Here is a 287,447-nt window from a genome sequence, read left to right as displayed (position 1 = left end):
GTCTGTCAACTTCAGGCTGCGTGCTGACGTCACCCTTCTGTTTGATCTCCAAATGGGATGGTTACGGCTGTGAGTTTGTTTCCTACTAGCAAAATTATAATCACACACCAGTCTCATCTTCCCAAGATTATAGCCTATTATCTCCACCGAAGGTTTGTGTACCAGTCACACAGTCAGTCCCAGGTGACCTCCAGGGTCACTCCACCCATAATACCTGTTGTATTGGGGGAGTTTTTAGCATTTAGCTCTCAGACAACAATCAAAATGTGCAGTGATAGGGGATTGGTTACATAAGCCACACCTCCTTACAGTGGAATATTGTGCAACCAACAGCATGGTGTTTACAAAGTAGTTCAATAAACCAGAGGAATGCTTACTCTATGACAGTATAGGGAAAAGAAGTAGGTTAAAAATTTGTGTACATTATACGATTTTAGCTATGTGAATAAAGGGCAATGATAAAATACTGGAAAAGATATATTAAACTGTCAAAAGTAGCTATTTCTACATCATGGAATAATAGGTAATTCTCCCCCTTATGCCTTCATGTTCTTCCCAATCTATAAGTATGATGCTACTTTTACAATTAAACAAAACAATAAACTTTAAGGAAAAACTCATGAGTAGCACAGTTTCCATTCCTCAAAAATATATTGCTATTTAATCACATATCCTCTGATCGATTTGTTTTTGTAGGTCATAGAGAGAGCTGCATTTTTAAAAGGTCTCCTCCGTCCTACATCCCAGGCAGAAGAAATGCCCCAGTGTGTCTTGAACCAGAGTCTAACTCCCCTGCCTTGGCTCTTTTCTCTTCCCCATCACCCTCCTGTCATCCCAAATGCTTTCCCGGGACACCCCTGGTTAACATGTGCTGCAAGCCTGTCAGCGTGGGGCATGTGTTATTCATTGCAAATGTGTGAAGACTGAAAAATACATATGATGCTTCCATCGAAGGATTAGGTAGTTGCTGACATGACTTCAAACTCTTTCTAATAATCATGTGATGCTTTAACCAAATATCTCCTATGTAGCATTGTTTAAAATTTGGCCTCTTTTTATTGAGGTGAGATTCACATAACATACAATTAGCCATTTGAAAGTTAACGATTCAGTGGATACATTCACAATGTCGTGTAACCACAACTTCTATCTAGTTCCAAAATGTTTTCATCACCCTAACAGAAAACCCCAGCTGTTTCCCATTCTCTTCTCCCCCCAGCCCCTGGCAACCACCGGTCTGCACCTGTCTCTGTGGGTTTACCTACACTGGGTAGTTCATATAAATGGAATCATGCACTATTTTGAGTCTACTTTCTAATACTTAGCACAACCTTTTTGAGGTTCATCCACACTATAGCATGTATCCATATTTCACTTCCTTTTGTGGCCAAATAATATTCCATCGTATGGATCTACCACATTGCGTGTCTACACTCGTCCACTGATGCCCACCTGGGTAACTTCCACCTGTTGGCTATTGTGAATAGGGCTTCTGTGAATATGTGTGTACATCTACTTGATTCCTATGTAATATTAATGAGCTTATATTTTAGGGTAAATACCTCTGTTCACCATCTCCAGGGGGACCCACATTCAGGAGCCTACCTCTCTGTGCTCCAAACCAGGACAACGTCCCAGCCAGTCAGCGAGATGAAGAGGATTGTAGACTGAGAGAGAGCCAGCCATGGCAGGCTTGAATTTTTAGGTGGATGCCAGGAGCAAATTAGCAAGAGAAAAGGGGGACGTGACAGAGAAGAAGTAATTACCACTACACATCTCTGGGAGTGTCATTTAATTAAGCAAAATACTGGCAATAGAATTAGCCATATCCTACCTCGTGTTAGTCATCATATATGCCTGAGAGGAAGTCCCATCATGTCTCTTTAGCACCTCATGGTGCAGCTCTGGCTGGGCCCCCACACATATTTAGGAACAGAGGGCCACACATCTCAGCTGACCACTGGCTTCCAGATGCTCCACGGCTCACCAACTAGCTTCTCCAAACCCTCAGAGAATGGCTTTGTCCAAGCAAAGAGGGTGAGCGGACGTCATCCCAACTCGAGTGATCCACGCTTACTTGTGTCTGCTGGCCACACTGGGCAGCAAGATACGAGGGGAAACAGTTTAGAGAGGGAGTTGAGTCTAACGGTCAGGGGCCCAGACTCTGCAACTGCAGAGCTGCCAGCCGATGGTTGAACTCTGGATTCACTTCTTACTAGCTGTGTGATCTTGTGCCAGTTATAACCACTCTGAGCCTCAGTTTCCCAAATGTCAAACTGGGGACAGTGAAAAGTACCAATCTCACCCAATTGCTATGAAAATTAAAAACAGAAAGTAGGACGCCTTAGCTCAATAAATGTTAGTTAGGGTGGTACTGGAAACACAGAATAGTTCCAGGATTATAGCCCCTGCCAGGCAAATTGCAAGAGCCCCAGGAAGGCCCAGAGGGTTGACTTAAGACTCCTGCTCTCCCTGAGATGACCACTTCCCCAGCCTGGGTCACACACAGCCCCAAAGACCCCACCAGCTCAGGCTGATGCCACCAAATCCATGGAGCCCTGCATTCTTCAGGGGGCACAGATTGTCTCAGGCTTCACCTGGTAACCTGCAGCACCTGAAATGTAGCCCTCTCACACCAAGTAGGGCCCAGAGGCCAGCAGCTGAAAACTCCCACAGGGAGATGCGGTGAGGGAGCTCAATTCTTTGGGCTTTTTGTTTTTTTTTCTAAGGAATGTAATATTTTTTAATGAGTACATTTAAAGATATTGAACTAAAAACCAATAATACACAAATATGGCAAAAATGAATACCAGGATGAGTAAACTCTGCGAAACATTGACTGCATCTAGTCTGAGGTACCTCCTGGACCTGTGATGCACACACTATTCCCTCAATGTCACTGGATTTCTTTAACTCAATACCATACTCACCAACAGGCTTTTCTCATTTACACTCACTCTGAGCCCAGTGCCATATTAAGTGCTGAGAGATACAAAGGTGAAGACGAAATGACTTCCGTCCTCCTCACACTCACAGAGGAGGCACGCATGTCAACCAACAGTACAAGGGAGGGAGCAGCCAGAGGGAATTCCTTTAGATGTTTACATCAGTGGTGCTTCTGGGCTGGGCTTAAAGATCCCCCAAAGTATCTAAACTCTGAGCTGATGAGACTCCATCAAGGAAGTTAGTCAAAACAGATACTATGTGGTCAGAGCATGGCAAGATGCTGGTGTGTTGTCAGAGCATTGCAATATCATGTGATTATACCATGTGATTATACCATGATAAGTGCCGTCAGTGATTCTCAGGTGGTTACATTATAATCTCTGTTATGGCATGGTGGTCGTGCGAGGTGTAGTGCCTAGTTATAATTGCATGGTGTGGAATTGTGTTGGTGCCTAGTCCTGTTTTGTCATGGCATAATGTTCTTGTCATGTGCCATTGCAATTGTGTCACAGTGTTGTGCCAGCTTGCCAGGCTGTAACAGGGTCATGATGCTCTGCTGCGTTCTGGCTTTGTGAGCTTGCAATGTGGAGCGGTGACGAGGTACGTGTGGCACTGCCTTTCTTGCATATTTTCCCTGTAAGGCACATCGCAGCCTTCCGGTGCTTAGGAACAGTAGACAGCACCTTAACACTACGCTTGTCAGGCATTTTAGACAGTGAAATCACCAAGAAAAGGCACAAAAATGCAAAAGAAAACACGGCACTAAATAGACTGTGGAGAGGACACTTGTTTATAGTATGAAAACAGAGCAACAACTTAACCTCGGAGGGGAACGTGACATCAGGCAACTCAAATGCTTCTCTACTCTGCATAAATGACACGAAAACACCGTGACTATTGATGTTGGGGTTACAAATAAATTTTAGCCAGTAGACAAATTTGCAAATACAGAATCTGCAAATAAGAAGCATGGATTATAATTGGAAGGAACATACATAGAGACTTATAGAGTACAAGGAATCATTCTAAGTGCTTTACATGTATTGACTCATTTAATCCCACCAGCAACACAATGAAGCCTGTGTTACCACTGTCCCATTTTACAACTCAGGCAATGAAGGCAGAAAGAAATAAAATAACATGTTGAAGGTCCTGTGGGAACCAACCACCATACTTATTGCCTCTGGGTAGCAATTACCACCAATGGCCTCAGTTTCTCAAGAGAATCACTTCGAAGCCAAAGACCTGAACCTCCTACCTTTCCTCCAGTATAGCAGGCTGGCTCATATTTTCTCATTCAGAGAAGGTGAAGCTTTCCTGATGCTGCCACAGAGGCCGACTTCTCATCCATCATTTGGTGACCTCCACTGAAGCTTCTACCACAGGCCATGCCATTATTGACACATCCACCATGGCAGCCCTGCCTGACTGGGGAGGGCCCTCTCTTCCTACCATTGGACTGCTGAGTTGCCACTTTCTTATGATATTCTTTCAAAAGTTTTCTTGTGTGTGGGGAATGGGAGAGTATTACATTATATCCTCAGAACAAGTCATTAAGGCTAGGCACGTGGTGCCATCTCCATGACTCAAGCAAGAATTCAGGCACCGACTTTAGAGTGATTCCCTGACCATCTGTGCCCCTTTCCCCACTAGTACATGCACAAAGAAGTGGGAGGTAGTATGATAGAATGGCTACAAGCACCAGCTTCGAAGTCTGAGAGATCTATGTGACTATGAAAAAGTTACAAACCACTCTATGCCTCATTTTCAAAACTGTAAAGTAGAAGTGATACAACTTGTCTTATGATAAAAGTGATAAAGTAGGGGTGATAATAGTATCTGCCTTATAAGGTGGTTGAGAGACTTAATTGATAAAATTCATATAAAAGATGTCACACAATACCTAGTACCAAGAAGAGCTCAGTGAGAAACATCTTGTTTTTCTTCCCACTTTTATTTCACACGTATTATTATTATTAGCGTTCTGAGCTTACCACCATCAATTCTAAAGGTCTTTTGTAGTTTCTCACAAGAGTCCTAACACTTTCAAAATCAAATAGGACTCTTGGTGGTTTGTACACATTTTATAAGCTCCTAAAGTGCTCATATAACTGTACATCTTTACCCCCACTTCCACCATAAAATTTTCAGAGACACTCAGGGATTTTAGGAGGGTGGTAGCAACGGTCGTGTAATTTTTTTAAAAAAATCTTTTTGAATCACCCCACAAAACAGACAGCGGGAGTAAGACAGCAAAATCAAAATCCTGCAGACAACATCTAACACAAAATAAGGAATTAATACTAGCCCCAAAATATGAGCAGTAGAGGAAAAACAAAATACCACAAATATCATCCAGACTATGTGGCATCAGCAAGTGTATGGGAGAAGCAAAGAAGAGACAAAGGATTTATGTTGAACTTAAGAGTCAGAGAACCCCAAATTGCCAAGAGAGATGCCTAAGAAAGGTGACTACAATCTGGGAAAAACAGCCATAACCAGCAGGGGGCTTGCAGGCTTCAGTCTGTGAGCACAAGATCAGAGAATGTTGGCTCTGCCTGGGTTCCACGAACTCTCAGAACTAACAAGAGCACCCTTCTAGGGACAAAGGCCTGCACTGAATAGAAATTATTAGGAGTATAATCTAATTTATGGAGGACCTGGCATTAGGGGAAAAGAAGAGAAAAACTCCCAATAAAACAGGGGGAGGTTAACTGCGTCAATAGATGTTAGAATATATAAGTCATATATTTGAACACTTGGTAATAACAACAGAATAGTGAACTTTAGAGCTATAAATCCTGGCCCACTCTTCCTGCTAAAGTGAATAGGAGAACTAATGCCCTTTAAATATAAACAACAAAAAAGGATTGTGTTTGCATCCCACACAAAGTTGTTTTAAGAAAAGCAAAAAGAATAGTGAGCAGAATAATGTGCTCACAGACGATGAAGTATGCCAGAAATAAAGACTAAATATGCAGAAAGAAAACAAAGAAAACCTCAGGCACAGATGGCTGCCCTGGTGAACTCTATCAAAACATTTAAAAGAAATAATGCCAATTTTACAAAAACTCTTTAAAAATAGAGGAAGAGAGAACACTTCCAAACTCATTTTATGGGACCAGAATAACCTTAGCAGCAAAACAAATAAAGACATTAGGCATTACAGCTCAATATCCCCCATAGATATAAAATCCTAGAAAATACTGCTAATAAGATACAATAGTATATAAAAAGGATAAAACTTCATGACCAACTAAAACCTGAGGGGTTTACCTCAGGAATGCAAGGTTGGCTTAACTTTCAAAAAGTAATCAATGTAACCATATTAACAATAAAAAAGGAGAAATATCTTATGATCATTTTAGTAAATAAAGAAAAATCCTGTCACAAAATTCAATACCTATTCATAATTAAGGAAAAAAACACCTCTCAGCAAACTAGGAATAGAAAAGAAATTCCTTAATCTCTTTGTTAATATGGGTCTTTGAGAAGCAGACACAAAGACAGGACTAGACATGCAAGAAAGTTTATTAGAGAAAATGTTTGTAAAAGGAAATAAGGAGAAGGCCTGGGAGAGAATGAGAGAGACTTGTCAGATCACGATACAAATATGAGGAGGTGAAGGGGTAGGGGAAGAAAGCAGAGGGTGTAGAGCATCTGAAACTCCAATGCAGCTTCTAGAGAAACAAAGCCATCAGGGAGTCCTCAAGCCAAAGTTACCCACCAGAGGAATTCCACATGTTCTAAGCATTGGCAGGAAGAAGACTTTGGGAAATGTGGCCTCAGCACAAACAAACTAATGGATTTCAGAATGCAGCTGCTGGGGCTCTCGGTCTTTAAGCTTCCGACACTTGGAAATCTGAAAGGTACATTTTCATAGCTACTAAGTTGTTTAAAGGTATCTGTCAAAAACCTAAAACTAATCTCATACTTAATGGTAAAACCTGAAACATTTTCCTCTAAAATCAGGAATAAATCAAGGCTGTCTACTCGAAGGTCCCACCCAATGCAGAAAAGCAAGAAAAAAGCATAAAGATTGGAGAGGAAGAAGTAAATGATTGTATATGTAAGATATCTATCCAAAAAATATCTACTAATTAATAAGGGAATTAAACAAGATTTCAGGTCAATATTCCAAAACTAACAATTTTGATTTGCAAAGCAAAAAACACCATAAGGAAAGTAAAGATACAAATAACAAACTGGGGGAAAATTTTCAACTTTTATCATAGATAAAGGGTTGAAACTTCTAATATAGGGAAAAAAAACTTAAAAAGAAAGAATGAAAGAGCAATAATGCTATAAAAAAGACTTGGGATGTGTACAGAAAAGTGAATACAAATGCCTTTTATCTATATGAAATGACCTTGATTGTGCACGTCATACGAAAAAGGCAAAATGAAAATACACTAATATACCATTTTTCACCCATCAGAGTGGCAAATATCCAAACGACTGACAAACACTCTTGGCCAGGCTTTGAGAAAACAGACACTTCCATCAATGCTGGAAGGAATGCAAAAAGGTATAAATCCTATGAAGGTGAATTTGGCAATATCTAGCAAAATCACACAGGCACTCTGGCCCTTTGACCCAGGAAGTCTATTTTCAGGAATCTGTCCTAAAGAGATACTGACAGAATCACAAAAGCATGAACACATGTTTATGTAAGAGCAAAAACCCAAATGTCCATCAAGGAACTAGTTGAGTCCCCTTTTGGTACATTCAAATAGTGAAGTACTATGCAACTATAGAAAGGAATGTGGAATATATATTACTATGGAATGATCTCCAGAATATAATGATAAGTTGGGCGGGAGGTGGACTAAAGTATATATATTAATAAACTACCATTTATCTAAGAGAATGTGTATATATACACACACCCAACAGAGAGAGATGTAAGTATATAAGTACATATTCATGTATGATTTTGCTTATGTAAAAAAAAATTTGGAAGGATCAACCATAAAGTAAATTAAATTGTTGGCTAAAGGGAAAGGAGAAAAAAGGAAGGTGAGCTTGGTATAGAATCTGTAATTCTCTGAATAAGACCTTGTTTTTAATATTTGAATTTAGAACCATGAAAATGTTTTAGGTGATTATAAATAACATTAAATCACAATGGAAAAAGGAAATTCCTAAAGTCAAAGGTAAAATAAAATAAATGGATCTAACTGTACATTGAGTTGACAGCTTAGTGATGCAGAGATATATTATTTTAAATGCTTTGAAAATACAGTAATTCAACTGTGCGTCTCTAGTGAGATATACATAAGAACTGCAAATAATAATAATATTTTGGCATTGTTCATATATATATATATATATATATATATATATATATATATATATATATATATAAAATGTATGCAGAGGTTCCAAAAAAATGTATACAGATTTTAAGAAAGGAAAACTGTATTAAAATTGTAATATTCAATATATACCGATAACAATAGATGAACGCAAGTCACGCTTGATGTCTGCAATTACAAGTGGTTACCATCAGCATCCAGATACTTCTGATTATGGCGAAATACGGCTTGAGCAATGTTGACCAAAAGTGACCAAAGTGTCCACTTGTATACATTTTTTTGGCATCCCCGTGTAATATAAAGCAAATAAGCAATAATGCTGTGTCATTAAGAACCAAGATTTTCAGCACAAGAGCAAAAGATTCAAAATAAGAAGTTAAACAAAGCCCTATAATCCTGTTTGAATTGAAAATATCAGTATATACTTATAACATGTTTTCTCTTTCTTCATTTGTTTGTCTCGTTCTTTTGTTGTTTTCACAGACAACAGTTTAGTGGTTACCAGAGGGTAAGGAGGGAGGGGAGTGGTAGATGAGGGTAAAGGGGATCAAATATATGGTGATGGAAGGAGAACTGACTCTGGATGGTGAACACACAATGTAATTTATAGATGATGTATTATAGAAATGTACACTTGAAACCTATGTAATTTTACTAACAGTTGTCACCCTAATAAATTTTAATTTAAAAAGAAAAAGAAACATTTCTATTTCCAAACTTGGATAGATTTCCTTTCCAGAAAGCGAGGAACCTAACAATGACCACTGGGAACATGCTTCTGTCAGAACTAGGGAAGCAACTCAGGAAAGAGGCTCCCATGGGCCAGAGATGGGAAAATCGGAGCCTCAGAGAGAACAATAGCTGCAATGGATTGAAACACATGGACTATGTTTAGATTGATGAGTTCCTAATGATATTATAAAACAAAAAATCTCACTGGTCACCTCTAGAGGATATAAGGAACCCAACTCACGATTCTGAATGCTGGCAAGCACAGGGAAAGAATCAAGCATTGAACCCGCTTTTCCTGATTAAATTATATCACCAAACAGTTGATGAGGAAACAATTCTCCATAGAAATAGTCCATGTAATAAATGAAGAAGGAAAGATAGAATTAAAATGCCACCATTCTGCGAACACATAAATTAAATCATGGATCTGGGCAATGATTATCAATGGCTGTTACATCACAAGAAGAGACAACCAGTCAATATGTGCCAGCTGATGGAAGCACAAGACAATACCTACAATGTATTCTTGCAAATAAATAGTCACTAGATCTTACTGCAATTTTATAGGAAATATAGGGGACAAAGGAGCAAGGCAAATGACATCACAGGGATGCAGTCCTATTTAGAAAATAGGAAATAACCTAGTCTCTTCAACAAAAGAATTGTAAGGGGATAAAAATATTTGGGGAACATATTAATTGAAGAGGCAAAGAGAAATATCAACCACTTGCAATGTGTGAATCTTATTTAGATCCTAATTCAATTGGGAAAACATGAAGACAAATTTGAACACTGACTGGAAAATCCCTTCACTGCAGATAACTCACCCAAAATGTATCTTTTCTTTTTGTCACTTTAGGCAGCCTCACTTTTGCGGGGGCTGGATTAGCTGTTATACAAATGCTCCACTCAAAGTGTGGCATGCCAACAGAACTCTCCATCTGAAGAGGCTGCCAAGCCTTAACACTGGACAGTGACAGCCTATGCCACCTTCCCAGGCTAAAATAGCTTTTCCTAAAAGTTGTTCTCAGGCATCCTGCCAACCCACAATCAGGCGGTGGGTACCTTGCTAGTATGTCCAGTAATATACCTCAGACACTCAAGTAGCTCAATCACCTCTCCCACCACCAAGAAGTCCCTTCTGACCTATCCTGTCCATGGGTTTCTATCAAAATCATACACACACACACACACACACACACACACACACACACACACACACAATAACTAGCAGTGTCTTATAAGAATAGACACCAGTGCTCAGTTCAGCAGCACATATACTAAAATTGGAATGGCACAGAGAAGATTAGCATGGCCCCAAGGCAAGGATGACAGGAAAATTTGTAAAGCATTCCATATTTAAAATTTAAAAAAAGAATAGGCAAAATACAAGGTCTGACAATTACGTCTGCGAACTTGTTGCAATGATGTTAACCTTTTTTGATATCAGAGGGGTTATTCATTATGAATTTGTACCAACTGGACAAACAGTTAACCAAGTAGACTATTTGGAAGGGCTGAAAAGGCTGCGTGAAAAAGTTAGACGACCTGAAATTTTCACCAACAATTCATGGCTCTTGCATGACGACAAAACACCAGCTCACACAACACTGTCTGTGAGGGAGTTTTTAACCAGAAAAGAAATAACTGTATTGGAACACCCTCCCTACTCACCTGATCTCACCCCCAATGACTTCTTTCTTTACCCAAAGATAAAGGAAATATTGAAAGGAAGACATTTTCATGACATTCAGGACATCGAGGGTAATACGATGACAGCTCTGATGGCCATTCCAGAAAGAGTCCCAGAATTGCTTTGAAGGGTGGACTAGGCACTAGTGTCGGTGCACAGCTTCCCAAGGGGAGTACCTCAAAGGTGACCATAATGATATTCAGCAATGAGGCATGTAGCACTTTTTCTAGGATCAGTTCGCAAACTGAATGGTCAGACCTCGTATATCTACCTACCACCTGCTATGTCAGGCACTGCTCAGCCCTTTGCATTAAAACCTCACAATGACCCTGACAGGAAGTATTATTATCCCATTTTACACACAAGGAAATGGAGGCAGAAGCTTTAAGTAACTTAACCAAAGCCACACAGCTTGTACATGGAAGATCTGGGATTTAAATCCAGGTCTATCTGCTTGCAAAGCATGCTTATTTAACCACTGTGTTGAATTGCCTCCTTCAGCAGCAAAGTGGCTATTCAATCAGTGTTTGCTGGGAGAAACACGAATCTAACTGGGAAATTCAGGCATCCTGCCCATCCTCCCCTCCCACGTCTTCGTTACATCCCAGTGGTGGGCATCCCCTCTGCTCCATGTAGTGGGGGGGCTGAAGGATGCATTCCACGGGGCCTGGAGGAATGTAAACATACCTGGAAGGACGCTGCTGCTGAGCGAACCGTACTCCCTCCAGAGTGTGGACAGGATGAGTTTTCTATAAATAATCATAAGAGTGTGAAGAGATTCTCTCTCCTGGGGCTCCCTTTGCAAAGGTTGATGGTAATTGATGAGGCTACAGGGACATGCCAATCTTTCTGCTCTTAGAACCAGGTGTGGTTATTTACAGAACTGTCACTTTCCCGGCCTTCCCTCCCCATCTCTGCCAGAGGCTTGGAGATCAGCAAATATCAATTTACTGCTGCCCCCGAGCACAGGCAATGGGCCACCTGTACACCCCACTGCCTTCAAACTAGGCTCAGACTCCTGCTCTGGTGGAGAGTTGCTTCTTCTTTGGAAATTTGGAGAGAGAGAGACGAGAAAGATCACAGATTTGCTCCCTTCCCAGGCATAGGGAGGTCAGGTGACCGCCCTGGAACCGAATCACAAGTCAATAAATCACCAAGTCAATCACAAGTCAATAAAATCTGGAGTTCCACATTGCCCAGCTCATAGTGGGGGAAATAAAGAGACCACTGGACCAGAAGTCGGAAGTGTGTGTGCTGACCCCAGATGTGCCATCTGTGAGCAATCGATGTGTGAATTCCAATTTCCACATCTATAAGAAGGAGGCTAGTTTTCCATCACATGGTAGACACAAAAGGTTTTTGAAAAGAATAAATTAAATGATCTGTATTGTGTGAGAGATCACCATTGTTATAGTCGTTATTGCAATGTAGTCCCATAAGCCACTGTTAGGAGTGCTGGTGAGAGGTCTCAGAAAACACCTTCTCACGGTACTGCCAGCCCTGCCATGGCCTTGCTGGTCAGCGGCCAGAGCAAAGAGGAAATGCAGCATACCAGGTGGATTTCTCAGTGCATCTGAATTGTGGGTGAAGATTATTTTGTTCTAGCAGGGTTTACACATATACACAAAAATCAATTTCACAACTAAATAAAACACTTTTGGGAATCAGAGGGCAGAGGTACGTTTCAAGGTTGCTCAAGGTGGCTTGAGGCTCTACCCAGAATTACTGGATCTCCACCAGTAATGGATGGAAAATTGTCACACTCCTTCCTTGCTGAGGATGATACTGAAAGACCACACCGAAGGCTCTGCACTGCCAAGATGTCTGAGCTGACTCATGCAGAGAGGCCGGACGGAGTGACAGACTAACGAGCAACGACACACCTCAGCCTGATGTCCCAGCTTCTTCAGGGGGGTTCCACAACTGCCCATAGCATTTTCAGGCAGTAGATCTCCTGGGAGCTCCCCATACGCGCATCTCCCACATGTGACCTCTGTCACATAAAGCCCTATAAAGTGGGAAACTTGACCTGTAAACAACAGTCAGGATTTGAATCCAGGCCCATCTACTTCCAAAGGACCACAACATCCCCCAGTCTAAAACCCGTTTCCATTGCACGGGAGTCCTGTTAAAACCAACAGGACTTCCTGTGCAAAAGGAACTATATCTACTCCCTTTCATCAGACATCTTCTTTACCCACCTGGCCCTTTCATGCTTCTATGGTGTGGGCTTATACTTGGGAAGGAAAGCCCTGAAGCTGCCCCCATCTAAAGAAGATATCAGGCTGGCCTGACTAGGGTAATATCTCTCTTAGTCAGGAGGGGAGCCTGCTTCCTTTCCTGAGACGTTCCAAGCACCCCCCTGCCCACCCAAATCAATTGAAGTCATGTACAAAAAAAAAAAGCAACTTAGTTTTATGTCTTTCCTTAGGAGAAGATGTTTTAGAAAAAGTTGTACTTGTTTGATTTTGTATTAGGAAGAAGCATAAACAATGATTTTTACAAGCCATAATAATAGGTAACATTCATGAGCACTCTTTTATTAGTGTCACAGTTTATGCTGAGTGATTGACATGGATTATCTCAAATGATTAAACAAGATTCTTTATCCCTATTTTACAGATGAGGGAACCGGCTCAGAGCAGTTGGCAGCTTCGATTCTACAGCCAGGCATCAGTTCTGGGGCAAAACCTCTGCAGGACCTAAAGCCCCCACATTGGCTCCAGGCTTTCTCTACAGAACCTACTATTTTTTTTTTTTTTTTTTATTGTTTTTTTTTTTTTTGGTTTTCTTTAGATTTCTTTTTTTTTTATTGGGGAAGGGGAACAGGACTTTATTGGGGGAACAGTTTGTACTTCCAGGCCTGTTTTTCCAAGTCAAGTTGTTGTCCTTTCAATCTTAGTTGTGGAGGGTGCCATTCAGCTTCAAGTTGTTGTCCTTTCAGTCTTAGTTGTGTCGGGTGCAGCTCAGCTCCAGGTCCAGTTGCCGTTTTCTAGTTGCAGGGGGCACAGCCCACCATCCCTTGCAGGCGTTGAACCGGCAACCTTGTGGTTGAGAGGACACACTCCAACCAACTGAGCCATCCGGGAGGCAGCTCAGCTCAAGGTGCCGTGTTCAATCTTAGTTGCAGGGGGCAGAGCCCACCATCCCTTGAGGGAGTTGAGGAATCGAACTGGCAACCTTGTGGTTGAGAGCCCACTGGCCCATGTGGGAATCGAACCGGCAGCCTTCGGAGTTAGGAGCATGGAGCTCCAACCGCCTGAGCCACCGGGCCGGCCCCCAGAACCTACTATTTTTAAAATTCCTTTTCTTGGATATACAAATTGTGATATACCCATACAATGGAATATATTCAGCCATTGAAAGGGAAAACATACCGATGCAAACATGGATTAACCTTGAAGACATTATGCTGAGTGAAGTAAGTCAGACCAAAACAACCCACAAATATTTCATAATTCCACTTACATGAAATATTCAGCATAGGCAAATTCTTAGAAACAGAAAGTAGGATTCAGGTTACCAAGGGCTGGGGAAAGAGGCGATGGAGAGTTATTGCCTCATGGGTACAGAGTTTCTGTTTGGGATGATGAAAAATTTCGGAAATAGTGGTGATGGTAGCACAATATTGTGACTAGAATTAATACCACTGAATTGTACATTTAAAAATAGTTAAAATTTCAAATTTTATGGTATATATACTTATGTGGGGTTTTTTGTTATAAAAACTTTCTTTAAAAACCCCTTTTCTGCTTAACCAAAGCTGATTTGTGTTGCTTGCAACTAAGAACCTGCCTGACCTATCATCTAAGATGGAACTTATGCTCTAGGTCACAACACTACTGACCAGCCCAAATCACCCTGAAAAACATACAAACCAAACAGATGAATAAAAGCTAGAGCGTAAACAACAAATTGCTTATTAGGACTAGATTTGGGGAAGGAGCTTCATCTGTGAATGTTTTTTAAGATGGAAGCACGTATGGCCCAGAAAAAAGACAGGGTAATGAGTTTAATTCTTTCTTCCCACCCAGCCCAGCACCACTGGTCTCCCACAATACTGGTTCCCCACCTTGCTGCATATTGGAATTACCTGGACAGTGTTAGACATTACTGACGCCTGCGTCCCACCACTTGGCATTCTGACTCAAGTGTTGCGGGTATTGCTCACACGTGGTGCGTTTCGGATGATGCCCACGTGATTCTACGGTACAGCCAGGACTGGGTGTCACTGCCCTACAGTGGGGCTTGCTCTCCCAGGTTGTCAATGGCCTCCTGCGGATGTGATTGACAGCTCTATCATCTTCGGTCATTGTCGTCACCTGACAGGGAGAAGAAAGTTCTGATGCCAACAGGTTCCCAATGAGCAGATGAGATTGAGTAGGCAGGACTGGCTTGTCAGAAGGAGAGTGAAGGTAGTTGTTCCCTCAAGAAGCGGCTGACAAAGCATGACCATCACCCAGCTGGGACTTTGCTTCTCCAGCTCGCGATTTCTGTTCTCCCTCTGGCGATATCGCCTTAGGTCACCTGAGTTAAACAGCTCTCCAGCCAGCCTCTACTTTGTCCTTCATGGAAGTGGGCTGCCAGTCTTGTGGTTTATTCTGAATATAGTCCTCATTGTTTCAGAATAAACATTTGTGCGTAGAGGAAACTTGTCATCAGATCTATGTTTAAAAAGGTAGCTCCAATGGTGGGGTTTTTCATTAGTAGCATAATATCTTCCAGTCCACAAACTTTAATTGCATTTCTTCCAAATACCAATCACTGAGCTAGGGGCAGGAGATTAAAAAATAAGAAGAAGAAGATGCAATCCCTCCTCTCCATGAGCTAGTGGGGAAAATAGGCTGGTAAATAGATCAGTGTAGACAAAGGTGAAAATGTGAAGCCACGGATGTGCCTGAGGAATCATGGGAGGTTGGGAGGCAGTTCCTGAACTCACAGAGGATGGCTGGGAGTCGGCCAGGTGCAGGTGAGGCGAACTTTCAAGGCAGACAGGTAAATGTGATGAAGGCTAGTTGAACAAAGATAAGGGATAGCCTGACTGAGAGGAGGAAGCCACAAGGTGTAGTGGAGCACAGTGTATGGGAAAGGAATCACAATAGCAAATGCTTAGACAGTGCTTACACTGTGGCTGGCACTACTGAGAGAGAGAGAGAGAGAGAGAGAGAGAGAGAGAGAGAGAGAGAGAGAGAGAGAGAGAGAGAGAGACAGAGACAGAGACACAGAGACACAAGAGAACACATTTATTTTATTTATTTGCTCAATTCTCATAGCCACCTAATGAGGTGAGCATCCCCATTTTACAGATGAGAAAACCAAGTCACAGGCAGTATAAGTAACTGTCCAAAACCACACAGCAAGCGGCAGGACCAGGATTTATACCCAGGCAGTCTGGCTGTGGGTAAATATATTCCTAACTGCCACACTCCACTACCTCTGTGATAGATTACTAGACTAAGCCATCCTTAAAGGGATTGGATGTTATCACGTAGGGCAAAGGGAGCCACTGAAGAATTTTATACAGACAGTCGGAACATCACATGCATAAAAAAAACACAGAGATGAGGGGAAGTACCCATTGGAAGTTTGGCAATAGAACAGGAGAAAGAAAAATCTGAACCGGGCCATTGTACTAAGGGTGGAAAGGAGAAAACAGATGAGAAAAATTCTGGCATTTGAATTAGTGGGACTTTGTGGTTGATTAGAATTGGGTGTATGGGGTAGAGTCGAGAATGTCACCCAGAGTTCTAATTTAGATGGAATACAGAGATTAGGGGGAGGGACGGGAGATGGTTTTGGACATGCTGAGCTTGGGGTGTCTGTGGGCACCCCCTGGGGGTGAAGGACAGGCCATTGAATGTGTGGGCTCCCACAAAGGCTATGAGGTCGACAGCTTTGTGCGAGAACAATGTGAGAGCAGGGCCGCAGGCCCCACTGCCTATGTCTCCCCTTACCTCTGAGCACCTCTCCACAAAATGGGTTATTAGTATCTGTCATTTATCAAACTCTCCAAGGTACTGAAACATTCATTTTTGGCTGGCATTCAGCTATTTCTCTGAAAGCAGGCAAAGTTAGATTTTCACTTATCAAACTCTATTCATTATTCTAATTTCTCTGCAACCAGAGTTAGAAGCTTTTTTGAAGCATAAAGTTATTCTGATCTGAAAGACACAATTGCTTCATACCATCATGACAGGTCAATTTAGGAAGATAAGAGGCTGATAGCATAAATTCCAGGCTCATTTCTGAGAGCCAAAACTCATCCCAGTGGTTTGCGGCTTCTCGGGCAGTTTGCTGAAGTAGCAGAACTCCATTGACGGCTGTTATAGATTCAGGTCAGGAAATCTTAGACAAAGAAATAGCCCCAACATCAACTACCTCCTGCTGTTCTCTCTAGCTTTCCCCATTTCAGCTGCAAACAGGGAAAGTAGCTCCTCTGATTGCAGGAGACATAGCTTTCCATGAGCTCCATTCCCAAAGCCTCCCCCAAAGAAACCACTTCCTTCTGAGTCGGCCTCCAATCCCCTTAGCCACTCCATCTCACTTTCATCCTTCACCCTGTCAGTCCCCACTCATCACACCAGGAATGCAAATCAACATGGACCATGCCATTGGAAGCCACAAATGGTACCACAAAACTTGGTCATCGGTTCAGTCTCACACGTCTCTCATCCATCTTTATTTTTAAACAGATGTAAGAAATCTCAAGGTGGTAGAAAAAGCCATCGTTCTACTGGGTGGATGTTGCAATGCCCACGAGTTGTCTATACAGTAGCCACTCTCCCTTCCTCTACTGTAGGAGGCAGCACAGTGCCCGGCTAACAGACTGGCACGATCTTTAAAAGAGGTAAGTGGCCAGGGCTTCCGGAAACCACTTTTAAGAGGGCCGACAGCTCAGAGTGACCACTTTTTGTCCCTTCACCCTTTCTCTTCTTCCCGCTGGCATGCTGACCTGACAGCTGAAGCTCCTCAGCCCTAGCTCCTGACCTCCAGACTTCTTTTACAAGTCACAAAACAACCTGATAATGCGTTTAAGCCACTGTATTTGAGTTTCGGTTCCTAGCAGCTCTGCTACTGTGAGTCCCCCTGAGACGGCGGGAATAAGCAGACCTGGAATGGCATTCTTCAGCCTTGGCAGATGTTTCTTTGGGAACAGCCATTAGAGCAGTGCATTAAAATTACCATTATGTGTGGCTTCAGGCAAACACTCTGACTTATTCAGTTATGCAGCAACACCTAGCAAGGTGAGAAGTCGGCAAATGTATGTTGGATGAACAAGTGGAAGCTGCGCTGGGGACTGGTATTAATGACCGAGTCCGTGGAATTGACTAATTAATGAAGCTATGCACCATCAACCTTGTATGTAGGATGTCACTATCTTTACCAAAATGCAAAATGTACCAGTGCCCATTATCTGCATGCAGTGGTTGTTGAATCAAAGCCTCCTTGGGTGGGAAAAAACCCTCCTTGGGCATTAAAATATACTGCCACGGTTAGTCACTTAATGAAAAAGCATTATATGTTGTACAGACTAGCCCATTTTTTCACTGAATTTTTATTGAGGATCTTCTAGTGCTTAATAATTAATCTTAACGTCTGCTTTGTGAGTTAAATGTCCTCATTGCCCCATTTTACTGATGAGAAGCCTGAGGTCCAGGGGTTGAAATGACTTGCCCAAGGTCATGTGCCATTCCATGGTATGGCAGGGATTTGAACCCAGTTTTGCCCACACTATTCCTACGTTACCTTGCTGCCTTTCTACTGCATAGCAGTTTGAGAACTGAGGCTGAGATGGTCTCAATTCCAAAAGAGAAAACATGGTACACTGAAGGAGGCCTATGCTTCCTGCCCCATGGTTTCTAGGCTCTTCCGGCCCCAAGTAAAGAAGTAGGAGTGGGGAGGGAGAAGGATCATGAGCCACTGGCAGTCTGAAGCCCCAGAGTCCCTCCTAAGACCTGAAAACATGTGCAATTGCTTAAATTAAAATCAATATGCTGCTTGGTTGGGCGGCTGCGCAATTGTTTTTGAAGCCGGGTATATTATGTTCTAAATGTTTAATCTGGCAGAGGCCATAAAAGACGAGTTCCAGGCCATTTGGAGCTCATATTGCGAACATGATGGTCTGGGAGGCAGCTAAAACCCAAAAAACGACAGCAATCCCAATAGAGTGGCACCGACAAATTGATCTGGTTCTGACGTGGACGCTCAGCAGCAATCTGGGGTGCAAGCGACTCCTGCACTGACAGCAGAAAGGCAGTGCTAAAAGCAAAAGGGTCAGCTGTCAGATCTCGCTTTCCAAAGTGTGGGTGGACACCCCTGAGAGGGCACGAAAAATCAATATGGCTAAGGCAGACATGTTGATTCGTGGCGCCAGACGGTCCAGAGAGGCAATCCCACCCTCCAGATGTTAAGACAGGACCATTGGTGTACCCAAGTCTGGTGCACTGTATGCCTGAGGGCAAATCCTCCCAAGTCGAAGCCTGCATCTGGAATAAACACATATAAAGTCCGAGCACGGGATCCTCCTATGGAAGGCTTCCCAACTGGTGGGGCGGGGGTGGGGGGGCAGTATGGCATGGAAATTAAATGCTCAGGCTGGAAGTGTCAGGGAAACGTGAATTTGAATCCTAGCTTTTCATATACTCAGTATATGCCTCTTTGTCGTCGGTCTAGGTCTCTATTTCTGCGTCTGTTCTATCCCTCACAGGGAACAGAAGGAATACTGCTCTACCAGTCTTGTGAGAAGAATGAAAATAACCAGCACAGTCTCTGGTATACAGTAAGTGTTGAGTAAATGTTAGCTGTTAGTCTTAAGGTTTTCAGCATGCAAAAGAGCACGGCCTAGGTATAGCAATATTTAAATGCCAGGAAAGGTTACAAGCTGGCCTCTGCTTTCTTTATTGCAGGCGTTAGGTTCAGTCTTGGCAATGGACAGTCTCTGGCATCTCTGTTACTATCATGCCAAGAGTATGACATTAGGGCTTCGGAGCAGGCAAGAGCTTTAAAAAGCTCCCTGAAGTGTCCTTGAGGCTTATTGGACTGAACCCTCCTTCTGGAAATATCCTCAGGGCATGAGGACCCTCACAGATTGTACCCTGATTCCATGCCGGGCACTGTGGCAAGTACTTCACAGCTCCTCACACTGATTTCTCACAACTCTGTGAACAAACAGGAATAGAGAGGGTGCGAAATGTGCCCACGATCACACAGCAAGTTTGGAAGAAGGCAGAAACCATCGTTTTTCTAAATTTGGATTTCTAAATCCAGTATTCTTTCCACTCCATCACAACTGTGGCTTTATTTATAGGAGCATAAATAAGATGCAAAAGAAATGTTTACCTTGCTTAAGAAAGTGAACAGTTTTTAAAGAGTCTATAAAATTACTTTAACCCATCTGTCTACAGAAACTTACTGCATTAATTACAAATGGTACCTGTTCATTGAAAAAAACAAATGTGCAAAATTGTTACTTATAATACAATGTTATGCCAATAGTGTGGACCCCCTAATTGTTCACTGAGAGATTCCGCTGAGTAGTAGAAAATATGGGAGTTCTGGTGTCAGAGAAATGGGTTCAAGTTCTGGTTCTACCTTATGGCAGTTCTGTGGTCTTGGACAGGCTCAGCTTCACTGAACCTCCACTTCCTCATACGTAAAAGGCAGTTATTAATACCAATTTCAGGGACTAGGGGGATTAAATGAGATAATACATGTAAGGCACGTAGGACAGTGCCTGGTGCGTAGCAGGTACTAAATAATGGGAAGCTGTCATTATTCCTAGGAAATAATTGTCGTTCTGTAAAATATCCTCCAATTCAGACACATCACTAGTTCAAATAAGCAATTTTCACCCAACGCAGCCTTCTGATTAGCCAACAATTCACTTCTAGGAATCGAGCCCAAGGCAATGTTCACATCTGCAGAGAGGGATGTGGGTGTTAACGACAGTAATTACAGATTATTTATAATAATGGGAAATGGGAAACTTACATGCATCAAACGAGGAACGGTGAAATAAATGATAACTTATCTATATCAGGGCAAACTTTTTCCATACAGAGCCAGATAAAAAATATTTTTAGCCTTTCTGGGGCCATGTCACAACTACTCAGCTCTGTTGTTGTGGCACAAAATCAGCCACAGACAATATATAAAAGAATGGATATGACCATGTCTATAAAAAACAAACAAAACCTTTATTTACAGAAACATATGGAGGGTCAGATTTGGCTCAGGGTTTGCTGACCCCTGGTATATAGGGTTAAATACTGTTCAACCATTACAAAAATAAACAACTAAAGCAGACCTGCATGTATTCAGACAGAAAGATACCCACAAGAACTCCTACAAATCATAAAAAGTAAACAAGACTATAAAATCGGGGAAAGAATAGGAGCAGGCAATTCATAAAAGAGGAAATGCAAATAGCCAGTTTGAAAAGTTGCTCAACTACCTAAATTGATTAACTTTTCTAAGTGCAAACGAAAACAAGAAGATTCTATTTTTACTCATCAGATCTGCAAAATTTAAAACACTGACAAAATCAAGTGTTGGTGGTGATGCTGTAGAGAAGAGAGTACTCTCATACACTGCTGGAAACACTATAATGAGGAAAATCACTTTGGGAGGTCGTTTGGCAGTCTATTAAAACGGTAACTATGCATATCCGACGACCCAGCATTTCCTCTTCTAGGTCTCTACCCAGGGAACCACTTTCACATGCGTGCAAGAAGGCTGGATAAGGAAACTAATTGAAGCATTATAATAGCACAAAATTGAAAATGACCTAAAGGTCCATCAATAATGGAGTGGACAAACATATTCAATTATATTCATGTGAAAGAACGCAATTCAGAAGTTAAAAGGAATGAAGCAAATCTATATCTGTAAGTATAGACAGATCTCAGAGATACAGTGCCAAGTTTCAAAACAATTTTTACAGTATGACACAAATTATGTAAGAACATAGACACAAACAACAAACAACACGATACATTTACTGTGGATACATGTACATGTGTGCAAAGGTACTTGAAAAAAGATATGAAAGGATATGCACTAAACTCAAACAGTAGTTATGTCAAGGCATAAGGGAGAAGACCAGGATCAAAAGTGGTGGCCAAAGGAGACTTTCGCATAACATTCTAACTTTTTAAAAAGAATGTATTTATGTATTATTCTATAATTAAAATAAATTTTATAAAAAAAGGTGTTCATGATATATTAAATGAATAAGCAAGTTACAAAACTACATATACTGCATGATGGCATTTTACTTTAAATATTATTATACATTGTTTTTGTGTAGGTTTGTGTGTGTATGTGTGTGCGTGTGTGCGTGTGTGCGTGTGTGCATGTGTGTGTGTGTGTGTGTGTGTGTGTCTCCCTGACAGGGTATATACCAAATAGTTAACAGGAGTATATGGTTGTGGAATGGAAATTGAGGCCTGGGGAAGAATAATATTATCAGTCTGCTCAGGCTGCCATAACAAAATACCATGGACTAAGTGATTTAAACAACAGATTTATTTCTTACAGTTCTGAAGGCTGTTAAGATTCAGGTGCTGGCAAATTTGGTTTCTAGTGAGGCCTCTCTTCCTGGCTTGTAGATAGCCATCTTTTTGCTATCTCCTCAATGGCCTTTATTTCAGTGTGCACATGGATGGGAAAGGGATGGGGGTGGGGGTCGCAGGAGGAATGAGCTCTAAGGACACTTTTCCTCTATAATTAGGACCCAAGCCTCATGACCTCATTTAACCTTAATTAACCTTTAAATACAGCTGCACTGGGGGTTGGCGCTTCAACATATGAATTTCGAGGGAACACAAACATCCAGCCCATAAAAGATACTTTCCTTCTATTGATGAAAAAGTATGATATGGAAACCATACTGCAGCTGAATTAGCTAGGTTCCAACCACAGCTGTGCCATATCAGAGCTGCATGACCATGGGAAAGTCAACCTCAGTTTCTTCATTTGAAAAATAAGGATAATAATAGTATGATGCTTAGAGAGGCCGGATGGCTCAGTTGGTTAGAACACGAGCTCTGAACAACAGGGTTGCTGGTTCGATTCCCGCATGGGATGGTGGGCTGTGCCCCTGCAATTAAAGACTGAAAATGGCAACTGGACTTGGAGCTGAGCTGTGCCCTCCACAACTAGATTGAAGGACAATGACTTGGAGCTAATGGGCCCTGGAGAAGCACACTGTTCCCCAATATGCCCCAATAAAATTTTTTTAAAAATTAATAATAATATGATGCTTAATGTGTGCCAGGTACTCTTTTTTATTTTATTTTATTTTATTACTTTATTTTATTGTATTAGTTTCAGGTGTACAAAAAATTTAAAAATGTAATAGTTAGACATTTACACCCCTCACAAAGTGATAACCCCCTCCCCCAATCTACTACCCTTCTGCCATCATATATAGCTATTACAATTCCATTGACTCTGTTCCTTATGCTGTACTCCACATCCTGTAACTATCTATATATTAAATTATAGTTGACATTCAGTATTATTCAGCTTCAGATGGCGTGCCAGAAACTCTTGTAAGTACTTTATATATATTAGCTCATTTCAATGTTGCAAGATAGGATCATACGCCCATTTTAGATTTGAGGAAACTGAGGTGCAAAGAGATTCAGTGACTTGCCCAAGTCACAACGCTAGAACATGGCAGAGCTGACTCCAGAGACCACAATCATAAGTCGTAACCCCAACTCATGTAAGTTATTGCTATTTTCACTTTATATAATATGTGCAAGTACATATAAGTTTTATATTCCTTGAATTCTTAAACTTAGAATATATATGAATATGTATGTAGTACATATACATTTGTTTCCTATTGCTGCTGTAATAAGTTGCCACAAACTTAGCGCTTAAAACAGTAAGAATTATGTTATAGTTATGGTGGTCAGTAGTCTAAGACTGAGGAGGTACCAGGGCTGCATCCCTGCTGGAGACTTAAGAACAGAATCTCCTTCCAGCTTCTAGAGGCTGCCTGCCCCCTTGGCTCATGGTCTCTTCTTCCATCTCCAAAGTATATCATTCCAACTTCTAGCTCCATCACTGCATCTCCTTTTTCTGACTCTGACTCCTTCTGTGTCCCTCTTGTAGGAACTTTGTCATTTGTTACATTGGGCAACCCAGGTGATCTAGGATAATCTCCCTACCGCAAGATCCTCAAATCAATCACATCTGCCAAGTCCTTTTGCCATGTAAGGTAACATATTCACAGGTTCCAGGGATTAGGATGTGGTCATTTTTTTATACATGTATAACGTATATTGGTTAACAGCACACTTGCCTTCACAGCACATGCGACATAAACTATATTTCCATATATATACGTTTTTAATGGAAGAAATCTGAGCTCAGGAAAAGAGACTCTGGCTGAGCCACTTGTCCAGGAGACAAAGGGCCCAGGCAGGTCTGGTCTCATCTCTGCTACATGGTCAGGACAAACTGACCTAGCCCGACACAGCAGGGTTAGAAAAAAAAAGTAGTGACTCACTGGACACACAAGTCCCCTGGGCCCAACAGTACAGCAGATATTTGATTTGGGACAGTGGGAGGACCTGAGGAGCCCAACCCCACCAGTGAGTCAGGCAAACAGATCCGGATAGAATCAAAGGGCCGCTTGTCCAGCTTGTCCCAGGGCTGGGTCTGCATCAATTTGGACACAGCTCTCTGACACCTCCTTGCTCAGGCTTTGGCAATGTCTCCTATAATAGCTTTACTCTAACCAACCTCAGCACTGAAACTTCTGTGCCAGGAAAGAAAAGAACCTTATGGTATCCTTGAAAAATCCTTGCTTCTGGTGTTCGGCTACAAGAGCCTAAATGGTGTCACTAAGTTGATTCTGTTTCCTCTTGAAAATTCCCCACACAATTACAATTCCATGCATTTTAATTTCTAATCAGCAATGCTTTGTCAAGGTACCGCAGTACTACTCAGTGACAAGTCTCAGTGACTGCTATACGGACGCTTGGTTACCTCCCATCTGAGCCTGTTTCAAGAGACCATCTATAGGGGCCGGCCCAGTGGCTCAGGCGGTTGGAGCTCTGTGCTCCTAACTCCAAAGGCTGCCGGTTCGATTCCCACATGGGCCAGTGGGCTCTCAGCCACAAGGTTGCCGGTTCAACTCCTCGAGTCCCGCAAGCGATGATGGGCTCCGTCCCCTGCAACTAAGATTGAACACGGCACCTTGAGCTGAGCTGCCTCCAGGATGTCTCAGTTGGTTGGAGTGCGTCCTCTCAACCACAAAGTTGCTGGTTTGAGTCCTGCAAGGGATGGTGGGCTGCGCCCCCTGCAACTAGCAACGGCAACTGGACCTGGAGCTGAGCTGCGCCCTCCACAACTAAGACTGAAAGGACAACAACTTGAAGCTGAATGGCACCCTCCACAACTAAGATTGAAAGGACAACAACTGGACTTGGAAAAAAGTCCTGGACGTACACACTGTTCCCCAATAAAAATCTTAAAAAAAAAAAAAAAGAGACCATCTATAGTTCTGAGTTATGTGTCTCCCCACCCATACCTGCCACCTGCACTGTGTTGTCTGGCTCGACCCAGCTTCCAACATTTGTGACTTTGTTTGGACTTTCAGTCTCTGCCAGTACCTTTTCTAGTAGTTCAAGAGAAAAATATGGCAGCTTTGTAAATATGTTCAACTCACAATGTATCACTCTAGCTGCACTGGGCAGGTGAATCTAGGACACAACTGGAGAGCATAGGCAGAAGGTCAGAGGATAGAGAAGCCAGTCTCCCTGCGTGTCCTTTTTTTTTTTTTTTTTTTTTTGATAATCACTTCAATTTATTTCAGGACATAATATGCTTTTTAGGCCCATGGATGACCCTGAGTTATAACCCTGTTTTATTTCAATATCCATGGGATGTTTTATTTTTGCAAAGATAGATTCTAAAAATCATAAAACCAGATAGATTAATAATACACATATAAAAATTAGATTAAAAATTGAGTTATGGCTCTCATTCACTTTGTCCTGGCATTAAAGATGTTATAAAGATACATAGAATACCAGCAAGTATCCCAACATTTACAGACATAGGTGTTGTCAAAGGGCTTTCTCTGATTTCAGCAAAGAGAAACCATCCAAATTTCATTCTTTAGTCCACTGATATGATTTAACTTTGGTACATGGTATTATTATTTCTCCTACTGTAACAAGTTTTAGTTTTCTCAAGGCCTTTTCCCCAACTTTTCTGGAAATAAAATATCACATTTCCAACTTCAAATTAAAATATTATCCTCATAAGTATATGTAACAGGTTGGTATACTCACATATATCCTTTCCAGTTCCAGGCTAAGCAAAGACATGCATTTAGAGCTATATTAACATCATTAAAGCAAAACACAATCCAACTTAATGTCAAGAGAAAATGTGTCCTTCCATGCAGAGTTTGATATAGAAAATATTATTTTGACACATTTTATTCAAATACCAGTCTGATCACACATGATCCAAGAACATTCAAATAATAAACCCAAAAGAAACAGATGTTAACAATTGATCTTCAAACATTATAGCCAACGATGCCACGCTTGTTTATGGTCTCGCCCACGTAAAACCACATCACACCTCAGTGGCCACCTCCTTCAGCAGAGCTTCCTCACTGGGAGCTGTTTGAAGCTCCCAGTTTGAGCACTGTTGACTATTGTTTTCAAGCTCTGAATAGCTGTAGGGATCTCAGCAGGGGTTGGAGGAACCAACTCAACCTTGGCCTACGCCAGAATGTGGTCAATCGAGGCTTCCAGTAAGTGAGAGCAGTGCTTACCAGTGCCAGGGCTTTCCCTGCGAGGTTACAGACAAACTGGGCCGTGGTTCTAGGATGGGAAGTCCCTCCCTGCATGTCTTGCTGCTGCCAATTGGTCAAGAGAGAGGCAGGTGACTCCCAAGTGCCACATGAGGAATAAGCCTCGAGCAGACCAACACAATGTACGTATCACGAACCCTATCACCACATCTAGAGCCAGCCACTTCTATCACTGAGTCTGTTTCCTTATCAGACAGGTTTATGGAGGAACTAATGTCCCAGGTAACAGCCCATGGCATTGTCACTTGCATTTATTACAAATCATCAAGATTCCTTCCAGCTCCAAGAGTCCACAACATTTTATTGAGGTAGCTCTGAACTATGCATGGAAAAAAATGAATCTACACCATGATTTTTTACATCAGAAGCATTCAAAATGAAAAGTTTGCACAACTGACAATTTTTAGGGTTGGTCAAAAATGTGATTGTTTAAACATGTCTTTCATTTCTTCATTCTTACACAAATCTTTCCAAGGAAATGGGTGTTTAAAACTGACAAACAGAATTCCAGAGTCAACTGGAATTCTGTCTTGTAAGATATAATACAGTTCTTGATACACTAAGCCATATGGCTGAGTGTTTTTTCTTTGTCATTTTAAATGTGATTTACAACCATCAAATGTAACAAATTTTTACAGGACCTAAGACATAGCAGCATAGAAAAGACAAGAAAGGACTATGCATTAAGAAAAGGGGAATATCTTTTGAGCATCTACTGATATGTATCAGGCACTGTACCAGACTCTTGCTATGAGACAGACGTTACCCTTAAATTTCAAATGAGGAAACACACTCAGAGATGTCACAGAAGTGACCCAGGTCACACAGCTCATTATGCAGATGTTGAGATTCATAATCTGTCTCTAAATTCCATGCTAATTTTTTTTACACCACGCTATCTCTCCAGCATGTTAAAGCAGGATAAGTTTTCAAATAACCACAGAGAAGAGAGTGTTAGATGGAACCATAAAATCTGCAAGTGAGCAATATAAAAGATGATGACAAAGTCAGGTTTGGTTCTTCATAAAACTGAGCTTCAGCTTTTTCCTTGACAAGATAGTGTAATAAGTCTTGGCCACTCACATTGCACACTTTTTGGATCAGCATTCAGTCTTTCTGTTGCTTGAGTTTCTCTCCAAAAAAGAGATATATAATGAAAAAGAATTATCACAAGGGAAATTGGATCTTCTTAGTGATACCGACACCATTAACTACTATGGATATATACCAAAACCTTTATCCTGATGATATTCCTCATGCTTTGAGAGGAAAAAGAACACCAGTTGTTGCACAACTGAAGCAGCTTCAGGCAGAAACAGACACAGTTGTGAAGATGTTTGAAGATACAGAAACCACAAGGCAAATATAGCCAACCAGGGACGGTGGGATACTGTTTGACTACCTGGTGGACAATCATGGTTTTAGGTGAGAGTATTTAGATACACTCAACAGACATGCAACATTCCAATACGAATGTGGGAATTAGTCTGGAGCAGCAGAATATCTTTACTTCTTTAGAGTGTTGGTTCCGGCGACAGATAGAAATGCTTTGAGTGCACTGTGGGGAAAACTGGCCTCTGAAATTTTAATGCAAATTTGGGATGCAGCCATGAAAGATGTTACATGGTTAAAAGAGACCATAGATAATAACTCTGTGAGTTCTCCACTCCGGTCTCTTCAGCAGTGAACATGGCTCATTCACTGGTCTCTGTTTCCTTCAATGACCCCAAAGGATGAGATAACATTACTGATCTCTTCCTTTACCACTCACAGTATCTTAATGCAATTCAGACAGTGTGTTCATATATGAGGTCTGACAAGGTCACAAACTCATCCTAAAAAACGGGCTACACACCTCATTGCTGAGTATCACTATGGTCACCTTCGAAGTCCTCCCCTTGGGAAGCTATGCACCGACACCAGCGCCTAGTCTACCCTTCAAAGCAATTTTGGAACTCTTTTCCTGTAATGGCCATCAGAGCTGTCGTCGTATTACCCTTGATGTTCTGAATGTCATCATAATGTCTTCCTTTCAATATTTCCTTTATCTTTGGGCAAAGAAAGAAGTCATTGGGGGCCAGATCAGGTGAGTAGGGAGGGTGTTCCAATACAGTTATTTGTTTACTGGCTAAAAACTCCCTCACAGACAGTGCCGTGTGAGCTGGTGCATTGTCGTGATGCAAGAGCCATGAATTGTTGGCAAAAAGTTCAGGTTGTCTAACTTTTTGAGGCAGCCTTTTCAGCTCTTCCAAATAGTCAACTTGGTTAACTGTTTGTCCAGTTGGTACAAATTCATAATGACTAATCCCTCTGATATCAAAAAAAGATTAGCAACATTGTTGCACCAAGTTCACGAACATAATTGTCAGACCTCGTACAGTCATGATGAACAAAGATGTTCTAAAATCCCGCAGGTGCTAAAAGATCTGGTCAAAGTTATTCAACAGGAGTCTTACTCAAGACCCAATTACAGAGTTTATCGACTGCTTATATGTAAACCTTGACTTTGATGGGGGTCAGAAAAAGCTGAGGGAATGTGAATCTGTGCTAGTGAATGACTTCTTGGTGGCTTGTCTTGAGGATTTCATTAAAAATGCTCGTCTCTTCATATTTGAAACTTTTTGTTGTGTCCACCAGTGTATCAGCATTAACGTGTTGGTAGATAAACTGAACATGACTCCAGAAGAAGCTGAAAGGTGGATTGTAAATTTGATTAGAAATGTGTGACTGGATGCCAAGATTGATTCTAAACTAGGTCATGTGGTTATGGGTAACAATGCAGTCTCACCCAATCAGCAAGTGATTGAAAAGACCAGAAGACTTTTTTTTAGAAGCCAGATGTTGGCCATAAATATTGAGAAGAAACTTAACCAGAATAGTAGGTCAGAGGCTCCTAACTGCATAATTCAAGACTAGCTTCTATTGAAGAATTGTAAAGAAAAGATGGAAAAACTATAAAAGAAAGATGAAACAACAAAACCATTATATAAAGGGGACATACATTTTAGAAGTAATTAACATATTGAGTATAAATTTTGGAGAATTTGAATAAAATTTGCTGTGTTCCATTATCTTGTGGAAAAAAGAAAAAAAGGGAAAAAACTGAGCTTCGGTTCTCAATATTTAACTGAACATTTATGAGTACATGACCCTAGAGAGAGAAAGTCCAAACTTGGAAGCATATTCTTGGAATTTGCCCATGAAAATCAGGTCAAGTTTCCATTCCTCCCCTCTTCCCCCGCCCAAATGCCCAGAGGTCTTTAATGCTTCCCATAAGTCTGTGTCTCGTTCTGCATTTCTTTCCCCCATACATAGCACAGGCTCAGCCTGTGCCTTTCAGAGTTCTGACAACCTGTAGGGCTGCAAGTGTCACAGGGGACAGTGAGAAGGAGCTTTGCAATGACTCGTGACTGAGTAGTGTCATCCGGAAGAAGGTGCCAAGAAGTGGGAGAAGCATGGTGTCTGCGGTTTACTGGCGATGGCTACATTTCACTGCATCATCCGTACTTGCACCATTGCCTTCTCCAGGACTTAAGAGCACTATAAAGAATTCAGGATTGCAAAGAATGGCTCCACTCTCTTTTCTACAGTGCTGTCTTAGATCCTGTCAAAAAGTGTTACATTTGATGAATAAAGAACAAATGTAAAATGAGGAAGCAAAACAACGCATTCAAACAGCTTACACTAGAAGAGGTCTGTCATTGCTCACAAGCCAGGAATTCCAAACTGACTCTACATCAAGGTTTCTTCACCTTGCACTACTGACATTCTGAGCCAGCTAATTATTTGCAAGAATCACAAAGTGGAGCAGTCTGTGACCTTCAATGCCATCCCGTTCCCCCTAGCTAAATCCTATTGGTCCTTCAGGGTTCGGTTGAAATGTCACTTCCTCTGGGTGGTCTACCCTAACGTCAGGATAACATATTCCCTCTGACGTGCTCCCCAGGCACCCTGAACTCCCCCCGCTGAGCACTATGTTGTAATAGTCTGTTTACTTAGATGATGCGGCAGAGAATTTACATAATGTTGTGTTCTCTTTGTTGCTTTCCCAGTCTAAGTCCTCCTTTGTTGCTTTTGTCCCCCTACAGCATCTTTGCCAAATTGTCATCAAGCCTCTACTTTCACACCTTCAATAATGGAGAACCCATCACCTTTCAAGACGTCCATCTTATAGCTGGAAAGTTAAAAGTCTGTTCTCATAGTAACCCCAATCTTTCTTCTCATAATCTCTTCTTGCCCTGACTCCACCCCTGGGGACAACCACTGTCGGGATGACAGGTAGATGCAAGCAGCTCAAAATTGCTTAACATTCTCAACCCAAGCCGGCCTCTGCCAACCACCCAATCTCTTCTGAGCTCTTATCTCCTTGGCCACTCAGCTGTGCCTATTCAGGGAATAAAGATTCTTGCTTTCTGAATGAGAGATGAGTGATGAGAAAGGCCAACCGCAGGGGGGATGAATAAACCTCTTCTAGGCCCAGCGCAGGAGGTTGGGTCTGGGCCTGTGTCCTTGGCCCCACTCAGCAGGGAGCACAGCATGAACTGTGTAACTCTTGCCTGGGTTTTATCAGTGCTCTTGAGATACCAAGTGGAGGTACATCCTGCGTGCACCTTTGGGAAGTCCCGCGGGTACCCAGCCTCAAACTGGTCATTTGCCCAGTGCAGGTATTACAGACTCAACATTTGCAGCCCCCTCCCCAAATCTGTACGTTCAAGCCCTAACCCCATCATGATGGTATTTGGAAATGGGGCCTTTGGGAGGTAACCAGGGTTAGACTAAGTCATGAGGGTGGAGCCCTCACGATGGGAATAGTGGCCTTATAAGAAGAGGAAGAGGAGAGAGATCTCCATGTGCACATACTGAGAAAAGACCACGTGAGGACATCATGAGAAAGTGGCCATCTAAAAGCCAGGAAGCAAGCTCTCACCTAGAACCAAATTGGCTGGCTCCTTATCGTGGACTTCCCAGCCTCCAGAACTGTGAGGACTATCTGTTGTGTAAGTTGCCCCGTCGACGGTATTTTGTTATGGCAACCAGAGCAGACTAATACAGCAGGCAACCCAGGAAGAAGTTCATGCACAGAGGAAAGATAGAAAGGAAAGTAGCACCGTAATCTAGTCAGCACTCTCACCTCAAGGCTCACCGAGCTCAGGTTGCCCATCCATCCATGTACACACACGTTGCTCAAGTAGACACACTTCTTTCTCCAAAGGATGGACCCCCTGGTGCCACACCAGGCTCCTTGCTTTCAGTGATGCCAGCTTCAGACTTTCCAGCACCTGCAACCCAGATTTCCCCACCATTCCTCAGAAGGGACCAGTTACTTTTGCATTTGGTCAGCAGCACTTACTTAGATACGACATCCGGGCGTCTCATAGAAGAAAAGCTTGTCTTCCCTAGGGGTTCCTGTCTCCATTCTCACTCCGTCTAAATCATTACCACACTGCTGCCAAAGGGTCTTTCTAGTAGGGAAATCTGATCTTGTGATTCCACTTCACAAAGCCCTTTGAATGACTGCCCACTACCTTTAGGGGAAACATCCAAACTCTTTTATCAAACTCCTTTGACTGCCCTACCTTCTTCCTAGGGGCCATGGCTGACCACTTATCTCATGTACCCTATATTCTATGTGCCATGCTTCTGAAAGTTCCCCAAAGGTCCGCCCTCTCTAGTACTGGTGTACCTTTGCCTGGGCCAGTTCTTCTGCCCGGGAAGGGCCCTTCCCTCCATCCTCATCACCTGGGGGAATCCTTACTGCTCCTTTAAGAATCAGCTCCACCTTTCTAGGAAGTATTCTACCCCACTCATACTTCTAGGATGAATTAGTTGCCCCTCCTCTATATTCCTACAGCTCATGTGCCTGCCCCTAATAGAAACAATACGTCAAAAACTTCTCTGTAGAGAAAGATAAGTACCATATGATCTCACTTATTTACGGATTCTAAAGAAAAGAATAAGTGAATGAACTAATCAGAAACAGTTTGGGAGACAATGAGGAAAATCTGAGGGTTGCTAGATGGGCGGGAGGGGTAGGGGGTGGGGGAGAGGGTGAGGGGATTGGAGGGCAGTCGGTGACCACAGGATGGCCACGGGGTTTGAAAATTAATCTGGGGAACGTAATTTGGTGGTTACCAGAGCATAAGGGGGTTGGGGGGTGGGGGATGAGGGTGAGGGGGATCAAATGTATGGTGATGGAAGGGGAGCTGACTCTGGGTGGTGAACACACAGTGTGATTTATGGATGATGTGATACAGAATTGCACACCTGAAATCTATGTAGTTTTACTAACAATTGTCACCCCAATAAATTAAAAATAAATTAAAAACAAACAAACAAACAAAAAAAAAACAAAAAACTTCTCTGTCTTTTTTATCTGCTCATTTCTCTCCTTCAAGTCTAAGCCAGGAGAATGGCTAGTCCCCTGATCAGTACAGAACCTGGCACATCGTACGTGTTCAATATATGGTTTTTGAATGAATGAATGACCTGTGATGAGGGGGATAATGAATAATTTCACCATTATGACAATTCCTATGCCCTGCCTGTAGAACACACTCTGATTAACACTGTATTAACATCTCTTGTGTATCCTCTTCCAAAACACAACGTTTCCAAATCCATGAACCATGGTCTAAGTTCGTACTGTCCAACACAGTAGCTACATGTGGTATGTAAGTTATATTAAATTAAGCAAATTAAAATTTGAGTTCCTCAGTCACACTAGCCACTAATGGCTCTCATATTGGACATTGCAGATATAGAACATTTCTATCATCACAGAAAGTTCTAGTAGACAGTGTGGGTCTAGGACAAGGCATATGAATTGGGAATGCAAAGCAGAGACTACATACACCTTTGCACTCAGACAGATCAATCTACCCTAGTTGACTCTGGCTCATCAGAAATTAGCCACGCATTTCTGTCTTACCTATGGCTCTGAATATTCATTTTTGTGTGTATGTAAACTATTTCTCTGTTATGATAAAGTAAACAATCATTTTAAAATTTCTTGCTCCTTAAAATTATCCTATTTTTTATAATTGCCATATGGCTTACTGATTTACAAGAGTGTTAAGAGACCTAATTAATGTTTGTTTGGAGCTTTGCCTGTCAAGGTTATTATTAGAGGATCCATGGAGATTCTGCTGAAGGTTAGTGGGAAAACTTCGCTTATTCAAAATGAGGCCCACAAACAATAGGAAGAATTCTCTACTCAGATTTAATTTATCACATACCTTTATCAACTAGTGAGCATGTGTCATGTGTTTGGTAGTGAAGAGCAGAAAGAAACCATGGTTCATGCTGGAGACTTATCATTACTTCCTAGTAATGGAATCGCTGGCATCCATCAAAATTGCTATCACTGGGAGGGAAGTTATAGGGAGATGTAGGCGATAGTAGCTGGTGCTTTGGCCGTCCTGCTTTGAAGGTGTCACTATAACCCAGATTGTTAGCCATGTGGGTCCAGAACTGAATTATGCCCACGTATTATTAAGTGCCAGCACTACTCTAAGCCATCAGTTATATGTCTGTGACTTATTCATCAATTACTTGCCAATGTGATAGCATTTCCCAGCGCCTGAACACCAATATTTGCATCGGTTCCAGAATCAGGGTATCTTAGGAACATGCTTTAGAAGTCCAGAGGTTGCTTGGTGGGCACTGATGGCTGTAGTGGACTTCCATGGGACATCCATATCCCCTAGCTCCCCCTACCCAATTGACGTAGTTCCTAGGGTAGCTTCCAAGTTCTTTCATTTACTTCACCTTCTAGACAGACTTGATTGACCATGGGTGGACACTTGACCCAAATGGGCCATAAGGCTCCTCTCCAGGATACATGACCTGGGGCAGGAGAAAGGAAAGTGAGTTCTTCTCCAGGGGTCGAGGCTACATGGTAAAAGTCAGAAGCTATAGGTGTCTGTTTTCTCTACCATTTGGAGAAAGCGTATAGAGAGGCAGAAGTCAGCAACGTGAGAAGGCAGGGAAATTCCTCGCCAAGTTCAAGCTACTGATCCGAGTGTCATCCTCAGTGCAGGCTCATCTCAGATCCTCCTATCAGTGTTCAGCTTACATCTCTTCCTTGGATTCCAGGCCAGTAAATTGCCTTTTTGCCCACACATTATTCAAGTGCATTTTCTTTCACGTGCAATCAAAAAAGTTCTGCTCGCCACCGTTGCCCTCAGAATAGGGCGCTATCCCCTTAGCACCGAGAAAAGGTCCTACCTGACCTGGGCCGCACCTTCCTCACCAGCGTTATCTCCTGCCACTCTCCCTGTCTCACTGCCTGAAGCACACGATGTTCAGACTTTCTTGCATAACCCTCTATATTTTCTGCTCAACTGAAAGCTCAACGAGGATAGGGGCTGTATCTCCTTTGTTCATTCCTTTATTCTCAGGGACTAGCAAAGTGTCTGTCATACAGTTGGTACTCAATAAATATTTATGGGATAAATTCATGGGTCAATCCATCAATGGAAACTGAACAGTCCTGGAAAACTTTACACCCAACCACTGTGAGTGCCTGGGAAACATCCCTGCCTACAACAGGAGTGCTTCTCTAGGTCAAGAATATTCTGTCTTCCTGACTTCCATCCTTCTTCCCTGGACAACTCTTGGAACTCAGTGACAAATCTGTCCATAAGAGAACCCTCTCCCCCGACCCTGCAAGTTCACTGCAGATCCTTCTTCTCGATGGCAAATCTCCTTCAAGTATCGACCCGCAGTTAGGTTTCAACCGCAGCCAAGTAAATGTACATGAATATGTGAAATTCTCCAGCTTGACTGAGGCTTGATAGCCTGGGTTCTCCTAAACTCCTTTTCACTGACTGCTTTTTACTAACTGCCCGTTTTATGACTTCTTGGGCAATTTCTACAGAGCGTTGATCTCATTCTGTGACATTTTTATTCTTCCTAATTTCACTCATAGAAGGTAACCTTGAGTGAAAGCGCTAGGGCTTCCATGCCTATTGTCGCTCATCAATGGAATCCCCACCATTGACGTAACTACACCAGGAGCAGCCACAACCTCAGCGTAGAGGCCAGCTCCACGAGCAGCCCCGTCACCATAGCAGCAGTAGTGACTGCAAACTCAAGGCGGGCTGAAGAACGTGTTCTATGAGATGTTTTTGTTCTTCATCACGTAAATCCTTGCAGACCCCTTTTATCAACCACCCTCTTCTTCGTGCCCTGCCCTGCCCTCTCTTTACTTCCCTGTGCTCTCCAGATCACGGCTAGGATGGCATTGGAGGCTGCTGGTGATCCGGAGATAGGAGAGGACAAAAAGAAGAAGAAAGAGAGGTGAAAAAGAAGAGAAAGTGCTTGAATCTCTCCTCTCTCTCCCTCACTCAAGTGCTCTCCTTCCCCAGTCCTGATCCCCTCCCCTCGACCCCACCACCCTCCTTAAGCAGGTTGGCACCAGGCTTCTGACTTCCCTGGCAACCTCAAGTGCCCTTTGATGGCAGATTTGCGGGCTTTACAACTGACAGTGTGGAGCCTTTGGCTGGCGGCCAGGGTGCTCCACTCCTCATTACTTTTCTCCCTGCAATTCATTTCCCTGTGATTGGAGACAATTAGGATGCCAACACACAGCTGGCCCAGCCCTGTTTGGCAGTTACACACATAAACACAAACGTGAGCACTGCCCCATCAGAAGCAAGTGGGATGCTGGTAAAGAGAGTTAATTACAAAGTGAGGGTCAGCCCAGAATGGTCCTTGACCACACGCACCCACTTTTGGAGAGAGGACAGGCACTGAAGCCTTGACTGCAAGAACCAAATTGACTGTACAGAGGACCTTTGAGAGAGAGAAAATTGCCCAGCTCGATTTATGGGGGCAGGAAGGGATAGAGAGGCGACCAGTTCTCTAATACGCCCTGTCTCTGAGAACCTTGTGGCATAACCCCCCAAAGATACCCCAACACCAGAAAAATCACAGGCTCTGGACCCTTTGACCTGTCTACTATACTCTTCTTCCTTATGTCCCCTTGAATGACTCATGGCTTTGAGCCTCTACTTCTGTTTCCTGCTTCAAAACACTGAAATACATCCTAGGGGTACCTGTGATATTGGTTAGTCCTCACACCTTAGTGAATCCTGCCCTAGTGAACCACCAACTAGCCATACTGAATGTCCTGGGAAGTCTCTATTCAACACCACCTGTGGGTTCCTAGCCCAACGGCTTCCAACAAGCCATGTCTGTGTTGCCTTCAAGTTTTCCCTTTCACACCTTTCTATAAAAACCTTGTCAGAGCAGCTTCTCGGACACTTTACTTTCTCCCTCTTGAAGCTGCCACAAGTTGTGTCAAGTATCACTTTTGATGTCATAAATGGGAAGACAAGTCCCAACATCAGAAGTTGAAAGAATTAGGAGAAAATCTTCATTCTGAGCAGGAGATGAATTGGGCATGTGGCTCAAAGTCAAGGCTGTAAACAACCTGAATCGACTGGAAGTCCACTGTGTAATGGGGAGCAATTCTAATGCTTGCAGGAAATCTGTCAGCACTTGGCTCCTATTTGGCTCGCTTGAGAATTTTCTTGTCTTACGAGTATAGATAGTAAAAGTCTTTTTCTCCATGTCATTTTTGTCCAGTCCCCCCTCACTCATGGACAAAATGAGACAAATACCTACACAAAGTTTTTCTTTTCCTCCAAAACTATCCCATCCTCCAATGCGCTTGGATACTTGTGATTGAATAATAGCACAGCAATACCACTGTGTTCAGATTTATTATCATAAGACCATGTCTATTTTCACCAAATACCAAGAAATGTACCTTTCTAAAATATTAGAAGTGTAATCTGTTAGCAGGAATCTGATGGTCCCACCAAATTCTTCCTTCACTCCTCGTTTTCAGTTTACAATATGGACTTAGTCGCTCCTCCAAGAAGGATAAGACCTCTGACCTTGTAAGAAAATAATTTACACATTTCAGTTATCTCTGACCCAAACCCTCCTACTGGTGGGAAGTTAAATGAATATGAAACAGCTTTAAGGGATACTGTTCAGATGCACACTGCCAAAGGCACACTGAGATTTATACCCAATTCCCTGACTACGAGCTATAAACCCCCCCTTCCACTCCCCTGGAGGAGCCCCTCAACGTACTATTGATTTCGGGCAATGTTACTGTAGAAATAAACATATATGCACTACATATTCAAGCAGATAAATCATTCATAATCTTCAGGACTTAACTCTTATTACTAACAAGTTTCTGACAACATACAGAGATTTTTTTTTTACTTATGTACCCCTCAAACACCGACAACAGTAACTGACACATAGTAGGTGCTCAATAATATTTGTTAAACGGAAGGATGAATAAATCTGCCTTACAACAGATGTGACAAACCAGCATGTTATGACACCAGAGGCTGAGAACCACTGTGGCTGGAAAGCACATTGCCACTGAACGGTCTTAAGTAAAGGGTTGACAGAATCATATGCATGCTTTTGAAAAATCACTCTGCCTGCTGGGTGAATGATGAACAGGAGAGGAAGCACCCAGCAGCAGGAAGACCCATTAGAAGGCAGATGCAGTGATGCATGTAGGGAATTATGAATTCCTGAACCATGACAGAGGTGAGGGGCTGGAGAGGAAGGAATGGATTCAAGAAATATTTAATAAAACTGAACAAAACTTAATCAGAGAATCTATTTTCTATCATGTCTTTGAACAGGATCAATTACATAGGCAAGAGCCGAGCACCAGGAATGTTCATCGTGCTGAAACCATAGTGCGAAGTCCAGCTGCCGTTACATACAGGCAGAGGAAGAAGTCACCTCCATGTTACAATGTCAGGAGCACATGGAGAAGCCACAATCCAAAAATATCTAGGCCACCCACTGCCTGACATTGCACCATTAAAGCAGCATTCCTTGTTTTTAATCCTTGCCTCTGCAAATAACTTTAAAACATACTAAGGGAAAAGGTAATGGGTACAGACAATATAAAAGGCACTCTGCATACTTTTATGGAATCCGCACAATAACCTTGCAATTTTCATATTGTTAAAAGGAAACTGAAGCACAGTTAACAAATGCTAAAGCTGGGATTTGAACCCAGGGCTTTGTAATTTCTTTTTTCTTGAGTGAATCCTAACTGATACCATCATCATTATTATTACTACCCCTATTCTGATTTTGTTCCTTTTACAAATATGAGGGTAGTGGGCCTAAGGGAAGAGGAAGTGGTAGAGGTTCAGAGAGGTGTGTATGGTGCAGACAAGACAGAATAAGTTCATAGATAATAAACATGTTTAACTTCACAACCTTCCCTAAGACTACACATTAGTGTAGGCCTGGATAGGAAAGTATGCAGCAACAATCAGAGCCAGACTAGTCTGATCTGGGATTCTAAGCACTCTCATTCTCATGAGCTACAAGCCATCAGATCACAGAAAAAGCTCCCAGTAGAAGGTCTCTGTGGTCTTGAAATAATGACTAAACCCAGACCAGGGAGCTGAAAATAAAGACCAGGGAGAGTAATTTCCTCCATATTTTCCAGAATAATGGAAGGGAACTAGCTGTCCTTGACCCTAAAAAAGATACTCCCCACATTTATACATTTACTTTTCTTTTGCAGACCACCTAATTTTATTAATTTTGTCTTGTTCCTATTCCCCAGAACTCAGTAATCTTCTACATTTGCACAGTTCTCAAGTCCCGCTTCAGAGCTCCCAGAATTTTGCTTTCTTACTAGTTTTTCACCTGGACACTTCTAACATGTAATAGAGCTGGGTTGTGATACCACACTTCACCAATAGGGGCAGCCGACTATGTTGGCATCATGTTGTCCAAGACGTTTCAAACCTAAATACAAGGTAATTTCAGTTTATAGATATGAAGATGTATCCCGACTTAATGGTTCTTAAGTTTGAAATCTGTCCATTGAGTTTACTACATCAAGGCACACAATGTGAAAAAGGGAGATGGTAGAAGCTGAGAGAAGGAAGCCCCAAGGTCAGAAAGTGGAGAGAGAGAAGGCAGGACCAGAGCTAAATATCCTGAGTGAGAGTAGAGTGAGAGCTGGGTCAGAGCCACATAATCAGTCACTGGGGCTGAGCGCCAGTGAGAGACCGAGGTGCATCAGACCCTCAGCTGGTTAGATGTGTCAAATCAGGTTCAAGAGCTCTAATACACGCTAACCAAATTTACAGGAAACTGACTAATAAACCAAAGGTTGAATCATTAATTTTCAGGGAAAAATGTAAGTGATAATTGGTCTGAAACCCAGGACTTTCCCTGGACAATACTAGAGACTCGCTGACAATATCTTGGTCTCTGGTTCTCAATATTTGTAGACCCTTTGACTTCCCTCTGTGAGCAATATCAAACACATACCACATGTTGGTATAGCTGGGTAGGTTAAAGTTCTTTCTAGCTATCACATTCTAGAAAAACTTTCCTGAGACTACTTTGAATTCTCACAGCAGTTACATCCATCCTTTCTTTCTTTCATTCAATTAATATTTATTGATGCTTACTATATGAGGTCTGACAATTAAGATCATGAACTCATTCTAGGAGAGGGGCTACATACCTCATTGCTGAATATCACTACGGTCACCTCTGAAGTACTCTCCTTGGGAAGCTAGGCACCATCGCCGGCACCTAGTCCACCCTTCAAAGCAATTATGGAACTCTTTTTCTGGAATGGCCATCAGAGCTGTCGTCATATTAGCCTTGATGTCACGAAAGTCATCAAAATGTCTTCCTTTCAATATTTCCTTTATCTTTGGGCAAAGAAAGAAGTCATTGGGGGCCACATCAGTTGAGCAGGGAGGGTGTTCCAATACAGTTGTTTGTTTCCTGGATAAAAACTCCCTCACAGACAGTGCCGTGTAAGCTGGTGCATTGTCGTGATGCAAGAGCCATGAATTGTTGGCGAAAAGTTCAGGTTGTCTAACTTTTTCAGGCAGCCTTTTCAGCACTTCCAAATAGTCAACTTGGTTAACTGTTTGTCCAGTTGGTACAAATTCATAATGAATAATCCCTCTGATATCAAAAAAGGTTAGCAACATCATTGCAACAAGTTCACGAACTTAATTGTCAGTCCTTCGTATGCCCAGCAATGTGCTAGCAGCTGGGAACATAAACTGGTAAATGAGAGAGGCACGGTCTCAGTTCCTGTGAAACTTGCATTAGTATGGGGAAACAGATCATCAACAGGGAAACAAAAGCACTGCAGAGTGTGTGAGGGGTAGGAAGGCATGGATGCTACAAGAAAGGGAAATAAAGGCTTTCTTAGGGTGAAAACATGACTTTTAACCTGAGACCCAAAGAAGCCAACCTTACAAAGAGAGAGGAAGAATGTGGGGTAAAGGCCAGGATTGCAGGCAGAGGTAGGGCATGTGCAAAGCCTCTGCGCTGGGTGTTTGGTGATCGATGTTGCTGGAGTATATTGAAGGGGGAGCGTTACATGAGATGAAGTTGGACGATAGGCTGGGGACAGATCATGCAGAGCCTGTGTGCTAAGGTAAGGAGACTGGATTTTAGTTGAAGTGAAATAGGAGTCATGGGAGAATTTTAAGAAGCAGGGTGATGTGCTATGAGTGGAGTAGTTAGAAGATCACCCTATCTGCTGTGTAAAGAACGCATTGCGGCTTAGGGGAGGGTGGTATTGATCTAGATGGAGAGAGTAAATTGAATTGAGAGATATTTAGGAGGGAGAATTAATAGACTTACTGATGGATTAGATGTGGAGGAGGTAAAAAAGACAAGTACGACTTAGGTTTCCAGTAGGTGGATGGGACCATGAACTAAGAGACAGACAAACTATCTTCAAGGAAAGTTTTCTTCTACAGAGGTCAATACTTTATGCTCTCAAAATTCCGTGTATTACTAGAGATCATCCCCACAGAACCTCTGGACCTGTTTAAATCAACTGGAAAGGCCAAACAGAGTAGCTGGTGATCATGATCCTCCTAAAGCAACATCAGCTCTACCATCCATGCTAAGGACCAACTCTCTCCTGTTTTAACCTCCGGAGGATGGTGGAACGATGCAGCACAGTTTTAATTTACCAACTCAGGTAAATCATACTAGTAAGGTCACTCTTTAGACAGTCAGACACAACAGTATTAAATCCTATGCATTTATCATTATTATTGTTGCTGTTATTAAAACTTTATAGGTGTCTCCGGAGGCCTTTTGAATGAACTGCAAATTCAGAGGAAATTAAATCTTATTTTTATGAAAATAAATGCGGCTATTCCAGAACTAGAATTGAATAAATTAACCATAAAGAACAATTTTCAATATATTTGTTTTACTTAGCCACACTTTATTGATTGCCTACTGTGTGTTAAGCTCTAATAGATCTTCATAATTGCTCCATGAAGTGGGCATCGTTGTTCTTCGTTGAAGCCTGAGAACATTGAGGCCCACAGAGGATGTGACCAGGCCAAAGTCATGAGCCGTGATTGCTGCTAAGGTACCTTGAACACAATAGTCATGCTCTTTTTCACTCTGCAGTTCTGAATGTGCTTCTATTTATCATGTCCTTGGGGTTATCAGCAACCTCATGCATAAACGACATCTTTATAAGCATCAGGAAAAAAGAAGCCATATGCCAGGGATCGCAAACTCAAATGCCTCTTGGACCCACGCAGATGCTGTTAATTAGTAAACAGACTTGATCGAAGGAAAGTTGGGAGTCATAGGGACTGTGGCAAACTGGGGAGCACTGCCCCGTCCCAGGAGGGCAGCCCCTTCTCTTCCCCACGTGACCACCACTGCTCGGAATGTGACCAGACCTTCTGTTTTATCAAGGAAGCAAGAAATCCAGATTTCCACGTGAGCTCTCTCAAGTTTTAAAAGTGTATGACATAACTCATGAATTCTTAAAAATTCTGTGTGTGCCAACACCATGCAAGCCTAACAAAATGGGTATGTGGGCAGAATCCAGCCTACAGGCTGTACCCCCATATCATTCTGACTTCTACTATACAGATCGTTGAAGCATGATCTAGAAGAATTTTAAAACACCTTAATGTCCAGTGATGTGGGTTGGCTCAAATATCTGTGTTGCAGCCATCTGATTGAATTTTTAAAGGCTTTAATAGTCAGCAGTGTGAAGGCCATGCAGCATACTAAAAAATTCTTAGGATAAACAGCAGGGTAACATGATTCTGATATGACATGGAATTTAAAAATCAAATGACAAAATGATACCCAGTCAAGTGTTTTATATCTTGACTAGGGGGTGGCTACAAAAGTGAACACATGTGAAAAATCATCAAGCTGTAGAGATCTGGGCATTTCACAGCATGAATGTCATACCTCGATAAAAAATTAATGATGCCTGGGCTGTGATTACCATTCTGTGTATTTTTGCATGAATATGAACAAGAATTTCAAGGAAGCATAGGCAAAGAAAACAATTTGTGTTGGTTGTGGGTTAACGAAAGATTCTTTCTGCCCTTTCCTACATGTTGATTTCTCATGCTATTACTGTAATACAGTATTTCTTTGGGGGGTGGGGGAAATTCCTCAAAATATATTATCTAAGAAGAGTAAGAGTAGAACATAAGCTGATTAAAAATAAATAAATCAGTAAGTAACTAACTTCCCATTTCAGGGTAGGTTGAAAGCCCAAAAGAGGAACGTTTAATCTGGGTCATTTTCCACCCCTTCCTAACGAGATATATTGAGGCCTCCACCTGCTGCCTCAGCTCCATCCCTGAGCAGGTCAGAAGGGAAACTGGGAGCCCCAGCCCTACAAGGTAACTAAGCGACATGACGGTGCTGTCCACAGTCCCGGTTACTGGAAAGCCTTCAGCAAGACAAAGATGCCTTCGTGCTCACTGAGCCACCACTGTACCCCTTGTATCGTTCAGGGTGATTTCTGCTATAAGTAATAGGAAATCCAACCAAATGGCCTAAGGACCGGAAAAAGTTCATTGTCTCACATACCCAGAATTCCATGCACGGCAATCAGCAACTCAACAATGTCAGCAAGGGCGCCAGTTCTTTCCACGTCTCTGCCTTCCCGTGGCTGTCCCCTCCAATCATGTAGCAGTCAAGTCAGAGATACAAGTAGTCACAGACCACTTTCAGGGAACGAGTTCTTGGTTCACATCCAGCAAAGGAGTGATACTGTTTCCCTTTGTGGTTCTCTCTTTAAGAGGAAGGTTATTTCCCCCCCAAAAGCCCTCATTGGACTTCTCATGTCTCATTCAGACAGGATTGAATCACATGACCATTTTAAAATTAATTCCCAGAAAACAGGATAATGAAATTACCATGAACAACGTGGACTAATCACCTAGATGGTGATGTGGTGTGTCAACCCTAATGACCTTGATATCTCTTATCAGTTTTACCTCCTAAAAAATATCTTAAATGTGTCCATGTCTTTGGTTTCCCAGTTACCATCATTTCTTGCCTGGACTATAGCAAGAGCCTTCTAACCAATCTACAATTTCTGGTGGGTAAGGACTGTCATTGCACACCTAGCTCAATCAAGGAGACAGACTTAAGCCAATCTTCTGAACAAAATGTAGGCGTTAGGCAGTAGGTCAGGGCAGGGAGAGAAAAATCAGCTAGAAATGGAAGGAATGTTTATGTTGGTGTTGAACTGGGCTTGTTTGCCTGTGACACTGCACCAAGGTTAGATTGTATGGTACTCTGGCTTATATGTGGTTTCTAATGTGATTCTCAAAAGAAAATTTACATAGTAATTAGTTTCTCCTGGAAATGCCAACTTTAACTCTCAGAAAGAACCACCTGCCAAGACAAAAAAACAAGAAAGCTATTCATTCGTCCAATACATTTTTGAGGACTCACTCTATCCCAGGCAACGTGCTTGACACTGGAGATACCAGGGTGAATGAGACTGACAGTCTCTGCTCTCTCAGAGCTAACAGTGGAGCAGGAAAGGCAGTCATTAAACAACCAATTACAGACTAATTATTTAATTGCTGTTTTGACAAGTGCTATTAATAGAGAAATATAGGCGATTAAGACCATATAATGGTTTGAGGTGAAAGGTGTGAAATCCGAAAATGCTTCCCCAAGGAAGTAACATTTAAACTGAATGGAGTTTAGTTCAGAGAAAAAGTAAGGGTCAAGGATGCAAAGCAGAGGAAACTCCAATGACCCTGAGGCTGAATGACACAGGGAAGTCAGTGTGTCCAGAATAGAGAGAATACAGAGGAGCAGGACAAGACGCGCAGGGGGAGCAGCGGCGGGAGGGGACAGTAACGGGTAGAGCACAGGACCTTTGCACTAGAGATTTAAGCAAGTGATCTGATCAGAAGCCAGAAGATGACACCTCAAGCAATGGGGAAGAGACAGTCAGAAACAAGGGAAAAAACTGATGTTTCCAGAATTCTGGGAGAAAGGGGGCACCCTTGCCAGTGGATGGAGCTCTGTTTATTTTTGTCTAACTCACCTTCCCCCCTGGCTGTCACAACACAGTCACCGTAAAGCCACGGGTCTCGGTGAACGACCAGTGCTCCCTTTCTGTTGCCCCGAGTGACGATGTGGCCCACGTGCAGGCTCGAAATGTTCCCAGGTCCCTGGGACATGGGTCTCCCTCTGCCCAGGCCCTGTAGTCAGCCTCCTTTTTACCCTAAGACTGCATTCTAAGCAGCAGCCTCGTCCATTCCTCCAGCCTGGGCTGCGCGGAAGGGTTCATTTGCCTGTTAATTTTCCACATGAGGTAATAGGCTCAGTGAAGCTCAAATGAGAAGCAGGCCATCAGCACTGTCTCCAGCTGAAAAATCAATTCATACTTTCAATTACTCTGGGTGACCCAAGTCACCCCTGGGTTCCTATTTCTATCTGTCTTATTTGTAAAAAGTTGTGTTCCCGGAGCGTGCAGCCCCCAAGAGTGCCCTGGGAGGTTCCGCGGCTGCACCCCAGTGGCACACTAATGGCCCAGTGAGGAGGAGAGCCAGAATTGACAGCGCTCAGAGTGTCCCCAGGGCAGGCAGGCAGCACGTACTACACAGCACGGGTGACAGAGCCTGCTGGGCCTGCGCCACTGCTCAGTGTCAGCCCCAGCGCAGGCCGCCTGAGGTCTGGCCGGCTCACACCTGGGCTTCAGACGCCACTGCCCTCCCCCCACCACCGGGATCTCAGCTGATTAATTGCCTGGATCATTCATCCATTTCACAAACATATACATGTGTGTCAGATACTCTCCTTGGTTCAGAGGAAAGAAAAAGATGAAAACGATTCTCACGTACCTTAACACTGGAGATTAGGGGGAAAAGTACAGCCATCTGGGTGTAAGTCCCAGCTCTTCCATTAAATAGATATGTGACTCTAGGCCCACTACATAACCTCTCTGTGCTTTAGGTTCCTCACCTGTGAAATGGAGACAATATCGATTTCCCAAAGAGGTCATAAGGGTACATGTATATGAATAAAATTAAGTTTTTGTGCACTTGCTTTCATTGCATCACATCACTTCATGGATTGTCACCAGATATGGAGGTTATAATTTGGAAAGTCTCATATAAAATATAAACCATGCGAAAGGCCACATATTGTCTGATTCCATTTATATGCAATATCCAGCAAAAGTAAATCCATAGATTAAAAAGCAGACTAATGGTTGCCAGGGGGCTGAGGGGAGGGGGGAATGGGAAGTAACTGGACTGGCTACAGGGTTTCTTTTTGGGGTGCTGAAAATGTTCTGGAGTTAAGTCATGGTGATGGTTGTACAACCCTCTGAGTATTCTTAAAACCACTGAAGTGTACACTTTAAAGGGATGAAGTTGTGGTATGTGAATTATATCTCAATAAAGCTATTATTTTAAGTGTGTATGTGTGTGACTGTGCATAACATGTGGCATATATAAAATTCACTTTGGAACTATTTCAGGAGGAGATCATGCAATATGAATCAAGATGATATAAGTGGAAAAAAAGAAACTGGATTTGAACATGGGTCTAGAACAAGAGTTTCAAAAACAAGTAAGGGGCTTGCAAGTGTTAGAATGCAATCAGGATGCCTCTCACATAGGCCATCTCAGATTGGACTGGCCACATTTCAAGCATCAGTAGCGACCTGTGTCTAATGGCTATCCCACTGGACAGCACACTTTTAGAAGCAAGGCTGAAAAGAAAGGAAGGCAAGACATGCCCACTGACTGAAACCTCCCGGGAGCTGGTCGTGCTAACCCAATGCCACTTTATTCCACCTCCCTAAAGCCTGCAACGGAGATAGACTAGCTCCATTTTGACATTTGAGCAAACTGAGGCTTAAAAAGGTTCAGCAAGCTTAAGGAAAAGGGAGTTTTTTGTTTTTAAGCGGAGAGGGAAGGTGCTTGACGAGAGGGGACAGCTAAATTAAAAAAAAAAAAAAAAAAAAAAAACAGGAGAAAACGCTGAGCAGAGGAAGATCCCACAGGATGTGTGTGGGAGGTCACTTGAGAAGGACATAATCCCACAGGCTAGATGACCCGTTTGACACGTCATGGCAGAAAAAGTGCAGTGGCTTTCACCTTGTAGAATCCTCTGGTGTTAGAACCACAACAACACGGCGGGTAGAAGGCCCCTCCATTATCAGCGGGGGTCCACTTGAACAGCATTGACAGAAACGTGTCCCCTCCCAGCAGCAGCTGAGATGCCAGCTGCACAGTTTGTAACGGTGGCAGAAGGTGGGCTGTGCCATCCACTCAGTGGCTCCCAGCTGCCTTCCCCTGACCTCACTGAGGCCCCAACTCCACACCTCACGGCACCAAGTCCTGGCCTCTTTCTCGTCCCCCTCTCCCCTCTCAATGCCCCTTTTTGCCCCTTGCCTTTGCATTACCTGGTTCCTTTTCTACACAAGTCTTTATTTCCAAACCTCTTTCCTCTCCATCTTCATAAATAATCCAGGAAAGTCACTTTCAGAAGGTCTTCTTTCATGTGCGTAATTAAAGTTGGCCTCTCTGAGCTGTCTCCTCCCTGAATCATTCATCAGATAAGGAAACTGGGAGAGAACGTGACAGCACCCACTTATTCTCCTGCAGCATGTTCCCTTCAGATACAGAACAGGCGTGTTGTCGGGCAGCTGTGAGGGGACTCCACCAGGTGTCATGCAGGGTCTCAGCTCCAGCTCCCCTCACAAGAACGCAGGATATGGTGAGGCCACAAAGGAACAACAGAGCCATAGATAGAGGAGTCATACCGCTATATTCTCACTGGCGGCTGGTTGAGACACAGGAAGTAGGATCAACCACAATCTGCTTGCTAACCGCACTTGCCAGCCACAAACCGCAGTCTGCTTCTCTACCTACCTACCAACCAACCCCCTAACGTAGCCGCCGCAGTTATATTAGTGGCTAATGGCTAACCGGTAACAGCTGATGGCCACTCAGCCACAGCAGATGGCCATCTGATTACAGCTGATGGCCATCTACTACCTGAGCCAGCACCTTTCCACGTGAGGCTGAGAGCCTGGAAACTGCTCCCTGGGACTCTGTCCCCACAACAGGCATGCCTGTTGTCTCTGCCACAGTAACCAACTCAGCTGTCTCCCGGATTTGCAGGGAGACACTGTTCTCCCCAAGTTCTCAAGATGTGTTTTTACAACCTGAGGAATAGGAAAGATGGAATAAAGCCCAATTCTAGTTTAGCTCCCAGCTCACAATACACCCCAGCTAGAGCTAATTTAGACAGCTTGATAAACGGTCCTGGGCGTTTAGGTATTCAGACATGAGTCTGAGTCCTGACTCTGACACTTCTTAGCTGTGTGGTCTTGGACGAGTTACTTAACACCCTTCCCCTGCCCCCAAAACTTTGGTTGCCTCATGTTTTAAAGTTAATTTTTTTTTAAGAGAGGAGAGATACCAAAAAAAAAAAAAAAAAAAAAATCAAGAAGAAAAACTGGCTTGCCCACTTGTACTAACGACATAAACAAGGTGCACAAAAGGTTCACACGAGGCCCAGTTCTTCAGCTTGGCATGGCTGTTACTTTCTTTCATTCCTTTCTTTGGTAATTGTGCCGGTCAGTGCAGATAGGGGGTTATGAGTTTGTAAAACTCGACATCCTATGCACCCCCTCTGTGCTCACCCCATGGATCAAAGACTCCCTTGCTTGTTCAGAGTAACAGACAAGCTGAGCCAAAATGATGCCAGCCTTTTCCCTGATGGTGCATCTTCTGTCTACAGGGTCAAAAGAAGGCCAAAAAGTCCAACCCCAATCGTGAGTGTGCAGATAGCGTGGCCTGTTGTGATTTCCTCTGTCTATTAATGAAACCTTGGTGAGTTTGGCAGCCCTCGTGTTGAAACCCCGATTATTCACACATAAGAATCCTCCCTGGGTGCAGTGTCAGGAAGGGGGCAGGGAGGAGAAAGTTGGGGCTGCAATGATTTTGTGGTTCAGCAAACCCAGACACTCCGTTCTCTCTATACTCAGCACCTACAACAGTGCCTAGAACCTACTAAACCATTTCTACCAGATGATGAAAGACTCAATGTTTTCTCCCTACGATTGAAAAGAAGGCAAGGATGTTCACTTTTACCATTCTTAAAAAACAAACAAACAAACAAAAAAACACACTTTATTGAGGTATAATTGACATATAAAAAGCTGTACTTATTTAATGTATGTACTTTGATCAGTTTAGAAATAAGTATACATCCATGAAACCATCACCATAATGTGTGCCATACACATGCCCATCACCTTCAAACATTTCCTACTGTCCTCTGTACTTCTTTGTGTGCGGGGGTGATAAGAATACTTAAGGTCTATTTCCTGGGCAACTATAGAGCTATATGATAGTGTTGTTAACTGTAGCACTATACTATACAGTAGGTCTCTAGGTCTTACGATTCAGCTTGTACAACAGCAGCTTTGTACCCTTTGATAAATATCTCCCTGTTTCCCCCGCCCCTTCACTGCAGGCAACTATTAGGTGGGTGCAAAAGTAACTGCGGTTTAAAAGGTTAAAAATAATTGCAAAAACCACAATTAGTTTTGCATCAACCTGATACCATTCTACTCTCTGCTCCTATGAATTTGACTATTTTAGGTTCCTCATGTAAGTGGTATCACGTAGTGTTTGTCCTGCGTCTAGCCTATTTCACTTAGCATAATGTCCTCCAGATTCATGCATGTTGTCACAAATAACAGAATTTCCTTCTTTTTAAAGGCTGAATAATATTCCATTGTATACATAAACACACTGTCTTTATCCATTCATCCACTGATGGACATTTAGGTTGCTGCCATGGCTTGGATATTATGAATAATTCTGCAATGGACATGGGAGTAGATAGCTTTTTGAAATCCTGACAGCAATTTCTTTGGATATATACCCAAAAATGGGACTGCTGGATTATATGGTATTCTCTGCCTAATTTTTTGAGGACCCTTCATACTGTTTTGCATAGTAGCTATACCAGTTTAAATTCTAACCAACAATGCATAATTGTTTCCTTGTCTCCACATCCTTCCAACACTTGTTTTATATATATATATATATATGTATATATATATGTGTATATATATATACACATATATATATACATATATACATATATATATGTTGGCTATTATATATATTATATATATAATATATATAGGCATATATATATGTTGGCTACTATATATGTATACATGTATATATATACACACATATATATATAGTTACATTATATACTAGCCATCCTAACAGGTATGAGGTAGCATCTCATTATGATTTTGATTTGCATTTTCTTGATGGTTAGTGATATTGAGCACTTTTTCATGGACCTGTTGGCCATTTGTATGTCTTCTTTGGAGAAACGTTTATTCAGTTTTTTGTCCCCATTTTTTAATCAGGTTATTTCTTTTGACGCTATTGAGTTGCGTAAGTTCCTTATATGTTTTGGAAATTAACCCCTTGTCAGATACATGGTTTGCAAATATTTTCTCCCATTCCACAGGTTGCCTTTTCATTTTGTTGGCTGTTTCCTTTGCTCTACAGAAGCTTTATAGTCTGATGTAATCCCATTTGTCTATTTTTACTTTGGTTGTCTGTGCTTTTGAGTCATAAACAAGAGATCATCGCCAAGGCCAACGTCAAGGAGCTGTTTCCCTAAGTTTCCTTCTAAAAGTTTTACAGTTTCAGGGCCTACATTTAAGTCTTTAATCCATTTTGAGTTGATTTTTGTGTATGGTGTAAGATAAGGGTCTGATTTCATTATTTTGTAAGTGGATATCCAGTTTTCCCAAGACCGTTTATTGAAGAGATTATCACTTCCTTATATTTTATTCTGGAAACTTCTGTTGAAGATCAGTTGACTTGTATATGCATGGGTTTATTTCTGGGCTTTCTATTCTGCGCCACTGGTCTATATGTCTATGCCAGTACCTTACTATTTGGATTACTGTAGTTTTGTGATATATTTTGAAATCAGAAAGTGTGATGCTTCCAGCTTTATTCTTCTTGCTCAAAATTACTTTAGCTCTTCAGGGTCTTCTCTGGTTCCATATTAATTTTAGGATTGTTTTTTATATTTCTGTGAAAAATGCCATTCGGATTTTGATAGTGATGGCATTGAATCTGTAAGTCATTTTGGGTAGTATAGGTATTTTAACAATACTAATTCTTCCAATCCATAAACACAGGATGTATTCCATTTATTTGTGTCCTCTTTACTTTTTTCATCAGTGTTTTATAGTTTTAAGTGTACAAGTTTTTCACCTCCTTGGTTAAGTTTATTCTTAAGTGTTTTATTCTTTTTCATGCTATTGTAAATGGGATGGTTTTCTTAATTTTCCTTTTTGGATAGTTCATTGTTACTGTATAGAAACATAACTGATTTTTTTTTCCATTTGCTTATTTATTCAAGCCTTTATTAGTCTCTGTAGCATGCATTGCACAATACATGGCACCAGTAATTCAGTCTCTGGTGCTATTAGACAGGTCAGATTTCCTACAGCCAGAAAGGAGCGAGAATGGCAGAAATTATGAGAACTCCTGTCACACAGACTCAGCAGGTTCCAACTCATCAACGTGGCCCAGGTAGGAAGATGGGAAGCATGTTCACCAAGGAAATCTGCCCATCCTCCTGGGATGCAGCAGTACGGTGTTTGTTTGTTTTCTTTTGTTCCTGTAGCCAATGCCAACCCACGCGCGTCTCCATCTCCTGTTCCTAAGACCCATGTCAAGTAACTAGTGTCATTCTCCTCTGTGCTTGCAGCATATTTCTTTCTTTGGGTGTCCCTATCTACTGTGCCTGCAGTGATACTAGACCTCAAATGTCTCACTCCATTCATCTGCATCCCATTCCACCCACCCTCCAGTGTGCCCCCTGTGCTTCAGCCTATCCCAGCCTATTTTTTTCTACATTCTGAGTGCCTCCAGTCTATCTAGATAACCAGTGTTCTCATTTACTGTTCCTCTAGCCTCTGTCTAAACTTGTGTTTCCTTACCCTATGCCTGCAGCCCAAGTGTACCTCAAATATCTCCACTTACTGTGCCTCACTTGGTTGTCATTCACCTGTTATGATTAAACCTGGAAGGAACCTATTAAAGGACATCTTGGTTCCTTCCAGGTTTTGCCCATTGTTATTCAATCTCCTTTCTATGTGTTCTTAGTGGTTTTCAATTGGTATATTTTCACACCTGTTGGGCAAATACACTGGGGTACAAATACACTGGCTGCATCATATGATGACACTATGCTTAGCTTCACAATTTTCTGGCAATAAGTTTCCCACTATAATTTTTATAGTTTTGGATTTTATATTTAAGACAATGAATTATTTTGAGTTAATTTATGTGTAAGGTGTAAAGTTTATATCTTTGTTCATTTATTTCCTTATGATTGCCTATTTGTACCCTCATCATTTGTTGATGATGACTAAAAAGACTATCTTTTCTGTGTTGATGTATTTTTATTCCTTTAACCAAATTCAAGTTGTCTGTATTTGCATAGTTCTATTTGTGGACTCTCTACTTTGTTCCATTTATTTATGTGTCTATTTGTTTTAAATTGTCATGCTCTCTTGATTACTGTAGCTTTATAATAAATCTTGAAATTGGTAAGTGTGAGTTCATCGACTTGTTCTTTATCAGTCTTGTCTAGACTACTCAATGTTTAAAATGAGTTTGTCGATATCTACAAAATAGCTTGCCGAGATTTTTATTGCGATTCATTGACTCTTTAAATCACTTTAAGAAGAATTGACATCCTAATAATATTGTGCCTTTTGATCACGAACAAGGAATATATCCCAATTGATTTATTTTTCTTTCATTGCTTTCAAGAGTTTGATATTTTTCTTTTATAAAAAAAATGTGTTCAATTTATTTAAACTAAAAAAAAAGTTCACCTATTTCTCCCACTTCCCACCCTCACCCTCACCTCTTGTAACCACCAATCTGTTCTCTGTATCTATAAGCATTTTTTTTTCAGATTTCACATATAAGAGATATCATATGGTATTTATCTTTCTCTGTCTGACTTATTTCACTTAGAATAATGCCCTCAAGGTCTATTTATGTTATCACAAATGGCAAGATTTCACTTTTTTTTCCTGGCTGAATTACATTTATATACCATGTCTTTATCCATTCATGCACACTTAGATTGTTTCCATAAATTGGGTATTGTAAATAATGCTGCAATGAACATGGGGGTATATATATCTTTTCAAATTAGTGTTTTTGTTTTTGTTTTCTTCAGACAAATACCCAGAAGTGGAATTGCTGGATCATATGGTAGTTCTATTTTTAATTGTTTGAGGAACTTCCACACTGTTTTCCATAGTAGCTGCACTAATTTACATTCCCACCCACAGTGCACAGGAGTTCCCTTTTCTCCACATCCTTGTCAACACTTTTCTCTTTTTGATAATAACTGTCCTGACAAGTGTGAAGTGATGTTTCATCGTGGTTTTGATTTGCTTTTCCTTGATGATTAATGATGATGAGCATATTTTCATGTACCTGTTGGCCATTCGTATGTCTTCTATGGAAAAATATCTATTCAGATCTTCTGCTCATTTTTTAATAGAATTGGGTTTTTTTGCTATTGAGTTTTATGAGTTCTCTGTATATTTTGCATATTAACCCCTTATCAGATATATGATTGGCAATTATTTTCTCCCATCCAGTAGGTTGCCTTTTTATTTTGTTGATGGTATTTCTTCTGTGCAGAGGCTTTTTAGTTTGATGTAGTCCCACATGTTTGTTTTTGCTTTTCTTGCTTTTGATTTTGCTGTGAGATTCAAAAAATCATCACCAAGATATATGTCAAGGAGCTTACTACCTATGTTTTCTTCTAGGAGTTTTATAGTTTTAGGTTTTAGGTTTGTCTTTAATTCATTTTGAGTTAATTTTTGTGTATGGTGTAAGATGGTGGTCCAGATTCATTCTTTTGCGTGTGGCTGTTCAATTTTCCCAACACTGTTTATTGAAGAGTCTTTTCTTTCCATATTGTACTGGTATAGTCTTGGGTCATTTGTCATGAATTAATTGACCATAGATGTGTGGGCTTAATTCTGGGCTCTCAATTCTGTTCCATTGATCTATGTGTTTGTTTTTATGCCAATAACATACTCTTTTAACTACTATAGCTTTGTAATATAGTTTGGAATCAGGGAGCATGATGCTTCCAGTTTTGTTCTTCTTTCTCAAGATGGCTTTGTCTATCCAAGGTCTTTTGTGGTTCTATACAAATTTTAGGACTGTTTGTTCTATTTCTTTGAAAAATACAATGGAAATTTTGATAGAGATTGCATTGAATCTGTATATTGCTTTGGGTAATTTGAACTTTTTAACAATATTAATTGTTCCAATCCTTGAGCATGAAATATCTTTCCATTTATTTATGCCTTCTTCAATTTCTTTTATTAATGTTTTGCAGTTTTCAATAGTTAAATGCTTATTTTCTTTTCTTTTTTTTTTTTTTTTTTTTTTAGGAGTTTTATTCTTTTTTATTTATTGGGGTGACAATTGTTAGTAGAATTACATAGATTTCAGTTGTGCAATTCTGAATCACATCATCCATAAATCACACTGTGTGTTCACCACCCAGAGTCAGCTCCCCTTCCATCACCGTACATTTGATCCCCCTCACCCTCATCCCCCACCCCCCAACCCCCTTACGCTCTGGTAACCACCAAATTACGTTCCCCAGATTAATTTTCAAACCCCGTGGCCATCCTGTGGTCACCGACTGCCCTCCAATCCCCTCACCCTCCCCCCCACCCCCCACTCCCCCCGCCCATCTAGCAACCCTCAGTTTTTCCTCATTGTCTCCCAAACAGTTTCTGATTAGTTCATTCACTTATTCTTTTCTTTAGAATCCGCAAATAAGTGAGATCATATGGAACTTATCTTTCTCTGTCTGACTTATTTCACTTAACATAATGTTCTCTAGATCCATCCATGTTGTTGCAAATGGTAAGATTTCTTTCTTCCTTATGGCTGCATAATACTCCATTGTATAAATGTACCACAGTTTCTTAATCCAGTCATCTACCGATGGGCATTTTGGTTGTTTCCATGTCTTAGCTATTGTGTATAGTGCTGCAATAAACATAGGAGTGCATAGAGATTTTTGAATTGAAGTTCTGGATTTCTCCGGATAGATACCTAGGAGTGGAATTACTGGATCATAAGGTAGTTCCATTTTCAGAATTTTGAGATACCTCCATACTGTTTTCCATAGCGGCTGCACCAGTCTGCAATCCCACCAACAGTGCACAAGCGTTCCCTTTTCTCCACATCCGCGCCAGCACTTGTTGTTTGTTGATTTATTGATGATAGCCATTCTGACTGGGGTGAGGTGGTATCTCATTGTGGTTTTTATTTGCATTTCTCTGATGGTTAGCGAGGTTGAGCATTTCTTCATATGTCTGTTTGCCATCTGTATGTCCTTTTCAGAAAAATGTCTCTTCAAGTCCTCTGCCCATTTTTTAATTGGATCGTTTGTTTTTTTGGAGTTGGGTTGAGTAAGTTTTCCATAGATTTGTGATATTAATCCCTTATCAGATATATCACTGGCAAATATCTTTTCCCATTCAGTAGGATCCCTTCTTGTTTTATTGATGGTTTCCTTTGCTGTGAAAAAACTTTTTAGTTTGATATAATCCCACATGTTTATTCTTTCTCTTAGTTCCCTCGCGCGAGGGTGTATATCAGTAAAAATCTTACTCCGGGTAATGTCTGAGAAGTTTCTTCCTATGTTTTCTTCTAGGTATTTTATGGTTTCAGACCTTACATTTAAGTCTTTAAGCCATTTTGAATTTATTTTTGTATATGGTGTAAGGAGGTGGTCCAACTTCATTTTTTTGCATGTGTCTGTCCAGGTTTCCCAGCACCATTTATTGAATAGACTGTCATTACTCCATCGTACATTCTTGCTTCCATTGTCGTAGATTAAATGGCCATATAGGCGTGGATTTATTTCTGGACTCTCTATTCTGTTCCATTGATCTATGTGTCTGTTTTTATGCCAGTACCATGCTGTTTTGATTACTGTAGCCTTGTAGTATAATCTGAAGTCAGGTATTGTTATACCTCCCACTTTGTTCTTATTTCTCAAGATTGCCTTTGCTATTCGGGGTCTTTTATGGTCCCATATAAATTTTAGGATTATATGTTCTATTTCTGTGAAAAACGACGTTGGCAGTTTGATAGGAATTGCATTGAATATGTATATTGCCTTAGGCAGTATGGACATTTTAACTATATTAATTCTTCCTATCCATGAACATGATATGTGTTTCCATCTATTTATATCTTCCTTCATTCCTTTCATCAGTGTCTTATAATTTTCTGAGTATAGATCTTTTACTTCTTTGGTTAAATTTATTCCCAGGTATTTTATAGTCTTTGGAGCGATTGTAAATGGGATTGTTTTTTTAATTTCTCCTTCTGATGTTTTATTATTGGTATATACAAATGCAACTGATTTCTCAATATTAATTTTGTATCCTGCCACTTTACTAAATTCATCTATCAGCTCTAATAGCTTCTTGGTGGAGTCTTTAGGGTTCTCTATATATAGTATCATATCATCTGCATACAATGATAACTTTACTTCCTCCTTACCAATCTGGATGCCTTTTATTTCTTTTTCTTGTCTGATTGCTGTGGCAAGAACTTCCAGAACTATGTTGAATAGAAGCGGAGATAATGGGCATCCTTGCCTTGTTCCTGATCTTAGGGGGAATGGTTTTAGCTTTTCCCCATTGAGTATGATGTTAGCTGTGGGTTTGTCATATATGGCCTTTATTATGTTGAGATAAGATCCCTCTATTCCCACTTTCTTAAGGGTTTTTATCATAAATGGCTGTTGGATTTTATCAAATGCTTTTTCTGCATCTATTGATATGATCATGTGATTTTATTTTTCATTTTGTTAATGTGGTGTATCACATTAATAGATTTGCGGATGTTGAACCACCCCTGCATACCAGGAATGAATCCCACTTGATCGTGGTGAATGATCTTTTTAATGTATTGCTGAATTCTGTTTGCTAATATTTTGTTGAGGATTTTTGCATCTATGTTCATTAAAGATATCGGCCTGTAGTTTTCTTTTTTTGTGGTGTCTTTGTCTAATTTTGGGATCAGGGTGATAGTGGCTTCGTAAAAAGTGTTTGGGAGTCTTCCCTCCTTCTGGATTTTTTGGAAGAGCTTGAGGAGAATTGGTGATAATTCTTTTTTGAACGCTTTGTAAAATTCACCTGTAAAGCCATCTGGTCCAGGGCTTTTGTTTGTTGGGAGACTGTTGATTACTGATTCAATTTCCGTGGTGGTAATCAGTCTATTCAGGTTTTCTGTTTCTTCTTGAGTTAGCCTTGGAAGGTTGTACGCCTCTAGAAAATTGTCCATTTCTTCCAAATTGTCAAATTTGTTGGCATATAGTTGCTCATAGTAACTTCTTAAAACTCTTTGTATTTCTGCAGTGTCCGTTGTCACTTCTCCTCTTTCGTTTCTGATTTTATTAATTTGGGTCCTCTCTCTCTTTTTTTTAATGAGTCTGGCTAATGGTTTGTCGATTTTGTTTATCTTCTCTAAGAACCAACTCTTGGATTCATTGATCTTTTGTATTGTTTTTCTGGTTTCTATTTCATTTAATTCTGCTCTGATCTTTATTATCTCCTTCCTTGTGTTCCCTTTGGGCTTATTTTGCTGTTCTTTTTCCAGATCCCTTAAATGTGAAGATAAACTGTTGATTAGTGATGTTTCTTGTTTCTTTAGGTAGGCCTGCAAAGCTATGAATTTCCCTCTTAGGACTGCTTTCGCGGCATCCCAAAGATTTTGGGTCGTCGTGTTTTCATTTTCATTTATCTCGAAATATCTTTTGATTTCTTCCTTGATCTCCTGCTTGACCCATTCATTATTTAGTAATAAGTTATTCAGCCTCCATGAATTGGTGTGTCTTCCCGTTTTTTTCCTGTAGTTCATTTCTAATTTCATAGCATTGTGATCAGAGAAGACAATTGGTATGATTTCAATTTTCTTAAATTTATCAAGACTTGTTTTGTGGCCTAACATATGATCTATCTTGGAAAATGTTCCATGTGCGCTTGAGAAGAAAGTGTATTTTGCAGCATTGGGGTGAAATGTTCTGAAAATATCGATTAAATCCAAGTGGTCCAATGTATCATTTAAGGCTGTTGTTTCCATATTGATTTTCTGTCTGGAAGACCTGTCCCTTGTGGTCAGAGGTGTGTTGAAGTCCCCGACTATAATAGTGTTACTGTTGATCTCTGCCTTTATGTCAGTCAGTACCTGTTTTATATATTTAGGTGCTCCTATGTTGGGTGCATAGATGTTTACTAGGGTTATGTCCTCTTGTCGGATCGATCCCTTTATTATTATATAGTGCCCATCTTTATCTTTTAGTATGTTCTTCATTTTAAAGTCTATTTTGTCAGAAATAAGTATTGCAACTCCAGCTTTTTTCTCGTTTCCATTTGCATGAAATATCTTACTCCAACCCTTCACTTTCAGCCTGTGTGTGTCTTTTGTTCTGAGGTGAGTCTCTTGTATACAGCATATACAAGGGTCTTGCTGTCTTATCCAGTCAGCCACCCTATGTCTTTTGATTGGAGCATTTAATCCATTTACATTTAAAGTGATTATTGATAGGTACATAGATATTGCCATTTTTAAATTTGTAGTTAGGTTGTTTTGATCTTTCTTCTATTTACAGAAGACCTTTTAGTATTTCTTGCAATGCTGGCTTGGTGGTAATAAATTCCTTTAGCTTATTTTTTTCTGGAAAGCTCTTTATCTCTCCATCAACTTTAAATGATAGCCTTGCTGGATAAAGCAATCTAGGTTGTAGGCCTTTGTTTTCCATCACTTTAAGTATCTCCTGCCACTCCCTCCTGGCCTTCAATGTTTCTGTAGAAAAATCATTTGATAGTCTTATGGGAGTTCCCTTGTATGTAACCCTCCGTCTTTCTCTTGCTGCTTTTAGGATTCTCTCTTTGTCTTTAAGCTTTGCCATTTTAACTATAATGTGTCTTGGTGTGGACCTGTTTGGGTTAATCCTGGTTGGAACTCTCTGCACTTCCTGGACTTGTATGTTGGTTTCCTTCATCAGGTTGGGGAAGTTTTCAGACATTATTACTTCAAATATGTTCTCAATCCCTTGCTTGCTCTCTTCACCTTCTGGTATTCCTATGATGCGCATGTTGTTGCGCTTGATGTTATCCCAGAGGTCTCTTAGGCCATCTTCATTGTTTTTATTCTTTTTTCTTTTTGTTGTTCCGTTTGGGTGATCTCTGCTACCTTGTCTTCTAAGTCGCTGATTCGATCCTCTGCTTCATCTAGCCTGCTGGTAATTCCTTCAAGTGAGTTCTTAATTTCGGTAATTGTGTTCTTTAGTTCCAACTGGTTTTTCGTTATGATTTCTACATCCTTCTTTATGTTTTCTCTAAGCTCGTTTGTTATGATTTCTACATCCTTCTTTATGTCTTCTCTAAGCTCCTTAAACATTCTTATCACCAGTGTTCTGAACTCTGTCTCTGAGAGGTTGGTTACGTCTGCTTCATTTGGTTCCAGTTGTGGAAGCTTCTTCTGTTCTTTTATTTGGGACGTGTATCTTTGTTTCCCCATTCTGGCTGACTGTGTTTATTTTGATATATTAGGTAGATCCCCTAGAGTTCTTAGTTCTTGCTAGGTTATCTTGTGTAGTATGTGTCCTTTATATTTGACTCGCACCACGTCGTCCTCCTCTGCGTGTGCTCCAAAGGTGAGTCTTGTGTTGTGTACACTGTCCCGTTCAAGAAGATCTTTAATTGCTTCCCGCTAATGAGCAGGTGGGGTCAACTCCTGGGCTGACCTGCCGTGAGACTTGGCTCTGCCCCCCGCAGGGCACTCTGCTGCGTGAGGGTTGACCACCCCAATGTGGTTTGGCCTCTATGGGCTCCAGAGCCTGCCGAGAACCCCCTCTAGGTATGTGACCTGCAGGTCAACCCCGGCTGCACTCAGATTTGGTCTGGAGTTGGCCCCCAGATATGCCGAGTCCCGTGCCACCCAAGCTGGGCCCCGGCAGGGAAGTCCCAGAACAAGGCAAATCACCAAGCACAGCAGCAATGACAACAGCAAAGAAGAAAAGAAAAAAAAAAAAAAAAAAAAAAAAAAAAAACAGCCGATAACCCCCGCTCGACACAGGCAAAGATATCAAAGATACAAGATAAAGCAAAACAAAACCAAGCAAAGCAAAACAAAGCAAAACAAAAAGCAGCGACCGTCTCGGCCTGAGCCCATCAAGCAATGACCAGGTTGTCCTCTGCTGTACCAAAGAGCCCCCTGCTTATTGCGCAGGCAGAGCCGGTCACCTGGTGCTCAGAGAGACTTTGGGACTGCAGACTTAAAAGCGTGGGCCTGAGGGGTCTGGATGATAGTCTCCACAAAGTCAGTGCAGCTTCTGCCCTTGTCCACACGTATGCACACCGAGAGGAGCACCACCAGTCCTTTGTCCAGAGCTCGTGAGTCCTAGGGCACTCCTTCAGTGTGTGTGTATGGGTGCGGGCGGGAGATTTCTGATCTGCTGACCGTGCCTCACAAGCTGGGCCCCGGCAGGGCAGTTTCAGAACAAAGCAAATCACCAAGCACAACAACAACAACAACAACAAAGAAAAATATCAAATACGTTCACATGCAAAAACCACCTGATAACCCCACTCGACAGAGGCAAAGATATCAAAGATATAAAGACAAAGCAAAACAAGACAAAACAAAGCAATACAAAAAGCAGCGACAGTCTCGGCCTAAGCCCACCAAGCAATGTCCAGGTTGTTCTCTGCTGTACCAAGGAGCCCCCTGCTTATTGCGCAGGCAGAGCCGGTCACCTGGTGCCCAGAGAGACTTTGGGACTGCAGACTTAAAAGCGTGGGCCTGAGGGGTCTGGATGATAGTTTTTACAATATCAGTGCAGTTTCTGCCCTTGCCTGCACAAATGCAGACTGAGAGTGGCACCACCAGATATGTGACCAAAACTCTTGAGTCTTAAGGCACCTCTTCAGTGTGTGTGTGTGAGTGCGGGCAGGAGATTTCTGATCTGCTGGAAGCCCAGAGCTGCGCCTGCCTCACTGCTGATCTCCGGGTGTGTCTCGGCCGCTGCACCCACCCCACCCTAGGCAAGCCAGGAAGGGTGGGGGCTGGAGATGGAGGGGTCTTCACTCTCCCAGCCCAGCCGTGCGTCGCCCTCTTCCCGCAGGCCAGAAAAGGTGGTGGCTGGGGGTGGAGGCGTCTCTTCTCTCCTAGCGCAGCCAAAATCACGCACACTGCCCAGACTGCCTGGGTCAGGGCTGCCCGTCAGGCTTCCCAAAGCGTGAGCTTTTGATACCACTTCTCGGTTCAGGGGCCGGTTTAAGTCTCTGGAAGGGCGGGGTAAGATTGGAAGAGCGCGGCGGGGGAGGGGCCTAGGTATGGAGACTGCGCCCCCCCGTCCACCGCAGGGCGCGCCGCCTTCCCGGCGGGAGAAATCAGCCGCGGGACGCAGGGAAAGAGCCGCCTCCGGGTCTCTGCGCTCTCCGCTCTGCCTGGGCCCCTGTGCGCGCCCGGCACAGCGGGGCTGCACCGCGGTTTCCAGTCCTAGTCTCTGGAAGGGCGGGGTAGGATTGGGAGAGCAGGGGGGGAGGGGCCCAGGTATGGGGACTGCGCCCCCCGTCCGCCGCAGGGCGCGCCGCCTTCCCGGCGGGAGAAATCAGCCGTGGGACGCAGGGAAAGGGCCTACCCCGGTCTCTGCGCTCTCCGCTCCGCCTGGGATCCCGCGCCTGCCCGGCTCCGTGGTTTTCGGTCCTCGCCCCCGCCAGCTGAGGCTCCGCTGGGGGCTGGGCTCTCCCGCCACTGCCGGCCGGGCGCTCCCACGCCGTTTCTCCTCCTCCTCTCCTTGCTCCGTCCAGTTAGCTTACCCCCAAGAATTTCTTAGCTTCAAGCAATCCACGAATCTCTCCACTACATTGTGTGGTGAGCGAAAATTTCCTCGATGGGTTATAGTTCCCGTTTGCAACAAGATCTGGAGGAGAACTCAGAAAGTGCGCCCTGCTGCCGCCATTCCTATGACGTCACCTTCTAAATGCTTATTTTCAATAGTGACTTGTTCTAACCATTTATCTCAGTCATTTTTTAATCTTGCTGTGCAGTACTTGATTCCCAACTGACAGAGATCACCTTGCAATCTTAGACTATGGAACCTAACTTCTATCTGGCAATTCCCAAAGGATTTCAGCGTAGGGCGGGGAAGGAAGTTATCGCCATGAAATACACGAAGTATTCAAAACCACCCTTTTTCTGTCTCTCCTTGGTCTTTGAAAAACCAAGAATGTGTATAATACAATAATGAAATGAAAATAAAGTCATTCATCAGGAACCCTGTATTTATTTTCTTTATGTCTGAAGGTTGTTAAATCCTAATTATCCTGAACTATTTTCATACCGCTGAGCAGCCTCCACTTATGAAGTCAGTAATTAATATTCAATTTGCCTAGAGCTTTCAAATTTGCATGTTAATTATTGATTTCTTAATCACCAGGATGGGTACTTGAGAGCTTTAGAGAACACTGACATTTCAGTAAATGTTACAGAGTGATAGTCTCTGTAGATTGGGGTTTTTTAAGAAAGTACTTTGCAATCTTTTATTTTCAGATTTCCTTTCCACCTGCAGCTCTCATTCTTTTCCTGAAACATCTTCTCAGCTTTGCATTGCTGTTACTGATTGAATTATGAGTATGAATCTGGAATGGGACAATGTTATCCTTTATGGTCTCAGCCTAGCCTTCCCTCTACTAGTGTCATTGCTTTAGCAGAGGCAGAGTGAGGAACAATGACAACACAAGCAGAGTAGAGGCAGATGAAGCTGGGACTAGTTTAGCTAGACATTGGGCAAGTGACCTGGCTACCGTGGTTGATCTAATTGAGCTATCTGGATTATCCAAAGTGCAGAACTCAAAGAGACTCTAGTTGAGGAATTGTTAAAATTGATGGGAGGAAGCTTGGATGGCAGGTGACACTTGATGACCAGGTAGAAGCAGCATCAAGTTGTGGCCAATCAGGTCTTTCATAGCAGGACTCTCACCAGTCTTGGGAGGACCCAAGAAACAGGTGTATCCAATTCCCAGGGGAAAGGAACTGGCCTGGACTCAAACCATTCTTATGAACTTAGCTGACTGAGCTGGTGCTCACATCAGAGCTCCTGACTGAGTGGGGAGTCTGAGTGTCTTCTGACCACTGTCTTTCCACATACACATGCAGGCTCGCACACACAAGGATTCGTCAATATGGGGCAGCTCATAGAGTATTTCATGAATGATGGTCCTGGAAAAAAGACCAATGCACCAACTCCATCCAATTGAATCAATTAGGAGGAGACTAGCCAAAAGCCAGAAGACGTGCTTGGCCAAATGCTTGAAGAAATGGGGTGGAAGGAAAAAACACTGTCATGATGTAAGAGATTAGAAAACAAACAGGCAAAGAGAGTAGAGGTATGGATGTGGAGTGGGGCAGCTTAGAAATAAGTCTTGAAAATATAACTTTAAGTCCTTTTACTTGCTGTTTGACACCCTACTGCCCAGATAGTAAACAGGTATCAAAATGGAAGCCTCCTTCAAGACAAGTGTTAAGAGGGTTGGGATAGGAAATGCTATGTTTATGTACTTTCCAGGAACCAATCACCTTGGAATAGCACCCAAAGTTAGGGCTGACACAATACAAATTTCATTCCTGCTGTCAGGACTGGCTAATTAACGAGTGTGCCGAAGCCCACAGAAGATGCTGGAAAAGACAGGATGAAAGGAATGAGGCTTGACAGAAGGCTACTATGAAATTCCTGGCTGCTAATTCATGCTGACCGCTACATTGATTCTACTGAGTGAGCTGATCCGAAGACGACATTTCCCAGCAAGAAATTTAACCAATACAATAGCATATATATGGCCTATATCTTTAAGTACTCCAAAGTACCTTAATGTGGTTTTCAATAGATAGGCTGACCATTCTTCTACCACATGAGAAATGGGTTGGAGGCACTTAATTACAGCTAGTATTTTTAAAATTACCCAAGGTGGTAAACATGAATCCACTTTTTAAGCAACTTCATGCAACATTTAAAGTTGGGGGCATCGTGCTTGCAGTTATCCCTGGCTTCATAGTGGTCCAGCATAGCTTAACGTAGCAGTCACTTTAAGATGGCTGCCCCAGTGCTCAATCCAGACCTATCTTCTCACTTACCCGCTATGGTAAACTGTACCAACAGTTCCAATTCTTCATCCTCCCTGAATTCATTCCTTTTCACTGCCCAATTCCTCCTACTGAAAAGGCAAAGAACATCCCTGTGCCCACCCCCACTCTGCTCCCAACTTGGCTTCTATCATGTGACTTGCTTTGCCAAAGTGAATGTGAGTGGGCATGAATGAACAAATGTTTGAAAAGAGTTTTTTCTGGTCTTGGCTAAGAGGATCTTCTGGGTCTCTGTCAGCTATCTCCCACCTCCACCCCAGGAATATAAGAAACTTCAAGTGCTTTCCCATACTTCTTGGAGCAAGAGGAACTCAGTAGGGTTGTCTAAGGCCCTCTCCGCCCCTGGCACCCATATTTTATTTTCCTGCTCCCACACCATGGCAGCATGGAAATCACCAAAAAGTTGCCATCGCCTAGGATTCCATTGACTCTCAGATCCCCCATATTTTCTAGAGGTTCCAGCCTCTTCTAAATCAATTTGGAGCTAACCGTGGGGAACCCTATCTCAGCAACCCTCCCTGCATACGCTCTCTTCCTTCATTCCCAACTCTTTTTTCTCTTCAAAGGCAGAGATTTTTCTTTTTCCTCTATTAGTAGAAATAGGGAGAGAAGGAAACTGGTTAGCCAAGTATTCTTCCAAACCAATTTCTGTTTTTGTTTTTCTTTCCATTTCTGTCATGGCCTTCCTTCCCTGAAGGCCAAGGTCTAGTTGAATGGTGGGAATGGTAACAGAACAAACAAGAAAACTAAGACAGCAAATATCAGCAGAAATCAATTACTACCCCATTTGTTCATTTGCGCATCAAATGAATAAATGCCAAATCACAGACAAGTTCAGGTGAATAGACAAGTCACCTGAAGTATTAAGCCAGAAACAGGAACTCAGAAGGAGTATCAAGTCATACGAGGTCTGACAATTAAGTTCAGGAACTTGTCACAACAAGGTTGCTAAACTTTTTTGATATCAGAGGAATTATTCATTATGAATTTGTACCAACTGGACAAACAGTTAACCAAGTAGACTATTTGGAAGTACTGAAAAGGCTGACTCAAAAAGTTAGACAACCTGAACTTTTTGCCAACAATTCATGGCTCTTGCATCATGACAATGCACCAGCTCACAGGGCACTGTCTGTGAAGGAGTTTTCAGCCAGTAAACAAATAACTGTATTGGAGCACCCTCCCTACTCACCTGATCTGGCCCCCAATGACTTCTTTCTTTACCCAAAGAGAAAGGAAATATTGAAAGGAAGACATTTTTATGACATTCAGGATATCAAAGGTAATACAACGACAGCTCTGAAGGCCATTCCAGAAAAAGAGTTCCAAAATTGCTTTGAAGGGTGGACTAGGTGCTGGTGACAGTGCCTAGCTTCCCAAAGGGAGTACTTCAAAGGTGACTGTAGTGATATTTAGCCATGAGGTATGTAGCACTTTTCCTAAGATGAGTTTGCAAACTTAATTGTCCAACCTTGTAGACACCAAAATAGGGTAGAGCTAGTGGTAGAAACCTCAAGCTATAGAGACGTCAAGAAAAAGAGCCATGTAAGAGAGATAAAATACTAGAAAGACCCATGCTATGGCAGGGGTGTAGGATCAAAGGAAAGCAAACTGGCACTGGGGTTCACTGTGCATGTACAAGGGCAGGCCCCCTGGGTAACACCGTGGCCATGGTTTGCTCATTTGACATGCTCATGCCCCAACTCTTCTGTGAACACACTTTCTCTTTCTTAGTGCAGCCGTGTTTATAAACCACTGCCTAAGGATTCTGGAAAGGATCTGCTTTTCCCCCCAAATGGAATTTGAATCAGCGCTCACTGCTTTTTTGTAGTTTTGCCATGTTCACATGTCTTAGGAATGCTGTGGTCCTGTAATTATAGGTACAAATATTAATATCCCACCACCGTCATCTGTGTAAGGCCCCTCCCTGCAGTGACTCAACCCTTTAATAGAGCCACCCTGATATTCTGAGGGTTTCGATGATTAGAACCAAGCATTTCAAACTATAGAAATGATCTTGAAAGGGTCATCTTAGAACCAAGCATTTCAATGCTAATGTAGTGATCTGTCCTACATCAATATGAGAAAAGATGAAGGAAAAACCACATCAAGCTTTGAAGGTCAACACAAAAAGGGATACAATATGATCTCCTTCCCTTCCAAGCCACCCTCTTATAAGTTGTTGGGTTCTTCCTTCTTTTTCCCCTCTCCCCACATTAGTCCTTAAGTCCCTATTCTCTTTTACTAACGTGGATCTCATGAACATGCATCCCCACTCCTAGGCTGGGTCAGATGTCCCTTCCCTGTGGTCCAAGATGCATCATGCTATCTTCCTGTCACTGTACTTCCAATTATTTTAAAACTCAATGTTTATAAGCCTCACTGGACTGTGAATTCCCGGACTCAGTCATTTTGTCCTTTCTCTATATTATTCATCTCTGTATCCCCCAGGACCAGCCTGGCCCAGGGCCTGGCATAGGTTAGACTTTAAGAACCTATAGTGGTAGTCAAAGCATGCTTGAAAGTAATTGCAGTATCGCTGATCCTAGTCTAAAAATCTGGACCACGCCTTTGGGGACCTCCCTGGTACAGCTGTCAAAATATCCCAGTGATTTCCTGCTCTTGGCCTTCACCCATTATCCTACCCTAGTGTTGACCTAGACCTGTTTATGCCCAGCCATGAGTCTCAAAACCCTAGAAGAAATATCAAGAGAAGAGGAAAAGGGAAGTATTTGAGTAAGTACAGCCTGAACCCCCATCAGATACAAGCTGCGGAAGAATAAACATCCTCCATCTAAAACATGATGTGCAAGCACTCTGTGCTGCCTCAGCTGTGAGACAAGTGCGAAGTGCTGTCTGGGTCAAGGATGATCATTATTTCGGCTGTCTGGACCACAGGAGACAGAATCCATGACCCCAGTGTGTCTTTTCCATCTTTGACATATATTATTCTATGAATTTTTGATGTTTCAATCTGTGTACTTTGAGGAAAATAGCGGTGATTACAAAAGAGTACTTTCTGTTCTCCTGGGCATGTGATAGATGGCTGGTTTCCGAGCATGTCTGCGGTAGGGCAAAGCCGAGGGGGCATTATGCTAGCTGTGAGCAGCTCTTAACATACACCACTTTTGAGAGGCAGGCTAAGTCCTTTCAAGATAGAAAGCAGTGGGTTAGCTCTTCCCCCTTTCAGCAATTATCCTTTGGCTGATCTGTTTCATACAGTTATAGAGTGGTTATTTGGGATTAAAGGAGCAATTGAATCTGTTTCAAAAATAAGTTTGAGTTTCCTGTCCTCCCTGACAAACATGTTATTACTGCCTTCACCAAGAAGCATTTACCTGTCTGTCAGAAATACACTTTGTTTTTGTTTTGTGCAAAATCCTCTTTTACCTCCGAAGACAAATCTGTGGAATAAAATAAATGCTTCTGACAGACATTGCCCAGGGGAAGCACGAGCCTTCACCCTGCCCACGGGGTCCTGGCCTCTCAGCAGCACCATTTTGTTGATGAAATGCAGTCATGGCCCTATGTGCTTTGAAAATAGAACCCCACGGGATTTCCTCCATTTCCAAGGTCTCTACGGCTGCCCTCATTCACATGCTATTATAAGTAAGAGATTCCTTTCCCGAACATTCTCCTTAGGTTTTCCAGAAGTACTTTGCATTGAAAGGGGGCAGCATTATAACTGGTGGGGTCCCTACCTAAGATCTCAGGAAAAGAGTTCGATCCTGCTCCTTAAACGTGCTCAGAGTGAGCCACACATCAGCCTCTGGGCTGAGTCGTCCATGTTTTAGGCTACCCTCTCTTGCACTTAACGAAAACCGTGAAAGTGTGTCATCAAGACCAAGCTCTAATATTAGTGGTAATACCTATCCAGAGCTTTAGATTTGCAGACCACTTTCACATGCATTACCTCTTTTGAGCCTTTTAACAACCTGAGGAGGTAGATGCTTTCTCACTTTCCAGATCAGAAAATGGAGGCTGGTGACGACAAGGGTCTTGCCAAAGTCAAAGAACTCTCTAGATAGCCTAACCCAGTTCTCCTGAGTAGATGTTCTAGACTTCTTCCACTGCCACATAAAAACCATCACCAATTAGACTAAAAGTTATGGGACTGGGGCCTGGACCCAGGGGTACCTTGGCCACGCCCACAGTTTTCTGGGGATTGTAAGATGCAGGCAGGCCTGAGAACGGCTGCATTCCCCTCTACAGCCCTCCTCCAGAATCTGGCCCTGCGCTCAGGGATGAGCGTGGAAGTAATGCCGTTTCACACAGGACCAGGCTGGGGATTGTATGTATGAGTATGTGGGGGTGAGTGTGTGTCTGTTGGGGGGAGGGGATGGGAGGAGGTGTCTAATCTGCATATGCACCTCAAAAACTCTGAGAAGTCGGGGTAGTAGGGGTCCCCCTTCCTTAAGTATCTTAGGCTCACTAGGAGAAACAGTGAGGGGATTATAGAGAAACGTGATCAGACCATAGCCATAAATGTGAAACTATCTTTGCTTATTGTATGTTTATTTTATTTCAGAGTTTTTCAACTTCTACACCATTGACATCTGAGGCAAGATAAGTCTGTATTGTGGCGGCTGTCCTGTGTATTACAGGATATTTGGAAGCATCTCTGCCCTCAACCCATTAATTCCAGTAGCAACCCTTCTACCCCAACTGTGACAGCCAAAAATGTCTCCAGATACTCCTACATGTCTCCAAGGAACAAAGTCATCTATCCTCAGTTGACAACTACTGCTCTATTTCATTGTAAACTTATCTGTCCCCCCCTTAACCGAGGGCTACTTGAAGGCAGGGGCTATGCTGTACTCACCTCTTTAATCGCCAAATCTGGCAGACACAGTAGAGACCTTTCCATTCATAGTGACCATTTAAATTGACCTGCCATTCCCAGGAGTGATCCTCTGAGAGTTTGTACTTCACCGTTCTGGTTCCTTGGCCATAGTTTATTAGACAAATGGTAGATACCTCATTCAATCTCAACGAATCAGATTTGCTATCCTGTTGGAATCTGATAGAACCTGATAGACTACATCAGCATGGGCTGGTCTTCTGCACAGATGAGTTGGGAGCTGTGGGCAGCCTCTTGCACCTATCACATGAACCGAGACACAGAGAAAGCCAATCTTCCAAGAAACAAGAATGAAACAGATGTTCAAGAAGAGACTAGGGACCAGATGAGAGTACCTCTGGGCCCATGATTTTCAGACACTGTCTGATGATTTTTCTACTCCCTTCTTGAGGCCTGGCTGCATTCCTATCCTTGGGTTCTGTAACACATCCCTCTATCTTTATGACAGACTTCCTTTTTTTATGTAAAACAGCATGAGCTGAATTTTGACACTTGTAATCAAAGAAACCATGGTAATACAAGAGATCTGGCACTGGGTTGATATTCAACAAATTTTGTTTAATTAATTAACAAATTAATTAATGGGTCAGCAGCCAAAAACAAGAGCTAGCGCGAGCAGCACGGCTCTACAAAAGCAGTTGGGATAGACTCATCCCTCTAGACAGGGCCCAGCTTCTCCTGGAAGCAGAGGGGGGTCCATACACTGGGAGAGAAGGAGTTCGATGGCAGAGTGACATGTGCAGTAATAAAACCTGATAGAGGTCGACAACAATCCAGTCCTCTGGGATTCTAATTCAAACCATTGAGTCTTTTCAAGTTGGGCCTGACCTAGGGTAATAGGGCTCCACTGGCCTGCAGAGAATCTAATTATTCATTCAGCCAAAGCAGCTGCTCCTAAAACATTTCAAGGAAACTCCCAATTCACAGTCCTCCATGCCACAATGCCATTTGGTTCTCAGCTCCCCAAGAGTCTCCCAGGATGAACTCAGATTCCTCCTGGATATGGGTCTACAGGAGAGTGGGATTCAAGGAAAGTTCTCCCAGCTCTCCCCTGGGCACACCAGGATGCATTCAATTCTAAAAGGCAACGTGTATATAGTGAGGGAACCAGGCTGAGGTCCTGACGAACAAGCAAACCCCACCCCCGCATGAGACCAGACAGGAAAGGCACAGAAGGTTCCTGGCCTCCTGAAAGACCAGCAGATGAGTCTGGGTGGAGGGACTGGCTCGAGTTAACTACTTTAGTACTTAGAAAGCTCTACTTCATTAAGTAACAGTGGCTACTGATTGTGGCATCAAATAAGTATGAAGTCGAAATCACACTGGTGACACATGAAAAGGTGCTCAACATAACTAATTAGGAAAATGTAAATCAAAACCACAATGAGATGCCAGCTCACACCCATTAGATTGACTACTATCCAAAATAAATAAATAAATAAAATAGAAAATAACAAGTGTCGGGGAGGATGCGGAGAAATTGGAACACTTGTACAATGTTGGTGAGAATGTAAAATGGTGCAGTCGGTAAGGAAAACAGTATGGCAGTTCCTCAGAAAATTAAAAACAGAATTACCATATATTCCAGCAATTCCACTTCTGGGTATATATCCAAATGAATTGAAAGCAGAGTCTCAAGGAGGTATTTGTTACACTCATATTCGTATTCAAAGCAGCATTATTCACAATAGCCAAAAGGTAAAAACAACCCAAATGTCTATCAGCAGATAAATTGATAAACAAATGTAGCACAATGGAGTATCATTCCATCTTAAAAAGAAATGAAATTCTGGTACATACTACAAAATAAATGAACCCTGAGGACATTATGCTAAGCAAAATAAGTCAGTCACAAAAACACATGCTGTATGATTCCTCTTACGTAAGGTACCTAAAGAAGTCAAATTCACAGAAACAGAAAGTAAATGGGGGTTGCCAGGGACTGAGGGAAGGGGATTGTGGAGAGTTGTTTAAAGGATATACTTTCAGCTTTTCAAGATATAAAGAGTTCTGGAGATTGGTTGTACAGCAGTGTGAATATACTTAACAACACTGAGCTGTACACTTAAAGATGGTTAAGATGATAAATTGTATGTTATGTGTATTTTACCACAACTTTTTAAAAAGCAACCATAACGGCTGAGAGTGCCACCAACACGACAAGGCTAGAGAAAGTAGAAAACCAGCATTTGCTCAGAGCAGATAGCTCTTTGTGAATGGCTCATAGCAGAAGGCAAATGACCTCCAGCTCAGACTTTCAGGCAAGGGACTTCTCTGCCTAGGTAGTTTCCCTTGGACGATGTCCCCTGTAAAACTCCAAGGCATCTGCACAGCACATTTCTGTGTCCATTCCTGCTCATCTCTTTCACCATCTGAAGCTACCTGGGGAAGCCATGATGCAAAGGCAACCCAAAGAGGGTACATGATCCTGTCAGCTTGGACGTGTGAGCTATCTCTGTCAGCAGAGGATCGTAGGAGTTGGGGTCCCAGAGCAGAGAGCAGGTGGATAGGAGAACTTTGTCACTGTTAATATTGGAGACCACTGAGATTGCAGGGTCTCAGGATAGATGCTACCAAGGCTGTATATTGAGCAGATGCATTTTGGTTGTGAAAGCAACCTTTGGTGGCTTGAAAGAGTAATCCATGCAAAAATGGGTGGTCAGGAAGAAAATGCCTCTTTGGTAAGGACTACCATTCAGACCCAGGATGGTGGCAGCCAGTGGAATAAACCATCACCCACAGCCTCACTGAACCCCACACAGGAGGATTCCTCTAAGAGTTAAGTTGGTTAGTTCCTCCTCTGCTCAGCCTTCCTGGGACACCCCATAAGAGTAAGTCACTCCTTCCGGGGTGGCTCCAAATGCCCTCCTAATTCACCTGCACCAGGGACAACAGGCACGAGTTCTTCACAGGTTTGCTGCAGGAATGAACCAGTGAGAGACATATATCCTGACAGTAAAGGACTCATCGTGGAGATTTCTGCTGTCTGCCTCAGCTGCCACAAAGGGGATTACTCCAGCTGACCCCAAAGAAAGGCCAAGGGCCTAACTAAGAACTTCTAGCGTAGCAAGTGATCTATAAAATGTGGCCCCTCCAGTCCCAGCAACCGCTGAGCCATGCGTGGCACAGGAAACCCCCAACTTCCAAAAGAACTATGTCCCAGCCTCTCTTCTTTCATGCAGTAATACATTCTGCAATATTAAGTGAGTAAGTACGTGGCAGATACTGTGCTAGATCCTAGGAGCACGAGGGCGAAAAGCAGAGACAGTCCTTGTTGTCAAGGAGCTTATATTCTAAGGCAGGGGACACATTTCCCAGTGAAATGCGGGACACAGATGCCCCGCTCATTACACAGAGGGCTCACACGCCCTCTCAGGTCTCTGACTAATAGAACTGAATGTGCACGGCATCCCCTTCTGTAAAGAGGGTGCTAGCAGACCATGCTCGAATCATCACGTGCTCCTGTTAAGGAAGACATGAAGACTCGACACCCACTCCCAAGAGTCTGTCTTTCCAAATGAACTTCCTAGGAGCTCTCTCTAGGGAGAAAAGTTGAGTCTCCCCTGGTCCAAAAGAAGCTGGTTTTCTTAGAAGACCCATCACAATAAAGCCGTATGTCATATTGGCTCAAAGTAATGACTTAGAGTCACACAGTTTGATCCCATCACTTATTCTGTGCCTCATGTGTAAAATGCAGATAGCAATCCAAACCTACCAGAGTTTCTAAGCACATTGAAAGAGATCCTGTATTCAAAGCACTTGCACCAAGCCTGGCATATAAGACTCTTAGCAAATTTCAGTGGCTTCCTCTCCTCCCCCCTTCTCCCCTGGGCCGACTCCCCCTTCTCTCACCCCTTGATGTGTATCCCATATGGTCCTCTAGGACACCCAACACAGGCTTCTTTCCCCTACCAGGGTAGTACTTGTTTCACCTAAACTCCCATTTCCCCAGTTTCTGTCCTCAGATAACTATCAGGACCCGAAGTCTCCTTAGGATCTCAGGTTTGTGAGCCCCCATAACTTACCTGCAGACCCCCTTGGGAGAATTCAGGTGGTGTGGAACTCTGATAAGGAACACCGGGGAGAAGGAGACATTTAGACACCCCCAGGAACAGTCACCCACCCCACAAGCACAACAGGACAGCCCATTAGCAATGAAGCAACAACTCAAAATCCTTCCACTGACAGGCCAGTGAAAGGATTTTGAAGCCTTCATGTGACAGTGACAGGGACAGTTTTCCTTGAATTCCCCCTCTCCCATCCTCCTTCTTCCAAGAGAACACTCAAGGGTGGATGAGTTGCTTATTGGTACAGTAGTGCCTCTGGTTTTATTGCAAATTAAGCATGCACACATTGTAAACAAACAATAGATGTTTCTAGAGCACATATACAGTTTTCAGATCCCTTATAAATTCTTCAAGAGGAGCTCTGTGCAGTTTATAACCTCAATACAATTTGGAGTGAGTTACAGCCCTGAGTGGGAAGTCGGAAAGGAGACTGCTCACTTAGGGGGAGACTCTCTCCCTAGCCTGCTCACATGGACGACTCTCCACTCTCCCACGTAGCCGCAAACATCCAGGGCTGGAGTGGGGTGAAGTTCCAATCCCACCCTGGCCCACCCTCACCTTCTCTCCATGCCTTTTCATTTCTGATAAGATTCGTTTTCTCTGACAAGCTCAGAATTCACCCCTGCTCACCAAATACCAGAATTCTGGGACTCAGGATGCTGTCTCCACTCGCCCACCCTTATTTCCTTAAAGTCTGATATGGGGAAACCAAGCCCCAGAGTGGTTGACAAACGGAGCAGTAAGCGACAGAGCCAATACTAGAACACAGACCTTACGAACCCCAGCTCAGTGCTCTTCCTAAAACACTGTGCGTTCCAGGGGCCTGACTTAAATGAAAGGGCTTTGAAGTGCTGGGAATACTCGAAACTCTGGATGATCCTGTGCTGTAACAGGCAGGAGATCAGAGAGAGGAGCTAGAGGGTAGTTGTGGGAGAGCGAGTCAGAATGCCAAAACCGAAATCAGGAGCAAACTGGAAGGAGCAGAATGAAACCAGTGTGTGGCCAGCTTCTCAATCCTGAGTGAGGACATAGGAGACATGCAGATGTGCAGGGAGATTGGCAGGGAGCACAGGGATTTCCTGTGCTTAATCTGAGACCAAGTTTGCACCCAGAACATTGCTCTTTTCCATAGGGTGCTTTTAGTGCCTTTTTTGGAATCTGTACCTCACAACCAAATCTTTGTTCTGTGTTTAGAGCAAGTCAACAGGCGCACCATTCAAGCAATTCCTAGGCTCAACGGGGTGACTTCCATCTCAGGAGACTTTGGGGAAAATGCCCCATTCCATACAGTAAATGACATCTTGGGGTCTCCAGTAGGCTTCATGTGACCGTGACAGGGACAGTCTCCAACAGAAGTAGGTGCTTGGATATTAGCTCTTGTCCTACCATATTCAGATGAGGAAACTGAGGCTGAGAGAGGCCAGGTAACTGACAATGACACAGCTGACAATCAGCAGACTTGTTGTTGAACTCTGGCCTTCAGACTCCCATTCCAGTGCTCTTCCACCCTCTAAACTACCTCTATGGCATTCCTGCTTTCCTAAACAATCATGTTATAGGTAACAATGTTTTCTTAACAAATTAAACTTTACTTTTTCAAAATGTTGTCAGTGTCATGATACCTCTTGAGATCATTGTCAAAACTCTAGAAGATCTCTCTCTCTCTCATATGCATGGAGCCTGGGGAATGGCAAGAGAAAACAGACAGAGCAGTGGTCAAGGTGAAGTTTCCATGCATCATGATTCCCTAGGCCTTCCCCTGCTTCCTGTAGGATAATCCCCCATGGAGGGAAGGAAGTGCCATGAAGATAGCTCCTTTTTCTCTCCTTGTCCCCTCCTTGGGTATCCCCATTGGACTCTGGACAGCTAAAATTATCTTTCCTAAAGGAAATAATCTATAATACTAAACAAAGCAAAAAGAAAAGTTCTAAACGTCCAACAAGAGAAGAGTCAAGAAAATCATATTGTACAAGTATTCGTTAGCTAGGATACTTTGTGGCCATTGTACATGACATTTCTGAAGTTTATAACATGGGAAAATGCCGTCTGCAAAGTCTTCAGTAGAGAATGATCATATTTACATGAGAACAACTATAAGAGAACTCTGTGTAGGGAAAAGGCGGAGTAGAAATGTAACTAAGTACTAACCATGGATTGTCTGAGTAAAACTATGGGACATTACAATGGACTGAATGTTTATGTGCTCCCCACCCCAAATTCATATGCTGAGGTCCTAACCCCCAGGTGGTGCCATGAGGAGATGGGGCCCTCGGGATGTGATTAGGTCCTGAGATGGAGCCTTCAGGAACGGGATTAGTACCCTTAGAAAAGACACCCCAGAGAGCTTTCCCACCCCTTCTGCCAGGTGAGGACACGGCCAAAAGACAGCTGTCTATGAACCAGGAAGCAGGCTCTCACCAGACACCAAATCAGCTGACACCTTGATCTTGAATTTTCCTGCCTCCAGAACTGTGAGATCAGTATTTGCCAGGTAAGCCATCCAGTATATAGCATTTCTGTCATAAGAGCCCAGTCATATTTTTTCTCCACTTTTTGTTTCTCTAGTTTTTAATTTTTTATAGGGAATATAAATTTTATAACAGAAAACAGTAAACATCTTTTGTAAAGTGTCTCTCTAAATGATGCCGAAACTTTAGAGAAACCAGCATGCAGTGGTTAAGACTCAGGCTCAAGTAGACGTGTTTGAATACCAGGGTTAATAGTTTTATCCCTCCATGCCTCTATTTCCTCTTTTGTACAGTTTGGATAAAAATAATCCAACTTCACATTGTCATTGTGAGGATTAAATGGGATAAAGTAGGAAAAGCACCTTTCCCCACACCTGGCACATAATAGCTGCTTCATAAGTGTTCGCCATTATTACTGCTGCCATTGCTCCTGTTTGCTAAGTCCAGTTGCTGGTGGTCAGGACTATATACAGGACCAAGAATAGCCTGGGTCCTCCCTCTGGGTGGACTGGACCCCAAGGATCCTAAATGGCAGTGCTAGAAGGAGCTCTGGGCTTTTCAATTCGTAAATAGCTACCAGCTAGTCTGCAGTGAAAGAGAAGTTCCCACGCAAAGGACATTGGTCAGGTAGACGAGCCACCATGCCGCTTCACTGTTCTTCTGGCTCCAGACACTCTCAAGACAGAATTGTACTGTCTGGGGAGAAAGCCTCCCAAGTCGTTTTCCAGACTCTTTCGTATTCTTTTTTTTTTAAAGGGGGAGGCGCAGCTCACAGTGGCCCATGCGGGGATTGAACCGGCAACGTTGGTGCTACCAGCACAACGCTCTAACCAACTGAGCTAACCAGCCATCCCCTTATATATTGTTTTGATTAAAACCTAAATTCTTGCATTATGAGGAATGTTCCTGCTGCCAATAAATGATGAGAGATTGAATGGGATAATAATAGAATTCCAAATAGCAATTGAGTTTCTCTGAAGAACATGACTATTTCTTGTCCAAGAAGTTCTTTTAGCTTCTTGGCATTGAGGATACGTGACTAGGAAAATATCAGCAATTTTTTCAAAGTAATAGATTTCCTTAGAATAAATGAATAGATTCCCATATTCCAGGTCCATAAAACCCAGTCTGACCAGATTCTAGCGCATCACACCTCTGCTCTGAGAATTGTGTTGCTTACTGACAGACAGTCTTGGGTTATTCGGTGCATAGAAGGTGATGCATGGGGAAGACCTTCCTTGCTGCTTACAGACCTTTAGTATGAAACTGGCATCCAGAGTAAAGACGAAGCAGAAGATTACTACCAATAAGACTACGACATTAGCAATGTCTGGGGGACCCACGGGACCGAGAGTTACTGTTTGCAAGGTATGTGGATGACATACTGTTAGTTTAAAATAACTATGAGTCCACCGAGCCCGGTGTTTTCTGCCACTGTTTAAGCTTAATGATGAGAGGCTCAGTCCAAATTAGCATGCCTCCCTTCAGAGGGATCCAGAACACTGTGCAGACGAGTATGTCCGTGTGGCATCGAACCCATCATTCGGCTGATCAGTGCCTGTGGAGAACCGAGGGAGCTCGGACTGGACGTAGCAACTCCTAGTTTTGTTTCCGTGTGGCAGCGTGCCCTTATACTCACCCCTGCACGTTCACACAATCCCAGCGCTGGCGGAATAAATGTTTATAAAAAGTAAAACTGTTTTATGGAGTGCAGGTTTTAATGAATACAGAAATGTATTTACCCCCCATTTATCCTCTGCCTTTTGGCAATAAAATTTGACTGCATCTGAAGGAGATTTTCATAGTTCTATAAAGAAAGGCAGCTTATAGCATGAAAAGCTTACAGCTTTTCAGAGGAAAAAGAAAAATTGAAGCCGGAGGTGGTTAAAAAATATTTCCCATATCCCTTACATGAAATGCCCAGGGTCTTTGGGATTTGTAGCAGAAAATCTTCCTCGTATCTGACAATTCCATTTCCACAGTGACTGGCACATTTCAGAAGCACGGTGAATGGCTTCTTCTGGATTTCTTTCCAGCATTATCGTTATTATTGCCATCACTGTTAGGTTAGGCACCGGTTTTGCCTAAAGCAACAAACCATCAAAAACTCACAGCCTTCAAGGCTCTCCCTAAGTTATCAGTACACCTATGACGGATATTATAATTTTTGTATTATTATTCCTCTCAGACTAGGAGTCTTCAAAAAATCTGAAAAGAACAACAACAAAAAAACCTTCATCTTTGTGAACAGAAAAGCATTCCAAGGCTCCATAGACTTCCCCCACATAAATGAAAATATTATTACCTGGAGAATTCAGACCTCAGTGTTGCTTTTGCCTAAACTAACAAGAAGATTTCACTCTTCTTTGCTTTCAATCTTCCCTCCAGAGGTGAGACAGTGTACCATACTGGAAGGGAGACTTAGATGCAATGCACGGCGGGCTCTCTGTAACGTGGACCAGCCAGCAGAGGGAGAAGTACTCTGGGCAAGACTGTAAGCTCCCGGGGGGAGGAACTAAGGACTTATTTGTTCTCTATCCTCCAGCAACAAGCAAAGAATGTTTGAATGCTTGTTGAATCTCAGCCATCTCAACTGAAGAGGCTGACTGTGGCAAGGGCAACCAGATGATCTAAGACTAAGGGTTTGACAAGTAGATTTTTCTGCACTGACTTAGGTAAGGTAAGGCCACTGGTGGGGTGCAAAGGGTGGGGGAGACAGGAGAGGGGATGATGGAGTACTAAAATGGAAGAACTCGGTATTGGGGGAGATATATACAGACAGGTGATGACAATTCTAGTGATCTGTCCATTCCTAGAAGGACTTCAGCCAGTAACTTGGGAAGGGGTGTTTCAGGAAGGAGATTTCAGCACCTCTCCACCACCATCCCCAACAGGGAGGAAAGAAACTGAACTGGGTATAAGTACCGACCACAGAGACAGAGTTTAAGTCGGGCCCCAGTCACCGAGAGAGATTACAATACAAGGCATGATATCTAGGTGACTACAAAGCAGAGGTTGAGACAAATGCCCAAGTCTGGCAAAGTCTAATATTAAACCATGAAGTAGCAGGGCTGGGCAGCCTCAAACAAGCAGAGCTCGTCCGTGCCACTCAAACATCAAGTCTGTGGGTGTAACTTAACTCCAGGCCCCCCAGAGATGGGTGTCAGGCTACTAATGTAAGCTATGTCCTAAGCAGGAATGATTAGGGGATTTATGAAGCCCTGAACTTATAGGTAAGAGGAGCTGAGCAAGACCAAGACACATGGCTCTCCCTAAGTTCTCAGCACACCTATGACGGATCTTATAATTTTTGCATTATTATTCCTATCAGATAGGAATAATAATCCCTCCCTGACCAGTTTCTACCAAGGGTTCAGAAACATGGTAGTTCAGGCTTGAATTGAACCAAAACAGTATATACCGGCAGAATAATTATTAAAAGATGATCTTGGCCTATTTGCTATTCTTTGTTATTTGAAAGAACAGAGCAGGTTGTATAATATCTTTTTCTAGGAAGCAAATCTAAGTTCTTGACTCCTTAAGTGTCTGCAACAAGGCTTGGAAAGGTTGGTGGGTAGGCTAGATGTGCCTTGCTTTGGGGAATCTTGCCTGTTGTTGGTTATGCTCCATCAGTGTAACCAGGCAACCAGTTGATTTTATCAAGACTACATACAAACTTGGCAAGAAAATTGGCCAAGTTCCATAAATGAGTGCTCTGGGGAAAGGTATGTTGGGGGCTTCGGGGGGTTGGCTAGGAGAGTAATGTGAAAAGAAAGTACTTACAATAACCACAGCACAGAGAGGAGGAGACATAGAAGACAGAGGTCACAATGAGAAGAGGAAAGGAGACTCTTTCATTCAAGACCCAAGGTGTCCAGGGATTAATAATGGATGTACCTCTTGCGGCCAACTGGGAGTCTAAAAAAGGACACAGAATCTCTTACCCTTCTCGTCTCCACAATCATCCAACTCTGAATTTGTAAAGGTTATGTCCTACACCTATTGTATCAGTCAGAGTTCAATCAGAAAAAGAGACTCCTCTGGATTTTCCAAATAGGGGAGTTTTTAATATAGGGAACTAGACACATGCACAACCATCAAAAGGACTTGAGAAGCAAAAATCTGGGCAGTGGCTGCTGGAATTCATGAAATCACAAAGTGACCAGAGCAGAGAAGTGGCTGTTGACAATCTCCGTTGTTCACAGATCAAAGCAAGTGACACGGGAGATTGATCAGAGGTGCTGCAAATCTCAGGAATTGCAAAGAAGCTACAATCTCAGCAACCTGTGGCAGGTGGTTCACAGGAACTCACTTGGAAGTTTCTGCAAACCTGTCCTTTGCCCTCTTCCCATATGTCACAATTGTGCCAGGAAGTAATGGCTTTTCCTGCTCTGACACTATTCAACTCACACATGAGTTTATAGAATCTAACCCAACACAGAACCAGCCTGGAGAAGAATTCTGGGAAATGGACTTGCAGATGTGTCTGTAATGATGACATAATGCTGAAGATAATGTAGAAGCAGACAGAGAAGATAAGGAGTTAACAGCAGACAATCTGGCACCCCGTTAATAATGAGGGTTTTGCCATTTTCTTTATTCTTCGCACGTGACTTGTGGGTTCAAAGTTTGTTAGTGATTCTGTTTTGAATCTATCTCCTCTCACAGGCTTGCACTGAGGGCCTGAAAGTGGTAGAGGTTGCTAGCTTGTTTATTCACTCATTCCCTGAATATTTGCTGAGCTCTTACTATAGGCCACTTGCTGATCTAGATGCTGGGGACACACTGCTGAACAAGATAGACAAGAACCCTGCCCTCAGTGGCTTATGCGCTAGTCAAAGAGTGAAAGATAGTAGTGAAGTGAACAAACTGATAAGCTAATTTCTTTTTCCTAACAGCTTTATTGAGGTATTTTTTACATATCATAAAATTTGCCCATTTTAAGTGTGTAATTCCGTGACTTTTAGTAGATTTACTGCGTGGTATAACAATCACCATAAATCAGTTTGGGAACATTTTCATCGCCACAGTAAGCTCCCTTATGCCTACTTATGGTTAATCCCTGTTCCCAGCCTATCCCAAGCCACCATGAATCTATTTCCTGACTGTATAAATTTGCCTTTTCTGGACATTTCATATAAATGGAATCATACCGATCATTTCAATTTGAGATAAATATATGATTTAAATGAATCATTTAAATGTGATAGAGTAACGGGAGCAGGAGAGGGGTTCACCTTCATTTTGGATAGCAGGAGAACGCCTTCTTGAAAAAGACTAACATTTGACCTGAGATCCACCTTTTCAGATTGTCAACAGCAAGAGGTAGAGACTGTGTTCACTGGGATAAAATACAGTAAGTACATTACAATACACCAATACGCTAATATCATGGTTTGGAAATGATGTGAGGGTTACATTACCTTCACAATAATCGTCTGTGGCAACAGTCATGGCCAAGGAAGGTGTGCTGCGGAAACCTGTGGGCTTTTAGAAGAGTGCATTCCGGTGGAGAGAACTCTCAAAAAGGATGGCAGACTAAGAAGAAAGGGATCAAGAACTCGGTTTTCTTGCTAAAGAACGAAGTCCTCAGCTGCCATTGACAAACGTGGCCCAGCACATAGCAGAATACTCAGACACAAGAAGAGATGGAACCAAACAAGAGTATCTGCCCCAACCCCTCCGCTGCCCCAGGAGCTCAGCCAAGGTGCAGCAAACTTTCAGCACTCAGAGCAGTATGGGGACACAAAGATTAAGACTTTGGAATCAGACAATTTTTAATCCCAGTTCCTATACTTCTTTGGAATGTGATTTGAGTTGCCGTTTCCTCATCAGCAAAATAGGAATAAAAACTCTTATCTTGTCAGACTGTTCTGAGGATTAAATGTGATAATACAGGTAAGTGATCGGCCCATTCCCTAACACATCACAAGGCTTCAATAATGATATCATTTGTTATTTTGAACACAAGTAGGTAAAAGGCAATGTGAGATTATACACTATTTGGCACATCAATTTTTGACTGATTTAACTACGTTAGCCTCCACACTTATGTAGAAAGACAGATGCCCGTGCTGCTACCAGGCAGAATTAAGTAAAATCACTTATCTCCCAGAAGAACCCAGGAACGGGTGAAACTGAACCTATTCTGCAAACACAGGAGCTTAGAGCACAAGGTGACCATGAGACTGAGAACCCCTACCCCACCCAGGGAATGCACTAACATCTTGGGGAGTCTACTGGATATCTATTGAGGTGTAATGGGGGCTGAAGCCAATCTTATCTTAAGGGTAAGAGACCCAACAGACATCAGGATTAGAGCAGTTATTGTTGTTGTTGTTATTATTATTATTATTAATTATTATTAGTTATCATTCCCCCACCCCAGTCCAATTTGACAGATGAGAAAACTAACCAATAAGAGCTAGGCAGACAAGGAGATTGAAAGTTTAAGAAGCTGTGGGCCATGAAAAGCTAAAAAATGAAGGTGGGGAGAGAGATCCAAGATGATGGAGTGTAAAAACTGTGCCTGCATCCTTCCATCAACACATTAAAATTACAACTAAATTATAGAACAATCAACCTGGAGAGCTATCTGTAGTCTAGCTGAACAGAAGCCCTCTGACTAAAAATATAAAGAAGCCATATCAGAATGGTAGGAGGGGCAGAGACATGGAATGGGCCCCAAACCTCTATGTGGTGGTTGAGAATCAGGAGGGATATCTCGGCAGCAGAAGAGTGAGGGACCCCAGTCTCCCACACCAGACTCCCCAGCCTGGAGTACTGATGATGGGAAGGGAAGCCCCCACAACATCTGGCTGTGAAAAACAGTGGAGATTCCGACTGACCAGATGGATGCAAGGAAACCCAAACATCCTGTGAAACGGCCCGCACGCAGATTCACTCACTTGCAGGCACTCACCTTGGGCTCCGGTAGAGGGATGGTGACTCAGAAGACACTGGAGACATACAAAGGGGCAGACTGAGCTGTGACTTCAAGGGGAGGACTGGATGACAGTTGGCATTTTCCCTGTGTGAGTTCCTTTTCCAGCGCAGCTAGCAGACGGCCACCATCTTTCCTGCGTTGGGCCCGCCCCCACCAGAGCCAAATCTGAATTTGATTGGCCTGGTGAGCTCCAGGGCTCCACACTGCTGACTCACTGGGACCCCGCCCTACCCAACTCTCTTATGCCAGTGGCACTTTCTCCACGAGCAGCCAGCCCTGCCCTCACTGCACTCTTTCTTGGAAAACTATCAGAATCTGCCAAACCCCAGGCAGGCGGCTACTGGCCTTGTTGTGCTCTGAGACTTTCTGAGTAGCTTCAGGCTCAGCACCGGCATCAAACCAGAATTTACATTAACCTGGTGACCACAACTCTTACCACTCTAGTGACTCCCTGGGACCCTGCCTTACCCAACTTGCATACTTCAAGAAGCTCTATCAGTGGCTGAACCTTAAGGGAGCTGACAGGAGGAAGCAGGCTTTGGGGTGTCCTGGTTTTTTGCGGAGCTACCCCAGACCCAGTACTGGTAGCAGACATCCTTAATTCACAGCATGGCCTCTCCCACATGCTTCCAGGTCCAGCACATGCAGCGAACAGCCATGGATCACTTTGTAGCTCCTGCCAGGTAGTACCTGAACAGTCACAGGCAGTGGGTGATCTGGGCCTGCACTGGAGCCTCTCCCAGGAGGCCCCAGAACCAACATACTTGGAGGTTGGCTTCAGACTAGCAGAACACCACCCAATTATCCCCACAAGCAGCACATCCAAAGGGCAGTCTCAACAGGCACCAGAGCCCCAGTGGAGTGAATTCCACTCAATTGGGTAAGCCCCCCGCACAGCAGCCCATAAGCTGCGGACATGGCTAAACCCCACAGCCAGTCAGCCTATGGGTCAGTCCCACCCACTGATGTGACAATAGCAATCAAGGCTCAACTATAACAGGAGAACATGCACAACCCACACAAGGGACACTCATGGAGCACCTGGAGCAGGTGACCAGGGAAACTGTGCCACTGGGCCCCACAGGACACCTACTACATAGTGCAACCCAGCCAACACTGGGAAACATAGTTGATCTACCTAATACATAGAAACAAACACAGACAGACAGCCAAAATGAGGAAACAAAGAAATGTGTACAAAATGAAAGGAGAAAAATCCGGAAAAAGAACTAAATAAAATGGAGGTTAAGCAACCAGAGACAGAGTTCAAAACAACAGTTGTAAGGATGCTCAATGATCTTAGGGAGAATTTCAACAAAGAAATAGCAAGTATAAAAAAGAACATATAAACCATAAAAAAAAAGAACCAGTCAGAAGTGAAGAATACAGTAACTGAAATGAAGAATGCACTAAAAGAAATCACCAGAAGACTAGATGAGCAGAGGATCGAATCAGTAACTTGGAAGTCAAGAGAGTAGAAAACACCCAATCGGAACAGCAGAAAGATAAAAGAACCACAAAAAATGAGGAGAGTTTAAGAGACCTCTGGGACAACATCGAGCACAACAACATTCGCATCAATATTGAGAGCCTATTTGAAGAAATAACGACTGAAAACTTTCCTAATCTGGTGAAGAAAATAAATATACAAGTCCAGGAAGCACAGAGAGTCCCAAACAAGATGAACCCAAACAGGCCCACACGAAGACACATTATAATTAGAATGGCGAAGGTTAAAGACAGAGAGAGAACCCTAAAAGCAGCAAGAGAAAGGCAAGAGAGCTCCCATAAGACATCAGTTGATTTCTCAACAGAAACTTTGCAGGCTAGAAGGGACTGGCACAAAATATTCAACATGATGAAAAGCAAGGACCTATATAACCAAGACTACTCTACCCAGAAAGGCTATCATTTAAAATCAAAGGACAGATAAAGAGCTTCCCCAGACTAGAAAAAACTAAAGGAGTTCATCACCACCAAACCAGTATTACAAGGAATCTTAGAGGAACTTTTTAAGATGAAAAAAAAATCAAAATTATGAGTAATAAAACAGCAATAACTACATATCTATCAACAATTACTTTCAATGTAAATGGATAAATGCTCCAGTTAAAACATACCATGACTAAATGGATAAGAAAACAAAACTCTTACATATGCTGCCTACCAGAGACTCAGTCAGATTGAAAGACACAGAGACAGAAAGTAAAGGGATGGAAAAAGATATTTCATTATGATGGAAACAAAACAGAAAAAAGAAGTCGGGATAGCAATATTTATACCAGACAAAATAGACTTCAAAACAAAGGCTATAAGAAGAGATAATGAACGACCCAGTAATCCCACTTCAGGGTATTTATCCAAAGAAACCCAAAACACTACTTCAAGGGGACATGTGCCTCCATATGCTCATTGCAGTATTGTTTACAATGGCCAAAATATGGAGGCAGCCTGGGTGTCCATCAATGGATGAATTATAAAGAAGAGGTGGTACATATACACAATGGAATATTGCTCAGCCAGGGAAGGGAATGGGGTCTTGCCATCTGCGGCAGCATGGATGGGCCTGGACGGTGTTGTGCTGAGTGGAGTATATCAGACAAAGACAGATGCAATGTGATTTTTCTTATATGTGGAATCTAAGGAAAAAATGAATAAAACAGAAACAAACTCATAGATACAGCGAATGTTTTGATTGCCAGATGGGAGGGGGGTTGGGGATATGGATGGAAAAGGGGAAGGGATTAAGAAGTACAAATTGGTTGTTACAAAGTAGTTATGAGGATATCTGGTATAGCATAAGGAATATTGTCAATAATATTGTAATAACTATGGATGGTGTTAGATGGGTACTAGATTTGTTGGGATGATAGATGGGAGGGGGTTGGGGGACAAGATGAAAAAGGTGAAGGGATTAGGAAGTACAAATTGGTAGTTACAACATAGTCGTGGGGGTGTAAAACAAAGCATAGGGAATATAGTCAATGATGTGGTAATAACTGTGTATAGTGCCAGGTGGTACTAGACTAGTCAGGGAGATCACTTCTTAAATTATATAAAGGTCTAGCCACTATGCTGTACATCTGAAACTAATACAAAATAATATTGAATGTCAACTGTAATTGGGAAATTTAAAAAGGGGGGAAAGGTGAAAGGGAATAAGAGGTCTAAATTTCCAGGTATAAAGCAAGTAAGTCATGGGGATGTAATGTACAGCATGGGGAATATAGTCAATAATATCGTGATAGCGTGTTTCAGTGTCAGATGGCTGCTGGACTTATCACGGTGATCACTTCTTTAGGTATATAAATGTTGAATAACTATGATGTACCCCTGAAACTAATGTAATATTGTATGTTACCTATATTTTTAATAAAAAACCTTTTAAAAAATAAAAACAAGTGCCTATTTTAATGAATAAAAAAAAAATGAAGGTGGGGATGGGGCGTCGGGGGGTCAAAAAACCAAGAGGTCCCACGACCTGAGGAATCTGGGGTGTCTGGGGCATGGTCATCACCACATTCACCACCGTCTCTCCAAATTCCCTTTCAGGACTTTTTCCGAAGGCGGAGGTAAAAACCCTAAAAGCACTGTCCTTAGTTAGCTGCCATTAACAGGATGAAAACAGTACCTGCAGTTTCTGTGCGGACCATTGTTTGCATAGTCTCATATCAGAATTCTGTTCAGCAAACAATTCCAATGAAATACAAGGAAATATCCACCACTTAGACCCAGAGCTTTCAAAAGGTGATATTAATTAGTACTGACTAAAGAAAAACCAGCCACCAACTATCTTTCTCTTCGATCTTCCAAGGGGGCTGCTTTTACTTCTTTTCCAAATCTGGAGAAAAGACTTTTGAGGAGGCCTGCTGTGTAAGATGGTACCCAACTGAGCCTAGCCCTAAAGGAAGACAGCACTGGCCTTCTCTGAGAGGGGAGATAATTGGAAGATGCTTCATGATTAGTAGACACAGAACAATGTGTTATCCACTTTCAGGAGCAAAGCCTTAGCAGTCATCAGAACCAGGTTTAAATCCTGGCTCTGCCACTTAGCAAGTGACTTGATCTCTCTGTGCCTCAGTTTCCTTCTCTATAAAGTGGGACTAACAGCAGTTCCTGCATCATAGGGTTGTAATGAGAATTAAAAGAGATCATTTATTGAAAATAAAAAAGCACCTTGTACAGTACCTGTCACATTGTCAGTGGAATAAAAATTGGTTGTTCTTATTACCATTCATATATTCAAACACAATTGGTGGCCATGCCTTGTGCTGGGTGCTGGGGTATGGGCACGCCTGCTATGGTGGAACAAAAGTGGGTTTGGGAAAATAAACACCTGAGTTTCAGTTCTGGTTCTGCCTTGTATTAGTTGTTCTAACTTAGTCAAATCCCTTAAACTCCTTGAGCATCATTTTTCTCACCTAGAAAATGGGATTAGTAGTATATATACCAGTATTGTTATGAGGCAGAAATAAAATAATGTCTGAAAAGCACGTTGAAGGTACAAGAGGAAATGTTGTTAGTCATTTGTGAGTTACTTTAGGGCATTTTGCTTCTCTTCCTTTCCTCATTTGGTCCATTCCTGTTGGAGTTATTTTCTTGTCTAATTTGGTACCAACAAGAAGTGAGGGAAGGGAAGGAGGGCAATTGATACAAACCTCAGTCCATTTCATCATGTATTAATTCTATAATATTCCTGATGAGAAAAAAAAATTGAAGATGTGATTGATTCATACACAGAACCTGGAGAAGGAGTATATTTCCACTTTCCAGGGTAAATAAGAATTTGTATAAAGAGATCAGGTTTTAGAATCAAATCTGTGTTCCAACTCTTAGAAAATCCTTATTCTATTCCCTTTATACCTTCGTGATGATGGGTGAATTAATTAACCTCTTTGAGCCTCAGTTTCTTCATCTATAAAATAAGAGTAAATATACCTAAAATGTAGAGTCGTTAGGTTTAAATATAAAATGGGTAAAACGCAGCATCCAGACAGATAAGGTGTTCAATAAGTGGTAGTTATTCTGAATTGAAATGTTTATTTCAAATCTTTCAAGTCCTAACTATGGTAATGATTTTTCAGCACTACCAAGATCTTTTTATGAAATACAGTAGAGTCCTAACCAGCTGACAGACTCAAAGCAACTTCTTCATTATCCTCTCCTTCCCTTCAGACTCATGCTTCTTGCATCCTCGGGCATCGTGTTGTAATTCATCAAATCATTAGATCTCACATAATAGCTCTTTGTGGCATCTCCGAATCTTGCTTTCAAACTAGCGGTTTTGTCCTTCACAGCAGCATGTATCTACAGGATGAATCACTCTCCAGAACCAGTGTTCTGTCAATCAAGGTGTACTGTGTGTGTTACCGTGTGCAAGCAGGCACTCCACCAGGCATCTGGGATAGGTAATTGTGGAATGCACAGTCCCTGACCACCGAGGGAGACAGACCCATCCACAGCGGCAGTGTCACAGACCAGGGCTCTGATGGCACAAGGCCCACAGCTCTGTGGGAATCAACACTGGACAGCCAGAGAAGGTGACCTTGAGGCTGGGCCTCAGAGGATGGGTGGTCAAGGGAGGGAAAGGAATGACATGTGCAAAGGCATGGAGAAGGGGATGGTGAAAAGTTTGGGTAGACTGAAACATGGAGGGTTGGAAAGCGGTAGAAGAGATTGGAGAAGCAGTACAGGAAAAGATGGTAACGATCTGAACTAGAGAGGTGGCGTTGAAAGCAAAGAAGAAGAAAAGAATATAAGAAATAGTTTTCAGGTTGCGTCATCAGTTCTTAGCAACCAAACGACATTGGCAGAGGGATGAGGAGGAGCACGGAAGCGGTCTCTCAGGTGTTCAACCTGGAGGACCTCCTAGGGGGTGGTGGCTGCACTGACTGACGTGGGTAGGATGAACAGGTGGGGGTGTAACTTTTCAGCTCAATCTGACATGTGTTAAATTGGAGGTGCGTGTGGGTACCTTTCAGGCCAAAGTAGGTTCCCAGACAAAAACGTGTCCAATGTGTAACTCTACTGGAGCTCGGAGACCGTGCTGGTTGAAGTGGACATCCTTCGTTCTGATAAGTGGCCATGTCCAGTAGTCAATTAGACTAGCAGATGTGTCTGGATTAGACAGAGGGTTTGAGCAGTCGTTTTTATGAATGCAATTGCTGAAGTCAGAGGGTAGAAAAGGCACTCCTTGTACCCCATAGCTCCTAGCAGAGAAAGGAGCATATGATACAAGCTCGTGGTATAGCTACTGAGTTGGCTGTCTTGACACAGCTCTCTTCCGTACCCACCTCATCTTTTCTATCGTGTTCACATCTTTCTTGCTTTCATCTCCTTTGCAGATCCTAGTGAATGCTTGCTGGATCCTGGCTTAGCAAATAAGCTAAAACTCCCATTTGGAAAACAAGCCCTAGCTTTTATCTTCCTCTGTGGATTAGGGTTTGCTAGAATCAAAGTAACATTAGCACAATTTGTTTGGATTAGCAAGAAGACTTCTAATCCGCTCCTTTGCAATATTCCATATTTTAATAACTTTAATAATTACTGCTTCCTTTTTCTCATTAAGAGCTTAGAGACAGAGACCTTGGAGAGGGACCAAAACAATGGCATTTGGTATTGTGGAGGATGGGAAGGAATGTTTGCATAGCAGAATCAGTATTCAGAGCCAGCCAAGAAGCACTTGGATTTCAATCCTGCAAGCATTCACGGTGCCTCACTGTGGACAAGCCTGGAGATTCAGATGTAGGAGGAGAATCCTCCATCCATTTGGGGTCAAACTAGGATGCCCCAGGTTGCACTCTGACAGCAACAGCATAAATTGCGTAACAACATCCTCCTGGTGATGTGCTTAGCACTCCCGAGAGCTTAGGAGAAGTCCAGAGCACCTAGGCTCTACCTCACTGTTCCCACGTCAGGGAGGGGCACTGGGGACCGCGCAGAAGTTCCTGTTGGGGAGTTGCCTTCAAACCACGAAAGTGGCTTCAAGTCCTCGGCTCCAGTCACAGCTCTGCATTTTAAGGTGGCTCCTCTCTATCGGAAGCTAACTTAAGCACCCAGCAGGATCCTCAGGGTAACCTTTTCCCGTCTCCCGGCACTGGGTGTGGAAGCCAGGATGGAAGGAAGCTCTGTGCTCTGGGCACAGGGGGAGCCTGGAGGCTTGGCAGAGGAGAACCTCCAGTGGGCGGAGTACTGTACATGCTGGCAAAGGGCCCCTCCCGTGAAGAGCAGGCTGGAACCCAGAGGCGGAGGTGGGTCTCCTGCTCCCATGCCAACCCCGCCCAGACACAGTCCTTACGTAGTATGTCTTTCTATTTGAAGTCCAGCTCAGGAATGAGCTGGTCTCAGATTGGTTCTGGGGTCTCCCATCTCTGAGAGCCAGAATCGCCATCCTCTTCCCTCTCAGGGTTTGTCTTCAAGAGCTGAGCAGCTTTTATTTTGAACTCTCACACACAGGATTTTGTTATGCTTGTTTTCCTCAATCATATTTCACCTACTCTTTTTTCAAAAAATCTATTTTTAGTGATTCTAAGGGGCTTTGCCTTTCTCAAGGAGATCCTCCAGAGGATTCCACTGCCACTATTCTAGGGAATGCCGCCAGCCTCAGGGAGTCAGAGGTGGCTTTCTGCATCTTTCCCATTAAAGAAGAGAAAAAAATGCACAAATTTAATCTCTAGTGAGCCCCCCGTCTGGTAGGTACTCCAAACCCTAGAGATAAGTCCGATGCCAGCTTTGCCCAGCCCCCCCCCCAAAAAAAATCATAATCTATTGGAGGAATCAGACATGGGCAGTAACAGTCTTGTAAGACAGGACAGACCACGTGCTAAACACAGGCTCCAAAAAGCCTTCATTACTTCTGACTTGGTGAATTAGGAAGCGTTTCTCACGGGAGATATTTGATCTGGTTCTTAGAGGATAAGAAGGATTTAGTATATGGATAATAAGGGAAATGGCATTCTAGGATGGGGTACAGAATAAGCCAACTAGAGAAGCTTGAAAAGGCAAGTGTTTGTAATTAAAAAATAAATTAAAAAAATTTTTTAAATGCAAGCCTTATTTCGGGAGCAATGAGAGATCTAGTATTGATAAAGAGCAGGGTTCTAGCAGGCAGGCTAGGACACAAAGCTGACGTGTGTAATGACATTCCACCACAAGGCGTTAAGTGCTGTGGTAAGAGGTTGGGTCTTTATTCTGGAGGGGTTTGCAAAGCAGCATGGCCAGTTTCTCAAGAGAGGAATGATCCAACCCTTCCTGAGCTTTAGTAAGATCACTGCTCATCCATGTGAAGGATGGAGAAATTAACAACAGGCCACCAGCTTGGAAGCTATTGCTAACTTGCCCAGAACTGAGAGACAAAACCTGGGTAAGGGCAGTAGGAAGCCAAAGAAGAGATGGCTCAGAGAGAATTAGAAGGCTCCCGTAACTATCTAGCTAAGGTACCACTGCCTGGGCTTGATCTCCTCACCAGAGTACAAGCCCCTTGAAAGCAAGAACCATGTCTTATTCGTGTTTGCGTCCTTAGTGTGTAACAAAGGTGGCTCACATATAGTACAAGTCTTAACCTGGAAGCCTTAGGCGGGCCTCCCGGAGTCTGAAAATCCAGCCCCCAAATTGCATGCAGAACTTTGTGTGTCTGTGCACATGTGCACCTTTCTGTTGAAGAGGGTCTAGAGCTTATACCACATCCTCAAAGGGCTCTGTGACCAAAAAATGGTAAAGAACAACTACTCTAGAAATTTGTTACCTTCATAAATGTTTCTGACTCTCGGTTTCTGCTCTCATTCTTCCTCTAAGTACCAACTTTCTATTTAAAAAAAAAAAAGGCAAGGTCAAAAACATTAAATGGATGCTGTGAACATTATTACAGTATATTTGTAGTAAAAACTCAACGTATAAATTCAGCTATGAGTCTAAGCTATGCTGAAACTCTGAAAGACATCTTCCCTGTCCAGACCTGACTCCATTCTCTGGTAACACACACCTTTTCGAACTGCTCTAATAGCTGACGCTTCTATGAGGAGGTGAATCAATATGCATTTGAACTTTACCTCCTGCAGTAAGTGCCTTTGGAAAAGCCCCTTCCTAAGACTGCCAACTTGCACAGTTCAATTACGGCCGGGATGGGGGCTTACGTGCTGCCCACTCTACTTCTGTGTGGATGGCGGGGGACACATGTGGCATTTCCGGGCGACTGATACTTTCACCAAACATTGAAAGGGATCATGTTGTCCAAACCCAGGCTGAAGAAGAGTTTGTGCCACTTCTGCATGCCAAAGCAGTCTGGGAGTTTTGGCTCGGATGCCAAGCTATTGGATTTTCCGTGATATCTTGGTGGTTTATGGGGACTACATAGCGGTATTTAAAAGTGGGACTAGACTGGACAATCTGCAATGTTCCCTAGAAGAAGAAAATAGCCTCTGACCTTAAGAAAATTCACACTCTAATTGGAGAGATAAGACACACACATAGGAAAAAAAGAACCTACTTGACAAAAGAACAAGGAAGTGTATGCTCAGTGCAAAGTAAATTATTTAGATAAGGGAAAGGGAGGTTACAAAAACTCAGAGGAAAGAGCTGCTGCTATGCACGTATCAGCAGAGGCATGCTAGACATCACAGTTTCACGTTTACTTCATTTATTTTCCTCTAACAATTAGGGAGTACCTACCATGTGCCAGATACCAGAACAAGTGATTTCACGTGCTATAGTCTCCGTTAGTCATCACAACTATATGTGAGCTAGGGATTATTGGTCTCATTTCATGAACGAGGACTGACACTCCAGAAGAACAAATGACTTTCCTAGGACCGAGGGCTGTGAAGTGGCTGAGCCTGAACTAAAACCCAGGTCCGTCTGATTCCAAAGACTAAATTACTTTCATACTACATAGTGTCCTTAAAATGCGATTACGACAATGCGGATGGACCTGAAAATCTTTATATTCAATGAAGGAAGCCAGATGCAAAAGGTGACATGTTGTGTGACTCCATTTATAGGAAACATTCAGAACAGGGAATCTATTGAGACAGAAACCTAGCGGTTGCCAGGAGTGCAGGGGAGAGGAGAGTTTCAAGGGAACACCCTCGGCGTATGTAGGGCACAGCGAAGCACCGGAGTCAAGCGAAGCCGCACGAGCCAACACTTTCTTCTCGATTCAAATGAAGAATGTGGATAAATTCCCGGCACAGACACAAACATGCTGTACTTATTGTGTGTGTGTGTGTGTGAGGTCAATGTTTGGTTGCGTAGGAGCAACTTTGAATCTCTATGACTGAAATATATAGAATAATCTGTTAGCTAACAAGGGTGCCTAACCAGCCACCCAGCTGGGCTTTGTTCATGGCACGGAGGGTGCAGAAATTCTCGTGAAGGGTGACTGGTCACTTGAGGAATTTAATTTGGTTGTACTGCCTTTCATGTGAGAAATTACAGGCAACATGAAAATGGTGACTCACCAAGGCCTCCAGGACATACCCCCGGGCAAGGGGGTAAACCCGAACACAGACCGTACCTTGGAGCTTCATTCTCCTTTCTCGCTCTTTGGGAAATGTTTGCCTTCCCTTCGCACTATTCTCGAAAGCATCTCTACTATTGACAGGTGCTTCTGTCGATTGGGAGTTTCACACAGCACACTGACCCTTTCCAAACCCTTTTAGGAAGCAGGAAGGAAGTGACGAGTGTGCGTGGTCTACCTTCCTCGTGACCACAGTCAACTGAGCGAGCCCTGGCAGAGAGCACACGAGTGCCCTCGGGAGCCTGTAGCTCGGTTTTCTCCATAGCACAGACTCTGTTCCTGGAAGGTGTCCGCTGAAACAGCCAGGAATGCAAGAATCAAACTCTTCAGCTGCCCATCCACACCCATGATTGGGGTCATGAAAGTGCCTAGAAAGATGTGCTTCCTGGGGATCAGCTCAAAGTTCTGCATGAGGCCAACTATGAAGCAAACAGTCACGTTCTGTGTAGAGTCCAGTAAGAGTTCCACAGAGTGGCCAGTGCAGTGGCACACGTAGAATTCCATCTAGTGCCCAGTGCACTTCCAGTCCGGAGCTCCCTGCAGTGACTGGCCTGAGCCCCCTGAGACAGAATGTGCTGTAGCCTGGACAAAGCCAGGGACATGACCTCAGCCATCCCAATGTAGTGTCTGGTCAACAGGTCTATGTCATGCTCAGTGAAATTCCCCTTGAAGTTCTCTGAGCCATGCCCAGTGCAAGATCCACATGGTGCTAAGGATAATGCTTAGCACCCAACCAGTGCCCATTTGATAGCGTACAGAGCACCCAGTGAGCGACAAATCTAGGAAGCTTCTCTCCTGCCCACAACCCATAGCCAGTCCCTTAGGACTGTCCCTCTGGCCTGCTGATGACTCCAACCCCACTATCAGCCTCTACACAAACTCTAGGGGCCTTTTAAAAGCCACATAATATCATTTTAGCAAAAAGCGACTTGTTCCAAACCTGAAGACAGCCAAGAGAATACAAAACCCCAAATACCGAGGTAACAAACTTTTGTTTTGAGATTTTTTACATTGCTTTGAAAATGACATACAATAAATACTCATAAAACAAAAGAGTACAAGCAAATAGGACAGAAATCTATTAAATAGAAAGTGAAATTCCTGGTTCCCTCCCATTTCCCATCTATCACTCTTTCTGGAATTAACTGCTGGTCATTTGGTTGTGTCCTTTCAGATATGTTCCATGCATTACTCAAACATAGGTATTATATGCACATAATTCTTTTTTTTACACATACAGGATAATATTGATTCATTCTTCTGAAACATGTTTTTTTCATATAATATAATGTGGTCACCTTTCCATGTCTGTGTGTGTGTTTTTTTCATCATCTTTGACTAATGCATTTTATTCCAGAGTACAGACGAACTATTATTTATTTAATCAGCCCTCTGTTGATGGCATTTAGCTCATTTCCACTTTTTCACTGCCACAAACAACATGGCAATTAACATCCTTTAAATTTTGATACGATTACAAAATGACCCTCTAAAAAGATAACAATCTTCACTTCTTAATGACAAACGCAAAACAAATTTTTCCATTGCTTCCAAAAAGCCATCAATCAACTCCACTTGAAAATTCCAGGAGGTAAGAGGTTCGCAATGCAAGTTACAGGTTCAGAATGGGGGCACCCATTCTCATCAGGCTTGGGTGTAGCTCCACGTCTTGCAACATGTAAGCTCGAAGCCAGTCCTTGCACTCTTTCTCAGCTCAGGTGGCCGACACCTCCCGGCCGCCAGCAGTAAAGACCTGTGCTCAGTGTACAAGAGGCAGGCTTGGCTCACATGGCCATCAGGGAGTGCGTGCTTCTGCTGCCCACAGGCCTGTCCCCAGAGAGCCTGTGAGTGTTAGGGCCTCCCTAAGTCAGTACAGAGCCAGAAGCCATCTCTAGTTCTCATAGAAGAGTCTGTCCACCTGCCTGACAGGCTTCTGTCCTGGTCCCTGACTTGGAATGGAGCCCAAGTGGAGACGGCTCTGCCCCCTTCTCCCTGCTCCTCTCCGCCCTTGCTCCCAGCCTGCTTCTTCTAGCTTAGCCGTGCCTTAGCCTCGGCGTCTCCACCACCACTGGTCACGGTGAGAGTCTTGACGCACCTACTGCCTTCTCACGTCTCTGCTGATTGTCTTAGACTGGATCAGAATTCACCTCATCCTATAGAATCAGGGATTTGGACAATTGACCACTCTGACTTTTATCATAATTGCCTAGACATCCCTCCAACAAGCGGTGCTCCACTCCCTCCTGCCATGCCAGGGCCTCACCTCACCTTTCATCCACTCGACAAATATTTATGATATGCTGTGTGCATTTTCTATAAATCACAAAATTCCTCACATAAATTACCTACACATCAAAGTTCTGTATTTCTATTGTAATATGGATGGCAGGTTATGGAAATTGTATGACTTCGGTTATTACTGTGGACTGGATATAGTTCAGTCCTTTTTCTTAGAGACGTGCCCTCCTAGGATGGAACAGTACTCCATCCATCCCACTGACGTTGTATAATCACAGCCGACATGTATTAAGTACTCACTCATCAGGTGTTGGTCTAAAAGTAAGCATGTGTTAATAATACTCCTCACCACAACCACCCTCCAAGGTAAGTACTCTTGACATCCCCATTTTATAGGTGAGGATCTGAGGCTAAATAAATCACCCAAGTTCACCCAGGCTGTAGTTAACAGAGCCAGTATCCAAACCTAGGCATCTGCTATCAAAGCCTGCCCTGTGAACCATTATGGCCTTCTGTCCTTCCATAGTGGTTTTCTACATCAGATCCTTGCGCAGAAGCCAAAACAATTCATCAATGGCAGCTTTGGCCAAGCTTGAAAGAGGAAGGGTCCAGGACGTAAAATGAGAGTAACAGCTCTGGGCTCTGGCCAATGGAACCCTCTGGCAGACTCAGTGGGGACTCTATGGGTAGTGAGTGCAGATCTATGGGGACTCTAAGGTAGTGAGCACCATTGTGTTCCAGAGATGTAATGAGATAATGGTAGGAGGTGAATGCTGGGGACACAGAGCTCTCAGTTCTGTTCTGCTGCTGAGAGTCCTACTGATGATGAGAGTTAGCCGCTCAGACTTCTTCTTTTTCCAACCCTGGTCTTCTTCAAGCTTCTCATGGTGGTTAAGAGCTCATTGTGAGAATTAAAGGAAAGGAGTCTGGGGTCAGAGTGCCTGAGTCCATCTAAATCTTATTACTTCACAGATGTGTGACCTTAGGATAAATGACTAAACATGTTGGTGCTTGAATTCCTTAGTGTATAAAACGGTAGAAATAATAGTATCTTTCTCAAAGAGTTGTGAGGATTTATATGATGGAATTCATATGAAGTATTTTAAAAGTACCAATAAATGTGAACTATTTTAATGTCATCCAAAAGGCTTGCTGATGCTTTTGAAGCAGCTGAGGCAGTGAACATACAGCCACAACAAAAAGATTTGTTCTTGTATAGCGGATATACAAGGTGCATTCAGAGTGCTAAAAGATGGAAGTAGAATGGTACTTTGAATGAAAATAACTGTATTAATTGGAGGGCTTATCTAACCTGTGTGCCCACCTCTGGAGCTCGTCTGCATGGGAAAGGGTTAGTTCTGTTCACATATAGATCCATGGGGACTCCAGAAAATCATAGACGAGGGGAGCAGGAAGGAACTTCTGATGTCAACTAGTTCATCCCTTGCTTTACAGATGAAGAATGAGTTACTTGCACAAGGTCATATAGGAAAAGAAGAATAGTCTTGGATCTGTTCTCTATCCAACCCTGCCTTAGTTGGAAGAAATTATGAACTTTGCTGATTGATCTGATTTATTTAGCAAATTATTTAACAGATTTAAACCATTTATGCAAAATCATGAGATTAATCATTTTTAATCAGACACAGTCTGACACAGTATGAAATAACCACGGGTAGGTCTGGCATGCAAACATCCTGCAGCCTTAATTACCAAATATCTGGAATGATAACCAGCCCCTCACATTTATCACAAGAAGGATTAAACTTCTTAGATAACTTATCTTTGAGCAATAAGAAATAATGGAAAAGGTAATCTGTTGTTGTCACAGGAATTGGTATATAAAAAAAGGAGAAAGGTGTCAAATTTCTACATCCATTCTGCAGACTGTAAAGCTGGTATTCCTCCACAATTGCATCCATCTTCTCTCAGTCACCAGCTCTGAGGTTTTCTACATCAGATTCTTGGGCAGCAGCCAAAAAAATTCATCAATGGCAGCTTTGGAGAAGCCTGAAAGAGGAAGCGCATCTGGGGCAAATGTCCTCTACCATGCTGTTTTTCTCTATCCTATCCCAGAATGCAGTCCAAGTTTCGCAAAAACATTACTTAGGCAAAATGTCAACAGAATTGAGACAGCAATTCTTCAAGTCTGGTAATGACAGGCGTGATTCCATGAAAAGTGTCAAAGATCTAGTAGTTCCAGACCCAACTGTGCCTGTTAGAAACAGTACAACCTCAGACAGATTCCTTTAGCTTTCTGAAACTCAATTTCCTCATCTTTAAAATGGGGGAAAGAGTTGCCTACATCACAGATTGTGAGAATTAAAAAAGAAGAGTGTTGAGAAAATGCACACACAGTGGCTGGCACATAGTAGGGGCTTGAATGATTTTTAAGTAGAAAGTGTATGGCAAATCATTTTCTTCCCTCTGAAACTGATCTGGGGTAACCTGTTCCTTCTCTTATTCATATATAAATAAGGAAGGAATTTAGCATTTCATAGGTCTGAACAGAACCAATCTTTGTTCTAATGCTGCCACCTGCTGCTGGATAGCCAACATCCAAGCTGCTATTTCAAGGGAATGCACTGAAATAAATGGGGGACTACATGGGGTACATCTAGACAAATCCTCCCCACCAGCACTCTTCCCTTTATCTCCATCCTTCAGATCTGGACCAAGGGCAATCTGACTTATTGGATCCTGGGGTTACAGCTGAATTTCCTTGGCAAGAAGGACTTTTCTGACAGAAGATGACATTTTCCTTGTAGGTCATGTTTTCCAGCATTGGGAATACGAAGACAGCCATGGGCTGAACTGCACTGGAAATCAAAAAATAGTATGCAGCCTGCAGACATGTTTTGCTGAAACTACATAGTGTTTGCCCACACCATATTTCATAAAATTCAAATTACCCACCAATGCTTAAATATCAGATTTCACCTTGAAAATGTACATTTCAGATTGTTAAAAAATCTAAAGATATGGCAACATGTGGCCCACACTTCTTCATGACAGCAGTTAACCAGAGCTGAGTAGTTAATGTACCTTTAGCCGGGGCAGGCCTTCTCCAGTTTGACATGACTGATCCCTGTTGGATCTTCCACTTGGCCTGCATCGCTTAGTAAGTTTACCTTGCTGACCTCTGACCCCAGCTCTTCACCTGTATTGTTTCTCTAAATCCTAACCACAAAGCCTTGCAGAGAGTAAGCTGGCTAAATAGAGTATTAACATCTTCAAATAATAATAATAATTAGTAATTACAAAGCACTTAATCTGTGTCAGGCACAAGTAAGAGCATTTGGATGCTAACTTCTGACCCCAAAGATATTTTAATCTTATTGTGCATTTGGATCTTACTTCTTTGCTCTATGCATCTGTTTTGTTCTCTGGGCCAAGAGGTATCAAATCACTCTCCCATCCAATTCATACTAAATATTACTTGCAGAAATAATCTAGTCAAAGTAAAACTCACAATGGCAAAAGCTTCAAACAGTGAAATTTATTACTGATTTAAAAATGAATCACCTCTTTTAGGTAATATTGAAAAAAGCAAAATTTGAACTTAAAATTTTATATAAAAAAACAGAATCTTTTTCACAAAAAATTGGATAGTTTGACCAAGAAGAATTGTACGTGCTAAAAACAATTGCCAAAGGGAAAACTCACAATAGCAAAAGTTATAATCAGTCTAACTACATAGGGAAAAAATGCACATTTTTTTGTCAAAAAAAATCATATGGAAAAAACTGACCATAATAAAAAAATTTTCAGTAAAATAAAAATTTTAATTGGAAAAATGAAAGAAATGTATAGAAAACTGTTGAAGAACCTGTATTGGTTTTACTAACTGCCGTTCTCCTCCCAATACCACAGAAAACCCATGTCAAAACCTAGCATGTATCCTTTCATATATTTCTCCATATTTATAAAACCTCATATGAATTCATATTCATGTAGCAGAGGCTTCTCATTGTTTGTCTTATAAAAATTGAACCATATTATGTACATTTCAAGGCATCTTGTTTTTCTCACTTAACAATATCTTACAGAAATTCTTTCAAATCAGAATGGCTTCATTTGTATAAAAGAAAGTGCATGAGAGAGATTACAAAAGTGAAGGAAAAAAAATTTTTTTTTAAAGAAGTTGCTGGGTTACTTTCCAAAAGGACTGAAATAATTTACATTTCCTTCAGCAAAGTATGCAAGTACCTCTGTATTCGACCACAAGTTGGCATTTCTGCTTCTGTCCACCAATCTGGTAGAGGTTCATATTAATCTCAGTATCACTTTAATTTGCATTTATCTAACTTGTAATAAATTTGGGCACTTTTCCATATTTTTGCTGGTAACTGTATTTGCTCTTCTACACAATTCCTGTTTATATGTATAACTTGGTCATTTTTGATTGGGTAGTTTATCTTTTGCTTGCCATTTGTAAGAATTATTGGTATATTTTCTTTACAAATCTTATACCTGTCACTTGAATTACCATTATTTTTTCCAAATCAGTCATCTGTCTATTGATTTTGCCCATGATATCTTTGCCATACAAGAGTACGAATGTTTATATAGTTAAATATGATTAAACTTCTGGCTAAAAGGGTCTTTCCCCATTATTCCCATTTCTTAGAAAAATCTAGGTGGGCAGGCCGCGTGGCTCAGGTGGTTGGAGCACTGTGCTCCTAAAACTGAGGTCATCAGTTCGATTCCCACCTGGGTCAGTGAGCTGAGCCCTCTACAGCTAAGATTGTGAACAACAGCTCTCCCTGGAGCCGTGGGCTGCTGGTGCTGCAGTGACCTACACAACTAGACAGAAACAATGGCTTGAACTGGAGTTGGGGGGTAGATGGAAGAAGGGGGGGGGAAATCTAGGAATATAGTCTCCCAAATTATCTTGCAAGATATTGTTTTAATTTTTTATATTTAGTTTTTATGTCTATCTCTAATTTATTTTGAATATACAAAGATAGGGGTCTAAGTTTTTCTTCCAAATGGATAGCCAGTTTTATCAGAATACATTCTTTTCCCATTGAACTAAACTACCAACTTTCTAATATGGAAGATGCTTATATATTTCAGGATCTATTTCCAGAGTCTTTATTCTATTCTACTCATCTAGTTACCTATTCCTATGCCAATGTAATATTTAATTTATAGTATGTTCTGACATCTTGTAAACCCTTTCTCACTAGTCTGTTTATCATATTTTTCTGGGCCATCTTTGGGAATTTATTCTTCTGCATAAGCTTTAATATCATTTTATCAAATCCTCCCCACCCTAAACCCACTGAGATCCTAATAAGAATTGCATTAAATTTATATATTAATTCGGAAGAACTGACAATTTTAATATTAAGTCTTCCCATCCAAACATGGTATTTCTATTTGTTTATGTTCTTGTTTTATGTTGTTCCATAAGACACAAACTTTTAATGGATTATTTGCTTTATATAAATCCTTTGCCTTTCTTGTTAAATTTCTTCCTGTTTTATAACTTTATTATTAATTAAATACTTTTAACATTTCAATTTGTATCTGTTTATTTTTATAATATTAAAAAATTGCTAATTTTTATATATTTATCTTGTATCCAGACACCTAGCCAAAATAAAAAGGCTTTTACTATGGCTTCCTGGGTGTTCCATGTAAATAATTATAAGGTCAGAAAAAGAGATTACTTTTCTCCTCTTTTCCAGTATTTTTTACCAATTATTTTACTTATTTACTATATTTGCACAAACCTCCACAACAATGTTAAATAATTGTGGTAAGAATAGGTATTTCTGGTGAGACTAGGCATTCCTGTCTAGTTGTTGGTTTGAATTAAACTGGTTTTACTATTTTCCCATTTAGGATAATATTTGCTGTTAATTTTTGGTAAACAATATTTATTTTATGGAGAATTTTTATTAGGAATAGTTGACAAACTTAACCAAATGTATTTTTAATTGATATGTTGATTTTTTTCCTTTAACTTGTTGATTAATGAATCATGTTGATCGATTTCCACTATGAAACTATATTTGCATTCTTGGAATAAACTGTACTTGTTTTGCTACTCTTAGATACACTACCAGAATCTATTTGCTGATATTTTATTTAGAAATTTTGCATCTATATTCATATGTGATCATTGTCTATAAACTAGACAGGTTTATAAAACGTGAACTATCTATTCTTTAAAAATGAGAAAAAAACTCAGCTGTGAATCTGTCTAGTCCTGTTGTCTTCTTCAAACATAGCTTTTTCATCACCTTTCCAACATCATGAATGGTAATTGGTACATTCGTATTTTCTACTTTAGCTTATTCCTTTTAGGGATTTATATTTTTCTGGGTAATGAACAGTTCTTTCTTTTGCCAAGTGTATTGCCATAGAGGTGTATGAGCATGTAACACTCCTTACAATTATTTTAATCCCTATCATTTCCAGTTTTACATACTTTCTGCTCTTCCTCTTTTTTCAATACTAGAACCAGAGTTGGAGCTCCAGGCTTTCGGCCTCCGGCACCAGCCCTCATGCCACTGCTCCATGCTATACCCTTAGAGGTTAATTAAGGCTGAATCTGTAAATGTAAATCATTTTGACTGATTAGATTGAAAGGATTACTCAATTGCAGAAATTAGATTTTTACAAAATTTAAATTATTCTAAATTTTACTTAAAATAGCTAGCTATCTTGGCATAAGCAGAATCAGCAATAATATATTCCTGCTTGGTAAAATCTTGGGGAATTTGAATTGTCTTCATTTAATAAGCAGACTCACTGTTTCCTTTTAGACTCATCCTGAAACTGGCTTTTGACTAGCACCAATAATTTCTGTGGAAGAAAGCAAAAAAGAAAATAAGAAAAAAAACAAAACCTCTTTATCTGAGACTATGAATGTTATTTAATTCTTGAAAACGGTATTCCAACTAACATGAGATTTCATTCAGTTTAGTAAAATACTACTTAATTAGGAATAAGCTTTACTATTATCTCCAGAGATATATTAATATCATTAAAAAGAACACATGGCTGTGAAAATTGCATGTACATTTATAATTTTGTTCCCTTCTGAATATGAAAGACTATTTAATTAAGATTATTACTATCTTTAAAGCTTTTTCTCAAAGGAAGTGTTCTTCATTCTAAGCTACATATCTTTAGAAAAAAATGTATATTTTAAAACAAATCCTGAAATTCTACAAGTTGCATATGCTCTGGTTGTGTCCAAAGGAGGACTCCCTTGTTCCCTCCCTCATTATACTTCTATAATATAACATCAATCAGGGTTGCTTCCATGTGATTGCTTTCTCTCTGTGAACAATTGTTTTTGAACAATTTTTTTTCATGAGCAAACTGGAGAGGTACACCAATTCTCCACATAAAACAAGAATGTAGAGCCTGGCAGAAAATTCCACCTTCTGGACTTAGATGCAGACACAGATCATTGCTCATCCACCCCCTTCACTTTGTCCTCCATACAAACATCTTTTCTGCCCTCGTGGTCAATATACTTCCATTTTTCCCATGCTCCTCTGTTTCCCTTCCATCTCAGAGTTCCACTTTCTTGTTCTGTGCATCATCTGGTCTCTACTGAAACTATTCTTCCAAAGGCCAACTTCTCTGTTAGGAGTTGAACTGTGTCTCTACCAAACTCCTTTGTTAAGGTCCTAACCGCACTATCTCAGTACATGACCTTATTTAGAAATAGGGTAGTTGCAGGTATAATTAGTTAAGGTGAGGTCTTAATGAACTAATTAGGTGGGCCCCTAATCCAATATGACTGGGGACCTTATAAAAAGGAGAAATTTGGACACACATGTCTACAGGGAGACCACCACGTGATGACAAAGACATAAATCGGGGCATTGTAGCTCTAAGCCAAGGAATGCCAAGACTGCCAGCAAACCACCAGAAGCTAGGGAAGAGGAAGGGGACAGATTATTCCTCATCTCCTCAGAAGGACCCAACCCGCCAACACCTTGGTCTTATAGGCTCCATATGGTACTCTGCCATGGAAGCCCTAGCAAACTAATACATTCCCTTTCCAAATTTAATGGTATTTTCTCTATACTCATCCTCATTAACTTCTCACTTCAACTGGTAACAGTAGCTGCCAAATCCTTGTGACACTGTCTCCTAATGTTGCAAAACTATAGTCTGTTGACTCTCTTCTGTTGTTTCTTCCTATCTTCTTGGCCTTCTCTACCTCCACCCCCCCAAAACTGTCAGTGTCCCCAAGTTTCTGTCTAAAATCATTTCCATTACTGATGGTAATAATGTTTTTTAAAATAACGAGCTTTAATTGAGCATATGCCAGGCATCATTCTGAGTATTTTACACATATCATCTCATTTAATCCTCACAGCTCCTCTGAGAAAAAATTTCCTACCCCATTTTATAGGAAACTGAGGCTGGGAGAGGTTACGTAACTTGCCCAAGGTCACACAAAGAGTATGTGGCACAGTGAGGTTACAAACTCAGGTCTGTCTGACTCCAGAGCAAGAGTCACTTTCTCACTGCCTCTCATCCTTCTCTGTAGAGAACAGGTCTCCCTCCCTCCCTCCCTCAGCTGAAATCTTACGGAATTCTGCTTTGTTTTCTCCTCCAGCAGATGATCTTGTATTCTAAATCTCCAGAGCCATTTCCCTTCCATACTCGGAATTTCCACCTCAAACTTCTCTTGTCCAAAACTGAACTCCTCCCATTTCCTTCCAAATATGCTTTGCCTTCTGTACCCCCTACTGGTTCCACAATCTTTTGAGCCACCCATGCTTGGAAACTTCATACATTTTTGATTCATCTCTGTTCCTTGCCCCTGTTTATAAACAGTAGCCAAGTTGTGTTAATTCTAGTAAAAAAACCCAACCTATCTAGGTTGCCTGCCCCTCTCCATTCCACCTGCCTGAACTATCCTAATAATTGCCTAATGTCCCTCCACATTCCATCTTTTCCTTCCTACTGTCCATCCTACATCCTATTTCCAACTCTTCCTAAAACTCTCATCATATCCAGTTGCACTGCTGCTGCAATGCTCATTGCCTAAAGAAGAAAGTCCAAACTCCTTGCCCTAGGATCTGACTTCAGTCTGTCATTCCAATCTCATTTATACACCAAACAAAACTTCTAGACACACCCAGGCTTTCCTGCCCCAGTTCCACCGGGCATGTCCTCTGCAACTCTAATCCTTTAAGTTTAGTGCAAATGCTTCTTGCTCTAAAAATTCACTCCAGATCTTTTACTGGCTGTTGGATATCTCTCCCTTCCCTGAACTTGCTTTATATTTTACCTTTATTTATATTGAATCATGATCACTTTCCACTCTTTTTCAGTTATTGGTCTACGTGTCTTATATCCCCCACCAAGACTGAGTTCCTGGAGGATAAAGACCATGATTCATCTCAGAATTTTGCCACAGTACTTAATATAGTATCTAGCATGTGGTAGGTGTTCAGTAGGTATTTACTGGCTTAATTCTTGAAGTCTTTAAGTGAATTAATGTATTTGTCAAACTGCCTATTAGACTATTTGAAATTCAGAGCTCAGAAAAACTAAACCTTGAGAGTAGATTGAAATCACCAAAATCACCAGGAGACCTGGCTCACCTGGGTCCTATTCTGATACAGTCAAAGGTTGTCATTTTGCACAGCACTCCTGCTTTTTGTTTCTATGGAGCCCTTGAGGCGCACACCAAAGCCCTTTCTCCTCATTCCCACCCCACCCTGGAAGGTCAGAACATGTCATTACCCTTCTTCATGCCTCAGTTTACAAGATGCCAGAGAGATGCCTAAACCCTTTGCAGTGATAACAAGATAACTGGGGCCAAAGCACTTTGAACTTGGCAGGTCCATTTCACCCTATTGTTATGACTATTCCCATGCCCAGAGGCCACCATAGGAGGCTCCAGCACGTCCCTGTCACTGGGCTGTTTAGCAAGTCCATGGGAAAGAGTGGAGAAAAACTTCAAAGCCTTGATTTCTAATCCCAAAACATGGGAATACAGGGCAATCCCAACTGACCATTCACCTGTGTGTACAGCCTGGGGGTGATGGAGGCAAAGCCTGACCTGCAGATTTGAGATTCCTGATGTGGCAGTTAATGTGGATGGCAAGGTTTCTAGGCAAGACAGGGAAGGAGCTAAATCAGAGGATCAGAGAGCTGGAGCTGATAGCTTGAATTTTTAACCGGATCCATTAATTTTCCCCCAAGGCAAGCAAGTCAAGAAACCACCAGAAATCCTATACTAGCTCCATGACATTAGTATTGCTTATTATTATTGTTAATATTAACATTGCTCATAAAAGTAGGTATAATTTGTTGAGCACATGCTATGTACCAATCATTGTCCCTGATTATCTGTATTTGATATCATTTGCTCCTCGTGCTGCTCCTCTGAAGAATTATGATGACTAGGTACAGAAAAATACAGACTAGGTACAGACTAGGTACTAGAAATAAGGTACAGAAAAATAAGTCATGTCCCAAGGTCACACAGCTTCTAAGCGACAGGCGTTCCAAGGCAGAGTGGAAAGCAAGAGCAGAGACATGGAGATGAGGAAAAGCAAGGCACTCACAGTAACCTGCAAGCAGCTGGGCATTCCTGGAGACTAGAGCCTGAAGAAGAGCATGGAGGGAGGGGTTGCCCTTACATGCTGTGTTAGGCAAATTATTTTATCTTGCAGATTACTGGGAGCTTTTGAAGAGTGTTAAATAGGGGGGTGACACATCAGACTTGTGTTGTGGAAACTGAGATGCAGAATGGATCAAAAGGGACAAGATGGAAGGCAGGGAGACCAGCTGGGAAACTACAGAAGTAATATTGGAAAGAGATGATGACACTTTTGTGCCTGCTCCATCTCTTTGATGATAGAAGGAAAGTGTTGGAATAGAGAAATACTTAGAAGATAAAATCAACAGGTATTGGGGAAGTACTACGTAAGATTTCAGCTGATGAACTCTCCAACCTCTTCTACTATGCCTCAGACTCCCATACCCAACGTCTTGTGGATGACCCATGAGTATTATGCACAGGAAACAGGAATGAATAAAGCAAGATTTCTGATCCCCTTCTAGTTGGGACAAACAATACCAAATAAACAAGAAAAAGATCCAGTAAGTATAAGTGTTATGCGGACAATTAAATGAAGGTGATGTGATAGGGTTTGAGCTCCTGGAGAATGAGTGGTTGGGCGAACCTCTCTGAAGAGATGCCATCAGGCTTGCTAAGGCCACGCGAAAATCAGGAGAAAGAAGTGGCTTATTGGGTTGGAAGAATCCAAAGCAGGCCAGTGCAGATGTAACAGAATGGGCAAAGGAGAAAAGGAGCAAACTAAGAGAGGTAGGCAGTGGCCATATCACACAGGACTTTGTAAGTAACGTCAAAGAATTTATATTTTATGTTAAGTATCATGGGAAGCTGGTGGAAGGTTTTAACCGAGGGAGTGATCTTCCCTAATTTAAGTTGCTAAGTTATCACTCTGACTTCTTTATGGAAAATGTAGACAGGGCAAGTATGAAAGCAGGGAAACTTTTGCAGTTCCACTGAGAAATGATGGTGGCTTGGAGAAAGGTACATGGGTTGTGGATCTGTTGTGATAGATTAAATGTGGAAGGTAAGAAAGAAAGGCATCACGGGTGATTACGTTTTGGCTCGGGCAAAAAGGATGGGGAAGACTGTGGCAGGGAGAAATTAAGAGCTTTGTTTTGGACACGTTGAGTTTGAGATGCTATTGGAGACCTGAGGCAATATGCCAAGTAGGCAGCTGGAAAATACAAGTCTGGAATTCAGGAGAGAGTCTGAGCATAGAAGTGTGTACTCGTATACTCTCAGCCCCTTTCAGCCAGGACCTGCTTCTTCCAGTCAAACTCACATCCAGAAGCTGTTCATCCAAATCTACTTTCTCTCTTTCTGAAGAGCAAGGAAGTAGCTATGGCTGAAGAACTAAAGAAATCTGTGTGAGTGGTCTGCTCTTATACGCCCACATGGCTTCTGATCTTCTTAGCGGATTTTAAGTTGCTCTGAGTGAGGAAGGTAGCTGTGCTCTTGAATTGTTTCTCCATTTAAAGATCTCTGTCCGATTTCTGCAGAATCACGAAATGGTGATTCCTTTCCCCCACTCCCATCCCTGACATGTTCAGGAGTTGTTAAGGACAAATAACTACAGTGACTGCTGTAACTACTGGGGACTAGTCCCAATTTTTTTGTTTTGTGAGAAAAAAAAGTCTTTGGAGTCAGCAAACTCTCTTGACTGTGATCAAAACTGCTGCCTCTTTTTTCAGGGTTTGAGAAGCCCTCTTATCTTTCAGGCTTTCTGCCCAAAATTCATCTTCTGAGTTACATGTTTTCAATTCTAGCACAGATGGACTGGATGACAAAGGAAGCTCTATGCTATGAGGACAGCTGTTTGTTTCAGGGATGGCAACTCCTAATACAAGGCCAACAATGATTTCCTTGTGGGCCTTTCTCTGCTTTTTGCAATTTGCTAGAACCTTATCACCAAAACAATATGGAGCAGTTTTAAGATGATCATTGCAATTATCTCTAGAAGTATGGCTACCTTATGTTCACTGTCTTCATCCTGACAGACAAACATATATAAATACTTGCACAGCTCTTTTGGCCTTGTCTTGGTTTCACTTTTCTGGGGGAGAGATGAGGTTTCTGTAAAACCTTTTATAGTTATGTCTGACAGTGAGACTTGACTAAGATTTTTTCAACGTTTTTCTCTTCTTCTTTCCTTTCTTACTTGATATGTCAATTAAGTAGGGAAAAGGCCTCAACGTCCTTAGAAGAAAACCACATGCCAAAGATGATTGTTGGCTGTTACTTTTACTAAAAGCTCTTTAAGGAATATTAATATCATATTCGCTTTTTAAGAAAAAAGATAAATTTAATTTTATCTGAATATATAATTGATAAGAATGAAGATGAAAGAGAGAAGATTTGTCCTCATAAATATAATTTTTGGTGGGTTTGCTATTGCCTAGACCTTTCTGTCAGGTTTAGAATGCTTGTTTTAGGAGTTTTATTCTTTTTACAAGACAAGGCATTGGAAACGTTTTTCAAAAAATTCACATTTTCTGAATATATTATCCTATCTTCATTTTCTTTACACAGCTGAAGCATACTTTAATGATCCATGGGAAACTTCCATGTCTTATTTAATTTTCTAGCCTTATCTTTTCTTTGATGATGACTTGTTCTGAATTTTCCTTTATAACCAACAATTTTCACACTGGCGCACATCTGGTTACAACTGATGATACTTAAAATACGATAAACAACAGTAAGCTCCATTCATCCATATAATAAACATTTAAGTGGTTATCGTATGCACACAGACTTACACCAAGTGTTATCTGTGGTCAAACGTCAAAGACGTTAGTTGGACAAGGAAAGATACAGGTCCTTGAAAAGAAAAAGTCAAGCCACTGTTTGAGCAAGTACATAATAGGTGGTCAGACGGAAGATGGTTATATCTAAAAGTAAATCTGTAATATTATTTTACCAATATTATACATAGTACACATTATAATAATTTGATTGCAATATAAGTAGTATTCGATATATCTAGTAACAATGTAAGATAATTCAGCTATAACCAGTAGTGACTTGATGTACTTTAGGTAAAAATGGTTACTTTCCTTAAGCATCTGCTCCTCAAAGGGCAGGCAATGATTTTGATTTTTAAGCAGAAAAAAGGTTCTATTGCCAACTTGCCAACTTAGTGAAATTTAAAGAAAAGAATGTTTCCACTTGATAAAGTGTATCAAAGTAGTATGTGATGTTTTGAGCAAGACAGCAGAGGATCAATGATGAAACTTCATTTGGGGATCATGCATCTAAGAGAAAGCTATTTTAAAACTACAAGCACATCAAGTCACCAAAAATGAAAGTTGTCAATTTACAATAATAGCTGTATCTATCTAATAACATATCATGAAACCAACAAAGCCATGTTGTGCTGGTAAGGTACTAGTAATATCTACATAAACTTCCCCTGAGAACTGCATATTATCTATAATAGTAATTTACACTTGTGTAGTACGTTTCTACTTTCAAAATGTTTTCATATCCTATACCAATAAATTAAGAAGGATGTTATATGGTGTGCCAGTTGCAGCTATAATGTAAATTGAGGGGGGAAATGTCTGGACCACTAGGCAGTGGCTACAAGCAGGACAGCTTGCTTTGTCTTTGGCACATTGTATTATGTGAAGATATGCCGCAGACTATGAAGCTGGGCTCCAATGAAAACAAAATCAAACAAGGTTAACAAAACTAACTAGAAGACAAGGCAAAAGAAACACATTGGGTATGTGAATCAAACCTCTATCCACTTACACAGTAAGAGGAAAGGAATAAAAATAAAACCCAAGTCTATATTGCACTGGTTAATTTAAACTGCTTGTCATTTCATCTTTAAACCTGCCACTCCAACTCATCAGAGTTGGCAACAAGCAATAAAGTGTGATTTACAGAAAGGACCTAGTAGGAAGAAGAGAGAGAAAAAAACTAGGCACCAAAATGCTCACCAAGCCACATGGCACCTCTCCATACAAAGTACACAGAATTGCTCCCAGAAAAAAAATAAACAAAGGAAAACCTATGAAGTGGGCTAAAGCAGCCTTCCTTCAAGAGTGTCCCCTTTCTTGGGGTCTTTCTCACCTTGCCTACTACATTCCTATTTACAGTTCTTTAGTCCTCCCACCTGAACCCCAACTATTCATACTCCCTAATCCCCCACTCCCAGGATGTAGAAATAGGAAAAGATCTTCAGTGAATCACTTGAGGTCAGGTATTCTTAACCAGAATTTAACACATAGAATCAGATGTCTGGAAGTAACCTTGGAAGTCTTTTTTCCCTAATTTTTCACCCTCTGCATCAATTCTCCAAGAATAATCCCCCACATGGAATCCAGCCTATGAGTCAACACTTCTCCTGATTGTAAAGCAAGGCCTCCTGGGGCAGCTCATTCTATTTCTGGACTGTTCTAATCATTAAAAGGTTCTCAGTCATGTTAGTCAAAATTAGCCCCCTGCAATTTCTCCTCACTTGAGAAATATAAAACAAGTCCTTCTCCTGGCAGCCTTTTACTTTGTTTGAAGGCAGCTGTCACCTCCCCACTGAGTACTATGTCCCTGCAGTTCAAATGTGCCCAACTGTTCCTCATATGACATGATTTATAGGCTACTAACCATCTTGCTCACTCTCTCTCTCGGATATTTTGCAATTCAGTAAAGCCCCTCTTCAAAAGTGTTGTCCAGAATGGAACACAATATTGCAGAAATGACCTAAATACAAAATGAAAGCCATTGTCTACCATTAAACGAATTGCAGGCCCCAAGGATCATATGAACAAGAGAACGATTTCTATTGTTATCAGAAGGCTTTTGTTTTTTTGTTTTTGTGGGGCTTCGGGAGAGAGTTCACATGCTTTTCATTGTGAGACTTGGGAATTACATTTAAAAACGCAAATGAGAATTGGCTATGTGCAAGGCTCTCTGTTAGGGACTTTCGGAGAAACAAATGAATCAAATACAGCCCTGAAAGAGTCCACATACTCTTGTCCACCCCGTGACCCATCCCCTTTGTGGACTTTTTGATAAGATAAGCTTATATTAGTCATCCATGCTAGGGCATCTGATTGGGGATAGGGGACCCTCAGAAAGATGTGCTTGACCTGGCCCCCGGAACAGCTGGTCAGGTCTGTGCCCTAGAACCGCAAAAGCATTTCATCTGCTTGCGTCACAGGTCCCATTGACACCCCCAACACCAGCCTGGCTCTTGTACACTTTGTTCCCTCTTCCCAGTCTGACAGCCCTCCCTGCTTTTCCAAACACAGCCTCCTCCCCCGTCCTCTGCCCAGATTCCCAGGTACTATGGTAACACATCTAGTATCCATTCTCCCGGACCCTGAGAACTCTTGAAAGAAAGGGTGGGCTTCACGTACCCGCTGGCTGGGAGTTCCGGAACACAGGGCTTGTATTCTCTTGGCCAAGTAGCTTTGCAGCCGCCACCTGTGATTGAGGACACACAAACTGAGGCTGTTCAGTGATACCACGCTGCCAGCTCTACCAGACTGCCTCGTACAGAATACGGAATTGAAAGGCTTGGAGAGCATTCATTCTACAGTTGACAAAATGAGGGAAGCACAGAAAGTTAACTGACTCGTTTTGAGGTAACGGAGGGGCTGTAGTGATACAGTGGGCACTCTCCTGATTCCCGGCTCAGCCCCCTTTCCGCGGACGGACGTTTTTACAATCTAAGTACTTTATGTGTATTTGAAGAAGTGCCCTGGGAGTGGATGTGACTCTACCTCTTCCTCTTAATATTTTAATAAAGAAATTTCCTAAACACTACACTCCCGCCACACGTAGTATAAATATTCCCCTTCACGGCCACCGCGTATCAAAAAGCTGTACCAGGGCGCTGGATTCCCACACCTTCCACCAGCAGAGGGCGAGGAACCGCAGCACGGAACTTGGGGGCCATCCGACGGCCTCGCTAGCACCAGAACAAGGGAGAAGGGGCAGAGGGCCGGACCCCGGTGACCGGGCCCCTCTCCCGCGGACACGGCTCCCTTCCCTCCCGGGAAGACAGGAGCCCTCCGGAAGGATCCTCAGCACTCTGACTCCAGAAGGGGCGCTTCTGGGACAAGGAAGAGGCCGCCGCTCCGGGCCTTCAGTCCCGCTGCGTTAGGAGACCCCGGGAGCGCGGGGAAGCTGAGCGCAAGCTCCCGAGGCCACCAAACGCCCCCTTGCCACGCCCTCTCTCCAGCCACCCCTGCCGCCCCCCACCGCGCCCCCCAGGCCCAGAACTCGGCTCCCCGCATTCCTTTCTTCCACCCATTCCCGACCCTACCCCCTTTCCTCCCCCCGTGCAGTACCCCATCTCCCACGCTACTCCGCACCCCCACCTACACCGTGCTTCCCTTCCTGGCTTTCAGCCGCTAGACCCAGTGAAGACTGACACGGAGAGCTCCACCATTCATGCCTACTGACAGACAGGAAGTCAAATTCTACCCAAAAGCTCTTGATTTGATGTCCTAATGCTAAGACATTTGTACCACCCGTGGGTGGACCATTAAATATAGTACTATGAGCTAACAGAGAACCTAATAGATGCAGGTCTCTGCTCTAAGTAAGGTGCCACCACTGTGTCCGTGTTACTAATGGGGAAACCGAGGCACAGGATGGTTAAAAAGTTTAAGCGCTATGGATGAAACAGTAGGTGGTATATCCACACAATGGAATGCTACTGAGCAATAAAAAGGAATAAATTACTGACACACTCAATAACATGGATGAATCTCAAAAAACATCATGCTGAGGGAAAGAAGCCAGACAGAAAAGAGGGCATACTCAATAATTCCTTCAACATGAATTTCCAAAAAAGGCAAAGCAGTAGCAACAAAAAGCAGATCAGTGGTTGTCTGGGTCCAGAGATAGGGCAGGAAAAATCGTTTGGAGGTGATGGAAGTGTTTCAAAACTTTGATACAATGATGGTTGCACAGTTGTCTACATTTACCCAAACTCACCAAACTGTACACTTAAAATGAGTGATTTTTGTGGCATGTTAAGTGTACCTCAAAAAAATAAATAATAAATAAATAAAGAAGAAGAAAAAGGAAATGGGAACCCTGGATAACACAAGGATGAATAGACAGAGAGAAACAGGAAAGGTGGAGAGAAGTACAGTACAGTGGAGAGAAGTTCGGTTTTCGAACATCTGAGTGGGGAACATTTCAGTTTCTGAACACCCTAAACCCGGAAGTAAACGCTTCGGTTGTCCAACACGCCTCGGAAGTGGAACATGTCACATGGCTTCCCCTGAGTGCAAGATCCTGAGGCCTAGCTGTCGGCTGTTTTCAAACGTTTCAGAACTCGAAAGGTCTTCTGGAACAGATTTCGTTCGAAAACCGAGGTACCACTGTAGTTAAGAGAGGAGTGAGAACTAAGAAAGAAAGATGGCCCAGAAGCCAAGTGAAGAGACTAGTGCCTAGTGCCTTGCAGGTGCTGAATAAATTCTTGTTGAATGAATGAACAGCAGTATCCAGAGGGATGAAATGGTCAACATGCCACAGAGAGGTTGTAGAGGATGAGAGCTCTAAAGAGTCCCCTGGGAGTTGAGCTGGAATCTCCTGGGGGAATAGCTTTCAAAGGAAAAGTCCCCTGGTTTTCTCAGCTTCAGTGTTCTGAGAATTTCCAGGGAGAGAGATGTAAGAGCTTAGTGTACTATCAATAGATAACCTGCCCTAGAGTTCAGTTAATTATAATACAGTTGTAAACAACACAGTGGAATATTGGGCTCATTTGTGATTTTCCTGTTTAAAAAAACCCAGCCTACTTCTTTAAATTATTAAAAATCCTTGTTTAACAGGGTTTGATTATGTGAAAACATTTTGAAATATTTTTAATACAGCTTGACCAATGGCTTGAAAAGGAAGTTAATGATGACCTGTCTCACATTCTGAGTTTTTGAGATATAGGCTCAAAGCCTTAAAAGAGTGACAATCGTAGAAGATATGTCCTCTGCGGTGTGAAATTTTCACACTGATTTACATGGGTATGATTAGCAGCATACTGTGGTATTCAGTGAAGCCTGCCCACAGGGTGAGCTTTCCAAACTTCATGCTCTGGCTTGCAGGACCTGAGTCACGATGACTAATGAAGAAGGTGCTGTCCATAAGCTAAGAGCTGGTGGGCTGATGAATGGTCTCAGCAAAAGCTTTGTGCCTCTAACTCCGACAGATCATTAGCTCCCAGAAAACGTCCAGCCTCTGAAGGTGATGGTTATTATTATAAACTAATAAATACATGAACATATAAAACAGAGCAAATGGCCTTTTTATGTGCTAGGGATATTTAAAAACTAAGCTGCGTATTTCCATGAATACAGAATCCTGTTTATAGCATAAATCCTCCCTTAGCTTCCACAAAGCAGAAGCAGACACTATTAGAAGAATCATACTTCACCATGAAGGTGGCATTAAATTTTAACCACTGCAGTCATGGTTAAGGGGATATTTTCATTATAATCCAGTATTTTCAGGACCTTGCAACTTAGTTCAACACTCTCTTTCTGCCAATTAATTATACTCATATTGGTTTCTTACACAAAGGATATGAATGTCTTAAGTTTGATAAAACTTAATCAATCCTTAAGATTATTCAAATGTTAGAAAAGATAAAATCCTCAGACACAAAATAATATATAGTATATGGGGAAAATATTAGGCCCCTGTAGGAAGAAAACATTATTCAACCAATGTTTCTTTGTTATTAAGTACAATATGCTCCACTGAAAAAAATATATAGTACCACTATAAGCTGATAGTATGTAGAAAAGGAAACCAAAAACGTATGGCTACTGAAATCATTGCCTATTTCTTTAATTTCTACTTTATATTACCTGGGGGGAAATATGAATTGGCTAATAAAAAGAGACAAATAAAGTAAAGGAGAAAACAATCAAGGAAAAATAAGGCAGACTATAACTATTCTAATAATAAGGGCCACTTTAGTTACTGGTACTAAGGCCAAGAGGGAAACTTAATAACCTGACATAATTGTCATCAGAAAAGTAGAAAATATGTGTGAGGTCCTCCAGGAAAACAAACTATTAAATCTTAGACACCCAATAATCTTGAATCATATCCCATTCTCTTTGGACATGAGACTGTAGCTCCTTAGTGACATTTTGCTATGAACTGAATTATGTCCCCACTAAAATTAATGTGTTGAAGCCCTAACCCCCAAAGTGACTGTATGTGGGTAGAGTTTTTAAGAGGTAATTAAGGTTAAATAATGTCATAATGGTGGGGCCTAATCCCAAAGGACTGTGGCCCTATAGGAAGAGGAAGAAATCAATTTCTTAAGCAAATTCAAATATCTTCTGTGGAGAACTGTCCTTTATTACCAAATTGACTGTGCCTTTTGTTAGTTTTTGAAGATTCCAATTGTGATTAAAGTTTAATTTGATTGATAGTGCTGTCATTTTAAATACATAGAGTCAAAAGTGACTAAATCAAAACAACCAAATGTTTCAATTTTAATGAGATATGAAATTTAGCTGAATAGCTTCAAAAGACAAGGTCAATATGAATGTTATGCTAACTAGATATATTCATCTCACTATAAATATCAAGACTGTCCATGTTTCAAGATAAAAATGACATAATATTCTTAGAAAAAGGAAAGCATTCCACCCCTACCAAAGTTGGATTCTTATCACCAAGCATGAGCAGATAACAAAGTCCTCTTACTATTTATTCATTCATCTGATGTTTACTAATCACTTACAAGGTAGTGATTTAAGGCATAGGTTTCAAAGCCAGAGCTGCCTGAGTTTAAATCTACACTCCATCACTTACCAGAGTTCTGACCCTGTGTATTAATCAACATGAGTTATGTTTGCTATGGCAACCCAGTCCATTTGGGCTGCTATAACAAAGGTGTCATAGACTGGTGGCTTATAAACAAAAAACATCTATTTCTCACAGTTGTGGAGGCTGGAAGTCCAAGATCAGGGTACCAGCAGATTCAGTGTCTGGTGAGAGCCTGCTTCCTGATTCGTACATGGCCATCTTCGTGCTGTGTCCTCGCATGGCAGAAGGGGTAAGAGAGCTCTCTGGTGTCTCTTTTATAAGGACATTAATGCCATTCAAAAGGGATCTACTCTCATGATCTAATCACCTCCCAACAGCCCCACCTCCAAATATCATCTCATTGGGAATTAGGTTTCAACATATGAATTTGGGGGGATACAAACATTCCGTCTATAGCATATGGTAATAGATTAAAAGTGAAATCTCAGTGGCTTAAAACATCAGGATTTATTTCTCACACATGCTACATTTCCATCACGAGGGAGAGGAAGTTGTACTCACACAATCACTCAGTGATCAGGGTGATGCACATTCTAGCATCTTGTAGCTGTGTAAGCATGTCAGCTTTTTAAGTACTGGAGGATTTCATATCAGCAATTAAATGCTTCAGCAGGGAAGTGACCTATCACACAGAAGTGACACATACCAATTCTCCTTATAGCTTACTGTCCGTTACCAGTTACAAGGCCATCGAACGGCAAGAGGGTGGGAAAATGACCCTCCCGCATGCTCACAGAGTGAGGAGACCTAGGAAGGGTGAGCACTAAAAACTTCTGTGACATCTTGGGCAAATTACTTACCTCGTTGAGCTCCATTTCTTCATTTGTAGTATGAAGATAATAATAGTGTCTATCTTATAAAGTTATTGTGAGGATTAAGCTAATATACCTACATAAAGCACTTTGCACTGTGTTTAGCACCTAATACTCAATAAATGCTGTTATTATTATGAACATTGTGCTAAGCAGTAGGGACAAAATGAGGACTTGAACAGCTCTCTCCACTCTGGGAGTTCACACATTAGCAGAGAATAGACATATAAGTGATAATTCTACAGGAAATCTTATTATCACCCTGGAAAATTATCTTAGTTCTGATGACTCAGTAATGCAGAAAGGCAGAACAGTATGAGAAGGTGGAACACAGGCTATGGAATCAGGCATTTCTTGGTTTGACTCTTGGCTCTGCCATCCACTGGCTGTGATTTACACAAGTGACTTAACCTCTCTAAGCCTCAGGATCCTTCTCTGTAAAACGAGAACTTAAAAACATTCACCTGCCATTAGTTATGAGGATGAAGTGTGAAGCAGGTAATGTAAAATGCAGCATGTGGTTTGATGTTTCTCATTGGAGCTGCAAATTTTTTCCCTTTATCCTTTTTTTGAGAGGTACAGAATGCCTGTGTGTGTGTGTGTGTGTGTGTGTGTGTGTGTGTGTGTGTGTTTTAATTTAGGGCAGTGTCTAGTCTTGTTTTTCAGTATATATTTATATTATGTTCACTTAAAAAAATGTGATCTCACTTTCGTAATTGAATTTTCCCTTTTGTAACACACACCTTTGATTTTGAAAATCATTCTCTTCTTATTTATTCATTTAAGAGATATTTATTCCTGCTAGTGCTGTGACTGTGATGAATAAGACACTTCTTATAGAACTTATATTCTGTTGGGGTAGACATTGAACAGCAAATAACATAATTATTTAATTACAGTTATGCTAAGTGCTAAAAAAGAGGACAACCAATTGCTAAGAGAGGATATAACAAGGCACCTGACTTCATTTAAGGAGGGAGAAAGGCTTCCTTTGAGGAGGTGCTGATTGAGCTGAACTCTGAGGGGTAAGTAGAAAATAACTGGGCAAGGGAGGTGTGTGGGATGGGGGAAGCTCCATAGTAGAGAACATTCCAGGCAGCTGAAACAACGTGTACAAAGCCCCTAGGGAAAGCTGACTCTGCTCAGAAACTGAGAGAATGTGGCTGAAATGCAAAAGTCTAGGGGGAGAGTATCCAAGAGGAAGCTGCTGAGCAGATGGAGGCCAGATCATGAGGGGCCTTGTTGGCCAAGCAAAGTCTTTGATCTTTACCTCATGCGCTATGGAAACTACTGAAAGATTGTAACCAAAAAAAGTACATGATGCTTTTTTAAAAAAGACTACTCTAACTGCTGTGTGGGAAAGGTATTGGAGGGAGAGAGTGGAATTGAGAAGCTATTTCATTAGTCTTAATTGAGAGATCACGGTTGTTGGCCTAGCTTGTGGTACTAGAGCTAGAGAAAACTGGGCAGTTTTTATATATTTTAGGAAGTAGAGTTGACAAACAACTAAGGCCTGAATATTTAAACTATTAGATATGAATTTAAGTTTTAAAGGGAAAATACTTGGTAAGGCTTAGGAAGTCCCTGTTTAGAAAGGGGGGTAGAGTTTACTTTGCAACAATAACATTTATGCAGAGATTAAGAGAATGTTGTGACAAGGTCAGATTTTATGCCTAAAACCTAAAATTCTGGGTTGTTGAATATATATATATATATATATATATATATATATATATATATATATATATATAAAATTTTATTTTATATAGAATATAATAGTTTATAGATCATACATTCATTTCATATCTATATGACCATATATTCATATTATATTTATGAATATATGTGTATTCAAAATGTGCCTGTAAGAACAATGAAGAATTCTGAGATGTTCAGATCATATTCCCGTAGGACTACTTAGATTGGGCTACTTAGCCTGGTTAATTTGCTTGGGAAATAAGGAAAGTAGTTACAGAATGTGTTTATGTTACATAATTTATTGTACCTTCAGATTTAATGCTACTCTGTTTCTTCTTTCTCATTCCTGAGAGAAGGACCTATAACAACGGAAACCATTGGTTTCCAGGGAAGCCAGACACAGACACAGCAGCTGAAGAGAAAAATCTCTAGCTGTTTTCATTTCTGTCAACCTTCTGGAATCAGATTCTTTTCTGGCTCTTGAGACGGTCTGAATAGTGAAAGATGAGTTGTGACCATCTGGTACTTCTGGGGAGGTGCCATTGGATTGTGACGAAAACACTGGGCTAGGAGTTAGGCAACAGGAGTTCTAACTCCAGTTCTAGACCCAGCTTCCTGGATTGCCTTGAGTAGATTACTTGAACAATATGGGCCTTGCCTTTTCAGCTGTGAAATTTGGACTAAATTTGGCCTGGCATCCCCATAATACTCATTCTATGATTCAAAGAGAGAATATGAAGCTTCCAACTCACATTTCACAGACATGTTTCTCACATTAGTTTCTCTAATCATTCATTAATTCATTTGACAAATGAGAACCCACTACGTGCCAAATATTATTGTAGGCACCAGTCTCATACGAGTGAACAAAAACAGACAAACGTCCTCACAGAATTTATATTCTAATATCTGTAATGGATTTATACAAATCCTGGATCATTAGGAATAGCATCTTTAATAAACAGTTAAAAGAAGGGTTTTTTGTTAGTTTTTTAACATTAATGAAGGAAAGTTTGTTGTTTTAATACTTATCCCGAGCACCATCTTCTTCCTCCAGGAAGCTGTTCCTCTGAAGATTCAAGTAGGGCTAAGTATATCCTTCTTCTGTAAATTATAGCATTTCATGCTATGCAATTTATTCATAAAGTGAGTACGTATTAATAGGCATAAATAAATAATTCATATTGAAATTCTATGTTGCTGTTAGTTATCTCAGTCAGACTATAAAGTCCCTGTAGCAGTGACCACTTACCCTCAGGCCCATAGCACAGGGCTGGGCCCCAGTCGGTGCCCCGTGCTATTTGGATCTGAGCTTTGGGAATGTATTGGATCTGAAACCCCGCAGCCTTACTCGCTCACTTTCACAGAAGGATTACGCCTAGAACTAAAATTCCACTCGTGGGCTCTTGCCAGGTTTCCTTTTCTCTGCTTGTCCTTTCCTGCCCCTGCATTTGTTTCCCATCCCAAGGCTCAGCCTTGCTCCGGTCCTGCTTCCACAGCTGTCAGCTTGCTAAGGCTGAGGATCTAGTCTCAGCCATGCGCCCCCTAGCACAGGGGCCTCCGTGGGGGGTGGACACATCATGGGGAATACCCTAGAAATCCACTGAGGTGTAAGAAGAGAATATTAGAATACAAACCCACTGAGGTGTGAAAAGAAAACATTAGACTACACACACACACACACACACACACACACACACACACTTACTTACTTTTTATTTTAAAAAAAAAGAAAAATTAAGATCTACTAACATTTTATGTGTGGATTGACATCAACACTCCCACTCAGCACGCATGTCTGATGTCCTCTTGGCCAATACAGTACCCAGGTCACTTGAAGGGAAGGAGGAAGGGGAGCTCCCACAGCAAAGAGGGGGTCACTGAGGGTTCAGTGAGGTAGATTTACAGATTACAGTATCTGGTTTTAACTACCTTGCCCTCACAAAATAGAAAAGTGGCTTTAAAAGATTCCTACAAAAACTACAGCAGGAATATTACTCTAATGATATCAAATACATACATAGCATTTACTACATACCAGGCACTGTCCTAAGGTGCTTCCTCTCCAGTAATTCATTTAACCTTCACAAAAACCCTGTGAGGATGGTACTGTTTTTATGCTCATTTTAAACATGAGGACACTGGGGCATGGAGAGTTTAAGTAAGTTGCTAGTCAATGGCAGAGTCTCAATTCACCTCAGACATTCTGTCTCTAGTCAGTGCTCTTAACCACAATGTGATACTCCTTCTAAGCACAGGGAAACAAGAAAATGGCAAAGTGAACTCTTTTCCTCCTATTGGTACAATACCGCAATGAGACATCTTAGGAAGCTAAAAATCTCACCAGTGTGATAGTAAAACAAATTTCGATGGACCTACCAAGAAGGTATTGGAAATATGGATTTGCATTCACTATCCTTAATAATACACATTGCCTTCAGTTGTTTATTATGTCTTGGGACATTGGCCAATATTAGTAGGACGTGCATTGAATTTATAAATAAACAAATCAATATATGTTAGTGCATTAAATAAGCACCAGGTAAAAAAAAAAATTGGAGATCACTGCCCTAGAGATTAACAGAGAGCTGATCTTTCTGTGAGGGTCTATCTGACACGCCACATTATTTATTGGGGTTACTTCCTGGGAAATGAGATTGTGTACACAAAAGAGTTTTAAGATGACTTTTCTCCTTATTACCTCTAGATTAAAATAATTTTAGAATTTCCCAAACTACTATGGAACATTTTATAAGGATATTTTAAAGAATGAAATTTATTTCTGTGTCCCTCCTAACACCCCCAAAGTGCCTAACTTCTTAGCATGGCATTTGGGCTCTTCTATGTTTGTGAGCCTCCTCCAGCTCTCAAAAAACCCCCTGTTGCTTTGTCTTCCAGGAATCTCTTCTCACTGGTGTCTCTGTTGGGCTGTCCCCACTCCGTTCAGGCTTTGGCCATTGCATTAAGCATGTGACCCAGACTGGGCCAATCATAGATAAAGGCGGTTCCTTTTTCCTAATAGATCCCACCAATCATCTGAAGCTCAAATGCCTTGTCCTGACAGAACCTATTCCCCTATACGCTCAGGACTTTATATATACATCTACCATATCTTTTTAACATACTTCTTTTAGTTGTGTACAGCGCTGCCACATGGAATTGTGCAAGCTGTGCAATGCACACGGATGCCCACCTAAGGGGAAATGGAGGCTGAAGTCTAGCCCAAACATTGCCCACCAAGCTACAAACTCTGGAGTGCCTTTCCCAATTCACACATTGGACAGCACTGTTCAAACTAGATTGTATGCTCCCTAAGAGTAGAGAACATACTTGTTCAGCATCTGGCACAGTTCCTGGCAACATGCCTTGTCAGAAGACTCTCAATACATATCTGTTGAATTGAGTTACAGAGTACGTTTTCAGACATGAAACTCTCACATGCTCCATCATTTTAAATCTTCTTGATTAAATTATGCAGGAAATCGGTAACCACATCTGACTTTACACTCTCTTAAACGTCTATCACAATGTCAAACACCTTAGGGATATTTAATGGAGATTAATTTATTATGATAAATGACGCTTGGTCATTTTCCGCTCTTTCCATCACATTTCTTATCTATTTTTAAGATCTACTTTCTACGTTTTATTTATGATATTTTATCTTCCAAAGAGCTTGTCTGATTGTAGTGCTCATGCACATAATAAATTTTGCAGTTTTTGTAGTTAAGTTAATGAGACATTGAGTCTAGCTGAGAATTTATGATTCCTCATAAACAACAGTGCCATATACACAGCAGGAATCCAATAAATGTTGATTATTGACACAAATTGTGATGATGATTGGGGTTAAAAACTTATACTCTGCCTACAGATGAGTAAATGAGATAATAGTTGAAGCATTTGATTTTTTTTTTTAAATAAGAAAAAAGACCTAATTATCTGTGCAGGTAGAAAATTCTATCAAAAGCTAACACAAGTGTCAATTTCAATGTTTTTCTACTAGAGGACTCATGTAAACCTATGAGAAAATATTTCTTTACTCACTTGTACTGGTAGGTAAAAGATCTTGATAGACAAGTTTAGATGATATTATGCAAAAGAAACTGCTTGTTCTATTTAAAAAAAGGGGGGGTAGAAGAAGAGGAAAGGAATAACAACTGCTATTTAGCTTTTTAAAGAGAAGGTTCACTTTTAGGATACGTAGAGAGAGATTGATAATCTTCCAGGAAAGAGCAACTATAAGAATTAAATAACTAAATATCTAAAAAATGATCAAGAAGTGGAATTATTCAGTCTAGTGAAAACCATCAAATAATTGAAAGACCAGTTTGAACATTTAAAATACAAAGGATCAAACAGCAAAACTCATTTGCTGAAATTTTAAAAGGCCCAGAGACTTTGAATCACCTAAGTTAGTTACAAATTAAAAGTGATTAGTCACTGCTTTCTTCCACTGAAAGTATTATAAATTATATTTTTCACAGAACCATCAAGACAGTTAAAATATATTCTATGGAAATATATCCTATATATTAAAATATAGCATCTATAGAGGCAAACAAGGCTTTGCCTATGATGAAAGACTTTGGAGTCAGACTGCTTGGGTTCAAATCCCAGCTCCACCATTTACTAGCCTTGTGACCCTAGCAAGTTACTTAACTTCTTTATTCCTGTTTCCTTGTCTGTAAAATGGGGATAACAATTGTACCCAACTCAGAATGTTGTTGTGAGAAGTAATAAGATACTATGTGTAAAAAAACACAGGGCCTGGATCATAGTAAATAATAAAAATTTGCAATTGTCATTAGGGACAAAATGGAGAACTTATGAATCAAAGTAGACAATAAAAGACCATAAACATTTTCAAATATTGAGCATCTACAGTGTATCAGTCATCATGTCAGTCAATGTTCATAACTTGTTTTTTTTAATTAGTTGTTTTAAAATTACATGAGATGCACATGTCCCTGGTAAAAGAATTAAAAGAATACAGAATGGTTTAATCTGAAAGTGAAAAATAAAAGATCCCAGCTAACACTTACATTGACATTGACAACCTCTATTCAAGGGACTAAGAGCTAACCATAATAAACGTTTTTTTTTTTTTTTTTGGTGGCGTAGGAGCGGATACTGCTAGAGATTTCTATGCCTATAATGGAACATACATATATAACCCCCATCTCTTAATATACAAATGCTATACATTCTATCCTGCAACTTGCTTTTTTTCATTTATTATGTCGGTTTTCTTTCTATATCATTTTATAAAATAAACTTTTTATTTTTGAATAATTTTGGATTTACAGAAAGTTGTAATATAAAGTTACATGAAATGTGTAATATGAACATATTATATAGCCAAGGTACATTTGTCAAAAATAGGAAATTAACATTAGCACATTAATATTAACTAACCTCTGGACTTTATTTAGATTTCATCAGTTTTTATGCCTATGTCCTTTTTCTGTTCCAGCATCCAAGCCACCATACCATGCTGCATTTAGTCCATATCAGTTTTTACGTTTTCACCTCACTCTATTCTAACAACTGCATAGTATTATATAGTATGGGTGTATCATAATTTACATAATCCTACTGACAGATTTTCATATCGTTTCTAGTTTTTGGTTACTACAAACAATACTGTAATGAACATCATTATGTGTATATCTTTGTTCACTTGTGCTGTAGAATAATATTAAAAATAGAATTGCTGGGTCAAAAGATGTGTATATTTTGTGTGTAATTTTAATGTACATATTGCCTTCAAAGAAGTTTACACTAATTCATATCCCACAAAATTTAAATGAGTTCTTATTTCCCCTTCAGTCTTGCTAATCTGTGAAAATGGCATTTTGCTGTTTTCATTTGCAGTTCTTTAATGAGTAAAATAGAGCATCTTTTCAGATATTTATTGGCAATACATATTCCATGTTTTATGAGGTGTCAGTTTATCTCCTTTAAGCATTCTTCTATTGGTTGTTCATCTTTTTCTTATTGATTTATAAGAGCTCTTTTATATTAAGGAAATTAGCCATTTGTCATATTTGTTGCAAATATTCTTCCAGCTATTTTGTCTTTTGACTTTATTTATATTAATATTTTGTTATACATAAGTTAAAATTTCTTAATTGCCATCTTTTTCTTTATACTTCTGATTTTTGCTTTTGCGCCATAACAATATTATTATAAATTATTCTCCTTTGTATACATTATTTCTCATCCTCACAGTTGTATAAAGTAATTGTTACAATGAACACTTGATATTCTCAAGGAATATTGAAGTCTCTTCAAACACCAAATTTGTAAGTACTACTCTATTTACAAAGACGTTATTCTCATTTTAAAAAATTGACATCGTGACTCCAACTTTGTTTTATTGGATTCTTCCTTATTTTGGACCTTGAAATTTGAGTGGTTGCAGAACCGTAGAGAAAGCTAGGATGAATCATGGCCAATCTGTCTTTGGTTGCCTTAAGCTCCGATATTTGTGTCTCCTTCTTCGATACATTTGCCAAGGCATTCTCTGTTGATGTGAGCCTCCTTTTATGCTGTTGAACACACTGACCTATAAACTTTTTCTTTTATGAACTTCTTCAGCTCAGAAAGAGGCAAGCACTTCTGTGGCAATGAGTCTTTTTAGTTTATGTCAACAGAAAACTGCTACGTCAAGTCTTTGAACCAATCTTTCTTTGAGGCCAATCTTTCTTTGGAGCTTTCTTTGACAGCTCCACTAATGTCCTCATACTCTTGCTTCATAAAAACACTTGTCCATGTTCCTAGGTTTCTCTTGCATTACATTTTCTTGAGTATCATCTTTTCTGTTCTTATTTTTACACAAAGAATTTGTCAACTTTTTAATGTTTACTAGATTTTCTACTCAATGATAACTTTTTTTGTAGTGGAAGCACTCATTGAAATAGTTTCCCAAATTGATTTTTCTTGTTTTCATATTGATGGTGTCATTTCCATCACAAATATAAGCCATAGACTAATTTTACATTCCACTCTCTAACTTAACCAAAGAGCTTATTTGTGGCTAAGATCCATCACTTTATTAATTTCTTCAATCTTATTGCTAATAGTTGAATTTCTTTTCAGAGCCATTTTCAGAAAAAGAAAGTATTCAGCATTTTCATGGAGATACTACGTAAGTGGAGAAGAGTAGGCAACAATGAAACTTTATCAAAGTATAGTTGCTGGGTGATTAACAAGGCTAGTCATTAGCTAAATGACTAGTTTATTTACTCATTCATTCAACAAAGATTTAAAAGAACCTACTATATGCCAGGCATTATGAGGGCTGCATAGTCCCTCACGGAGCTTAGTCTAGTACTCGGATAAATAGAGCCAGGATATATTGATTGTTTAGTACGTGCTAGGCAGTGTGCTGCATGCTTCAAAGGTTCTGTATCAATTTCCTCACTCGAAAGATGGGGATAATAGTAGTAGTTATCCTTAAACTTGTTGAGAAAATTGAATGAAATAATATGTATAAAGCATTTAGAACAGGGTTGTATGTATATTTATATTTATATATAATATAATATAATATAATATAATATAATATAATATAATATAATATAATATAATATTATTACAGACCCAGTCTTACATTATATTAAAATAAGAGCGGGTCTTATATTAATTTTTTCTCCAAAAGACGCATTAGAGCTGATTGTCCGGCTAGGTCTTATTTTCGGGGAAACACAGTGTATATGTATATATATAATGTTACTATATATAATGTTACCATCTTTTTCTTTACACTTCCATGTTTTGTTTGGAATATATATTTATATTTATTTACAGTTATCTATTTAAATATACATTTAACCAATCTTAACTATTACAGTTTTGTGCTTGTCATTATTTTCTTTACTATTTAATATAACTTTATATAGTGGTAACTATTATTATCCTCATTTTATAGATAAGAAAACTAAAGCTCAAATTTAAGAGATCTATCCAAGGAGGGCTATAAAGTTAATAAATACAGAGGTGGGTTTCAAATTTAGGTAACCAATGTTCAGCTTATTCTTTCAACCACTCAGCTATAAAATCTTCTATACTCTGGCTAATGCATAAAATTCAAATGTTCTCTTTAGCACAATTATAGAGGTCTACACATCATGGATTTTTCTAGTCAAAACGGCAAATATTAAATTTGTAAATGCCAAGGTTCTACTTTATTACTTCCATTTTCTAGTCGAGAAAACAAAAAACAAAACGAAACAACAACAACGAAAACGAGGTTCAGCGAGGTCTTATATGGAAAAAGTGTCAGAGCTTGGATATCAAAACAGGTCAGTCTGGCTCCAAAGTCAATCACACTGACTACAGATCTTCTTGTTAATCTTATTAGAACACAGTCACGGTGAAAATTTCTATTCACATTAATAAAATACATTTAACATCATTATTCATAGTTATAGGGGTGAATATTATCACTAGCTCTTTAAATTATACACTATGACTCTGACTACATAGCTTTTTAAGAAGAAGTTAAAATATTGAAATGTTTCACAAAGGATCTTTAAATATAAAAGAAAGGAAAGAAATACCTTTATTACCATGAATATTTTAAATGCATTTTTTTTTATTTTGGAGAAGTTTTAGATTTACAGAAAAGTTGCAAAGATAGAACAGAATCCACATGTTCTCCTCCCTGGTTTCCCCATAGTTACCATCTTACATTACCACTGCACAGTTGTCCAAACTAAGTAGCTGGCATTGAGATATTATTGGTAACCAAACTACAGATTTTTATTTGGGTTTCACCAGTTTTTCCTTTTCTTTTCTTTTCTTTTCTTTTTTTTTTTTTGGCTTCAGGATCCAACTCAGGATACCACTTTGCATTCAGTTGTCATGTCTCTTCCATCTCCTGTGGTTTGTGGCAATTTCTCTGTCTTTCATTGTTTTTCATGAGCTTGACTGTCTTGAGGAATAGGAGACAAGAATCCTGTAAAATGGCCTCCAATATGGTTTTGTGTGATTTTTTTTCATGTTTGACTAGAGTTATATTATGAGCATTTTAAAGTGAAGGGAAAAAGAAAATCCAAAAAAATGTATAAGGTAAAGCAAAAAGCCTTCGACCTATAATAGTCCTGACATTTTTTTTTAATGTAAATCTCATCTTAAAAAGGTCATTACTTCAACAATTTATTAAGTACCTATTACATAACAGACACTCTTCTAGATACAGAGGATACACATTAAGGACAACCAGTTTAGATAGAGCGGTCATGAAAGTCTTTGTTTAAAAGGTAACATTTGAGAGGCCCAAATTATAAGAAGGAACTACCTAGATAAGAACAACGATTTGGGGCATAACATTCAAGGAAAGGGAATAACTAGCGCAAAGGCTTTGTAGCACAAGTGAACTTGATAGATTTAAAAAGCTTCAATAAAGACAGAGTGGCTTCGTCATCCGTGTAAGAGAAAGAATGGCAGATGAGATGAGCAAGTCAGACCAGGGCTATATTACACTGGGTTTTATAGGCCATGGCAAGAAGTATGGATTTTCTGTTGAGTGGGATGGGAACTCTTTGAAAGGTTTTAACCAAGAGAAAGACATAATCTGATATATTTTTAAAAGATCGCTCTAGATGCTGTGTGGAGTAGGAATTACTGGAGGATAAGAATAGAAGCTAGGAGCCTAGTTAGCAGACAATTGCAATAGTCCAAGCAAGAAATCAGACGATGATTGGAGTGGGATGGGTAGCAGTGGCTATTGCATTTGGATTGGGATATATTTCAGAGGAGGAAGCAACAGCATTTAGTAACAAATTGGATACGAGATAAAATTCTCAACTGTTTGGCTTGATAAACTCAACTGACAAAATCATGGTGCACTCTGTTGAGTGGGGAGAACTGACAGAGCATACGTCACAGGAGAAAAGTAGGGGAGGCTTGGAAATCAAATGTTCTGCTCAGGTCAAGTTAAATTCAAGATTTTAGAGTCATCAAAAGATAGATAGATGTATGAGTTTGGAGCCTACGGGAGAGGTCAGAACTGGAGACACAAAATCCATATGTAAAATAAACACATATACATGTAATATCTGTAACTTAATTTACTAGGAAGAGTAGCCATACATCTCTATTTATTCATTTATTTATTAATCAATTCATGAATTCACATACTGATTCCAGAATTATTTATTGTATACTTACCAACCTATTAGGCTATAGTACAGTCATGCCAATGGTCTCTAAAGAGAAGAGTGTGTAACCAGAGAAGGTAGATCAGGGGAAGAAAATATTAGAACTTTTAAAATATTTATTTTTATCTAAAAACAAAAACATTTACACTGGCATCTCACTATTAATGAGTGAAAAGTGTGAGTGGAAAATAATTAAGGGATTTCTTCATTTTCTTTCCTTTTACTATATTGTGATGTATTCCAGTTTATGTGTGCTGGGCTAAGTAGATTTGCCAATTACATTATTATTGCATTCAATTAACCCCCACTAAAATGAAAGTAGCTGAAAAAGATTTCTGGGAAAAAAACACGACTTGGAAATAATGGAAGCATAAACAAAAAAGACGATAATAGAGATGACAAGTCTACTTTTACCTTGAAATTTACAGAATTAATCTTAAGTAGTGGGGATGATATTATGAAATCAGACATTTGAAAACATTTCCATTACGTGATTCTGATGCAAAAATAATGAATGTATGTTACCCAAGGCTGGGACTACGGTGAGGCAAGTGAGGCATTCATCTCGGGTGCACTCAGTAATCAAGATAAATATCTTAATGCAATATTTTAAGAAGCCAAAATTAATACAAAAATCTATGATGAACAAAATAACAAAATTTTAAGTAAAGACAAGGTCAATACCTTAAAAAATTTATACATGTACACCAAAACTTGAAGACAAAATTTTCCAACCTATTTAACAATCTTTCCGGCAACAATTCCAGAGAGTTTTGAACTCATTTGTTAAAAATGCAACATTTTCTGGCTGACTTCAGGGGAAGTAGAAAGTTACTAGTTGAATTTCAACAAAAACTTTTCATGACTGGTGGATGGAAGTGATAAAAATGGAAACGTGCATTAGTAAGAGTAGCCAAAGATGTACTTCCATTAAAGATCTACCTATCTTTGTGCCTTATCTTTTTCAGCTTATGAAAGCCATTAAAACGAAGTACAGAAATAACCTGAGGTTATTTGAATCACTTTAATGACTGTTTCACAAGGTATTAAAGATTTTTAAAAACATTGAAACCCAGTCAATCATATTGCTCTCACTGAATATTTTTGTTGAGAGCAACAAGGATTTTTTATACCATTAATATAAAAAAACTCTTAGTTACTTTAAATGTTTATTTTGTCTTTATCTTATCCTTCTTACATTTAGAAACGGCTTTATAGCATACACAACAGGACGTGTATATAACTTTCATAAGTATATATATAGACTTTTTTTGGTAATAGAGTGCAATTTAAAAGTTTGGAGAGCACAGGTACAGGTAGTTAATGCCGTGGTGTCAGAAACGTGGCAGGATTATATCAGCATGTTGTAAAATCACTGTACCTATGGACTTCCTCATGAAGCACACCCCACTGAGTCTTCATAAAGAAAGTTTTGAGGAACGAGTAGGATTTGGAAAAATATTGCAAAATTTGGTTAGTATAAAACAGAGCACAATGCTTACTGCTAGAGGAGAGTAAAGTACCTACAAACATTTTTAAAGAGGATCGTAGGTTCACACTGCAGACCTACTACTGTTCAGAGTTGGAGAAGAAAGTTCCTTTAAAGGGGGCAGGGAAATGCAGCTGTAATGGAGGGGGTGTGTGTGTTTGTGTGTGTGTTGGGGGGAAGATGTAACGCCATTCCTCTGAGGATAGGGTTGTTGCCTCGCCTAGCAGGAGATGGGTCCCGAAGTCCCTCCAGCCGGGGGCGTCGGGCGGGTTGGGAAAGTGGGGGAAGGAGTGGGGCCGAAAACGCAGCTCTGTCTGGCTGGGGCGTGTCAGCGGTGGAGGCCGGGAGGTAGCCCGTGGTGCTTTCTCCTCCAGGAGGAGGCCAGGGGTATGTGAAGAGGGGCTGAAGTTCGGGCGCTTTCCTAAAGGGAGGGGAGAGCAGTATTTGTGGTAAGGTCGGAGAAGGGGTTTTAAGCTCGAGTCTTTCCTTGGTGGGCAGCCAGTCCCAACAGCCCGAGAACGCTTGGAGGACGCTGAGGCCTGGTCCTTTCCCTGCCGGCAGAGGGAGTCCCGCGATGGATGGTCCAAAACCTGTCTAACGAAAAGAGCGTTTGCATGGCCACTCAACCAATTTTGTACCTCCTGGGGCCGAGTAAGAGCTGAGATAATTAAACGCGAGCGACAGCTGCCTCGGCACCTCGGACACCAGGCGCCGGGCTCCGAGCCCGACGGCCCGAATTCTCGCGAGAGCGGCCGCCGCCATTTTTCCATTGATTGCAGCGGACTGGGGGAGGGGCCGACAACTCAGGCGACGGCGGCGGCGGCGGAGTCTTGGGTTGGTGTCTGCGCGCTGGTGTCTAAGGCCCAGGCTGAGGCCTCCGCGGTTGCCGGAGCACAGGCAGTGGAGAGGATGACTGCTGCTGCCGTTCTCTCCTGAGAGAGAGCCGCCGCCACCTCCCCCTCCCCCGCAGGGCGGAGAGGAGCGGCCCGAGTCTGAGCGATGGTGCCCGGCGAGGAGAACCAACTGGTCCCGAAAGAGGTGAGGGGCGAGTGGAGGAGCCTAGGCCCGAGGCCTGCGGACGCTCGCAGGCCGGGGCGAGGGGCCGACTGCGGGCCCCGCTCCTGTACGGGCCCGGCTGTGGGGCGAGGAGGAGGTGTGGGGTGGGGGCGGCGAGCAGTTGGGAGACCCAAGTGGATCTCGGGGGCCGGGGGAGCGGAGACCTCGCCTTTCGGGTTTGTGGGGCCGGACAAATAAAGGAGCGAACTGGAGGGAATCGGGTCCTGTTTGGGAGGCTACGGTGGCCTTGTTAAGTACTTATTTACCATGTCGAGCCGAGATTGGTAATTTCAAAGGAAAAATTCTGGAGCAGTTGCTGATGGGCACGACAGGGTGACGGTGCTGCTTCTGGTTTTGACTGTGGCCGTGGATAACTTTCAGGGCTTGTGAAATCTACACCCAACTTGAGATCTGGGGAGGGCAGAGTTAACTGTTACGACTTTTTTGAACTCCTGTTACTTGGTAGTACTGTTGGCCTGCCCAAATGGGGCCTGCCAGAGATCGCTGAGAAGTAATAAATGTGACTTTCACGGGAAGGTAAGAGAGAGCTTAACATTACCTTATGGAGGGCTGAACTACTTTTTGTAGTTGGGTTGTGGATGCCAGTTTGGGTGACTTCTTAAATTCTTAAAAGCAAGTGATACGAGAAGCCTCGACTTCTTGGCTTCTCTTGAGTAGTGCAAGGCTAATGGTAGAATCCAGCACTGGCCAGTGAATTTCAATATATTAATAGTATCTCTGTTGGCTTTATAAATATCTTCAGCGTATACAAACGTGTATTTTTAACTGGTTGGTCTTCAGATTAATGCTTTGGACTTTTATTTCTCATATACCTTACCTAGAGGCAGGTGTCTGTTGAAATTAGCTATGTAGTAGGATCTTGATATTTATGAGTGATGTTCATTAGAAACTTTTTTTTTGCCTTTTTTAGTTGCTTTGTAACAATTTGTTGCTACTTAAAACGAGCTCTGATACTGCAAAAGACATTGGAATTATGTATCTCTGATACAAGTATTTTTCCAACATCAGATGATAGTTGTTTTGTAAGCACAATTTTTTAAAAATTCAGTTATGTGTCAGTATTCATCAGCCATCACCTGTGCAAAGCAGATAAACAGATGAATTAATCAGAAGTCTTGCCTTGGGAGCTTTCAAAGCTACTAAGAACTAGAACACTCGTGTTCATTGAGTCCAAATTAGGGGCTACTGTACTTTACTACATAATTAACTCTTATGCAAGGATGGAAGTGATAGGTAATATAAGAAAGACATAAATATGCATTTTCTTTTAGTGCTACATATTGCTGGTTTTATTCTTATGAAAAGCAAAGTTAGTTCTTAATTTTTTGACCATTAGAAAATATAGGTGGAATTCTGCTTTAAGAAAACCCAGCGTTAGATTTATTTCCCTAATAATTTGATGTGTAGAAAACATGAGAACTGATACTGTAATGCTGCTTTTACCTTTTGGATTTTAGAGATTCAGTACTTCTCCTTTAAGACTGAACTCCCTACCTGAGGCTTCATGTTCATCCCAACTTTTTTTCTTTCTACTTTTTCTGCGTTGTACGCTTTTATTTTCTATTCCCTAGAGTCGTCTGCATGCTTTGATTTTCTATTCCCTAGACTTGTCTTCAGTCTGTTTCCCTGGCTCATCTCATGATTTCTGGAAGCGTGCACATAGTACTCTCAAATCTTACAACTGTTTTTTGAAGTCCTTGCCTTTTTTTAGCTAGCTACTTCTTTTCATTTTTGATAGCCATATTCCTTGAATTTCTTGCTTGCTTCTCTTCCTTGAATTTTCTTTTGCATTTGATACTTCAAAAAAAATTCCTTGATTTTAGTAATAGTGTACTTTTCTGGTCTTTTTTCCTACCTGTTCGTCCTATCTGCCCACTCATTTAGTCAATGCCTTTCTCTTTTTTCAGTGTCGTCAGTTACCACTTTTGTCTGGTGTTTGTCATTCCCTATCTGGTCTATGTAAGTAGGAGTAGAATCATACAGTGCTAAAGCTGAGAGAGAGCGTAGTGATCATTTGGTAACTTATACCCCTTTATTTTACAGATAAGGAAATTGGGGCCAGAAGATTGAGTATAACTTGTTCAGGGTCACATAATGAGTAAATGACAGAGCTAGGACTAGAACTGACACATCCCCTTCATTATACTCTATTTTACAGGTCCCTCCATGTATCCTAGAGGCTCTGTAAGAATAGTTTGTAACTCTTTAAGTACATTTACTATATGAAAACAAGTTACAAAACTAAAAAAAAAAAAAAAAAAAAAAAAAAAAATTCTCTTCTAATGGCTTACTATCAACAATTTGAAAGGTTTTGCTTTTTGTTGTTTTGAGGACCTTTGTATAGGGAACCTCTGACCCCTACTAGATCTTAGTTAGGTATGTGCATTCATGCATGTTGAATGAGTAATACATTATTCTGGTCCCTGAAGCTCAAGGACAAATGTACCTTAGAGGGCTGCTGAAGAAAGCAGCTTAGTGTAGTACAGGGGTTGGCAAACTATACCGATGGGCCAAATCTAGCCCGCAGTCTGTTTTTGCATGGCCCATGAGTTAAGAATGATTTTTACATTTTCACATGGTTGGAAACAATCAAAAGAATAATAATGTTCTGTGATGCATAGAAATACATGAAATTCAAATTTCAGTATTCATAAATAAAGTTGTATTGGAAAGTAGCCATGCTTATTTATTTACTATTGTCTGTGGGTACAGCAGAGTTGAGTAGTTGATACAGGTACCGTATGCAGGATAAATTTTAAACTACTTAGCTTGGTATTCAAGGCCTAGCTAGTACAGTTTGATTCTGGCCACAACCCGCCCTTTCACTTTAGCTCTTCTCCCACGAAACAAGTTTTTAATGCAGCCAAACAGGTTTCTCTCTCTCACTTGTTTTTCATTTCTGTTTCTGCTATCCTCTCTTTCCTACTTCTCTCCAGCTGTTCAGAACCTTCATACACATTTTTTCCCGTAAGTGCCTCATATCTTACTTGTTCTAAAAAAACCTTTTGTGACCATTTTAACCTTAAGGATTTCTTCTTAGAAGACCTTTATATATGAATAGAATTCATTTGGCAATTAATAAATAGTGCTTTGTGACATCTATTATATTATGGTCTCAAACTATAATATACATTTTATATATTATGTTACGAATTTCTTTGCCTCAGAGATATTTGTATGTTTCTTTCACCTGATTTGTACATATTATAGGTCTAGGACAGTGTCCTTCCTGGAGCAGATATTCATAATATTCGTTGATGTGGGTTGTATGGAAACTTAGAATTCTAACCCATTATCCCCTGCTTGGATGTTTTCCACAGCATCCTTGGCAAGCTTTTTTCCAACCTTTGCTTAAATACCTTCATGACTAATCTCTTTCAATATCTTTCAATATCTTTGTTGTTTTATGACTCTGGCTAAAAGAGATCTGTTAACTTTTTGAGTTGAGAGAAGTCTAGATCTCTGTAGCTGCCATCTTTTGATAGTTGCTTCTGGACAACAAAGAAATCTTAAATCATTTTCTGTAGGATAGCCTTTTCTCCCTGATACAGATGGGGGAGGGGAGTAGGAGGGCCAACCCTTTCTGTTCTACAGTCTGAGCATCTCAGTTCTCTAGCTGTTCTCGCTTGCTCTCTTTTGGACATATGTCAGTGTTTTTAGTATTCCTCCTAAATTGATGTACCCAGAGAAGAGCAGAGAGAGTGTGGTCTGTTCATTGTGGTTAACAACAAAGCTTTTCACTTCATGTTTTCACTCCACTATATGTCTTTGAATTGTTGTATATTGATACTGGCTTGGAGATCCCTTGCTTTTAATATTGTCACATTTTTTATTTATTGCTTTGTTGTTTTTATGACTCTGTTTCCTTATAAGGATTTGTAACAATATTTATTGAGTATTCACTGTGCATAATACTACTGTACTCTGCCATATAGGGAAAATTAAGAAGAAATAGAAAAAAGTTCATTCTTCTCTCAAGTATCTTATAGTGTAATTAAGGATAGGGTACATAATTTACTAATGCTTTTAAAATAATACTTTCACTGCAACATTTAAAGTGATGTCGATGTCCAAGGAGTCTATAAAAGTAGAGAAGATGGAAGAATCAAAGAAAAAAAATGCAGTTCCATATTTCAGTGGTTTTTTTCTGCCTCTCTTTTCCATGCAGTAAACAGTACTTCCAGCTGGAACTAATTATAGTAATCACCAATACTTATTAAGCATTTATGACATGTTGTGTGTGCTTAGTGTGTATTAACTCATTTGAGCTTCACAACGACCTCACAACTATATAAGGGCCGTTGATGTTGAGAGCCCCCAAAACATTAAAACAATTTGTTTTTCATCTCTATTGTCCGACTTTTTATAAATTCCTTTGATACCTGTTATGGAGCATGTCAAACAAATATTCTTTTAATTTTATTTCTCCTAATTAAATTTCTCGAGAAAATGTGCTGCAGTGATCATTCTTGTTTTGGGTGGTTCTTTTAAAATTAGCCTTTTTCTTAAATTTGGGGTGTTTATTCTCCTTTACCAGTAAAAGGCAAGTATGTCAAATAATACTTATTAGTGGTGTACGTAAGTTGGAGTGTTTAATAAAAAGAATTAGTATTTCCAATGTTAGTATTTCCAATATTCCAATAAAGTAAAGAAGCTAAATGTAGAGTTGTATATGATTCCAGTTTTGTCAAGGAAAAAAATAACAATTTAGAGTTATGTGTTGAAGATTTAGAAGAAATACTCTAAAATATTAACAATTGTTTCTGGATATCTGGATTATTAGACTCTATTTAGATTTTCTTCTTTATGTATTTCGACAATGAGCAGGTACATTACTAAAACAGAAATTTAGGTGATCTGATTATAGTTTCTGAGGTAGCTATTTATATAGAGTTGTATGGTTTTTAAGCTTATATGGTTTTATTTTTCCCCTGTCTTCATGCTCTGTATACTATTTGCCAGAGTAATCTGATCCACCTATATGGCTTTAACCTTTGATTGTAATTTATACATTTACATTCCAGCCCTGACCTCTCTTCTTCTAGATTCAGATTTCTACCAGCAAGCTGCGTATCTCTACTTGGTTGTATAATATTATACGACCCACAAATTAAATATGGGTAATATCCCCCTCATCTGTGTTTTCTCCCTCTTCTCATGTCTTCCTTCCAACATAATTCTCTGTATTCTCTTGTTCAGTTAGTGCATCACTCTTTATTTGCTTGTTAAAATATCATTTGGACTCCTTATTTTTACTTTTTCTCATATATACTGTAGTTGGTTTATCACTTGGAAAATATCCCTATTCTCTTACTTTCTATCCATGGCTCTGCCTCTATTTTCTCAGTCAAATGTAGCTCTTCTAATGGTCTTTTTGCTTCTAAGTTCTTTTCTTTCCTAGCCTTCCTCCCAGCCAGAATTACTTTCTGAAACAGATGAGATTAGGATTTACCTGTTTTAAAGTTTATAATTATTAGCCATCATTGCAAATTAAATAATAGGTGCTATTTATCAACACTATGTGCCAGACACTATGCTAAACCATTTATATACAGTATCTCATTTAATTTCTGTAACAGCCCTTTAAGACAGCTATTATGTTTCATTATCTATTTTGTAGGTAAAGTAACACTTAGAGAAGTTAAGTAACTTGCTCAAAGTTGTATAGCTGTTTGATTCTAAGTTTGTGTGGCCTTAACCAGTAGGAAAGTCCTTCATAGTCTAGCCTCAGTTGATTTCTTAAAATTTAATTCTTATCAGTTATACATGCACATATTTAAGAGTTGACTGGCTGTGCAGGACTGCTTAGAAAAACTATAGTCCTCTGCAATTCTTTCTCCTTTTTATTTCAGGCTCTCCAGAGGCAACCACTTTCAACTCATTCTTTTGAGGTTTATCTCCGTATCTCAAAATAGCATGCTTATAGTTTTCCTTCTTAATTTTTCAGTTTAAGGGATTATCTACTGACTTACCACAGCGGAGGATACGGTTTACCACTATCTCCAACCACATGCAGACACACTTCTCATTCCTGCCCCGTCCTCCCAAGATTGTCTTACTGCAAGTTGTTTGGATACATTAATATTGAGTTAAATCAATGTGACTATACATTATTCATAGTTGAGCCATAGTTTACTGTGATTATTTTCCTTTCTTGTACAACAGTTTTCCCTGAGTTATTTTTTACAATTTGTTTTTGCTTAGTTTTCTTTGTACTTATTAATTTAGCCAGTGATTCTCAACTGGGGGCAACCTAGAGGACACTTGGCAACATTAGGTAGGTAGAGGGAGGGCAGGGAGTGTGTTACTGATAATCTAGTGAGTAGAAGCCAGCTGTGCTGCCAAGTATCATCCCACACGGCACAGGACAGCCTCCCACAGCAAAGAATTATGTGCCCCAAAATGTCAATAGTGCCACTGTTGAGAAATCCTGATTTAACCCAGTCTCTCAAGAGTATAAATCTCCTCTTATGTGCAAACCTATCATTTTTGTTTGAATTTCCTTAAATTGCAGCTGTTGTCTTAGGTTTGCCTTTACTCTCTATCATCTTAGTAGTTCCCCTCAGGTCTCTGTTGTGTTAGAGCTGGTTCTGTATCTGATGTCCTCAGATTTCTCGTTTTGGTGGACCACTTTCAAAAGCTTTCTGGATGGGATATAATTTTTTCGAGACCTCACAGGTCTGAAAATGTTGTGTGTACCCCCTTGCTTTATACGATAGTTTGGCTAGGCAGAGAACTCTCCCTCAAACAATTTTCTCTTAGAATTTTGAAAACACTGTCTTCTTTTTTTTCAGTGTTGCTTTAGAGACAGATATCAAATGCCTAGAAAATTCTTCACCACTATTTTGAAACATTTTTTTTCTCTCTGGAAGCTTGAACAATCTTTTTCTCTATAGAGTTCTGAAATTCCTGTATTATGTGCCTTGGTATAGGTCTGTTTTTATCCATTGCTGCTGGGTTCAGGGTAGTCTTTTCTAATCTGGAGTTTATCTCAGTTCTGAGAAATTTCCTTAAATATATTTTTTTAATTTCCTCCCCTTCATTTTCTCTGTTCTCTCTCTTGAATTCCTATTAAGTGTTGGGCCACTGAGAGGTTTCTCTAATATTCTTGTCTGTTTTCATCCATTTTCATTTTTCTTTTCTTTTTCTTTTTTGCTTTCTGGGAGATTTTTCTCAACTTTATCTTCTAATTCTTCTACTAAGGTTTTATTTCTGCTATCATGTTTATAATTTTCAAGTATCTTTTTTTTTCTGGAAAAAAGTTTTTAATAATACCCTGTTTTTGTTTTATGGATGCAATATCTTTTATCTCTCTTAGGAAATTATTGGTACTTTTCTTCTCTGCATATTCTCTTTCCTCCAAATTTCCTTTTGCTCTTTGTTTGCTTTGGGTGTTTTCTTTCATATTAGGTGCTTTCCTTAGATGTCTGGGGATCCTTTTAAGTGAAGTCAACACTTATTTAAAAGAGGTACCATAAAAAGCTGAATGGAGGTCTGCCAGTAGGTGGTTATGGTTTTCCCTATAGGTTGACATGTCTGTATAATTTCCTTGCAGACTCCCAGTGACACCTTTTCTCTTTAGCTGGATTGATTTCCCAGAAAAGATTTTTGATCTTTTGCCTCTAGAGAATAAGCTTGGGAGCTGAGTAGGAAAAAGGGAGATGGGTTTCATTATTAACTATGCAAATACACTTTCATTTAATTCCCCACTTTTCCGAATGGCACCCCTCAAGTCCAAGAGGTATCCTGTTTTATACTCTCCAGAGATTGTTTATTGCCAGGGAGAGTCAAAGAGTAGAAGAGGGGATCTTGGGTTTCTAACTGCTTCTCAAGCAGACTTCAATCTTATTTTAGTTTTAATTCTACCCTTACTCCCAGAGTATCTGAAATTGCCCTTTTTCTTTTTAACTTTTTAATAGAGTTGCAAAAAGAATACAGAGTTCTTACATACCTTTCATCAAGCTGCTTGTTTAACATCTTATGTACCCATAGAACACTTATCAAAAGAAATTAACCTTAACACTATTAACCTATTAACTACACTACAGAATTTATTCAGATTTTACTAGTTTTTCCATTAATTTTTTTTTGTTGTTCCAAGATCCAAATTCAGGATCCCATATTACATTTAGTTGTTATGTCTCCTTAGTTTCTTTATGTATGTGACAGTTTCTTAATTTCCTTCTCTTTCATGACCTTGACAGTTTTGAATACCGTGTTTTCCCGAAAATAAGACCTAGCCGGAAAATCAGCTCTAATGCGTCTTTTGGAGCAAAAATTAATATAAGACCCGGTCTTCTGTAAGACCGGGTCTTTTATTTTATTACATATTATATTATATTACATTACATTATATTATATTATATAAAACCTGGTCTTATAGTAAAATAAGAACGGGTCTTATATTAATTTTTGCTCCAAAAAACACATTAGAGCTGATTGTCCAGCTAGGTCTTATTTTCGGGGAAACAGTAGTACTGGTCAGTTATTGTGTACAATGGCCCTGAATTTGGGCTTGTCTGGTATTTTCCATGATTAGACTGAGGTTATGAGTTAAAGAGAAGGATATTACAGACATGACGTGTCCTCAGTCCATCATAAGGACGGGGTGGGGAGACATGCCGACACTATTACAGGAGTGGTTAACTTGGATCACGTGGTTCAGGTGGTGTCTGCCAGGTTTCTCCACTGGGAAGTTACTCTTTTTCTTTTTAATAATTGCTAAATATTTTGAGGCCATCCTGTTTCTGCTTAAATTTCTGCCCGCCTGTTTTAGCTTCCTTCCATGGGTCTTGCCTTATTATTGTTGCGTTCTAGTAGTGCTTTTCTATTTCCATCATTATGTCTACATTGATTAATAGGAATTCTTCTGTGAAGAAATTTGTCCCTTTTCCCCTATTTACTTATTTATTTATTTATTATTTATGTCATTATAGACTTACTGATGGCTTTGTGCTCATCTTTTCTTTTTGAGCACTCCTTTCTTTGTGGTACCCCATAATACTTCAGTCCATCTTATGTTTTCCCTGCCCTAACCCTAAAATCAACCATTTTAAGCAGGAGTTTGAGGTCTTTTGGTATAAATGTAAACATGATGTAAAACAGGTGTCTTTGGCTTTCCTCTAGGCTAATGTAGGATTCAGCCTTCTCAGGTGTAATAGTCATTACCACTTGTTCTGCTGTCCAGCTTCTGGCTTCTTATGGTTTTGTGCTCTTTGAATATTTCTTTACTCTTATTTGAGAATTATTTGGGGGGAACTTCAGAGCTAAATGCTTGTTTTCAAATTATCCTCTTTAACCAGAAATTCCTAACTTAATGTTTTTGTATTCTGCGTCAAGCCAATTTTGTCTTAGCCACATTTGACTACATTAATTGCTGTTCCCAGATGTGCTATATGCTTTCATGTGTCACTTCTACGCCCTAGCACTGAGTGAATAATAAAAAGTATTTTTTAATCATCTGGTTTTTAGGGAGTTTTCAATGGGTGAACTTTGATTTTACATGAAAACTACTTATTTAAGCACTTTTCTTATGTACTTAGGATTCTTGCCTCTGTTTTCTTTTTCTTTTCTTTTTGATTAGTCACATAAACTTTTTATATCTACAGTAGTGCCACATACTATAAATTTTTGCTGAAATGTAGGGGAGAGGGCTAGCACATTTCCAGAGTACTAGTATACAATCGTAGCCCAAATTGGAAAGAAAAGATTATATTGAAAATAGGGGGATGTGAAAAACATAGCATTAAACATAGATTTAAATACCTATTGTAAATTAAAGTTCCAGAAGACATCTAATTAAAAAAAAAATTTATTGGGGTGACAATGGTTAGTAAAATTACATAGGTGAGAAGACATCTATTTTTAAAATTGATTCATTAGTATTAAGGATCTTCTTCAGTGCAGGCAACATTTTAGGTGTCATGCAGAGGCTTTTTCTTTTTTTTAAGTGAGATTTATTACACAGATTTTAAAGTGTTCTGCCTAGGTATTGCTGGCTTAAAATCCAATTTTATAGAGGCATTCTCCATTGTAAAAAAGTCTTTGACAAAATGATTGTGTTTGGAAGTGATGGCAAACAATTGGCAAAAATGATGTGGTCTTTACATCAAGATTCTTGAAGACCACACATATTTTTTTTGAGCCTGGTTTTCTATTGTTGCAGTGTAAGTAAACAGATGCCTCCTCTTTGCCCTGCTGCATACTTCCATTTACTTTGTAGGTGTGGGAGTAATGATAATTGCCCAAGTCTTTTGTTTAATGGAATTAAACTGAACCATATATATGTAAAGTAGCCATGGATATGAACATTTTATTTACATAAAACTGTTGGTAGGCCCCACTGTTGAGAAATTATGGTTTTTATGAAAATTACTGAAATGTATGTCTTGAATTTTGATGATTTTTTAAAAAGCCTGTTTAACCAGCAAAATCCAGCCTCTCTTCTACAAGAAACCTTTCCTGATTCTCCTCTTTCAACGTGATTGCCTTTACCTAACCCTGATATCCCATAGCACTATAGCTCTTGGCATTTGAAAAATTATACCCCTTTATTATAAATTACTTGTCCTTTGTGTTAATGCCTTTATTAGATAAAAAGCTTTTCAAAGTCAGGACAGCCAGAGTGCCTGGGTTCAAATACCAGCTTTGTGACCTTGGGCAAGTTACTTCTCAGTACCTTAGTTAAATGAGATACTGGTAACTACCTCCTAGGATTGTTGGAAACATTAAATGAGTTAATACATGTAAAGATCTTCCACATAATAAGCATTCTATAAATGTTAGTTATTACTGTGACTACCTTCATTACTACTACTGCCTTTGTGGGAGTTCAGAACGAATCACCCCAAAATGTGCCTCTGGTATGAGGAATGTTTTGAGCTAAAACAACTTTACCTGAGCGCTCAAGAGAAACTTCTGCTCTTCCCTTAACTACCTAGAAGAATTCGAATTAGGGCCCTTGCCTATAATAAGAGATGATCAGAGATAACCTCTTTTGACCTATCTGTGGGGCAGGGCAAACTATGAATTTCTGAGTGTACGCTCTCTGCAATGACCCTCTGAGGCCCCAAGGTGCTTTACCTCATCCCTGGCTCAGAATGTCAGATATCCCCATGTTCCCTTTCTGTCTCTGACTCCCTCATGTATGTGGGGTTCCCATACATACGTATTACATTTGGTTATTTTCTCTTGCTAATTTGTCTCATGTCTATTTATTAGACCAGCAGAAAGAACCTTGAGGGTAGAGGAAAGTTTCTTCCCCATATCTTCAGCCTATATTCTCCCTAGGGGCCAGCACAGTGTGCTTTACATTGTCTAATAAATATTTATTGATTAAATGAAAATGAAGTAATATTTGAGTTATGAAATACGCTAGTCATTTGAAGTTACAGTTCTGATTATGACCTGTCAGCTAAATATTTTTATGTGTATAGCACAAATCCTATTTGATTGTTAGATTTGACAGATTCTTTTATATCATTAAGTAAGGCCTATTATCATTGCTTTGGTTAAGAACTGGAACATGTAACAAAGTACAAATATTAAAAATAAAATTTTGAGTCTAAGGAGTCCTGAGAAAAATGGGTTTAGTATAACTAGATATTTGTGAAAATAACTTAACTATATTAATAAATTACTTGATTGCAAGATTCAGTGTGAAGTGTTATTTTACAGCAGGATCCATGTTAAAAATAGTTTGTTCCTGAGGGAACTTTATGTTTGATAATCCTGATTTTTCCGTAACTGGAGTATAACCAGTTGACATGGATGGAAGAGACTGTTTCTGTCATTTGTGTTACTGTGTGCTTTTAATTTGATGCTGTGTAATTGACTGCTATAAGACTTGCAGTCTTTCAAATATTCATATAACATGCTTATATTCAATAAATAGAGTGGCTTTCCAGTAAAGAAAACCTAAGGGCTGTTAAGAAAAAAGGTCTGGATTTAAATCTTTCTGTATACAGTGAATCCATTACCTTTGGTAATATTATAGGTTTAACTTTAGGAAAACCATGTGAACTTCATTTATGACTTATGTGAAATTTTCTGTGTAACCAAAGCGTTGTAGTTTTACTATAAATACCTTTGTTTTCTCAAATGATAACTCACCTATTTTTATTGAATCATAAATATAATTTTTCTTAGTATAGATTTCCTTGGCTCTTGATGCTATAGAATTCATTCAGTTAAGCTTGAGTTAGTAGCTGCCAGGAACCAGAGATTCAAAGATAAATTAGGAACCTGACCTAGTTCTATGTGCTAGTCTTGTATAGTCTGGAAGAGACAGACATGTAACAAGACAAATATATAATATGGAAATAAAGTGGAACCATGGAAGAAGGAGCCGTCAGCTTTATCTAGGGGATTCTGTGAGAATATAACATTTGAACGAGGTCACAAAGGGTGATTTGATTGCCTGGTAAAGAAGGAGGTCAGAGCTTTTAGTTAGAAGGAATAGCATTTAAAACACTAAAGTTTTGTAATGCATTTTAGGAAATAGCAAAAAATTTCGTAGATGTATGGGGGGCCTAGGGTTGAGTGAGAGAAGATAGTTCTGGCACATTGTGTCTTAAAATTCTGAAAGCTTTGTTTACCTATCAGGAGTTTAGATTTTTACTATGTAGACATTAGGGGGCAAGGAAATATTTTTTTCCCCAGGAAAAGTTAATAGATGTATTTGTAAACGCTGTAAAGTTTAATTGCTGAAACTTGTTCACTGAAACATTTTTTTACTCCTATGAATGTTTTATGCACAAATGAAAGTTGGCGAAAGGGGAATTTGTTAATACTTTTTCTCTCACCTGTTTGTTTTTTCTTTTTCATTTGCAATCATATAATTAGGTCCCTTTTTTGTTTTTTAAGAATGAAATGTTTCCCATCATCAATGCACATTTTCCACATGAGTCAGGCTGGCAGGGTATCCTTTGGCATAATTGTTCCATATTTGATATGGGTAACACACAGTAGGTGTGTTCAAATAGGCTAACTAGACAGGCCCCATTTGCGTCAGAAAGTGACTGTTGCTATACTCTGGGAGTGTAGATCTGTTGGGAAGTTCTGAGCAATTTCTTACACTTGATGCTGGAAGGGAAGTTTGCAAGTAAGTTTGATGTACTTCTGATTTTTACTGACAGCCACAGTACTAGTCTTGTAATGATGTGGTTTCTTCACCTTTTCAGTCTAAGCCTGTGCGGTCTGTTTGCAGGCATCCAGCTTGGTAGGAGCCATAGCAGAGAGAGCTCCCTATTTACCCCCGTTCTTTTTGTCAGAAGCTCAGCCGCCTGGAGGTGCTAGAGAGGGATGAGGAGTCTGGTGGTGGCAGCAGCAGTGGCAGCAACTGAGAACAGCGCAAGGAATGTTTTTAATTAAGGGATTAATGAAATCTTCCCAAGGATATCCCCAATGCTCCAAATAAAATTAAATGTAACATTTAACTAAGAGGAGCTCTTGCTTACAACCCCGGTTCCAGGTTGGATTAGAAAGTAGAATTTTTGTATGACTCATCTCATAAAAGATACATATTGCTTTAGTAAATAGAAACTATATGAGTTTATATACATCAATTTTATAGATATAAAATATCTACCCTTTTATGTGTTTTAATTTGATTGCCTTTAATTTTAGGTTTACACCAAGTTGTATAATTTATTACTGTATTTATAGTACTTTGTGGTGATGAAAAAAATGGTGAAAAATTAGATACCTAACAATGAAGTTTCCTATTAAAAGATATCTGAGGGATAGTATTGCTTTCATTTTGACATTTTAAATTCATGTGTCTTGAAATGTTTATTCACCATTCCATTATTTACCATTAACCTAATACAAATACAATTTTAAGAATTCTAAGAAAAATAGACATGACACAGAAAATGTTTCTACAATTCAGTAATATAATTTAACACTGGAAGGGTAGTCGTGAGGTAGGACAGCCTCTTTATTTTTAGATGAGAAAAACATAAAGGCTGTAAAAGCTCAATAATTTATTCAAGGTTTCAGGTAGAAGAAGAGCTAGAATGGGACCTTTTTTTAAAAGTCAAGTTTACTGAGATATGATTTATAGATAGCAAAATTTGCTCTTTTAAGGTGTACAGTTTTATGAATTTTGACAAACTTACGCAGTTGTATAACCACCATCACAATCAAGATACAGAATGTCTCCCTCACCTTAAAAAAGTTTTCTCATGCCCGTTGTAGTCAATCCCTTCCCTACACCTTCAGGCCCTGTGACCACTGATCTGTTTTCTGCCCTCATATTTTGCCTTTTCTAAATTTATATGAAATTTAACATATCCTCTAACTGGAATTCATACAGTACGTCTGTACCATTTTGAGTCTGACTTCTTTTATCTAGCGTAAAACTGAGATTCATTTATGTTGTTTATTGCTAAATGCCACAATTTATGTATTCAGCTGATGGACGTTTGGGTCGTTTCATTTTGGGCGGTTCTGACTAAAGCTGCTGCTAATACTTGTGTACAGTTTTTCAGGTGGACATATGTCTTCACATGGTAAGTACGTGTTGAACGTTGTAAGAGGCTGCCAAACCCTCCTGCGACGGCTGCACTGTTTTGCATTCCGCTCAGCAGTGTGTGAGCACTCTCGTTGCTCTGCGTCTTCGGTACTTGGCAATGTCGGTTTTTTTCAGTTTCAATTCGCTTTTAACCATTCTAATAAGTGTGTAGTGATATCTCTTTGTGGTTTTAATTTGCATTTCTCTAATGCCTTATGCAGAGCATCTTCATGTACTTGAGGGATTCTTTATTAAGCCGGATCCGAAAAACACATTTTGTGCAAGTATTATCTGGTTAAAATTTTGCTAGGTACTGACAGGAAAGAAAGAAAAGCACCTGTTTTCAAGGAGCGGATGATTTCCATAGGGAAAACTGGTAATCGTGTTAAGGAGGAAAGGCTGTACTTGTGCTGGACTCTTGGAAAAAGCGGTTCACATGGTAAGGGATCCGGTGGAAAGGACAATGGTTTGGGAAGCAGAAAAGTCAGCGGTGACTTTGCCTTAGGCGCTTAACCTTTCTGGGCCTTTTTAAATTTCTTTCATCTGTGAAATACTATAAGATTTATCCCTAAATTATATATAAATCTACCTAAACTTTTTAGTAGTAGGTTTTTTTAAACTTTGTGAGAAGGCCGTGCAATCAGAAAACATAAGATCTTTGCAGATTTTTCCTGTCTGATGAAATTCCTATTGCCCCAAAAAGATTATCTTTTGAAAATTTAAATAATATACATTACAATAAAATGTTATTATACTCGAGAATTATATATTTGTTAAATCTATTGTAAGGATAGTAACTGATAGTTCTATAGTAATACCTCTCATCTAATACTATTATTATAATTTATGGAGCATTCTTAAGGTATTCTTTTTTTTTTAATCTTCAGAAAATCTCTGTGGTCCCTGAGAGTCAGAGATAACTGACTTGCGTAGGATTACACAGCTAAGAGAAAAGTAGCCACCTTGACCTGAGAATTCTAGTCTAGATCTTTTGCTTCTGCAGTGCATTGCTCTTTGCACTGTCATCTACTCCAATAGGAGATAAATACTTTAGTTTTAAATAATCTTTACATTTTTTTCAGTTGTGTAATTTCATGTTCTGAGAATTATTACAGTGTAATATTCTTACATTAAAATTATTATCCATGTTCTAAATAAAAAGCATAGTAACATAATAATAAACAAGCTTCTTTGATTTAGTAAATGCAGTAGAACTCTAATTCAAGACCTGTAAACAAGACAGTTGTATCACAGGCTGAGTCACTGTTGTCAGACAGCCTAGCCTACTCAAAGAAGAAAACTTAGCTGTAATCAAAAATAAAAGTAACCGGAATAGTAAAGGGCATAGTATTTCCCCTCCTGAGAGTAGTTTGTTTAGTTTCTAAGTTTAGATACCTACAGTGTATTATTAGTGGGTTACATATTACCATTAGTAGAACAATTACTATTAAAAGGAGTTAAGACAAAAGTGAGAAGAGTGTTAGGATAGATGTAATAATGTCTTTACGATTTAATGCCACAAATATGTCAACATTATAAAGTCACAAGTAAGCCTGTATTTCTTAGGAAATCTGTGTTCGTGTGTGACGTTAGGCTAATAACTTCAGGTTTCTGAATTTCTTTTTATTCATCTGTAAAATAAGGAGCTAGATCTGATGTTCAAAGTTTCATCCATCTTTCACATGTGATGAATCATCTGATTGATTCGTTCTTAACTATCGAATTAAATATGTTGATCATAGTTTAATAGATTGTGAACTATTCTTTTAAAGTTCTGAAACTTTACATTGTTAATTTTCTTCAGATGGAATGAATACTTACTTGATGTAATTTGTTGTAAGTAAAAATGTCATAGTTTCCAAAGAACTATTTAATTGTCTAATTATAATATTATGGGGTTCTGGGAGCTTGTTTTATTGGTATTTTGGAATGCAAGTATCTGGGGGACACCCTAATACTGGAACACAAATGCAGATATGAAAATATGTCTTTTACAAAATTTTTAAAACAAATGTCGTATTGACAGGCAGTTGATGTTATGACATGTTGCATTTTGTTTAAATTCAGAAGATCCAGACCATGATATATTGAACAAATACCTGTTAATAATGCAAATTAGTTTATTACAGAATTTGTATTTGACTGCAATAGTAAAGTACATAGAATGTATTTACAAAATTTTGTGTGTCTCAAACTAAGCTTTTAGAACAGGTACAAAGTCATTTTTAGAAAATTCCTATGAAGATTTGAATTCAGAAAGCTGGTTAAAGCAGGGAGTGGTTATTATAAAACTTACTTTAAGTAAAAAGTCCTTGCACTAAAAGCAATGTGAAGATTTAAAATCAGTTTGGAAAATTTTCAGTTTCATAATCAGTTTTTAGAGATTTACTTAAAAGTTTTAAGAGCATAGTATGCTTCCGAAAGCATCATCTATAACATATTACGAAATTATTTTCCTCAATGAATATGTTTTGTTAGAGAATTCCCTAAAGGGCTTAGGCTTTCTACTTCTGTGGTTTGCTTTTAGTAGTAAAGATTGTAAAGTAGCTATTTTCATTTTTTGGCTAAGCAGAATAATGCATAAGAATACGTATTAATCATCCTATACACTTGTTAGGGTCTTTATGTTCATATTGTATCTTTATGATTTTCTAACTTGATTTATATTTATATATTCCTCATCTTAAATCCTTGGATATATTTGTTTTCTTTTACGAAGAAGAGCTAAATTCTATTTTTTTTAATTGATATAAATCCTAGATATATGAAAGATATTTCTTTTTAGAAATTTGAGCCTAAAACTAAAATTATCAAAAGCTAGGGTTAAGAAGACTGAACCAGTCATTTGGGGGAAGTTACAGAGAATACTAGTGGGAATGGACTTAAAGATAAAATGTATATTAAGAAAGTCTTGAATTTTTGTTAGTTATATGTAGTTTGTGTTACTCTCTGATTATAATGATTCATAGAAATGTTTTATTAGAAAGGCTTGACTGTTTAGGAATCTAAACAGAAATGGAAATGAAAAATGGGAAATGTAATATATTTTAATGATATACTTTAACTTCAGTTTTTATCCATATTAAAATAGAAACATTTAAAATATGTAATCACAAAAATGGAAACAGTAAATGATTTCATTCTCAAAAATTTAAAAACTGAAATAAGCACTAAAAAATTCTAACTCGATGCATATCAAATTTGGTGATAATGTCTTTACCCTAATTCGCTTTTATTTACATATGCATTTGTTTCTAAATTGCATATTTAAAATATGCTGAATAAAAAGTTCATGATCAGATTATTTTAAAATATGATCAAAGTTTTTATATTTGATTTAGGAACACAGCTTCCTGGCAATTAACTTCTATAGCTGATATTTTCGCTTTTAAGTGAACAAGAGAGTTTTAAATGCTGAAAATAAGTTTTGCCAAGCATTCCTTAAGGAGCACTAAGCCAGATAGAACCATTCCCTAATACTTTTTTTCCATCGTCGGTATCTTAATATTATTCAGCAAAAAATAGGACATGTTTACTCCTAAAATTTTTAGAATACTTACACATACACTCTTAGTCTTTTGGTTATCTCCCATTCTATACAGCAATCTTCTTAATGTTAACTTTTAAATTGAATAAATCATCCATTTATTTTAATGTTTAGATTATTCAAGATTTGGTCAGTGAGAGCCTTTCAACTAGTTTCTGTGTCCTCTTGAGATATCCCACCATTCTTGGAGCGTTCCCTTACTTTCTGGCACTGCATGGTTTCCCAAGCTCTTTTTGCACTTCCTCAGCCCTAGTACTAAGATCAGCCATTCTACAAAGACCTCTGGATCCTTTTTGTGGAGAATGGCATTCGGAAACCAAGATCTGGGCACTAGATGTGTTTAGTGCTACAGGGATATCATTACTTTTAGGTTCTCTTAGTGGGAGGAGCTAGAAAAGATGCACACACACATACATAATTGTGAAATCTGTTTTTATTTCTATATTTCTCTCTACATGTATGCATATTTACACTCAACTCGTATGAAAACCCTTAAGAAATAGGCAGATGTTTATTTTTTTGGATTGCAAGAAAATTTATTTCATGCTTATACATATATTTACATATAGCCATAATATAGTTCTATGCATATTATGTATTTGTAACGCAGAACCATTGGAAACCCCGTTTGCAGGCTTTTTTTGCTACTTCCACCAGTTTATGGTCGTAAGTTCTCTATTTAACTTCAATATTTTTAAACGTTGTAAAATACACATAACAAAATTTACCGTCTTAACCATTTTTAAGTGTACAATTCAGTGGTATTAAGTGCATTCACATTGTTGTGCTACTCGTCATCATCCATCCACAGAGATCTTTTCATCTTGCAAAACTACACCCGTTAACACTGACTCCCCATTTCCCTACTCCCCCACCGCCGCATCTGATGACCACCATTCTACTTTCTGTTTCTAGGAATTTGACTACTCTACGTACCTCATATCAGTGGAATCAAACAGTATTTGTCCTTTTGTGACAGGCTTATTTCGCTTTGCATAATTTCGTCAAGGTTTATTCAGTTTGTAGCGTGTGTCATAATTGCCTTTTTAAGGCTTACTAATATTCCATTGTATACATGTGTATGTTACATATATAGTGTCACATTTTTGAAAAACTTGTTGTAAGCTGAAATGATGTAAGCTGAATTAGACTGCGCAGCATAGATAGTGGTGTAACAGGAGCTTATAGACTTGCTAAGAGCGCATCACGTGGAAATAGCCCAAGCATCACATTGAGTCAACTCTAACTGATTTTATAGTGTAGAGTTTTGCAGGGTGTGTTCATCAGGGCAATACTTATCGTAGAACATAATAGTTACATTTCACTTTTAATACAAAGTGGGGTTTTTTTTTTTTTTTTTGCAGTTTTTATCATTTCTGTTTAGAGAACTTCCTTTAGCCATTCCTTTAGGGTAGGCCGGCTAACAAGTGTCTTAGTTTTCCTTCCTTTGAAAATGTCTTTATTTCATCTTCATTCATGAAGAATATTTTGCTGGATATAGAATTCTGAGTTGATAATTCTTCTCTCTCAGCACTTGGGAAATACTGTGCCACTTAACTTCCGCCTCTCTGATTTCTGATGAGAAATCTACATTTGAATTGTTTTGCCCTTGTATATGATGTTTCTCTCTAACTTTCAAAGTCTTTCCTTTTGTCTTTAGTTTTCAAGGAGTTTGGTTATGGTATGTCTAGGCAGGGATTTCTTTGGATCTATCCTGTTTGGGATTCACTAAGCTTCTTGAATACGTAGTTTTTTGTCTTTTGCCAAATTTGGAATGTTTTCAGCCATTATTTTTTTAGTGCTTTTTCAGGCCCGCCTTCTTTCTCCTTTCCTTCCAGGACTTGGGTGACAGGAATGTTAGATCTTTTTTTATAGCCCTACAGGTGCTTGAGACTGATTTTTTTTCTTAAGTATTTTTTTCTTTATCGTTGAGATAAAGATTTCTATTCTTCAGGATCACTGATTCTTTCCCCTGTGATAATTCATCATGCTGTTGAGCCCACCTAGTGAGTTTTAATTTTGGGTATTGTATTTCATCAGCTGTTTCTTTGCTGAGACTTTGTTTTTTTCATTTGCTTCGTGTGTTTTAATAATTGCTTGTTGAACATTTTTATGATGGCTGCTTTAAAATCATCAGATAATTTCAACATTTGTGTCACCTCCATATCGGTGTCTGTTGATTGTCTTTTCTCATTCAAGTTGAGATTTTTCTTGGTTCTTGGTATGACAAGTGGTTTTTTATTATATCCTCGACATTTAGGTATTATGTTATGAAACTCTGGATCTTATTTAAATCCTGATACCGTGCCAGCAGGGAAAAGGGGGCACTCCCTTAATACTTAGAGGTCAGGGCAGGAGTTCAGGTTCCTCATCCCGCCTTTATTTATAATCTGGGATGAGAAGGGTACTTTTTACTGATGGGTGTGGCTGAATTTCAGGCTCCCTTCAAGCTTCTGTGGACATCTGCCTGGCTGGGAAGAGGAGGGGCACTTTGTTATTCCTCCCCATGTGGCCTCTACTGATAGAGAAGTGGGGAGGTACCTCTTACCACTGGGCTGTAATGAAAGTTCCCACTGCCCACTAGGTCTTTTTTGACACCACCCTGTTGTGGGGGAAGGGAGTGCCTTGGTACAGCCAGGTGAGGGTGGAAATTTAGGCTTTTCTCTTGGACTTTAATGATAGGAGTGGAGGCAGGACAAGGTGTTTTGTCTGTGGTGTTTGACTGGAGTAGTGCGGTGTCGAAACGCTTCCTGTTTTGTAAGGCTATCCCTTTCCTGACCCTGTAGCTAGAGAAGAGCAGGTTTTTCACGGGGCTGTTTTAGTGTGTGCCACTCAGACCAGGATGTATTATATTAGGCAAAAAGAAATCTATGGAATTAGCCACCATGCCCATCGTTCCTTGGGTCTAGAGGTCCCTAGACAGTCTGCTTCCTCTTCACCTCTCAGTGTCTACTTATATTTGCTTTATACGTAACATTTTTAGCTGTAGTTAGCAGGAAAAATAGGGAGAAGTGCATCTACTCCCTCTTCTAGAAATGGAAGTATTAGATATTTAAAGAGTAGAATAGTGTGTGTCACTCCAAGGCTATGACTGACAGTAATTCTTTTTTAACCAGTGAAAACTATTTTCTTTTTAATTTCCATTTTAAGAGGCTTCTACTCTTCCTTCTGCCCTCTATTCTTCCTAGTATATATTACTTGAAGTAGAGGAATCCTAGAAGTTGAAGTGTATCATCATAAGCCTTCTCTATTTTAGATAGCCTTAGTTCCTTTAATTATTTTTTTATGTAGTGCCCTCAAATTGCCTATAATCTCTATATTGTCTTGTCAGTGTTACCTGATCTTGACTGCTAGTTTTTATTGTTGGTTTGTTTTCTGTAGACACCATTCTGCTTGCTGTATGCACTAAGAGTGTAGTTGTTACCCCAGATCTTTTTCATGTGTACTGCTGCCTAGGTAAATTGCTCTCATTTTCTTATTCTGCATTTAGTGGTTTTGTCTCTCTTACAAGGTAAGAGTGGTCTAACACTAAACATTTTTACTTTCTGTGTAATTTAACTAAAATTTTGCCAAGTTTCTTTCTTGTGATTGTAAAAACAAGTGCACGTGCAATGGCAAACATTTGGAAGTCTCAGAAATACATTAAGGGAAAATATTGCCTCTAATTCTGTCCCTAAAAGATAATACTGTTGATAACACTTCAATGTAATTCTTTTATTCTCTACATTTTTCCTTCTTTTCCTTCCCAATACAGACTTTAAAATGCTATTATGTTTCATGTTTTAAGGGTACCATTATTCCTTAGCAATATATAGTGAATATTGTCCCTTGTCAGTAAATGTAACAGCATTATTTTCAAGGGCTGCATGGTATTTTACTGCATATGCTAATTGCACTGCCCCTGAGCAAAAGTAGCGACTAGTGTGCAACCTTGTTTCTATTCTTAAAGTGAATATGGTTATTATTTAAGTGAAAGCTTTCAGCATTTCATTATTAAATACGTTTGCTGTAAAAATTTGTAGATGCACTTTATCAAGTTAAGGAAATTCTCTATTTTGTTATGTTATCATGAATAGATGTTCATGGAGATATAGAAAGTTTTTACCATGAAAAGATGTTTGTTTTCAAATACTTTTTCTGTATTTTATGTATTGCCGTGATTTTCTCTCTTAATCTGTTAATATGTTGCATTATATAAATTGATATTTCCATTGTTAAATGAACCAGGTTATTATGTATTATGCTTTAATACATTGCTAAATTCAGTTTCCTAATACTTTGTTTCAGGTATTTTGCAGCTGTTGTCATGAGTGATACTGGTTTTTAGTTTTCCTTCATTATATTAGTTTTTTAGAGTTTAATTATCATATGCTAGCCTCATAATATGATTTAGGGAGCATTCCTCATATTCTGTAATTGAAAAATCTATGTAAAACTTGAATTAGGTTATCTTTGATTATTTGATAAAATCTTTGATAAAATCATCTACGCCTGGAATTTTTTTGTTGTTGTTATTGGAAGATTTTTAACTACTAATTCAATTTGCTTAATGACTTTAGGACTATTGAGGTTTTCTTTTCTTTTCCTTTGAGTTTGTTTGATGTTATAGTTTTCTGGGTATCCATTTTATTATGTTTTCAAATATATTAGCATAAGTTTGCTTGTGACATTCTTTTATCTTTTTCATTGTATCTATGGTTATACCCCCTTATAATATTTTTGTGCCTTCCTTTTCTGGGGATTGATCTTACTAGTGGTTTGTCATTAAAGTTTTTGTTGTTTAATACAACCAGCCTTTTGCTTTGATAATTTTCTTCACAGTATTTTTATTTTCTATGTGATTAATTTCTGCTTTGACCTTTTATTTCTTCTCTTCAACCGCTTTAGCTATATGGCACAGATTTTGTTGTTTTGTTTTCTGCCTTCTGGGGACCAGCTAGAGCTGCAAACACCCCTAGTCACAGAGAACTATGTTTTTCAGGTCTAGGTTTTTGGAGTTCTTCATCTAGAGTTCAGCAGATCACTCTTCGTCTTACCTCTGCTTATTCCCGTGCAGGTTCACTTCTTTTCTGGAAAACTTCCCTGCTTTTTCCCCAATATTCTGTATGTGTTTTGATATATAATATTTTTATTATCACTTGTTTTTAGGTATGTTCTAATTTTCATTATTCTCTGACCCATGATTTGGTGTGTTTCTTAATTTTGTAATTATATATGGCTTTTCTACTCATCTTTTTGTTAATTGACATTTAATTTACTTGCATTGTAGTGAGAGCAAGTGTTCCAGGGATTCTTTCCTGTGGTTCTTTTCCCTGCCTCAGATAGTGTCTTCACATGCATGTGCTGATGAGTACTCGGCTGAATACTCAAAGGAGGACTGATTTATAGATCTCTGGAGCTTGCTATTTGTAGTTTTCTTCTCTCCAGTATTCTGCCTTGTAAATTCTAGCCGAATTGGCCTCCTTGAACTGCCCACCTCATTTATTCAACTCAGGGAGATTGCTGGACTCTACCTTTCCCACCCAGCACTGCAGTGGGGAAGTGGCTTACTTCCAGGTAGTTTGTTTTTTCTTTCACAGAAACCACTGTCCTGTGTTTCCTGTTTTTGAAATAGATACTTCAAATATCAGTTTAATATTTGAAAATTATTTGCATTATATATTTTGTCTAGATTTTTCGTTGTTTAAGGTGAGGCGGGTGAATGCAGTCTGCTGTTTCATCTTGGCTCATAGTGGGAATTTTTTGGAGATAGATGATAAATAACTAAATGTAAGCAAACAAGTCAAGTAGCTGTAAATACCAGTGCGGAGAGAGCGGAAAGGAAGGCACGTGAAAAGTACCAGAGGAGTTTAGTTTTAATCGGATGTGAGAGAAGTACCCGATTGAGAAAGTGACTGTTATTCTGATTATCTTTTATATAGCAGTCTGCCTGCCCCCAAACGTCGTGACTTTTGCTCACAGATGTGCATCTTGGGCAAAGCTAGGCTAGGACAGTTTGTTTCTGCTCTGCTAGGCGTCAGCTGGGGCAGCTGACAGGCTGGGGGCTGGAATCTGAACGCTTTCTCGCTCATGTATGGGGGCTGATGCTAGTTGCCAGCTGGGATCTCTTTTGGGCTGTGACTGGACCATCTACACATGACCTTTCCATGTGGTACTTGGCTCCCACACGGCATAGGCCAGGTTCCAAAGGCGAGCATCTGAGCGAGAGCCAGGAGGAAGCTGTATGGCCTTTTCTAACCCAGCCTAGGAGTCATGTTGTCTATCACAGGAAGTCACTAAGGCTGGCCCATATTAAAGGGGACTGGAATTAGAATCTTCCTGTCAAAGAATCTGTGGACATATTTTAAAGCCACCACAATGATATTTGAGCAAAGGCGGTGAGGCTGTCCAGAGGAAGAGCTTTCCAGGTACAGTGCAGAGACTGCGGAGACTCAGGCTGCTACGGGTGCCCGAGGGTTTAGATTTGTTTGTGGTTGGGTTCCTTCTGTCCCTTGTCAGCTCCTTGCGGGCAAGGGCTTTGTTCACTGCTGTTTTCTCAGCGCCAGGAACAGTGTATGACACATAGTTGCAGTTCAGTTCTTGTTTGTGAAAGAGAGAGTTGGCCTTTTCACACCATATATCAGAAATCCTAAACATGAGTTCATAACCTTTGATCTGGTATTTCTTTCTTTTGGAGATTATCTTCAGGAAAAAAATGTACAGGTAAGCAAAGCTGTAGTGAAAATTTGAAGGTGCTTAGATGCCCATTAATATAGCAGGTTAGTTAAATAAATTATGGTTTGTCTGTGATATGGAGCACTGCAGTTTTTTAAAAAAAATTTTTTTATTGGTTTCAGGTGTACAACACAATAATGTGCCGGTTTTAGCTAAATGTTTTGAAATGGAAAGATGAGTGTTGAAGGACAAGGAGAGAATTCAAATGATGGTGTACAGAGTGATTCTATTTGGTTTCTAATTAACAATCTACATAATAAATATATGCATAGAATGGAGAGGGATCTGGTAGGATATATACATCGAATTGTTAATTGCTATAGAGGTTATTTTAGAGTTACTTTTAAAAAACAATATACTGTATTATAATAGAAATATATTTCTACCGTGAGTGATGAAAATCACCTTTTAAAACAATGTTTGTCTCTTCATTAATTAAAGATGGAGGAAAACCAATTTGTGTTGGCAAGTGTGGAATGATGTAAAACCTAGATTTTTTCTTATTTTTTTAAACCAAGATTCTTTCAAGAGATTATCTCTTTATGATCGGTTTCTTTAATTTCCTTTTATATATTTTTGTATTAATTGTTAAAATAAGCTTGTCTCATAATAAGGAAAAGATTTATATTAAAAGAAAATAGTTGTAGGGGATAATGTTAAGCAGCCTTACTTTACGAATATCTATTATGTGAAAAACTGATATTTATAAACTGGCAAAGTCAGGGATATCTTGATTTCCCTGCAGAGTTCCTTTAATGGACTCAAAATACTCTGTGACTTAGAGAAAGACAGACACTCTATGATCTAACTCTATGGTCTAACTAAAAAACAACGAACTCATAGAAACAGAAAACAGGTATGTCGTTGCCAGAGGTAGGGAGTGGGGGTGATGGAAATGGGTCAAGGTGGTCAAAAGGTACACACTTCTAGTTATAAGATAAATAAGTTCTGGGCATGTAATGTACAGCGTGGTGACTAAAGTTAACAATTCTATATTGTCTCGAAATTTCCCATCACTACGTGAGATGATGGATGTTAACTAAACTTACTGTGGTAATCATTTTACAATACATACATGTATCTAGTAATTATGTCACACACCTTAAACTAATACAAGTTATATGTCAATTATATCTCGGTAAAACTGGGAACAAATATTGTGACTTAGAACATTTGATTTATATATAGTTCTTAAGCTACCACTCTTTGTTAACTATATGGTTAATATTATATATTAAAATATGTTAATATTATTCTTTACAGCACCCATTTTAGTAACCTTAAAAGTAATGGAAGCCTAAGACAAAAATTTCAAATGTAATTTATGAAGAAAATTCTAGATGATATAATACTTGAATGAACACATATTTTACTTGCAAAAATTTCTTTAGGTTAATTGTTCTTATTTCACTGTCTTATCTATTTATTTTGAAGAAATAATTTGTAATTCATTTTGTTCTCTGTATACCATAGGATGTATTTTGGAGATGCAGACAAAATATCTTTGATGAAATGAAGAAGAAATTTTTACAGGTTAGACTGCTGATGTAATTGCTTTAGTGTGGTAATCAGCAGAGCAAGTAACAGCATGTTAGTATTTTTATTTAATAACAAGGCATGTGTTAAGTTTTGTGCTTGTTTGACTTTTATTTCTACCCAATTTTAATAAGAAGAAAGTCACATTAAATGAATTTGTCTGATATTCCCTTGTTTTTAACAAGTAATTGAGGGAGAAAATTGAAATCAAAACCATAGGACTCTTTGTTTTGACTTTTGGGTATATTGTCTGTTTTTTTTTTTTTTTTTTACAGATATGCCATTTTCAGAAATAGTAATAGCCCTGGGTTTAAATCATGTAATGATTTACACAGGCAAAACCCAGAAATATTATTTGAAGAATTAAGTAAAACTCTTACCTTCCTGGAAGCCTGTATACAGTACAAACCTAAACTTTCCTGTGATGTAGCACCCCATTCTTACCTTTAACACCTCATTTCCTTAGGTCCATTTAGCTCTAAGATTTTTCCCCCATCGCTTTTCCTTTAATCTCTTCTGTTTTCTCCTAGTGATCTGTGGCAAGAAACCACTTAGAAAAAGATCATATAACATCAGAGTTTGTTGGGGTAGTTGGAATGGAGTGGAAGGAGGATCTTAAAAATTATTTTTTAATTTTTTTTTAATGTAAGTTAGGGTCCTCATCACTACCTCAGGAATTATCACTTGTTAAAGTAAAAATGCTCAGTCTGAATAAGCCCAATAAATTTAATAAATTTCAATTAGCAAGAGTATTCACACTGTCAATTCTCTTGTTTAATATATGGGCAGTATATTAAACATGAACTGTGGATATCCAGAAGGGTAATGTGTTAAGGCCTGATTTCTTAGCTTGTAGCAGCTCCTGTATCAAGAAGTAGATAAAAATGGATTTACGTGTGTATGTGTATTTTTAAGTTTGCGACCGTAATACTATTCTTTGTAATAACATTGAAAGGAAGAAAGTCTTGAGAGAAAGTGGGTTGACTATTAAATTTAGAAATAAAGAGGTCTCTTCGTAATGTTCTAAGATTCTTTATCTTATTTTTTTCTCTCAGAAAAAAAATCTGGATCTTTGAATTTTATTTGATATTAAGTTGTTTTCTACATGTTAATAGGTATCTTGTCAGTTATACAACTTGTTTTCTGTTTTTTAATAAGGAATACCTGCGAAGTATTTTTTTATGAAACAAAAATTATGATGTCAACTTCAGAGAACTCAGATTTGAAGTTAGAACTAATGAGGAATGCCAAGGAAAGGAGCCAGAACGACTTGAGAGGCAAACAAACGTGCCTTCAGCAGGCTCTGAGATTTCTTAGACAGATATCTGTGTCAAAAATTTTAGATGTTCCTAGCAGCAAGCTTATCTCTGGAAGAAAAATATGTTTTCAATGTTTTTATCCCAGTATATTTTACCTTTTATAAATAATAGTATGGTTTTATTGTTTTTTACTTTGTTTTTTTTTAGGGATTCTTTCTTCAGACTTTGCTAGGAAATGTAGTTTTGTTTCTGCAGTGAGCATAGACAGAGACAGAACGCTTTTCTTAACATACAGTGTTAACGTAACTGTCGTTGGCCTCTCCCTTTCCCTTACTCTCACACATACAATAATGCTATGAGTTGTCCGTAAAATAAGCAGTTTTAATTTTATGCTCTATACCTTTTTTGTACTTGGCTAGATTTTCTGTGTAGAATACTTTGGGTGCCCATCTAATAGCCCACCTAAGATATATTAAATGTTTTCCCTAGTGGAACATGCTTTAGACCTTTCTAAAACTTTGTGCTTGTTTTCTCGTACCTGTTTTCTTTTATTCATCGTAGAACTCTTTTGACTCAAAAATTGTGCTCCCTTCCCTAAATTACATTGTATCCTCAGGTGTCACAACCTGATGTTGGCGGTAGTACTTAAATGGACGGACACCCTCCCCCCCAGCCGCCTAACACCATCACTGTCCCACATCCTGCCCACCTAGAGCTTGCGTGTGCTTAACTGTATTTAGGTGCATTTTTATCTATTGCTGTGGTTCCGCCTAGCCCAACATTTAGTGGCTTCAACAACAACTAGTTTATTTGCTCACAATTCTGTGGGATTGGTTTTGGACAAAGGCTCAGCTGGTCAGTTTTTTTGCTTCACCTGTATCATCCGGGACGATTACTTGACTCTGTTTGGCTGGTGGCTGGCTTTAGATGGAATGTGCAAGGCTTTTCCCACATACCGGGCACTTCAGCGGTGCTTCACTAAGTGGCCACTTGCTCTTTGTGTGGAGTGTTAGGGCTTGCTCACAGCATGGTGGGCCAAGGGTGACTGAATTTCTTTTCTGGTGGCTGGGTTATAAGAGGAAATGTTCCAAGAGGTGCAAAAGCAGAAGCTGCTAATTTTTTAAGGACCTGCGTTAAATCACACAGTATTACTTCTGTCATGTTCTGTTGGTCCTGGCTGGTCACAAGACCAGCCCAGATTCATGGGAAGAGGAAAAAGGAAGAAGGGTGGCAAAGAATTTGTAGCCATCTTTTAACTCACCTCAAGATGATACTGTTTTTCTTTTGGGCATAAGTAGGATCAATCTGGTGTAGAGCTCCAAAGAAATTAAGAAGAAAGATAGCTACCTTATTTTTCCAGTTCTAAGAAACGCCTTTATACTTTTAAATGTTTTGGAAATCTGCATGTTTAATACCGTGTTTCCCTGAAAATAAGATCGAGTCTTATATTAATTTTTGCTTCAAAAGATGCATTAGGGCTTATGTTCAGGGGATGTCATCCTGAAAAATCATGCTAGGGCTTATTTTCTGGTTAGGTCTTATTTTTGGGGAAACACGGTATAATATTGTAAAGTATTTTTTTTTGAAAAGCAATTATAAAATAATTGGTACACCTTATTGATGATATAATTGAAAAAACATTTTTTCCTTATCATTTCCCAAATTGGATGGTAGGGGGTTGGGAGGAGAGATTTCACCTCATTGAATTAGTGTTAGCAATAATGATATCAAAAATTTAGATGCAGTCCATGGATGACAACCACTTATTAGATTAAATGAGACATAAAGAATGGGCTAGAAGGTTGGGTATAAAGTCATATGATTTACAAGTGTCTGTCTTAGAGCTTTAAAGAAGAGAAGAACTTTTTTGTTTGTTTGTTTGTTTCAATTATCCTGGCATTGAATTCAAGAGTAAAATAGGATTGGCCCCAAAATTTTGCTTATAGGAATTTTAAGGAAACAGAAAAGTACACAAAGTTTTATGTAGGTTTCATCATAGAATAAAGTCTATCCTAAGAGTCAGTAAAATAGAATTGATGGAGCAAATTATTATTAATCCATGTAATAAAATACTATTCAACTGTTAAAATGATGAGTTAAAAATATTCGACAGAGGATTACATGATATATTTATATAAGTAAAGAAGTAAGTTCCAGTACAGCATGTATAGTCTAACCTAATGTTTGTGTTTAAAAAGCGTGCATGTATATGTCCTTGTGTGTATACCAAAATTTTTGTTATCTTTGTGTTAATGGGATTATAGGTGACTTTCACTTTTCCCTTTATACTCTTCCTATTTTACAACAAAATTACTTACATGCAATGCACAGAAAAGAAAGCTATTGTCATTAAAAACAATAAAAGGCAACAATGGTATTAAATTTTGTGTTCGGTATATTTAAGTGTTCAGATGAGATTCAATTGGGGATAATTTCCCGACATTTGTGGGTGGAAGGTGAGGAGGCTAGAGTGCCTGTAGCTTGTGCTCAGGTATTTAGGGGAAGAACTAGGAACTGTTAATGTCTGCCCATCTGATGTTGCCACGTCACCATTCTTAGGTAGACTGCCACGTCAGCACTTCTGATTTCCGAATTCTTAGGTAGGGTCATCTTCCTTGGATGTTCAGTTCCAACCTATCTGAAGCTTTAAAAATCTGGCCATGATAGTATTTTATACCTGGCAAACTTGAACCTACCTCTGAAGTATGCTATTGAAACTATAAAAGTGAGTCTTTTGTAGTTGAAATTCAGATTGCTCACTCTTTTATTGTAAATCAGAGTTTTTATAAAGGTCCACTTCATGTTTCTCAGTTTGGGATTAAAATATGTAAAACAATTCATTACATGTTCAATATGACACCTTAAGTTTATAGGTAAAGCTTTTTTTTCCTTTCTGACAAGTAGATTAGTAATGTTCTTTTTTGTTATTCTGTTTATTTTATAGAAATGTATTATTTTCATTTTTAAATGGGTTATTGTTAGTAATTAAGTATTTTGATTTGTCTGAGATACAGTTTTAAACATTATACTTCTCTTACACCAGCTTATTTCTGTTTTAAACTAATTGGATTAAACTTAATTTGAATAATCTCATGCAAAATGAAAATTATATGTAGCAGAAACAAATTATGATTGTATTTTTACCCCATCAAACAAGCAGACCAACCTTGTGGCTATTCTGTCTTCAGTACTAGTAAATGATTATGATTAGTCTTAATGAAAAATGGATAATACAGAAGGAACAAAAGGTTGAGGCTGATACTGGAAAAAAGAGAAAAAGAAATAAATTCTTGTATACAGCACTAGTTCATATTTCCGAAAAGCCTATTATGGGGATGGTGAGGGGTACCCCAGTTAAATGACTGCTGCACTTGACTTTGATGGAAAGTAAGAAATTACGTAATCAGAATTGCATATTAAAATAACTATTCTGGATTGAAGGAAGATAACATTGGAAGAAGTTAAACTTCTTACGATTGCTATAATCTTGGTGTAAGATTTTGATTGCTGCAGGCAGGAATAAGAGAAAAGGGAAATTCAGAAGGTAGAAATGATAGAATTTTGTGATTGTGAGGTGAAGGAGAAGGAGAGAGGGAAGATGATCAGCTCTTTGGTTACAGCAGTTGGTGGTTGATGGTACCATTCAATGAGAGTTGAGCATTACAGGACAAGGAGGGAAAGAGCTTCTTCCGTTAGGTAGTATCTGATGCAGCCTCTTACTTCCCCTGTGGAAAGTGGAAAAGAAAAGCAGTGTCCTTCAACATCCTGAGGGAGAGCATAGCTTCTTTGACAAAGTGTCCTTTAAAATTTTTTTTGTCTTGATAATTACAAAGTTATGCACTCGACGAAAAAGGAGAATTTGTGACCCTGATTCCCTTCTACATTGGTAATTGAAGTTTTTGTTCTGTTTTGTTTTGTTTTGTTTTTTCCCTTGTTTCCTTCCCCCTCTGCTGGCTGATCTGTTTGGATGAACTTGTCAGCTCCCAATACATCAATAATGGGCTTTTTGGTCATTGATCTCTGGGTATAGTGACATATAGGTCTGGAGGCCTGCTTTCCTAGGTCCCTTAGTTTTGGATTTTACAATCTTAGTCTTTACTCTATTTCTATACAGTTCCCTTTCTGTTGCTTCTGGAGACCCAGACATGCTTGATTTGACTGTGCTAGCAAGGTAATGACACATTTTTTAAGGAGCAGATTTTGTCATTTTCAACTGAAAATTGCTCAGGTATGCTTTCCTCATGGCTTGTTGACCATTGATTTACAACCTTAAAAGGTGAAAGTAAGTTTCCACAAGAATGCCTGTTGATTTTTAAGTATGCTCCAGTTTTTCCAAAACAAACAAATGTGTTGCTTTGTATGTTTGACATATCCACTAGAGTGTTTTTCAGAATAACAACACAGTAATACTGACGCAAAGAAAATAATATTTTGTGGGATTCTTTTTACATTTAATCATAGAAAATATGGCTAATTATAGTTATTTTCCAATAAAGATAAATAATATATGTATTTTTAATTTCAGATAGAAAATGCTGCTGAAGAACCTCGAGTCTTATGTATAATACAAGATACTACTAATTCAAAGACAGTGAATGAACGGATCACTTTAAATTTACCAGCTTCTACTCCACTCAGAAAGCTCTTTGAAGATGTGGCCAACAAAGTAGGCTACATAAATGGAACCTTTGATTTGGTGTGGGGAAATGGAATCAATACTGCTGATATGGTAAAACCTTAAAGCATCTTCTGTTAAGCTGCTAACAATGTTATAGTCATTATTATTGTTTTTATTAATGATTATATTAAGTGCTAGAACTCTTTGCAAAACTGTAACTTTAAGATCCTATGTGCAACTCAATTATTGCATCCTTCTTTATCCCTTTGCCTTCATTCTGGATTCTATATTTGCTTATCAGCTTTCTTCTTCAGTTTTTTATTCATGTACGATGACTATTATAATACTGTCTCAACTACAGAAAGATTTCCAGTATTTACTGAATGGAATGATGTTCATCTTGTTTTTAAATGAAAAGTACATTTAAAATTATATGTATTTTATGATCGAATTTTTGGAAAAGAAGAAAAAAATGTATATAGAAAAAGACAGGAGTGGGAGAATATACACCCCATTGTTAACAGAGATTATGTACCAGATAGAGTGGTAGGCTCTTGATCAGGGAGTATGGTCCCATGACTTCTACTTCAAGGGTCTTATAGTCCAGGTGTAGAGAAAGATGTAGCAACAAGTAATTACACTAATATATTTTAAGTAGTATGTTATAAATTTGCCATGAATGCGAAGAGGAGGCATTGATCAATTTTGCATGAGCGAGTTGCAAAGGAGACTGTTGAGTTGGCGCTATCTGCACTAGAATCGTATTCTAAATAGTTTTTTTGTTTCCTTTCAGTCCAAATTCACCCTGCGTACTACTATTAGAATTGTCTTCAGTCATCTTAAATCATAGCACTTGTGTCACCTTCCAGTTCAGAAACCTCCAATGACTGACTGCTCAGTGCCCACCATTAATTATCAGATTCCCTCGGTTAGCATTCGAGACAAGCTACAATTGGTCCTTTAAGTCTTTGTCATGTTAACTCCCACATACCGGACTAATGTATTTTCTGAACACAAATTTCCATTCTTTTGCATATCCATATTTTTGTTTATGTTACCTCTATTGATGCTCTTAAGCTTTCCAGGAAAATGCCTCTCATGGCAAATGAAATTGAATGTGTGTCCCTGTGGTATTTAGGAGAGCATAGTTTTGACTGGCTCCATAGAAGAATCAAAGATGTTTGATGTTGCCTGATTTGCCTTTAAAATTCATATTTTGCTTTCTATTCCATAATATATCTGTTTTTTTAAGTATAAAACCAATGTTTTAAGTTAGTCAACTTTTCCCTCTGAAATTGATCAGTGAAATTAGTAGTCCAACAAGATATACAAAGAGAAACAATATTTAATCTGAAACTTTGAATACTCCCTGTTATATCACCATATAACTTCTAGTGTTGCCTCTTTTTCAGTTTAAAGGCTAGTTCCATACTGTCATATATGTCTACCCAAGTCTTATTTATCTTTTCAGAAGCCTTACTTAAGGTTTCCTCATGCAACTTTAAAAGTAATCTCTTTTCTCCTTGCCCTCCTATTGCACTTTCTCCTCTGCTATGCTACTTACCATAGTCTCCTTTTATTATAATTGTTACTCATTTGTATCTTTCCATTTGGTAGAATGTAAGTATTTTGATGGCTGTGACCTCGTAGTATCAATTTTGTATTCTCTATAGATACTCTCTCTAGGTACTCAAAAAGTGTTTATTAAATTAACATCTATAGTAGCTTCAAGTAGCTGTATGTCAAGATTACCCATTTCTCTTTCTTCAGCTATGACTGTTCTTAAGTACTCTATTTCTGTATTTTTATTTGCCTACTGTACATTTCTATAGGTATCCTCTTTCACCGGCTTACTGCACAGTGCTGCATTTACAAGTATGCTTCTCTGAAAACCTAGCCCATTTAGCTACCAACCACCTTGTACACATAGACACATTTATTGAGGTAGAACCCCTATGTATTCAAGCTATAGCATCTAATCTTTCATGTCCTGCCAGAGAACGCAAGGGACCCAAAGATACTGTTCCTCTTTCCATGTGGCTTCTCTTAGACCCAGGTTTTCTATGTCCTGTTTTTCTCATGGATTTCTAATGGATTTCTAGTTATGAACCAAAGATTAGAAACAGATATGTAGTTTGTTATTTTATTTACTTAACACTTGCTAGGTGCCTTGTATTTTTTTGATACTAAGCTCTGTACAAATACCTTATTTAATCCGTATAATTCCTCTGTAAGATAGATGCTATTACAGCCACATGTTATAGCTCCTATTATAGATGAGGAAACTGACTCATGGGGAGTCAATAACTTCAACTTGCCCAAAGTCACACAAATAGCAAGTGGCAAAATCACTTAAGTTAATTTTTTTGTCCTTAACCCCTATACTTTTATAGAATGTTAATTTCCTAAAAAAATAAAGGTATTTCTACAAAATAAATACTTCTAAAGAGCCATTCTTCATCTTTAAAACATTAAAAATATCACTCAATGTAACAAAAACATTTTAAAAGAAAAGAATACGGTTTTCATCCCATCCTGCATTTTTTTCAACAATGGACTGGAGTATGGGTGACTAGGGTTTAGAGCACACAGAGCTCCATCTTTCATTCACAACTAGAGTGAGTATATCAAAATGACAGCTGGAGTTCAAATTGCCCTAACAGATAGAAGAGTTAGGTAAAGAGTAAATATCTTAGGTGTTTGATTTTCCAAGGAGTGATTGCTTTCATCATCCTGGGCTCTTTTGGATTCTGGCAGTGGACTTAAAATAGGTATCATTTAATAGGACAGGCTTTTCCTTAAGGCATCTTCCTAAAAGTGCCCATTTTGTTATATTACATAATTATTTTGGTTGGGTTATTTAGTGTTGCTTATCTGGGAATTCTCAATATATTCATATGTAAAAACATGTTTTTAATTTTTAGTTATATAAAATTATCTTTAATTTTCCTGGAAGTCCATTAAATATTATATTGTATACATTTTAGAGAACACAGAAACATAAATTTTATAATTCCTTTTTTGTGTGGTACTTAACATTACTTCTTAACGTTTACTTTTTCTCTTTTCAGTTTTTTAGATGTTGGGGAATGGGGACATCTGGGATATGCACCGTCACTGGGCTTAGCCATCTCATTACATGAGTGGATGAGTTAATTCCAAGTCTAGATTAACAGAATTTACCAGAATCTTTGTTTAAAAAAAATACCATTTGAGCCCAATTATTGTAGTTAGGTGTCCATTTGCATATACTCGTTTTATTTTATTACTACAATTAATGTTTTTCATAACCTGAGATATTTTTATGCCCATAGGCTCCACTGGATCATACCAGTGACAAGTCTCTTCTTGATGCTAATTTTGAGCCAGGAAAGAAGAACTTTCTGCATTTGACAGATAAAGATGGTGAACAGCCTCAAATACTGCTGGTAAGCTATTTAGAAATGTCTGTATTCATAATTTCTGTGCACTGTCAACTACTACTTGGGAAGCGATTTTCCAAAGGAGGAGGAGAGATGTGTTTTGTAATTTATGTATGGTAAATTATTTTTCTATTTTATATTGATTTGTTACAAGTGTATATGTTTATTTACCTGGTTACACTGTTTGTGTATATAGTCTGTTGCCATGCTGGGAACACGGGTTGCCATCTTTAAAACCACCACAACAGGGATGGGATGGGTCTAGGGTAAGTTAAATTGTCAAAAAGATCTCCTACTGTGTTTCAGTGGCCTTTCCTTTGGCTAAGTATTAGCTTGGTTGCTGTAAGTCTTTGGCAGTTTGACCAAAGTTTTTTTTTTTGTTTGTTTTTTTGTATTTTGGGGGAGGGACAGACCCCCAGAATTCTCTACTCTGCCATTTGCGCTCCTCTTTCCCCTTCCCCTCTTTTTGGGAATGACTAGTTTGTTAGTTTTATGATCTATTTCTATTCTTTTAGTGTTTATACAAATTTCGTATTTCCATAGGCTTTCCTGTCTGATCAAGTGGCCTTAGAGATCATCTAATTCAGTAACTCCCAATTTGAAGGGCATTCCTTAAAAAAGACTGAGAAAACCTGGCCTGATTTGACCTTGCTATTTTTATGGATTGAGGAAAACAAGGCTCAGAAGATTCATGGGCTTTTTCAGAACCCTACTCTTCAGTGAAACTTACCTTAGGAAAAGTTATTTTGATGCTTTTCATTTAGAAGTCTATTGTGAATTAATTAGAATGCCTCTTTGGATAGTAGGTAATAATTAAATACAGGGCATTCATACTGCAATATCGGACAATATCAGAATGTGCTCTCTGATGTTCCTTAATCTCATTTATTTTTATGACGTGAAGATTTTAATTAGTCTGACATTGAAATTCGCTATTAATTTAGGAACCTCTAAATTCACAATTTGGGAATTCATGTTTTAAAATGCAGAGTAATTACTCTTCAGCTCTGTCTTAATTGTTTGTGCTGATTTTATATCCCTTAATCCTTTTCCACATTTTTCTCATTAATAGGAGGTTTCTTATTGGAGACAATAGGAAACTATCTATTTAATCCAACACTTACTGAATATCCTCTGCCTGCCAGGCCTGCTTGGGAAGGATGATATAAAACCGAGTGATGATAGACTATGTCATCAAGGAGTTCACAATGGTGCTTTTGATTTATTAGTACCAAAAATCTCCTTTTCTTGTGTAAACAATATTTGAAAGAGAATTAAGGAAGATTGAGAATATAAGAACTTTGGAAGGAGACATGAGCACCTTTCTAAAATGTTTTGTATCAGGCATCTTTCAAACCTTCCTGCAAGAAATGGTGAGGGAGGGTGTACACTCCTTTAAATGTCTTGGTAGTAACAGTAACAGCAATGCCTCATCTTTCTCCCATTGCCTCAGCAATTAGTATATCTTTTTTCATTGTTTCAGCAACATTTGCCATTCAGTAAATATTGGTTATGCTGCATTTTAGGAGGATTCCAGCGTTGGGGATGACAGTGTCCATGACAGATTTATCGGTCCACTTCCAAGAGAAGGTTCTGTGGGCTCCACCAGTGATTATGTCAGCCAAACCTACTCCTATTCATCTATTTTGAGTAAATCAGAAACTGGTAAGATTTGTTGTTGTTGTATTTTCATGAAATATAGGGCATTATACCCAGAGTAATGTTAGTGATCTCAAGCCTACTCCCCTCATTTTATGGATTAGAAAACTGAGTTATAACACGAATGTGGTTTCCCTTTTCCTCAACCCATTGTTTTTACTGTATTGTTACTGTCACTATTTAATAATAAAGAAAAAATATTGATTGTTGTATTTTGAAGGAAGACTTTTCTTTTTGGTAATTTTCTATTTTGAATTAATCCTAAAATTTTGATGTTGACTTCTTTGAAAAGGAATGTCTCTGTTATATCTTTTCGGATTAGAATAGACTATGGGGGTTACTTTCATTTTGAAGCAGATAGTTAGGGTTATTTTATTAGACCTACTGTGTTATCTTTTAGTTTAATCTAATCATATGTTTGAAATTAATCATGTAATTAAAAGTTCCTGTTAACTTTTTTCCAAACACGATTAAAGCTAGAGTTTTTGATTTTTTAATTTTTGAGGTAGTGAAATTGCTTTATTTTTGCAAAGATTTATTCATTTATGTAGGATTGGGAAATTCCAGGCAGCCTCAGCTGAGAAGGTGTAGAACAACCTGTTCTCCTGGCCAGAGTGCTGTTGTTTGTGGAGAAGAGACTGCTTATATGACCTAAGAATTAAATAATGCTTTTCATTAATAATCAGGCCAGATATCATACAAGTTTGAGTTACTTGCCAGTCTTATGCACTTCCCCTTCATGTGTACTTGCTGCTGTGCTAAGTAGTAGGCTAGAGAAATCTGATTGACACCCTGCCCTCACAGTCTGATGGGGAAGATTTATAAGTAAATTGGTAATTACAGAGCAATGAGGTAGTCTCTGATACGGATTTAGGACAGGGTGCTATGAAAACAGTGCAGATTGGGGGTGGTTAGAAATTGAAGCAGTTTATAATTATAAAACAATGTAGAGTAAAATACATAAACAAAGTGTTCTTAAAACAAAGATGAAAGCCATTAGAAGTCAAAGCTTGAACCTTAGTTCATTGTGAAAAGTGATTAGCCACTTGGTCTCTTAGAATCGTACAGGTGCAGATAGTGTGGAATCTGTTCCTCCTTTTTACAACTAAGATTCATCATGCATATCCGTGTTTTGGTCCTTTCATCACCTTCTTTAGCAATATAGTTATCCACGGAGCCCACCATTTCTTAAGACATTTTTAATAATTGTTGGGAAATTGAAAAAGTATTTTGATGCTCTTCAGTGAACACCTTCAGCATCTTTTGATAAAAGACTTAAGTGTTTTTTGAGACAACCAAGTCATTCAGTATTAAGTAGGAGTATGTACGTTCGTTAATCAAGGTGTTTACCATATTTTGCTCAAGTAATAAAGATATAACTAAAAGGATGAGACTTTGTGTGTGTGTGTGTACGTGAAACTGGGCCTGAAGTCTACTTCAAAAGAGAAGTTCCAAAAATGTTCTCAGCAATGGTGGCCATATCCATTAGATATATATAGCGAAGTACTTTTAATCATTTACTTAAATTTGAAGTTCATATAAGTTTCTTCTTTCCCTCTTTGCCCTCCCTCTCTCTGTTCTTCCCTACTTCCATCTCTGACTTCGTATTTTATAGCCACTTTTGGCATAGCATGCTGATCTATAGAATCGCATACTTTATAGCTTGTTAAAATAGAGGAAGTCATTCTGAGTTTTCATATATGAATTTATCTCAGATGTTATTAATTCTTCATTGAAATTGGTTTATAGGGCCTCATGACAGAGATCACTGCTTCAGTTCAGTCTTCCTACATTGGGTGTATGTGATAGTTAAAGTGGTGGATATGTTTATATTTTTCCGTTTTAATCCACAACTTTTAGATTTGGGGAACAAAGATTTTTATGTCAATTAAACATTTCTCTTAAAATTTTATTAAATGCTGTGTAATATCCATGTGTATATCTGGATATATATATAACAAGATAACCTACTTTTTCTGAGAAGCAAGGTTTGCATAATGCACATATGAGAAAAGGAATCTTTCTTAGGTGCTGTTGAAAAAAATTGGAATTATTTCCAACTGAGTAACCTTAACCTCTCAGTTTTTACTGTGTATTAAATTCTTATTAAGTTCTTATTTGTTATTTTTTTTAATATAAATGCTGATTGATATTTATTTGTGCTTTCTTTTTAAAGGATATGTGGGATTAGTAAACCAAGCAATGACTTGCTATTTGAATAGCCTTTTGCAAACACTATTTATGACTCCTGAATTTAGGAATGCATTATATAAGTAAGTATTTAAAAAATTCTAAAAATAAAATTGATTTAAGAATGAAAATATAGTTTTTTACTAATAAAATCTAATTTATCTTCTTACAGTTATTTGTGTAGTTTGGGGCATTTCTCACTTCATGAGACACACCTTCTTGAATAGTATTATATAAGAAAAGGATTTTTATGAGAGATTGGCATATAAAAACTTTTGGGGAGAGAGAATCAGAAATGCATAGACAGCAAAGGATAAAATTGATATGATTTACATTTGGGATAAATTATTGTATATAGACTTTCCTTTCTTATAGCTTTAACTCCTTTATAAAGAAATATGTTACCTGCTTTTTGAGATAATCCAAATGTGTAAACCACTTCTCATTTCCCTCCACTTCTCAATTTAAGAACTTTTTTTAAACTTGCAAACTTTGTTTCTAAGTAATATATAATGCAACTGTTTGGTGTTTTGTGTATGTGTATATGTGTGTGTTCCTAAAAGACTATATATATCAGATACATGCTCTATGAAGGAAGTCCATAGTTAAATAAACCCTAAAGTCAGGCATTTTTATGAGTATCAATTATACATTTAATACACCCTTGTTTTGTATGTTTTCTTTAAGTTGTACGTAACTTTTATTTTTTAAGACATTTTAAAGTACAAATAAACTGATTTCTTTCCTTTTTTGGGTTACTTTTGAGTAACATCCTTGAAATTACTATAAATATGTATTTAAAGTTTTTTTGGAACTTTTATTATTGATTGTATTATTCAAACAACATTATATTACCATTCCATTCATATGCAAGCTCATTATCTGAATTTACTTATAAAAGTTGACATGTTTTTCATTTGGCAAGTATTTGTTACTCAATAGGGTTCTATGCTAGGCACTTGGTGGATAGGGATGGAGTTAGAAAAACGGTCTTTGTTATTGGGTTAGTTACAAACCTCTTCACAATAGCAACATGTATATGTATGAAATACAGAGGGTGCCAAAAAAATGCATACACGTTTTAAGAAAGGAAAAAACGGTATTAAAATTGTAATACTCAATATATACCGATAACAAAAGATGAATACAAGTCATGTGTATACATTTTTTTGGTACCCTCAATAGTTTAAATAACATTTAAGGACAGCTAAATGCTGCGATTGTTTAGAGAAAAAGGAGATTAATGAAATTTGAAGAAGGGGCTCAGCATAGAAAGTAGAATTTGAGGTCATAGAGCTAGGTATGGTTTGCCAGCTTGAGAAGAAAGAGCATTGCAGGTAGGAGGACTTTCAAGAGCAAAAATGAGTAAGAGTCAGTGCTACTTGAATGCTGGGTATTATTAGTTTGTATCAGATACAGTACTGAGCACTTTACATATAGACTCATTTAATTTTTATGGCAACTGTATGAATGCGGCGATGTTATTATCCACATTTTACAAAGGACGTAACTGAAGGCACAGAGAGGTTAAGTACTTTGCCAGAGGCCGCGATGCTAGAAGTAGCACACCCAGTAGATACCATAATCCATTTCCCTATTCTGCCTGTATTGCAGCTGATGCCAATAAATATAATATGTCCCAGGGGCCTCCAGGAAATCAGCAAAACTGGAGTTTTTGTCAGTTCTAGAAGTTGAGGTTAATAGATGGAGTCTAGAGCCTGCCCTCAAAGCTAGAACAAACTGTATAGTCTAGGGTGATATGCCTATTTTGGCGAGTAGTACAGAGAAGCTGAGGTCCCAGGAGCTTGATTAACTGTGAGTCCTGATCCCTGAAAGTGGTCTGTAAATTTACGACACTGTGGAGGAGACTAAGCATAGGCAGGAGTACTCATTCAGCAAACATATCCGATATTTACTGTATGCGAAGCACTCTTTTAAGCACAGAGATTACAGTAGTGAATAAGACAGAGTCCCTCCCTTAGGCCTTCCATAGGTCAGCTTATGTAAATGAGTTCATTTCACACAGTCATACCCTGTTTCCCCAAAAATAAGATCTAGCCGGACAGTCAGCTCTCGTGCATCTTTTGGAGCAAAAATTAATATAAGACCAGGTATTATATTACATTATATTATATTGTATTATATTAAGACCCGGTCTTATAGTATAGTAAAATAAGACCGGGTCTTATATTAATTTTTGCTCCAAAAGACGCATTAGAACTGATTGTCCAGTCCAGCTAGGTCTTATTTTGGGGGAAATATGGTATATGCAATGACGAAAGAAAAGCAGAGCAATGTGGAAAGAGTAACTGTCAGGCGTTGGGGTACTTAGTCCGGGAGGGCCTCTTTGAGCAACTACCAAGTGAATAGACTTCACAGGAACCAGTCCTGTGAAGATCTGGGGGAAGACCATTCTAGGCAGACAGAACTGCAAGTGCAAAGGCCTCTGATGAAAAAGAAATCCACTGTGACTAGAGCCCAGTGAGTGAGGAGGGAAGGTGAGACATACCGTTAACAGGAAGGCCAGATGCCTTGGGGATTGTGGGAAGAGGGACGTTTATTGCAGGTCGGGAAGCAAAGCCTGAAAGTCTAATGTTGTTTCATAGTGTAGAGCTAAGGAAGGGATGACTTGTTAAAAAGCCTGAGTCTCACTGGACTGCAGACAGGATAAGCACTAGCATGAAAGGATAGGGTTCTATTTGTTTATTTTCTCCACTTGTTATATGATAGCCAACAGGGGCTCTACCACTTTAAGATGTGGAGGCATGTAAGCGATGTGTTGTTTTAGGAAAGTTTATATAATGCAGCGTACAGAATTGATTTGAAAGATAGGGAACCTTGGAGGAATCTTATTAAACCAGGCATGGATAATTGAGCGTCAGAATGGAGATGATGGCAGTGGTTATTATATTTCAGATTGAAAACTGATACAGCTTAGTGACAAATTTTATTTAGGAGTAAAGGAAAGGGAAGAATCAAATATGGCACCAAAGTTTCTAATTTAGGTGACTGGAGTAACAACAAGTATCAGCCTGATTTAAAACCTTTTAAAGTATTTGCACTAGAACTAAAGGGCAGGTGAGAATTCAGTTATTACAGTAATTCCTCCCCACCAGTGAATTTCCCTGGCAGGAAATTTAAGCATTCTGTATTTTTGACTTCACTGTTTCTTTACAGCTACTGGGAGACATTTAAATCCCATAATGTCAATTTAAAATCCCTTCTGTTGAGAAAAGTAAGAATAAAAGAGGGCTAGAGATTGAACATAGGAGGGTAGAAGGTTAAAGCAGATGTTAGGTAATGAGTAGAAGTGTTTGCGGGGAAGCTTTGAGAAGAAAAAAGTGAAATGTAGTCCACTGACATCTGCAAGGCAGAAGGGAGCTTCAGTGTGTAGAAAAAGGGACAGGATCACAGAGCTGCAACTTCTAAGCCCTAGAATAAGAAAAGGATTGAACACTTTAACAGAGGGCCATGCTAAAAGAAAAAAATGAAAGACATTTAGTAGATTTGTAAATTGCAGTAGAGGAAAATTAATGTTCCAGCCTCTTTTGAAACTAAACAGGTTCTAGTGAGGAAGTGGAAAGTAATAATCTTATTGCCAACTTAAGAAAGTGAGAATCATTAATTTTACCCTTATTTAATATTTTGTCTTTGGCATTTTATTTTATTGTATATAAATTATTTTAAGGACTTTTGTAAAAGTACATTACAAACTTTGGTCCCCTGATCTTATTTTTCCCATGAGATTTTAAGTTCTTTGGTTAAGAATTTGCTTGTTATTGAGACAGACCCTGTAGTTAGGACTAGACTAATGTTTATCATAAGTTTGTGAGGTTAAAAATTTTATCTGAATTATTTTATTTACCTATATTCTCATTTTAAAACATTTTATTATGCACAATTTAAAACACATTGTGAAATAGTAGAATACATTTCTATGTACCCATCGTCCAGCTTTGAATATTGTCAACTTATGATCAGTCTTTTTTACTGATACTCTTTTACTCTGATTTTTTTGGAAGTACACCCCTATTATCTGTAAATTTTATCTCAGGTCAGTGCTAAGATTTACCTGATTACCTTATAATTTTTTTAAACAATCTTCAAACCAGGATCCAGACAAGATCCATGCATTGAAATTGATTGATAAGACAGTCTATTTAAATTATTTTTAATCCCCTTCCATCTTTTTTCTCCCTTGTAATTTAGTCCTTTTATATATATATAGATTATAAAATATATATATAGATTGAAAACTGATGTGATTTGTGCTGTAGTTTTCAACAATTTGGATTTTGATTGTTGAATGCCACTGTGTCATTTAATATTGTCCTATTCCCTGTATTTTTTGTGAATCAATAATTAGGACAAAAGTCTTGATCAGATTCAAGTTTGACGATTACTTTTAAAAGTGCTTTGTCTTTTATTCATGTTGTTTTCTTATGCCTTTTCTTGTTAAAGTCCAAATTCTTCTGAATTATGAATTGGAGAAAAACTAATGTTTCATTAGACATTAATAGCTTCAGTTAATATCCAAACTGTATAACCCCTGCCGCGTAGGATCTTACATTATTATGATGTTAATAAGTAATTTTCAATAATTTCGTTTCAATAGGTGGGAATTTGAAGAATCTGAAGAAGACCCAGTGACAAGTATTCCATACCAACTACAAAGGCTTTTTGTTTTGTTACAGACCAGCAAAAAAAGAGCAATTGAAACCACAGATGTTACAAGGAGCTTTGGATGGGATAGTAGTGAGGGTACTAATTCTCTTGTAATGATAAGTATTTCTAATATTCAGAGGAATTCTAGGAGATCATAATATAAGCAAATAACACAAATTAACTTCATTAACTTTACATTAAACATTTTTATTGCGTTTTGCTGGAATTTAAAAATAACTTACTTTTAAAATTTAAGCTCTGAGGGGTAAATTTTTGATCAATTAAAAATTGCTTACAAATACATTTGGTAATACTCTATTTGTATGTAGTTAAACTAAAATTTTCAATTTGTCTTAGATTTTCTTAACTCTACAGTGAAAAAATAACAAAAATAGCAGATACGATAGCACCATAAAGCATATGTTATTTATAAAATGCTGAAATCTCTTGATTTTTTCCCTTGTGATTGCCTTTTCATAACTGTAGTGTATGTTTTGTGTTCTTTTTACATTTATCATTATTTCTGTAGACTTCTCCATGCTTCTGACAAATTTGCTTTTAAACAACAAATTAACATTTTACTGCACTAAATTTACTGCTATTTTTAATTAAATTTTATCTTAAAATAGCTTGGCAGCAGCACGATGTACAAGAACTGTGCAGAGTCATGTTTGATGCTTTGGAACAGAAATGGAAACAAACGGAACAGGTAATTCATCCCTCTCAAGTTGAGAGGAGTGTTTTGTAATACATCATTTATTACCTTAAAGTGGCTTTTATTCTATTGTAATGTTTTAACTTGGTCATAGGTCAGTTGTTAAGTACTAAATGGGGAATCGAAAGTACTAGGTTCTCACTTGGCCATTTACTGAGTCATAGAAATCCTCATTAAAACACCGTCGACCTCAGTTTTCTCATCTTTAAAATAAGGAAGTTGGGCTCTATTATCTAGATGGTCTCTTTTTAGCTAAGAACTGTATAATTCATATTGAAAACTACAAACATTCATATATGCGTGTGTAGGTGCATGCGTGTGCGTGCATGTTTGGGAGAGATGATTTTTGAACAGTATTTTCAGATATTTACTAAGTATCTGTTTTATAATCTGTAACACATTATAAAGTATATTCATCAAGCTTTGCATCTTCATTTTGGCCATATGCTTTTAACATTCAGGATCCTTGTTAATCTGACCTTATTCTTCTTATCCAACGGAAGGAGAAACAGGTTTGAAGATGGGAGAGCATTAGATATATCATTGGGATTACGAATAGGGCTGAACTGAATGGGGCTCAGGACTCAGTACAGAGAATTTGTTCTAGGTGTAGTGATCGAGGATCATAGGGATAAAAAAGGGGAAGAATCTGGAAGAGAGCCTGGAGAATCTACGGTCTGATTGGAACAATGATGATGGCTTGGACCAGAGTTTTTCAAACGGTAGATGGTGATCCATTTGTGGATTATGAAATCAGTTTAGTGAATCTACACCATCACTTTTAAAAAAGTGGAATAGAATAGAAAAGTATAAGAGAGCATCACAAAAGTAAGGGTAAGAATTGAATTGTGCAACTTTTGTTGGTTATATTACTTGGTTTCAATGAAAATTATTTTCTTTTTGTGGGTTACTATCAACACTGTTTCAAAAACACTGGATTGAACCACTTAGAAATGCCCTCCCACTTGCAGAAGACAAAACCAACTATGATTGGGGCAGGTGAATGAAGAAGGCTTTATTAAATAAATAGTGTTGGAGTAAAAATGATGGTAGATCCTAGTTTGAAGGTTTATAAATCCTAGACATTTGAAGAGATGTAAATTTATGAAAGAGGTAAAGAGGTAAACTTTCATAAGTTTACCTCTTTCAACACTTTTCTTCTTGTCTATTCTTAAGAGATATTGAAAAAAATTTGTACGTTTATTTAGTGATCTGGTTTGTCTCATGGTCCTATGGGATTGTATTTTAGACACTTTATGTAGATAGTATTAGGGGGCTGTTTCTTCCTCGTAGGTCTGAAGGTACCCTTCCTCTTGTTACATCCGTCTGTGGGTCAACACTTCACTGAGGTCAGCTGGGGCATTCCTACTGAGTTCCAAGGTTTGGGTGCAAGACTCTTGAGGCAAGACATTCACATGGAGGGTGCTTACTTAGGGAGTTATGTCCCTTCTTTGGACCAGAACAGCCCCAGTTGGCTCAGTGTGGGGAATAGGTGAGAGATCTGTTCTTTTAGGTGAAGATATTTTGAGGGAAATAGAGTTTAATATATATTTTTTAATTTCTACACATTTAAGAAAAGTTATACTGTAAGCTTCTTTAAATTGTTTTATGCAGGTTACAGAAAGTTAACTTTTACTTGCACCTCAAACTAGAAGATATGATTTTGGAAATCAGAATATATTATTGTAAGAGTGATGATATGCATAAGTAACGCTATGAAAACAGCCAGTTATTTAACTGTAATTATTAACATACCTAAAATGATAGATTAGGATGTATTCTCATCCTAATGAAAAGATATGAGGCTTAATAGTATAATAAATTGATTTCAACAGAACATATTTTAATAGAGGGGTTTTTAATATATGAAAATTGAAAGAGTTAGTTTTTGGACATTGATTTTTAAATTATTGTTCATCTAATTTTATTGCTTTCTATTTGATTTTTATCAAGACTTGATTGTTTTTCAGTAGAATTTTAGACAAATCTTAAAGGTTTCTAAAATTTCCATAGTAAGAATGAATATCCTTTTGAAACTCATTTTTAAAAGCATAGAATTTAGTGTGTTTTCACATATTTAAAAAATTATTTTTAAGGAACGCTTTAAAATATAAATGTTCTTATTTTTAGGCTGATCTTATAAATGAACTATATCAAGGCAAGCTGAAGGACTACGTGAGATGTCTGGAATGTGGATATGAGGGCTGGAGAATCGACACATACCTTGATATTCCATTGGTCATCCGACCTTATGGGTCCAGCCAAGCATTTGCTAGTGTGGTGTGTACCTTTCCGCTGACTGCTTGTGTATCCCTACACAGAATACATAATAGCACAGTGGTATAATCTGTCGTAAGGTAAGTATCATCCTAGATACACCTTCTTGGGTTGTTAGTCATTCCTGCATTTAGACAGCAAAATCTAGAAGATTTTGACCCTTCAGTGAGTCCTAATAGTGCATGTATAAGAGGAAAAGTGAATGCATACGTACTGCCTCATGGCTCAGTATTTTACTCTTTCTGATAGCTGACTAGATTATTTCACTTTATTTGTTTGTTTTAATCTCTAAACAGTTGGATCTATAAATGCTATTTTTGTGACTTTTTTTTTGCATTGGAAAGTATGTTTTGTTTTAGGGACATTGTTTTGTTCCATACACTTCTAAAGTTGGAAAAATAACCTTTGATTTTATGATAAACAGAGTCCACATTTTTAAAGGAGCATCCCTATTCAAAAGTTTAAAACCATGCATTATATAAGCTGATAATTTGAAGAATCAGAACTATATATATATTTATTTATAGATTGAATATCTAAGTGGGAGATTATCTGAGATTTTCTCATTCTTCCTGTTAAGTCCATTTCTTAATTGCTTTTGGTAATTTTATTGCCTTTTATTCTTATGTATGTGTGTTTACTTATACAAGAGGAGAGTCATGGAAGGAATTAAGTTGATATTTAAAATGAGAGTGTTCAGAAACATTTGTTTTGAACCCATTTTTAAGCCAGGGGAAACTTTCAGAGCTGAGTAAGACATCTAAAAAGTGGAATTTCTTCATGGTGTTGTTTTGGGTCTATTTATATTGTTAACAAGCTGATGGTGGCTTGTAGCTAAAATCAGTGTTTTTAAAGCCAGTTGGTACTTTGTCCTCTAAAGTAGTGCTGCGAGTATGGTTTATTCCTCTGGTGTCTAGGACAATTGATTCCCTTTGCTTTTTTCTCCTACTTTTCTATGACTATCAGAAAATAATCAGCAGGAAGTTATGGAATCAAAGTAAAAAGATCTTTTCTGGATAGTAGAAGATCAAGAATCCTTTCCTCCACTATTTTCAGTCTACTTACTGAATAGATTTGAAAGTTTTTGTTAAATGCTTAATACTACCCTCTGTACACTGCCATTCTTGGTATATGAGATTGGCCATGGTTTGAGTGGCTATTTTTGTTTTTCTTTCTTTTCTTTTTACTTTATTTTGGCAGTTTAAGGTAGAAGTAAAATACTGAAAAACCATTGAAAATTGGTTAATACTTGTCTTTCAATGACCTATTTCTAACTTATTTTTTTTAAATATTGGCATTTCTTTAGCAAAATATACTAGGGAAATATTTGGTTGTCCCAAATGATACAGACTGCTTTTTCTATTGTTTATGAAAGTATCTTTTATGAAGGACTTTACATGTATACATTCAGTTCAGTTTTTTACGTATTAATTGAATGTTGAGGAAGCTAGTTTTATTTGTATTGTTGTGTTGCAATGTTATATTTGAGTATTCAGCAAATATAATTGCTTACCTAAATATTTGTCATTATTGATTTACCTGCTGCATTGCCACCCCTCTCTTAAGTACATTATAGACATAGCAGCGAAGCGATTTGGAGGATACTTTTGGAGAAGTAAAGTCATATTTGTAAATGAAATTCTCCAAAGATAGTTATCCTCCATGGATGCAAGGATGGTGGTTGTGGTAGTGGTGGTGGTGATTCAGTGGAAATTGGACGTTACAGCTATGAGGCAGTATGTGAGCAGATTCATAACACACATGCGCTAATAGGGCTTGAAGAAGGCAATTTAAAACTTCCTAGACTTTGCTGGAATCTCTTGAGGGAAATAACAGCAGGTGAAACTACCCAAGATAGGGGTTCTAAGGAGGATACTACCTTCAGAGAACTTTAGTTAGAGGTAAGTGATTTCCCATTATTTTCTGAATTCAAAACGTATGTAACCTACACATCCTAATCCACAGAAATTACCACACAGCATCTAAAATTAGTTTTATATCACTGCTTGCCATTGTGTATTTTGTTAACTTTGTGTATTTCATGTGTTTTCAAAAGAATTTGGTATGAACGTGGATTGTAAAAATCTAGTTAAAAGAAGTATTATAAAATCTCATTCAGGTTATCTAATATTTGGCCTTAATTTGAATTGAACTCTTTTTAAGTTTATTTTCCTACTTTTAATTTTGGATTCTGTATTTTTATCTTACTGGCTATATACACACACAAATACAAGCACACATGAATATATACACATATATACACACATATACATACATACACATACAACATTGATGGTTATATGTTTTTATTGTACGTTCTGTTCAGTGAACCACAGAACAGAACAGATCTCTCTCTCAGATTGAGTATTACAGATATGTGTATACAGTGAGGTTAATACCTCTGTTTAATTTCAAACAATTAAGTGTGAGGTTCTGTTGAAAATTGAATTGTTTTTTTAAACCATCTGAAACATTCAGTTTCTGGAGTTTTATCTCCATGTTCAAATAAAGTACTTGAGAATAACATTTATGATTAAGATATGAATAAAATTAGCAGTTAGCTAATTTATCCTTATGACATCTATAATCAATTTTTATGGTTGTTTTCAGCATGATTAATAGAGGACTTTTTTAAATGAGTGCTAGTAATTGCCTACAATTTTTTAAAGTAGCTTTTCATCATAATACTTTCCTTATTGAATTATTTTTTAGTTATAACTATATTTATTGAATTTCTGGTCTTAATTTTACCTGGCCAGTAGGGAATCAGTATTTAAGGGCTCTTCTGCCGTATTGTCTCTCTCAGATTGAGTTCTCTGCAACACTAGTCTCCAGTGGGATTTAATCGATGTTCAGGGGAAGGCTTTTTTGATTAAATAAATTTGGCAAACTGTGTAACTGTAATCCTCTTTGGGAAGTTCACAGTGTGTATTTTATTTTAAACGCCCTAAGGATTCCTGTAGTAGAGAAATTTGTTTAACCGTGTTTAACCTAGCATTGTCTTTCTCTGTGGGACATCTGTTAATATTTCAAGGGACACTTGGATTCTGAGGAGCATATTTTGGAAAGCACTGCATTAGAGTAAGGTGATTTAAGGAATATTTCTAATTTGTTACATTGACATTTATGTCCTTGGGATGTTGAAGGGGAGTGAGAATACTGAAATATGTTTTAATTTCCTTTTTAAATATATTTTCTTATTAATCCTAAAAAATTAATATCAGCTGAAAAACTACTTGTATTAGTCTTTTTAAAAATTTTGTTCTTAATGATTTATTAGGTAATTGGAATCTTTTATTTTTACTGATTAGAGCTCTCTCTATAAAACCAGTCTGTCGGAATTTCATAATCAAAGAAACCTTGAATCTGCTTATTACCAAGCACATTTGAGGATGTATTATTGTAAGGAGATAGTCCTAAATACATTCTAATGATACATAAAAATTAGAAACATAATTTTTTGTTAATTAAGCATATTTCATAAACTAAACAGCGTTGGAACCTCACATGTTTAACATTAGGGACGTGCTTTTCTATTTAACAGTAAAATTTTAGACACTATGCTTTTATGGGGATCTTGTCATTTAACATATTTATTGAGTTGCCTATTCTGTGGCAGGTACTGTTCTAGGCCATTTTCTATTAGAATATTTTTATTCTATTATTGGGTAAGTACATTTAAATATCTCTTTATTAGGACAAAATGTGTTCAGAAGTTTGAAATTGGGTTTAGCTGTATAGTTCCATATAGTGTCTTTGGAAAGATCAAATTATGTAAAAGACTTTTGTTCCCTAAGTAAACGTAGTTTAATGAATATATTAAAATTTTGAATGGAAAATTGTTAAATTCATAAGTATTTATGAAATGGAAAGAATTTCAAGTGTTTAGTGTACACAAGTTAATATCGTAAGTCCTTCCCTAATTTAGCAGGTGATTTGCACATTCTTCTGTGGCTGGCTTAGCCACATAACTCATTTGGATGATGGAGTGGTCCAAATTTGCCCAAATTTGTAAGCATCACATAAAGAAAAATTTCTTCCACATAAATTCCAAGAATTTGTGTGGTTGAACATAGTGGGAAGCAGTTTAAAAAGTGGGGACTTCTGCTTTCAGGAAGATGGAGTAGATGTACATTGTCCTATTCCTCCCGCTAAAACATTAAGTATAAAATAAAATCTTGAACATTAAGTATAAATGTTGAACATTAAGTATAAAATAAACATGAGAAAGAAGATTCTGAAAGGCATAAAGACAGGGACCTCAGGATTCAAGGAATGACGTGGAGTGAGTTCCTCAGGTTTTCTCTTTGCCTAATATATCCCAAACTTGGAGTGGAAGAAGCCTGGAAACAGTAACAGGCACAGATTAAAGAGCCTGCTCACTCTAGTCAAAAGACCAGGAAAGAGACAGCCTAGCAAGACAGAAGACTTTTATGTAATAACTGCCCTGTTCTGTCCGAACACTGCAGAAAGACTATGGCCGCTGCCCCAACCTGTGCCAGCCAAAACTGAATGGGGATCCTAAACTTCCACCCATCCCAAGTTATAACAAGGTTCTCCAGCCCCCACCATCACCACCACCACCATGGTGGTTTCAGAGAAGGCTGAGTAAGGAGCCGGGAGTATCATCTCTGCTGGGCAGTAATGAACCTCCCCACTGCCATTCTCCTGTTCCTGTTTCAGTGTAATTAGAGACCACATGAGAAGCCTGGCCTTCCACTCCCACCTGACAGTAAGGAGGTACTTCTTTCTCTCCTCACTGGAGTAATGCCTAGTGGAGAGTCAGGGCTTTCATCACCACCCAGGGGAAGGAGCCTAGCCCCCTCCCACCTGTGGTGTCAGTGGAGGCCACAGGGGGAGCAGTAATGAGCCACTCCTGCTCCTCACCACCAGGGTAATATTAGCAGAGGCCTACAGAGCAGGCAGAATCCCTACCCTTGCCCAGCACTAATGAGAAGGCCCTCTCTACCTCAGGTGTCAACAGAGGCTAAGTGGGAAATCTGGACTTCTGTCTGGCAGTAATGAATGAGGCAGAGCACTTTTCCTTAGCTGGAGCAGTGTCAAAGGAACCAGCTAAACCAGAAGATTTAAATAGGGTCTAGAATCTCATAATATAATACCCCAGATGTCCAGGTTTCAATTTAAAAAATCACTCCACATACTGAGAACTAGGAAAATCTCATTTTGAATAAAAGAAGAGACAATCAATAGAAACAAACACTGAAACGAGTTAGAATTATCTGACAAATATTTTAAAGCAGACATCATATAAATATTTCAGTGTGAAATCTCAAACCCACTTGAAACATAAAAAACTAGAAAGTCGGAGGGAAGAAATAGCAGATACAAAGAAAAATGAAATGGGAATTCAAGAACTGAAAAATACGATAATCAAAAAACAAAAAATAAAATAACTCAATGGATAGGCTCAACAGCAGAATGGAGAAGACAGAGGAAAGAATCAGTGAACTAACTTGAAGATAGGACAATAGAAATTGCCCGATCCAAATAGAGAGAAAATAGAGTGGAATAAAAAATGTTCCTCAAGGACATATGGGACTATAACAAAAGATTGAATATTTTTGTCATTTGGAGTCCTGGAAGGAGAGGGAAAAGAAGGCAAGGCTGGAAATAATAGTCGAAGAAATAATGACTGAAAACTTCCCAAATTGGCAAAAGGCACAAACCTACAGATCCGTGAAGCTGACCAAACTCCAAACAGGATAAGCCAAAAGAACTCTACGTCAAGTCCAGTTATAGCCAAACTTACGAAAACTAGACTAAGAAAATACCTTGAAAGTGACAAGTGAGAAAAGGGTACCTTTTCTTAGAAAAGCACTCTGATTTTCATGAGCACGTTTGTCATCAAAAGCTGTGGATGCCAGAGGGAAGTGGCACAGTTTTCAGGTGTTGAAAGACAAGAACTGTCAGCTAGTCTTCTACCAGGGGAAAATCTTCTTCAGGAATGAAGGGAAAATCAAGTCATTCTTAGATGAGGGAACACCAAGAGAATTTGTCACCATCAGACCTAACTTTCAAAAAATGGCTAAAGAAAATAAACAGAAAGGAAATTATAAAGGTAGGCATGTTGGAACATTAGGAATGAAAAAAGGACACGGTAAGCAAAAATCTGGGTAAATGGGCTTTCATTCTTCTCCTGAGTTTTCTAAATTATGTTCGAAGGTTGAACCAAAATTATGTGATTCTAAATATATGTATAGGAAATTTTTTAAGGCAATTATATTATAAATGGGAGGGGGTAAGAAGTCATAAAGGAAAGGAAAGTGTCTGTATTTCACTTGAACTCTTGAAAGGATGTTACCAATATACTGTTATGTATGTATAATGCCTAGAGCAACCACTGAAAAAGAGAGACACTCAGAAACACTGTAGGTAAATCAAAATAGAGTTCAAAAAATGTTCAAGTAATCCACAAGAAGGCAGGAGAAAGAAAACAAAAAAAAATTAAAATAGCAGATTTATTTCCATGTAAATAATCTAACTATAGCAACTGAAAGGTCAAGATCAGCATATTAGATTAAAAAGCATGACCTAATAGTATGCTATCTACTGAGAACTCCTTTCAGATATGTTGGTATAGACAGATTGGAAGTAAAAGGATGGAAAATGATATATCATGTAAACATTAATCAAGAGAAATGAGGAATGGCTATATTAATATCAGATAAAGTAGACCATAGAGGAAAGAAAATTACTTGAGACAGAGAGCGTCATTATATAATGATAAAAGTGTCAGTCCATCAAGAAGATAGCAATCCTAAACATGTATGTATCAAGTAGTAGAACTGCAAAAGATATGTTTCAAAAACTGCCTGAACTAAAAGGAGAAACGAACAAATCTACAATTGTAGTTGGAAACTTCTTTGCCCAGTTTCTCAATAATTGATACGTAGAACCTCTAGGCAGGAAATTAGCAAAGGTATAGAACTCACCAACAGCATCAGCCTACAGAATCTTAACAGGCATTTATCAAACTTTGCACTCAACAGTAGCAGAATACATTCTGTCCAAGTGCCCATGGACTATATTCCAGGATAGACTATACCCTGGACCATAAAACAAGCCTCAACAAATTTAAAAGAATTAAAATCATAGACTGTTTGTTTTTTAACCACAGTGAAATCAAATTGGAAATCAACAACAGAAAGATAACTAGAAAAATCACCAAACACATGAAAAATAAACAACACACTTCTAAATAATCCATGAGTCAAAGAGAAAGTTTTAAGGAAATTGAAAAAAAATACTTTGAATTATATGAAAATGAAAATATAACATCAAAAATTTTGAGACACAGCTAAAGCAATACTGAGAGGAAAACTTAGAGGATTAAATGCTGACCTTTAGTAAAATGCTTACATTAGTAATAAGGAGGAAAAGTTTTGAATCAGTAATCTGAGCTTCCACCTAACCTGGAAAAAGAAGAACAAAAGAAACCCAAAGCAAGCAGAAGGAAAGACATAATTTATTTTGAGCAGAAATCAGTAAAATTGAAAACAAAAACAATCAAGAAAATCACAAAACAGTTAATTCTCTGAAAAGATCAATACAATTGATAAACCTATAGCAAAACTGACAAAGCAAAAAAAAGGAGGGAGAGAAGACAAATTCCCAATGTTAAGAATGAAGTGAATACCACTACAGACCTCGCAGGTATCAAAAAGGTAATAAGGAACTACAGTGAATAACTCTGCACACATAAATTTGATAACTTGGATGAAATGAGCCAATGCCTTGAAAAGCACAAACTGCAACTCATCCAGTATGAATTAGATAATTCATAATTAAAAATTTCTCAAAAAGGAAATCTCCAAGTCAGATGGTTTCACTGGAGACTCGTACAAAACATTTTAGAGCAACGAACATCAGTTCTACATAATCTCTTCCAAAAAATAGAAACAAAGGGAACCCTTCCCAATTTATTTTATGAAGCTAGTTTTATCCTGATACTAAACCAAACAAAGATAGTTAAAACAACACCAACAAAAAACCATGACCCAGTCAGTATCCTTAAGGCATATAGATGGGAAAATCCTTAACTAAAATATCAGCAGATAGAATCAAGCAATATATGAAAGTAATTATATACCATGACCAAGTAGAGTTCATTTCAGGAATTCAAGGCTGATCAATATTAAAAAGTAAATAGTTAACCTACCATATTAACAGGCAAAAGAATAAAATTTACGTGATCCATCATCAATTGACTCAGAAAAAGCACTTGACTAAATTCAATATCCACTCATGATAAAAACTCTCAAAAAAACTAGGAATAAAGGATAATTTTCTCAACTGAATAAAGAACATATTCAAAAAACCTACAGCTGAGATCATACTTCATGGTGAAAGACTGAATGCTTGCCCTATATAATGTCAAGGTTGTCGAGGCAAGGATTGCCTGCTCTTAGCACTCTTGTTAGTTATAATACTGGAAGTCCTAGCCAACACAATGAGGCAAGAAGAGGAAATGAAAGACATACTCATCAATGGAGGAGGTTAAATTGTCGGTCCCCTCCCCTTTTTAGATAACATGATATTTTATGTAAAAAATCCCAAGGCATCTCCAAAAAAACAATAAAACCCTAGAAGTAATAAGTGAGTTTAGCAAGGTAGCAAGATATAAACCTACAAAAATCAATTGTATTTCAAAATGTTAGCAAAGAACATGTGGAAAGTGAAATTAAAAATACAATACCATTTACAGTTGTAGAAAAACCTTAGGTATAAACCTAACAAAATATGTACTGGGACCTATGTGCTAGAAACTACAAACTCTGAAAAGAATATATAAATGGAGAGACATTCTGTGCTCATCAATTGGAAGATTAATATGGTAAAGAGGTCAGTTCTCCCCCAAATTATATAGGTTTAATACAGTTCCTTTCAAAATTTAGCAAGATTTTTTGATGATCTACTCAAGCTCATTCTAAAATTTATGTAGAAGACAAAGAAACTACAATAGCTAGAATAGCTAAAAGAATTTTTTGGGGAAAAAAGAATAAAGTTGGAGAAATCAGTCTACCTGATTTCAAGACTTATTATGTAGCTACCGCAGTCAAGGCTGTGTGGTATTGGTGAAGGGATAGAAAAATAGATTATAGTGGAACAGAATAGAAAACCTATAAATAGACCCACACAAATAGGTGTTTGCACAACTGATTTTTGAGAAAATCTCAAAAGTGATTCAATGAAAGATGCTCTTTACAACATACGGTGTTGGAACAATTGTGTACCCATATGCACAAAAAAAGAGCCTCTACTTAGACCTCACATCTAGTACAAAAATTAACTCAAAATGGATCATAAACTAAAACATAAAGTGTAAAGTTATAAACTTTTAGAAATATAAATAGAAAAAAATCTTCCAGATCTAGGGTTAAGCAGTGAGTTCTTAGATTTGATACAAAAAGTGCAATCCACAAAGGGGGGAAAATTGACAAGTTGGAATTCATCAAAATTAAAAAAATGTTTGCTGTTTGAAAGCCCATGTGAAGAGGATAAAAATAGAAGCTGCAGATTGAACAAATATACTTGAAAACCACGTATATGACAAAGGACTAGTATATAGGATATGTAAAGGCGCAGCTCGGGGTGGCTGGATGGCTCAGTAGGTTAGAGCGCGAGCTCTCAACAACAAGGTTGCTGGTTCAATTCCCACATGGGATAGTGGACTGAGCCCCCTGCAACTAAAGATTGAAAATGGCGACTGGACTTGGAGCTGAGCTGTGCCCTCCACAACTAGATTGAAGGACAACAACTTGGAGCTGATGGGCCCTGGAGAAACACACTGTTCCCCAATATTCCCCAATTAAAAAAAAATTAAAATAAATAATAACCCAAACAATCCATTTAGACGATTGGCAAAAGACATAAATAACATTTCATTGAAGAGGATATACAGATGTCGAATAAATACAGGAAAAATTTACATCACTAGGGAAATACAAATTCAAACCATCATGAGAATATTATCTACTGAATGGCTAAAATGAAAATAATGACAGCACAAAAAGCTGGCAACAGTGGGTAAACTGGATCACTCATACATTCTTAGTGGGAATCTGAAATGTTACAGGTAGTTTATTTGTGAAACTAAACATGCCATTACCATATTCTGCAGCAATTGTACTACTCTTGGTTATTTATGCCAGGGAAGTGAAAGCTTATGTTCACACAAAAACCTGTACACAGATGTTCATAGCATCTTTATTTTAATGTCCCAAAGCTGGAATCAGCCCAGATGTCCTTCAGCAAGTGAAGGGTTTAACAGGCTGTACATAAAATCATAGAATACTACTCAGCAATAAAAAAGAACAAATTACTGATACATGTGAAACCTTCGATGAATCCCCAGGGAATTATGTTGAGTGGAAAAAAGTTCATCCCCTAAAGGTTATATATAATTCTATTTATATAATAGTTTTGATTTGACAAAATTTTGAACCGGGGGAACAGATTAACTGTTGCCAAAGCTTATAGATTTGGTGGGGTCGGGGAGGATGGGTAAGTGGTTCCTATAAAAGGGCAACATAAGGCATCCTTGTGGTGTAGGAACTCTTCAGTCTGTTTATCACCTATACAGGTGATGAAACTGTATAGAACTTCATATACACACATGCACACACAGATGAGTACACTTAAACTGGGAAAATCTGAGTAAGATAGGTAGTAGATTGTGTCAATGTTGATATCCTGTTTATAGTATACTATAGTTTTGTAAAATGTTACATTAGAGGAAACTGGGCAAAGTGTACAAGGGTTCTCTCTGTATTATTTCTTATAATTGTATGTGAGTCTACAATTAACTCAAAAATTGCAATAAAATAAGTAGAAGGCTTAGGTAAAAGTATTTGGGGTACTTTTCCTAGTTAGACAAAACAAAAACATATCATACTTCCTGAGAAGATAGTTCAATATATCTGCTACTGTATGTCAATAGCACAAAATTTTAAGTACCTGAAAATCAGTTAGGAAATAGTTATCAGTAGTGGTTCTGATTTATCTTTGTTCAGTTTGAAAAATAAAACATTACATTTTAATACCCATTTCTCCACTCAAAATAGACATTGAAAGACAGATTTTATATATAGGTTAAGAGTAAAAAGGAAAATGAGGATTTATAGACAGAACCATTCCTTGGTTATATCTTTTGATTGCACTTTGCTGAGATTTTCTGCATTAAATATAAAATTGTGATAACCGATATTTTTGATTTGGAGAATGAAGGATGTAAGAATTCTCTATGAAAATTATAGTCCTGCCTTTTGGCTCTAATCAGCACCATGGCAGTCAGCAAGAATAAGCGCCTTACGAAAGGTGGCAAGAAGGGAGCCAAGAAAAAAGTGGTTGACCCATTTTCTAAGAAAGATTGGTATGCTGTGAAATCACCAGCTATGTTCAATATAAGAAACATTGGAAAAACACTAGTCATGAGAACTCAAGGAACCAAAATTGTATCTGATGGTCTCAAAGGTTGTGTTTTTGAAGTGAGCCTCGCTGATCTGCAGAATGATAAAGTTGCATTTTGAAGAAAGTTAATTACTGAGGATATTCAGGGCAAAAACTGCCTGACTGATTTCCGTGTCATGGGTCTTACTTGTGACAAAATGTGCTCCATGGTCAAAAAATGGCAGACCATGACTGAAGCTCATGCTGATGTCAAGACTACCTACCGATGGTTATTTGCTTCATCTGTTCTTTGTTGGTTTTACTAAAAAAAAAAAAAAAAACTGCATTAGTAAGATTTGGAAGACCTCTTATGCTCAGCATCAACAGGTCTGCCAAATCTGGAAGAAGATGATGGAAATCATTACCGAGAGGTGCAGAAAAATGACTTGAAAGAAGAGGGCAATAAATTAATTCCAGATAGCATTGGAAAAGACAGAAAAGGCTTGCCAATCTGTTCGTTCCATGATGTCTTTGTTAGAAAAGTCAAAATGCTGAAGAAGTCCAAATTTGAATTGGGAAAACTCATGGAGCTTCATGGTGAAGTCAGCAGTTCTGGAAAAGCTACTGGGGATGAGACAGGTGCTAAAGTTGAATGAGCTGATGGATATGTGCCTCCAGTCGAAGAATCTGTTTAAAATTCAGATTTTTCACAGTGACAAATAAAACCTGTTGGTGATGTTTTTTAAAAAATTATAGTCTTAATGCGCAAAATTACATTTTGTTCACTATGTAAGTAACTTCTAGAAAATGAAACTATTTTCACTCTGGAATGATGAAACTATTTTCACAATCATAGTCAAACCCAAAGCTAGTTTAGAAGCATAATATATGAATTTGACATACTCAAGATGACAGCTCATGGTAAGCAGTAGTTTGTTTTTTAATGTGTGTGTATTAATGGTACAGTGTTTATAATATTTTGTTCCATTTTTATCCATAACTTATTTTTTAATATCTAAAATATAGTTTGGCGTGATTTTTAGTTATCTTGTACTTCACATTAAGTGAAGATAAGTGTATACAACCATGTTAGCCCATCATTTGCATATCATTTACATATATTTATTAGTTAAATGTATGGATGAATTGAAGCTAATTTTTGTAATTGACTAATCTTAATTATAATCATCCTGGTGACAACTTGTTATAAAGCTAGAGTAAAGAAGCTGTAGTAACTTATTAATATAGAAACTAAAGAAAACTTATTAATAAAACTTTAACTGGTTTCTCTGAAGGATAATGGTGGCTATCTCCACACATCCTCCCAAAATATCATAGCAGGTATGGGTTTAGTTGGATTTTATTTCTGTTCCTTTTGTATTACTAGGAGACAGACTATCATGAACTTCCAATTACCTGTCAGTAGCAAAATAAATAATCACCAAGTTTCAACAGAGCGTCTACTGCTGCTGTTAGTCTGTATGTGGAGAGGGAAGCTTTAGAGACCATATGAAACAGAGGAGAGGAGATTGAAGAACTTAAGCAAAACAGAAAAATCAATGTCAAAAGGAGAAAGTACAACAGTATGTGCCAAAATAGTGAACATAGACTGGACTTGATAGTTTATAGCACCAGCTAAGGAAAAGGAGTTTTAAAGTGAGCAGGATGAGAAATGGCAGCCTTGGAGGAATTTTGCTTTTGAGGGAAGAAGGAGATAAATAGAAAAGGGGTGATGCTTCTGAGCCTTAGCAAGTAAAGAGAAAACTAGAAGAAAAAGAATTAAGGGTCCTGCAAAATGAAAGAAGGCACCAAACTCTTCCCTTTCATTACCAATTCAAGAAACTGCACTTCACTATGTTGACAAAAGAAGGTACTCTCAAGTTAAAGAATGCTGTCCACAAAATGACAGGGGTCGGGGGGTGGAGGGTGCAGAATCAAACTTAGCACCACTGTTAGAAGAAAACAAAATATTAAAGCATTTCAGCTTACGAAAATCTACCCCTACTCCACCCCCCAAAAAAAAAAATGCCTCTGGAAAATAACCACAAAGTAAACTAATACAAAGTAGCACAGTACTCTAAATTAAATATTATCAAACAAGCAAAACAAGCTGGTATCCAAAAATTTAAGGAGAGACATGCATTTAAAAAATGCAGTGTTGATCAAACTTAGAAAAGAAAAAGACAAAGCTATTAGAAATGAAGAGTAAATTATAAAGTGCTTGAGAGAGAATAGAATGGAATGAAAATCTAAGGGACATCAAATGAAAATGAATAAAAAAAGAAGGATCTCAGAAAAAATGATGGTAAGGGGAGACCAGCAAAGGAGGTCCAACATAACTGGAGTCTGTGAAAAATAAAATCAACACAGTGAAAAAAAACTTATAAATTACATTCCAGGGTAACTTTTTGGGAATAAGGGACATTTAAATCTGCCTTTTGAAGGAACCATCATTTACCTGGACAAATTGACCTGGAATGATCAACTCTGAGACATATTTTAGTAAATAGTTAAACTTGAATGATAAATTGGACTGGCATCATTCTTTGGAAGAGCAACATTCAAATCATGGCAACAGAATAGCAATTTCAAAAAACTCAAAGGAAGAAAGTATAGGCCAGGGATTCAGTATCCAGCCAAGTTTTCATTCAGTTATGGTTCCAATAGAAAACCAATTTTGAATATTAAAGAACTCACTGAATATTATAACCATGAGCCCTTCTTAAAGAATTTATTAAAGGATGAGCTCCATCCAACCAAAACATCACTGGGGAAGCTTCAACAAAAGGACTGTGAGCATTTGATTTATTGAATTGTAGAATTAAGGACTAATTAAAATTGTAGAAATAGGACTAAATTTAAAAAGCATGGGAACATGGGTAGAAGAATAGTATGAAATGTTTACGTGTTAGACAAGGTACAAAGAATATCATTCTGAAAAAAGGATGAGAAAGGGAAAATAGAATAAAATCGACTGTTGAATAGATGGGAAACAGTACCATTTAGAAATGGTAGACTAGACACTAAAAGTTTAAGTAAGAAAAAAGGGAAAAAAGTAAAGAGGAATAAAGGCAATAACAAAAGTATAAATGCACTAGAACAAAATTACTAACCTTCCTAAATACCAAAAGAATATAATAAACAGTAAGGAAAACATGCCACACAGAGAAAGGAGCACAGTAAATATTACTTAATACACACAGTAATTATACATTAGTGACTGAGATGAAACACAACATATCAATCATATCAAATATGAATGGGCTTAAATTGCCTATTAAAAGAAAAAGATTTTCAAGTTGGCTCATAAAGCAAACTACATTAAAATTTGGTTTACTCGTAAGCAAGAATCCATTAGTGGATGCTAAATCTAGGGTGGAAATTTTAAGGCTGAAGATTTTTGCATTGTCTCCAAGGGTCTCTACAGATTGCTTATTAGCTGCAAGGGGGAAAATAATAACTATATAGTGGACCACACCCTAATTGTGATTAAAATTAATATCACCAATAAGGAGGTTAGGGACATCATGACCTATGCCTGTGATATCCTTAAAAGGACATACCATTACTTAGGTAGTAGTCTAGAAAGGGATGCGTAATCTGAATCTATTGATGAAGAACATCAGAGAAACCCAAATTGTGGAACATTTTATAAAACAACTGGCCTCTACAAAAATATGTTAATGTTGTGAAAGAAGGGCTTTGGAACTGTTCTAGACAAAAGGAATCTGAAGAGACAACCAGCAAGATGCAGTCTGATCCTCGATTCCATGCTGTACTGGATGGGGAGAAATGCTATAAAAGGACGTTATTAGGATAATTGACAGAATTGGAATATGGACTGATAAACGCACTTTATCAATATTAAATTTTTCTAAGTTTGATGTCATTGATATTTATGTAAGAATCTTCTTGTTCTTAAAATGTCACATTGAAGTGTTAAGAGGAAAAGGATGATGTGTGAACCTACTCTTGAATGGTTCCAAAAAAATACGTAAGAATGTGTGTGGGGGTGGGATAATGAAAGCAAAGGTAGCAAAATGTTAAAACTTGGTGAGTCTGAGTAAAGAGTTTATGGGAATTTTCTGTTCTTTAAACTTTTCTCTGAGTTAAAAAAAAAAAGCTCTATCTATAATCTATAAGTCAGAGACCAATAAATAGTTTAGTAAGGTAGGATTTGAGTTACATAATTTTTCACTCCCTGTTTCACCCCCTCTGATTTTTTTTTTAGATATTAAATGTTTTACCAATTCAAATTACTTCTATTTGGAAAACTTGATGAATTTGATACCATTCTATGTTAAGCTATAGATGTGATTTCTCTGAAAGATGCTTTTTTTCTGTTGTTTTTTTACAGAATTTACCTTTTTATGCATAAAATATGCCTTTAGAGAAAAAACGTTTTCCAAATGTGTCCTTTCCTATGACTTCAGTAAAATGCTTGGTCATGTGGAAAACCCCCAGCTAATTGGTCCCCGAATCTTTGGTCTTCCTTGTGTTTTGAGAACAAATATGAGGTGGATGAAGTTAGAAGCATTTTGAATATCTTTTCATATCTTTGATCTTATTCCCAAATGAGCTATATCAAACAATATCTGAATAGTAGTTTTATAAGCTTTGCCAGCCACTTTACAACTAAGTCCATTTTGCCAGATCCAGCTCCTTTATCTTTTGAGGAACAACAAAAATATTTGAAGATACTTGATCTTAATAATTCTATTTTTTTCTTTATATGTAATAAATATTGTCAGAAATTGTGTTTAGATCATGTGTGAAGAAGAGGTGACATCAAATGAAATTTGGATTATGCAATCTTGTATGTTGTATTAACTAAGATTCATTTTTTGATTGTGAAAAATCAGTGATTAAAAATTAAAATAAAAAATTTTAAGCCCACTGATTCTTCCACAGTATTCATACTAAATTTCTTGCTTCTGTTTTAAGGCTATATGGAGAAATGAGAACCACAGGATTCCACTAGGTGAACAGTCCAGGAGCTCTCATACATTTTCAAATGGAGCAATCTCTGACATGCAATGAGAAGATAGCAGTGTTTTTCAACCTTTGTAACTAGTGCAGTGGTGGATCACTGATTGACCCTAAATCTAGTGATTGAGGATGATTATTAGATTTTTAAATATATGAATAGTATAAATTCTTTTTTTGTGTGTTACTGTATAGTTTAAGAATGTCTCCTTTTGCAAGAAGGTTGAAGTGCTACATGTAACTGCTTTTCTAAGAAGTATGGAATTACTTTGTAATCTAAAGACTGAGGATTTTTATTATTTAGCTACAATGTAAAGTCAATAAAAATTAGGTAGAAATGACTAACTGATATGCAATAGTAGGAAAGGCTGATCTCATGCAGAATGAAATAAGTAATTATGCTTTTGCTCAGTTTTTATTAATATAGTAACATTTTGTTGACTTCTTTTTCCTTTTTGCATTTTGAGTTCCTAATTTTCTAGCCATTCTACTTACAAGTATTTTGGTAATTGCAGTGTTTTTATATTCAGGACCTTGTCATTAATATTATAATATTTTTAAGTAATTAAGAAACAATTTTTTTCTAACTAGGAAGAAGCATTGCATGCGTTTATTCAGCCAGAGATCCTGGATGGCCCAAATCAATATTTTTGTGAACGTTGTAAGAAGAAGTGTGATGCACGAAAGGTAGATGCCATATAGAAATTAACACTTAATTACCTGAGATAATAGTCAGTGTTTAATAGGTCCCACTTTTTTTTTAGGGTCTTCGGTTTTTGCATTTCCCTTATCTGCTGACTTTACAATTGAAAAGGTTTGATTTTGATTATACAACCATGCACAGGATTAAATTGAATGATCGAATGACATTTCCTGAAGAGCTAGATATGAGTACATTTATTGATGTTGAAGATGAGGTAAATATTTATTGTATTTTCTTGTTATGTTTTTTATTAATCCATTTGGTCAGTTGTGTTTAAAAGAGCTGTTTATTGTGTAGATTGTTTTCTTGATGGAAGCTTTTCCTTTACTTATTTTCTAATGCCAAGTTCTGTAAAAACAACTAACTTTATATAAGCTTTTCCTGTCTACCATAAATGTTTCGCAGATATTCTTGCTTGAATATCAAATAACTTGTGATATTCTTTGAAAAGACAAAAAGGATCTAAAATTCTGGAATTATTTCTTTAATCTGAGTGATAATCTTTAATTTCATAACTTTCTCAGTGACTGAAACGAACCAGTCTAGAGGTGGGCTTCACTTGTGGTACATAATAAACACAGAACAAATATATGAATGAATAAGAAGCAAATTGTGGAGTACAGCATTAGGAATAGAGACAGTGGAAATGTAATGGCTATATGTGATGTCAGAGGGGTAGTAGGTGGGGGGAGTGGGTTATCACTGTGTGAGGGATATAAATTATAAATGTCTATTACATTACTTTGTACACCTGAAACTAATTTAAAAAAAAGAAAGGAAACTGAAAATAGAAAGAAAAAAAAAAGCAAACTGGGTCGGATGGCCTTAATTTCTTTTATTTGTCTTAGTGTCCTTTTCAAGGATTCAAGTTTCTGGTTCTCACTTCATGTTTGCCTGCTCTTAAATTGGCTAGGTTAGAAAGATAGAAAAGAAAGGTATTTTATCTGTTTTCCTTTTCTGATTAGTCTTTTTAAATTAAAACTTGATTAAAATAGTTGGACAATAGGACTTTGAAGTACACAGGTAAAACTCATCAATTCTTCCACTCATTGACCTCCCCAGATTCTCTTGTTTCTCTTAATCCAATAAAAGATTCATGTCCCACTATATTCTTTTGGAAACTCTTATGATTTTATTAAGGGGAATATTTGCATTTACTTACATAGTTGTTTCAGAGTGATTATATTATTCACAAAACTGGCATGAAGCATTTTTTTCTGATTGGAACTTTGTACTATAGTTATAAAAATGCCTTTTCCCAGGAGCTCAAAACAATATTAAACATTCATCAGGTTTTATTTAATATGGTATAGAAGAGCAACCTTTCTGAGCCTTTCCTTGTCCGTAAAGAAGAGCAAACTTTCCTTGTCTGTAAAGTAAGGATAATAATAGCTTTTATAGGTTTTATAAGAAGAGAGTGCCTTAGATAAATAGATGTTTATTGAATGGTACCTATGACCAGGTAACATGCTGAAAGGTTTAATTTAAAGTATTATCTCACACGTTTGTGCTTACGCTAGGAAATCTACCGAAAGTAGACCAAACTTTCAAAGGAGAAATAGTAGGATTCCTGCTCAGAGATCAGCATTAAATCTGTCTTCTGTATCTTCCTAATATATGTCTTGTAAAGGGAAATCTTTTCCGAAGGAAGAAATCTTAGATATAAAGTTTGACAGGAACTTTTAGGAATTCTGGGCCCGATTTCTTAAGAAAAGAGATGACGAATGATCATCTTTTTGGACTTAGTGTAGAGTTCTGAAGTTGGTTTTCCAACTGAAGTTATTTTTCCTTGAACCAAGCTTTCTAGAGGGATGAAGACTTTATGTTAGATGCAGCCCTTACAGCAACGTTCTTGGCAAAAAGTTGGTGCTTATTATATTGCTTGGTTAATTCAGGAAGTTCTATGCAATGCCTTAGAGAAAAATTCTTTATTTAAGTAAAAAAAATTTTAGGTATGTGTATAAAATATTAAAGGAAAAGGGAAAAGAGTTACTTGAGGATACATAAAAAATAGATTTCTTCAATTTAAATTTTCATGAAAGGGATTTTAAAATTATAAAAGCATTGAAAAGTATGATTGGCTGTTATTACATTTCCACCTCCAAACACGAGTACAAAATTCTTGAGGATAGATACAATGTCTTGTTTTTCTTTCTAATTGTCTATAATACCTAGCCCGGTGATAAACTGAATTAAACTTTTTGTTCAAGAAAAGGTGGGTTTTTTGGGGATTTGAGAACAAAAGAAGCTCGTTTTGGAGCTTAAGTTCTCTGCTTTTATGGATTTTGATGAAAGAAATGATAATTTTATATTGTTACTTTGCAACTGTGAACATAAATGGAGTTTAATAGAATTCTAAATCACTAATTTATTGTATTAAAATTTTAAGGACATTAATAGAAGTGCTTTTAAAGTACATTTTTTTGTTTAATTTTATTTAAGGTCTCACTTTTTAAGAGAAACTAAATTTATTTAAAATGAGTATTTTTATTAATAATATCTTAAATTATATGCAAATGTTAGCATATAAAATTTTACTTTGTGTATATTTTCCCTTTATTTACCTTATAATTGTAAGATAATTATGTTTTATTAAGAAATCTCCTCAGACTGAAAGTTGCACTGACAGTGGAGCAGAAAATGAAGGCAGTTGTCACAGTGATCAAATGAGCAATGATTTCTCCAATGATGATGGTGTTGATGAAGGGATCTGCCTTGAAAGCAATAGTGGAACTGAAAAGATTTCAAAACCTGGTCTTGAAAAGGTACCTTTTATAGTTCGTGGTTTTTAGTTAAGAGAGAATAATGTAATCTCTGTGCTGCTATATATAATTCTGTAGCTGTGTGACGGATAAAATTCTCTCTAAAAAAAGTTTAATTTTTGAAAGTTAAGACTTTTTAAGATAGTTTTTTATGCATTTATGTGATCATGATTAAACTTTAGGAAAAACTTACAGATGGGAGCATTAATTTCTGGGAGGCTGAGCTGTAATTATGTAAGTAAGCTGGGTGGGGGTGTGGAAAGGGTCCTAATAGTCAGACTTCTGCCTTTAAAGTTGCAGCAAGCCTCTAAAATCTTATATCTTACCAAAGTTTTCTCATATAGCAAAACAAAAAGCATTAGACTAGATATTTTGATTTTTAAAATTCTGGCTTTGGAACTCTTTACAGAAAAGTTAATGATAGAACTGATCTTTTGGAGGGAGGGGAAGAACAAAGCCCTCAGTCTCCCTGCACCCCCTGCCCCACTCAGGCAGCCCTTAAGGCACTTCATAAAGTAGTCCATGGATTATCATTTTAAAACTACAAAACTGGAAACTCTCTAGGATAGAACCTTTTTTGTTGCTCTGTCAATGATTTTTAACATTTTATCAAAGCATTTCTTTCACATTCATATAATCTGCTTTATTGAGGGGAAAGTAACCCATCAAAGTATCTTGAGCACAGTACAAATATGAATCACAAGCATGAAGACTGATCACTAGCTCAAGTCTTACAGAGTCATACTGAATTTTTTTAGGAAGTATTTGAGAATGGCGTTTCACTGACATAAATCTATTTTTAGACGAAGACCATTATTCTCACCACCATTGCTACTATCCTTTACCTTTTAAAATTATCTATTTCTTTCAGGGCAGATAGATGAGTGTGAACTGCTATGAAATGTAGGGATACAATATAACTTAGCATAAAGAACATTGCATTCAAGCAAGGGTTGGCAGACTGTGGCTCAAGAACAAAATCTAACCCTGTGTCTATTTTTCTGCATAGACAATATATCTTTTTTTCCCTTGTTTTATTACAACAGGTAGAATTTCCATATAGTGTTAAATAGGAGTGGTGAGAGAGGGCATTCTTGCCTTGTTCCTGGTCTCACGAGGAAAGTGTTCAGTCTCTCATCTTGAAGCATGAAGTTGGCTCTAGGTTTTTTTGTAGATGTTTTTTATGGAGTCAAGGAGATTCCCCTCTTCCCAGTGTGTTGAGAGTTTTCATCATGAGTGGATATTGGACTTTTGTCAAATGCTTTTTCTTAGTTGATATGATCATGTAATTTTTCTTCTTCAACCTGGATTACATAATATATTTTCTAATGTTGAACCAGCTTTGCATACCTGAGAGATGTCAAGTCAGTAGATCCCTATGTCACAGATATTACATAAATACATTAGAAGATGCCCAAATCATTATATCCCTCAGCTCCTCTGTAAAGGAAGTAGAATCTTATTTGAATAAAAATCAGTGTTATTTGGGATTTTTTTGATCTTGATGGTGCATCTCAGGATAGTCTTGTATTTGGCACCTGCTTCTAAAATTTCATACTATTGTTTTCTTTTTTACATAAATAAATTTACATTTCAGATGTGCATAGTACCAGAGGTTATAGCATAATTAAAATGTGAAGGAATACGTTTAGTGAAACTTGTGGTATATAAAATTATGTGGTGACTTGCCTTTTGATTATAGGAAAGTTAACCTACAATAAATATATAGGACACCTAACATGTTACTGGGCTACGTGTTAATAGAGACTAGGAAATAAACAAATAGGTGTTTTGTGTTTTTCTCTTCTCTGAGGTCCTTTTATTTTTCCCCTCAGAATTCTTTGATCTATGAGCTCTTCTCCGTTATGGTTCACTCAGGGAGTGCTGCTGGCGGTCATTACTATGCTTGTATAAAGTCGTTCAGTGATGAGCAGTGGTACAGCTTCAATGATCAACATGTCAGCAGGGTAAGAGGGGGGGGAAGATTATCTTTCTGAAAGACAACGTAGGGATGTTTCTGTCAATAGCAGGGTTTATTGAAATGGGAGACTGTGTCCAGTGAAACATTTTAAAACACATTCCAAATCAGTCCTTTGTTTTCGCTTTCAGTAAATTTCCTTCTTTGTTTCTTGTTGTTATTTCTTGGTTTTATTTTGTTTTGTTTGGGGCTTGCTGGGTGTTTCCAGAAATAGACTCCCAGTTTTCCTCTTGCCGTGAGCCTTCGTGTAGGACCACTGTTTAGGAGCACTAGAACTGCTTGGTCAGCCCCAGCCACTGATGATGCTTACGTCCTGTGAATTGGTATCTGTGTGGGCCATTCAACTCTGAGATTAAAAATTGGGTTACATATTGACATAAAGGTAACAGTGTTAGAGTTTTTACCCAAAGGTAAATAATACAACAACTTTTTAGATAACACAAGAGGACATTAAGAAAACACACGGTGGATCTTCGGGAAGCAGAGGCTATTACTCCAGTGCTTTTGCAAGGTAAATAACTTCTTAATTTTTAGTGTTGATAAATTAGAATTAACTATAACTTCTCAATACTTTTTACCATTAAAAAGAAAAAGATTTAACCCAGGAGTCGGCAAACTATAACCTATGGGCCAAATCCAGCCCGCTTCTGATTTTTGGAAATAGTTTTTGTGGAACACCACCATACTCGTTTGTTTAAATACTGTGTGTCGCTCTTGTCTCATACAACATCAGAGTTAAGTAATTGAAACACAGATCATATGATCCACAGTGCCTAAGACATTTACTGTGTGGCCCTTCCAGAAAAAATTTGCTGACTCCCGACTTTAACTGAAGTAATCATTCTAAGACACAGGTTTTTTGAAGACTTTGCAGTGTTACCAAGAGGAGGTATGGAATCTTCTCATAAATGTGTCAGTAAAAGCAAAGTAGATATTTTATGTCTAGAATGAAATTTGAACCTGTCCAAGAACAGTTACGTGATTTTCTAATTCTTTAAAATAACAAAAAACTGTTTTAAATAAATATTTGATGGTAGGAAATGGAATCTTTACAATCTACTTTTTGTCCCCTTTAATCTTTTTTATATTTCTACTAGCTCCACAAATGCATATATGCTGATATATCGACTGAAGGATCCAGCAAGAAATGCAAGTATGTTAACATACAGTTATTTGATTTTAGGCTGTATTATAAACTAATTTCTTTTGCAAGATTTTTAAACCCAGATAACCACTTTTAAATGACAGGACCATTAAGGTTTTTTTTAATATACACGTACGTGGAAAAATTAATTATAAAGACTGTTATGAGATAATACCAACTGGTAAAAACACTTTTAAAAAAATCGAACGTTTTTAGTACACTAAGAGAAAAAACTTACTCTGCATTAAATAAATGGGATATTTATTTGCAGTAAGATTGTATTATATGAGGTGTGATCAAACAATATGGTGAATGTTTAAATAAAAAATTTATTACAATAAAAGACACATTGCCTTTAACCCCCCTTTGCTTCAAACACACGTATCCGACTGTTCTTGCCACTTTCTGAAGCAGTTCTGGAAGTCCTCTTACATGAGTGTCTTTAGTTGCGCTGTCATGGCTGCCTCGATGTCCTGAATCATTTTGACTTTGGGGAAGAGCCAGAAGTTGCCCGGTGCCAGATCCAGTGAATAAGGTGGATGAGGACACACTGTAATGTTTTTATTTGACAGAAATTGCCTTATACCAGAAGTGGTGTCTGACACGGAGTGTTGTCATGATGGAGGAGGATTTATGGCACACTTTAAAACACACCTTCTTTCAACCGTAGCTCACACCCGACTGACTGCACCAAACAAGTTGAAACTTGTCACACACTGTTACTAAGGTTCGACATACCACTTCCTGTATGGAAGATCGCTTTCTGTTGGATGACACTCATTAGTAGCATTCACTGTATTTTGCGATCACAATGGAAAGGCTCTATGTCATCGCTTCTGGTATTGCAGTTTCTGTCAAATAAAAACATTATGGTGTGTTCTCACCCACCTTATTCACCGGATCTGGCACCATGCGACTTCTGGCTCTTCCACAAAGTCAAAATGACCATGAAAGGTAAATATTTTGAGTCGATTCAGGACATCGAGGCAGCCATGACAGCGCAACTAAAGACACTCACAAAAGATGACTTCCATAACTGCTTCAGAAAGTGGCAAGAATGATGGGATAAGTGTGTTCAAAGCAAGGGGGATTATTTTTAGGGGGACTAATGGCAATATGTCTTTTACTATAATAAATTATTTTCATTTAAACATTCACGGTATTTTTTTATCATGCCTCATATGCAGTTTGGTTCAGTGATGATAGCCCCCAGACCTGTGTAGCAGTCATAACTCACCAGCTGCTTGTCCCAGACTAAGTTATTTAACTTTTCTAACTCTTGCTTTCCACATCTGCAAAATGGGCATAATTATAGTATTTAATCGGGTTGTTATAAAAATTAAATGAGGTGACATTTTAAGCATTCAGCATCATGTATAGTACAGAGTGAAAACTCAAATTTAACTGTTACTGCTTTTTTTCTATTATTAGCCTTTTGGGTATTTTAGTATCTAAATGCTTTGAATGGGGACCATAGATAAAGTAAACTTCCCACTTAACCTCTCTAAAAATGTTCTTAAGAACTAGAGTTAAATATCATTGCTATTTGCTTTAAAAGCAAGTACAGTTTTATGAGTCTACAGTATGTCCTTTATTATATTTTAATTTTAAGAATCACAGAAAGAAATCCTATATACAAAGCATGTGGGGTTGTCTTTTTTGGTAATTATTACTTTAAAAATTTCAGTTCCTGTTTACACTCGCTCTGACTGTACTGAAGCAGTATTGCAAATAGGTATGGTGGGTGGGTGGGTGAGTGTGTGTGGGCACGCGTATATAGGTGTATACACAGGTGATGTGTTTGCTTATATTCTTTTCATAATTAAAATAATATAATCACTGTCATTGATTTTAACTTATTTCCTTTGTTTAGAAACTACCATGCTTTGTGTAAATCTATTTTCAGTAGTAGAATGTTTTCGTTACATTTTTGTAAACCCTCATTGGATTGTGAATCCAGTTGGTGCAAGGCTAGGGACTTATTTATCTTTTCACCAACGGTATAGTCCCAGGTCTGTCATATAGTAGCTTTTCAGTAATATACTATGGAATTAATGAAAAAATAAAAGGGAAATTATAAGTCATTTTACAACAGAGATTTCAGAGTGGAAGTAATCATTCTTACTTCACAGATAAAGAAACTATAACCCAAAGAGTAACTTGTCCAATATCATAGCTACCTGGAGGCAGAGTCAGGATTGTAGTTCATGTGTCCTCTATGGCAGCTAGCATTCCAGATATAGCCCATAAATACAGCAATTATTCAGCTTTCCTTTATTCATTGGCCCACTCTAGTTTTGTGATGGAGCACCAGAGGGCGCTGTATGTATGACAGGGAATATTTTTAGAATTAGAGCTCATTTCTGAGAACCATAGATTTTTACCTTCCACCAAGGCCTGATTTTTTTAAATAAATAAATTTGTCTCCCTATTTAATGCCTAATAATCATTGACTTTATTGAGCCGTATCATAATCTCATATTGTCACTTTTAATACTTTGAGTTACATATGAAGTTCTTGAAGGCAGCTAAAAGACTGCTTTGAGAGCAAAAGAAACAATTGTTTGAATGAATAATAATAAATAAATAACATTTGTAGTAGTAGCAGTAGCAACAGCATTTATTACATTTTATTATATCCCAGGTAATAACTCTTTGGGGTAGGTACTGGTAATAGGCTAAAGAAACCAAGGTCTGGAGAATTTGCACAAGGCCTCACCATTTGATGATAGCACAATTTGAAATCAGAAATTATTTTATTTGCAAGTCTCAGAGAAACTTTTTTATTCTAAAAATCTGTATCTACATACTAGTGTTGTCCTGGAGCCAAGAGCTATTATGAATAAATATAAGGCTTTTTAAAATATGAGACCTAACCACGTGTCATTATTAACTACCTCTTTATCGTGGTCTGGGAAAAACTCATGTTTCAAGTTGAGAGATTCATGTAATAGAGATGTATTTTGATGACAGCTATAAGTATATACTGTGGGAACATAGTAGAACAAAATGAAATAAAGGAAACTCAATTTCAATAACACTGTCTTACCCTGTTTTTATTATTAATAGAATTTCTAGAAGTGGATGAATATCCAGAACATATTAAAAACTTGGTTCAGAGAGAAAGAGAATTGGAAGAACAAGAAAAGAGACAACGAGAAATTGAGCGCAATACATGCAAGGTTAGATTTCATAATTTTACTTTTAATTAAAACGTACTGTTGAAGCTTGCTTAGCTGCAATTCTGATAACTAGCCCATTGGGGTGATACTGTAGACAGTTATGGTATCTTGATCATTAAGCAGTGTAACTAACTATATTACTGAGGTAAGATGATTTCATGCATAAAAACACTAACATGTAGTGATAATACTCAATATTGGTGAGGTTATAATGAGATGAATATTGTCACATTCAGCTACAAGAAGAATAAATTTGTAAAACCTTTCTGCATAGAAATTGAGTAGAATTTTTCAAGAGCCTTAAGCAAATTTATATCCTTTTATATATAGTTCTCTTTAGGAAATATTACCTAATGAGATGCTGTAAAATTTTCACCACAAGGACATTCATCACAGTATTTTCCAAACTAGGGAAAAATTGGAAACAACTTGAATGTATATCAGTAAGGGAATGATGATATAAATTGTGATATATGCTTATAAAGAAACATACAGTTGTTAAAATTGATGTTTTTGAATTTTTTAATGACATGAGACATAGTCACTATGGATTATTATGTGAGAAAAATAGAAACCAAAGACAATTATCCCAATTATGCTTTTTTTTTTTTTTTTAAATTATAATATTTTGACTGTTAGGGGAAAAAATGCTGTCTACAAAAGAATTAAGCTTTGATTCATGACCTGCTGACTTGATGATGATATTTTACAATTTCTAGATAAAATTGTTCTGTTTGCATCCTGTGAAACAAGTAATGATGGAAAATAAATTGGAGGTCCATAAGGATAAGACATTAAACGAAGCAGTAGAAATGGCTTACAAGGTATGTTTGATTGCACTGTTGGCATTTAATTATTGTTGGTATCTTAGTGAACAGTATTACCATATTTTAAAAAATTTTATTATAGTCAATAGTAATACAAACACTTGCAGTAACTTTGATAGAGCATTTAAGTCATATATCTTTTAAAGAGTGTAGTAGTTTATACCTCTTTGGAACATACTCAGTTGGTTTTAAGAAATTTCTCACTCTTGAAAGTCAGTTAAGCATTGTAAAACTCTGAATTAGAATTTGAAACAAAAATATTCATTTATTTTTTACATTCATTTAGCAGATGTTTATTGAGTGCCTACCATATGAGGCATTAGAGATGCTAGAGTGAACAGGGCAACATGAAGTGTTAGAGATACCAAAGTGAACAAGACGTGCTCACTGCCCTCATGGAATTTTTAATCCATTGGTGAAAAAAGCAGGCCAAAAAAATTAGAAACATTAAAATTTTCAAGTATTTTATTGTTTAGATGTTACTAAAGTAAATCATTAGTATATTGAGATCATTTATTCTGAGACTTTAACCATGAGAAGAAGACAGCTATGCAAAAAGTTGGGAAAGAATATTTTAAGTAAAGGTAACAGCATGTGTGAAAACTGAAGTGAGGAAGTGCTTGGCATAATCAAGAAACTGATAGAAGAGGCATTATATTTAGATTGTCTTGAATGAATATAGAGTAGCATAAAATGAAGGTAGAGACTTTGTAAGACTAGAAGTTTGCATTTTTTATTCTAAAAATAATGGGACATTATTAGTGGGTTTTGAAAGGCAAATAGAAAGGGAAACATTAAATAACCAGATTTTTCTAAATATCATCTGTGATACTTAACAAATTTTTTTTGTCCTTTCCATATAAGTGTTAACATCATTGGACTGAAATTAAACAGTCATTACCTAGAGAAAAAAAATTGTATACTACATTACTTCATTTATAATTATGTCTAGAATCAATGAAGGAACTAGAAATTACATACAAGATAGCGAACATTGTTTCTCAAAGTGTGATCCAGCGCAACCTGCACCAGAATCACATTCCTATTAAAATATTAGTTCCTGCAGATGAATCTGAATTCCTGTGTTGATACCTGGGAATATGTGTTTTAAGCAAGTACCTCAGGTGATTTTTAAGCATACTAAAATTTGAGACCCACTTTGTGTTAGGTACCTGGTCCTTCATAGCACTTATCAAAACTGAAAATTTACAAACTGTGACTATTTTAATGTCATTGTCCCTCACTAAACTGTAAGCACTTATAAGGGTGAACAGTGTTCTGGTTTGCTCATGATTGTATTTCCAGTACTTTTGCTTAGTATATAGGAGAGTCAAAATTGGATGGGTATGTGAAAGAGTAAATAAATGAACAAACAATAACATGCATGGATTGATGACTCTGGATTCACCTAATTAAAGTGAAAATCCTTTAAACATGGTGGTGGACTGCAAGCATCATCTTTTGCAAAGCCATAGTGAAACCAAATTTAACTAAAATGGAGAAAATGTCTTAACTAAACAATTTTACACAGTAAGGTCAGTAATAGCAGTAAGGATAGTTTATATTCCATCAGTTTTTAATGCAGGAAGAAAAAAATATTGTTTTAAAAATAGGAAGTAAAAGTTCACAAATGTAAAGAGTCAAACAGGACAGAACAGAGAAATAAATCAATCTTATTTACCAAAAATGGAGCTCATCTCTGGGGATGAAAGTGGGGGTGAGTAGAGATCAGTGGGGACACACATGAAGGCTTTCAGGTTTTTCTATAAAATCATAATCACAAGACTTAAATGAGGATTAAATACTTCTAAGCAATCCTACTATGTTTCTCCAGGAAGTTCATTTCCAACTTAAGAGATGTTGCATCTAGGGCATGCCATCCACTAGTGACATGGACTAGAGGTAAATTTTGTGATAGGAATTCCAGTGCCCTTAGTTGTAGGTATTCTTGAGGCTAATATTGAAGGGGGTGGTCCAAAGAGGAATGGGGCAGCACTTAAGAGACACAGAAACTACATCCTACATGGTGGCTCTACGAGGCATACTCTCCTCCTGTACTTAGGAAGATAGTTACTATAGATAAATGAGTTACCAGTTCTCCAAATTGCATTAAGAAAACAACAGATGCATGTTCTCATTGGTTGTTTTCCCCTTATGTTTCCAGCTTAGTGATTACAGAGCAATAGCTTGTAATACATTGGTTTTGAATCCATCTAAAGTTAAGAATGTTAACTTTTTTAAAACAAAAGAAAGTCTTTAAAATATGTTAGTGCATGTGTTGTATGATTTGAGGGATAATGTAATATGGTTATTTAAAAATAGCATTTAAATTGTGCCTTTAACTTTGATGTTTTTAAACTTTGAATCATAAATATGGATTGTATTGTTTATTAGGTAGTGCAATTACACCTCAGAGTAAAATACTATATATTTTTTTTCTCGGGGGTCATTTTCTTTTAGATGATGGATTTGGAAGAGGTAATACCCATCGATTGCTGTCGCCTTGTTAAATATGATGAGTTTCATGATTATCTGGAACGATCATATGAAGGAGAAGAAGATACACCAATGGGACTTCTATTAGGTGGAGTCAAATCAACATATATGTTTGATCTGCTATTGGAGACAAGAAAACCTGATCAAGTTTTTCAGTCTTATAAACCTGGAGGTAAGGAATTTTATGTTATTTTGTGTAGTATTGGACTTAAAGTTTTCATAAAGTTTTCTTTATAGAAATGAGTTTAATTTTAATTTTTTATATGTTCTTAAAATGAAGAATAATTTTGATAGGTTGGGAACTAGTCAGCATCAAGCTTGGAATTAAGTTCTAGATTACTTTTAAAGAGCTATACACAGATTTAACAAACAAACAAAACTTCTAGCTTATAGTATTCAGTGGGAATTTTCTTCTCAGTATTGAATCATTTTCCCTCCCCCCATTCCCATTTATAAAGAAGACCCTGGTCCAAAAAAAGTATATTCCCATAAACTCTCAGAAGTAGAATGTGTTTCTGAGTCTCCTTGAAGAGGTGGTTTCATAATACACATCACTTACAACATTTTTTAAATTTTCTCCTTCTCCATTTCTACAGGTCCCGGGGTACTTCAGCTTTTTCTGTTTTCATTACATCTGTCACATTCCTCAGTATGTGAGGGTTTTGTTTTTTCTTGTTTGAGACTGATCTTGAAAGCAAAATACCATGCCCCTAGTTTTACCCAAAGTTATCCTTAAAGACAGTTATATGTCCAAAGTTTTCTAGTAATCACTGTATGTAAACTGTAACAAATAGGGAGAAATCAAAATGTTTATTTTTTTTTTTTACCAGATTCTTACTATTGTTATCTTGACCCTAATTTTCTTGTGTAAGTTATTAATCAGAAATCAGGCTTATGTTCTCTTTTCATTCCTAAAAATTGAACTTACAAAACCTTCTACGCTTTCAAGTTCTGTTCATCTATAGATCCTATACGCTTCCTTTTTTTTTTTTTTTTAAATGAAGACTCCTTTTTCCAAAGCAGACTAAGTGTGGTATTCTTTCAAGGGCTCTTTCTGTCAGACTCTGCCCTATCTGTAAATAGTCCCTTTGGAGCATTTCCTTACAGATTATTTTTGAGCTATATAGCAAAAATTATGGTATCAAAACATAAAATGAGTCAGCCGAACCACTTCTTTAATAGAGAACTCTAAATGTGAGTGTGACTCTGAAACTTCTTATCTCCCTTATTCATTAGTAATCAATTAGCAGAGTATTTTGTCAGATTTAGGTTAGCAACATAGGGAAGAAACAGAGGATTGACATACTACATATGAGAGATTAAACTAATCTAGAGAATAACTGTTTATTAAATATGTTTGAAGATCATTTATTTTTCTAATGACTAAAAGTTTAGTTGTATAATGATCTGAAACAGAAGAGAAGATAGGATTAAATTATAAACGCAAAGAATTTAAATGAAAAAAACAAACATGTAAACCAAAACAGTTTTTTCTATAGGATTTTTTTCATAGGATATAGAGAATACTGTTTTGAGGAGAAGTCTTTGGTTATGAACAAGGTCTTGAATAGTTTAATAATAAAGGTTGTGCAAAAGCAAGTAAGGCTCCTAGTTGAGTGTTTGTTTTGCATTCTCTAGCTATATTTTTGTAATGTTGTTTTGGTCACTGTTTTGGAACTTTAGATGTATATTTTTAATATGCTTGATAAATTTGATGGTGGTTATGTTTTATAAGGAAACAAAAGATGTATTTTTAAACACATTTTGAATTTTGTCTTTTTTTAAGAAATGTAGAACTTCTTTATTAGCATCATTTCCATTTATATATGTTTGTACTCTGATAAATTGTGAAAGAACTGTTTTAACATGTATTATGCATGTATAGCATGTCATACACCTATCGTCTTGATAATTAGAAATGGTGTTATCTATTAGAAACACATTAAGAATGCATTGCTCATGTGAAATACATTAAAAATAAATAACCTCCAGTTTTGTTTTTCAAATGTGACAGAAGTGATGGTGAAAGTTCATGTTGTTGACCTAAAGGCAGAATCTGTAGCTGCTCCTGTCACTGTTCGCGCTTACTTAAATCAAACAGTTACAGAGTTCAAACAACTTATTTCAAAGGTAAGTTTTAAAATTGGTTGGTGAATAATTTGACTGCCTGCCCTGTACAAAGCACTGTGTGATAGTTATGAATAAGATATAGGAATCAATATTTACTTCAAGCAGCCAATATTTATCAACTAGGAGACAACTGTAGTTTGGAGAGAAGGATGCTTCAGATAAAAGAAACAGATTGATCCAAGTATGGAGGTAAGAAAATGTGAGGCAAGTGCACAGAACAGTGGCGTGTGATTGGCTGGATCATTGTAAAACCCATGCCTGGAAATGTAAGTTCAGTTATTTCATGGAGGGTTTTTAAATAGTAAACACGAAAGTTTGGGCGCTATCAGATGTAAGCAATAGGAAGTAGGTTTTTTGTTTGTTTTTCTAAGTACGGCTGCGGTATGATGAGCTCTGCTACAGGAATGGTAAGCCTGCCAACACTAGTGTTCTAAATGGATTGAGGGAGGAGTCAGGAAAGTAGGTGAGGAGATTGTTGAAATAATTCAAGTGAAGGCATATGACCGAAATGAAAGAAGGTGTAACTGTCAAAATGAGTATATATAAACAGAATCTGTAGGACTTGTGATTGGTAAATGTTGGAGTAAGGAACACAGATGACCTGAGGAGTTTCAAACTTGGATAACCAGAAAGGTAATGCTATATTAATGGAAATAGAAGAATAAGTAGGGAAGCAGATTTGACAGGGAAGGTGATGTAGATTAAATATTGGCCACATTATATGTGAGTTAATGATAAAGAATATAGGTTCATTCAGAATTTCTGAACTAGAAAACATGAGTTTCTGGGACCAAAAAAAAAAAACTAGTCCACTGCAGAGAAGTGATTATCCTTTCAAGGATCCTGTACTCTATAGAACATTGAGCGCACAGGCAAAACTTTGCAGGGTTCCTAAACCTCAGGTTAAGATCCCTTGGTGTCATGGAAATTGTTCAACAGACCCAAGTTAAGTGGAGTCCAGTTTCCAGTCATTCATCTTAAGGTAGACTTGTCTTTTATCTCATCTGGGGTTTTTAATGCCTTTTTAAACTGGTTGTTGTGAACGTTAATAAGCAAACAAATGCTTGTTCGTGAAAAATTGTGTTATATAAAAGTTGGGTTTTAATTATTGTGTTAAAAAAAATGACTTCTAACATCTTTGCCAAACTAATAATTAGAGGAAACAAACCATATTGTGAAACTGTATTTTATGATTGAATTGCGCATAAAAAGACTACATTAGTATAATTGCGCTGTATTACAGTTTAATCTAGAGTATGAGCACTGAGGTAGAATACAAAGAATACGTGACATTCCCTTTCCTGAGGAAGCTAATAATTTTTGGGGGGAGGGGGGAATACATCTGTAGGGAATAAAGGCAGTTCACAAAACTTTGTGCCGAAAAATACAGTATTGGAAGTATAAATAGACTGCTGAAGAAGTACTTATCATTAGTTCTATTGAAAACCAATTATATTTTTTAAAATGTAAATTATTTTAATTGCTCATTTCATGTGAAATTCATAAAATGACACCAAAAATTAAGGACATGGAATTTTAAAATAGCTGTAAATTTAAAATAAATTTTATTTACTAATTTAATCTCATTTTACACAGAAGAATTTGGTTTAGTAAACATATCAACAACTATTCGCAGAATACAAAGGAACCGATCAAAAGTCAAGAATTTACACAGGCATTGGTTTGACATCAGCTCTCAGAGTCAGTTATTCAGCTTCTTTGGAGTCAAATACCCTCGTTTGCTTTGCAAGCTTGAGAGGAATAGAATTTTTAGTGAAAAATTATTACCTTTAGAATAGTTTCAGAGCATACATTTATAAGGGATACTTTGTTCTCCTAATTTGTAGCATAATTAATGGATGAGACTAATAATTTTTCCATAGATTCTTTAAAAATTTGTAAACCTCTACTAAGATTGTGTTTCTCTTATTTTTCTTTCTGCTATTTTTAAGAACTCAGCATTGTCTTATTTTTCTCATATTTCTAAGTGAAGTAGAATTATTCCTGAAAGAGTACTTTTTTATTAAATTACTTTCATTATAGGCCGTCCATTTACCTGCTGAAACAATGAGAATAGTGCTGGAACGCTGCTACAATGATTTACGTCTTCTCACTGTGCCCAGTAAAACCCTGAAGGCTGAAGGTTTTTTTAGAAGTAACAAGGTATCTCTTTTATTTTTGCATTACTATTTTCTATGCTGGTAATGGTAAATGAAATAAAGTTTAATATTATAAGCCCAACCTCTAGAGCTATTCATCGTCTGTCTGTCATTAACCTTTTAAACTCTTACATCCGCCCAATAATTTTCTTCCTTTGTACTCAGGGCAGACCTGGCTTCTTTCTATTGTCTGAATCAGTCTTGCTGGTTCTCCTCTTGCCTTGTTCATAAGCTACCCCCATTTGGAGTGTTCTTTCCCCTCTTCCTACATTTTTTTCAAGCCCCAGATTAGTCCGGCCTCTTTGGTGAAGCCTTCATGGCTATTTCTATCCACAATGATTATGCTCTCGGAATTTTATTCATTCTTGAGCTTCTCCCATAAAGTCATGCTTCCTGATAAAAATCAGAAGCATGCCTGGTATAGAGAAAATTATCACCCTGGGTTCATCCAGCATTATTCCCCTTGCCTACTCATTTATCTCTGTTAGAAAACAGAAAGTTCACATCACTCTTTTTGTTTCATCTTATATCATTATGTGGTTTATCCTTTATCATATTTCCTATGAGTTTGTTCCTAATGCCATTGGTTTACTCTGGATAAATTGCATCCAAAATTTTCCTTATTTGCCATCTTTTATTTATTGCTTTTTCCAGTCTCATTCATCTTAATGCAGTCTAATCTTTTATCTCATTTAACCATTTTTAGTATTGTTTTATTAATCCTGAAGTGTAATTTTTATTTACTTCTGTTTTCTTCTAATACGTGTGTGTGTGTGTATGTGTGTATGTATGTGTGTGTAAAACATTAAAATCTCTAATCCATCCTAATACTGTTTTAGGGTAGGGAGTGGGAGAAATCTAACTTGATTTTTTTCTTTGAACGGTCAGCTTTTAGTCCTGATGTGTAACATTTGTTGAATAATAATTATCTTTTTATGCAAAACTCAAAATGCTATTCATAATTGCCAAATTTATGTACCTGCATTTCATCATTTAAATTTTGTTATGGAAAATTTCAAACAGAGAAGTAGAGAGAATAGTGTAACGAACCCCCATACACTCATCACCCAGCTTCTACAATTACAACTCTTATTTCACCTATAGGCAACCACCCTTACCCCAGATTATTTGAAAGCATCCGAGCATCATATCAGTTCATCTATAAGTAATCTGAATATCTGGGGTATGAATATCTCTCTCTAAAAGATGAGAACTCTTTTGTACAAACATAGCTACAATTACATTATTACACCTAAAAAATTAATAGAATGCTTTAAGGTCAACCAAAGTCAGTGTTCAAATTTCCCTGATTATCTTATAAAATTTTTTTACAATAGGATGTGTCTGTTCAAATCAGGATCCAAATAAAGTCCATAATATAGCTCTCAAGTCTTATTTTAATCTAAAGATTCCCCTATGTGTGTTTTGTTTGTTTCCTGCAATTAGTTTGCTGTAGAGTTAAGTCATTTGCCCATTAGAGTGTTTCTATAATCTGGGTTTTGGTGTTGCATTTCCAAGATGCCTTTATACATGTTCCTCTATCTATATTCATGCTAAGCTTTGATTTCATAAAGAGCAAGATGTGAAATACAAACATTTTCTGAAAATGGACAACCCAATAAATAAGAAATCTGCATATGTGCTTGTGTGTGTGTTCCACCTATCACGGCACATTTTTATAGCTAATTATAAAAACATACAAACATAATATTTGTTTTGTTAAGTCTCCAAAAAAATGTTCCTGTTCTTTAGAAACATTTATCATTCCAAATTTTATAACTTATAAAATACCAGTGTCTAGTATTGATGTGATGTTATTCTAATGATGAATGTGAATGTCACTAAAATTAATGATGTAATATAACTCTTTGATTTACCAATTTAGGTGTTTGTTGAAAGTTCTGAGACTTTGGATTACCAGATGGCCTTTACAGACTCTCATTTGTGGAAACTCCTGGATCGGCATGCAAATACAATCAGATTATTTGTTTTGTTACCTGAACAATCCCCAGGATCTTATTCCAAAAGGACAGCATACCAGAAAGCTGGGGGTGATTCTGGTAATGTGGACGATGACTGTGAAAGAGTCAAAGGACCTGTGGGGAGCTTAAAGTCTGTGGAAGCTATTCTAGAAGAAAGCACTGAAAAACTCAAAAGCTTGTCGCTACAGCAGCAGCAAGATGGAGATAATGGGGATAGCAGCAAAAGTACTGAGACAAGTGACTTTGAAAACATCGAATCACCTCTCAATGAGAGGGACTCTTCAGCATCAGTGGATAATAGAGAACTTGAACAGCATATTCAGACTTCTGATCCTGAAAATTTTCAGTCTGAAGAACGATCAGACTCAGACGTGAATAATGACAGGAGTACAAGTTCAGTGGACAGTGATATTCTTAGCTCCAGTCATAGCAGTGATACTTTGTGCAATGCAGATAATGCTCAAATCCCTTTGGCTAATGGACTTGACTCTCATAGCATCACGAGTAGTAGAAGAACTAAAGCAAATGAAGGGAAAAAAGAGACATGGGATACAGCAGAAGAAGACTCTGGAACTGATAGTGAATATGATGAGAGTGGCAAGAGTAGGGGAGAAATACAGTACATGTATTTCAAAGCAGAACCCTATGCTGCAGACGAAGGTTCTGGGGAAGGACATAAATGTATGTACTTAAAAAGAAAAAGGCTCCTTGAAACAGCATCATTTTCTTTTTGTCAGTTTTATTTAAATTTTTAGTTAAGGAAAGAATCAGCTAAGAGTTAGGTGCTTTGTTCAAAGATCACCTTAACTTCCTGGATTGTAAGACTATCACCTTTGCTTTCATTTTTGGTGCTTATAGTGAACGGTGTTCTGAGGCCTATGCAACTCAGACCTGTGACAGTAATAATGGCAGAACTCTGGTCAGAGAAGTGAAAAAAAAATTTTTTAAGGAAATAATTATGATAAAAAGTACTGAGTAAAAAATTAAATAGTTTGAAAGTAAATGAAACACCAATATAAAAGTCCGGACACTTTAGAAAATTCTATATTCAATGCCCAGGAAATGTTTTTTTAATTTGTGTATCCCCTCCCTTCCTTCCATCCCCCAATGCAAACAGTTCCCTTCCCACCCTCCCTAAAAAGTGCATAACTAACTGGAAAAGTCAAAGAAAGGAAAGGGGCTTTTTTTCTAATCTTAAAATTTGGTCTTTTAAAAGGAAGTTGTAAATATTATGAAATCAGTAGTAAAAACACATAAATTTGTGTTTTTAACTAATTAGGCCCAGATAACACTGGAAACATGTGACATTCATACAACTATCTTACAGAAACTCAAGTGAGAAAATGTAGATTGCTGGGCCAAAATGGAGACAAACCTATTATAATAATGCTTTAAATATCTATGGAGTTGGGATTTTTTACCTCGTAAGGCTCATTAACTTACATTATCTCATTTAGTTCTCAACAGCTGTGTGAAATTGATGTTGTTAGACACTTTTCACTGATGAAGCATCTGGCTCACACAGGTTAAATAATTCTCCTGATGTCACACAGCTAGTAGATCACACTCAGGTATTCTGATTGTATGCCTAGTATGCATTCCTCTACCTATAACAGCTACCACTGTCCCTTACTTTCCTCACAAATAATAGAAGAAAATTAGCCAGTAGCTACTTTGACTTCTTACCATTCTCACCCTTTCAGGGGCATTGGAGAAATTAAAAGTAGCTCCTCATCAGGAAAAGGCTAGAAATTTCTTTTAAGTGGTTTGTGTTAGAATAATGTGCTGAAAATTTGACTGCATGATAATCTCAACCTTAAGAAGAATTCAGTGGCACTTAGAATTATAGTCCAAAGACTCCTACTTCCATCTTACAATAGTTAAAGAAATCTTTTGAAAGGAGAATGCTGGCAAATTAATCTTTCTGGAAATTCATAGTGGGCTGGTTTACTAGCATTCATAGTAAACATGGTGATGGAGAGAAACCATTTACTACAGTTTATTTAGGTTTTCAGAAGCCATACAGAAGGCTTGTTTGAAATGAAAAAGTGAAAACTGTGGAAAATGCCTTTTCATGTTTAGAAAACTGGCTTAGGGATAGGGGAGTAGAGGTGATATCAGCGGTTTCAGGAGTCTAGTGAGACTGGTTCATCACAGTTCCTCAGTGATCTGAAAGTAGGTGCCTGGAAAATGTAGATGCTGAGTAATAACAGATTCTTCAGAGTGATGAAGTGGCAAGGTAAAATAGGTACCAAGAATCTGGTAACTGAAGAGTGACATTCTGTGTACAGTATAGGCAGTTCATTGAGATAATAACCAAACTACCCTTAAAATAATGGTCTTTAAGCTATCTGTTATAACCCAGGAATTGTTTCAGGGAGTAATTATATACCTTTCTCTGAAAATAGTATTTCAGTGTGACTTAGTTGTAGACTGCAGGTACTTGCGTATAAACAGGAAGGTAAAGGTAATAAAAATGTAGTGTAGAAATTTCTTTGTACAATTTTGGTTACCACTTCATTCGAGAATTACATAAAAGAAAGGAAAGAAAAAGCAGAACTCTAAAGATATTTGAAAGTTCCACTGTGAAGAAACTAAACGCTTTAGTTTGAAGAGGTAGATTTAAAAAAAAAAATGGTATGATGGTAATCTCTAAATCTATAAAATAATTATAGCCAGTCAAGTAAGTTAACACTTTTTACTTTTTGTTAGGGCTGTGTTAAACATTTTACATAGATTGACCCCAAAATACTTTTTGAGGTGTAAATACTATTATTTCCATTTTATAATAGAGGTAACTGAAGTACAGAAAAGTTAAGAAGTCAAAGTCACAAATGTAATCTACAAGGAGGAGCCAAGAATTCATTCAGGCCAGACCATCTAACTCCAGAATCACATGGTCCTGATCACCATTTTGGACTATATCAATAATGAACAAATATTTGTGTCTTCCTGTGTTACAACATTACTACAAATTATGAGAGAAACCAAAACTAAAATGTATTTGAGTAATGCTTTAGAATTTACTACATGTGTAACAACAATCAGTGAGACTGGTGTAATATCCCACAAGGCTCAGAGATGTTAGATAACCAATCTCTAGCCATTTATTGGACTAAAGCAGCAAACCTGAAATCCACCCCTTGGGCTTCTGATTTCTAATCAAGTAATTTTTTTATTACTCTCTTCTCAAGAAATTTAGTTTCTTACTGGATAGCATAACTAGAGTTGTTTTCTAAAAGCTGGATTATTAACATTTAGGGGCTCTCCTTAAAGCTTAGAAATGGACATTTTTTAGATATTCATTACTCTGTACATATTTTTATCTAATTGGTACTTACCACACTTTCTATAATGAGCCTGTATTTTATAATCAGGAAAACAGTTAAATGAACATTAGTTTCTTTGAAAAAATCCACTTAGAGAAATTCATCAACCCAAGAGATGACCTGAGAGCATAAACCAGAAGTGTTTTTAGGGTATCATCCTTGACCTTTGATGTAAATTTCACAGAAAACCAAGGCCTGCCCTAGAGAGAGCCTGAGGGCTGCAGAGGACCATGGGCCTGAGGCGGAAGGGCAGCTCTTGGAGTCCACACTGCCTGTTATAAGAGAGACAAATGAGTGAAGCTTTTGCTCTTTACGAGAATGTAAAGACCAGAGTAACTAGAAGTATTCTAGAAATATGCTCATAAGTGGTTTATAAAATAAAGGACAAAGATTAAAATAATAAGCATTAGAAAACATAAAGTTCATCAAAGATAATTCTATTGCAATGCGAAGAGAGTATAAACTGAGGCTCGGAGGAGGGGGCTTCTGACCCGCTTAGACGCTGTTCCTGTTACAGCCAACCACAGCTTCAGATGCTAGGCTCGATGGTTGTTTTGTTTTGTTTTGTTTTTAGAAATCCCAGAACTAGATTTATTAATAAAATTTTTGAGGCAATTACTATATACCTGGCACTGTGCTAAAAGCATGATAACTATATTATCTCATTGAATTCACACTGCCATACTGTGAGGTGCGTGCTATTATTATCTCCCATTTTTCTGGTGAAGAAATGGTATAGAGGCTGGTGGCTTGCTCTATGTCACATAACTTGCTCCATGCCAAGGAAGCAGAAGAGATAGGGTTGGAACCCAGCCACAGCCCACACGTGACTGTGGAGAACTAGAAACGTATGTATTTCAAAAGAATTCCTGGAAGTTTGGTTTTGAATTCAGCAGCCTAAATAAATACATAAGCATAATAAATACATAATATCTCAGAACATTTAAAACTATCCGATTATACCTATCATATCCTCAGTGTCCATATTTTTTATCCATTCAATGTTGTATATTAGCTATAAGTCTAATAACTAAAAAGGGGTACTTTTTCCTGCTTGCAGTATAATAAAAAGTATATTCTCTGTTTTATTTATACTCTAAGAGGTTTCTTTTACATTTTTGTTTCTGTTTTGTTTTGGTTTTTTTGTGCTTAGGGTTGATGGTACATGTTGATAAAAGAATTACTCTGGCTGCTTTCAAACAACATTTAGAGCCCTTTGTTGGAGTTTTGTCCTCTCACTTCAAGGTCTTTCGAGTGTATGCCAGCAATCAAGAGTTTGAGAGCGTCCGACTGAATGAAACACTTTCATCATTTTCAGATGACAATAAGGTTGATTAAAATGATTTTTAATAATTAGAGTCTGTTTTAAATGATAGCTATGAGAACATCTTGCTCTACTTCCAAGTAAGGTGAAATAGATACTCTAAAAGGGTAATTTTCCTTTGATGTTTAGTGGTTATTTTTTTGTTTTTGTTTTCCATTTATCTAACAAACACTTGTTAAATGTTAACTGTGTGTCAGTTACTGTTCTAGGTGCTGGGGAATCAGAGGTAAAAGATATGTCTGTTCTCAAAGCGCCCCATAACCTAGAGAATTTTGGAAAAAGAAGCTAAATAATGGGGTGAGAATGGGTTGTTTATTCTGTTGAGAAAGTACATCTAAAAAATGTTTTTAATTTATAGATTACAATTAGACTGGGGAGAGCGCTTAAAAAAGGAGAATACAGAGTTAAAGTGTACCAGCTTCTAGTCAATGAACAAGAGGTAAGTAATGCACATAAGGTCGCTTTGGGTAGTGACTTAAAACGTGCAATGCAGAGATTTTATTACTAGTCATTTATTTTTTTCTTTCTAAAACAGAGGTTGGCAGACTTTTTCTAGGAAACCTTTTAGTTGTACAGAGGCCATACTGCCCCTGTTGTAACTACTCAACCCTGCCATTGTAGCACAGAAGCAGACATAAACAATACCTAAACCAATGTGAGTGGCTGTGTCCCACTAAAACTTTATTTATAAAAACTGGCAGGGGACACATGTGGCCTTCACATCATTGTTTGTTGTCCCCCTCTCTAAGGTGTTGCTACAGATGCTGGACAGGGGCAAAAATTTCCTGCTTTTAAAAGGGGATTTGTTTGTGCTTGTTTTTTGGGAATGATGGTATAATGCTACAGGTGGATAGCACTTGACCTGTGCAGTATATATGTTCTTTTTGTGTTCAGAGAGTCATTTTAGTATTTAATAGGCATTTATCTAGTGTTACTTTGTCTCTAAATGCTTGCAAATATTAACTCCTTTAATCTTCATCAATTAAGGATATAAGTGCTATTATACCCATTTTATAGATAAAGAAACTGAGGTACAGAAACATTAAGTAACTTGCACAAGGTCATACAACTTGTATGGTGGATTAAGGATCTAAACAAACTATGTTTTTTAGGGAGTAATCAATAAAATATTTTAATTCCTGTGATACACACGGCTTGTGGCGAACACCTAGAAGAATAAGGCAAAGACCCAATCTTCAGGATGTTTATAATATCTTATTGGGGATCTAGACAGATGTGAAAAATAAATAACATATAAGGGGATACATTTTTTATAAAATGCCTTCATTTGTTCAAAAACAGTTTATCAGGCACCCATCATATTTCTTATATGTCATTTTGACTTATGTTCCTTCTAATTGGGGTTTGTGGATACTGTCTCTTGAGACAATTAATGCATGTGCTTGGCGAATTAGTTTGCATTTCCCTTATTTTAGTCCATAAAAGTGATTTTTTACTTTTAAAATTGTGATCAGTGTATTATAAGAAGGGAATGTGAATGTGTTATCTTAATCTTTGCAATGACTCTGTGAGGAAGACACTGTCTGCAGTTTGCAGATGAGAAAACTGAGGCACAGAAATGTTAAGTAAACTTGCCTAAGATAGCAGTTAGTAAGTAGTGGAGCCTAGATTTGAACCGAGAAAGATAGACAATTGTCACGGTATAAAGTACAAATATCTTGTTTTTCCTTATTTTAATGTTTAACTCAAGCTCTAATTATTTATATTTCTAGCCATGCAAGTTTCTGCTAGATGCTGTGTTTGCCAAAGGAATGACTGTACGGCAATCAAAAGAGGAATTAATTCCTCAACTCAGGGAGCAATGTGGTTTAGAGCTCAGTATTGACAGGTAAAGTAAAATGACAGTGATTTGTAAAAATAAAGCAAAAGTATCAGTGATTTGAAGAAAGACTGTGTGGTCAAATTACATGGATTGGTACAATTTTCTAAAACTAGAAGCATGAAAATTCCTGTATAATTCAGAATTTTAGTACTGCAAATTAGTTTAATAGAACTAATAAGCAAAAATAGAACTTTCTAAGCAAAAATATTAGAAGTGTGTTTCAATTTTGTCTGTAGGGTACTAAACATGAAGTACTGTATTTCATTGTATTTTCCTCAAAATTTAATTAATAACCACTTGTCATTTGTATTTGAGCATAATTCACTTTTTCTTGATGTCAGATTTATGTCATATTTTCAAGTCAGGAACTTTAAATTACAGTACTTTACAATGTATTGTCACATTTATAGGTTTCGTCTAAGGAAAAAAACATGGAAGAATCCTGGCACTGTCTTTTTGGATTACCATATTTATGAAGAAGATATTAATATTTCCAGCAACTGGGAGGTTTTCCTGGAAGTTCTTGATGGTATTACCAATATTTTTGTGGGGAAATACCAGTTAGAAATGCTCTAGAACTAATAGAAACATAGTTTTTAATCAAATAATGAGTTTCTTCTATCTTTTCTCTGGGTCCCATTTGCCTTTTAATTTTTTTTTTCCTCTAAATTTTTAGAATATTAACTCCTCCTTACAGGGAAGTTACAATTTCCGGGTTGTATCTGTATACTTTGTACAGAAAATTCTGCTAATATTTTCTTAGCCATATTTGTAATTTAGTTTTTTTTTTAATTATGGCTTATTTTGTTTTGAGGATATGCTATTGATAATTTATCAGAGATTTTGAGAACACTGACTATATTGTTTTTCTCGGCTGCCGTAACAAAGTACCACAAACTAGGTGACTTAAACAACAAAATGTGGTCTCACGGTTCTGGAGGCTGGAAGTCTGAGACCAAGGTGTTGGCAGAGTTGGTTCCTTTTGAGGGCTGTGAGGGACACTCAGTTCCGTGCCTCCTGCCTGGCTTCTGCTGATTTGCTGGCAACCTTTGGGAGCTCCTTGGCTTGTAAATGCATCGCCCAGATCTCTGCCTTCATCTTCACATGGGGTTCTCCCTGAGGGCTTATCTGTTTGTATCCAAATGTCCCTATACCATGTTCCCCAAAAATAAGACCTAACCGGAAAATAAACCCTAGCATGGTTTTTCAGGATGACATCCCCTGAACACAGCCCTAATGCGTCTTTTGGAGCAAAGATTAATATAAGACCTGGTCTTATTCTCGGGGAAACACAGTATTACAAGGACACCAGTCATATTGGATTAGGGCCCACCCTATTGACTTCATTTTAACTTGATTACCTCTGGAATTACCCTATTTCCAAATGAGGTCATAGTCTGAGGTACTGGGGAGTTAGGACCTAACATGTCTTTTGGAAGCAACAACCCATAACAATAACCTAGAAGAGCACTTGTGTTTGTCATACCTCTTGGTTTTGATTATCACCCTTGGTACATTTAAAGTATTTTTTTTTGGAAGAGGTAGTGTGGGCAAAGTTGGTTTTGGTTTTGGGGGATCATATCAAAGGAAACAATTAGTTCTATATTATTCTGTGACTGCTATTGCTTAGCCAAACTTTCATTTTCCTTTTCTTCTTCGGTAGAAATTAAAGTATTATAAGTTCTGGATGTTTTTATATGTGATTGTGATAGTTGTCAGAGGACTCAATAATACACTTCACCTAGTTCATATCTAATTTGCTGTAAATTTCAATGGTTGAAATTCTGATTAATTGGCAAGTTAACTGGGGTGACAAGGAAAAACCAGGATGCCATCTGCCATGGTGTGTAAGCAACTGCTTCAGATTGTAATTCCTTTTCTGAGTGCCGGGGGCCTTAGACAATAATCACTGTATCTGGGTAGGCCAGGAAGATATCACGAAAAACATAGAAGTCACCCTTCTAAGGGAATTCAGTATGTATTAGCAGAGGTGGATTAGCCAGAAAATGTTACTGCATCAGTATCATTCCAGTATGTATTTTAGCATCCAGTAGGTGAATAAGGAACAAGTCCTGTGATTAAATCTAAGAAACATTGGTTGACCTGTAATTTGCCAGGTATAGCTAATCTCTGGTGCTACAAAAACTGAATAAGATCCAGTGATTGCCTGCCAGATGTGCACAGTCTGTGGGAGAATCAGAACTACAAACCTGTAATTCCAAAATGATAGGTTCTAAGGACCAAATCAGTACTATTTGCTCTTGTATACACCAGAGAGAAAAGTGACAAGTGAGCTGGATTTTGAAGAATCACTGTTTGGGAGTAAACATAAAGAGAAGGATTAATGATGATAGCTTGAGGGGCAAAAAGATAAAGTGAAGATTATTTGATTATTATTTTTAGATTGTGAGTAGTAGCCAATAGAGAAGCAAAGATTGGAGACCCAGAGAAGAGAGTAAATTGGTAGAGCAGTGCCCAGCAGAAGGGAGACAGTGGAATTTAGGAGTACTGGTGGAAGGAGAGCTTGAGTCCAGTTAGGAATTATCATCTGAGACTGGAGGGAAGAGAGTAAATATTTCATTCTCAAAAACTCCTGGGGATAATTGGTTTTCTTTTATGCCACTTTTTAAGAAAACACTTGAAGTAAATCTTCTTGTTTAGTCAGGCAACACAGGAAAAGTCAAATTATGAACCTCTAGAGAAAAGAGTGATGGCCTAATCTTGCATGTTCATAGGGGTGGAGAAAATGAAATCTATGTCACAGCTTGCAGTTTTGTCGAGACGGTGGAAGCCTTCAGAGATGAAGCTGGAGCCCTTCCAGGAGGTTGTGTTAGAAAGCAGTAGTGTGGATGAGTTGCGAGAAAAGGTAAGTTCATTTTAAACAAAATGAGCTAGTATACCTTTTTCTCTGTGTTGCGTGCGATAGCCTAGGAATAGTGAGTGCCAGACACTGATGCGACAACCTTCCTTTCTTTGTCTCAGTCACACCTGTGACACCTTGTGTCACACATTCTAGTTGTTTCTTAGGGCTCCTAATGCCTTGAAAAATAGCACTGGCTTCTGGCCATCAGAAGTGGACCCTCACTTTATGTTACTTGGATCCTTGTGTCCTAAGTAGTTTGGATTATTTAGGAGTTACCAGACGACAGTGCTGTATGTATTTTAAAAACCCAAATGAGCTAGAACTGAATAGAGAATCCAGATGAAGGTCTCTTTTGAATTTTTTATTTTAAAGGTGGGAATTCTAAGGATCTCTGGGGAAAGAGTGAATTATTTCTAAGTGGTACTAGGACAGTAAGCATTTTGGGGAAAAGTTTATTTCCATACTTCACACCAAACACAAAAATAAATTCTAAATGTGTTAAATTTATATTAAAAATACAATAAAATAATAAATATACTATATGAAAATATTTTTGTAATCCTGGAGAGGGGAAGATAAATTGTAAGCATAATAGCAGAAGCTAAAAAAGAAAAGAATACATAAAAGTTAAATCTTCTGCACAGCCAAAAAAAGTTTTCTTTTAAAACAACCATAAACAAAGCTAAAAAAAAATAAGAAAGGGGAAAAAAATATTTGAAACATATATGAAACATGATGTCCATAGTTTATAAGAGATGTATTACGTTAATAAAAAGATGAACAATCTAATTTTAAAATGAAGTATGGAAATAAACATGAATAGGCAATGCATAGAAGAAATACAAGTTAAAACAAGAGCATTTTTCACCTCTTAAGTTGATGAAGATTTAGAAAATCAGAAAATACCTAATTGTCTAGGTAACAAGCAATATCATACACCTTTCGTAAGTGGTTAAATTGATGTAATGTTTTTCAAGGTTCAGTTTGGCATTGCCTGTCAGTATTCCAGATGTGTGATTCCACATCTGAGAATTCAATCTAAAGAAATATTTGCAGTAATATGCAAAGATATTCATGGACATGTATAGTATAGCCATTGTAACTGGGAAAAATTAAAAACAGGTTCATTGTCCATCAATAGGAAATAAAATGGTATATTATTCAGCGGTAGAAGAGAAGGTTACTCTGTATCCTATTCTTATAATAGGATAATTACTCTTACAAAGTTATGATATAGACTTATGACTTATGTTCATAAGTAAAGTTTTATGTATTTTAGAAATGTGTATATAGTTTACATAGGAAAAGTTTGGAAGGAATGTACTAAATTGATATTTCTGGGACGTGGTATTTACATAGTAGATAGGGGAGAGAATTTCACTTTCTGCTTTTTTTCTAATTTTTTTTTATATCAAACATTTTTTGAAAAAACAAAAAAGCTATTCGAGCTATTTCTATGTTGGATAAAAGGAAAATAACTTTTCTAAGTAAGTTTATATTTTAAATGAACTCATATAATGTTTCGTTTTACAGCTTTGTGAAATCAGTGGAATTCCTTTGGAAGATATTGAATTTGCCAAGGTAAAAGCCCTGAGAATGTTTGCTTCTGGTTCCTAATGCTCAATAAACATGGTTAATGGCATGATTTATTCATTCATTCTTTTTTCCTTAGGGTAGAGGAACTTTTCCCTGTGATATTTCTGTCCTTGATATTCATCAGGATTTGGACTGGAATCCTAAAGTTTCTACCCTGAATGTCTGGCCTCTTTATATCTGTGATGATGGTGCAGTCATATTTTATAGGTAACATTCACAATGTTTTTGTTATTTCTAGTGATACGCCATTTTTGTTGTGCATAACTATCTTGTTTTTCATAAATGCCTTTATATTATCATGGACAGCAGCCCTGACAAGGAGAAATGTGAGAGCCACACATTTCATGTTGAAATTTTCTAGTGGCCACATTTTAAAAATTGAACAGATGAAATTCAATTAATAAAATGTTTTTATCCCAACAGATCCAAAATATTATGATTACAACATGTAGTAAATATAAAAAGTCATTTATGAGGTGTTTTACACTCTTTTCTTATAGTGTGTCTTATAAACATTGCGTGTGTGTGACACTTTCAGCACATTCCAATTTGAATCAGGCCCATCTCAAGCTCAGTAGGTACATGTGGCATGTGGCTGCCATGTTGGACAACACAGATGAAGAGGAAAAAGAAGTCACTGGAGCCTGGCAAACATGGGTTCAGATTTAGCTTTGTTAATTTACCTAGTTCCTCGCCGGTAAAATGGTGACAATGATGTCAACCTTGCAGGATTTTATGATAATTAGAACTATTATTGCAGTTTTAAAACCTGGCACCTGGCCTCTTACAAATAGATGTTCAATAAATGATAGCTATTATACTGATAATAACATGGAAATTATTCTCTGCCCTTCTTAGAAGTGAGTGCTATATTAATATGATAAACACATTAGATATCTACAGCATCTCAGTATATACGATTATTTAATTACACTGGTGACATCAGATTTCGTTTTTTCACTGAGGAGCATTATAGCATTCAAGCATAAATTAATAGAGGCATGTGACTATACTGGCCTAATATGTCACTAATATTTTAAATGTAGGGATAAAACAGAAGAATTAATGGAGTTGACAGATGAGCAAAGAAATGAACTGATGAAAAAAGAAAGCAGTCGACTCCAGAAGACAGGACATCGTGTAACGTACTCACCTCGGAAAGAGAAAGCACTAAAGATCTATCTGGATGGAGCACCAAATAAAGATCTGACTCAAGACTGACTCTGCTAGTGTAGCATTTTCCCTGGGGGATTTTTGGTTTTCATTAGACGGTTCACTGCTACTGTGTAGTGCCATTATGGCCGGACATGGTTAGGGGTAACCCATGACACCAGCACTGATTGGACGGCTCTTCACCAATCAGAAGCTCAGTGCCCAATGGGCCACTGTTTTGACTTGGAATCATGTTGTGCACTATAGTCAAATGTACTGTAAAGTGAAAAGGGATGTGCAAAAAAATAAAAACAAAAAGCAAAACCTGCTACTAGAAAAGGGGGAAGGGGGATGAGTAAACGTCTTTTATTGCGGACAAATGTGCACATAGCCGCTAGTAAAACTAGCCTCAAACAGGATGCTCATAGCTTATTAATAAAAGCTGTGCAAAGGCCATGAATGAATGAATTTTCTGTTTATTTCACTGATACACACATTACCTCATTGACAATTTGGAAGTAAATGCAACGTGTGTTGACTCTTGGAAAGCAGCAAAAGTAGGAGCTGAAGAAAGATATTCTTAGAACCAGCCGTAACCCAGTAAAGAATTGTGAAGTTGTGTTTTTATTTTGTTTCATTTTTTGCAAAGTATAAAGAACATTATTCTGGAACATCAAAACGTTTCCCTTAGACCGCTCCCAGCAGGTGGCAGCTCAAATTGCTGAATATTGTAATTATAACTGATTGTACTTAAGTTATGGATGTAGAGAATACGTTTCACTCATTCATTCAGCATGTAAATAAAATTGATCCTATTAAGTTGTCATAATTGCAGTTCACCTATTTCCCATGGTTGTTCTTTTCACATATCATTCATGACGTACATTTGTGTACATTGAGAAGTATAGCAGTGTGTAAATGTACTCAGTGAGGTTCCTCAGTGCTGGGTCCCATACGATTGTATTTGCCCTTGTTAATGAGGTTTTTCTGTTCAGCGGCTTCAGTTTTCTTTCTTTTTGTACATTTATTTTTGAAGATTTACTTCAAGTTTGAATCTTCTAGAACCCTTGTAAGTCCCACTTTAATTTTTGGAGTTGATTTGTAGTTACATGTAGTTTAACTTTGGGGAAACGTCTTAACATCGTGTTGAATAAACTTGCTAGTAAGTCAGGTCATGCATAGCACAGGCTGATGCAGTCAACATGATTTCATTGCAAAGTATTAGAGTCGGCAAGTTTTTGCTTTGCTAAATACAACTATTCAATGAACACAATTATACGTAAATTTTGAAAATGCCATCTAATTTATAAAAATCAATATAAAGGTTTTTGGTAAAACTTTTTCATGCCAGATGCTGTTTACAACAATGAACATGCCAATAAAACATTTGTTCGTTCTGTTGTGTTATTTTAGTCATTAAACTTTTGTGGATGAAGAATCTGGGTTAAGAATAGATTTGTTTTCTTTAAATATAACATTTTATAATGTGTATTGAATAATTATTTGTATGATAAGGTATGTTTACAGTGAAGTTCTCATGAGAGATGAAAAGATGTTAATATTTAACTTTGGAGGATCCTGTCGATATTTCAAAATCAGATTTTTACCCTTTTTTCCTTTTAAGAAATATGTAATTAGAAAATAGTATTAGCAGATGTTGGCTCTGCAGTTTGAATATAATGATTGAGAATTCCACATCTTAAAAGCCTCTTGGAATCCACAAAGAAAAAAATTTTCTAAGGTATTTTTCTGGCTAATTTTTATTCCATGTGAGCTATGTAGCATTCTGTGCAATTTCAAATACTGTTCTGAGTTTGCATTATTGGGATTGGTGGTATTCACAGGAAAACTGGAAGCATTTGTGGTGAGTTGTCTTCCGGATCACTTGGATTTTCTGATGTAACACGACAGCCCTTTGGTTCTGATACAAGCCTGCTTACTTGGGACATGGGGGTTAATAAATTGTGCTTCTGCCTTCAAGGACTGACTGTGGAGCAGAGGCCGATTTGTAAACAAAATGGGCTGTGGGCTTGTTTGGTTTGGTTTGGTTTAGTGTTCCTATAAAAGAAAATGGTAAAATTCTTATACCCACCATTCATTTTGTGCGTTCTGCCCTGTTTTTTGTTGCTGTTGTGTTTGCTACTTCTAATTGCAGGCATATTACAAATACCAAGAGTAAAAATATATTTCATTATAGAAAAGAAAAACTTAAAGTTCTTGCTTTTCAGTGCCTGATAGAGTGAAAACACAATGTTGCACTTTAGTAATTTCCGGAAAGGGGGTGGTGAATTTTTCTAAGTGGGTTTGTGGCAATGGGAGGGGGTTTAATGTATGTATCATCCCTCTCCTATTCAAAGGATCAAGTGAGCACCTCTGAGCCAAGAGGCAGAGCCCTAACTGGGTCGAGTGCCCAAGCCAGAGGGCATGGAGCCTGGTGATCACTCTTCTGCTGAATCTCCTGAGGCTGAGGCAGGCCACCCAGTAAATTGTGACCCTGCTCCCACAGGTCACGCCAAAGTTGTGAAGCACTTTTACTGTGGGGCAGATGGGTTTGTGTCAACCAGCAGGCCCTATGAGAACCAAGCACCTGCGTTTCTGAGGCAGGTGCAAACGGCAAGGGATGCATTCTGGTCAAAGAAGCGAAAGCTATGGTTTCAGGACCATGCTGTATTTACCTGGTCTGTCCAGAAGTCTGCTAGTTGAAGGTCTGCTTCTCAAAGTAAGGGATAGTAGTCATGATGAGATAAAAATAGCAAGTGAAGGAGCCCCACATTAGAATGTTTGGTGATCTTTTCTAGTGTAATGGAAAGTACTTTAAAATTCTGAGAAAGCAGGGGTGAACCTATGTCACTGCTAGAAAGTAGTCAAGTCGCTGTTGGTTGCCAGGCTGCAGTGGGAACTGTGACACATCTCTAGGCCAGGAGAGGAGAGAGCTACAAACTTACAGTGTGGTCTAAGCTAAGGGAGGGCACAGCATCCAACATTGCAGTGTTACTAAATCTGGACCTGTGAATGTATGGAATACAATAAAATCTTTTATTCTGGCTCATTTGCTAGTATTTCCTTTTCAATTGGCTACGGTAGTTCTCCCTCTGAATTTTGTCCTTTTGTTCAGCATCAAGACCTTAAACAACTCTTGCACTTGTGACTTGCAAATTGTAGTCCAGAGTAAATGGAATAGAAGAGAATCTGAGTTAGCAAGCTTTTTTTTGCTAAATAAAACTAGTCCATTTAAACAATTTGTGTGATTTTTGAAAAATCAATATTTTGGTCACTAGCAGGGTGTATGTATAGTTTTCTAGAAGATTCGTAAAATGTTCTTTTACCGAGTTGGTAAAGCAGTTCATGTCCCAAATAAAGCTTGCGGCCACCCAGACTTAGTGTACAGGAACTCAGAAGATGCTCCTTCAGTGTTTTTCACACGGGTGAGGGGCACTGTGATCATATCTTAGAGACAGTGCTAGTTTTCAAAAGTTGGCTTTCAGAAAACAAGCATAGTTGGCAAAATCAAGAGTGCATTAAAGTTAGAAAAGAACGCAGCAAATCACTAGGGCCAAGCTAGGAGGGCAAAAAAAGTATTGGGGTGGAATCCTCTGCCTCTTTCCCCCTCACCAGCTAATCTGTACAGAAGCTGGCCATTTGATTGGTCAGAGCCTGAGAAATTACCCCACCAGGAATTATTAGTGGACACTATAGCCTAGCCTGAAAGGTGGGGCCCACACTCCCCTCTGCTTGCTTTGCTCCCAGCATTCATTCCCCTCCGCCCAGTTCAGAGGGCACACTTTGTTTTCAACCTCTTATAATGCTTAAGTAACCTATTTCATTGAGGAGTAGCAACCTGAGATACAAACATGCAGTGGCTCTGTTTTTCCAGTAACTGCCAAGTGTGTTCTGTTGAATGCAGTTTCCCACTGGAAGTGGGCTCTCATCAAGCTCTCAGTGCAATCCGATAACATTTAAGTCACTGCATTATTAAAACAATCTCATCTTGGAAAAGTTTAAGTTATTTGGTTCAAAGGTTCCCGCACCACCATCCCACACACAGTGCTCACTTGATGTGCTGCTTTCTGGAGAGGGAAGGGCGTGTGGTCAGTGCTGTCACTCTCCCCACCCACTCTTCCTGCACCAGCTCTATGGACAGTGGAAGAGAGAAGGGCGAGGGAAAGACATTTCCTTACATGCACAGCCTCCTGTTGGTCACGGTGAGGTTACTGTCCCCTTTTATCTGGTGACTGTAAATTCACTATGAAATGATGCCCTGCAGGTCCTACCAGCCAAAAACTCAACTCCCAGCGTTGGTGTTCCCTTATGAAACTTGACTCTTGCCAGCCTCCTGTTGTTGACAAGAGGTGTTCCTCTAAAATATATGTCCCATGCTGCACTGGTCCCCACCAAGTCTTCTACCCTTTTTTCATCCTTCTTCCATACCTCTATCGGGATGTGAGTGCTGCTAGAATCCATCTTTTTTGCCTCAACCCCCCACCCTACCCCACCCTGCACACGCGTAGCTGCTCCAGCGAGCCCCCTCTCCCTGATGCTCTTCCTTGTATGGTACATGGGTGGCAAGTCAGTGTGTCCTGTAGCTTCTGCACAGCCACCGCCCCACCCCATGATGTGTCATTTTTAATAGACTTTTATGAGTTTCTCCTAAAGTTCTCCCCATGGGTTTTAGTCGATGGAATCAGTCTAATTTCCCCTCCTTCATGGGAGGTCAAACAGGGAATACTGTTTTCCACACACTGCAATCTCCCAAAAGGGGATTCCTTACCCCCCCGTTCTAGTTTATATGGAGTTGTGCTGCCGCTGCTGAAATGACACCTCTCAGCCAGCCCTGCACCCAGCTCCACAGCTATTGCCCCCCAGAATTTAGAAACCCAATCTAGCTATCAAAAAGTAATTCCAGAATAATCTAGTTGCATTTCTGACTATCTGGAGGGGATACACAGACCATAGGAACACTTAATGCCCCCTTCCCCAATCCCCACTTCTTCCTTCACACCACAGTAGGGCCCCTTGCTTCTCTCTTCAACTCTCGTCCTTCTGCCCTGCGTCCCTTTCTCCCAACCGTCTGTGTCAAAAGCCTAAAGAACCAGGCAGTGAGGCCGGACAGCCAGACACTCGGAAGGGGAATGAGTGGGAGAAGGAACAGAACAGGAGGAGGGGGAGCCGGGAAGAAGCAGCAGCGACCGCTTATGTCCCATCACACTGGTCTTCCTGTTCATTCTGAGGCCATGTGGGTGGGCAGACCAGCCATTCTCATCTGTGTGGAAGGTCAGGGTGTAGACTCAGAGCCTGCACCTCAGGCCCAAACATCTCCTTTTCTCATCTTGATTTTTCCAGAGCCGTACATTGGCGGGGGGGGCGGGGGAGTGGGTGAGTTGGGATTCATAAAGTTGTCCTTTGTTCCCTTTTGGCTATTATTGTTCATGGTGCAACTATCTCCGGTAGCAGTTAGGAATGCTTTGCACTTCAAATAATGGAAAGACTAACAGTGACTTTACCTGTAATAATCTTGGTGTTTTACTTGAAAACGGGTCCAGATATGGTTGATAGCTTTCCTCCCCAGTGTCAACAGGGACTCATTCTTTTGTGGTAGGCAGAATAATGACCTCTGAAAGAGGTGATTAAGGTTAAGGACTTTAACATGGGAATATTATTCTCGATTATCTAGGTGGGTTGTGGGGACAGAGCCCCAGAGGGCAGTTTCCAGGCGCTCGGCCTCACGTGGAAAGGCGCTGGCTCGGGTAGTAAATGGCCATCAGCTGTGACTAGTTGGCCATCAGCTGTAACCAGTTAGCCATTAGCCACTGATATAACTTCGTGACTGCGTTCCTTAGTTGGTTGGTTGGTTGGTTGGCAGGCAGGGAAGTGGACGGCGGATTGCGGATCTTGTGGCTCCTACTTCGTATGTCTCGCCCAGCCGCCAGCGAGAATATAGTGGTATGACTCCCCTACCTATGGCTCCGTGGATGTTCCTTTTTGGCCTCACCATATCCTGCGTTCTTATGTGGGGAGCGGGACCAGAGACCCCGCATGACACCCCGCACGACATGGGCCCAATCTATTCTTACATGTGCTTAAAAGTGGAAAACCTTTCCCAGCTGCAGAAAACCAAAGAAATTTCATACAAGAGGGAATTGACCTGTTATTGTTGGCTTTGAAGATGAAGGGGGGCCATGAGCCAAAGAATGAGAGTGACCTCTAGAGGCTGAAAAAGAGCAAGGAAATGTTTTCTTCCTCAGGGAAGAATGCAGCCCTCTGACACCGCCTGGATCTTGATCATGTGACCTGACCACAAGATGGCTGCCACAGTGCCAAATGGCACACCCTAAACCCCTGGACTCAAAGGCAGGAAACCAGGGAAGGAGGCAAAGGCATACTTCTTCCTGTATGCCTCTTTCCTTTTGTCACTCAAGAAAAACTCCTTCCCAGAAACTCTTTGGCAGTCTTTCCCTTACATTTCCTGGGCCAGAGCTTGTTCATGTGGCCATCCCAAGCTGCAAGGGGGCTGGCTTTTCCAGACTCTGTGGTGGTGGGAAAAGGTAAAGAAAAGAGAGTTGGGAATAGCTTTAAGTAGCTGAAACGACAGTGTCTACCATGGGTTCCTTGGCAGGGACTCTGCATCCCAGAGAAAGGCAGGCAGTAAGGTCAAGTACCAAACTCCACCTAACCCTTATAACCACATTCCATTTAGAATTGTGAGTACAGGACATACATCAGCCTCTCTACATGTCGATTTCAGGCAAGTATTTTACAAAGCCTCTCGTGTGCTTACATTTTTGTGGCTGTGATGACAAAGTGGAGCAAGGTAATATACCTGCCTATAAGTTCCATGAGGGAGGTAACCTGGTTTTATCTCATGTACCACTGTCTCCCTGGCACCTAATATTGGGCCTGACATATAGTAGATGCTCAATAAATTTTTTGATTAAAATAATTTTCAACCTCTTCTCCAAACATTTGCTCAAATTTACCTTGCCTTCCAACCACTGTGCATTACTTACAGTGTCCCTTATATACCCTCTCTCCTTCTTGCCTCGCTCCCTCTGCCCGTGGCCCGGAATGCCTTTTCCTGTTCCTTCTGGCCTCCTGATCAACTTCTATCCTTAGCCAGTTTTCCTGCTACGTCTCCTAAGCCAAGTGCTCCTTTGAGGCTGATGTAACGTCTCTTCCGATATCAGATTGAGTGCTTTTGTTTTGTGGGCACTGGGCTTCGTGTACGCCCCTCATTAGGCTGTACTGCCTTTATGGCAGGATCCCTATTTGGGTCAACTTGGCACCACAGAGCCTATCACAGCACCTGGCTCTGAGCAGGCTGTCAGTCAGTAGCTGTTGAGTAATCAGGATCTAGGCTGGTCCTGATGATTGGTGACATAGACTAGAGAATGGTTCTATATTTGATGTTAATGTTATTAGTATATCCTGGGCACACTGTACTACATACTGTTTTTGTTTGCCTTCTAGCTCTATTAATTAATCTTTTTGAGACTCCATTTTCACCTGTTAAATGAAGAAAATACTCATGGATTCAGTGAAGATTAAATGAGTTAATAGAGGTAGACTGCCTGTACCCGACTGACCTTAATATATAGTAGCTCTATTATTATAGTTCCTGAAGCTCTTACTGTGTAATGGCCCAGAACTGTGTTTGATTAAAGGACTTCCAAGAAAAGGGTCAGATACATTCCATTTACTCTTTCAGAAGACAGTGAAAGGTTCCTGTCCAAAAAAGATTAACATTTCTAAAATATTTTGATGCTAAAAGAGGTGTGCTTCAGATGTCTGGAAAATTTATTTACATGAAAGAGATTATATATATATATATATATAATATATATTATATATATATTATATGTAATATATATTATTTTATATTATATATATATATATATATATATATATATATATATATATATATATATATATATATATATATAAATAAAAATACAGGTCATTTCTATTTTATTTTTTCTGGCTGAAAGGGTTTTATATTTACTCAAAGTCAAAAGGAAAAAAGAAGTCCAAGAACCACAAAAGAGTAGTTTAAGTGATTTATGCTTAATTTCTAACTGCAACATATGTGTTTATACATAATTTAAAACTTAAAGAAAGCATGCTTATACAATCGTGTGCAACTTTAAAATTTAATAACTCTGGATGAATACATGATGGAAACAGTCCATGGCACCTGAAAATATCATTTGTGGGACAGCATACAGTTCAGTGCTCTCAGTTTGGATATTACAACCATATTTCATAGAGCCTTAGCTCAGTTGGATTTTCTCCACGTGGTTGATAATAGTCTACAGTTGCTGGTAAGTGATTTTGTAAATTTCACTTAGACTCCTGGCCCTCCAATGACCTAAGTAAGTACTGTTTCTGGCAAGTTAACTTAGATGATATGCTCCAATCATGTCCCTTCAAAGTTACTGCTGTAACTCACCGCCATGGCGCATGCTCTCAGTATGATCTGTCTCCACTAGAATGATGGCTGCCCCCACACTAGGAAGAACACGACTATTTCTAAGAGTAGAAGTTGACTCTTAGAGTGATATGTGAACTAGTTTGACCTGAATTCCCGATGTGCCTCAAAAAAAGAAAACATCTCATTCTTCCTCTTTGAATGGGGTACTTTTGGTGGCACCGCGGCTGGTGGGGAGGATTGGGGAGAGCACGGGGCTTGGAGTCACACCTGAGTGAAATCCTGCTCTGGTCTTCACTAGCTGTGTGACTTGGGCAAGGAGCTGGACATCTTTGAGCCTCCAAGATCCTGACAGACAGGGAGAACAGTGCCCCCTTCACCAGGTTGTGGTGAGAGCATGACTCGATCATGGATACGTATGCAACTGTTTCCCTGGCACAAAGGTAGGGGCCAAGTAACACTGCGGAAAGGCTGGATGTATGTAACTCAGAGGCAGCAGAACGTTCCACCTGCAGCGGCTGAAGGCACAGCTTACCTATGCCCGTGCGAAGAAGTGCATGAAAACTTCGTTTGTTGCATCTTTGCCAGGTTTATGTTCGCAAAACAGGGCCCTCTTCTTCACGTATGTAAGAGTCAACATTTCCCCAAAACCCATCATGAGAAAATTCTGCATCCTTTTCCATCTCCTCCCCTCCAACAATTCTCGAGGCAACATAGAACAAAATGAAATGAGCCATCTGCCAACCAGCAGAGGCAAAGCGCCCAATAATTTGGACCTGTTTAACAGCCCTGTTTTGCTTTAACCCCCCACACCCCACCTTTCCCCAGCACCAGAACTGTGATGCATGGTATACAGTCTGGGGGCGGCTAGACAAGTGGGCAGCACCTCATTTTGTTTCAAGCCAGAGGGAATATGTTCTGGGAAGAGGCCATGGAAAAAAGCCTGGTGAGCCGACACCTAGAGGACACAGCTGGGGAAATAAATTAGCTACTTCTATTGCACGTCTACCCGCAGAACAGGCCTGGGTCTAAATCTCTTCAGCCTCCAGCAGCTCAGAGGTAGCATCGGGCTCCCCAAAAGCCATTTCCACTGACAGGCTCCTCTCCAGGTTCTCCAGCTCCTGGCGCACTTCTTCAATGAAGCCACCATCTCCGTACTCATCGGGGACCTCTCGGGGTGCCAGGGTCTCTCCGTCTTTGTCGTGGCTCCCGACAAAGGTTGGCTTGCACACATACACCAGGCTGTGGCTGGGGAAAGACGGGGGCTATGGCTCAGCTGAGGGCCATGTCTCCCCGTGGGGCAAAGCCAGGCTCAGTGTGGGGGATCCTGGGCATGAAGCCAGGCCTGAGACAAAGGCGCTGCCCTTTTTCTGCTGTTGGCAGGTCTCCCGGTCTCACCTTCACGACACCTCCTCTAACATCTCTTCAGCAGAGTCTTAACTTCGTGTCAACATCTTACCTTAAAAAAGATTGCTGAGGGAGGATCACTTTGGGGAAATGTACTCAAGGGGCAGCTCCCCCCACCTCTAGCTGCAGGTCTGTCTTCCTGTGACTGAGGTCTCAGGCCCAGCATCCCAGGGACAGACCCAGAGGACACAGGGATCTGAGAATTTATAGCAACAAGGTGCCCTTCTAAGCCCCCTGCCCATCTAGGCCCTGACAGCGGGACAGGGCCTAACCGCCTCATCTACTGGGCCTGTGGGGAACCCTGGCCTCATGGGTAGCCCTGGGCCTGTGGTGCAGGGACGGGGAGTTCTGTCTGCCCAGCCACCCTGGATTCCGCTGGGAGAGAAGGCTGGGTAACGGCTGCTGAGAGATCCAGGAAGACGTGCCCTGAGAAATGTCCACGGCGCAATCCTGATGCTTCACAGTCTCTCAGTAGCCTCTAAGCATTGGTGGTGCCCTCCACCTTGGGGGCCTACTTTCCTGGTTTCCCGCCGACCTGTCTGCCAGCTCCTTCTCAGCTTGTTCTTGGTAGTAATGGGCCTGGGCTGCCTCCTTCGCCCTCAGCTCTTCTCTTTCCATACCCTCTCCCCAGGTCACCCACTCATGAGTCTTCAACCACCACACAGATGAACCTGACTCTGTACCCCTGTCTATACCTTCTCCTGAGCCCTAGCCTTATAGGTCTGTCTGCTACTGGACTCCTCCATCTAGAATACTCAAGAACACCTCAAATTAAACCTGTCCTAAACTGAACCCACATCTCCTCCCTGCTCCTGTTCCTGAGACCCAACTGGGAGACATCTCATCCGCTCTTGGCTCATGACAAGGAGAACCGGTGGGGCCTCACCTGTGAGGCTGGCAGAGGAGGCCACTAGCACATGGGCATCGGTCCAAAGCTCCATCAGGCTCCAGTTCCCAGGTGATGAGATCCAGAAGCCGGCTGGCGGGGTCATGGCAGAGCTCATCCTCCACAGGCAGGGGTGTGCACACCGGGAACAAGAGACCTGGAATCGGCTAAGAGTCACCCTGTGCCCCAGAACCAGGGCAGACACAGGGGGTGGAGCAGAGAAATGGGAGGCAGCCCCCCACCTTCCACCCTACCCAATGTGGGGGTTAGGATTGAAGAGGTGGAATGAGAGGAAGTGAATGGAGGGAATGAGTGGGGAGGCTGCAGCAATTAGGAGGACTGCCTGGAAGAGGTGGGCTTGGGCTGGGTTTTGAGGCCAATGGTCTGGAGAAATTAAGAGTGGAAGAAAGGCATTCAAGGCTGGGGCACAGTACCAACAAAGGCCTGGGAATGGACTCAGTGGGAAAGCTTGGGGCACTGAGATTCCCAAATGGGCCAAGGAGTGGTGGAGAGAAAAGGAGAACAGGTCAGCTGGAGCTAGCCAAGGCCTTGGAAGGTGGAATGAGACTGAAGTGATACCCAGAAGCCATCCTCGAGGAAAACTGCAGGAGCAGCAGGAACCTGGAGGACGAAGGGGCTGGGAGAGGTGGCTAAGGGGAGAGTGCCTGAGCTGACCTCACCTGGGAGCGGCAATGGGAGTGGAAGATGGGAGCAGAAGGGGGCCATTCAGTTGACGGGAAACACCACCAGGGCCAGGTGCTACCTCAGGCCTGGGGAGGGAGGTGAAATGGAATGGGGAGGGGCTGCTCTTCCTGCCTGGGCTTAAGTGTCCTGAAGGAATTTACAAGTTCTAGGAATCAACAGGGAAAAGAAAAAGAGATGGTCTTCCACGCCAGGTGTCAGGCGGAGGTTGTGGAGCTGGAACACATAGCGAGTGAGCATGTGGGAGTCTGCCCAGGGGTGTGGTTGGCATAGACGGGCCCCAGGAGGCCCCGTCTGGTGAAGTATGCGAAAGGGCTTGCCCTGCACCCAGAGGGAAGCCACCCACCTCTCTGGAAGGCACAGCACAGCCCAGGCTGGCAGTCCCTCTGGTTGTCGCAGATGGTCCCATTGCTGCCTTTGGTGGCTGTTTCGGTGCAGTGACCCCAGACACACAGCTGGTCTCCACAGCACTCAGTGTTCCGGGTGCAGATCTGCAGAGAGGTGGGAAAACACAGCAGCCTGCCAGCTCACGACCTGGGAGAGCCTGTCACCACCCCCAGCCCAGAAAGCCTGAAGGTACTGCAGGTAGGCCAACCCACATCCTTCCACTATACAGAGGAGGAAATTGAGGTCCTAGGTTGGTGGGGCTTTCATGGAAGTCAAGGGGGCAGAGGTGGGCACGGGGCTGGTGAGACAGATGTAAGGGCTCAGAACACTGGAAAAACGGCACCTGGGGGGTTGCATGTATCTGGGTCTTCCTGCACAGCTTGAGACTTTGCCTTTAAAGGATGGGAATGTGTCTTTGCTGTCTGCCCGGACTTGTGCCCTGCCTACTTCTTATTAGGACCCTAGGTTGGGAAGGAATGTGAAGGAATGTGGCGTAGGACCCACAGAAGCAGGCAGTGTGATTCTTATAAGCTGATTACATTAAGGCCCAAGCCTGGGAAGGGGTAGATGGGCTGGCACGTGGGTGCCGTGGGCCTGGAGTCACACATGGGGAATGGCAGTTAGACAGTAAAGTGGCTTCTTCACGGCCGTGCTCAATGATGGCACCCAGCAGGACAGGCCACGAGGGGCATCGGCAGCTGCCTAACCACAGACGGGGCCGGAAGGCGTAGTAAGAAGCCTTCTATTTTCCAAACTTGTTACTGTGCTGTGTTCTTGTCTTAATAATAAAAACGGCCAAGAAAAGTCTACGGGTCCATATGGCTCTGTCTGAACATCTGTTGGGTGGAGGGAGAATCTCTGCTACCCTTATTCATGCTTCTCTGAAAAATCTCCAACAGGAGATTTTCTGGCTGCTTCTTGGCCTGACTTCTGCCTTCTCTGATTGGGCAGATTGGGAGAAAGGTGTGGGCGGTGGGCTGCAGGCCGGGAAGGTGAGAGCCTACCCATTCCCTGCCCCAGGGGCTGCAGCGGCGGCACTGGCTGTATCTACTGGGATGGGTCTTGGGGAAGGGACAGGTGTGGGGCTTCCTCCTCTGCCCTCCCTTCCCCTCCATCTTCCATGAGGCAGACAATGGGGCCAGAAGTCGTGGGGCGGGTGGGGATGGCTTCCTGGACAGGCATCGTGGAGAGGGTCTTCTGAGCGTGGACATGGTGTGGCCCCATAGGAGGTTTCCAGGAAACCCAGCTGAAAATGTGGGGGAGGCGGGCCTTGTCCTTCAGGGCCCTTTTCTGGGTTCCATGGCCCTGGTGCTGCAGCCCTGGGGGCCTGCGGGCACACTCACCATCTGGTGGTCCCGGCATGGCTGGCAGAGGTACTGGAAGCTGGAAAACTGGCAATAACTTCGGGGCCCGCAGTCCTCATCAATGATGCACTCCTGGGTGGGCAGAGAGCAGCTTTGTCAGGAAAAGCGGGTCAGCAAGCCCACGTGCCCTGGGAAGGGCAAAGCCCTGTGTATCCTCCAGCCTCGGCCCCATAGGCTCAGGCTGCAGGAACAGTCTCCAGACACCCCTCAGTGCCCCTCAGCGCCAAGTCCTGTCCAGCTGGCTCCTTGGCATCCAACGCCCCCACCACAGGCCGGCAGGGCCCCCAGCCACACAGCACACGGGGGCTTCTGCCCTCTAGGATGCCACACCCAGTTCACACAATCGCCTCTGTGTGCAGCCTCCGCTCACACACCCAGGGTGGGGAGCAGAAACCCAGGGCCAGTTTTCAGCACAGAGCAGACGGATTTAATTAAAAAGGCTAATGGGTTCCAGGCCCCGGGTGGCTGCACAGGAGGGGCTGAGTCCAGGCCCTGCAGTGCGCTGCTGACCAAGAAGGAAGAGGGTGGCCACTGTGAGCCCATATCAGGGTCCTGGGTCTGGGGTCTGGGGCTGACAGACAAAGGCAGCGGCCAGCTTCCAAATGGGAGGAGGGAGCGGCTGGCATTGGCCTTCCAGTCCAGGTGCCTTCTCATGGCTGTCAGCGCCACTTGGTTGGGGAAATGGGGGAGGCAAGGAGGGAAGGGAATGTGTCCACTACTGAGGCCCAGAGGGGGAGGCCATGGGAGAAGCCACTGTGGCCATGCCACAGTCACCAGTCACTGGCAGGAGCAGGGCTGTGTCAGCTCAGGCCTGGGAACAGGCAGCTGCAGAAGGAAAGAAGGGCAGGAGCGAGGAGGCCATGACAAGAACCACCACTGACGACCCCATCACGGGTCCAGTGCAAGCTGGGCTCTACACTGGAAGGATTACTATTCCCATGCTGCCCACTGGAAAGTGGAGGCTCAGAGAGGCCAAGGAGGCCCCCAAGATAGTATGGCTAGTTCAGAGTAAGGGGATTCTTTCCACCACTAGCCCTTTGGAGAAGGGGCTCAAGGCTCCAGATGCAGCCATCAGAGACGTGTGGATGAGAAAGACTCTTCTGAGGCAAGTATTCTGGGGCCCTAGCAAACCTTCCAGAAGGTTCTAGGGGGAGGGAGGGAAGGACCTGCCTCCCCCCTCTGACCAGGGCATGCTCCATCCTGAAAGTGGGTGTAGAGTTGGACCTGGAAAGGCTTGGATGGGCAGGCCCTGGCCTAAGTGGCCTAAGCTGGTCCCCACTATTCTCTGTGAAAGTGACGCAGCAGTGCTAATGGATATGAACAAGTAGACTGCCAACGGGGCATTCTGGGGACCCTGGCGGTCCCAGCATGTGGGTAGGTCTGGGGGTCAGCTGGGAGGCCCTGGACAGGCAGCCTAGGGAATGGAGCTCTGTCACTGGAAGTGGTTGGTGTCCTGTTCCTGTTCTTGGTGTCCCCTGGCCAACACTGCAGGCCCAAGAGGGTGGGCATTTGGTCCAGGCGCTGCAGGCTGGGCTTCTGCACAGCACTGGTATTGACCCCACACTTCAGAGAGTGGACCCTGTTCTGCTCACTAAGCAAGGCTTGCCCAGCCAGGAAGACCATCCGTCCCACGGACACCACTCTCCCACATCCCCCCTGAAGGATGACAGGAGGCCACCTTGGAGGCGGTGGTAAAAGTCACTGCCCTGCACCAGGCAGGCCCTGTGCTCAGCAGGGACTCCAGGAGGGACAAGGGCTCACACCCAGTATAAAGGAAAAGCAATTTCAATCTTTACTGTAACTTCTTTAAAAATGTCAAAGGAGAGCACATTGCCTGACACTCTGCAAAATGACCTAAAATTGCTTTTCTCTGTGTCTCCTCAGATTCTGACTCGTGTCAGCCCACAGCCCCCTCCTTTGGCTTTGCCCCCCAATCACCCATCACCGTGGCAAGCTGGGTCCTCCCTCTCAAAAGGAGTCGGTGCTTGTCCCTGTTCCCATTCCAGCAACCCTAAAATGTCAGCAGGCCACCATTTCTGTTTCTACGTGTGAGAAAACTGAGGCTCAGAGCGGGGTGGAAGGACTGCCCACGTCAACAGCTGAGCTGGGGGCTGGGAACTTGGTCTGTTTTACCCCATAACTCATAACAGCCTGAGAAGTCCACTGGGCTGTAAGAAAACCACAAGACACGCCTTGTCTCAGCCACCACGCCTTCCGAGACACAGACTCGACTCGGCCAGTTCATCCAGAAGCATCCTGATATTTCTTCCCAAGCAGAATAGCAAGAGAATGGGGGAGGGAGGGTAGGGAATACAGGTATTGAGTCTCTTCTCTGAACCCAGCCACATTTTGAAGTACTGGAATGCAAACGTGAGGATGAGAAAGTCCTTGCCCTCAAGGAATTTATAATTCAATTAAAAAAAGGGTAACCCAGTAGAAAAGGAGATGAAGGGTATGAACAACTTCTAGTGACAGAAATTGCTTTGCCTCTCTACACAGAAAAAGAGGTTCAACCTCACCAATCATCAAGGACATGCAACTTAAAAGAGCAGGATACCATGTTTTCGCTTACAATGTAAACAATTAAGAAGCTCGATAATATCTGTGGTTGGCAGAATACTGGCCCCCGAGAATGTCCATAGCTTATTACCTGGAACCTGTGGACGTGTCACATTACATAGCACGGGGTGGTTAAAGTCACAGATGCAATTCAGGTTGCTAATCAGCTGACCTGAGGATAAGGAGAGAATCCTGGATTATCCAGGTGTGCCATGGTGATCATAAGGGGCTTTGACAATGGAAAACGGGGCAGGCCGAAGAAGAGTCGGTGTCTGAGCAGTACCATATGGAACTGCACTGGTCATGTCCACTTCCCTGGCTTTGAAGATGGACGGGGCCTACAGGCCAAGGAACAGACTCTCCCCAAAGCCTCTGAGAGGAGCACCGCCCTGCTGACCCTGATTTCAGTCCCGTGAGACGCCTGCCAGACTGCTGACTTACAGAACTGTAAGATTAATTTGTGTTGTTTTAAAACTACTAAATGTATTGTAAGCTGGTGTAGCAACAATGGGAAACTAATGTAATGTGGGGACAGAGTCCCAGAGAGCAGTTTCCAGGCTCTCGGCCTCACGTGGAAAGGTGCGGGCTCGGGTAGTAGAAGGCCATCAGCTGTGACTGGAGGGCCATCAGCTGTGGCTAGTTGGCCATTAGCCATCAATATAACTGCCGTGGCTACACTAGCAAGTGGGGATTGCAGTTAGCGAGGGGTGGGTTGGTTGGCAGAGAAGCAGACAGGAATGTGGATCCTGTGGCTCCTGCTTCCTGTGTCTCCAGCCCAGCCACCAGTGAGACTATAGCGGTACGACTCCTCTACCCATGGCTCTGCATTGTTCCTTTTTGGCCTCGCCATATCCTGTGTTCTCGTGCGGAGAGCGGGAGCTGAGACCCCACATGACAAATGGCGCAGAGAGCAGGTGCGGTGCCGGCCACAGCTCTCCGACGGCGGTGGAGCAGTTTGTGCACGTGAACACTCAGTCTCGGGAAGCCCATGGGAAGTGTTGCCAGGAGCAGGAAACGCAGTCTGCCTGGGAGAAACATGACCCCTCGGTGAATTGGGGGTCCTCTGAAGCCTCCGGATGGCACGCCACCCCGTTTGCCGTGGCCGGCGTCACCTTCCTTTTGGTGGTCTGCTGCTGCCGTGGGCTCCTAGAGTTGTGGACATCTTGCACTGAGGCCACCACCCACTCGGATACCTGGCGCGGCAAGCAAGACTCCAGCCAGGTAAGAATGATGGCTGACTCTGGGCGGGGGGACATATGGCCCCCACACAGTGTGTGGTGCCCAGTGGTCCCTGTTCTCAGGAGTTGGACCCCCATGGAGGGGTGGGAGGACGTGGATGGTTCTCCAACCAGCATAGGATGGAGAAAAAGGTCGTTGCGGCCGTGTGGGCTGGGAGGTACTTGCTGGGGCAGCTCAGATGCGGGACTTGTAGTCCCAGGAGGAAACACTTGCTGAGTCCTCGGTAGAGGATGCGGGTGAGGTCAAGGTTGTCCCTCACCCCCAGGTTGGGGAGGACTTGGAGCCCTCGCCCTGCGGAGAGGGCACACATTGTGAGGCCAACACACATTGTGAGCACTAGAGAATGACTGTGGACTATGGGGAATTGCCTTCCATCCTTGATTTGATGGATCGCTTGACTGTTGGCTTGGGAACGTACCACCATGTAGTGGAACAGGCGGATGTTTACTTCCTGTGTCTCACCCGGCCGCCAGCAAGACTGGTGCAAGAAGACCCCTTGCTGGGGTACAGGCGATGTTTACTTCCTGTGTCTTGACTGGCCGCTGTCGAGAATTTGTGAGAACCCTGGCTGTGCCCAGAAGTCTGGCTGTACCCCGAAAGATGGGCTGTGCCCTGGGAAACCCTGGTTGTGCCCAGAAAGTAGGTGGACATTGAGGGACACCCCTAGGGACATTACTTGAACTGGACTGGAACCTTTTCTTGTGAGCTGGGTTCCTGACACAGGACCCGTCCCGGAAGATGTTTGTCATGTAGATTGTGAGGTGAGACCCTGTAGGGGTGGGGGGTGGGGACAGAGTCCCAGAGAGCAGTTTCCAGGCTCTCGACTTCACATGGAAAGGTGCTGGCTTGGGTAGTAGATGGCCATCAGCTGTAACCAGTTAGCCACTGACCACTGATATAACTGCCATGGCTGAGCTAGCAAGAGCAGATTGCAGTTAACAAGGGGTTGGTTGGTTGGCAGAGAAGCAGACAGTGGATTGCGGATCGTGTGCCTTCTACTTCCTGTGTCTCCAACCCAGCCGCCAGTGAGACTATAGTGGTATGTCCCCCTATCTATGGCTCCGTGGGTGTTTCTTTTTGGCCTCGCCATATCCTGCGTTCCTGTGCGTGGAGCGGGAGCTGAGATCCTGCATGACGTGTAATAACCAATGTTGGTAGGAATTTGAGGTAGCGGGCATGGCCAGACACTTTGGGGGTAATTACAAGTGAACTAAGTGGTTTTTTTGGCAGGCAATTCATCAGCATTATCAAAAATTTAAATTGCAGACATTCTTTGACCCAGTAATTTCCCTTCCAGGTGACTATCCTCAGAAACTCTTGTTCATACGTACAAATAGCTGAGTGCAGGGATATTTAAGACTACATTTTGATATTATTTCTAATCCAGGAATAATGGAAACGTCCCACAGAGGGAACTGATTACATTGCTGTGTCGTCATCTCACAGGGAAATGCCACCAGACAGACAGGAAAAAGAGGGAGGTAGATCTTTGCTTTGTGATGTTCACCTCAGTAAGTAAAACAAGCAAGGGGGGACCATGAAATCTCACTTTTTAAAAGCAGAATGACAATATGTAGGATATGTGCCTGTGAGCAGCATAGCGCCTGGCACATAGGAGCACACGACAGACATGTGTGGAATGAATGAAACCGTTTGTACGTTGCTGTGGCAAGCTGGCTAGCAAGACGCTGATCATTAGCAAGGATCTGGGAAGCAAAACACATACACATTTCATTAATTTGCCTTCTCATTTCCAAAGAATCCTGTCAACTTGAAATGTTCTCCATATACTTCCTCTTCCAGATCTTTAATTAAAAAAATATCAGCTGAGACCCTTCCAGCACCAATCCTTGTGAGACCTTGCTGTTTACAATTCTCCACCCAGAAAAGTACACATTCATCTTTAGGAATATTTTTCTTTCCCTAAACTGCCTCCTTCGCATGACAAAACATTACCTGAAAAGCCCCAGTGAAGCAATTAATTTTTTTTCTAGGTATGGAAAGTTCTGGGGCATGGAACCTTGTCAAAGACTTCTGAAAAAAACTGAAATACACTAAAGCTACTGGTTTCTTTTGCTGACATGTTTTTGCTACGTATAAGAGGGCTGGTAGGTTAGTTCAGGGTAACTTCCCTTCGGGAAAGCTCGGTGCTTTTGTTCTAACAATCTGCCAGCGTGTTGGCTGTGGACATGTGTTTCCAGAGGCCTCTAGAAAAGGTCTTTAAGAATTATGATCATACTGGGAACCTTGGAACTCCAAAGTATGAAGAAACCTTAGAGGCCAAAACAACACAAACTTTGAATCCCGGTTTTGCCACTTGTCACGTGACCTATTTCACAGGGCTGCTGTGGCGTTAGTGCTCTATGAATGGTGGCCGTAGCAGCAGCAGCTGCGTATCTGCTCCTTCACCCATCCAATGTCCAATTCCCCTGGGGAGCACACCTGCCAGGGGACCAGCCTGTCAACAGAAAGGCAGGTCCAAACAACAGGGGCTGATGTTTCCACCAGCAACTTTCCATCTCTGTTCCTGTTAACACCTAGAGACTTCATATCTTGTCTTGACTTTATTCAGAGAGTGTCACTAGTCAGTGGGCAGCAGCTTGTATGCCCATAGGAATAAAGTTCCTGGGGCAGAGTGGCCTCTCATTGTACAAAGACCAGGTTTTCCAGATGGTAAGGTTGTTAGTTTTGGGACTCTCCTGAGGACCCCTTACTAGGGACAGGGTTCCACCTTTCCTGGTGTCAAAGACCTGGGGAACAGGTCAGGTCCTCCCACTTTAAACAGAACTGAATGGGGGGGAGGAGAGGACATGGGTGGGTGCCTCCCCACCCCACCCCACCAAGCAGAGCCAGGCCCAGAGCTGAGAAATCCAGGATTGTATTCTTTTCAATAATTGCAGTTTCTCTTACCTGTGCTCAAGTGTTTACATGTGGGCTGATGTTTTAAAGGAGCCTCAGTACCCATGTGGGAGCCGGGTGTCTGAGCAGGTGAGCTCTGAAGTCAGAGGCCTGTGACGGGAAAGAGGCTGGGCTGTTCCCCATCTAAAAAGCTGTGGAGGTTCTGGGTTTGGGGTCCTTCTTAGACCATTAGGACTGGAAAAGGGACTGCATGCTACACTGAGGTGAAATTAAAGACACTCACCAGTACAGAAGGTAGGGTCACCTGAGTGCCACAGAGCAGCTGGGAGGAGATGCTACGCTGAGCACCCACCCTTCAGAGCCTGCAACAGCAATCCATGGCATCCTGACACAGAATCCTGGCACGGCAGGGCCATCAGTGCCCGCCACGTGTCACAAATTCTCTTTAATCCCCTCAACATGGGCCTTATAATCCGTACTTCACAGATGTGGAAGCTGAGATTTAAGATGAAGGATCTGCCCAGAGTCACCCAGCTTAGAGGTGGAGTTGAGTCCAATCCCGCTGGTCTGACCCTAAAGACAGTCTCTTTCCATCTCCTGGGAAGATCATTTTTCTCTCCCTTCATCGTTAACCAGTGTCCTGTTCCTCAGGGGACAAGGCCTGCCTGGGACAGGGCCCTGAGCCCCACAAATCCCCAGACATGGAAGGCAGAGCCTCAGGGCCAAGGCCACGGCCCCTGGACTTCTGGATCTCAATGTCACTTATGTTCTGCCTCAGGGACTCCTCTCTAATCCCCTTCCCTCCAGGCACTCCGTTTGTCCCAGCTCCTCTGTCTCATCCTGGTGGGGAAGTCTGACAAACGGTCTAGAGGCTGGCCATCAGGACTAAAGCCATCCAGAGGATGGTGCTTTGTTGTCCCCAGGAGGGAGCTATGTTTAGAAAGCTCTGGCCAGAGGCCCCACAGCACTCTGTTCAGATGCCGGCAGGGGAGGTGGGGCTGGCGGGGAACGTGCCATAGATTTGGCAGGCTACTGGGCCTGGAAATGGCTCTGCTGCTTTGACACTATCGTGAAATAGTGGAAAATGGCAAAGGCTCTGAGGAGGCAGGAACAAAAAATAGGGGGAGAAAACAGCACGTGACCCCTGCAAGGCTGTCCTCACAACTAGGAGTGGGGCGGGTGGGGATGGCTTCTCTGTGGCCCTTAGGCTGCTATGATGCTTCCCCTGTCACACTGGCCAGGGGTGGACCCTTCAGGGCTAGGCTGTTTACGGCCTCCTCTCCAGTTCCAAGGCTCAGGAAAACAATCTTCAAGGGAAGGAGTGAGGACACATGAAACGGAGGCCAGGGGACCACCACCAACCAAAACTTGCTGGCCCTCAGAGCTTTGCACCCTACAGCTGAGGCGAAGGGCAGCAGTGAAGACTCAGAGAGCACCTACTATGTGTCTGCACTTGCTTAGGCTTTAGTCAGCTCTCGGATACTCACAGCCACCCTGTGAGGTCAGTTGCCGACGGCATATCCCTCAGCATGTGCTGGGCGACATAGTTGCCAGTCACTAAAAGAATAAAGAATAAATGAATAATTGAACAGATGAACCCTTGATCAAGCTCCATTTTGCAAATAAGAAAACTGAGGTTCAGAGCTCAACATCATCGATGGAGTTTAAAAAACTAAGATTGAAACCCCAAGTCCAAAGGCCCACAAGCTGAGGCTCCCCCCTTCCACTGCACCCTGTTGCCTCCAAATGACAGTTATGGGTTGAACTGTGTGCCCCCAAAAGTCACATGTTGAAGTCCTAACCCTTGGCACCTCGGAATGTAACCTTATTGGGAGACAGGGTCCTTGAAGATGTATTTACTCAAGACGATGTCTCTAGGATGTAAGCCCTAGTCCGGGATGCCTGGTGTCCTTATAAAATGGGGAAATTTGAACACAGAGGCGGAAACACAGAGGAAGATGAGAAGCCACGAGAAGATAGCCATCTGCAAGTCTGCGAGGTAGGCCTAGCACACGTCCTCCCCTCACAGCCCTCGGAGGAACCGCAGCCTCCCAGCCCCGAGCCGGGAGACATACATTTCCGCCCAGTCACCCAGACGGTGGTCCTTTGTTACAGCAGCGCTAGGAATCTAATACCAGCCCTGCCCCCAACAGCCCATAGTCCCAGTCTCCTGTTTTGGGTCTTCCACACACATCCAGCCTCTGGGCCTCAGCTTCCACATCTCCCTGGGGGAGGTGACAGAGGGGAGCCCGTGGGGAGTCACTGGCACCTTCTGAAGGTTGCTGAACCCAGAAACCAGCCCAGCGTTTCCTGGCTGAGCTCTTCCTCCCCCAACCAGAAAGTTCTAGGCCCTGGCACCTGAAGCCCAAACTCTGGTTCCGGGGGGTTTGGGCAGAGGGTCATGTCTGGCCCCAGGCATGGGGTGGGGGTGCCTGGCCCCGAACGCCCCCAGGATGAGTGTACGATACAGACTGAGATAAGCGCGTGTCCTGCCCAGACACAGGGCTGTTCTCTGACCAGAGAGAGTCCCAGAGAAGAGCGGACTGTGGGGAGCAGTCACCCTGACTTTCCCAGGACTGGGCAATTCCGGGGGTGCAGGCCTATTAGTCCCAACGCCAAGGAAGCCCTGGGCACATCGGGAGAGCGGGTCACCGTGTGAAGTGTGCTCACCCCCCACACTTCCCAGCCCTGCTGCTGCACTCACCACACTGAAGGGTCATGCCTGTGTTTCTTCCACCCCATCAAGGCTGCGTGGTGCCCAGGGGACCTGGGGTGGTAGGAGGGCGAGACTAGGGCTTTGGGGCCCATGCGGGTTTGAATATAGGTTCACTTACAAGCTGGGGGATCTTGGGCAAATTACTGAGCCTCTCTGTGCCTCATTTTCCTTATCTTTAAAATGAGGAACCTCATGAAGTTGTGGCACAGATTAAAAGAGAGAATATGTGCACACGCTTGGAACAGCTCCTGGTCTCCCCAGGAGTGAACCCCCAGGGCGCACCTCTGTCTGCATGCTTAACTCACAGCAGGAGCTCAGCAGGTTTCCCTGGGAAGGCCTGAGCCACCTTCTGAGACTAAGTTGGGGCCAGTGGATCTCATCCTATTAATGAATACCCAGGATGCCAGGTCGAGGCAGGGTGTTCTACCCCTCTCCACAAGACAAGCGCCTGCTCCACCCCGAAGCCGTCTGCTAAGGGAGGAGGACAGTTGTACAGAACAAGGGGGCCCAAGACTGGCCATCTGACCAAGGAGGACAAGTGGTTGTGCCAGAGGCAAGGAAATGTAAACACGATTCAGTCGCCCCCAGGGGTTAGGCACCTTGGGATCCACCTGTCTTCCAAGGTGAACAGGAGAAGCCTCATTTTATAGACAAGGAAACTGAGGCAGTGAGATGAAGTCACTGACCGAAGTCATGGATAAGAAGTAGCAGGGCCGGCACTTACCGAACGCACCCAGTGCTCTCTGAGGATAAGGGCAACCCCGGGAGCTGGTGACTAGGGACCCAAGCATGGGGCAGGAGGACGCAATGTGAGATAGGTGGCCTCTAGGGATGGCAGGTGAGTGGGGCTGCCAACTCTGCCTCTGCGGGAGGGCAGAGTCCCCAAGGCGGGGCCCTGGCGCAATGTTAAGGAATATGCTGAGGCAGAGCAGCAGGAAGTCTCCCCTTCATTCATTCAAAATTCAAGTCAGGTTTCCGGGTTCCTCAGAGTCCTTTTTTTGACCTTAAAACCGTACGAATCATAGGAACCTGTAAAATGCACATTTGTCTTGAACACAGCAGGGCACCCCCAGCCTCTCTTGGACACTGCACTGGAAACTTTCAGCCAGCTCAGGGCAAGTGGGGGCCCCAAACCTCACCACGGGTTCTGTCCTGACCCATGATGCAGAGCTTGCCCTATGGAAAAACCCAGGCAGAAGCCAAGAGCTAACGCTAGCTATTATTATCCCGATGTCTCAGTGTCTGCAAAAGCCTGTGTCTCTTGGGGCTGCTCCAGCCAATTCTTCCTTCCCCCAATCACACAGCCCGTGAAAGAGGAGACTGCATCGCCGGCTGGGCTGGGCACCCCACTCCTACATCTTTTGTGCCCAGATCATTCAGGAAATAGCCCTCGAGTTCTCCCTTTCTTCCTGCTCCCTCCTCCTACATACGTGGTGGCCCCCAGATCTGGGCCCTTTGAGCCCCCTTGCTCCACCAGCCTCCTGGGGAGATTTTCAGGGATGGAGGGGCGGGGTGTTCCCTCCTCCAGGGATCCTGTCTGGCTGCGAGGACGCAGAGACAGCCAGGCCCACACTCACAGAACTTCCCAACACTTTCTTACCGTCTAAGTGATGTTTCCTTTGGCAAACTTACAGGACATTTCATTCCAAAGGAAACTTCTTCATATGCCTCCCCAGCCACATGAGTGCTGTCTCCCCGCCTGGATTAGAAGCAGTGGAGAGAGCCCTCTCTACCTTCTCCCCCCAACAATGTTGCCAGGAGCTTTGGGTCTGCATAGCCCCCACCCCCAATTCCAAAGGCACAGGTCGGGTAGAACCACTGGGCCTTGCCTGGGTCTGACTTAACCAAACACACCTATGACCCAGTTCTTGCTCCATCTGCAGAAGTTAGCTGCCCTTCCCCTCACCGGGAGTCTCATGGGCACTTTAGATCCAAAAGCACAACAGTGCTAGGGTGCCTGGTCCTGCAGCACCCCCAGGTCTCCTGTAGGAGGAAAAACCCAGTCCTGACCCCTCAAAATCTCCCTGTTCAGGGTTGCATGAGACCCTTTACTTTTGGGATTTCGCAGGAGCATTGCGAGGTTTACCAAATAAAGATAACAGGATGCCCAGTAAAATTTGAATTTCAGATAAATAATATTTTAGTATAGTATGCCCCAAATATTGCGTGAGATAGACTTATACTAAAATGTATTTTAGTGTTATAAGGGCATCTTGTGTTTTATCTGCCAACCCTATCAACAGAGGAAGATTCAACAGGTGTGTTTCTTGGAAGTAAGAGTGGGGTTGGCCTTTGTCAGGAGAAGGATGAGGAACAGGGAGGGGCTGGTGACCAGAGAAGAGATGTGGCCTCAAAGACGTCCATGATGATAAGCCAACTGGGACATCAGGGAGCCTGCTCTTGACCTTGGGCCCTTGGCTTGGAGCAGAAGACCACCTGGAGTCTGGACTGTCCATCAGGGGCGCTGTGTGCAGGTGTAGCTTCTGTACTTGGAGAAAAGGCCTCTGGATTCCGTATGACGACAGTGACTATAATAAAGAATCTATCTGTCATAACAGCCAACGCTTATGTCATGTTTCCTACCGGTATATGCCAGAGTTTCCTACCTCCTAAACATCGATTCATGTGACCCTCAGAACAATCCGTTGAGAGAGGTACTATTATTATTCCTTTCTATTTACAGATGGGGAAACAGGCACAGAAAGCTTAAGTAACTCGCCTGAAGTCACACAGCTAGTGAGCGGCAGACCTGCGGGCTCCTATGTTAGGTCAGAGAGCAAGTGGGGCCAGGATGCAGAGCCTGCCCAGGCTGAGTGTCCTGCGGGGCTTTGCCCTGCCCTCTGCCCACGAGCATTTCCCCGTGGGGTAAAAAGAGCAGCAACAGAAGTGGGGGCAGAATCCCCATAATAAGAAAGGTACAAATCATGCAAGGGAGAGTCCCCAGCTGCTTCTTCAGATGCTCAGTCATCTTCTCATCTGCTGGGGGAGGAGGGATAGGGGAAAAGTGCAGCCCACCCTTCCCAGAGCTCCCCATCCACAAGGGCCCCACTGCCCCCATGTCAGGGAAGCGGAGGCTGGGCTGGGCCTCTTTAGGAGACGTCTTCTCAGTGTTGCTACAACCCCTACAGAGCTTACACTCCCTGGACACAGGACAGCCTGCACCTAAGTCGGTCTGAAGGTCTGAAGGCCCACGTGGGAGCTGGGAGAAACGCTTCCAGCAATGGGCAGAGAGCCAGATTCTTGCCCGGTTCCCAGGAACTGAATCCGGACCGGATCCCAGGAGAAGACGCTGAGTGTCTGAAATAAAGCGGCCTTCACTCCTTTCCAAGCCTGTGCTGCCCCGCTCCTGTTCAGGCCTGGAAATTGGGAGTGGGGCTGCCTCTCAGGCAGGGGAGGACCCGGCTGCCCACACCTCCTGCTGCTGAGGTCACACCTCATTCTCGGGACACTTGTGGAGGCAAAGACGCAGGTCTCCAGCCACCAGCCTCTGTTCCTCTCCACCAGGCTCCTCTATGCAGCCCAAATTATCTTCCTAAAACACACACCTAATGACGCATGTCCCTAATCTTAATTGTCCTGAATCTGCTCCAGCCGAGAGGCCCCGGAGAAGGCTGAGGTTGGACTAATTCAATAAACTCCTAACGGAAGAAGACAGGCTGACTTCCAAGCCCGGGAAACGGTCAGACTGCATCTGCGACACTGGCATAATAAAATAATATGACATCGGGAGATTGAGTGAAAAAAACCACAAAACAAACAGGTGTGTCCCCCAGTGACCTGGGGCGGGGGACGCTGAGTTTCCGTCACTGGGGAGCTCTCTGCTCTGGCTGCAGTATCAACAGAATCGACCTCTCGTGGCTTGAATTCTCACTCGGCAACCTCCAGACAACCAACCTGGCTCCCCAAGACCCTGAAAGCAGATAGGGGGTGGCCTGGATAGGGTCCCAACCTTTCTGCCACTGGAAAGAGATGCTTCTCACTCTGAAAATTAGTAACCTGGCTTTTTAGTTTATGCATGTGTGAGGTCTGAATTTTGTTAGCAAGAGGGCCGAGAATGCCCCCTCTCTGGGTCTACAGGGCTCAAGGGTTTTGGGTTCTAGCACATTGACCAGGGTTGTGAGTCGCCCCAAGACCTTCACCCTGAGGACATGCTACCTTGCGACTCATGTTATCTTTCCATCTTCCCTGCCAATCATGGCCTAGAGTCCAAACTCTGCATAGCACATGGAGCCCTTCCTGGTCAGTCCCCAACCTGCTTTCCCGTCTGATTTCCTGACCCACCCCAACACCCAGTCTTGGTCCCTGCTTCTAGAACGCCCTCACTGATTCATCTTTAAGGAGAAGCACAAATGTGTCCTCCTCAGTGAAGCCTCCTTCCTCTCCCCACTGGGCAGCTGGCACCTGTCTCCTTGGTGCCCCTCTGCCCCCGCCCTCAGTATCCTCCCCAGTAAAAAGTGGCTGAAGACAAGAATATACTTGGGCTCAAAGAACCAACAGGTGATTTTAAGACTTACACTGGGAAAGCCAAGATTCAGGTTGGGGGTAGTTTTTCTCTCAGGAATCTCGGGCAGTCATTTAGAGCAAGGAGGTCAACTCCACATCCCACTTCTGGGTCACCTCATAGCTTAGTGGCTGATTTCATGAAATCTTTCATCTCCACTTTGACCCTCTTTAGCCTACTTGACAGTCTACTTGACCTTGGCTGCTTCTAGGCCAAGCAGGTTTGATGCCATTCTCCTTGGCTGGACAACTCTGCTCACTGTTCAAGAGTCAGGCAGAGCTAGCATTCCTATAAGTTAATTTATAACATATAAATCCTTGCCGACGTCGAGAGTCTGGGGTCACCTGCTGGAGGTGCCCCTGTGGTCCTGGTTGGTCTCTGAGGAAGAGACTCCCTCCCCCCCAATGCCGGCCTCGACCCCATGGTGCCGGAAGGCAGGCCCATGGTGAGGGTCTTTATGCTTTCTCTCCTTCAAAATAAATGTTCTGGGCAATGAATGGCGGGCATCAGAGGCTACATCTGCGGAGTGACCGCAGTCCCTCCCAGGGTTGTGCTATGTCTGAGGAGCCAAGAGCGAGCCTGAACTACGACAGTTGAGGGGCCTGGCAGGAGCTACAGGAGGAGATTGTTCGGGTCCCTCCTGGCAGGGAGAACATGGGTCTTCTGACGGACAAAGATCTAGGGTACCCCTGGTTAGTCTCCTAGGAGGCTGCTCCAGGAAACCATAACAGCAATGCCTATGGGAAGGCAGATCTTTGCTCATTGCTCACAAGCTTTTTGTCTCTAGTCCAAAGGGCTGTATCTGCTTTACCCCTTCTGGCCTCTCATCCACAAACTCAGGCAAATCTCCACCTTCCTCTTCTAGCCTGGGGATGAAAGAGCGGTCTGCGTTCTGCATCCCCTTGCATCCAGTCTGGCATCCAGTCTGAGCAACCCTCAGTGCTGGCATTTGCCTCAGACAAATAGCGTTCAGCCTTGGATGACAGCTGAGCCATCGCCAAGGCAGCGGTGCCCCGAGCCTCTACACTTCCGTGACTAAGTGAGGCTCACTGCCTGAGCCTCAGGTCACAGGCCAGGACGAAGCTCGCATGTTACCATGGCACGTGGGGTGCAGTCAGGGCCTTATGAGGTAGCCAGAGCTTTGGTCTCCACCCTCAGGAATCTCCTTACATGGGCCTAATGAAACCCCCTCACTTCAGTGCACTTACATGGATTAAACTGAGTCACATTCATGTCATTTACGTGCACCCACCACGCCTGGTACTGTTCACATGATTGGCTGGGTGATTCCTTCATTTATTCAAGGGAAACAATAATGCAGGGGATGAAGGGTAGGAATAGGGTAGGTTTCAGGGTTAGGGTATAAGTGTCTGTTTATGCTTTTCAGTAATTATAAAAACCTACGTCGTTCCGAGAGGGTTCTTACTGGTCAGTCACATTTGGTTATATAGTCAGGACCCTCCCTCCATCACTGGGGATGGATGGAGTTTCTCCATATTTACTCAGTTGGTTTCTTGTTTACTCTGAGTCATATGAGTCAGTGAGCTGACTTGGCCTATCCCAAACCCGTCAAACTGCTTTTTCTTTGCTTTAGAAAGAAAAGGCAATGCAAGTATCATGCTCCTACATACTCTCAGAACTTAGAGATGATGCCTGTCCAGGATCTAGTTTCTCAGAGTCTGGTATTCTGCGACTCAGGCCCCAGGCACACGTATGTACTGGCGAGAACTGAGCAGATGAGAACTAGGTAGATCTCATCTTTCCTCTGTCCATCCCAGAGTCTTGGGGTTGGGCTCTTCAGGAGAGTGGGTGAAGTCATCTCTGAGCAGGGACAGGCCCAGAGGTGTGGCATATCATCCCTCCTGACACAGCAAAGACCTCCAACTGAGTCTTCTGTGTCCTCAAGCTGGGCCAGTGGTGAAATAGTCCTCAGAGGGACAAGGCGGTTGGGAGCCACCTCAAGAGGCAGGTGCATACTGCCAGCTGCAGCCAAGGCCTCAGGCATTCCCTGAGGGAGACTAACCTTTGCTGGAGTCCTGAGCAGCAGGAGTCTAAGGCTTCTCACCTGGCCACATAGGTGTCAGACGGCAGATGTGGGACCACCTGTGCACTCCCACATTTGAGAGGGGCCCCGACCCCGGCATTGTCAAGAGCTCCCACAATGCTGGTGATCAGAATTTGCTCAAGTTTCAGTTTGCTGCAAATGGCTCTTCCCGTCCTTAGGATTCAAACCACCGGAATGGAGGCTGACATCCCCGGGGAAGCTGGGGATCTAGTCTCCTATACAATGGGGGGGTGGTATTCTACTCCCGGGAATGCAAAGGACGGATGCCCTTTAACAACCTCCGTCTGCCTGGGAGGCCCTGTCTACACCTGAATGATCAAGAGGCCCCCATGTGGGCACTGATCACTGGCCTTCTTTTAAAACAGGAGTCTTAACCTTTTTTGTGCCATGGACTCCCGTGGCAGCTAAATGAAGCCCCTAGGCCCCTGTTCAGAATAATGCGTTTAGATGAATAAAGAAAAACACAAGATTACCAAGAAAAATGATTGCACTGGAATAGAGTTAGAAAATATGTTGAGATCAGTGTTTTATGGGCTTCTTTACCCATACTCTGAATAGTAAGATTTACTGGCAGTCTGACAATGATCTTAATTCTAAGTAGTGGAGCATAAGTGCTACTTGAAGACATCAGCAACAACAGTAAAAGAATATGAAAATATCTGTGATTGCTCTTATAAACAAAGGTACTGCTAGTAATACTGTGGTTTGTTGCCTATATTGAAGACGGAAGGAACTGCTGCTTTAAGTTAAAAGTTAGTGAAAAGGGTGTGTTTCTATCCAGGTAAAGAAGGTGAATTTAATGCATAACCAAGGTTAAGAATCACTGCTTTAGTGCCTCCAATCTATGGCACTCTTAAAAATACATCTCAAAGAATTCCTTTTTAAAAAATGTGAAAAGAAGAATATTTAAAGCAAAACAAACACAAAGTTGTTTTCCACTTTGCATAAAAAAGTCACTTTCCCAGCCCATTGCCAGGCTGCTGGGTTGGGGAACCAGCCTGGCATTCACCCTGGGCCTCAAATGAGCTCCCAAACCCCTCCTTCCTGGCCGTTTCCCTGCTCTCAGCAATCATTCTTTCTCCCCCCAGCAGCACTGCCCACAAAGTTCTAACACAGTGAGGACTAAAAAAGGGGCTTGTGGAATTGTTAAACCTTTCAAGTTGAACCATTTATGTTAATGATCCTGGAAAAAGCTTTAATATGTTTCAGGCGTGGAAAAACATGACTTGGCCTCATTTTGCTCACAAGCAGCCACGTCTTATTTGCTTCACCTTGGTGGGATGGCAGGGAACACGGAAAGCTTCAACTGTGTGCTGTGGTGTAGGGAAGGTGGTCTGGGCATAGCCAGACACCCTGGAGCCACCCATCATCACAGTGATCCCAATACTGCCCATTGAGGCACTAGCACCCAGGAAGCCACCCACACCACCTGGTATCTCCAGCTCCGCAAGCCAAGACCCAGATCACAGGCGATAGAGAGGACCCCACTCCCCCATGGTGAGTTCACCAAGTCAGCTTCCTTCCTCAGTTCTCCTTACTGGGCAAGCCTGTGTAAGTCATTTAACATTATTGGGCCTCAGTTTCCTCATCTGTAAAATGGGAATGATAAAACCCAACCAATGATGTTGCCAGATTAAGGGTAACAAGTGGTATGGTGTCCACATACCATGGCATGTGCCAGTCATTCAATGACTATTAGTGACTTTCTCACCTGGCCCTTTTGTAAGGTAGTGTTACACAGTAGGAATAGGCTTTGGAGTCAGACTTATTTCCAAATTCCAACTCTGCCACGTACTAACTGTATGAACTTGGCAAGTCACTCTGTGTTTCCTTTTCTTTAAAGCAAGACAAGTAAGGCCTATTTTAGGTGGGTGTGGTAAGATTAAGGAAAAGAGCATATATGAAATGGTCATACATTATCTGGCACATAGTAGGTGCTCAATGAATATTAGTTCTCTTTCTTTTTTCTCAGACTCCAAATCCTAGCAAAGCTGTCAGGCGGAGGGGAGCAGCTCTGCCAAGGTAGGCATTGAGTGTGAGTATGGGCCTTTGATTTGGCCTTTCTGCTACAGGGTGTGTGTTCTCTCTGGGGAAGGAGGTCCCGGTAGACATCACTGGGAAAAGCAGGATCCCGGAAGCATGGAAAAAGCAAGAGTGTGCTGGGTGGGAAACTTGTACATGTGGGGCTGAGCCTCAGTTCTGCTGCTTCCAGGGTTTGAGAAGGATGGAGTCTGCTGGCCTCTGCCCACCTTGAGCCAGCAAAGGACGCAACGGCCTGGGGCACAGGCCTTCCTCCATCTTCCAGCCAGGATGTCTTCCATCCTGACCACTACTCATGAGGCACTGGGCTCTTTGCCTCTTGTACCTGCTTCCTCTTCAGGGAGGCCCTGAATTATGAGGCTCTGGAAAATTCAGGCTATTTCCCCGTGGCTGTATTTTCCACATCACATCACTGAAATGCTTCAGTGGCCAGATATGGACACATGCTACCCACTTAACATACTCCTCTTCAGTGATTTAGATCCCTCTTCAGTGGCAGGAGGTCTCGTACTCGATCATTGGCGAGAGCAAATGAAAGTGGGTGAGAGATTCCACAGCTTCCTAATCACCCTCTTCTTATGTCCTCTTCCAGAGACCCCAAAACTCTGCCATCCCTGGGAGGGAAAGATCCCTGTGTTTATTGGTTTTTCATTTTGGGCATTTGGGCCCAAGGGTGTTTAATGACTTGATATGAATGACAGGAACGTAACCAGATGGTTGAAGTTTCATGAGAACCTCTTCAAAACCACCCAGAATTATGACTGTACATTTCTATGACTTTTTCTATCAGAAATAAATATTTTTATTGAAAAGGCCAAAATTTATATCTGGGTTCATATTCAATTCAGTTCTGCCATTCAACCATCTACGATGACTTTAACTTCTCTAAACTCCAGTGTCCTCATCTATAAAATATTTGCTTCTCAGTATTATAAGGCTTAGAAAATAAAACATGTCAAAACACCTAGTATACATCCCAACAAACAGTAGATGTTCTGTGATGTAAATGAATGAATGAATGCAAGGAAAACACAGAGAAAATCATTTTTCAAGCAAATAAAACTCATCTTCATACTTGCAGCTCTTTGCTGACTCTTATCCTCAAGGATTTCTGCTTCTCTTTAGACTTCCCAATTTACTCCTTGGTCATACATAAATTTGTCCATAAATTTGTTCATTCAGCTACTAAGTGTCTACCCTGTGTCAATACAGAGATGAACACAACAAAGTGCCTGCCTTCTCAGGGCTCACAGTCTTCTAGACACTTCTCCTGGCCACCACTTTATGAACTTCCGACTTTGCCTCCTGGGCCTGAGAAGACCCCTCCCCACTGGTCTTCACCATCTTTCTCAGCATTAGGCAGAACATCTTCCCTGTTACTAATTGTATGAAATGTCACAAAAATGGTGGCACCTAGACTCTGCTTCCTCAACAGGAAACTCCAGGTCCAAAGTATATTAACTATTGAAATTAACTGGACATGAGGCCCCAAGACTAATAGCTGCATGATTTGGGGAAAATTATGTGCCCCTCCCATCTCTGTTTTCTCATCTGTAAAAGGAGAGGTTTGGGGTGGAGCAGGGATAAGAAATGGCTCTCAAATATAATGCTCCTCCAATTGATAACCAGTGCTTGCTTGAGGTGCTGTGTTGTCTCAAGTTCTGAGGTTCTACCTGGGCTCATTAGGAAAGAACTGCAATTGATTAGTGATGTCTGCCATAGGCACAGCGGTCGGGGGGATGGCATTGTGAGCGCCACATGTTTTCATCCCTGGTCTACAGGTGCTCTAAGGACCCTGTGAATTCTGCCATTTATAATTCTATGACTCAGTGAAATACTGCTTTACTTTATCTATGGCAGGAGGCCTGTCTTCACACACAACGGCTTTTTCGTGGTGGGTCTAGCAGCATAGCCGCCATCACCTGAGAAACTATCTCAGTTACATGTTTCAAGCTACAGCAACTTTACAACAAAATAAACATATTTACTGATTTATCACATTCATATTCAGTAAATTACTATTGCCTGCTCTCAAGGGTCCAGGAAATTAGGTCAGAAAGGAGAATTTACATTTATTGAGCATTGATTAAGTGCCAGGTACTTGCATACACCGCTACTTCTAAAACACTTGCTTTGGGGAAGTCACTACATCATTCTTTCATAGAGCAGGAACCAGGGCTCAGAGCACTGAGAGACGATGCCCAAGGAGCGGGGATTCTAAACTATGGCATTTTGGACTCTGAATCCCACTGCACCATACTCCCTAAAACTTACCCAGATGTCTTGTTTATTCTTTCTCTTCCAGGAGGTATAGGTGAAAAATGAAACTGACGGCAGGTCTAGACAGAATGAGGAGATCTGGGCAAACACATAGATGACTCAATCCCCATCCATCATTTTTCCTACAGTCTGCTGGGGATGGGACCAAGAGTAGAAGTTCCTTCCTGATTTAGGAGATCAGCTCAGCTCACCAGACTTGGGGCATGACTGTAAAGTCCCTGAGAGTATTAAACACGTCCCTCTCCATCCTGAACCCCCATCCTGATCTAGTTCCCTTCCACTGACTCTGGCTTTGACCCCAGAAGGGGTGAAGGACGAAGTCCTCTCCTGGCACTGTCTTCTGGCCCTCCCCCCAGGCAGCCGTCCCTACCACTGGTGGGAATTAAAAACCCACTGCCACCACCACAAAACCCTCTTTCTGGGGCCAGAGCTTCCACCTGAGCTCCTTAGAGTCTGCAAAGCCCTGACAGGGAAGAGGGGTGCTCCTGGAGCCTGTGGGATTCCTCTAGGAGACCATGGTGGGGGATCTCATAAAGTAGAGGGCAGGGGGGCATAGATTCCTAATGGTCAAAAAAGACATTTTTGGATCCTAAAGATGAATCTCCAAGATGCAGCTTAAACCTGTGTACACCAGCTTGGGGCAGTTTTCAGCACGTTGGCTGGAGGGTAGGGTATCGGTGAGAACCTCTGGTTAGTGCACAGGCAACCGCTGGGACCGGCTGAGAAGGCCCTGCTTTGACCAAAGGCGGCACAGCCTGGGGATTTCTGTACAGGCCTCCAGCTCATGTTTGGGCCCTTGAGTCCCTAGTTCCTACAGTCATGGAAACTAAGAGGTAAAAAAATGTCCCAACTCACGCTCCACTGGTGGGAATGTACAATGATGCAGCCGCTGTGGAAAACAGTATGGCAGTTTCTCAAAAAATTAAAAATAGAATTATGATATGGTCCAGCAATTCCATTTCTAGGTATATGCCCCAAAGAATTGAAATCAGGGACTCAAACAGATAGTTGTACGTGCATATTCATAGCAGTATTATTCACAGTAGCCAAGAGGTGGAAACAACCCAATTGTCCATCGATGGATGGATGGAAACAAAATGTGGTACATACACACATACAATGGAATATTGTTCAGCCTTAAAAAGGAAGGAAATTCTGATACATGCTACAACATGGATCAACCTTGGAGGTTATGCGAAGTAAAAGAAGCCAGTCACAAAGAGACAAATACTGTATGATAGCATTTATATGAGGCACCTAGGATAGTCAAATTCATAGAGACAGAAAGTAAAAGGTGGTTGCCAAGGGCAGAGGGGAGAGGCAGTAGAGATTCACGGTTTAGTGGGTGTAGTGTTTTAGTTCTGCAAGATGAAAAGAGATTGGTTGTGAGTGTACTTATTACTGAACTATATGCTTAAAAATGGTTGAGGTGGTAAATTTTATGTTATATATATTGAACCACAATTTAAAAAAGCGTTCCATTAAGAACACAGGTTTTGGAAGTTTTGGAATCGATAAGACCTACACGATTTGTTTGGTTTTTGTCTTTTAGTATAGGCTCTGCCACCTAGCTCTGTTGTATAACTTCTCTGAGCCTCAGTTATTTCACCTATAAAATGGGTCAATAGGGTATCTGCTTTGTATAGTTGTCATGCGGATTATGTGAGGGGAAGCTGGTCGGATCCCAAGCACAGTGCCTGGCACACAGCATGGCAGTTCTTACCTTCATCATCATCTATTGTTACTATTGTCATTAGGTCATTAACTATTACTGAGCACTCAATCATCACAGCACTGACAGGTTGGTCTGAACTGTTCCCAGGATTAACCCTGAACATGAGAAATAGGCAGGTTTGGACAGGGGTTGGTTAATCTGGTCCCTTTCTGAGTCACAGTGACCAAATGAGGGAATATTGTGGTCTTTATGTTATTTTAAAAACCACACAAAATGGACTGGCAAGCTTTGTGAGATTTTCAGAACAATGCCAAAGATCAAGGAAGGTCAGGGCCACATATCTTACAGCCAGGACGCGAAGGCCTCCATGGTGGATGTTTTCCAGGCTGGTCTGGAAGGATCCGCAGGTCCTGATAGCAGTGGACAGCCACAGAGCTGCACAGGGGAGCTCTTCAGCCCCAGGCTACTGAGAAACCACAGAAATTGGCTTGTTCTGCAGCCATCAGCCTAATGAGATTTCAAGTTCAATCACTATCACTTATGTGGCCTCCCTATTGGCACCAAGCAAAAGCAGAGTGTTCCATTTCTAACTAAAAGTTTCCAGATTCCGAGCCCCGAAGCCAGGCTTTTTGTAGGGCATAAAGGACTTGAACTTCAGCAGAATTAAGCAAAACCCTGTCCCACCAATGTCTCTGCCATCCAAACCACGTCTTCCTGACTCTGCTCTGGGACTGTGCATAGCCTCAATATACTATGAAACAGTATAGGGCACATTAAAGCATTTCAGATGCAGGTTATGTTCCTAACGCAGCATGTATTTCTAACTCCTTGGCTGAGCTCTCAAAGCCCTTCCTGATCTAATTCCTGCCTCTCCCCAGCTTCATCTGCTGTTCCTCAAGTACATCATCCCCTACTCCCCAGCTCTGGTATTCTAAACTACGTAGTGCTCCTCAAACATGTTCTTATTTCCGCATGCCTCCTTGACTTTGAACAAAGAAGACTTCTGCAAAGGATACCCTTCCTCTCCCCACAACTGAGAAGTCCTAGACATCATTCAAACTACAGCTCAAGGGCCACCTCTTCCAGGAAGCCTGCCAAGAAGTGTGAAGGGTCTGAGACTTTACTTGCAAGGTGACAAGTGAGCCTTCCACAGCTTCATGGATGCCAGCAGAAGACAGGAGACTCCTGGATCAGAGACAAAGGACTTCACTGCTGACAGCACAGAAGCAGCAAGAGCTTCATGTGTGTGACAGTTCCCCTTCCCCCCTAGTCCCATGCAACAATGTGGAGGGGCCCAGGTGGATGCTGTGCAGGCAGTGAGTGTGCCTCACAGACAAGGAATGTCAAGCTAAGAGAACTCCCTGCATTTATAATGGACTGCATGCAAACCTGCCCTCCGCCAAGGAGGGAGAGCTATCTCTGTCCTCCAAGGCTGCTGGCTATACAAACATGCTTGAAAAGATAGTCTGGAATAGGGCAATTAGTGCCTCTTTTTTAAAAATGAGCAGAAACGCCACAGACCGTGAAGAATTATCTCCCGACAGTCTTCTCTGGCTACCTGACCTGGTGCCCATACAATGCTCCTACCACGCCCTGTACAACCTCTGCTTAGGAAATATGAATCCACATTGTAGTGACCTATGTAGTTTTTTTTTTTGTCCTCTCCTAGCCTGGGTGCTCTCTGACATTAGTGACTATCTTTTACATTTATCTACCAAACAGTCAGTGCTCAATGAATGTGCAAATAAATGACTGAGTTGAATAATTAACACTAGGAATTTTGATAGCCATGGTTTGGGGGGAGTCAAATAATAAGAACAAGTGGCTGACACTTACCGACGGCTTACTCATGTGTTCTAGGCATTGGGCAGTGTTTTTTTTTAACCAGGATTATTTTACTTTATCCTCACGACAACACTATCTGGAAGGGGCTTTTATTAACCCCAATGTACCTATGGGGAAGCTAAGGCTTAGAGCAGTTGAGGAATTTAATCAAATTCACCCAGCTCATAAGCAGTAGAACCGCCGTTGGAACTCACTCTGCCTGTGCTCGAGCCCTCAGCCACTGGACTGAAGTGCTTCTCCTACCAGGAGGCATGTGTTTGGGGTGTTTGTGGAGGTCAGGGAAGAAGGAAGGAAACACCGTGCCCGTTTTTTAGTGTTTACAAGGGTGGAGGCAGAAGCCTGCGTGTCACCATCACCTACTCCTTGGTGTGAGGTGGCCCGTCAGCTGCCTCATGTGGACACGGGACATTCAGCTCCCACTGGAACGTCACACCTCCCTAATCTGGTCTTGGGAACCACCTGGAATACAACACTGACCTTTCTCCCTGAAAAAGGGAAGAAGGGATGAGACCAATCTGTGGAGCACTCTGTGTTTGCTCCCAACTCACAATTCTCAAACAGCCATTCCCCTGGACCTCACTAATAATCAAAGAAACATACACGTAAATGATCACCCATCGGAATACCCACGACACGGAAGGGCTGGTGACACACAGTCTCAGAAATTGCTGCTAAGAGTAAAATTAGTACAACTCTTCTGGAGGAAAATTTGACAGCATCTCTCAGAATTTTAGATATGGACACCCTTTGACTTAGCAACTTAATTTCCAGTATTTATACAATAGAAATACTTGCAAAGTCATTCAAAAATATAGATAGATGTTCACAGCAAAATTGTTTGTAAGCTCTCTTTAAAACATTCAAAAATATAGAAATCGATAAAAGTAGCTGCAAATTTCAATTCCTCCAGAGAGACCTACTATTAATGATTTAGTGTATATTTTGCCAAGCTTTTTTATGCATACTTTTTTCTCAAAATGAGATATTTTTATGTACTGTATATTTAAGGTATATTTGTATATATGTTGCTCTGCAGTTGCTTTTTTTCACTTAACATTTTATTGACGACATCCTTTTATACCAACTTATATGAAACCTATATGAAACTCACTAACTTCACAATATTTTGATTTTGGATGTAGAATCATGTACATTTAAGAATTCCTTCTTGAAGGATATTAGGTTAAGGAAAGTACAATTTAATATAGCCAGGTTATAGCTCAAAAAGAAATGCCTACTCCTTAAAAATTGCTCACCCACATTAACTTTCTTTACTTGAGGATTATTTAATAATTTCTCAGAATGATCCAGAGCACTTCAATTTTCCCTATAAGTTTTCCCTACTGGATTAAGCCATGAGAGCCTTATACTGGGCTAGAAATCACAAAATCAACTCAAAATATAAATCTAGAAACACAAAGGTACCTAAATGTCCGGTTATAGGACTGTGAAAATGTACATTCACACAAGACTATGGCATCACTCTAAGAACCCCAAGTCTGTTGTTTTCTATAGAAACCAGTAGGCATCTGCCAACCTGAGGCCCATCCTGGAACTTATCGGCAGCTGACCACCACCTATTCTTCTTGTCGTCTATTATGGCCCATCCTTCCCTCTGTTTCTATTCCCAACACCCTGACTTGCAAGGACAAGAACAGCAAGCAGGTGAGTCAACCTTGCAGCTAGGAACACAGAGCATCGCATTACTTAGAGAGGGAGGCAGGGCTCTGGAGAACTCAGCCCAAGGCTGAACACCATCAAGGAAAAAAGGCCGGTGGAGCCTTTGAACATATGCTCAGCTCCCAGGCATTCATTCTTTTGGCAGTAGGTTGCTGGGAACCAGGGGAGAAGCCAATTAGAACCCAGTTTTAATTACTTTTCAATACAGTGAGCCTTACACAAAGAGCTTTTAGAAACTTTGCAGTTATTAGATCCTCACCCCATTTTGTGAACCGGAGATTACTACCCCATTTGATAAATAAAGAAATCATACAGGATAAAGCTTGTAAGGGTCAGGGCAGGGTTTGACCCCAGGCTGGCTTCCCACTTGGTTCAGACTTCCTGTACTCTGCCTCCACACTGAGAGAATGACAGACAGGGAAGGGCTGCATTTCCTGGGACTTGGCCACTTCCACCTCCCTCCATCCAGTAGGACTCTGCAGGAGGGAGGGACTTTGGTAACTGACTGAGTTTCTCTAACAGGCCCATGCCCTCCCCTAGTGCACTTCTGTTAAAAGAAACCCCCAAGGCCTTGTCAGCAAGGTGCCCTCTGCAATTCCATTAAGTTGATAAGGACAACTCCAGCGTCAGAAATCAGGGCATAGGGAGCCAACAAAGCCGGCACCCCACCTGTGTTTATTCTGTGATGAATGAACACGTTGGGGGCAAGGAAGAACCTGCGGCCTCATGGAGAAGGCGGTCATTCAACACCCTTGCTCCTCCCACACGCTGGCTTTGAAGTGACAGGACGCTTTCTGTTCAATGGGAAACCAACAAAGAAGTCCTGAGAGGTGCAGCCCCAGTTTCCCTTCCCACTTCTCCCAGTCTTCAACACAAGTAACAAGCATCCTCACAACAGAGAAGGCACTGGGTTCACACTTGAAGAAAATTCCATTGTCACTGTCCACAGTCCACTGGGTCAGGTCAAAAAGGCGCTGTCAGCCCTGATCATTCCTGGGACAAGGAAGTCATTCCAATTGCTAATATCTGGATGATTTGGGGAGCAAAATTTGTCTACTCGGGGCCGCAGAAGGTTTGACCAAGATCTGGGAGTTGGTTGTAATGTAATTGAACCTACAAGTTCAAACAAGTTACATTCCGCTGGAAAAACAAATGGACCTACTCTTTCATATCATATTCTCCTGTGAAAACAGAAGAGACAACAAAGGCAGGATGTGCTGAGCTAGGTAGCCGTGAGCTGTATTTGAATTAGAGGACATGGCCCTTCAAAATGGTGTCTTGGCTAATTGGGCCAGATTCTTCATATTTGGGGACACAATGCTATAAATAAAAGCTGCCCAATGATGCACAATGGCTGGTCCGCTCTCTAGCGGCCAACACACCACTTTCCTCTGAACCTTACCCTGCACAAAAGTAGCACCACATCAGTCAGCCACCCATTGGCCCGTGAAGGGAGACAGGCTGGGGGCTCTGCACAAAAGCCTCACAGAAAGACTTCAGACCCTATCAGCAGCGCCGGTGCACTCAGGTGAAATAACAAGCCGCAATGTCCTTTTCCCCTTTCGCATTTGAATGTAAAAACAGACCAATACCTTGCACACAGTGCTAAGTTTTCTAGACAGGCGTATAGTGTTACTGTCTGTAATTTTCCATGGGCCTCCTCGGGTTACCATACATATTAATACACATACCGGCATTTGAAGAAAGGAAAATAGGGGGGGAGTGCTTGGTGATTATTTTTAATTGAATTCATCTGGGAATTTTAAATCCTGAAAATCTGGCCCCTGTTTACAGTAATTTGAAGGTTTGAACAGTATATGATTTTGTCCTTTTGAATGGCAAATCTCCCTTTTCCATTTAAGAGAAAGTTTCTGCAGCACGTAATGCATTTCAGAGCCAACTGTAAAAATCATTAAATTACAAAACTATAGAATGGGACAGTTGTGATAATGTTCAGCCGTTCACGTTCCTTTGAAGGCAATCTAGCCTTTATAGCTTCCTACTCAGAAAAAGGAGCTCCACATCTCTGTAAAGATGACTTTTGAGCCACCCTTCAATTAAGTTAGGTCCATGGTGACCCAGGAACCAAAGAGCAGTCGAATGGAAGAATTCTGTGGGCATCTGAAACTAGATCTTGCTTCTCTGACTCTTGGCAAACCACTCTGACAGTGGTCTGGTACACAGACCATCGTTTCTGAACATGACATCGCTTTCACAGGTGGCTTGAAAAGTCTCCAGTCTATTCTCTAAAGACCCGGGGGATTCTCCAAACACTGGCAAGTCAAGCATCAGATGCCCCAGGTCTCCCTGCTAGCCAGTCAAATTGGAATTTATTCTCATAGACAAACCGAGTGAGTTAATAGCTTGAGCAGGAATTAGGAAATACTTGGTGAGTCTCTACCTTCTGGGTTTCTTGGATCTCTCTCTTCATCCACCTCCTGCATTCTCAGGAACACGTATACAGGGGTTCAAATCATGCACTGTACAAGGGTGCCGCATGTATATCCTGCCTCACACTGTGATGGACATGTGAGATGGTGTGGGCGGGCGTGGAGGTTCTGGGCCTCCCAGCGGAGCCTGAAGCACGGACACACACACGGCCATGCACGCTCGGGAAAGCTGGCATGAACTCGCCGGCTGCAGCACACACGTGCAGGCAGCTGCTCCCTGACCCAAGCACACACTTGACACCTTTGAGCTCTGGTCTCTCACCCGCCCACCACTCTCAGAGCCTCAGTTCCCCCACTATGGGGCTCAAAGCCTGACACGGTCACCTCACTGGGGTAGAGGACAGAGCACAGGACGTGAATGTTGCAGGTCATGTGTGCAGCAGGGCCTCCAGCAGGTTCAGTTGTGCTCTTAGCCAGGGCTGCTGCCCTCGGGCACTGGGAGGCTCCCCAGAGCAAACCTCTATCAACGGGCCATCATACGCTTTTTCAGTTTTTTTAACTTGAGGACAACAGCTTTTCTTTCTAATTCACAGCCCTACGAGTTCTGTTTCCTCTGCTCTTCCCATTCCATGGCCTCTGCTCAGGCCCTGCTTTCCTTTCCTCATGGGGCCCCAAACAGAGACATAAATCTTGAATACCCGGAAGCTTTTCCTTCTCGCTACCAAGACTGTACCCTATGGCTATTTGTCTGGTTTTCGGTTTTGCTTCCCTCTCTCTCTTCCCACCTTCAGAAGCCGGCCTCTCTTCCCTCCTGATCTTAGTCAATCTGGTTTTTGTTTCAAAGGCTTCTGTACTTTCAGAGTTGGGAGAGATGGTGAGAATCCTGGGGAAACGGAGGTGACCCCACTTTTAAGTGCCAAACTCATGCTTCCAGCCTCGGGCGCTAGGGCTCTTTCCATCTCACCACACGGTTGGCCCCCACTCACCCCCGGAGCCCTTGAATGGCAGACCAGCATCACACAAGAGCGAACGGAGCCCTCAGCCTTCAGCAAGGGTCTGAGCAATGTACCAACAACAAGCACAAAGAACCCATCGATCACGAACCATGTCAATATCACCTCCCTAACTATTATGGATACACTGGTTCTCTCTCTGAAATAAGGCTAAAAGAGAAGAGGGAAATTCCTTGATCCCCTTGGAAGGCCAGGGATGCATTCTGCACCTCAGAGGGGACGACCATGTAATCAGGACTTTCTATAAGGCACCTGGGAACAAGGAGGCTGGTGCTTGCGCTCCCCACGGAGGAGGCACATTTTTACTGCTTACGGCGACACGGGGCAGTCACCTGGTCCACTGCTCATCAGACATCTGCTTGTAAAGCTCGCTACCTGAGAGGATAAAGTACAGTGGAGTCACCTCTGGTCTGGGAGTATGGAGACCGGTGACCCTGACTGGGTCATCCCTGACCTGTGTCAAGGTCTTCTTTCTGTAAAATGACATCTATTCCAACTTTAGGACTTTCTAATTCTATAAAAACCACCTTCCTCTGGACTAAGCAACAGATAACTGAGAAGCAGGCGCAATCGATCACAGGAAGCCAGAGCATGAAGCCTAGAAGGGGAGGGTACCTTTTTCCCCTTAGGTCACTGGGTTCCACTTAAGGTTTTTGCTCTCAAACTGCCTGACCAGGGCTGAAATTACACAACGCATGGGCCAGGCCAGAGGCTTTAGGGCATTCCACAGTCAGATGCACCAGGGCCTGCGGCCAGGGTCCCCAATCAATGTACCTGGTCCTTCCTTGTTCCCCTTTCAAGGCTGAGATGGAGCCATGCAGATAACAACTGAGTTTAAGTCCTCTGTTATTTCTGATGCAAAGTGCATGGAGGCAGAGCCTGTGACCAGATGGCATCGGTCTGGTCAGAAATGGAAGAATCAGGGAATCTTGGCAGAAACGAGGCAGGAGAGGTGCCTGAGAGTCAGCCACCTCCTGCCAATGGACTGAAGCCAGGGTCACCCTTGGCAGGGTGCACAAAAGTGTGTGTGCCTTGGGGTGTGAGCGCAGGGGAGATGACAACTCACGTGGCTCCTTTTGTCTTCCTCTCCCACAGACGTGATCACTGTCTCTGAAAAGACCGTTTGTCCAGTCTGGTTGTTGGTGATCTAGAGAACAGGTATAGCGAATGTGAAATAGAAGGAATTCTGGGCAAATCCCACAAGATTGTTTGTTCTATTTTCTGAAGCAGGGGCATCCAGTACAGTAGAAAGACTGCCCACTCCCCCTTTTCTCTCTGAGTTCCACCAGCAGCCCTCAGATGAACAGCTTCTCCTCTGAGCAGTGATAATAGATATAACAGAGTCTGCCTCACAGGGATGTTTTGTGCAGTCTGTGTAAAGCACTCAGCACAGGGCCTGTCACCTAGCAAATATTCAGTGTTAGCTATTTTTATCGTCCTTGGGGCGCCTCACTTGAAACTTAAGGTCAACTTTCTTTTCAACTCCAGGTCTGGGTATCTAATTGAACATTTTTCATGAGAAGCAAGCAGGTTTTAGCTACAGCTGCCCCACTCCTGATTCTGGTGAACTGTTTTGTTTCACAGTACTTAAGTACAAGGGGAGATTTGTACTTAAATCAAGAAAGTACTTAAGTACAAGGGGAGATTTGGCCCAATATCTCTAGCTGCTGTCTGCCTCTGGTTCTGTCACCAGGAGCAGGCATCTTGGAGCTAAGCCTTAGAATCATGACATGGAACCCTGGCCATTCCTGCCCCATCAAGACTCTGTACTAAAAGCCATGTCTAAGGTTTGGGTTGATGTTAAGGAACAGAAATGTTGCGGCCCAGGAGCTAGGAGATCTGTGATCTTTGAGCCCTGGCTCAGCTGCCAACAACCGTTTACTTCATAACGTGGAACAAGTCATTTCTCTTTTCTGATTCACAATTTTCTCATTTCTGGATGATCTTTAAAGTTCCTGGCAGCTCTAACTATCACAGGAACTTGCAGCCAGAACAAAGTGGAAACTCTTAGCCTACTTTTCAGTAGTGGATCAAATTCCATTTCTAAGAAGATAAAGATCATGTCTTCGTCAACATACTTTAAAATTTTTATCCAAATAATTCCTCTCCCTAGCAGAGACGATGTCTTCTCCCTCTGTGCCAGATTTTTACAAGATTAACCAATGTTATGTTTTTAAAAAATTCTACAGTCTTGTACATATTGGTTGCAGGACTTCTCAGAGTGTTTATTATATCAATAGCAATGGGCATTTTTGTATCTACAGGAGGACAAACACACACGATGTTTTCCAAATGTGAGGCTCTTCATGAAAGAGCCTCTCTTTCATGAAGCATTGCACAGGACAGGGCTCCACAGAACCCAGCTGAGAACCCCAACACCGGGCTGATAACATAACCATACTCTACTAACAACAGTAATAACAAAAACAACTTGCTGTAGGATAGCACTTTATAGTTTACAACGAACTCTCATATACTTTAGGTTATTTGACCCTCACGATACTGTAACGTAGATGCTGATATCCCTACTTCAAAAATGTGGTCCGATGGGTGATGAAATGTAAACAATTTTTCAAAACCACACTAGTTACTGGGAGGATTCTCCCTTACATGTTCTGAAATCCTCAAGCAGCACCTTTAAGAAACAGCCGAACCCGGTGGCTCATCACTGTCATAAAAGATGACGTAATATTGGTTTTGACAAGAATAAAATCACTTTCGGAAACACTCTCCAGTCTTCAGATGAACAATGCTGAAGGATTCTGTTCAGCAGGCCACTCATTCATTTATCTGGGGGCGGGGTACACTCTCATCAGTATGCAGTGGGAGAAGTGCCACACAAAGGCTACTTTATACTCATTGCAATGGCCCATGAAAATTGACCCCTATATGCTCTAAGGCACAGGAATGCTATTGTTTCAACAAGTGATTACCTGAGCACCCGAATAAGAGTTTGGCTCTTCTGTGAGAACTATTACGGCCTTACATAGTGTAGGAGTTGAGATGAGATCCGAGGTCACGCTCCTGGATGGTCGTAAAAGAATGTCAACTCTATAGCCTCTGAAAATGACCCTGAACGTCTGCACAGCAGACTATCTTCAAGAGCACACAGCTTACATAGTTTGCCCTTAGGGTCCTCTCAAAATCACGTTGGAGACATCTCATCCTAGAGGCAGGCTAATGCTACATTCCTCTAAATTTGCAGTGTTTTCTTCTTCAAGTCAGATCTGGAACGAACCTGCTTGCTCCTCATGCCTAATAGTAGACACTTAGACATGGGGTTGGTTGGAAAAACTCCGCTATAGAATTTTGAATGGATAACCAGTGAAGTAACGAATATTTAATCTTGCTTTCCCTTCTGAAGATGAAGCGTATGACATTTGAGTTCCTACTAAGGAAACAGTGAAGCTGTACTTATCACAACATGGACTCCAGAGCTATTTCACTCTACAGAAACATACATAAAAACCTACGAGATAAGTTCCTCAAATTCACTACTAGGAAAGTATCTCTGTAGACCATTGTTTGCTTCCTTTTTTCAAATGATAAAAATCCCTGAACATTCCTTTGCAGTTGGGCTGGCAGGAAGCCTAGAGTTAAATGTATTGCTTAAACGAAAGAGCAAGTTAGATTTTTGATACATATTTCTCCCTTTAAACAGCTCCCTCACTCCCTCTGGTTTTTAATCTGTATTTTGCCCTCCTCATTTGTATTTTTGGCTTGTGTATTAAATATGTAAACAAGACCTTACTTCTTGAATGGGACTGGGTGCTATAGAGGGGAGGAAGTGCTGGCCACGACCGCCCTTACCTTGTGAATTTCTCGATGCACGTGGATGGTATTATTTCCAACCTTCGTTTCCGTGTTGGTTTCATTGTGATAGCTGGGAGGTAAGTTTGCCAGGTTCACCTCTGATGTTTTACCAGCAGCTTCTTCTGCCTCCATCTAGTAAATCAATGAATTAAATGAGCAAAATTATTTTCTCTTGATACAAATCAGAGTCCTTTAGAAAAAAGAACTACTTCTTGTTTCCTCTTCTGCAATTACAAATAATGCTAATAATGATAGGTACCATTAATTGAGTATCAACTAGGACAAGACATCGTCCTAAATGTTTTGCATATATTACAGCCATAAATCTCACAACCTCCCTGCAAGGTGAGTGTTAATGTCTGATCCACAGCACCAGATACCTATCTTCTCTCCTTGAATATTCAAAGTAACCCTTGAGGAAGGTGTTTTACCCTCATTTTGCAGATGAATAAAACAAGATGAGAGAGGTGAAGGGATCTGCAACAGGTCATCACATGGCAAAGCTCAGATTAGAACTCGTGACAGTCTAGCTCCAAATTATTGTGTTTCCCCGAAAATAAGACGTAGCTGGAACATGAGCTCTAATGCGTCTTTTGGAGCAAAAATTAATATAACACCGGGTCTTATTTTACTATAAGACCCAGTCTTACCTTACGTAATATAATATAATATAATATATAATACCAGGTCTTATATTAATTTTTGCTCCAAAAGACATATTAGAGCTGATAGTCTGGCTAGGTCTTATTTTGGGGGAAACACGATATGTGATAATAACCTCTCCAGCATCTGCAGTCTCCTACTCTTTTCCAGCTCTATCTTTTCTATCACTAAACATGCCAGGCTTTCTTGCTTACAAAAATAGATAAATAAATAAATCGTCCTTGTCTTGCCTGTCCTGTCTTTTATCGTAACTCCATTCTGCCCTTAGCATAATTCCGCCCTTGCTTTTCCTGGGGAGATAAGAGAGCCCCACACAAACAAGTTTGAGGATAATTATGCTGGTTTCCAGAAGCCAATCAGGGGTTCAAAGAAGAGAGGAGAAAGGTTCCCAGGAGGAGGAGGAGGCTGGATTGGGCTGGTCTGAAGGATGGGTAGGATTTGGACAGACAGGAGCATAAAAGGGGGCAAAGCTGCGGCAACCTGGATGAGAATGGCGTGTGTTGTGGCAAATCAGAGGGCCCCTGCTGGTCACAGGATAACATGATGGATGGAGAAGTACAGAAGGACCGGCAGGAGATCCAGGGGGCAGTTCTAAAGTAGAGGGCACTGTCCTGGTTCTCAGCCAGGAGGGTACAGCAGGTAGCCCCAAAACTTCATATATGTGGATCCCTCACCAGACCTGCCATGTTAGAATTTCTGGGGGTGGGACCTGGGATATCAATGAGCTTTTCAGATGATTCTGAGGTATTTCCTCCCTTCCACTTGCTCCCAGGTAAGAATCTCTGCTCCTGGCAATGGAGAGTTGCAGCAAGTTCTGAAGACTAGTTGGGAAATAATACAGAGTCCAGAGAAGGAAGAAGAGAATCCAGTCAGGCGACTGGCTAGAACCAAGTCCGGGGGTAGGAAGTTATATCTGGGGAGGGGACTTCTAGGGGATAACGTCTCCAAACAAGTCTAGAAGGACCAATCAAGCCACTGAGAGAGCAGTTTTAGAAGTTGGTTTGCTGAGTAATGTTTAGGTAGAAGTGGAAAGTGCAGACATTAGGTGTTGGAATATTTAACAAAATGGAGAATAAATGGAATGGAGTTAAGATAAAAGACAGGATGGGCAAGAAAAGGACAATTTATTTATTTATTTATTTATGTAAGCAAGAAAGCCTGGCATGTTTAGTGATAGAAAAAATAGAGCTGGAAAAGATTAGGAGACTGCAGATGCTGGAGAGGTTATTATCCAGAAGGAGACAGGAATGTTTTAATGTTTTTAAAATTCCCATGGGAATCTGTATCCTCAGGTTTGGCTTTCAAATAATTGACAAGTTATCAAATCTAGAGTGTGCTTTGGGCTGAGCAGATAGTCTTTTTATAAAAACCTCCCTCTCTTAACCTGTGGTTATTTCAACAGAATGAGCTAACAGTTCCTTAAAGGCACCGCAAACTAAAAGTACAGTTTACAATGGAAATTTCAACCACAACTATTACTGCCACTAGCAAGAAAAACTTAAGCCTGAAGCAGTAGGACTTGTTTCATAGAGGAGGAATGTGAATTTATTAAAAGTGGCATTTATGGTTGCTTGAATCTGTGTGTCTGTTACAGGGGCACAGTAGGAAAAATTGGAGAGATAAATCCAGGCTTGGCATTGGGGTCCTTCCTAGGAATAGGTGAGGTGATGAGAACATTTAAAAAATATGCCAGTTACAGATGTGGCAATGTGGGGGAGAGGAGGAGGGAAGAAGGGGAGGAGAGTGGCTTTGTCTTCAAAATACATTTATCGGTAACATAATGAATAATAAGACAGGAAAACAGGAACAGCCTGGACTATATTATTTGAAGGTTTGCTGCCCCCGATCACGATCCTACAAGTAGAGTTAACTTTATCTTTCCCCCTTAGAAGACTCAACAGCTTGAGTCAGCTGGAATATTTAAAATGTCAGGAAGTTACTTGAAAGCAGATTCATGATGCAACTATGTAAACAATTAATACATCTGGCCCTGTTCTTTTTGGTTCTTACCCGGGACAACAAGTAAATAGCAACTGTCCTGTGTTTATGAGATTTACGAGGCCTTCTGGCAGTCTCTTTAGAAAACAATACTAATAGCCACAATCGATTGAGAATCTATTATATATTGGACATCGATGGTTCTTTGTTATTATTCATCCTAGTACCATTAATATGATGATAATGACAGCCATTATTTATTGAGAACCAACAATTTCCTGTAATCCTTACAATAACCTCATCGGGGGCCAACTTAAACCAATTTTACTGAACCTTATTTTAGACAGCCGGATAACTTGCTTTACTTGCATCCTTTCATTTCATTCTCTCCTTTACCCTAAGGGGTGGACATTCCTCCATTTCAGAGCCTGGATCCCACAGCTAGTAAGCGGCAGAGCTGGGATAGGTTAAAGGAAGGATGGTTCCCACGTCCGTTCTCCTGCCACAGGTATTCTGCCTTTCCCAACCTGGCCCCACAGCCGGTGAGGACACTCTTTGGGAAACAACCACTGAGTAGGGTAGTGGTGGTACCAATGTCTCCCCTGATGACAAACTTCAGTTAGCCCATATGCACAAGTCAAGCAGAGCCATGTCTGGAGGGAGGAAGGCTGAGGCCCAGGCAGAGTCACAGTGGACAATTCCCATAGAGTGGACCCTACCACTAAGGTCCACTAGGCCCCTAACTGCTCTGATCAATGAAAAGCCTGAAGAATCCCTGCTGCTCCCTCACCTCCCTCACTAAGAGCTACCATCCGACGACCATGCTGCATGGGCAAGTTCACACTGAATAACAATATGGCGGTGACCCTGTCAGTCTCACTGGGAATCTGTGTGCAGGAGGGTAAGTCCTGGAACCCAGAGAAGGAAAGCAGATGACCTGCCTTGGAACCAGAAGCATCAAAACCTCGATGTAATTTGAAGGTGCAGAGTTAAGAGACAGTGGGGCCTCTCTGACTTCCATCCCTCTTTGATTGTTCCATGTCACGATTCTTGTGCTCTCACAGGAAATAGAAAGTCCATTGATTTTGGAATCTGGCCCATACAGTGGATGTTCAGGTACAGTTGCCCATGCAACTACCTCCCAATCCAGTGTCCCCTTCACTGAAAACTCCAGGTTGACTGTTATGGACTGGAAGGGGATATATCTCCAAACTACACAAGGGTGGGGGAAGAAAGCAACTTCCGGTAGACCAGAGCCAGCATTGAAGGCTTTATCCAAATGGATGTGGAGACACCAGACCCAAAAGCTTGGCTATCTCTCTGGTCTCTCACCGACTCCTTCTCTGTAAAGACAGGCTGCAGCCAGGCTCAACAGTGACTATGCCCACCCACCCCAGGCATCAGGGAAAGCTCCCCACACCTGCGTAGGAGAACTGGGCCAGCTGCACCTCCTGGCTAGGCAGCCCTGGCGATACTTGGGTGCCCACCATAGAGGATGCCATTCACAGTGTTTGGACCTGGGAGGTGATGGAAAAAAGAAGCCAGGCAAAGTTTTTCCTAGGTACCTGGTATCTGATACTACCAGCTACTATATGTTGCACAGCTATTATATGCCCACACACATCGTGGCATTTAATTCCCACAAGAAACTGAGATAAAAGATGTTAAGGAATTTGCCCAATGTCCCTCTGCTAATGAGTGGCAGAGGAGGAGCCTGAGTCCAGGCTGACTGACTCCAAAGCACTCTAGGGATGGAGGTGGGGTGTCTTTCACATTACCCCTCCTACTACCCTCCACCCTCTGCAAATACACACTGCTGAGATTCAGGATTCCGGTTTTCCTTCTCTGCCCCACATGACATTGGGGGAAACCCAGTCAGAAGACCAGCAAAGCTCAGGTTTCTTGTTTCCCACATGGCATCCTAACTGTGTCTTGGGGAGATGGCACAAGCTCAAAGCCCAACGGACAAGCTAGAACTTGAGATGCCTGGGACTTCCTCAGCCTTTCTGCAAAACCACGCGCTGGAATATCAGGGCCTTGCAAGCATCCGCTTACAACAGAGAAAGGCCAACTGCACACCGGAAGAAAATTGCCTGGTGGTGGCCGGCCGCCTGCAGACAGGTGGTGACCCGGGCTGGCTGCCGGTGAGTGGATCCAGCCAGAAGCTCTAGGAGGACAAGCTCAGATCCAAATCTTTTGGCAGCAACGCAGAACGAGGTGGGAGTTGGGATGGCCCCGTGCTGCCTCCAGATCACTCCGAATCTGCTGCCGACCCTTCCCAGCCCCTTTGCGGAACCGAGGACCCTAGCCAGCGGTCAGAGCACTGTTTTCTCCCGCCCTGGCTCTCCCCAGCCTTGAGCTTCACAGAGCCCTCCCGGCGCACCCACCTCCTCCACCGCGCTGCGCAATTTGTGCTGCGTGTCCTCCATCAGTTCCTCCACTTCGCGGAACATCTCGTTGAGGGTGGCCTCCTCCTGCGGGTAGCTGAGAGCTGGGCCGGGCTCGACGGGAGCCGAAGTCGCTGTCGGAGCCGGCGCGGGGGCCGTGGGGACCGCCGCCGCCAGCAGCAGGCACAGCAGGGTGCTCCCGAAGCGCCGCATCTCCGCTCTGCGCCCAGTGTCGCTGCACTGCCACTGCCTGCGTCCCGGAACACGGTCAGAGCGCGCCGACCACCCCCTCGCCAGCCTCGTCGCCCCGCCCCGCCGCCCTGGGCACTCTAAGTCCCCGCCAGCCCCCGACGCCCTTCTTCTCCGCCCCCACCCTCAGAAGGAACGAAACTGAGTGCCCCGGGACGCAGCTCCCCTAGACAGAGAAGCACCCTCGGGGTCCAGCTCCGCGCTCCCGCGCCCTGATCCCCTCAGTACCCCCACGCCCATCCTGGTGCACAGGCTGAGTTTAGCTCCTTCTCCCAGTACTGTCCCCCTCCCTCCCGGAGCAACCGAACCTGGGTTTCTTATGCTAACAGCCCCCAGCCCATCCCAGCTACTGGGTTCAGCGGGTTCGAGCCCTGCCCCCTCCTCGACCCGATCGGGGCGCAGCTCTAATGCCGCGACCCCATTCCTACTCCAACTCCATCACAGCCCCCACTGGGGTGTTCAGAGCGCAGGTCAGCACCCTAAACTCGGGGTCGGACCTGAGTCCAGCACCCGGCTCCTAATCCACCCAGGGAGACCTAGCACAGCCATCCGCCCATCCTCACCCACCCGACTGGACCGGCCAGGCCTAGCCGGGAGGCCGCCGAGCGGCTGCAGGGGCGGGAGCTGCGCGGTGGGCTGGCAGCGGCTGCGGGAGCGCGGCTGGGATGCGGCAGCGCTGGTACCCGAGCGAGCCCGCAGCGCGCTCCGCCCGCCTGCCCGCCAGGCCCCCGCCCCGCGGGAGGGGCCCCGCTCAGCCCGCAGCCATTGGCCAGCCGGGCGCCGGCGACCTCATGCCCCACGCCTGCCTCCTCTGCCTCCGCGATCCACTCTACCGGAAGCCGTCCAATTTCCTGAATCCCAGTGGCCCCGCGGCATCCTAGTTCATTGTCTTCTCTGGCTTGGATTTTTGCAACAGCGTAAGGGACGGGAGCAGGTGAGGGGGTGGGGGTGTCTTCTTGAGTCTCACCTGACCCTCTCCAAGCCATCCTCCAGCCAGCAGGCAGTCCTACAGGATGAAATACCAGCCCCTAAGCCTGGCGTTCATCGCTCATCACAAGCTGGCCTTAATCTGCCTGCCGTTATTGACGCCATACCCCAGCCAAGAAAACCCACTTGTAGCTCCTGGAATAGGTCAGGAGAATGTCAGCAAGCTTATTGAGGGCAGCATAGCAGAGTGGGTAGGTAAGACCAGACATCCGCAGCCAGGCTACCTAGTGTGAATCCCAGCTCTGCGCCTTAGGACCTCACCCATCTGGCCAGAACTGCCTGTGCTGCAATGAGACCAAATGTAAAATGTAGCTTACAGCTGTAAGTGTACCTCATAGTTAACAAGGATAATATGTGTGGGAAGTGTGCGGCACGTGGTAAGTGGGATGTAAATGTTAACTATCGTGGAAAAGAACTTTGTCTTACTCATAGCACTCTCCCCAGCACTTAGAACAGAGGGTAATTTTTTTTAACGATTTTTAAAATATGTGAGTGCCTAGAACACAGAGCACTCTCCTATTTTTTTGAAAAAACAAGAGTTTTATTTGTCAGACCTCCTCCTATTTCTTCCTATTAATCTCTCTGTCTGGACAGTCCTCCACCTTCCCCTTGGCTTGGCTAATTCCTCTCATCCTTCTAGAGTCAAAGTTTCTCCTGAACTCTCCCTGCTCACCCATGGCTCCTCGAGGTTCCCCCAGGATCGTGTGTGCTTTTCCATCGCAACCCCGACTTGCCATGGTCTGGCTGGTCACTGGCCCATTTCTCCCCAGAGACCAGGAGCTCCCGGGAGGCAGGGACTGACTTGCTAACTTTTGTGTAACCAGGGCTGGAGCCATAATACACCATTGGTCTCTGAGAAATGGATGGGCTGGCCGTGAGAACAATAGCTCTTGCTATATCAATATAGCGTCACCATTACTAAGCATGCACTATGTGCCAGGAACAGGTATAACTCATTTAATTCTCACCCTCTAGGGGTGGTACTACTATTTCTATTCCCGTTCTACAAACAAGGACACTTTCTAAGGCCATGTAGCTAGTCAGTGGTTGAACAGGGATTTGAACCTAGGAATCTGGCTCCAGAGCCTTCACTCTTTACTGTCAAATTCCTCTGCTGTAAACCTGACTGGGAGGTGTCACATATAAAGATGTTTATTGAAACTCTATTTACAATAGCAAAAAATGTGAGAACCACTTATTAGTACTTCAACAGGAAAATGGCTAAACAGGGATTTCTACAAACAATACAATATAGCTGTTAAAGTAATGAACAATCTTTCTAGGCAACAACATGGATAATTCTCAAAGAAACATAATGTGGAGTGGAAAAGGCAATTTGCAAAATGATATGTACAGAATTCTATTTGTGCATATTTCAAAAACACAAAACAACAGTGCATACTGTTTATGGATGCTTAACTATAGTAAAAAAAATACAGAAATGGGCAGGCTGCCTCTGAGGTGGAAGGAAGGGGAACAGATGGAGACTGGTTTCCATTGTATTTATAAGATTTTATTCTCTTTAAGAAAGCATGTGCCAGCCTCGAGGAGTTCTGAAGCAAAAGTGTCCAAATATTCACATCTGTTTAATCATGACAGTTGATTAATTACATGTGGGTTTATGGGTGTGTCTGTTGTATTATTTCTGGTATATTTGAAATCATTTGTGAATACATTGAAATCAAAAAAAGCAAAAGGCAAGCTCCCCACCTTCCCCACCCATCCCCACTCACCACCACCTCTCAAAAAACAAAACAAAAAAACCTCTTATGGCCAAAGAGACTTTTTCTTAGATCTGTTCTTGACAGAAATGCTCACCTCCCCAGGGCCCAGCAGTAGCCTCCATTACTGTGAGGTGGGAGCCAAGAGGGGGAGGGTCCACATAAGGCCCCAGTGGAGGAGCATTTCTCTTCATAAAAGGCCCTCTGTCTGCTTGAATGGTTGGGAGCTTTCCTCCTGGGGTCGGTGGGAGGATCAGGCAGCTGGAGCCAGGTAATGGCTCTCTGCAGCAGATGGGGCTTATCTGTTCCCTTCCCAGGGGACGGAATAGTACACAAACAAGGAAACCTCAGATATCCAGAACTTATAGACACTCAGTCTGGATAGGTGACCATTACACACTGATTTTTAAAATTTTAACCATTCAGAATAATTAATTAGACCTGGAGAGGGTCGATTACACATTTCTCTTTTTTGCTTTCCCTTCCATCTTAAATAGACAGTACTGAACATAACTTGGGAAAAAATGTGAAGAGTAAGCTCAGAGATAAGGTGTCTGCATCGCTATTTAGTATCTGTTTTCACTGCCAGAATGCAAGCCACGTGAGATTGCACGGGATGCTTGTTTCTGCAATCACCCAAGGCCTGCAGAGAGTTAGCATGCAATATGGATGTGCCAAATAAATGCGGGCCTGCTGGGGACAGGTGGGTCCCAGCCCTCAAGGAATCTGCAGTGTGTGAAGAAACAGAGAAGCAAGCAGATAATGCCAGTACAGTAAGATGGAGGAAAAGACAGAGTGAAACTGGCTCCTAAAAGAAAGGAAGGTGAAGAAGTATGAATTGCCAGCTCTAAAAATAGTCACGGGGGTGTAAAGTACAGCATAGGGAATATAGTCAATAATCTTGTAATAACTATGTATGGTGGCAGATGGGTACTAGACTTACTGGGGTGATCACTGCATATGGTATATAAATGTCTCATCACTATGTTGTGATTAGGGACCAATCACACCTGAAACTAATATCTGTATGTCAACACTAATTGAAAAATAAATAAATATAAATAAATAAATAAAATAAATAAATAAAATAAAAGCTGACTCTTTCCAGGATGCCCGTGGGGGTTGTCCATCCCTGGTCCAGTTAACTCTGGTGGGAGTGGGAGACCATGGGGTATCCTCATGGATGACCTACCTCTCTCACCCCTTTGATTGGAATGGAGAGTGGATTCTTTCTTGACCCATCAGATTCTTTCTTGGATTTTGAGACTGGAGACACCAATCAGCTGTTTGAGGACAAAAGCCAACATAGAGAAAGTCAGAGAGAGAGGAAATGAGGGGGAGAGACAGAGAAATGAGAGTCTGTGAGCCTGGGGGTATGGGGAGGGGTAGGAAGGAGGCTAATAGCTGCTTCATTCCATGACGTCATTCTGGTTCTTGTTTCTAGTCTTTATCTTTTGTGAGTCCGAGACCCGGCTGCACCATCTTCCCTTAGACTTTGGGAGATGTTTGTAGGTTCTTCTCATAACTTCCCTTCCTTATGAGCTAGGATTAGTAACTTTCTGTTACTGGCTACCAAACTGTCTGGGGTGGGGCTGCTTATACTTTAACAAAGCAATCCTTTTCAAGGAAGGTTTGCATTAGAGAATGTTACCATCCCTGTCTGAGACCCATGGATTAGAAACAGGGCCACCACGTCCTGTGGACAAGGAAATGCCAGCCAGGAGTCTCCTTCCCTTTACTAGATGACGCCTGACCTGCAGTGCCAGCCACCAATTTCATCGAGACTTCCCAGGTCTTGCCTGGAACTTGGGATGGTTCTGATGAAATTGGTGCCAAGATTTTTTCTGAATGGAAACTCCATCTGGCTTTGGAAAGCGTGTTCACGTGGATTCAGGGTTTCCATGAGTAACAGCCACTGAATATCCAAAACATACATTTACTTTGCCAACTTTCCGTGGGTGGGTGAACAAAAGAGACCCAGAGGATCATATTCCTGGCCACCACACTTGGAACGCAGCATACGAAGAATGAGTCCTGAGCCTGGCTGTCTTGTTTTTTTATTTAGCAGGTGAATGTGCTCTGTACTGTATATCCCTGCATGTGTGTCTGAAGTGGAGGATGACTAAGGAGCAAGAACATTTTGGTGGAGGCAGTGCCAAAAGAGGAAAAGCAAAAAATTGACGCTCTTACGCAACTATAGAAGCAGAATGTTTAGAAATGTGTTTCTACCTAATTTTCTCCATTTCTTGGGGAAGAAGGTTGTGTTTATTTCTTCCAATGCTGGCTCTATAATGGAATCACCTGTGAAGCTGGTTAAACAATGAAGATGCCTGGGTCCCCTTTGGAGATGCTGAGTCAGTAAGTACGAGGGGCCTCTCAGGCTCATTCTAGAGGGCCTTTGCTAAAGATTCCGTTATCATTGGGCCTCAACAAAAAGCTTTCCTCCCATCCCATCAACCTCTCCTCCCATCTGTGGAACAGAAGAGTCAGGCCAGCAGTGCTTGCTTTCCCTTGGATGTAGTTGGAAGCTGGTGGAGTAGCGGAAAGATGGCTGGACTTGGATGAGCTGGTCCTGGGTGTAGGTTCTGACCCTAATCGCCATGACCTGAATATCCTAGGGTTTCCTAGCTTCTGGGCACATTAGCACCCAGACCACAGGGCTCTTAGTCCACACCTGCTGTCACTAAGCAGATAATCCAGGAAGTCCCCAAGGGATGTGTTAGTAAATCTGAGAATCAGTCCTCGTTTCCAGTCACCTTCACTGCCGTTATCTTCAAGATACTTGTGCCATCTTGATGATAATGATTTAAGATTTAGTAAGTGGTGTTGTCAACTGCCTGGCAGGGTGTTCCAGTAAAGGGAGGGGTGGCTGCTATGGTTTCTGCGATGTTGAGATCCTTAATGCTCGGCAATAAAAAGGAATGAACTACTTCTACGAATGACAACACGGATGCATTGCAGATGCATTATGTGAAGTGAAAGAAGCCAGACTCAAAAGACTACATACTGATTCCATTTATTTGATGTTCTAGAAAAGATAAAACTGTAGGGACTATAAACAGATCATTGGTTGCCAGAGGCTGGGATGGGGGTAGAGGGTTGACTATAAAGGGGTACAGGGACATTTGGGGGTTCTATACCTTGACTGGGGTGATAGGCAGAGGATGTTGATATACATTTGTCAAAAGTTGTAGAGCTGTGCACTAAAAAGACTGAATTTATGTATGTAAGTAAATTGCATTCAAATTCAAAGACAATAGGATGAAAAAGAGATAATGTAGCTTGCCCAAAGGTCAGAGTCAGGGATTTAAGCAGGTGTGTATTGAACTCCTGGATCCAGACTTTGAATTGTTCTGCAATGTGGCGGCTCACAACCTCAGGCAGCTCCACAGGTGAAGGAGGCACTCCTCAGGAAACAGGTCTCTGTCTGGGTCAGGGATGTCAGACAAAGAAACCAATGGTGGGGACAGCGTGGTGTGGGGAAAGGAACTGTATTCTAGTCATGGTTTTGCTATTTCCTAGATTTATAATCTTGGATGAGCTAATTTATCTCTCTAAACCCTAGCTTTCTCATTTTAAAAATACTTTTTCCTTTGTTAAAAAAGAACAATAAACACTGACCTAAAGAAACGAGTCTTTGTTGGAAGGCACTACAGAGTCATTGTAGAGGACAGAGGTCCTGGAGCAACCCCAGCCCCCCTTACTCTCCAGCCAGGTGACTGGGACAAGCCTCCCCACTTCTCTGAGCCCCACTTCCCTCATCTATAGAAGGAAGACAGGAACTGCATCTATCTCGTGGGACTGTTGTGAGTCTTACAAGTTCCTTCAGGTCCTTAGTAAAGCACCTGGCCTGTAAAAGCATCTGTGAGTGTTCGTTATTATGATATTATCATCCTCCCATCATTACCAGGCCTGGCCAACAAAGCTCTTGTAAAGAGAGCAGGGAACAGAGCTCCTTTTGTGTATGCTCAGCTCGGGCTCAAGGGAAGACAAGGTGAGGGGAGTGTCCACAGTAATTTTGCTTAGACCATGAAGGCTGTGGAGGGTCTGGGAGCAGACAGCTCTTTTCTGTTTACGCACGCAACACTTTTATCTGCCTTGGCACACAGGTTGTCAGGATGGCTAGGTGAGAAGGAATTCCTCTAATAAACATGCTCACATCCACGCTTAGGTCCTGTTGCGGAGGCTATTATATGTTAGACTTCTTTTCTTTTCTCACTCGGGGTCTGCACATCCCTTTCTGCAATATGATTTCCTATATAATCTGTAGGTTACAGATTTTATGGGGCAAAATCACAAGACACTGTGGGTTAGGGGTTTGGGGTCCGGCTGGGAGCTGATTGGTTGGGAGTGAGCTAAGGGTAATAAACATTTCTTCAGGTCTTGAGGACAGCTCTGAGGTCTTTTCCAGCGTCCCTCTGTCTGGTTTCATGGGAAAGTAGCCAGGGGGTCATTCCACCTTAGGGCTCAGGGGTTGAAACATAACTCAGGTCAAGATGTTATCTTTAACCTGCCAGAGGTCCAGACCTGTGACCGTGAGTCAGATCTGGATACTGTCTGCTGCTGCCTCAGGGGTGGCTGATTATTGGGGGAAAGGCTAGGTCTCTGAGGGATAAGTAATTGCGCTTCAAAAGGTTAAAAATAATTGCAAAAACCATAATTACTTTTGCACCAACCTAGTACTATATACATATATTTGATTTCTAGAGCTAGGATTTAAAACTGAATGTAATCAAATTCATAAGGACCCTCGGTTTCAGAAGGAAAAACACGGTTTTTATTTCTGTAGGAAAAAAAGAAGAAAAGCTATTTAGTTTTGCCAATCTTCACTGTACACTAACCAATACAAACAGAAACAGTGACCTTTTCCATATGGGACTAATTTTTTTCTTGTGCTGTGGAACCCATAATTGAGAGGAGGTTTTACTCAAAATTCAGGTGATGCATAGTGGCCATAGTTACTAATATTAATTTTAGCCAGTATTTCTCAACACTGGATGGATAGCACATTAGAATTTTCTGGGAAGCATTTAAACTATCAATTTAAACTATCAATGCCTGGTCCTCACATCAAAAATTCTGCTGCAATAGATTCTTGGGCCTAGAATCATGGCTATTATTGCCTTTGTTTTTCTTTGTAGAAAAAGTTTCCCAATCATGTTCCCTTTCCACATTCTGACAAGCAAGCCTTAACTTTGCAATACCTTTAAACAGGTACTTCCAGTCCATGAATTGTATCCTCATACAAAGGTCAGATATCACGTAAGATTCATTGAGAATAAGAATGAGATGGTACAAATAAGAATAAGTCAACAACAACTTGTCAAAGAAAGATCTACTTCAGGATTGGATATTTTCCCCACTGTTGAGTAAGAAACCTTTATAATTACTATGGTGAGACAGTCTCTTCTCATAACCATTGTTGCTGTTTTTCTTTTCTGTTGTTTTTCTTTTGTGAAAAATAAATTTTGACTTATCCCCTTCTTATCTCTGAACTGGTTTAAAAAATGGGGGTGGGGAGGCCAACTAGATGCCAAGTTCCTGGTGGCTAGGGGGGCTTTGGTGTACATTGCTTTGGGTTAGGAGTGAACTTGAACACCGGGGAGACTGGCCAAGCCTTGCAGGTAGGAACAGTGGCTTCTGCTTGGAAAGGGCCTGGGGAGAAAAAATGGGGAAGTTGTTGCAGGGACAGGGAACCAGGAGTCTGATACCACCTACTGTGTTTCCCCAAAAATAAGACCTAACTGGAAAAGAAGCCCTAGCATGATTTTTCAGTATGACATCCCCTGAACATAAGCCCTAATGCGTCTTTTGGAGCAAAATTTAATATAAGGTCCGATCTTATTGTCAGGGAAATACGGTATCCTCCCGGGCACCAGGCTCAAAACCTCATTACCTCACTGCTGAAGCCCCTCAGCTCCACTCCACTCCCAGGGCCTCTACTCCAATCTTGTCCCCATTATCTGCTCACTAACTCTTCAAAGGGGCCTTCCGGCCTCCACTCGCACCCGCTTGGGTCCATTCTTTAATCCAGCACCATTCAATGCAAATGTAATTTAACATTTTCTACTCACATTTAGATTAAAAGAAACAGGTATGATACATTTTAATAATATAATTTACTTAACCTAATGCACCCAAAATACTATCATTGCAATATATAATCAATGTAGAACTTACCAATGAGATATTTTACTTTTTTGTTGTTGCTGTTTCATACTGGGTCTTTAAAATCTGATGTGTGTTTTATGCATATAGCGCATCTCCGTTTGGACTAGCCACATTTTCAGTACTCAAAAGCCACATTGGCTAGTGGCTGCCATGTTGGACAACAGTTATAATCAGCCACAAAAATGATCTCTCAGCAATTCGTTAATAAATTTTTTCACTTTCCCTCTTAAAACTCACTCGATGGGACATAAAAAAAGATTTGTATACCCTTTGCACACTAATCCCAATTTCCAAGAATCTGTTTTCAGAAATGCTCATATAAATGTAAAAAGGTGTGTGAACAAGTATGTTCATTGTAGCTTTGTTCCTACTGGTGAAGAGTCTAGATTCTGAAGTCAAAATGCCTGGGTTTGAATCCTGGCTTTGACATTTAATAACTGCATGAGCTTGAGTAAGTTATTAAAACCTTTATCCTCCATTTCTTCATCTACAATAGAACCTACAAGAGTGGGCTGTTTACAAAGATTAAGCGAAATTATCCATGTCCACATAAAGTGCTTCTCCTAGTTCCATAATAGATGCTCAATAAATCTTAGCTATCATTATCATTATCAAGAAAGAAAAAAAATGTGACAGTAGAAATACCCAGCAATAGGGGAATGATTTACTGAATTATGATACATTCATGTGGTTTAAGCTACCTGAGAACAGGGAGCTGTTTTACTCCCTATTACACAACACACAGCATGGAGCCTGGTATGTCGCAGGCACTCAGGAAGTATTTGAAGGATGAATGGCTTGGAAATTCTTTAGAATGAATGAAGCTGCTCACAATGTGTTAATATGGAAAGACTTTAGAAAAATACTGTGTACAATAGGATTCCATTTTTGTAGGGGGGAAAACGCATCGTGTGTACAAAGGGGATGTGTTCAATTATATACCCATGGGAAGTATATCAATTAATGATTCTGAATGCGGAGGTAAACAATAGTTACTTTTTATTGTAGATCACCTCATATGGGATTTATATCCATCTAGTGAGCTCCATGGCTTGTCTTTCTTATGCCTGTCTCCCCACTTCCCCGACGCTTGTTCTTGGGCAGGTTAGGGGTTAGTCATTGTTGCTGGATCGAACTGCTAATTATTGCTTCCCTGTCCCACCGACACTATGGATCAGCACTTATTCAAGATCATACAGCTCCTTTTAAATGTTCTCATTTTAAATCTAAGTCCTGAAATATTATATTATTAAATATGCTATCACACGGAGGGGTCTATTCTATACCCCTCAGGACCTAATGAACAGTGATCCTTAGTAGCTGGATAGAAAATAGTAGCTAAATAAGTGATTTGAACGATAAAAATACTACAGGAGCTCAGCGCAATTGGCAGCTGCTGTTTCCCAGAGGGGAACTGTTCAGAGTGACAGGAAAGAAAGACTAATAAATCCCCGTGTGCGGTAAGCTTTCCTCCTCCCAAGACACCTCTCAAAGCTTTCTGTCTAGTAGACTATGGAAATGGTGTTAACATGTGCAGAATCTTAATTTCTTGTCTCAGGAGCCAAATATATCTATTGATGTGTCTGTGTCCCATTTATTTATTCATTCGATG

At 40.5% G+C, this 287,447-nt stretch overlaps 3 protein-coding genes, 1 non-coding gene and 1 pseudogene across 5 annotated transcripts; 4 read left to right on the top strand and 1 right to left on the bottom strand.

The window, feature by feature from the left end:
• The first annotated feature begins 10,252 nt into the window (after window positions 1-10,252).
• On the top strand, window positions 10,253-10,359 carry LOC117031408 (U6 spliceosomal RNA). The gene has a single exon (XR_004424546.1). It is a non-coding gene; the product is annotated as a U6 spliceosomal RNA (small nuclear RNA).
• Window positions 10,360-27,104: 16,745 nt separating this feature from the next.
• LOC117029678 (eukaryotic translation initiation factor 3 subunit E-like) lies at window positions 27,105-29,452 on the top strand (annotated as a pseudogene).
• Window positions 29,453-130,609: 101,157 nt separating this feature from the next.
• USP47 (ubiquitin specific peptidase 47) lies at window positions 130,610-227,974 on the top strand. Of its 2 annotated transcripts, XM_033121823.1 has the most exons (29): window positions 130,629-130,855; window positions 157,144-157,203; window positions 162,991-163,194; window positions 166,398-166,511; window positions 168,032-168,170; window positions 170,341-170,437; window positions 174,970-175,115; window positions 175,649-175,728; window positions 177,865-178,014; window positions 194,998-195,093; window positions 195,171-195,323; window positions 197,707-197,874; window positions 199,707-199,838; window positions 200,284-200,360; window positions 200,947-201,002; window positions 204,063-204,175; window positions 204,895-204,999; window positions 207,463-207,670; window positions 209,513-209,628; window positions 211,672-211,791; window positions 213,673-214,450; window positions 218,252-218,427; window positions 218,781-218,861; window positions 220,156-220,271; window positions 220,676-220,794; window positions 223,001-223,131; window positions 224,662-224,709; window positions 224,801-224,931; window positions 225,771-227,974. In XM_033121823.1, exons 1-29 carry the CDS (start codon window positions 130,817-130,819, stop codon window positions 225,943-225,945), a joined length of 4,128 nt encoding a protein of 1,375 aa, XP_032977714.1. In that variant the 5' UTR covers window positions 130,629-130,816; the 3' UTR covers window positions 225,946-227,974. The 2 variants fall into 2 exon arrangements, with proteins under 2 accessions (XP_032977715.1, XP_032977714.1); XM_033121824.1 differs by lacking the exon at window positions 157,144-157,203 and having other exon boundaries at window positions 130,610-130,855.
• Window positions 187,851-189,756, top strand: LOC117031289 (40S ribosomal protein S3a-like). The gene has a single exon (XM_033121826.1). The coding sequence runs from the start codon at window positions 189,315-189,317 to the stop codon at window positions 189,558-189,560; it is 246 nt and encodes an 81-aa protein (XP_032977717.1). The 5' UTR covers window positions 187,851-189,314; the 3' UTR covers window positions 189,561-189,756.
• Window positions 227,975-233,914: 5,940 nt separating the features above from the next.
• Window positions 233,915-277,676, bottom strand: DKK3 (dickkopf WNT signaling pathway inhibitor 3). Its single transcript, XM_033120749.1, has 8 exons — window positions 277,524-277,676; window positions 276,708-276,957; window positions 271,717-271,851; window positions 268,973-269,053; window positions 239,024-239,116; window positions 237,640-237,784; window positions 236,592-236,748; window positions 233,915-235,546 (listed from the first exon to the last, which is right to left on the bottom strand). Exons 2-8 carry the CDS (start codon window positions 276,918-276,920, stop codon window positions 235,327-235,329), a joined length of 1,044 nt encoding a protein of 347 aa, XP_032976640.1. The 5' UTR covers window positions 276,921-276,957; window positions 277,524-277,676; the 3' UTR covers window positions 233,915-235,326.
• Between the last annotated feature and the right edge of the window lie 9,771 nt (window positions 277,677-287,447).

Source organism: Rhinolophus ferrumequinum, chromosome 11 (genome assembly GCF_004115265.2).
Source record: "Rhinolophus ferrumequinum isolate MPI-CBG mRhiFer1 chromosome 11, mRhiFer1_v1.p, whole genome shotgun sequence".
Lineage (NCBI taxonomy): Eukaryota > Metazoa > Chordata > Mammalia > Chiroptera > Rhinolophidae > Rhinolophus > Rhinolophus ferrumequinum.
The sequence above is the reverse complement of the archived record's forward strand: the minus strand, read 5'-3'. Positions and strand labels throughout refer to the sequence as shown.

Bases quoted from the DNA above. Each gene is read 5' to 3' on its own strand.
- USP47 (XM_033121823.1), top strand. From the start codon at position 130,817: ATGGTGCCCGGCGAGGAGAACCAACTGGTCCCGAAAGAG. The intron at 197,875-199,706 runs GTACCTTTTATA...TTTTCCCCTCAG, and splicing joins CAAAACCTGGTCTTGAAAAG to AATTCTTTGATCTATGAGCT. The intron at 205,000-207,462 runs GTATGTTTGATT...ATTTTCTTTTAG, and splicing joins CAGTAGAAATGGCTTACAAG to ATGATGGATTTGGAAGAGGT.
- LOC117031289 (XM_033121826.1), top strand. From the start codon at position 189,315: ATGGCAGTCAGCAAGAATAAGCGCCTTACGAAAGGTGGCAAGAAGGGA.
- DKK3 (XM_033120749.1), bottom strand. From the start codon at position 276,920: ATGCGGCGCTTCGGGAGCACCCTGCTGTGCCTGCTGCTGGCGGCGGCG. The intron at 269,054-271,716 runs GTAAGGGCGGTC...CCTGTTCTCTAG, and splicing joins TGCATCGAGAAATTCACAAG to ATCACCAACAACCAGACTGG. The intron at 237,785-239,023 runs GTGAGTGTGCCC...ACCTCTCTGCAG, and splicing joins CATGCCGGGACCACCAGATG to ATCTGCACCCGGAACACTGA.